This window comes from Gambusia affinis, linkage group LG13 (assembly GCF_019740435.1).
Source record: "Gambusia affinis linkage group LG13, SWU_Gaff_1.0, whole genome shotgun sequence".
Taxonomy (NCBI): domain Eukaryota; kingdom Metazoa; phylum Chordata; class Actinopteri; order Cyprinodontiformes; family Poeciliidae; genus Gambusia; species Gambusia affinis.
In genome coordinates, this window is record NC_057880.1 from 12996597 (window position 1) to 13283569 (window position 286973).

The following is a 286973-nucleotide window of genomic DNA, read 5'->3' on the forward strand; positions in this document are numbered from 1 at the left end:
GTGAACACAAATCATTACTGCTCACACAAAGAAAGTGTAAGCCTCTGGCATTAAAGCTCAGCAGAGGCTGAGTAGAAAAAAACCTGTAAAAATATCTAAAGAGTTGGAAATTGTATTTCACTCTGACAAATGTGGATGCTGCATCTAAAAGCTGAGCTACGGGCTGGAGTCATTCAGTATCTCAGAACCCAGCTGCGACTGTGTGTGTGTGCGCGTGTGTGTGAGTGGGTGCATGGGTTCTTGGGTTAGCTGCACATCTGTGAAGTCCCCTCTTCCCCACACACTAATGCTAAGCTACATCCCATATACACGTTTTGGATCAACACAGCCAATGTTCCCACGCAGGCGACATTTTTGCGAAGGTTACATTTCAGCAGAACCTACATCAAAAGTATCCGTAAGGAGAAGACCTTCAGTAGCTGGACGAGCTTCCTTCATTCAGTCCCGACACACTGAAACATCGGCCTCGCCACAAATCAAACAACAGAAGCAGATAGCTTCTATCTATCAGAAACCCCACATGAAGATTCAATTGCAAAACGTTTATGTTAGAAACAGGGTTCAAAAACACAGAGGATGTGGAAAAACCCATCCAATTTTATTGAATGGATTGCATACATAAGTCAGATTGTACAAAGTGTATTCTTAGTGTGTTTTACTGCGCAGAATTCTCAATAATAAGGAGTATGTCTCAATGGTACTTATTGCATTATTACATCAATAAAATCTTTTACACATTTTTAAATGTTCCTCACTTGAGATGAATCATATTGTTGCTGTTTTGACCAATATCTTGATCAATTAATATCAAGATAAATGTAACTGCTAAACAAATCCCAATTATAATCATAAATACGGAAAGCATAACTGCTGCATTCAAGAGCGGTCTGTGGTTTTTATTCGATCTCTCCACAATCAGTGATGACTATTGTCTTGAGCACTCCTCCATCATGTAGACCAAAGGACTGCATCTTCATGACTGCATCCATGCCGTCCGTCACCTGCCCAAAGACCACGTGTTTTCCATCCAGCCTGCCAGTTGAAACACAGCAGCTCAGCCCCATAAAGAGACACACTATGATGCCATGAGATTCTGTGAAGACGGGCGAGTACGTACCACTCGGTTTTTGCTGTACAGATGAAGAACTGCGAGCCGTTCGTGTGAGGCCCAGAGTTTGCCATGGAAAGCGTCCCTGCAGAGATGGAAACACCAGTCAGAGCGTTGGCGCACTCCAGAACACCTCGGTGTTCCCTTTTACTTTACCCCTGATCCAGGGACATTAAGGCCTCACTGAAGCAGATGATAAAAGTCTAGAAATGTGTGAGGGGGAAAAGAGGCCTTTTTTTTTTTTTCTTCCTCCATGACTTACGCAATCTCTGATCGCACAACAGACCGAGCCCTGAAAATATAAACTCCATGTGAAAGAAAAAAAAATGTTGATTTGAGAAAAGAAACTATTTTGATTTGTGCATGTTGGCTCATTGAAAAGTAGGTCATTCACATCAGGATTGCAAAATCTATATGACTAGAACTTTGTATGGCTTCATGAGCTTAAGAACTGCCATCTAGTGGAGAGGAACAGTAAGTTCATCACTGGGTTTTAGTGAGTTGGTTTTTTTTTTAATATATATATTATTGCAGTTCATCTTCTCTAAATAAATCACAACATTCTGTCTGGTTAAGTCTGTCAGGCTCCAGGCCCATTTCCAAACTGCCTTCTCTTTTCTGAACAAAATAGTTTTCATTTAGCAGAGTCACTGGAGAATAATAATTGCATTTATGGAAAGTGTCGGTCTAACTTTAAACAATATCACAGCAGTAAAATGACATTTATGAATTTTAAATCACTCCCTTTTAATTGTTGATTCTGCCAAGTCTGCTGTATTTCATTATTTTGTTGCCTTCTGGTTTCATCTTTAGAAGGGAATATTGTTCTCTTCACTGCTTTGCTGGTGATATTCACATCTATTTACATAGAAATTTGATAATAAGCTACTTTTATAAAGTGTTTATATATATATGTTTATATATATATATATATATATATATATATATATATATATATATATATATATATATAATATTAAATTATGGAAAATTGTGTTCATCTCACTGAAAATAAAAATAAAAATGAAATCTTTATGCATGGGAGGCCACACTATATTCTAGGGCCCTTTGGCTCCGTTTAGTCTTTCCCATGTGAAGAACCTAGCTGTAATTCTAGACAGTTCATTTAAACATCAACAAAACAAACAAACTTTCCCCAGTTAGTCTTCTGGTCACATTAAAGTTCTGTTTCGGTCCTAAAAATTGGGAGAAAATCTTTATCACAACGTTGCGGGCTGATCCAATTCTGCGTAAAGGAATCGCTCAGTCATCATCTGCAGCTGGTGCAGAATGTGGCGTCATCTCAACTTATCACAGGAACTTGGGAGCGAGGGCGTACAACTCCAGGGTTGGCTTCACTCCACTGGCTTCCTATTCTGTGTGGAATTGCCTAAGATTTAAATTTTAACTTGTAACGTTCCCAATGGTCTGACCGTGTCAGATACGCAAGATTTTTTACATCGCTAACTTTCATCTAGAACACTGAGGTCTGACAACAACACTTTAAGATTTTTTTAACAGTGTAGGTCACAGATGTCAAACTCCAGGCCTTTAGGGCTTCTGTCCTGCCACTTTTAGATGTGCCTCTGATGTCATTAGCAGGACTCTTGGGAACTGGACAGCACCGAGAAGCTAATTCAGGTGTGTTGGACCAGTGGAACATCTAAAAGTTGCAGGACCGTGTTCATCTAGGCCTGGAGTTTTACACCCCTTTTATAGTTGATCACACCTCTTCTGTTACTATTCCTATGTTGTGAAGCGGCTTGCCTTTTCTGGTCCCTGTCTTTCAACTCGAGCATAGATTGATGACATGACTTTATACTAGTGATATTGTTTTTATTTTTTATATCAGCTACATTTTATTGTCTTCTTTAATTGACTAGTTAATTTAACACTTTTATTTCTTCCGTTGTTAAGTTGATATTGACCATAAAACCAAAACCCAGGTATGAGAAACTTGAAGGTGTTTGTCAGAGGATTAAGACAATGTACATCCATCTGATGGGCAGAGAACCAGGAAAACATGGCTTGCCACGTCAGGTTTTTGTTTTGTTTTTTTATCCGCATAATAATCAGTTGGGAGAAAATCTTTATCACAACCATGCAGACTGATCTAATTTTGCTAAAAGGCCTCACTCAGTCATTGTGTCACGTACTAAAACTTGATAGCAAAATGTGCCGACTTATACCTGGACCAGTGTGTTTTAACTTGAAGTTCTCATCTTTGAATGTTTTTCCATATATAGACCTGCCTCCTGTGCCATTGTTGTTGGTGAGATCACCTCCCTGTGACAGAAAACGCAAAGAATGGTCACCGCTCTGCAACTTTTTTCTTTTTTTTTTTAAATACATCACTTTGCATTATTTTGTCTCTTAAAAAAACCTCACCTGACACATGAAGTGAGGGATGATCCTGTGAAACCTGCAGCCTCTGTATCCAAAGCCATGTTCTCCTGTGCACAGGGATCTAAAATTTTCTATTCACAATTAAATTTGCATTAGTTATAAGAAACAGATTTTTATTTTTTGCATGTTTCTTTAACATTATACCTGCAGTCTTTGGCACTACATCCGCGTTCAGCTGCCAGATAACACAGACAAATGAGTTAATATGAATTATGTGAGTGGAATCGACGTCTATGAGAGAAGCTAGTGTGTTAGCTGGAGATGCTACCTCAATGATTACTTTTCCAAGAGGTTCGCCGTCTGCCTCAATAGCCAGAAACACGACGGGGTTCTTGACGGGGCCTGAGGAGACCAGCCTGGCAGCAGCGAGACCCAGCGGGCCGAACCGCAGGCGGTTTTTGATTTGTAACATCCTCTGCATTCTGACTGAATTCAGAGGAACTACCAGCGTCTCTACGGCCGCAGGTGCTGGTGCTGTTTACATGCGACGTCACAAAAAGGAGGCAGACCTGCCTCAGAGTGAAACAGCGACACCACGAGGAAGGAAGCAAAATGACAAGACTAACTTTATTTTGTTAACTCTAATTGCTCCAAATGTTTGGTTATTTCTAGCTGACTTCAAAGCGGTTCAGTTATGTTAATGATTTCCGCTATTCGTGCTAAAAGAAAGAGTAGGGTTTTTACGTTGCAACACTTTATCTGGCCCTAGATGTTGGCAGGATTCTACAACTAAAATTAATTAATATTAATTAATGAAAGAACTTTAATAAAATCAAAATATTCATGTGTATTTTTAGGAAGGACTTTTTTTGTTTTAAGCAGTGAATATATGCTTTGCAAATTTTGTGTGCCATCCAAGCACATTGTTTTGTCTTGGTTTCTTCAATTAACATTAATCTGGATCAGTTGGTCCTGGAAGCTAAAACTAACCTGAAGGGAGCCAGCCAAGGGACCCAACACCCACTGCCCCCCTCCCATCCCACCTTTAAAGATCATGCTAACTCCATTTTGCGAACCATTCATCATGCTTGCATTGGACAGTTATTTAAGCCAATGATGATTTACACAGGAAATAGAAGCAGGAGGTGGCGCACCACCAGTGACCTTCCTGTGTCTGAGAATGGGACATGTGAAGCATTTCCGCTCAAAGGAACTGCTTCAAAGAAAGGTGAGGCTGTGTCCAAAAAGAGAAAGAAAAACAGTAGCCTTCACCTAAATTACAATATATTTTTGCCTTTCACACTAGTGACTTTAAATCAGGCACTTATTCAAATGCTACACTTAGGAAAGTGCTGCAATAGTCTCTTGTTGCTTCTAGTTTCTATGACCTAATTGTGGACTCAGTGTACCCCTCTTGGTTTTGTGTTGTTTTTTATTTAGGCCTTGTATTCTACAAAAATGGGCATATAAAACTAATAAGATGTTAATTTAATATATTTAATGCTTTTCACGTTCTGTCCTCAGTGCCTGATTCGTATTTGAAAACCACGAATGGCACATTACCTCCTACATCTGTTCCCCAAGTTAATAGTCATTAACTTTTTATGAAAAGAAACCAAAAAAAAACAAACTTGCTGACAATATAGGGGTCAAACAATTCCAGTTGGCCCTCCTTGAACTACCAGTTAGCTTCACCATGCACGACCAGCTAACATTGATTCATACAACATGAAGACACCAAAATATTTGGTAAATGTAAGTAAGATTTTACTGTTTATGATGTTTAAACAGAGCATTGCTTTAGTGAATCTGAAATATACCCTTAAATATGATCTCAATGCTTCTTCAAGCATGTCTCCAAACTTAAATTTTTCTAGCATATTTTTCTTCATTTCATTCATTGTTTTATTTCATTAAAAAATAAAAAACTTGACAAAAATGTTTTATTTGTCATTTATATTATAACGGTTGTTATATTTCTGTACTCTTTTTAATTTGTGATAGGTTTTTTTTCTCGCAACAAATAAATGTGATACAATTCAATTCCATTAATTATGTTACTCTAATAAGAAATTATCATAGTATTAGCCTTCGTAAACATTTTACAGTTTGTACAGATAGTATGTTAAAACAACAAAAGCCCATAAGCAGTTCAGTGTGTTTCATCTGAATACATATTTATTAGATAAATATTAGGATGTCACATAATCTAACTACATACAGATTTGCAAGACTAAAAATCACAATGTTCTTCTGACCAGTTTAGAATATGAAATGATTGTACACAGAATGTACAAAAACCAAATAAGACAATTGCCACTTGTGCCAATCGCTTCAGATTGTACCTTTACAGCACATTTGCCAAAGTTACAAATTTGACAAAATTTTGTTTCTACAAACTGTAAATTTTTGGATGCCACACTCGGGGAGCCACCCGAGACTCAGTTATACCTCAAAAGCTTTTTTTTTCTTTCTTTTTCTTTAATAATTTTGTAGCACCTTTAAAAAGTACACAGGTAAGAGTGAAAAACACAGAGGTTTAACATTACTCAAAGCAAAACCCTCTTTTTTTTCTTTTCCTGAATCCCGTGAGGAAGGTGGCATAAAGTATCTTACATTGAACAGGCGTGGTTAGAGAGGTCTGCACAGAGGCAATCAAACACAGACTGGATTTCCCAATGCAACGTCTGACAGGAGGATGCAAGCTTTACAAATTCTAAATACACTATGCACACTCCCACTGGAGAAAATGAATACATTTCTGTTAATGTGTCTCTATTTTGTCATTTACATTATGTACAAGTATCCCTTACATCCCCAAGCCCTGCCCCAAAAATCCCCCCTGTAAGGAGAATGCTCCTCAGAGTTCATTTTACAATATCAGCCATCCTCTCTTTGAGATCCCTCTGCTTCATTTTCAACATCCGCCATCAGAAAATACAAATCGGATCGCAAAATGACAAGACATGATTCTGTGGGAGCTTATATGTATCATCACACACTGTGCAGGGGGTGTAAAATCTCCCAACGCGGCAGTGCATCGTCTCAAAACACAATTTGATTCTGGAAGGTGATCTGAACTGAAATTGGGAAGCTTATTTTTTGCTAAACAAGTAGTTTTTTACTGCATTACAACTGCATAAACCGAATCGGACTGGTCGTAGACAAAAACAAAACAAAACAAAGAGGACATTGGACAAGAATAATTTAAAACAATAGAAAATATGATGAAAATACACAAATTCTGCAAAGTGTGGAGATAAAACGCTTGTTATCAGGTCTCGTTTTGCACATTGTTACTTTAAATAAAGGGGACGAGGTCGCGTGTTACGACAGTAAGGAAAATAAATTTTTTTTGGACAAATGTGGACCTTGAAGCTGCAATGACAATCCTTTAGAAAGAAACACAGAGCTCAGTTAAAGCCGATCTGATTTTACATACATATAGAATATAAAAATAAAAAAAAAATACCTCAGAATAGCCTGAAGGATAGTTTTAAATATTCTTTCTGCTGATGCATTGTAACAGGTTTGGGGTTAAAATACACAATACACTCAGTACAAAGGCCAGTGACAGTGCATAGGGATAGATTTCTTACAATATTAGGTTGTTATCAGGGATTGTGTATGTGTGTGTGTGAGCATGTGCAGGCCTGGACAGACACACAGTACCATGACGTAGCCACTAATAGTTTTAGGTACAGCACTGTACAGTCACAAGGGGATATAATACACACGACAAATCTGCTGGATCATCATGCACAATGTTTTTTTTTTTTTTTTGTTTTTACCTAAAAGTATGCCATTTAAAGGTTAAAACATGACAAAAGGAAATCATGTACACCTACACATGTCTGTTTTCCTTTGTTTCGCCGTGTTAAAAAGGTCGGATCGGATTAATTACAATGAGCGGTGACGATCAAACATTAACAAGGACAACGAGACCATAAGATCATGAGATTTAAAATGAAACCCCACGAAGGAAGACATGATGGCTTGAGCGTCTTTGGGCTGGACAAAGACAACGAGGGGTGTTGGCACACATGCACTTGTGATGAAAATGGTGCAAAACTTGACAAGGAAGGGCAATTCATCACGGGGGCGCGGGGTACAAGAACGCCACAATTGCTCTTCTGCTTTTGGGCCGCTGCTTTTTTTCTCCTGCTCTCTGCCTTTCACGTGAACTCATAAGCAAAGAAAAAAACTGGACGCGTTCAAGTGCATCTCAATGAATCAGAAAACCATCAAAAAGTGGATTTGTTTCAGTAATGCTAAAAGTGAAACCCACTGTATAAATTCAGTACACAAACTAATGTGATTCTCACATTTATTTCTGTTAATTTTAATAAGGATGACTTACAGTTGATGAAAAGCTACACAACACTGACTCAGAAAATTATAATATTGTATGATATAAATTAAAAATATGTTTATGTAATGTGTGGTATGCTCTCAATGCTTTGTTGGGTTTTTATGTTGCATGAATTACTGCATTTGTGAGAATGATAGTGCTGAGAAAACCCAGGTTGCATCTGCATTGATGACTCTTCTCTCTTATCTTCCTGTGAAGCACACCATTTGATGAGGTGAGTTTCCTGGCCAATCAGGTGTAGTGGTACTATGGTCACTACACCAGGAACTTGTTCTTTTGACAGTGTTGGCAGTTGCCAAATCCTGCCTAAAAAATATATCAGGATCTCTATAAGGTTTGTCAGCAAAGGAAGCTTGTCAGGGTAGTGTGAAGTGCTTTAAAAAATACTGTAAGGCAGCATACTTTTTCCTTCCACTCAACTTTCTACTTAAATGCATGGATTCTGAACTCGGTGAACAGCAAGACTCTTCAATTTACACTTACCTTCATTGTTGATGGTGTCAAATCAGCAGTTTTCCCTATTATTGTGTAGGCCATAATATAAAATGTCTATATTTGCAAAAACAAGTTTTTTTGTTTCATGTAACATTCTAATTTTATAAGATTCTAAATCCTGGGTTTTCATTCACCAATAGGACATAATTATCAAAATTAACACAAAACGTTTGAAATATTTACTCAGAGTTTAATGCTTCCATGTAATGTGAGATGTTTATGCATTTCTTTATGAGAGAAACGGTTTTGCTTTGGTCCGCACAAAAACAAGAACAGAAATCAAGAAAAAAGAACTTGTAGGATAATCCTAGCATAGCTTGCTACTTTTGTGGTATTTCAGAACTACATTTAAACCTAGTTAACATTACTTTTAACAAAAGGTCTGTTTATTTTTGTCCCTTTGATGCTAGTAAGTGCACTGGGTCAAACAAAGGTACATGTGATTTTGTTTTATATTCGAGTTTTATTCTAGAATTCGCTGCAAATGAAATTGCCCTATGTTGCCAATAATAGCTAGAAGCTAATAAATGATATAAATTGAATTGAGCTTCCCTATTTTGATTCAACTTGGGAAGTTTAATAAATGAACCTTTCAATGGTATCCTAATTTATTGACATGCACCTGTATAGAGACAAAACATGCAACGCTGCACAACATGCGCTCACTTCCTCCACAGACGCAGATATCCGTGAAGAATCACTCAGCTGTCACACACACATACAGGGAAGTCTGGGGTTGTGTGTGTAGAAGATTTGGAAGAACAAATTTTAGTTTGGGTTCAAAAAACACTTTTACAACACAATGGCTTTCCCTCTGACTCCTCTTGTGTCTAGACAAAAATTATATATATATATATATATATATATATATATAAAAGAAAAAAAAAGCTACAACACAAGGCTTCTGTCTCCTCCGTGTTGTCATATATGATTATAGCTGCACAGTTTTCAGTTGAAAAGTCACATATATATATATGCTCATATACACATATAATGTATGTGTATATAATATATAAATATTTTTATATCAATTTAGTGCCCACCAACATGGCTACGAATGGTGGAGCCAGAGGTGGTGGAACTGGTGTGTGGAATCTTTACACAAGCCGAGTAAAAATGGGGGAGTGCAGGGATCGAGTGTTGACGTCCCGCTTCCTTCACAGCCGTGCTCCTGTGCCGCACGCCCGTCGTCAACACGGAAACAGTTTGAGCAAGTCCGCGTGCGTGAAAACAGGTAGCTGCTCCAAGTGTTCACAGGAAGAGGGCGAGGAGGGGCTAGTTGTTCTCGAAAAGGGAGAGTAGGTCGTCGTTGCTGTTGGAGGGAAGGTCGGGGGGGTCCAGGTAGGAGAGTAACTCTTCCGGGTTGGCTAGCTCTGGAAGCAGCTGAGAGGGAAAAGAGGAAAAAATGAGTAAATCAGTGACGGCAAGTCGCCTTCGGTATCTAGTTTCAGTTCAGTTGTCTTCATAAGCGATTCGTGGTAATCAAAGCAGACAGCAAAGAGAGATGAGAGCAGCTGTAGCAGACATTGTTAGCTGTTAAACAGGTAGCTTACGGCACCCAGAGCAAGGCTCACTTACATCCAGGGAGGGTTCGGGCATGTCCTGAGCTCCCTGAGCCATCTGCGTGTCTGAGGAGGGGTTAAAGCTCAGGTCGCCGTGGGGATGGCTGTTCTGGCCAGGGTGCTGCTGCTGCGGCTGCGGCTGTGGCTGCGGCTGCGACTGGCGAGGTGGCTGTGATGATTGGGCGCTGTGATGCAGGGGCTGCCCTGATTGGCCGCTGTGATGTAAGGGCGGCCCTGATTGGCTGCCAGCATGCGGGGACGCATGCATGCTCGGCTGCATGGAGTTATGGGACTGATCTGAATGGGACATCTGCAGGTGCGAAATGCAAACAGAAAGCCAGAGAGTGAAAAGGAAGGACAGGGTACAAGATCGAAAGACACAGAGGAGGAGGAGGATAACGTGTTAAGCCAGGAGGAGGAGGGGAGACTAAATGAGCATGAATAATGTGGAACAGGCCTTTAAGATGGAAGCATGAGCATGTGAGCATGACTGAGCACACATGCTGGCTTACAGGGACAGGCTGCACCTTGTTCAGATAACAAGACTGTGGTTTCATTTTAGCACCACATCTGCAGGCTTTTTTCCCTCATAAAATGTGACACAAAGATAGATTTACAGGACACAACAGCCGGATTTATAACCCTGACATTTCTCTATTTCTTATTTTGTCACGTTATAATTACGAGTTTTACTTGAATTTTACAAGAATGACTGCCACAAAATAGTGCATATTTGTGAGGTGCAAAGAAAATGAGATGAAAATTGTTCTACAATTTTTTTACTCAGCAAAATCTGAAAAGTGTGGCCTGCATAAGTCTACACTCCGCTTTATTTAATTTCTCCAGGACAATAATCACAAAAAAAAAAAGAGGTAAGCTTGTCACAAATCATGTGGGAGATACAGCAAAGATTATACCAAAAACAAAACACAACCCTACTTCAAAATATCGTTTAGCAGAATGTTGGGGTGGTGCTGCTTTTCTTCAGCAGTAGCAGGGACGACTTTCAGCTGTTCTCGCAAGCTAATGTGGCTTAATAAAGTGACTCAACAAGTCATAATCATGTACATAAAATCCTATCAACTCATACGTTTCCAGTTGTAACCTGGCAAAATGTCAACCTGCTCTTTGAAGGCATTGCTTATTTCAGGACTCGAGTGCAACAATCTCTTTTTTCACAAGTTATAGCGATGTACTCACTGCATCGTTCATGCCATGGCTAAGCGGCTTGTCCTGGGGGAGAAGACCACCGGGTCCATCGGGGGGATGGGAGAGCTGTGGGCCGTGGATGAAATCATTCATGGGAGGACCACCACCACCTCCTCCTCCTCCTCCTCCTCCTCCAACGCCACCGGATGGGTTCCCGTTAGGAAAGTCAAAGCTACCTTGATTGTGGTAGCTGTTGCCTTCAGGAAAAAACCCCCCCAAAAAAACAAGAGAAAAAGCTTGTTTGTAGCAGAGAACACATGCTTGAGGGCTTTAAAAAAAAACTGAATGTGTAACAATTTTTACTTTATTACTGCAGAGAAACAAGTATCAGAGAAGAAACAAATTAAAGCGGCTGTTCCTTCTGGCTGTTCGTTTGTTTAAAACACAGGAGACACGTCTCTCATTTCAGCTGAAGACAAAATGAAAAAAACAAAACACAAAAAAAATAGAGCTCTGCTATATTTTTAATACTTTCACTTCATATTTTTCCAAACTCAAAGTGATAAGAGTTCCTGACCCAGTTTAGATTCATTTTTTAAGTAGACATAAAAAATTCATTATGAATTTACTGACATGGACGGATGTGGGAGGAACAGTGGAGGGAATGTGAAGATGGATTGTCAGACAGGTGACAGAGCAGATGATGGAGGGATCCATGACAGACATATACAACATGTGTAGACAATGGATGATGGAATAAAGTGTGGAAATGAAGACACTTGCTTTCTCTCCGCTCTGAATAAATTTTTGGGCCCCTGACTGCTTCTTGGTACCTGCTCCGGAGTAATCTCCGTTTCCGCTGGGATGCTGTCCAGGATGGTGAGGGTAGGAACTTGGACCTGGACCTGGGCCCTGCCCGGGTCCTGGTCCTGGTCCGTGTCCTGGACCGGGCCCCAACTGAGCGATCATGTCCATCACGTTGGGCATGGTCATCTGACTTGGACTCATAGTCTTAAAGCGCTTCGCCAGCGGTCCGTCTGGATCCTCCTTGATGTGCAGCTCAGACTTGATGGGAACTGGTCTCCAGCTACATGTGGGGTCTATAGTGACCTCTTCAAAGTCTGAACTGTTGGAAGAGACAGCAGACCGTGTTGGTTTGAAACACACACATTAAATGAAGACTAATTAACCTTTTTAGAAGAGAAACTTACTTTTGGATGGCATTAAGAATACCCCACATATACTGGTCAACTTCCAGACCTTCTAACAATGCTGTTTTACTAAAGGGAGAAAAAACAACAACTATTAGAGTAATTCTCAATAACTCCAAGTTTTACTTTCAGAAAAAAAACAGATTTTCACCTACTTGCACACAGGACACCTCCATGTCCCTCTCTCACAGTTTAGCTGCAAGTAGGACTCCAGATCAAAGCACTGAAGAGGGCAACAAGCAGCTGTTAGAAAAACCTTCCGTCATTGTTTTTATCTGGTTTCCAAGGTCAAAACAAACCTGCACGTGTTTGCAGTCGTGGCCCCGCGCGGGGAGCTGGATGCGTCGAAAGGTAATGGGACATTTTAGCGATACTTTGATGGCCGTCTGCTCCACGCCGTCCTCTCCGTTGAGAGTGGTGTTGCCCGCCGACGCCGCTACGCTGCTGAAGTTCCTCTTAACTGCAGACGAGACGTGTTTCAGAGGGAAATTTGGTTTGTGGACACTGGCAGGTGTTTGTTGACGGCTGTTTTAGAAAATGAACATAAAGCGATCCAAGCTGCAGTAATGAGTCATACTCTTGGTGATGCAGTGTTCTGCAGGAAGGAGCCTCTTCTTCAAGAGCCCCTGGAGGACGGAGCGCACAGATGGCCTGTGGACCAGCTGCAGCACAAACAGGTGGGACTGGAACGCAACAAGAGAGAGAGAGTTAGCCACCTGCTTCGTCTGTGTAGTACACTGACTTTTTCCTGAATGGAAGAGATGCATCTCATAGTGCTTGCTGTGAACACTCACACAACAGCAGGCGGTGACCGTGATCTGGATGGTGTTCCTCCCCGGCTGGCAGACGTGCTTCAGGTGCAGTGGCTTGTGGGACGTTTTGTTGTCGCCTCTCTCGATGGTGAGCGGCGTGGCGTTCACGCTGACCTGGACCGAGGCCGGCCAGTTGGTGTTCATTTGTCTGTCTTCATGATGGTAGCACTTAAACTGGAGTTCAAGATCTGACCTACAAGAGGAGCAATAATGTAGCAGTTAAGTATAGTATATGGATGACTTGATCATGTATTAAAAATCACTTAACTTTTATTTATTTTTGCATTTTGTGAGTTTACAACCATAAACCTCGCTGCAGTGACAGACTGACACAAACAGGATAAACTTTTTTTTTCCAGAATAAAAATCAGAAAAGGCATTACTATATAGAAATACCTTTCACTGAATATACTGACACATCTTTTGGGCTGTGTCTCGACAAACTAGACGCTGTAATTCTTTCCCACATTTCTTTGCAAAACAGCTCAAATTCAGTTTATATGGAAAGCATCAGATAACATATTTTCTTAATTGAATTCCAGTCTGAACTTTGACTGGGCCAGTCTAACACATGAATATAGTTTGATGGGAATCGTTGTAACTCCAGTTGCATGGTTAGGGTTATTTTCTGTAGGAAGATGAACTTCTGCTCCAAAGTCACAAAATTGTCCTATTCGTGTAGAAGAACAGCACAGCGCGAGGATGCCTCCATCATGTTTTAAAGTGCGGAATGCATGTTCTTAGGGAGGTGCAGTTGTTTTACACAACTAATATTAATCGATAACTGGTTGGATAGAATTTTGGTCATGTCAAAGGTTAAACATAAAAGTTCAACAGAGTTTTCATATCTTTTCTTTTCAGTAAAAACTGTTGAAAAACTATACAGCCTTTTTCATTTGCTTACCAGTTATGCACTACATTGTGTTAGCCTAGAGAAAAATAAATAAAGTCCACAGCAATACATGAAACTTTTAGGTAACAAAATGTGAAAAGGTTAGGAAGAAACACACATTGCATGTAGGCGAAGTGAACTAAGCTCATGACTAAACACAGCATCGCTTAAATGTACCTCCACATGAGAGTCTGGTGGACGGAGGGTCGCAGATGGAAGACGTGGTTACTGACAGCCAGGTTGTGCTCCAGGCGGAACGGTTCCAGCACCACCCCGTCCCTAACTGGGAACGTCAGCCGCAGCTCCTCGTTCGGGTTGCCTAAAATGGAGAAACACTCTTTAATCCTTCCACGCGAAGACTAGCAGCGAAAAAATAAAAAAATACTCATAATATGTGAACCCCTTTGTTTTAGGCCTGCTGCCTAACTCACCCGGAGGGGGTGGAAGTGCTGTCATATTTGGTTTCATGTCGGGTGGAAAGGGGGGCTTGACGTCCTGGTTTGGCGACAGATAAGGGGGAATACTGCTTCCTGGGGTCATGGGAGGAGTTGGGTTTCCAGGGACTGGAGAGTGTGGGTAGTTACCAGGCCTCGGGGGCTGTGAAAGACAGAAAAAGTTCAATAAGAAAAGTAAAACTTCACAAAGTAAAATAATTTGTTCAGGGGACAGCTGAGATTGAATGGTCTGAAAGGAGGAAGTTAAAACACACCCCACTGCCTTGGTTATAGGAGTATCCGCCTCCAGTGAAGCTAGTGTTCTGACCATTGAATGGTTCTTGCTGTGGGTGTAAATAAAAAACAATGATTGTTAAGTTCCCAGGCAGCTACAAAATAGTTTGACGCTAACTGTGGCAGGAAGTGTGGAGAGTAAAGCTGGTGTGGGAAAACTGACCTTGTAGTACTGGCTCATGGGCATACCAGGGGGGTACTGTCCTTGACCCTGCTGCACTGGCATCCGCTGGCTGGGGTAGTTAGGGGAAGGCAGCGGCCTGGAGGGATTTGATGAGGAGTATTGTCCTTGCTGAGGCTGGAACTGGCTGTTTGGCCCATACTGCTGACCCCCGTAACTTCCCTGGGTAATGAAAGTCAAAGACATTCAAGTTGGAAACGACAGGTGGCGTTATTCTGAAAGTGGTGCAGTTGCTTGAATGTTTCACTGACCTCCCCAGGATACGGCCTCTTCATCCCCTGCATGGGAATGCCTTGTCGTGGCCCACCAGGGTAACCTTGCTGAGGCATCCTTTGACTAGGACCTCCAAAAGGCCCCATGCCTGGTGTTCGAGCCTGGCTCATGCCGATTGGAGGGCCACTCATGTTGGGGTTGTTCATGCCTGAGCCCATGGCGGCTGGGTTCATACCTCCAGGTGGCCCTCGGGGGCCCGGCTGGTTCATGAACTGGCTGTTGTAGGCTGGTGCGGGGCCCATCTGGAACGACGGGCACATCTGCCCGGTGATAAAAGGTTTAAATGTTAAACGGACTTTATTTGGGTCACAAGCAGGCAAATGGATGGATGTTCTCAGGTAGGTTCTGTACCTGTCCGTACTGGTTCATCTCTTTATTCTGCGTTTCCTGCAGAGCAGCCACAGTGGCAGTCGCTGTGGCCGTGGCTGTGGCAGCAGCTGCAGCTACGGCTGCGGCAGCAGCTGCAGCAGCAGGGGGAGTGAAGTCACCAGGGGGGCGTGTGTGGGTTGTCATTCCCATACCGCCAGGAGGGGCGTTGGGGCCTCCAGAGTAACTAAAAACAAAATTTAAAAAAATCAATCGTTATGATAAAGTCTAATCAGACCTGTTTTCTGTTTCACACTTGACCTCACTTCTCACAGCTCTAATGCCTGTTATCCTCGCTCTGTTGTCCACTGATCCGTGGACAAGATCGGTTTCACAAATAAGCATTGACCATCTCGACAATCGTGAATCACTCAAAATTAAGGAAATCGGGGCTATCAATCTGCGCACCCCTAAAAATGCCCCCCCTGCCACTCACTAAAGCTCCTCAGAGAAACACTGTTTTAGCAAGTAGATATAAAAGGTGTGTTAAATTAAACATATAAATCTTTCTCTTCCAATCAAACCGTAACACAACTACATCCTGCTAATAGTTGCCTTGGCTTTTAACCCACTGCCAAATAAATATTGGCTTGATTAAGTGTCTCACCTTCCACTGTACCCCCCAGGACCACCGGGGTAGCCAGGCCTGCCGTACATGCCCTGCTGCATGTACGACTGGCCGGATCCTCCTTTGCTTGGGAACTGCTGCTGCTGAGCGCTGAACTGAGGCGAACTGAGCCCTGCTGCACTGGCCGACATACCCGATCCCAGGTGGTTTCCCCCGGGATTCATGTGGTTGTTGTTGTTCGCCATAGGATTACACAGCACCTACCAACAGAAGTGAACTGGTTTCACAAAAATCATGCTCATAAAACGTGAATTTATAGCTCAAGTCTGCACAATAAAACACAAAAAACCGAGAGGCTGTTTCAATATGGATGGATACCTGACTTTGTGACGTATTAGTCACACCCCACACTGTTGTAACCACCGACAGCGACCCTGGGGGCTGGTTGGTGTTCTGTTGCCAGGGGACAGAATCATACGGAAACGATCCATCACTGGAAAACAGATAAAAACATTATTATTGTGGTGCTTGAGGCAAGATAGCATACAAAAGAATGGAGAATAAAAAGTTTTTATTGACCTGATGAGTTTTCGTATTAGACACAGAATAGGAACTAAGTATGAGCAATTCTTACAGCTGGGGAACAAAATCCTTGGATATAAATAAGAAGAAGTGAGCAGGAATTTAAGTAATTTTGAATTAAACAAATAAGACAGAGTCTGGTACATCTAATAAATAAACTAAAGCCTCTTGGGTAGAGACAAGTGGTCTGTGCAGAGGGGAGTGAAATGCTGTTTTTGGAAAGCAGTTTGTTTTCTCTCCGAGGTTAGTTCTTGGAATGGACGACATGTTCAATATTTCCTCATAAAAGGCACAATATTCCCCCAAAGATCCTCAGCGGAGGCAAACAGCACTCACAGCTAATTCCAGGATTTTCTCTTAGAGGAAAAGAAAAGCAAGAGCACACAATGTTCTTCAAAAATATTACTTCACATCACTGCTGGTTTGCCTCTCCGCCCCAAATAAATCCCCTTTTGCTCCTTCCTCAGTGATTCTGGCTCTTGGCAGAACAACTGGATTTTTTTCCCTTTACTTCATAGTTGATAGAATGTCTTGGTGGCAACTTTTTTTTTTATATCCTTTTTTTGATTTTTTTTTTAACCATTCTTCTTTGTTCTTTTGGCAGAAACACATTCTCTCACATGTAACTGACCTGTGTGTGAGGCCAGGCTTCATGCTGTTCATGCTGGGCTGCATGGGAACTTTTCCCTGTGGTTCGTTCTGCCTGTTCTTCTGATGACGCAGCAGGAGGAGACGGCCCAGCTCCTCACACCACGACGACAGCAGAGCTGCATGAAAAGAACACACATGTAAACACATTAGTCAACTCTGCATGTTTATGTAACAAGACATCTACTCTTTAAGGTTAACTACAGGAATCAATTTTAGCTCCCAAATCTAACAATGCACAAAGCTCTATTTTTCCCCATTGTTTTAATTTAGTATAATTTGGTCATTTGCGAAGGGTCCAGAGTAGAGCTACTCCTGAAACAAACCTTTGTTCCAACAGGTTCTCAACTCAGAGACTACTAAATTCAGCAAATTTTTATGCTACTGCAGGTGATTCTTGATTTTGTATTTTTGTGTGTGTGTGTGTGTTAGAATATTGTTGCATGTATTGTGTATACGCATGGTTTTAAACTGGTCATATTCTTGGTAATTCTGACACCAAGACTGATAACAAAGTTTGGAAAAACAGCTTTATCTTTTCTCCACATTTTTGAAATTCTGAAAGTTTTAACATTTTAAAGTGGACATATTATGCTTTTAAATCCTTCCTTTTCAAAAGGATTTTTAAAAATCATTCACTTGTGGTCTGTATAAAGGAGAACTGTAATGTTTCTCCTGTACGTAGAGAAGCATTGCAATTCCTGGTTATTGTAGCGCTACAGACCCCTTGTTTGTCTCTGAGCTGCAAGTTTTAGAACAACTCGTTTTGCTGCGGCCCTTTAAATGTGAATGAGACATTTCAAGCTCCGCTTATTTCATGGCGCAGAGCGTTCCACTCCACCCCGTTTGTTCGATAGCAGCAATACAATTATCTATCAGCAGAGAAACTTTTTATTCCCAGGTTTGTTGAAGATGTCAACAACAGAAAACTTGACCATCCAACGTTACATGTTGGGATCAGATTCTGACCCAGAGCAGGAGAATGAAGACGACAACCCTGCAGAACCACGCATTCAAATGAATGCATCGCAGTTTTGTTATTACTGTATTTACAGCGTCTTCATCCATACCATCTACCTAAAATGTGGGAAACAAATTAGATAAAAACTATTAAAATGTAACACAAAAGCATAAGACATCTACACAGCACTCCTACATACTCAGAGTCCACAAAAAAGAGACACTTCATGTTTTGGAAGATCCCTGGAAAATGAAAGAAACAAGCAACTGTTCTCCTTGTTGTCAGGTAGGTTCTGTACCTGTCCTTACTGGTTCATCTCTTTATTCTGCCTTTCTTCCAGAGCAGCCACAGTGGCTTTTATTAGTAAGTAATTTTATTACATTTTAGGTCGTTTGGATTCTAATATTTCTATTAACTTATATAATTGCAGTGTTTTTTTCCCCCCTCCTTCTTTTATCTTTCATAATGATAATTTTTTTATGAAAGTGCTTCAGTTGACGTTTATGCTCTTAAATGGAAGGAATTCTCCCAGCAGCTGCTTCCTGGCTAAATAAAGGCTGTATTGTGTTTCTATTTTAAATGAAACTCACAGAAACCCAGTTGTGAGCTGGCCTACTTTGTCAATGCTGCACCAAAATGCATGCTTGCTTCCATAGCCTCCAGAGGGCAGCCTAACGCAGCACAATTGACTCGCATTATTTGCCGCTTTTATATTTTCTCTATCCCATCATATCTACCTGCAGTGTGAAATCAATCTGCAGTACAAAAGGGACCTCCTGGCTCGCTCTCTAGCGAGAGGCAGAAATGTGGCCCGAGAGACGAAGAGAGAGACAGAGCGACTGGGGTTACAGATTAGATCAATGTAGGAAGTAAGAAAAAGTGATATCTCCACTGTCCTTCACTTCCTGTGTTCAGCACTGCCACTCTACGCCAAGAAGCATCTTCTCAGATCTCCCAGGTGTAATCAGACTGCCTCAGAAAGAAAGCAAGACATTTCTTCTTTAGGCATTTGTGCTGATTTAACTTTTAAAAATATATATATTTTTAATTTATCTTTGTGGCCCATTAAAAATGTCATTTTTATCTCCTCAGACAAAATGCTGTGAAATAAACAAAATTTGTTCACTATTTAACTTTTCACATGTAATATATAGCATACTAACAAAATATTTATACTATTTTCTGAACAATAAATGGTTTGTTGGACAACTGACTGCTTACTAAATATAAAAATAGAAAGAATAAAGCGCAAAGAAGAGGAGCAGTAGTGTTTTCTTCTGTAGGGTGGAGAGAGCCAAGCCTCCTTGTTAAAGTGGAATTATTCCACCCTGCCATTAAACAGAGCTTATCTCCACACTAAATCACCACCTCCACACAGTGCGACTGTCTCTTTGACGAGCAACCCACCATTCAGAAACCAAACTCTGAGAATGAGTAGCCAAATCACTTCAAAATACAGACGGAGAGAACTGAAAAGTGTTAGCCAAATCAGAATAGAAGCAAATTGCAGAATCTGCCTGCAGTCTATCACAGGAATGTTGGGTCTGGACATTGTGAAATATCCTAACAAGTTTATTTATTTGACCTTTATCTAATCTCACGGTCCTTCGTTTGTGACAAACCCCCTTGAAAACACCATCAAAGTCTGGGACTACATTGTCACCTCTTTACAGTTTGTCGCTTTTATTTACTAAACAACTTTAAATACCAACAATATGAAGCAGTCTTTCTGAAATCTTCCTCATTAAAAAGTTTGCTAATGTCATTGGCAGAAAAGACAAAGCATCTGATGCCAAGAGCGGAGACAATTGGCCAACAAAAACGGGAATGAAAAAGCCAAGGTCTCTGTCTAATTATGCCTCTCTTTCATCTTTTCACTTATTCCGATTTCATTTACACTGAAGTCTTTACAGTTTAATTGCATACTTTATAATGAAGACGCTAACAGCAGGCTGATGAAGATGAGTCAAGGTTAACTGCTCACTGTTAAAGCCTTTTCCCCCACAACCACACTCATATAGAGCTTCACTGGAGAAATCAACACACTCCAGAATTTTTTTTAAAATTACATGAATAGAAAAATACCTATAAATTTTAGGTTATTCTTTTAACCCAAATGGTGGATTTTAGGCGTGGAGCAATTAAAAAGGGTGTGTGGGTTCGTTCTGTTAGAGATGAGACCGCCGTTTTAAAGAAACAATGACCTAATCTGATTTCACTATATTTTTTTAAAATGGTGGACGACATTTCAAAGCAAGTTTCATCGCTTTGTCTTTTTGAGATGCAAGTCACTCACTTGAAATGAAGCGTCTTCTACTGGTCCGCATTAGGTACAAGAGGATGCTGCGATAAATTCATATTAAATAAGTATGACGTGTATTTGTGCCTGTGTGCTCCCCCCTTGTGCCTGTTCTCTGTCTCACTTAGCAAAGCAGCATAGGCAGAGCTTCTGTGTGCATGTAAATCGGATCAATAGATTCAGTTTGTTCATAAGTGTCACGACTCTGGTAAAGAAAGAGATACTACGTAGTTCACATAAGAAATTTCAGCTGTAGAGTTTTAAACAACACATGTCCCCTTCTTTGTTTAGTGCTTATTTTTAAAGTACTTAAAGTAGTGTGCTTGGTTTGAGATAACAGTTGGACTTTTAGTCAACAAAACAACTTGAATTTAAGTTATATTTGAAACATACAATGAAAAATACTATGACTTTTGACAACTGTTAGTGTAAAAGAAAAATATAACAATTTTCATTGACAGTGTCGTAGGTCACAATTTTTGGTGGTTTCAATGTTAGCTGTTGCTAGAATTATATCAAATTTGCATTTAGTTTATCATATACTCGAAAGCTCGTAAAAAATAATAACTTTTTTGTGCTTTTAAATTAATTCTGCAACAGACAAGATCAGTAAGCCGTAACAATTATGAATAATACATTTCTTACATTCTGCATATGCTATTTTTCATAACTGCATAGTGTTTCTGTTGCATATTTGACCTTATTGTACAAGCTGCCTTTTTGTTATTATTGCTTATCTTTATGTGTATCTCTGTACTTCCATTTGGCTGTCACTGTGCTGATGATACACCTGAAGGATACAAAGGATAATTAAATTTTTCATCACACTAAAGTGGGATAAAGTCAAGGTTTTCTTCCGTTATCTTTAAGTCTTTACATGCAGTTTGACCATAAAACTCTAGTTTTCTTAAAACCTGACGTCTACAGCTGGTAACAGCCCCGCAGAGCGTGGCTGCAACTTGAAAATGTTTCAACAGTCCAGAGCTATGGACAAAAACACAACGCTGCTGCACTGTGAAACACAAAGCTTATTAGAAACATGCTACATTGGTCCCTGAGGGCTTATCCTCCTGAACTGAAGGGATGTTTGTTGCTGCTACGCATTGAAGTGCTCAACAACAACTCTAACATGAGTGTTTCAGTCTTTAGCAGCCTCTACAGGGAAGTTAGGTGGCAGTTACACAACTGTGGTGAATTGTAAAATATGTAAATTGAACCATGGCTCCACTGTGGACTAAACAGTGTATTTCCTTGAATACCTCGCCCATTCTAAGACAGAATATCAAGGTATCTTTGGTAAAAAAAAAATAAAACATTATAGGCAACTAAAATATGTGTTAAGATCAAAATGTTTATTATAAAGTCGAGCACATCTGTTCTTCCAAAAAAATGCAAGTTAACACCCTCTTTAATAGGAAAAAAATAAAAGAAAAGCCCTTGTCTTTAAACTTTGTTAGGAAACATTAAGGCACTAATCTTTTATAAAAATAGATGAATACTAAAAACATATCCCTACTTGTGAATATTTTGGGCTTTATTCTCTAGACTGTTAATCAAATATCAGGTAAACTCCGAACTTCGTAATAAAAATATTAGTAGAAAATATTTACGAGATCTTTTAAATTCTTATCTACTGTTCTGTGTGGAAAAATATTTCTGCAGTTCATCTAAAGCTCTGATTCACCGTACGCCAATGTGTTCTTATCAGCATATTTAACAGCAATAACAATGTACCAAATTTTCACAGTTCATTTTAGGACACTGAAAGACGCTTCTTTAACAGAGCGACTCTCTACCACGTGCTCTGTTCTTCTGTCCAGCAGTGACATCAGGACTTAAGCCGGAGCTCCCAGGAAGCTCCGTTTCTTAGAAGCTGAGGAGTTTTAATTGAGTAATGCCTGGTAATGACACATGGGACATATGGGTCCTCCACACTCAAGCTGTATTTAACGTCGTGCAGCTGACTGATAGATAGCGGGAGCTCTGGCACGTTCTCACCTCAACTCGACCGCTCCTCCTGGGAGCAGCCGGGAGAGACGCAGAAAGCGAGCCAGGCCCATTAGCTAATGACAGAGTGGTAGTACAAGGCCTTTTTACAAGGGAACCCGAATGCTAATTACTATGAACTGTGAGGGTGCTGAGCGCGCACAAGCATATGCGGATGTGTTGGGGATTTGCCTTTTCTGTGCGAATATTTTGTCAAAGAAATCACGACCCTCCGGATGCATTTAAAATGTGCCTACTCTAACATAAAGCTGCTCGATGGGTAATCTCACTTCCTTAATGAGCATCTATTGTGTTTTAAAAATAAAGATGTTGATCTGCTACATAATCAAACACAGACACACACACGCACACACGCACGCATGCATACACCAACACTACGCTGATGCAGAAGCAGCAACAGAAAAATGTTAATAACTTGCATATTTCCCAGATGTAAACTGCTGTATAAAACCTGATGAAATGCTAGAAAAAAACTGTTTTAGAAAATGAAATCCAATTTATGTCAATTTCTCTCAAACATTTATGATTAACTTCAGTGTGTTATATTCTCTTCCATGAAACCAAGCAGGAGTGTCGTCACTTATTCCACAATTAGAAGAGCTTAATCATGAAATATGGTTTAATCTTGAGATAATCAACAACAATAAAACATGGTGCAGCAATCACTGGTTTGCCACTTGATTTCTACAGCAGTGAGTTCATCAGCATGAACACATTTTATTACCAATCTTATAATAAAGGCTAAAAATAATGCAGACTACTGGTACTGAAGCATTACAAAGTTTCAAATGGTTAGGTTTTCAGTGTCATCGTTTTTCTCTTAGGGTTTTGGAGTAATGTAACAATTCCCTTCTCCCACTTGTTGCAGAGTACTTCTGGTCAGCTGGCATAAAAAATAAGGCAACTACTTTCTTTGCATATCAGATAAATTTGCCTGTTTAAAAATGTTTCCAGGTTGTTTCGAATTTCCCCGTAAACAACAAGGGGCAAACAGAAATACAAAAAGGCGACATGGCGTTGAAAGTAAAACAGAACAAACCGCCACTATTCTTTAGGGTAATGTGGAAACTGGAATTGCTGCCTGAGTTTCAGTTGCCGTCACACTTGAGGAAATGAATTTTGTAAAGCACTAAATTCTGTCAAAATGGAGCGCATGTGGTTTTGCGCTCCATTTTGAAATTATGAATTTGGGTTGCACAATTCTAACTTGGAACTTGCCATGTTTAACGGTGCAGGACCAGGCGTATTAGGTTTGCCGATCCATCAACTGTCTCACTTGAATATTATTAAATGAACCCTTTAGGAATTAAACTTGAATGCTTTACAGGAGCACCCGTGCTGTCATTTAATTATTAGCAGAACTAATCAAAAAGTAGGTCATGGCATCTGTATTACTTTCAGCTTCCAGCATCAAACATGCTGGTGTAAGTGAAGCGTTTGCATGGACTAGGCAGACATGAAGTAATGTTGTTAGTGTGATATTTCGAATTTGCTGCTGTGGGGAATATATAGAGCTTACATGATGTGTGAAAGGTGTGACTGTTATGTAGCTGCATTTATCCAAGCAACAAGTGGTGCAAGCTCTACCTGAAATGACAGCCTGACTAATTAGCCAGCTAGTATAGGGATGCTATCTGTATAAAGTGCAAAATGTCAAAAAGGTGTAATAATCTGCACATTTGAAAACTGCTATTGTACAGGGTGGGCCATAAGTTTCCATACATAGAAGAATGTAAAATGTATATTTCTTTTATATTTCAGATACCCAAGAAGATGCGTTTGACAAACGAGCAAAGAATTGAAATTATATTGATGGCTGGAACAGGAAGCAGTCCCATGGTTGCACAAAACTTTAACAGAAAACATAGAACGAGCATCACACACGACACTGTGGCAAAACTTACATTACAGTCTGCATCCTTCAAAATACAGCATTTACCAGAATGATATAATTAAAACTAAAATCAGCAGCTAAATACTTCAACTAAGTTAAATGAATCTAAGATAAAAGAAACGTCATAAGACATCAACAGTATAAGTTCAGTTACTCAGAATGTTTTAAAACTGAATGGGACCCACTGCCTTTAAAGCACTGGCAAATTTAAAGCACAACTCTGAAGGTTAAATGCAAAAAATTGAACATTGTGAATTGAAGTCTACATCAGCTTTGTCATAGATTCTATAAATGAAGAAATTACTAAATGAAATATTACATTTTTCGAGCGAGAAACAAAGCAGCACTAGACAAAGAAGCCTTCTGAGACAATGTGTGGGATGATAAAGCAGCGATTCATGATAAGATATTAAAAAGCAAAACTCCATAAAACACCGGCAGGTAGGCCTGTACTGTGTGGGCACACGATATTATGCAGAGGAAGGATATGGAGGGGGGCGGGTAAAATAAATCTTTTGAATTATAAATAAAAAAAAAAATAAAGTCATGCTCTTTGCTGAAGTGTAATGGAAGCCATTTATGTGGTCGATGATATCCCCCTTCCTGCCCCCTCTCTGTAAAAGCCAACTTCTTTTAAGAGAGAAGCATATCAAATGGGCTTTAGTCTCAACAGCTCGGAGGCGGAACAACCTAAACATGCCCTGCAGAGAGACAGCTCTGTCAGAAATCATACTTAGCCAAACCTAGTTCACAGTCAGAATATTTCAAATCTAAAGCTCCTGCTAGAGACAGGTTATTTTGGGAATTTGTTTTACCAACAGTTTTCTGTCGTGCTTTTAAGAATCTGAACTGAAAAGAAAAACAAAGTTGTTTTCAAATCTGACTAATTTGACAGTATCCCCTCCACAGCTTGTGGTGGTGCACCAGATCTGAGACCAGACAGTGGGCGGGGGAAGAGGAGCAGGAGATGATGAATGAAAAGACTGAGAACAAGTGGAGATGAAGGGAGTGGGCAGATTCCCGCCTCCCCGGTGAGGCGTGTGTGGTTTCACAAAAGCCAAATAAATGATGCTGCAGCCCAGAAGGGAGGGTAGCTCTACCTGAATCACTCTGACATCTCCTGCAGGTGCTGGTTTCTGTGGGGTTCAAATTACAGATTTTTAAATTGGGTCAATGGTAGAAGAAGAAGCATAGACACCAAACAATAATGCAGTGTGATCTGATCAGAAAGCGAATGCAGGGCTATTTTAGTCATATTTAGCCACTAAATAACAACATATTTGTTTATTTTCTTCTTATGGTATACTGGTTTACTCAGACCTATGCTGAGACTCAATGTGAAGATGTGTACATTTTTTTTTAGGAGATTTTGAAAAGTTCTTGCAATGAGTTATCTACCTTCAAGACGTTTGCTGTAAAAGAGAAAAGTACAAGAATCAAAGTTACTTTTTGTTTGTTTCTTTGATTATTTTTTCAATTTAAGGCATATCAGAATCCAAAAATACATCTAGATCAGAAAAAAGAAATGAAGAGAATATCAGCTTTTGGTCGAGGTCAGCCAGCTTTTAAGTGACCAAAGCTACCAGCGCTAAAAAACACAACTTACCAAAAAAAAAAAAAAGAAAAACACTACAACAATCTGAGCTGATTTCACTGATTCATCTGGAGAAATTGAAGAAAAAAATACCTCCCAAAACAAAAATCTGAAAAAGGCTGCGATAGAAAACTGGCAAAATCAAAACAAATCAAAAACAAAGAATGGTGATGCTGAGAAATGGAAGGAGCTTGCAGAACTGTAGCAGTTCCTACAAGTCAAGGATTTGTAACAAAGTTTTAAACATTAACTTTCTTAATTTCATTTATGTTCTATGATGTCAAAATCCTAAGTAATATGCATAGTGATGTACTTAGGTAAGTACCTCTACCTAGGTAAGTCACTACCAACAGAATACCTACCCCTAAACTTTTCAGGGATTTTGTACAATATGTGAATAGTATGGGCTCATTTTCTATTCAGCATCCCTCTGTCAACACTTTGTGAAATCACCTTTTTCTACAGTATATAAAGCTTTTTTTTCTTTGCAAAATGACTCAAGCCTAAAATAAAAGTGAACATCAATTTTCAAGTCATTCTTTAAATTATCAAGCAGGTTGACATCTAAGTTTGAGTGGGTCATTCTGTTGTAGCTGTTGGGGTGTTGTTTGTCCTGCTGGAAGGTAAGTCTTTTCCATCAGGTTTTCTTCAAGGATCGCCCTGACCTTAGCTGAGTCCATCTTCTTATAAAGTCTGACCAGCTTCCCTGCCACTGCTGAGGGAAAACTCACTCAATCAATGATACTGCCACCTCCATCTTTCAGTGAAGGAATTTAATGCTCATGACCATGTGGACTGTTTCTTCACACAGTTTTTTTATGTAAGTGGAAATGTTCAAATACTGTCTCATCTCAACTGAGCATCACTTTCCCCCATGTGGGCTGCAAAAAAACTGTAAACATAATCTCTCATTATGGCCTTCTCTAAATGCCAACTCGTCCACGTAGGCCAGGCTTGAAGAAAGCACAACTAACAATGGTTCTGTCAACAGATTTTCCCACCTAAGCTTTGGATCTTAAGCTGCTCCTTGGCTGCTTAGAGTTAGCTTCTCTCCCTCTAGGCTGCTCTTATGATTAATGCTCTCCTTGCCCGATATGTCAGTTTAGGTGGAGGCCCATGTGTTGTAGGTTTGCAGTTATTCCATACTGGTTCCATTTTTAGATAGCGGATAATAGTGCTTCATGAGATTTATAAAGCTTTTATGACTTACACCAGTTTTAAGCCTCTCCACAATTGTATCCCTGTCCCTGATCATTTTCTTTTACTGATTTTGTTTGCTCGTTGCAGTTCTCCAAGAAACCGCTGAGGTCTGCACAGAGCCGCTGGATTTATAAATAAATAAATAAATAAATTAGACGCAGGTGGATACTATTTACCAATGATGAGACATCTGAAGGCAGTTTGTTACGTTGGACTTTATTTAGGAGAATCCGAGTAAAAGGGTTTGACTATTTCCACAAGACACTGTATTTCTTAAGCCCATGCATTATGACTTTAACCTACAGGCATGACAGACATAATGGGATGTGAAATTGCAGTGTCAGAAGTTTGATGACCGTCCTGCTCAGCCTTTTACATCTGTACGTGACATGTCACAATCCCAGCCATCATCACAGCAGCCCCCACGCTCACATCGACGGGAAAACAGAAAATATCCAACTCAAAAATAGTTAAAAATCCAGCTAATGAGCAGCTGTGAGGACACAAGCATGCATGCTAAGATAGAATAAATAAATAAATAAGCAAATGTGGAAACCTAAGTGTGCATTAATGAGTAAACAAACAAATTCAGCGTCTGGGCCTTGTGAAGATGAGCTTATGCGGAAAGGCGCCTCTCGCTGGCTGCGAGGAACATCAGAGAACAGAGGGCTGTGAATGAACTGCTCTTATCAGCCACGTGCAGTTCCCCACCACTGGAGGGGAACTAGTAAATATCACATGCTTAATTATAACCAGACAGCTACTTGTCTCAGTTTTCACAATGACGCTTTCATCTCACTCTGCTGCTGCTTCAATGAAAGCGTGAGAGTGAGAAAAAAAAAAGAGAGAGAGAAGGGTTCTGAGATTTCTTTTAAATCTTTAAAAATATCAGTTGAAAATTAGGAAGTTTTCAACATTTCTTAAAAGAGATCTGCTGACTATATGAATCAATCCTGCTGCTCAGCCAGGAGCGGTCTGCGAGCTCCTCCCTCGCCGTTATCAATGCGAGCCATCAGCTTGCACTACTACACATTCCTTCCCCAACTGTCAGGCAAGCTCATGTAGCACAACTTAATATGGCCACTTGCTGTTAGTGGGAAGAAGGAGGCGGCTGCCAGGCACGACAATGATTCACAGAAGAAGAAAAAAAAAAAACAAGCTGCAAAAACAAACGTAGGTGCGCTCACACACTCCAACGCCAAATGTCACCAATGAGTCACTAAACAGTCTGATGGGAAGTGCTCAGCGAGCTGTCAGAGGAGGTCACTACAGTGCGTGGAGTCAGCGTTACGAACAGAGCGTTGAAGGGAAGGGAAAGAGGAAGGTTGAAGAGTTTATAATGTGTGGCTGTTGGCTTCAGGATGCAAATGGTTTCAGTGGTTTTTCACCCTGTGCAGACTAACAGAAAGTTAGCTGGCTCGGCTCGCTGGAAGCACCGAGGCCTTATCACGTTTGCTCCATGGGTCAGCTGAAGAGTGAGGTGTTGGACGCAGGAGACGTTTGACTAATTAAGTTGTCGGTTTTAAGGTTAAACACTGATTGAGAAGCTTGCGGAGAGCCATTTTAGTTTTTATAGCCCGAATGCCCTTTTACGCATTCAAGCTGTTTTCCTCCACGAGACATACAATTGACAATAAGGATGCCATCAGAACTGGAGAGCTCAAATGGAACCATGGCTCATTTTAAGGCTCTGTTATAAGTAATGAGCGGACAAGCTCTGGCTTCTAGCAGAGTTATGCTTTTCAGCAAAGAATCCACAGTGGGAAGTGGGTCATCTTCTCCGGACAGAAATAAAACAAAAGTGCAAAGATTGCACTCTTAACACCAACATGCATATGTGCTCATTAAGGTTTCATAAATTGGAAGTAGTTATTGAGGCAGGGCCTTGATAATTTACATCAATAAATCAGTCTGAGAATCAGCCTCATTATCTATCAAATATATATCTCAAGGATGAATTCTTTCATTCCAAATTAAGGAATACCATCATGCATTTAAAGAAGCAAGAAAAATTCAAATATACACTTCAGTTGAGAAAAAACTGTAAGATTCTTAATTATTTGATTGAGAAAAAAGAAAGATACAAGCAAATGTATATGCCAACACTCTACAATCTAATATTTCAAAAATAAGGTACATTTGTCTAAAAACAAACTTTAATGTTTAAAATATTTTCAACGCCAATTGAAGTCTAGCTCTAGAGTTTCATCTCAGGAACTAAAAAAATTACTTGGAGACAAATTTTGAGCTAAAACAAACAAGTGTAAGACGGGAAAAAAAAATCTGAGGTTTAAAAACTATCTTTGATCCATCAGTTTCAATGTCACATCGGCCATGATTGAACAGGAAAAGGAAATGCCAGTGTGAGTCAGACGGAACCATTCGCATTTCTGCCATCTTGGTCTCTCACAGGTCACTCAGAAACGATAAGTGGTACTTGGTTTCCTGGCTCATTTAAATGGATGTTGGGTTGGTTTCTCTCTTTGGGTTTGAAATTTGATGACATGAAGGAAAATATTGTACAACACAAAAATCTAAGGAAATGAGGTGAATTGTATGTTGCAAAAACTATAAAGGTATGAAAATAGAAACCTTTATTCCAGCAAAATCATAACCAACTGACCAGGGTTTAAAGGCATGGAAAAACACCCAGGTCTGGTTCTAGTTGTCTTTGTTTCTCATGACTGGGTTAGAACACTGTTCGGCTCAGCAGAAAGAGCTTTGGGAGGAATCATCACACGATTCTAATGAACCAATTGGAAATAGACTTGGGATAATGCAAAGAGATTCATTATGATAGATGTGAAAAAGACATTGTGACATAAATAAACACTCCTGACTTAAGCTGTGTTGAGATTCAAGGGATGCTGGACTAAAGAGACAAATTCATATTCAGATATTGACAAATTAAAACATGTTTTAAAGTTAACTTATTATTTGCAATTATCTAATCATGGCCCAATAACTGATTATTGTATGGATTAAAGAATGAATGTTTCGATTAGCTTTTCATAACAATTCATTTGAGAAACATTAATGTTTCTCAAATGAATTGAGAAACATTAATACCTATTTAATACATATTAAATAGGTATTAATAGTAATTATAATAATAATTATCCCAGCTGTCAATCAATAGATATTGATAGCTGGGTTACATTGCATGTGTTTCCTGTTTACTACGCTGAATGGATGGACATTTGAATCTAACTTCATATTAAATTGAATTCATTTAAAAAAAATAATAATAATAATGAATATAATTCAAAGACTCATTTATAAATCTGCCAAGCTTTCATCATGCCTAGTTACCAGTGCCAGAAATTAAGCAGCATTCTGAACCATGAGTGCATGCTTGCACAAAGACAAAAACCCACACAGAATAACCAGAGGGCAGAACAGCATGTAGGTCAACCTGTGGTCAGCTGATCTGGACTGATCCTGTCTCTGTGTGAGTGAGTGGCTGGTGCTTTGAACCAAAGTAACACCAAACACACGTCTCTCTCGAGAAGGATTTTCAAGTCTAAAACGAGCACTTCTGCTTTTTAACTGGTCAAGAGAAAACCAAACTAGTTCTGCTTCATTTACGACTCTTTTTCAACGCAAACAAAACTTAAAATGAAACCAGCCGTCCGTCCCCCCGCTCACCTTTGATCCTGCCTCGTCTGCGAGGACAACACGCAAAGAAAACAACACACTCTCACACTTACCGAAAGCTGAGCAATGCTCCACATCTCATCTAATTTCCTCCATAGTGCAGAGGAAAAGACTCGATTGTCACAGGCGCTGGCGATCCCGCAGAGGCCAGTGGCAACTCTCGAAGCTTTCGCTGCTTTCAAGCCTCCTGCCAGCACCTTCTCACTCTCCCCCCTCGCACATATCCTTTACTCTGTTCTCTCTCTTTCTTTCTTTCTTTATTTCTTACTCCCCCTCTCCTCCTACTCCTCCTCCTTCTTCTATCTTTCTTTTTTCCTCCACCCTTGCTCTCTGATCTGTCTCTTCCCCTTGTCCGGCGTCTGCACAATATACATCAATTATTCAGAAGCAGTCTCCCAGTTTCTTCAACTTATCCAATCAGAGTGAGGCTCAGCGATAATGGGCTCCTGCTGTACCTGCTACCGGCTCCAACACACTCTCGAGACATTGGGTTGGGGGGAGGAAGAGTGGGAAGGACGGAGGGAGGGAAAGAATAGAGGGGGGAAAAAAAAGAAACAGAGGGAGCAGTGGAGACGGTCGAGGAGAAGCAGAGGATGAGAGGAAGTGATAAAGACAGCAAGCCAACGCAGACAAACAGGAGAAGAGATTAAGGAGCCAAGATGTTCGAGTGCTTCTCACCTTTGTTGTAATGGATGTGTTCAGTCTAGCTCTCCATTTCCTTGTTTTTTTTTAAAGAGTGCACAGGGAAGCACACATGCATAACACAACCTCTGCAACTGCCATTTGTCAAAGAAGGGCAAAGAACATCAGAATGAAAAAAAAAACAAAAAAAACCTTGCAAGCTCAGTTTGCAAACTTGCATAAAAGGGCGGAGCTTAGTTTGTGATGCGGGCTGGCTGGGAGGCAAAGCGCAAGAGAGGAAGTGGAAGAGGAAGAAAAATCAATCTATTTAGAAGCAGACAAGTAGTAATTTATTTGTCTTATCAGAAAGAAAGGGGGGGGGGTCCCTGCCTGGAGGACAATATAATCTGATCATGTCTCCCTTTGTCTTCATCAGTGGTTCTAACAAGCACATCAGAAGTGAGCAGAATGTCTGAGAGAAAACGAGGAGAAGCGGGTCAATGAATTGGAGTTAAACGCGACAAGAAGAAACAACCGAGCTGTCACCTAAATGTAGAGAAGCAGGCCGAGACAGAGAGAGAGGAGAGGAGAAGGAGAGGGGGTTGGGGGAAATGAAGTGGACTTGTGACAACAGAGGGAAGTTTTTGTTTGTGCGGCTTTTTGTGCAGAGCACTCTGTCATCAATGGTTTTCACAAATACTCAACGCTGCACTGAAAAACACCCACATTCATAGAAATATAACTTTACAGGGTGTGTCAGAAGCCCCCAGGGCCCCACCCGTGGAGGTGGAGGGGCAGAGCTGGGGCGGGGGAGTTGAGTCCTGAGGTGTGGGTAACGGATCAGTCAAGCAAGAACAAAAAGAGGATTTAAATGATTTGCTCATCCGGTTTTGTGCGAGAACAAAGTCTTCTGTGTTTGGATTACGAAGTGCAGGCACAGCTTGGGATTCAACCGGAGAAACGAATTTGCCTGCAATTGTGCAAACCAAACCAATTAGGCAGAAAGTGACGGGAGGACCTGATCAGCTCTAACGCGTCCTCCTCCCACCACGCGGGCTTCACTTCTGTAAACTCCAGAGGAAAAGTTCTGAGGGTGGATTTGGGATTGCGAAGGGGTTTCATCATCTGCAGCGCAACCGCTAGAGAGTGTCAGAGGAGAGGCCTGCATGCTAAAAATAACTCCTGTTTCTTCTTAATAATTCAGCGCACTGCTCTTACTCAGCAGTAATTAAATATAAAAGTCTGTTGGGTTGATTGGGTCATGGATAAGGAACCTATATCCTTCCATAGTTTTAATCATTCAGGGAGAAGATGATCAAAATGGATATACTCCTTCCAGAAAGGTTTTCTCATCCTTTTGACTTTTCTTAATGTTATGTTTCAACCACAAACCTCAATATATTTTTACCCTGGAGGAGCTGCAGAGATCTACAGCTCAGGTGAGAGCAACTTTGGACAAAACATCTTTTAGTTGTGCATTCAACAAATGCATTCTTTGCAGCGGAAGAGCAAGAAGAAACCAATCTCTGAAAGTAGTTTGCCACAATCTAGATCTGCATCACTGTGGGGGAAACGCACCAAAACACCTGCAGCTGTAATGGTAGCAGAAGGTTGTCCTAGAGGGGTTGCAAGCAACATTTTATAGACCTTTACTTTTAAAAACTTACTAAAAAACTCACCAAACATCTTCTTTCAGCTTTAAAAACTATCCCCTAATGCATTTAATGTTTTTGTTTTAAAAACTAACCATGATGATTATGGCTATTTCTCATAAAAATTCATACTTTGGAATGATAGTAATCCCAGTTTTTGACTATTTTTATCCATTTTTTGTTTCACAAGAACATCTCAGTACTTTAGCAACATCCTATGTAACTTGTGTGCTAAAGAAGTTTTATTTTCAGAGCAGTATTTGGTTATGAATAGTGGTAATAAACCTTTAAATCTTTTTTTTTATCACTTTTATTAATGTTGAATTAAATAGTTTTAGTCATGTTGCCCATTCCTGGAAGCGTTGTGACAAAATATATATATAAAAAAAAAAATTTGAATACTTTCCCCCATGCTTTGGAATACTTTGGAATCTGTAAGTATTACATCTTTGTCACCTAAAAGCAGAAAAAGTGAGGACACTCTTCTAAAAGAGTTTAATGGAAGTGCCTGCGTTGACTTGTCTGCTTTAGTGTTGTGTGTCGGTCAGAGGACACGAGGTCAGCTGCAGCAACACCCGGGAACTTTTCTGTCACTGCTGACAGAATGGCTGTCCTCCTGACGTGACTGCAGCAGGTTTCACTCTGTAGGACTGAGCTCTGACAGCTTCTGTCTGCAAAGGTAACTCTAGTGAAGCATATGTGAGCGTGTGGGAGGGATGCAAGCAGTCAGAAGAAGAAAAAGAAAAGAAAAAAAGCTTTGTTATTAGTGTTGTTTCCCACCAAACTTTCATTCTTCATCAGCTAAAGCCAACACATGACTAATACTGAAACAAATGTTTTAGTGCTGTGTAACTTTCTCAGCCAAGAACACTTAAGACAGTCAACAGGGTCAGCAATTTAAAATAAATAAATATTTCTTCAACAACACAGAGAACCAACAAGCAGCTACTATATCTGATTGAATCATTAAAAAAGAAAAGAAAAAGAGAATAAATATCACTCCAAAGACAAATTATCTGCAACCTGGAGGATGTCTGTTCAAGCTCAAGATACAACTCATTTGAAAGTGTAATAGTTTTGACATTTAATCTGAATTTATCTTCATAAAGAGAATGGCTACGAGCTTTATGACAGACTGGCATATTCACTGAGGATGGAAACAGCAAAACCCTGGAGGGATTACGGCAATAATCTGATTTGCTGTCTGCTGAACTTCACAGTATCCCAACAGCTCAGTCTGTTGGGCTGGGTTGTATTTGTGGGGCAGCTGCACACCTAGTTTATGACAAACCTCTAATGAGCGGCGAGTCTGCTGGTAACAGACTACAGATTATCGAGTATGAAATGCTTCCAAGGATTTGTGAAGGACGTTTAAAGAGGCAGCTTTGTAGAGCACAGAATGACGACGCAAGCCCAAACCTCAGTAACCACCGATCAGAGACCGAAAGCATCCAGCCACAGGTACCAGAATATAAACAGCATTAGAGCTGAGTGTCTTTACTCCAAGAATTAACAGTGCCAATGTTACATTGCCTAACAGCAGATAAGTCTCTTCACTGGCTGATTTCAGATTAGAGCAGCACAATAATCCTCCAGGCTTCACTGCAGGGTCACAATCTCCAGACAGCTCATCAGCAGCAGCCTGCTGTTGCTGAAAATCTCTCCACTTGGTTGGACAGGTTGCACACGGAAGAAGCCTTCTTTTCATTTCTCTTGGTCTTTCACAGAACATGGCCTTTTGCAGTTCTCTGAAATCTATAAATGGCAAAAAGCTGACACACAAAACGGATGCCATTTGTACTGGATACTAACCTCTGCGAGTTTCTCTTGTGGCCCAAACTGACAGCAGACGTTTCAAGTCAATAATTATTCGTTTTTTATTATTCTGAAGCGGATTTTTCTTGTAAAGAAAATGCAAACACCTACCCAACCACCTGAAACGTTGGCCTATCGTTTCTTGTCTTGCATGTGTTTCGGTTTCACTTATCTTCAAAGTTTAGCCCAAATCAACAGAAAATGGCCCAAATCTAAGGGCTAATCCCGACTGAAGTAATGTAAACTGTACACTGCTGTAATATCCATATCAGTTTACATTTAAATTCGGTTTCAGTTGTAATTTTTTATGTTACTCGTACAGCTTCTCTTTCTTCTCCGATTGCATTTTGAAGTGTCGTATTGTTGCTGAATCAAAAACAATTTCTCTCACAGGATCAATAGAGAGCCTAGCTTTTATTAAACATGTCTGTCTTGAAAAAATTGCTTAGCGCATTTCAAGTTTGATTGATGTTTCGAAAGTAAATATTTCCTTGACGAATCATTTCCTCCAGGAGACTGAAGACAGCACCCCAGACTCATCGGCCCTGTTCTGGGCTCTCAGGTGTCAGATCGGCAGGCCTCTGTCGCCATGCCGACTGTCAGAAGATTGCGCTGATGCAGCGCAATTGGCCATACTTCCGATGAATGCACAAACTGATAGAGCGTCTTACAAGAGGAGGAATACTTCTTCAACTTGTTCACAACACAACCGCAAACGTTATTTTTTTTCTAGTTGAGTTTTACTGACACAAAGCAGCACACAACTGTGAAGGAGAAAGAAGAGTTTGTTTTTTTATAACTGAACCTGGTATTCAGTCCTATATTTGAATACTATGCAGAACTATTTTCTTGTAGTTATAGCTGAAAAGTTAAGATGTCTAACAACCTTTTCAGACAGAGACATCAAACTCTCCTCATTTTATTTGAAAAACAGAATGAGAATCAGGTGAGCTCACTTGTAAAGTCTTGCACTGAGGACTGTAGTCTGACTGAAAGGTCAGTTTGAGGTCGTTTGCAGCCTCCAGTGGGTATATTTCCAGGATTCAACAAGATTTAGGTCCATTCATCTTCCCATTAACTCTCATTTATTAATTACTCGGTCTGTATTTAAGGGTAACAGAGTAAAGCAGGCTGAATTTAAAAGCACACCACCCTTTCCAGATTTTTTTAGTAAAGAAAAATTTTAATTTAATTTTATTATTTATTTATTTATTTCAAACATGATAGAAGTATAAACTGACTGTGGTTGTAAATGTTATTTTTGCTTTTTTCTCCGCTGTTTGTTCCTTGAGAGCGTCTATAAAAATAATTAAACTCTAAATTATGAATAAAAGCACTTACTGTGTGCAGTTTAGTGGCATAAATCAAACTTTTAATTAAGTGGCACCCTGAAGAAGCCTATTTTAAATGAGAATGTTTTTCAAGAACAACATCTCTATTTGTGGCCATTTGAACGTTGTCACTGACATAGCTGCCTAAAAAAAACGTAATTTAAACTTTATCAATATAACAAAATATCGCCCTAAAATCTTAAGTACATTTTGCCCACCGCTAGGATGAATCCTTCTCCTTCCAAATCACAAGTATGAGCAAATTTTTATTTGTGTATCATGTAGGATGGAAAAAAAATGTGAACACTCATGTCTTATGAACAGAACAGTGAAGGTAAACCTAATCTACTTTGTTTACTTTCTCCTCCATCCCGTCTGGTTTCACAGACAAATGTCCACGTATGGACAATCCCCCTTTACTCACAGTCCACCTGCCATCCTCATGTGATGAATGCCTGGGTCAGATCTCCTGCTCTGATTCTGCATAATTACACTCAATCTCCCATTTGTCCAGCATACATATAAACAGCTTTTCCTGAAACTCCACATTGCCTCCTAATAGATCCCAGAATCATCAGTAGCCCTGAAGATGATTCCGACTGTCAGCCGGGCCCAGCCAGCCAGTCCGGGCCGAGCCTGGACAGCAATCACATTATCCCGACACAAGAACACAGACAGACAGAGAAATACAGCGATCAATATTGTGCGCTGACGTCTGTCAGAGCACTTAGGGTTCCTCCCAACAAGATGCTGTCTGCCACAACTGAAAGAAGATATTCAGCTTTAGTAAATGTACTTATCGTGGACAATGTGAGTGAAAAACGCAGAGGCTGATACTTTTCTGCCTTTTGAGCAGCAGGCTGCAACACAATGGGGCTTGCATGGAGAATAATGGGATAAGATTACAGAGCGCTACTCTCAGTCACCGCAGTTCCTGTTTTGCGCATGTGAGATAATTGGCTTGTCAAAAACCACAAAGAAATCAAAGCGTTTAATCAAAATATTTAACTCTCCTGCTTATCTAACCAGCTGAGCAAAGGTTTATCTGTGTTTTGTGTGGCTGCCGACGGCCTCGTGAAAGGTCCAGCACGTACGAGCGCCACATCTCTAGCTATCCGTCTCTGCATTTCCCTCCCCTCGCTTCTCCATTCTGCCTCGGCATGCTTCGCTCTGACAAATGCACAAGAACCAGCTGCTGCTGGAGAAGCATGGGAGCCTGGGAGGGGAGGTATGGATTGGAGGAAATTGGATTTGATAGATAAATGTCTGAGGATAGCATTACTGCTTCCCCTTCCCTGTTACATGTGTGTGCACGCATGCAGCTCACACTCCACACGCAAGCGCAACCACACAGGTAGGGCCACACAGCCTGCTAGTGTTGAGTGGACTGTTTTTCTGAGGATTCCACTCAGACAACTCATCTCAATAGCACATTAATGTTTAATAGGATCTAAAAATATCGTGACATTATCATACTTTGGGCTTTTTGTGTGCTGTCTGTAGTTGCTGTTGGTGAAAAGAAATCAAACACTTCCAGATCTCAGATTTATGGGGACTTTAACGTGCGTTTATTTGCTTTTGAGCACTTTATGGCTATAGTTCCACTGCATAATCTGGTAAATTAGCAACAAGTTAAAAGCAGCAATTTATTGAGATAATTTTGTTTTTCTAAGTCAGCAGTACTAAATGGCGTGATGGATGAACATGCATCAGCTTGCATTTTTTGTTTGGCTGGAGGGTCTTTACCTGCAGACTTAGGAGTGAATTTGTCCCGGTTGGCAGCACACACAGCAAGCAACCTGTAGCCCAGGTCCAAGTCGAACCCCTGCTGAGCAGCAACGCGGCTCACCACCTGCAGAAGGAGTCATAAATCAGGAAGTGTCTTTTTAGGCTGTGTTAAAACCCGGCAATCCATATTTTTTGACCTCACTGACTTGCGTGTGATTTCTTTACTGTACATAAACCTTCAGCCCTGATCAACACATTTTAGTTGGTTTTCAGTTTAACATCTTCTCCCTCACATTTTTAAGCTTCGACAAATATATTGGAAATATTGTAAACCCGTTCAGATGAATAGAAATGAAAAATTGATTTATCATTCTGAAATCTTTTCTACAAAACAAATTTGTGGTATACATTTGTTGTTAGCTCTGTATAATCCCCCATCACTTAATCAACTCCATTTTCTTGTTGTTGCTAAGCTAAAACATCCCCGGAGCATGATGCTGCCACCACCACGTTTCACTGTGGGCATGGTGTGTTCAAGGTAATGTGAGCTTTTAGTTTTCCATTACAAATAACTTACTGCATGTAAAAAAATGTAAGGGTTATGAATGTCTTTACAAGGCCCTGTGAATAATGAAAAACTTCAGATTACTTCCCTGAATGGGGAAGGGTTGAAATAACGTCAGGGAGATGTCAATTATTCTAGAGACAATAAATAAAAACCTCTACACTTTAACATGATATTACAGGAAATCCTGAGGGATGTGAAATAGGATTACAGAGACATATGCAGATGGGAACTACTTCAACACACACTGGCTTTCATCTTTTACAACCCCAATAGATATTTGTCACAAACAACAAAGCAAATATATCTACAAAAAGTGCTTAAAATCTGTGTCAGCAGCTAGATTTATTAGGCAGGAATTAATCATCACAAGTAACTTTATACTTCCAGTGAGTGTATTACATTTATCTGGACATGTTTAGGCGTCATCAGCACGTCAACATAATCCATCCGGCCAAAACTGTTATGCAACCTCTGCTGAAAAACGGTCAAAGTAGTTGCTGTCAATCGTTTGATTTCCCTCATAAGTGGGTTGGCCCCTCGGTTTATACGAGGCAGGCGGCCAGCTATGAGGGCCAGCCTAGATTCGACATGGATTTAACAGTGTTTCACCTCATAAGCCTTTTTTTCAGCCTAATCTCCCTCGGAGGATGTACATGGGGGCCCATAGTTCTGTCAATATGAAAACAGTGTAGGAATAAGTGCTGCAAGGTTAGTGGGTTGCTCAGATTTGTGTTTATCTGGAGAAAAAAATAAAATAAAATGAAACCGCTTTGTGGTTTAATCCTGCTTGTTGCTGGAAATGGACATCCTATTTTGCCTCAGGTCAGCTTCTGATTGACAATAACCTCTGACAGGTCCAGAGGAGATGGTTCTGTAAACTGCCAGTTCATTTCATTTCATACAGTTGGCCGGTACAAAGATCATTCCTCTTTGCGCAATTCTCAAGATAATTCAGAGTCCTGGGACCTGCAATTTCCAATCATTTCAGGCAAATATATGTTTTCTTCTTTCACGCTGTTAGAACAACCAGTTGGCATGTAGATAGTTTTAGATAGCATGTAGATAAAGACTTAGTGATCCCAGGATGTCACTATTTGCAGCAATTCTCTAACAGTTAGCCTCTGGGATATTTACTTAACCTTCTCAAAATAAGCTTGAGGTCTTGTCCAATCTTTTTCACTTCAGTTCCAGTTGTTTAAGAGTTTTTAATAAAGCCTGACGGCGTATTTAACCACGTTTAAGCATCCATCCATCTTTGCAGCTTCATGGGACAGCAGGTACCTATCTCTGGTGGTTAGAGGTCAAGAGGTTGGACACATCTTGGACAGATTGTCAGTACACCATAGGGATACACACACACATAGGACAATTAACCATGCACACACTCAGACCTAAGGGCAATTTAGAGAAACCAATTAACCAAACAGTCATGTTTTCAGTATGTAGGGGGAAAGCCGGAGAGCCTAGGGAGAAACCACACATGCATGAACAGTACATGCTAACTCCACGCAGAGAGACTCCAGGGCATCCAGGACTTTTTAGCTGCAAGGCAAAGGCTTAGGTATGTGATAATTTTCATGTAGTCATTTCTTCATCTATGAATTTGATTGCATGTGTGCTACTTTAAAGGTGCAGTCTGTTACTGTTGTGTAATATATATATATATATATATATATATATATATATATATATATATATATATATATATATATATTTGTTGAAACTGTCCCTATGCCGTGGCAGTTTCAATTTAATCAGTTTTTTTGATCTGCAAAAAAAAATATTAACACCTCTGCCTCCAGTGCTAACTAGAATCAACCAATCAGAGCTCGGGAAGAAGTCAGAAGAGATTGATTTTTTTGCTGATTATCTGTCTCATATTACACTGCCAAAACTTTTCCTAAAAGTTACATATTGCACATTTAATAGAATGCCCCTTCGTCCATTTTGAACAGTAGATAACTCCTCATCTATCTACTGTTACTGTTTTCTGTCATGTAATATCTATACCCAGAGAACACAAGAAGTTATGCATTATAAAATAACTGCAAGTAAATAAAATTTTAGGTTTGCTTTTGAACAGAAATAAATTGAGCAGCACATCTGCATCCACTGACTTTACACACCTACTTGATAAAGAATGCACATATACAGACAGACAGCTACAATTACATCTCAGAAAAAAAAAAAAAAAAGCTAGTAGTAATAGCAGCAGCTGTGTCACTTTCATTGCCTCTGGTGCCACCGTGGAAGAGCTGTACATGCAGAAGATCACAAACAAAACAAGCAGCCTCGCATGTGGCATCCGTTTGATTTGCAGTTACTCATAAGAATGCTCCGACTTGTTGTTAGCAGTAATTCTTCAGATAAGCAGCAGTTTGTTCTCAGAGTCTAATGAAACAATTTAGCTGATGGAAGGAGCCCCATGCTGAGAGGGATCCTGGCAGTGGGCTCCATTGTACAGCTCTTTATCACCCTTTAATAGGCTTTTATTTTGATTTAGACGTTAATGATCATTTATCTGTTTGCTCTCACAAGAATATTGGGTGGAAACAATAACCTTAGAGTTGGGCTTTTTTTGAAGTTAAATATTTATGCCTGCTGGAAGGGCTCAGGTCTAACTAAATGTGTGCATGTTGTTAGAGAGAAAATCCTTTATATTGTTCCACCAATTTAAAGAACAGGATGCCAGAGAAAGTGCTGCAGGAGCAGCACATTCTCTGGCATGTATGGCCCGTTGAGAACCACTCTTCCATCTGTTGCTGCACACTGACTAAGAGAAGGCTGCTAAACTTTTCCCTAAAAATAAAATGCTCCCATTTTTCCATGTAGCAAAAAGCAGACTATAGGTACAGCATGACAGATATAGTATTTGTGTGCATCTTCTCTTACTTTACCAATAACAATGTGTCTGAACAGTTCCAGTCTGGTTTATAGGCAGATTTATAGTCCAGTTTATAAATGCAGCCCTGGTCAAAATCTCAATTGACTGCATTTGTGCAGTTAGCCATCAATCAGAGTTTTGGTTTTGATAATTATGTTCTCCAGCAGAGATTATAATCAGTTCATACCACTTGCTTAGTTCCTTTTCCACTTCAACTGGTCACAAATGCAGCTGCCAAGGTTGTTACCAGACTTCCTTCTGCTGAGGATATTCTGCCTTTCAATAAATTTATTAACGTCCTGTTAAATACTGCATTGATTTTAATCCCCTACTTCTTACTTTCAAGTCCTCCCCATAATGTTGCACTTCCATATCTGTTGTATATTGAAACGCTCCAAATCTTCCTTCACAGATTTTGAGATCCACATCTTCTACTTCGTTTGATTTGCCACATTACTCGTGATGCTAACACTGACTTAACATTGAACAACCATTCCTAGGAAATCTCTCTCACAACCAATTTAAAATGTATTAAAAAACATTTTTCTGAGCTTTAATTTTGTTTAGTTCTCTGTTTTTTTTATGTTGTGTTTCCACTTTTAATAGCCATTTCCTGCATATTATGATTTGGTACTAGAATTGTTGTCCTTGAGCATGCTTTTATTTGTTTAAAACTATTGTTTTAATACTCGAGGTTATTCTAATGTGAGAATCTCATACCTGGTTATAATTAAAATGCCTTGCCGACAACCTTTTATAAATTGCTTTTAAAGCAATTTGCAGAAAAGCAAACACACAGTCCAAGCTCTGAAACATAAAAGATGTGGACACACTGCCTCGTCTTTTGTTTTTGCACTAAACTATGCACGTCTAATTATTGTTTTGCTCCTGTCTTCTAAAAAGTACCTGAAAAAAAAAAATTGACCAAAACCATAATTGTAGTTTGCATACCGTCAGACATCCCATGAGACTTTGCTCGAAAGGTCGCTGGAAGGCCCGGGGATCTCCACACCAGTCGAGCAGCTCCGTGGCAGCCGAGTGGAAGTTGGCCGGGTTCTGTAAGTGCTGTGCAAACACACATAGACCCATTAGAAGTGAAAAGAATAAGTGTTATTTCTTTCCTCACGTTTAGTACAAATTGAAAAAACACTGAAAACCTAATCGTCCTGCAGCCTCCAACCTGCCTTGATTTAACGTCTTGTGTTTCTGCACAACCCTGTGAGGACCTTGACTCTTTCCAATCTACGCCCACTTGGAGCTCTGCTGCATTGTGGGAAGAAGATCACACCCATATCAACAATGATGCCAGTGTTTCTTGTTAATCTCTCTTGGCAACACCCATCCCTCGCCTCCATGACCCGCACAGCAAACGAACCGTTCCCTCCAATCTTCTCTCTCCCTCTCTCACTCTTTGCCTTATTCATTGCCGGTTTTCAGAGTGTAACACACCAGAGGTCCACTGCCTGACTTGGCTGAGCACAAAGAAAACAACCTTGGTCCTGGCAGCTATGTGTGCAGGCTCAATGTGAGCCGTTGGTGTGTTGTCTAATCTCTTTCACTCTCTGTCTGCCTCTCTCGCTTGTTCACTGAGGCCTGAAACAGTTGAGTCTTTTCTTCTCACTGTTTGAGGGCTTCTGAGGCTACCAGGACACAATAAGCGGTTTTTAAAATTGAGCTCCCTTTCTTCACTCCTCAGAAGGTTAATAGCTCTGAAACGGCACAGAGCTGCGGCTTGCTCAGTTGCCGAGACTGAAGCCCACTTGAAAGCTTTTATTATTCCTATCTGGAGCTAAAGCATCTTGTTTTGTGTTTTCCTGCAGAGGAGGTAAAACTATTGTTCTTAGAGGGCAACGGAGGTGAATGTTCCTGAAAGGGCAGCTATTTGATGACAAAAAAGGACCTTCCTTGCAAGCATGATGGGGATACCTATAGAAAAACTCTCTTTAGTGATCTCATGGGCTTCAAGAGAGACCTTGGAAAAGTTGGGTTTGGACTCTCGAAGGTGTTTGACTGATAGCAAGACAAGAACAGCAAGTGAGAGAGAGTGAGAGATGCTCTTGTTCATTAAGAGTGAGAGGACAAGAGCCTCTTCTGGATGAGTGATATCATCTGGCATTACTGCTGCCTGATGGGAGGCGTATCAGCCTCCAGCATGAGGAAAATCAGACCTTGCACAGACCTTGTCTTGATCTGATGCAGCGGTCACCAATGACAACCTCAGCTCTGGTATGAGGGGGGAAGAAGATGATGTAAAGAACTATCTCTTCTGAGCTGGTGAGGGTGGGACATTTTACAGTTGTTCCTGTAGTTATTGCTGTTCAGGGGTTGGATAAGGATAAGAACGAGGACTGCAATGGCCACCGGTGGCGACTGCAGCACGAAAGGAGCCAAACAACTGACAGAGTGCCCTCTGTGAAATGATTTACCTTCTCTTCAGGCAGCTTTAAATTTGGCTGTTCAGTTTCTACCTGGCTACTTGCAATAAAGCACACCACTTAGCTATCTGCCAGATTTCCCCAAACCAAAGAAACACCCTCTGGCAGCTCAACGCTCAGTGACTAACCCTTTGAAGTTGGCTTTACTATGACTTATTTTACAGCATGAGCTGGCGTGTGTATAAACCCCACTAGAGTTCTGACTTTCATTAACTTAATCAAAGTAGCAACACAAAATGACATAGGTAACTTGATTTTAGGAAATTAATTTGAAATCGCTAACAGTTTCAATCAATCTACAAACCACTTGGAAATGTATTCTTAGAAACCACAAAACATGACTTGTTTTGACAGGACAACCATTAGTCATGAGCTCCACAAATCTGGCATTTATGGAAGAGTGGCAATAAAAGCTAGCGTTAACTGAAAGCTATGTGAGAAGTCACATTTGCAGTTTGCCACAACCAGTGTATGAGACAAAGACAAACACGTGGAAGAATATGTTCTGTTCACAAGACGGCAAAATTAAATCTACATGTGATGGAATGTTAATCTACAATGCCGTCATCTTAGACACGCCGCACCCATGAAAAACATTGTTTTGGCAGCGTCATGGTGTGGAAATTATTTTATTCAGCTCTGTTCAGAGTTGATGGGAGGATGAATGGACTGTAGAAAACCTTGTAGAGGCAGCAAAACACTAAACAACCAAAGTTCACTTTCCAGCCCCACAACAACCCAGAGCGACAATGAAATAGCTAAGGTCAAAGCATACTCAAGTGCTATAACGGCCCAGTCAAAGCCTAGACCTTAATCTAATTTGTTCCATGATTCAAAACTAGTCGAAATTCTTTTTCACCTCATAATTGATTACAAATATTGCTGTGTACAGTGGCAATCATTAACTGGAGCACATTAAAAAAACATTTATTGACTTTATTTATTAACATTTAGCATGTGACAACAACACATTAGCTGAAGCGCTTTCAGCTTCAAAGTACAATTGTTTGATGACGATAAATTACTGCACCATTTATTCAAAACTGTTGTTAACAGATACTCCCACGACAATTTGAGCTCAAGTTATCTTTGTCCTCACAATTTTACAACCATACACTATTGCTTAAAGGGTATGAATACTTTTGGACCAGCTCAGGCAATCAGTTAATGCTGTTCAGCAGAAACACAGAAGGAGAGAGGTGTCAACTCATAATCTCAAAATGAAAGCGCTATTATTTGCCTATCTTACTCTATTACTATCCTCTTCATTTATTTTTTATTTTATTATTATAAGGCAAGGCATCATTTAGATGTTGCAAGATATAAAGGCTCACACCCACGTATCATAAACAAATATGCCACCAAGTCAAGCAGCCCATGAGCTCTACAGACCATTAATCACACACAGAGGCGGACACACTGGGGTATGTTAGTGTCTGTGAGAAGTCTTCTGAAAGCTGACAGTCAGGAAAGCATTTAGGCAAAACGGTAGTGAGGGCTGGCATACGTCAGGAGCTGGCAGCATGATGTCAGAGAACACAGAACGAGGAGAGACAAACTCTGAGTCTGTTATGCAGCTTTGAAGTCTGCTCTAGTGTTCATAGGCAGATTGCCTCCCTCTGTGGTCCTCTGCAACATGATCTGTATGACTGAAACTAAGGGCCCAGACACACTGATGCCTAAATAAGGTGCTGAAAGGAGAAAGTAAGGCTGGGATTTCTTTTTTTCCTTTTTTTTTGTCTTTGCCCACTTTGAGTCCGTTTTCAAAGAGCAGTAAAAAAGGAAAAGCAGGAGTTTCACTTTATGCCCACCTGTTTGATGCACTGCAGCCTGTCGTTGGTCTGCTGGATATGCCGGTCCATTGATGGTAACGTGTTCATCTTGATGTCTCTACCGGAACTCCATTAAAAGTCTTTTTTGTTTTTTACTCTGCAAAAAGAAAAAAATACAGGAGACGTACATCTGTTAGAACTGTCAGGACCATTATGTGTGGAGTTTTAAGCCTGCGAGGTTCAAACAACTTTTCAGGCATTTGAACAGAAAACCTGTTTACAAACTGAATCACTGAAGATCAGATGGATGAATGGACCAACAGGACCGTTTTTCATAATCTCTTTTTTTTTTTACCATAATCTTTTACTAGACCTGTAAAATCTTGAAATCAAATTCCACGTTTCCATAGTTTTCCTGAATGCACAGGAGCCACGGGTTACCATGATATTCTTTTCGGATCAGTGAGAAGCAACAATCTCGCCCCCATATTCTACAACTCCAACCATCTCACAGTGGAGGATTGAGTCGGGATTAATAGGTATCGTGCTGGTTCACCGATGAGGCCTCCATCCCCTCACCATCCCTCTGTGTTTATCTCTGTCAGCGTTGGTCCTTCCCACATTCCTTCACACAAAAGACCAACTGAGGAACCACAGGTGGGGGGGTGCGGGGGCAGGGCTCCAGAAAGCTGCTCGGCACTGATAAAGGGTCCCCCAAGATTCCCCACCGAGTGAAACCAACATAACAGAGGCAAGACGCTCGGTCGGGGAGTTTTCATTTCAGTCTGGAGTGCTTATCTTTGATTGACTGCTGCATAAATGCACAGCATTTAACTTAGACACATACACTTAAGAGCATGTGAACTCAAAAAGCTTGAATTCTTTACTTTGATAAAAGTAAAAAAGGTGGAAAACTTCAAAGGAGCACTTTGAGAATGACACTGTATTGCTAATCCTCTCCGGTTTAAGCATTACCAGGGTGGAATTACCTGGAGTGCACTCAAACACACAGCCTGCATGAATAAAGACACATTCTGGAGGAAAGCATTTGTCAAAAGACCTTATTTATTCTTATCATCTTTTACTGAGTGGTGTTTATAAAAACAGTCAAAACCACCTTCCTCTGGGTCTAACTGCACAAATCATAACCATAACATCGGGTTGCCTTATCCTGCCGAGCTGCTGTGCCTCCCAGTCTCCAGCAGATGTCTCCCTCTCCTGCTGCTAACCACCACCTCCCTCTTTCATACTTTCCACCTGCAGCAAGTCGTCCAGAAAGGGCTCCTTTAAAGCCTTTGACAAGTGCTACAAATCCCATTCAGCAGCAGACGGCTCTGCCTGCCGCTAACAGAGCACGCTCCAGCCTGGCGCTGGCCATCTGACCTTGTGGCTATTGATTAATTGGTCCTCCTGCAGCTCCACACCCGGCCGTCCCAACACAGTGAAAAGCAAAGATGTCACGCCTCTTTTATGTTTCTCTGTCTGTGTTTATTTTACACAGTGGGCTCACCTCTGATGGAAAACATGTACCACCTTTGTTAGTCAATGAAAAGACAGGCCCTCAGATTCTGAAAAGAAAATGCGAGTGAGGTTGAAACAGCTGAGCAGGCGTCGTAACCGACATAAGAATCCACCTGGCAGGTCTTTTAGTGGATGTTGCTCGAGCTCGGCGCCCTTGTTCAAAACGATGTTGTGTGACCAATTAGGTTTCGCTGCAAACAGAGCTGAACTCCTTCTGTTTCCACCATTTTTCAGAAAATATATACTGGCCGCAAAAAGGCTCCATGTTCAGCGTTTGTACAGATTTGCCTCCCACTGTAGTTTGACAACAAAGACAAGAGTACAGTGTTCTGCTTATGCTCTTTCCACACTCAGTGTTTCAGATCCACATTTAAGTTTAGATATCCAAGACAATAAAAGTAAATACAAAATACAGTTTTTAAGCAATCTCGTTTATTTTTTAAAATAATAAAAATCAGTAATTGGCTGCAATCTCTGGGGGACCTTTTGGTCCAATCTTCTTTGGATAATTCTTTTAATTCAGAAAAACTGGAAAGTTTTTGAGTGAGAATGGACTGTTTAAGCTAATCTAATAGCATCAGTTAAGCATAGACTTTGACTAGACCACTTAAAAACCTTCACTTTGTTGCGGTTGGCTTTTGAAATTTAACTGATTTCTAAAAAAAAATAAAAATGCTGAATTATAGTTAATTCATAATATAACAATGGGTGGGGCTGATTTTTTCACATAAGACAAGGCTGATGTGAACAGCTTATCTCCCCTTAATAAATGAAATCACAATTTTTCTAATAGTACCTTTAAAAATATAAAAATTATAAAACAAGAATTTCCATCTAACAATTTTCATATAAAAATTGTTATATGAAATTATGTGTGACAAAAGGCCAACCGGAAGAAATCAGTTACAGATATTGAAATTATTATTACAAATTAGACATTTTACCACCACTGTATAGAGGTGCAAAACAAATAAAAAAAGCATTACACCTTCAGTCATGAAGCGCACATTTCAACCTCCTCTTTAAACAACCGAGGGAGGATGCAGCTGTGATCAGAGAAAGGTAACAAGCCACATGTGACACCAACATCCGAGGAAGAGTCTGTCTCCTCCTCTTGCCATCTCTCTTTGCTACCCTCCCTCCCTGCATGTCTTCGTTTTCTGAGCAAAACAAGCTGGGGAAGCGGTGTGAGGAATGCGTGCTCTGAAACAAAAGCACAGTAATACGAAAGGCGCTGGAGTATGGAAGCAGGGGGAGAGCAAGAAGGGCTGGGCTTGACAAGGAAAAGAGGCAGAGGAAAACACAAAGAGCGTGTTGGAATTATCTTGTCGTTTACACGTCCACACACACTTACTGTATGATCACTCGCAGCATGAGCGAGTTCTCATTTCAGACAAATGACTACCACATTAGTCAGGTGTAATGTGCTGCGTGAAAGTGATCAGTCACTGAGGTTTGCATGGAAGTATCCATGCTGGCGGTCCTGACAGATGTTAGTACTAGCAGAATTGGATATCGGTAGATATCAAGTTGATATCACATGTTGCCGTGGCAGCATTAATACAAAAAACCCCCAAAAAAACCTATGATTAGTTTGTAAAATTCAGTTTTTCTGTGGAGCTGAGTAACACAGCCTGCTCTCCCTCTATCACATAAAACACAGCAATTGTGAAGCAAACTTGCTTGCTAAACCTGCAATTGGTAGCTCGTATTTATTTTTGAAAAGATCTTGTTGAAGAAACTCAAATCTCTTGTGAAGTGTAGCACATTACATGTACCTGCATGCTAAAACAAGATAATTGAAACATGTTCTATATTTGACTGCATTGTTCGATTTCCAGTGCTACACTTATTTATTGAATATCTATTGAATTTCTGACTAATAATGAAACATAGATAGTTTTTATTTATTTGTTTTAATCACAGTAGAATCAAGTAATGCTGGTAGAAAAAACTAAGAGAATTTAATTTGACGTACTTTTAACGTAATAGAGGTGTTAAATTGTTTGGTTTTTTAAAAAATGTGCTAAGCTTTAAATAAATTAAATTAAAACTATCCATTAATGAGTAAAAATTTATTTTTTATGTTATGAGGAACTGTGGTGGGTTGGCATTAATAATGAAATATGTGTTTTGGATGTCCACTGCAGTTGTCCTCTCGGTGTTATTCTTGGCAGGACAATTACGTTTTCAAGTATCAACAACAAGCCGTTTTGCCAGTAGCAACACTCTGAGGACACTTTGCTGCCGTGTTTATCCATTTCTAAAATAGTTTGATTGATGGAAAACTGCCCTATTTCATTTTCTTCTTGACTGCTTTTCAAAGGTTGCTTCAAACATTCATATCCCTTGCTTGTTTGGTCTATGCATCATTTAACACCTTTATCAACATAAGGACACTTATACAAGTGTACAAATATTTTAAAAAGAAATTAATTATTTTTATTTCATGGGATAAGTCCAAGGTTAAAATGTTGTTATTGCAAAGCAATAAAAAAAAAACAAATCAGTCCTACTACCATCTAAACATCCTGGAGAAACTTGTGAGTTTCAAGATGAGCCTCAAGGGAATATTTTTCTTAAAGCTGTTGATGACATTTTTAAGGTTAAGGGTTGAATGGATTTCAAAAAGGCCTTGAGAAGGAAGTACATTCAATATGTAAAGAGATTTGCTGCTCTGGATGGCACTTTCTTTTAAAAAGAAAATGAGTAAAGGCATATTAGGGAAGGTGCTGCTGCTCTCTCTTTTCAAGCTCTGGTTATTGAGAGACTAAAGTGCAGAGGACACTGATGCAGAATATAAAAAAGCAATTGCTGTGAAGTTTGGCATGATATCAACTTCATTAAGGAGAGGAGGAAACTATTCCTCCTGCTCCCTTGACAGAGAAGAAAATCCTCCTCTCCTTTTCAGGACCACATCTCCCCCCCTCCACCCCTGAAGCCCCTGGCCTCTCTACCTCTCTGTGTGCTTTATGCTCTTCTCCTCTGTAGCCCTCAGACATCATTAGAGCCACCCAGCATGCCACTTCCCTAACACCACCTTCCATTTTCTGTTCGATCATTTTCCTCTCCTCATCCCTGATATCTCAACACTCCTGCCACTCTCGCACCCCCTCCTCTCTTCCTCCTTTTAGCTCTCCTCCTCCTCCTCCTCCTCCTTCTTCCCGTGGCCCCAAGTGGGAGCTGCCATAACAGGAGGTGGAATGGATTCATTTGCTCTAATGTGGTTTGGGCTGCAGCGTGGCACGGCACAGAGCGACACTTTATCCCAGCGCACAGGGCTTCTCTCCCTCACCGTCTGCAGTTCATGTGTTTTCAAACAGGCCAATCAACACCACTCAGCTGCACTGGCCTCTATCTCTCATTCCCTCCTACATACACCGCTCTAAGTATGTCTGCAAAAAGCCACCGGCTATCTCTCCCTCTCTTACACACACACACACACACTATTATCTCTAATGGCAAACTCTCATAGTCAGGCAGTCCCCTTTGCTGCCTTTATTTCCCCGCCGTCCAGTCTGGCCTGTCCGCAGCTGCTGGTTCTTCATTGCCTCCAGACCGCCCTCCACCATCACATCTCTGCCTGTTTGCCTTGTTCCTGCTTATTTTCTTGACTCTGTTAATCCTCTCCTCCACTTAATCTCTCTTGCTCTTCTTTTCCCTCTCAGCAAAGCCAACTATTAGTCATATTGCCCCCACTGGGCTTTATAAAACTCAGCCCTCTGCACACCCTCACAACCATTTGGCCCTATAAAAATGTGAAATGACTTGTCCCACGAGTGGAAAAAAATAAACTCCAAATAGTCCCGTTTGTTTATCTTCTGTTTTAATGTGACAACTACAGGAGCAGCGGGCAGCTATGTGACACCCAACCCTGCAATGCAAACAGCTGTGATGTGGAGATACATGAGTCGCTCTGTTTCTGCCTATAAATATGGACCTTCAGTTGTGAACTATTTCAGGTATGAGCCACGAGATCCTCCCCCTGAGAACTGATGATTACTTCACTGCTGAATGCGTGAGATCAGAAAGTGAAAGCAAAAAAGTTCAGCTGATTCTACATAACATTTTAAACACTGTGAAGACTTAAACCTCACCACACCAGCAATAAATACAATACAAGGACTAATGTCAACTGATACAAGGATGCTTTAAAGATAATATGTACTGTGTTCTTAAATTTGAAACAAAAAAACAAAAAGATAATGGTGGTGTTGACATTCTAACCTGCTATTAGCATGTTATTTTAGCAACTAGCAAGTTTAGCAAAGCTAGCATTGTGAAACTTTCCAAAAGGCTGCCAGCATTTCCAGATCATGCATGTGAAAAGCAACTTTACCGCATATTCAGTTTGTTCTTCCTTATAACCACAGCAGCATAACATATGACAGCTTCATTCTTAAACAGGCGCTTTTAATGTTTCTATAAACAGCTCAAGGGTAGTAAGGTGCTAATGAGACACTTAGAACTGTTTCATCATAGTCAATAGGGTTCCGGTTAACCCAATAAATGAACACTACAAAAGGTTTCATCAGAAAGAAGAATCAGCATATAAAGTATGAACTGTAGCCGTGGATTGGTTGTAGAATACGAACCATCTTCCGTTGGGGGTTTAATCCCAAGCACTCTGAAGTGCTGAAATATCCTTGGGCAGAGTACTAAACTCCAATTGCCTCAGATGTGTGAGAGTAAAAATTCTCTGCACATATAAAGTGCAAACATGTATTATAAGTGCTCTATGAGAGTGTGTAAATGGCAAACTCTTTGCAGTAGCTAGACAAAATAAAGAAAAAAAAAATAAAAGGTGTTACATAAACGTGGACTATTCAACTGGAGCTGCAGGTTTTTCTCCGCCTTGAGGAAATCCTTCACAGCTGCTGTCTCAGATCAGCGCAAGATAAAAATCATACCTACATCAAATGTAGTTCTGGGGTTTTGTTTGCAGTCTCCTTTAGCGGATCGTGTTTTTGTTTTTTACGTTCTTCTGTGGACTAACAGGGAGGGGTCCTCTGTTAACTGATGAGATCAAAAATCAGGTCATCTGTGAGCAGTAAAAAGCTTGCGCATCACATGATGAATGAATGAACTCCTTATTCCACACAACGTTCCAGTTGCCAAAGACTATAAATACCAGCTGCGGAAGATTGTATGTCCTGACTGCCACATGCAATTTTCCAGTGTCACGAAAGACAAGATTATATCACTCGTGATGCTCAAGCCGTAGTATGTGTGTAAGGAGAGAGCTCAGGGCAGGAATGTGCATATTTTAAGTCGCTGAACCAGGTCTGCCGAGGAAAACCCCAGAACACCGAACCGCCTCAGCGGACCGCACAAGGTTTATTAAGTGTAATCGCATCAATCTTCTGTGATTTTAGAGTAAACGTAAGAAGATTTGACAGTATATCAGAGGAGAGGAGCATGATTGACAGGGCAGTCTGACAGACTCGTGTAAAGCTAACCTTACGGGCCCTGCTCCAGCAGAGCTGTTAGCTCACACACCGCCCCCTGTGGCTGCTGAATGAGTAAACTGACAAATTCCATGTCCTTCGGTTTCAGCACTGACAAACTGCTGACCCACATGCAATTAAACAACATCCACCGAGGGGCGAATGCAACACACCGGACGTACGGCAGCAAATGAGCGGTCTTCTGTGAGAGGACAGAGTGATGAAGTGTGTGCAGCAAAGAGAAACAGAGAGACAGGGGCAGAGAGTGAGACTTACAAAGACCGAGTGTGATTCAATCTGCTCACCAAGCCATGAAATGGTATTGGTGTCATTAGGGAGAGCAAAAATATATCTGTGCCAGCCTGCCCTCCACTCTCCTTGCCTGTGACACTAAAAGCACAAACCTTAAATAGAAAAAAAAAAAACAAAAAAAACACAGCAACCTGTTCAACCTTTCTGCACTTGGTGGAACTAAACAGTCAGCACTGCAGCTGAGGTTTTATTGGATGAATCTTATCAGCTCTTAGTCATTTCCAATTAGAAGCAATGATGAAAACACTGGAAAAAACTGCAAAAAAACAACAACAAAAAACATGCCTTTTCCTGGAAGTCTGACAGGAAAGTAATTATTAGAGGGGCGAATGCTCAAGGACTGTTTTAAAAAATAACGCTTTTTCAGTCTTAAGTGTGATTACAAAAAAAGACATGACCTTAAGCTTTCAGCTATCACAAAACTGATCAACAAAAGTAATTTAATCACACTGATAAAGACAGTGAATGTCTTGTGACTTGACAACTCAGGAGTACAAAGCATCAAGAATACATGATTATAAAAGTCAAGTCAACACTTAGTTTGAGAATTAAATGTCAATAAAACAACTTCTAGTGCTTTCACCTGATAACAGCCAGATTTGGTGTTTTTGTTTCAATCTTAAAGAGGAGAAATAAAACACACCTGCACACCAGTTTGTTTAATTATTTTTTCTGAGCACAAACACAGGGCCACCATTTGGACGGCTTTATTGGTAGGTCAGTTGTTGATTGGATCACAGCTATCTTAGGAGGTGCACTGAATGCAGGGTTCATGGGTATTGTTCAGGCAGAAACCTTTCCAGATTGCAAAGGATGCCTGTGAATATTTAAACAATGAGAGCAAACAGTGTATAAGTCAACAAGTAGACAAGAATAGACAGGACGTTTGTTGTTTCTAGAGTTCATTTTACATTAAAAGCAAAGTACGGTAGTTATTTAGTCACTATATTTGAATCTAGACAAACATTTTATTCAAGTTTTATAAAATGTATATATTTAGAGTAGCTTTGTATCTGAGCTGTTTCTACAGGTATGCCACTGGGGAATATGATGATTACTTTGTCCTCCCACTGCTCTTTTCTCCTGTTACTCCCCATTTCTAAATTATGCACAAGTACTGTGTCAATTAACTCTCTCTGTTCTTCCTATAGAAGGTGTGCCAGATCTATTTTATTCCCCTCTATTTAGCTATGTTTCTTCCTGGAACTGACAGAGCTCTTGTTATTATTGACATTGTGCGTACTCTGTTTTTGTTTCCCATAGAAAGTATTCCTAACTTTGAGAACTGTTATCTCAGTATCTTTTTTCCCCATAGAAGGTAATCCTGCATCAGTGCCTCAGGGCTTACCTGTGAGTCAAACCCAGAAGAAGACATGGATGGCGCAATAGATGCCATTCCCCTTATAAACTGTATTTCAATGCTTTTTTTTATCTGAAAAATTAATTATGGCTTAGTCCGAGAGCTGGACAACAAATGATGTCAGTATGTATCGCAAAAATCCCCAAATTGGAATTCGTTTTTTTCACATTCTGAGCAAAGATAATGCCTATTTTATCCATTTCTATCTTTGAAAGTTGCTGAGGTTTGCATTGAGGATATACAGAATCAAAAGTTCCTTTGCTTTCAAACACGGACAACATCTATTTTACGATTTCAGTTTTTTTTCCATTGAAGCCTGAATTTATGTTCCAAATCCTATTCTATTCATTTGACATAAACAAAAGAACATGTCCATTTTTGTTCTGTTCTCCTGTAATGGCTAAAATTTTTTCGTTCAAGGCTCTTTTATTTATCCAAAGCAGTTGTACAATGTTTGATGATATATTATTCTTTCAGTTAAAAGGGAGTGATTCCTTCCTACTGACTCCACATGCTTGCTCACGGTGAAAGATTGCCACAAAGCCAAGAGCTCAATACAAGCTGAGCTTCCTTTCACCACCTGGCATAAAATGAGCAGCCACATTCAGTGAGAAAACAAGATAATTTAGACCAAATTAAATTAGATCTAAAGGACTATGGCTAATCTTGGAAAGATGTGACGTATTTGAACAGATCTCAGACTTAAATTTGTTCTTATTATGTAAATATGAACTGGATGTCTTGCAAACTGCCTAAAAAATTGGAATTGAAAAATAAATTTGATGTCTCTACAGAAAAAAGTAATAAAACAGATTAAGATATTCAAAGGTGCATTTAAAAGACACAGCCGAAAGCCTCCCGACCTTTTAAGCAGAGGACCTGAAGTGTTTAAAAAAAAAATAAAAAGGTTTATTCAAGGACGCCACAACAAAGCAGATATTTAATAGTTCGTGTACCTTGCTCTCTGTTACAAAAACAGGCTGCAAAACCCACAACACAAACAAAATCATGAAATCTACTGACAGGGTAGCTTTACACAAACAGCAAAATAACCTTTGAGAGACCTTCCTACGCAGGTACATGGGAGAATGCTGCACTCATTCATCTTGCTCTGTTGAGTTTTTGTTCACCGCTGCACGAGAGTAAGAGCCTCAGCAGCAAAGACGACAAAACATCTGCTCGCTGCAAAAAATAAAGAAAGGAAACGGGCCTAATGGCGTACACAGAGGCTCCAGATTCATTCACTGAAGGAACAATCCATGTTGGTATTATCTAGCACAGCGAATGGATAAAACAGTGCTGAAATGTGTTTCACTGCAGCTTTTACAAAACACTGCTGCGGTGTAAATGTTTATTTGTAATCTTAAATGTGTTTCACCAACTTGTCTTTAAGCAAGCATGTGTAACGTGATGTTTGACATGGAAGGCACTGAAACCGCGAGAGGCTTCAATGTGTGTCACCGAGCTCCAACGCGCATTTACTGTTAAATATTTCTCCTCTGGCTGAACTTGGAAGCGTCAAGGTGTACGGATGGAGGGGGGAAAAAAAAAGAACAGAAGAAATGACAGTCATGCGACATATTACATGCAGGAGGAGGTGGGGGTGAGTCAAGCAGAGAGAGATAGGGGAGGATAGGCTGCAGAGCAGGAGGGAGATGGCGAGAGGTCATTCTTGGGTAATTTGTTTTGGTCCTCTCAGAGCGCAGACACACGGGGAGCAGGTAAACCAATTACAGTGTGACATGAATCACTAAGACCTACAGGCAGCCACACAGCTGGCGAGCCAGCCAGAACACATGAGCAGGCTGCCTCTTACCCTAAGTGCTGGTCAATCACGAGAAGCACTGTTTGTCCCTCCTGTGACCACGACCAGACATCTGGAAGAAGCCGAGCAGCTCTGACGGCTCTTTAATTGTTTTCCTCTGACTTCTGCGGGAAACGTTGTTTACTCACACCAATGCTGAATCCACCGTTATCTTCCCGGCAACTTCGATGGTTTCAGCTCTGGAAAAATAGGTCTGATCGTTCTGATTTCTCAGTTCCATCCAATCTATAAGTCCAGAATAACAATGATAACAATGGCTCCTCTGACGACACGAGGCTGGATGTCAGATCCTAATGGATGCTAACGCCATGCCAAACACTCCAGGCTAAGTATTTACACGACAAAGACTTTAGCAATTTGTTTAATTTAGTTAATCGGCTGATGGCTGCCATAATGATGTTGTGTCAGGCCTCAGTCATATCAATGCCACCGGCGATACAACAGAAACGCAGGAAGGAACTTAAATAAACAAGCATTTAGTTCTCGCTCGCTGTGGAAACAACCATAATCCTCTGGCTGACGTTGAACTGACAGCACTGCTGCTAAAGTCCAGCCAGACTGAGAAAAAATGGAGAATAGAGGAGAGGAATTGGACTGGATTAGATGCTGCCTTAACATTTTGGTGTGTTTGCAGGGTGCTTTGTAGATTGAGAAGGGGTAAATATTTGATGAAGAGTGTTGGGCGGCATTTTGCCAAGAAGTACCTGAGAAAGACCTGAAGAGCAAAGAGGAGTCTGTCGCACCATCGTCTAGGAAAGAAACTTTCATCTCTAACCCTGAATATTCTAATTTCACTGAAAGCACCACTGAAGCTACATTTGATCACCGTGAAAAATATTTATTCAAAATTCCATTTCAACAACACAAAGAGAATCAAGTGCTACATTCTGTAATTTGGACTTCATATGAGTGAATGGATGACTTTTAAAAATGTTCTGACCTCTCTATATGCATAAAGTGAGTTATGATTTTCAATACCTTTTACATGTAATCATGGGTTTTTGTATGCAATTTTCACCAAAAAAAACAAAAATATGTTTATTTAAATCCTCGCTCTATTCAGCTAAAGCAGTCGCCAATCCAATGTCAGTTCAGTAAGAGCTTCTTCTGGTTGAAGAACTGCAGTGCTTTGCAGCCATAAACCCCTAAATGTGCATAGTTTGGCTGCAGAGAGGTGAAGTTGGGTGGAGAATCCCTGAGTTGTTAAGTCTACCATCATGAGGCCCCTTGATATTAATAAGGACCCCTGAACTCTTCTCTCTGAGCCACTAACTGGTCATTTGTACTGCCTGCCTCCACAGAAAAAAGACCTCTGGAATTCCTCCCTTCTTCTCTCCATCATGCCCTTTCCTTTCTGTGTCACCCCCCCTTACACTTCCTACATTTTCCCTCAATGTCTATTGTCTTTCCTTCATCTCTTTACACCAACTTACCCCTCCTCTTCTGACTCCTTGTTCCCTCCCTCCCTCAATCTCACCTTCTTTCTCTCTCTCTTCCTCCCACCTCCTTCTCCTCCTTCCCTTTTTTTTTCCCTCTTCATTCCTCTGGCCCTAAAACCAACCCCTTGGCCGCCCGCTTGAGCTCGCTCAGATGGCTGTTACCATGACAACCCTGTTCTTTCAGCTCTCACAAAATAATGAAGACAATGTGTTTTCCATTTAGATGAGTTTTCTAGTGCAGCAGGGAGATATGGAGTGTCCATCTTGCCTCCTCTTTCTCTGCGGAGGAAATGTAATAAAAAAAAAGGGGTTTCTAACCTCCGTCTCCCCCGACTCGCCTTCACTTTTGCTTCGTAGTCGTCTCTACAGAGCGCTGCGCACACAGGTGAGGGCGCAGGAAGCCTGCTGGGAGCTACAGTGAGCTCAGTCATTTTTGTACAAAAATCCAGCGTCAAGCAGCGAATGCGGCCAAATTGTTACCTCTAATTGAACAAAAGGTTTAGGTGTAGTTTCAAAAGAATAATAAAACTACAAGCCAACTCGTTTTCAGATATATCACAGCATCTTGCTCTGAGCTGTCACATTGTAGCTGTGACAATGATAAACGGTGAACATTTCACATCTTTTTTTTGTTTTTACAAGTTGTTTTTTTTTGTTTGTTTGTTTTTTTGATCACCCTGATGATATGTTCACAGAATAATAGTCCACCACTATAAGAAATGCCATGACAACCTAAGTTGATGGAGGGAGCTTTCCTTTCAATGTCTCACATGCTGGATTTATTAACTTGAGGAGCGAGTGAAGGGGGAACTGCAATACAACCACTTGTTAAGAGCTAAAAAGCAACATTTACGCTGCTCTTAGATGTAAATCATTTGAAACACGCAGGTATTTTCCACACTAGGGTTCAAGGTAAACAAGCTAATCATGCTGTCTTTCATCTAGCGCTTCAGAGCAATCTATAATGACAGCTGTGTCATAAAAGGAGCTAGGGATGAGACAATATAACACAGATTTTGTGTCTAATTAGTCAAAGTTAAATTAAAAAATAGTTATTTGCCAATAAGCAGCTTTTAGATAACTATATTACCTTAAAAGTATAGGTAGAAAATCTGCCAAATCAGTAACTGGTTTTCGGGAGCTCACCATCTGCCACATCGTGCATAGATATATAGCTTACTCCCTCAGAAACATATGAGAGAAACAGAGGTGGAAGCAGTATAATATTTGTATGTCTGTCTGTTTACAGTGGAAATAGTGAGTCTGGGACGTTTTTTTTTTTTTTCTTTGGGTCTCTTTTCCAGTGTTTATGGAGAGCGGTGAGGAACAACACTTCCTGAGAGGAAAGCCAGCTTTCCGAGTCCAAACCCCATTCCAAGCTGCTCAGACGGGGAACGCTCTGTCTCCAATTTGTGCTTTCCACCCAGTTGCAGCGTAAACACGTGGACGGAGAAACTGGCGCGCGGAGGCGCTTTCAGATAATCTGGGCGCACAAAACAAAGGCATACAAGCAGACTAATCACGGACAAATGAGCCAAAACTTCTCACGCAGTGTTTACCAGCTTTGGTAATAATTCCTCTTTGACAACGGTGCTGCAGGAACATAAAAAATACGAAGGTGAAGCTTCACTGAAATCCCTCTCCCCTGACCTCCACCCATCTATTCCGCAAGCCTTACCTTCACTGCGCCGTCAACACAGGTGAGATTAAAATGTACAAATTAAAAGAAAAGACTATTCCCTATTCCTTGTTTTTCTCTCTCCAAGCCATCCCTACTGACTTAATTAAGCTTAGATCAGAGAATTAACAAAGTCAATTTTATTTAAACAACACCTCCAGGACATGTCAAATCAAGCTATTGGCTGACTATGTTTAAACTCAACAGAATAATTAAAAAATATGTGTCGAACAGTACTAAGAAACAGTAGTAAAATACTACACCAGGGTCTTTATTAATGTTCTGTAAACAACTATTGGACTTTCTAACCACAAATTTGGAATAACCCAAAAGATTAAAATTTTTATCAGGAATCAAAATAACTGGTTTCAACAACAAGATTTAAAAACATATAAAGCTGATCATAAAGAAACAGGAGTAAATCATGAATACTTCCGACCAAAAGTTTGAACACAGCTTCAAATTTCTGTCCACAATGTCTTTCTTAAAAGATATATATATATATATATATATATATATATATATATATATATATATATATATATATATATATATATATATTTTTTTTTTTTTTTCATATGTTCATGACCCCCCCTATAACAACAGAAGCAACAAATTCATTGTATCACAATTTTTTTGGTGTTTTTGTTGCAGTTTTGTTCTACACAATTTTGAGTGTTGAAATTTGTTGTTTAGACTCAGGCAATACAAAGGATAATTCTGCTTAGTTACGCAAAGTTTCTCACTGAAATCAAATTGGTGGAAAACTCCCACGGGAAATGTACCAATAAAATGTTTATAAATCCCACATACTCAAAAAAAAAAGAAATGAAAATCCCTTATTATCCAGAAACCAAAGATCCAATATCCACAATGTTTGCTTAGGGTTATGGTTAGTCTTCCCAGAGAAGATTCTGGGAGGTGAAAAATTCTTGTGAAACATTTTCAGCTCACCTATTTTCTTTTCCTCAAATTGTTTACTTGCCTGCAATGGTGTGTGACTTTTTATGATGGATCTCTACAGGGTACACTGCCATCGATACTCATGAAAACGCTTGATCAAACACAAGGTGGGAGGTTGCACATAATGCAGTTCCATATGCATTCAGTAATGGCACCACTGTAATGAACAAGCTGCTTTTATTGGGAGGCCCTAAAATGCTCAATTAACACAGTTTCTCCTGTGAATATGGCATGAGGTCGGGGAACGCCCTCTGATCTTCTAGAGACAAAGTGGTAAAATGTTTACATGTGTACTCAGTCTCTGTCTTTCCACTGTAATATCACCCTCTTCGCTGCCACCTGCCCCAACGGTGTCCACATTCTGCCCAGACAAACACAAAAACTCGGCACTCCATCTCATCCTGTGAAAATCCCAGTTAGTGATGATTCAGGGTGAAGACAAACAGGGAGATGGAGTGAGAAAAGGATGGAGAGGTGAGGAGTGGGTTCATCATTACATGGGATTGCCGAGCTGGTCAGATATTAACAAGAAACATGCACTTTTCGTTAGCATTATAGTTAATTTTTTAGCCATACAGGAGACATAGCAGAAGAACAACTTGCATTGGAAGCAGGAATTAATCTTTAAATATTCATCTTATCAATTACAGAAAGTAAAAGAAACAGAGGGTAATATTTACTTTTATTTATTTTCTTCAATTTGTTTAATTTCACACTAAATTGCTTGCAACTCATAGACTATTCTTCTAATCATAAATCCATCATACATTTTGACTCAATTTGCTACTCTTTACTACTAGTTTATTACAAGATTAAAGACGTTTGAGTAGAAAGCAATTGTCTTGTTGAGTTTTATTAATGCCCCCCTTGATCACAAATCATAAAACAACAAATTACCTCACAATCTTGAGAACAGACTTATATTCTGTTTAAAATGATTGAATTATGTTAAATTAAAACCCCTCAAACTAAATAATTATATTCCGTAAACATAAATTCTAAAAAGCAACAACAACAAAAAAATAGACAATAGGAACAATGTAGTTTATAAAGCTGTACATTTATTTTACTGTTAATGGATAGAATTTCTATCTGACTCTTACTACAAAAACAATTCAGCATTTATATATCCGAAGTTGATATGTTACATTTTGTCTTGGTGTAAACCCTAACATGGTTTATTCTTTAAAGTCATTCAGTTAAGAGTCACAGAAATCCGAGGTCAATTGGTCAACTCTGGTTAGTAGCTCTCCATTTGTGTTGTGTTCGTACACTATTCATTATTTTCCTCTGCATCACTAGGTTATAATTAACAGCTATTAAAATAAGTGGCTCTGGGAAAGACACAATTAGGAGAACAAATCAGGAGAATTTGCACTGTAAGAGTTCAATTTCCATTTTTCACAAAGAATGTCCTTGAAATTAATTATTTTATACAAGATATCATATTACATACACTTATTTGGAGATATAGTAACTATTGCATTTAAGTCATCCATAGTGAAAATAAGATTTCAGCAATTATAGCTTAGCAATGTAAAAAATATATATATTTAAATAAATCTAACAAAAATACTTTAAATCGATAAAGAATTAAGTCAATAAGATCAGCTCCATTATTCATACTCTGCAGCAAGAACCTTAGCAAATAAAGCAAAAGCAACCAGGTCCTCTGATCTGTCAAAACATCCCATAATGTTCAGACTGAGTAATGTTTTACATGGCAGGAGTCTCAAGTGAGCATCAGAGGAAACAAACCACAAAAGTTAGGAGACTAAATGTGCTGACAGCAAGAAAACAGAGAAGTGCATCTGAATTAAGACATCTATACACCTTTTGCCCTGAAGGGCCCAGCCTGGCCTGCTTTTAAACCTGGACTGGAGGTTTTTGCATAAGCCCTCAGGGCCCAGTTCCAGCCCACTCTCTGGAACCCTGAAGGCTCCAGGAAGTTCATTTTTGATACGGCGCTTCCCGCCCACTTTCCTTCGGTATGGTTGTGTTTGCTCAATGCAAACACAACCAGGGCCAGAGAACAACATCTTCAGGCCAAATGCGGCTGGACACGTGCAACCCAAAGATGATTTCATTGCTCTTATTTTTGCCTTTTAAAAGGGAATACTACCTGAACTACCGCATCATAACAACTTTAAAAACACTGCAAGGTAAACTCAAAAGAAAGCAATCTGACCCAAAGAGAAACAAAAAGGTTAAGAATTCCAAAGAAGTAGTCGGAGGGATAAAGAAAAGGAAGACAGAAGGGAAAGATGGCAGCTGGAAGGAGTTTGATTAATGACATGTTCCCTCTCCAAACCCTACGGTACTTCCTTCAGAGACCCCACAGACCTCCCTCAGCTTCCCACTCTGAAGCCCTCCACGAAATCTCCAGTATGGGTCCATCCATCAATGATAGAGCCAGCCATATTAGCCTTCCTGACTCCCTTGTGTTGAAGCCCTAATTCTGCCACAAATGAAGACCCCCCCACACCCCCAATGCTGACCCCCTCCCCATCTCACCGTCTGTCTTCCCACCTCTGAGAGCAATGATCACTTCAAATGCTCTAAGAAGAGCTTTAAATAGATCCACATTTAACAGTTCAGAGCGGCATCTTTTTTTGACTTGTTATATAATAAGGAGAATAAATGGTTTCCTGCGACCATATAAGGTGTGTGCATGACCTATGTGCTCTGTACATACAGTCCATTCAGGTTTCTGTTTAGACTGTACCGTGTCAGGGTGGTTAAACAGAGCATGCTGTCATCAGGTTGTGGCTGCTCTCTTTGATGTGAGTACAAAAGCTCCACAGCGGATGTGAGCTTTCCCCACGCCTCCGCCACCGCACATCCCCGCCCCCCCCCTTCGGCCAGACAGCCAATCCTCTCCTCCGACTGAGCAACAACTCCACACAAAAAACACACGGACAGAGCTCAGCATAAGCATCTGGATCACACAAATGAATTCTATTTTCTGACAGCAGACAGACGGACCCGCTGGATGGCCGGCGCTAATCTGCCACCACCCCTTCTCCCTCCTCCCATCACCACCTATAATCCCTGCAGGGGACACAGAGAGCGAGAAAGACAGAGTTTGGGACAGTTTGAGGGGGGGGGGGAATAAAGCAGAGAGACAGAGGCAGGAACATGTGCATGCTGGTGAAAATAGGCTTGATCTTATCCCCGTGGAATGAAACGCTCTACGCCGATTGGCTAAACACTTGCAGGCAACTTTGCTAAAACTACTCAACACAATGGAAGACAAATGATGTTTCAATCACAGTTTTGGCTGCCCTGTTTGATTTGCTCACAGAACACAGTTTATATACCAGGAAAAAATAATAAACTTTATCGTCCAGTGCGCAGTGCAGCTGTGTGCCTCTCACTTAAGGCTAGTTAGCCAACCAAAGACGCGATGCCAAACAGATGAGAGCCATCTTTCTTCCAGTAAAACAAAACTGACTGGTAATTTAGCCGCGATATCATGTGGCTTTTTATGTGACCCCTACCACTGTGGTGAGCAAGTAAGGAGACATAAAAAAAGTGTGTTTTTGCACCACAGTCTGTGCTTTGTGTTCATTGCAGATAACAGGAGGCCATTGGAGTGGGGGCAGCGGGCATTGATTTTGTGTGCTGGCCAGGCTTTTCTCCGGTCCAGAGTCTGGTCGATACATACACCGAGGGCAGGGAGAGCTGGAGTGGTAATGCACCGCTCTGGACAATACATACTAGCACTGACAAACATCAACAGTCAGCGACAAGTGGACTTAAGGGCCACCAGGTAATCACGCCGACCTTATTACCTGCCAACACGTTCCCAAACAGATGCAGAACATGTACAAACAGAGGCAAATACCACCACTTTGCAAACATAAAAAGCTTGGTGGAAGCTAGATAAACAAAGGGGATTGAATGAGGATAACTTTTTTTTTTTTGCTGCAATAAGGTGGGGGGCATGTTGCAGCATTAAATCCTTTATCAAGTAGCCAGCAAATCAAATGCTGATTTCCATGAGGCACCATGCCGGAGGGCAGCACGGACCTCCCTCATTAACCAAGGCACCGCAGACCACATACACACAACAGCGAGGGCACAGCGACAGCAGCCGCTAAATGAATTTTCTGTTGAATAGTAAAAGGAGAAAATATGAACTGGAAGAAAAAAAAAAGGGGGGGGCACATTTGGAAAGCTATTCTCTGTGTGGCTGGATTTGATTTGAAGCCAAAGCAGGGCAGCTTTGATCAGAAATGAGCAGCCTCACCAGGACAAAGTGGCCATCAGAGGGGCACACTGACAAAATTGGCACTTCAATTCATGTTAATGTTTAATGACATGAAAAAAATACGCTGTTTGTTTTTTTTTTATCCCTGCCCATGTTGTGCCATTTGAATATCAGCACATCAAAATATGACAGAAATCAAGTCTTCACTGATCTAAAGAGTAGAGAGTTCGAACTCCCATCTGCTCAAACTTTTCATCAGGTCCTTCTTATGTGATGAAAGAAAAGAGAAAAACAAAGCTGTCAACCTGTCAGTGCAAAACAATATCTTGACAGAAACAGGAAAAGAAAGTTTTGACAAGAAGATAAGTGCAAAAATAATAAGCAAAGTAGTCCATTTGGGTAGATGCAGCTGAAAACAAATTGAGTATGTATGTAAAACTATTAAAATCAAAAGCTTGGTTGCATGAATGATAACACATCAACACTACTACCTGAATTTTGTACATGCATGTAAATGTACATTCTGTTTGCATATACATAGTTCAGCAAATATTCCCATTTACATGTTAGAGAGCACAGTTCTGAGTCATGTCCTCCAAACCAAAATGTTGGGTGTCCATCTAGGCCTCCATTTTATCCATATTCGTCAAAGAACATTACTGTGAAATGTCCTTGAATCTCAAACTTTATCCTCCTATTATCCTGCTGTCTATCTGTCCCAGAGTTTCAAGATCTTATAACATAAATAAGTCTCAACTGTAAAATTAGGCCCAAAACAAGGAAGATGTTCATGAAAATACAAAAACAGTGTCATTAGAAAGCACAGAAAGTGCTAAGAACCCCTTCACTGACATTTATACTTCACTCAAACTTAAAAAAGAGACAACAATGAAGTTTAGAATGTATTGTTCAAGATATTAATTCTCTTCCCTTCTAGTAAGCATTAGCCCTGCAGCCTAGCTAGTTCTAGAACCTATTTGCTATTATATCAAAACTAAGAATTACTCATAATGGTTTTGCATGTGGTGATATTTTTGGTAACCATTAGCCAGGTAATTAATAGTTACAGGGGTTACTGGGTGTCAATGAGGGTGCTGCATTAATGTTGGGTGTTACTAGCAATCATAATTACACTTTCTTAAGTACTGACTCATATGCTGCCATTAAGCCAAATCTGTGTGCTCATACTGCATGCCAGAGCACAGGGATAGATTGCCACATTCATCCCAGTAACTGCTTTGTGAACTGCAGTTTTTAAAGCACTGTGTTGCAGTTTTACTCTCACGGCTAGCTTTTCTTAAAAAGAAGCAATCCTATTTAAACCAAAAAGGTCTAGCAACAAAATAACTGTTCGACCTGAAAATTGGTTTTCATTGGTTGTCAGCTGTATTTTGCTGTATTTCTGTTTTGTTTTGTTTTGGATTTTTTTCCTCATGCTGCTCAGTTTTTCCATCGGTTTTGTTGGTATTAGTCTACTGTCACCCACAGATCAGGGTAATAATATACCACAGTTGGAAACTCTCACTTTTCTAGAGTGAAATTCAATCTTTTCTTTAATTTCTCACTTTTTCAATCCAATTAAGCAAAGTGCCTGCACTCAAAGCACAATACCTTTTTCTACTGGTTGTGACTGCATATAGAAAATATACTGGAATTTGCTTTTATGGTGCAACTGCAGAAATAAGGTTACACAACAGGAACTGGTTGGTGACACAACCAGATCCGAGACAACTCATCCCAGCTATGTGATTCTTCCTAACTCTTCTAAGTAGCAAGGTGATTCAAATCATCACGCTGTTGGTAGTCTAGAATCTGCAGCACTTTTCATATTCTGTGTTTTAGTTCTTAGAATCCAGATTGGTCCAAATCTTCAAACAAAACTGAACCTTAGAATAAGCATAGAAAAGGCCAATCAGTGAATCTCTGTTCTTTACACAGTGATCATAAAAACAAATATAATAGATGGTTCTTTGTTACTCATTCCATGAGTTAAAACAATTAACTCATGGAATAAATAACAGAGTTAAAACAATTGTATTTCTATAACCGCACTCATAAAATGCCATTATTCACTGTCAATTACACAGCATCCAAACAATACATTTTAATGAGCACATCGGAAGAAAAATGTCAAAAAATTAAGTAAAACAATACAGAGCTCACTGAGGCATCTCTTCAAACCAGCTTGCTCTTGTGAAATTAAACTGCTGTGACATTTTAAGCTATTAGCCGAGAGCAAGTCTGAGACAGGAGACAACAAACATCCACACACAGGAGTCCAGAAATATACGCATGTAAAAGATACATGCAAAGGAAATTAGGAGAGCAGGCTCAGGAACTTTGTCGGTTCCTATGTTGAACAGGTAAGAAGGAGAAAAGGTGGCGAATAAAGGGTGGGAAAACAGAAATATTCAAAGTTTATTATTTTAGGACTTCTGTGGATTAAGAATTTTACAATACAAGCCAAGAAAAAGTCGTACACACACGAACATTTCCCCACACCCAGACCTAACGTTCATTGAAATGTCTCACATGAAAATAAATAATTCAGATGAACCAATGCGTTTGTGCTTCTAAAGCAGTCCATTCTTCCGTGCCTGAGCAGAATAAACTTTAACCTCTGAGGCCAAAGGAGCAAGACGGGAGCGCCACGCTGAAATCTGATCTTCTGGGTTTCCTCTTAGATACAAAAACAGACACCTGAGCCCCACTAGGGAATGTGGACTCAGCTCCATACATATAACCCACAATCAACAACACCCAGGCCATCTAATAATGCAAAACATAATATAAATAAAAATAATAGTTCAACCTTTACTCAAGAGATCTTTGCAATATTTCACATAATCTGCACTCAGACAAGTCTTGTGAATCACTGTCCTTGTGCACAGAAGGAGATCTCACTTGAAGAATGTGTGAAGGTATCTATTGTATTTGTGTTTCATAGAAGAAAGCATGTTTCTGAGAGGAATTGGGGGGAAAAATGAGCAGAAAGCATGTTTTCCAAGAAGTAAAATCTGGTAATTAAGAATCAAAGCTGAAAACAAATGAAACTGGAACAATTGGTTGTGCTTTTAGTTCATCTCCAAAAGATTCTGTTACTTTCCATTTCAAATTTTTTCACTGAGCTAAAGGAATCAATATTTATTGTTATTACTGTCATCAATTCCCATTTAATACAAAAAGGATTTTAAAGGTATCCAAAAATATTTCTGTTTCATAAGTTTTTCTGGGATCTATTGACAGTAGGTGTGTGTACGGATTATAATTACATGTTAATATTACTCTGTACTTAGTAGGGTGTTGAAACTTGCGGTTGTACTTTATTTGAATAAACAGAGTTGAGCTACATTATAAACGGCCTGTCCTTGTGTGCGTTTGTATGCAGGCATGTCTTTTTAATTTTACCAGTTAATTAAGAGCAGCCACTTCAGCATGAGCTGAATGGGGGAGCAGCAGCTCTAGGCTCATTGTAGATCCACTAATCCTTCACTTATCTGCACAACGTCAATACTCCTGCTTGGCCCCCCACCATACTGTGCTTCATTCTCTCCTTATTCTCCCTGTGTCCTTCCTTCTACCTAACCCTTGCATCTCTCCCTTCAGCCTTGTTTCCCCTCCTAGTCTTCTTGAAATCCATCTTTTTATTTATCCTTTCCTCTGGACAAAACAGGCAGGTTGTGGGGAGTAATAAGACAGAGCAGCAGGGGTGGTTTAGCTCTACTAAGGTTATTAGGCCTCGCGCTCAAATACACAGTTGCTCACATGGTGACTGAGGTGAAGCCCCATGAGGTCGGGGGGCCATTTCTGCTGATATGACTGTGTGTGTTGAAAAAGCATTTTATGTGTTCATGCTCTGACGGGGGGAAATGATGAGACCACACACCTTTTACTGAGTCTCATAACTGAAGCTGCTCTGTGCTGCCAGAGAGTTCAATAGAATGATGATCAGACTGACCAAAATCTGTTTTCTTGAAAGCTGGTTAAGCATGCAATTGCAAGCCAGCATTTGCCTGTATCAGTTACCTTTATCAGAGTGTTGAGCTACAGCAAGGACGGAAAATTGTCAAAGCTTATCTGGCAATACATTTCTGCAGTTTTAAAGGTTTTTGTAAGGTTCAGGTTGCAACTTAGACACAAAGAAAGTGGAAAACACACTTGTCTTTGTGAGTTTTCCAAAAGGGCTGAGGCTGCAGTGGGGTTCAAGTCAACCCACTACTGTTGTGGCTCTGAGTCAAAACTGTGAACTTCTTTAAGGGTGAGCCATCTTCACAGCAGTGTTATATTGCATCATTGACAGACAATTCTGGTGCAATGAACACAAATAGTTTCTCGCCATTAACACACACTGGATGTGTGTCTGAGAAACAAATCCCTCACTCCAGCTAGCTTCTTTGAACACTCATATGTGTAGATACTGGATAAAGTCAACCTCAATTGATAATTCTGCTTATGGTGGATTTCGAATGGAACTGTTTTGTAAAAGAGGCAAAAACGTAGAGGTGCTACAATATTTCCTATGTGTTCCTGCATATTACAAGCTGTAATATGCTCCCTTGAGGTTATCATGTAGTTATAATCCCTTACCACGACATGCCCAAACTGTAACTTGGAAGACGATGTAATCTGAGCGAGACCTGCTTTATTACAGTCTGTTACTTCCAGACTCTGCAGTTGGTTAACTATAAATACATTGTGCATAAAGCTGTTGGATTTGTCAAACACGACAATGTGCACAGTCCACACAGAAACTGTTAGTGGAGTCACATGACTGATACATTGCCTTCTAGTTATTTAGTTGAAGTTCTATATTCACAGTAGTGAAGATAAAACATGCTCTGGCTGGAAGCTGGAAGTTGGCACTGCAGTGCAGTGAGTGTTTTTGAATTTTTTAAACCAAGCGTTGCCATTTCCACTCATGCCACAGAGTGAATATGAGATTGTGGGCCTGGTGGGGGTGTAGTGGGAGACTATCAGACATAAACAAAAACCCCACAGACAGTGACAGAAGATGGGAGGGGCTAACAAGCGAGGAGTGCTGTGGCCCGTTTCTTGTGTTTTCCAATAGCGCAGCTCTGACAACATGAGGCTGGGTCCTTCCTCACTGCTCAGCTGAGCAATCAGGTCACCTCGTCTTGACAGACACAAAAACACAGACATGAACACACGGCGACAGTAACACACATGCACAGACACACTGTGCATGCAGCCCGCAGCTGTTGCCAATGATGTCAGTCCTGATTTGGCCAAACTAGCCTTTTGTTTCGCAGCATGAACGCAGAGCAGAAGAAGAGGCTTCATTTGGCAGTGAAGCGGGAGTATTTTCTATCCCTAAGAATGTTTGGATTAGGACTGAGCTACTGGTTGCTGACTGGAAAGCCTCAACACAAAACAGACCTCTCCTTCACGATTTAAAATCGGAACCTTGAAGTTGACGGTACCTTTAAAAACTGGGTTATTGGTCAGTTTTAGCAACATAAGTGCAACACAAACACTTGAAATTAAGACGCATGTTAAGAAGCCCATCAAAGTCAACACAGGACAGCTGTTGGAATGAGTGTGAAATTAGTCAGGATGCACTTAGATTCAAGCATGAATATTAAAGGCAGATATAACTGTTGACATCCATCAATGGTTTCATTGCTCCCACTGGAAAGTACAACAATCATTTAACCATAATAAATGATGTGCAACGGACATGTTTGATGAGCAATGGAGGGGATATCATTACTGAGTTATGAGAGTCCAGCTTTGGTTAATGTGGTTTATTTTATTGTTCACTTTTAAATGTACGTTTCTGACATTACATTGTGTTCATTAACAGGTAAAAGGAATGCCACTAATTTTCTCCTATCATGTTCGTAGGCGGGTCGACACTAACCGGCAGGTAACTATTTTGTCCTCAAAGTCGATGTGTTAGAAGCAGAAAATATGGGCAAAAGTAAATTGCAAATTTGTGCACGCCAAGTTGTGATGGATCAGATGCTCATTGATGCACAAGATAAGAAGGCTTGCTGTGTGGTCTGCTCAGATGATTTACTGGACTCTAAATTGCTTAAGTTAATGGGGATTCTAATAGAAAGGTGTTCGAACAGAGCAACAGGGATCGTGCCCTGTTGCATATGCAGCAGCATCAAGTGGCCATGTTGACCCCTTTCCACCATTATAATGGAAAAAAGTGGGCTGGTCTGGTTTAAGGAGGAAAAAAAAGATCCAAATTCCTCGACAATGAAATCCAGCAAGCATCTGTGGGACAAATAAGTATAATCCACAGAGGCTCCGTTTCACAACTTACGCCACAGATACCACAGCCCAACTTCAGGGGTGTGGTGTCCATGCCTCAAAGGTTCAGTGCAGCTTTGGCAGCAAGATCCAGACCAATGCATTATTAGGTAGACGGTAATAATGTTATGCCTGATTGGAGTAGAAGTATTTAAGATTAAAATGATTCAGTGCATAAAAAAAAGTAAGTTCCCATAACATAATAATCCTATTTGGTGGAAAATTAAAGGGCGATTTCATCCGTCTACTGCATCTACTTAATTCAGTGGTCTATGTTGCCAGAGTCAACCCAGGACAGATCACTAGTTCATCGCATGGCACATTTCCCAATGAAACCAACGGATTACCTAGAAATCAGTTTCTTCTTATAGATGAATCTGTGTGTATGAAGCAATGTCGTACGAGGTAAAAATCAAGGGAACAAACATACAGCCCACATGTACTTCAGCAACTGAGCACAAAACTGTCAACAGATAAATATGAAAGGCAACAAGCTCTTAATAATTGCCAGCCTCCTCAGCAGGTTATGAAAGTACAAAACCCCTAAAAACATAAAGTTTGACACAGTGGCTGTGGTGAAACGCCCGCTACCCCGCTTATCGAACATGCACACACAGACACATGCACACAAAAACTCTCCGCCTCCAATCCTCTGATGTCTGTTGGCAGATCTGTCTCAGGAGCCTAATTGGTACTTTCTTATTTTTTTCCCCTCTTTCTCACCCTCTAACTCTGTCACTCTCTCATTCGGCTGTGTGCGTGCATGAGAACTCGGATGCGCTTGTGTCTGTTGCAGCAGATAAAAAGCACAGGAGTCCTGTGTGTTTTCGTGGCAGGAGGATAAGAGCGTGGGTGCCACTAAATGAAACAGAGGCTGAAGCAACTGCACACTCTGCGGCTATGTGATAGGGCAAGCCAACTCGGTTAACCAAATCTTGGAATGAGCCGCTGAAACCAGGCGTACGCCACTCAGACACACACACGCATGCACAGCTACAGACGAGACACACACTGACAAAAAGTTGTCCCAATGCCCAGGCAAGAATCCTGCTGCCAATAATGAGGAGGTTTGGAGATGTGCATTTGTTTGAGCCGATCCAAAAGACACACTTTAATAGCTAACTGGATGGCTTGCACACACTGCCTGTCGCACACCAGTTTTAGTCCACAGATTGTTGATTTTCTGTGTAGCTTCTTTTATAAGGAGGCACACACGGTTACATATCACACCTGCTGACACGAGATACAAACATAACGCAAGACATTCTGCTACTACTGCTATTATTCTGTCAGTGACATTTTTCTGAAAGCAATCCTCGTTCTCTTGACATTTCACGCTGCTTACAGTAAACTCTTGATCTGAGATGCGTTTCTTGGAAGCACGGCAGCCGGGGCTCGCTTGTTGGAGCGATGATTTGATTAGGGTTTTGCGCTGATTACAGTCTTGTTGGTTACAATACACAGTTCTGTCAGGGAGAGCAAGAGGGCAGGAGCGGGAGTGATTGAGAGTGGGAACGTCAGTTTGTCAAGCTGTCAGGAGCGATACTGTATCGCGCTTCTGAGGTGTTTGTGTGTAGGCGAGCTGCTCAAAATGAATCAGTTTAGATCAAAGAGTACCAGAGAGGGTATTAATACAAATCTTTTAGCAGCTATAAGCACTCGGCAGGGCCATACATCTGAGTGCGTGTACGAGTTCCTTTTAATTAAATGGCGGCAATAAGGAAAAGGAAAAGCATACCTGAACTGGGCTTTTCAAAAACCAAGTGCCTTTTTCCTCAGAGTTGCACTGGAGAACTGCAGAGTTGCAGCAGCTCATCTCTGGCGTCCAACTTTAGCTAAGAACAGATAATATGAAAAGCCTCAAAGACCTTTTGCCTTTGTAAGCTTTATAAAATGTTAACCAAATTAATCTAGCTTCCTTTTTTTACTCCAAGAACCTGCCGTGCAGTTACTGATTCCCTGTAAATTGGCAGAAACTCCTGAGATTATTTCAAAGAAATGAGGCACAGCATTTGATCTCTGAAAGCCAGGGACAAGCTGTAATCATTCCCTTCCGTGTATTGTACTTTCCATTAATTGGACGTATGCCACTGAACCTTGCTATGATTGTGTAATTGACAGCAGCAAAGACACAGGTGCCCGTCTGAATGCAGGCCGTATAGCCAACATCGAGTGTGCCTGGCAGAACATGTAATTATGACGCTGTGTGAGACCTAATCGCAGGTCAGGTCTGTGTTGCACCCTGTGAAACGGCATCTGAACACTAGAGAAGCTGTGATCTGACATGTGTTGACAGCTTTTGTGGAGCTTTAAACTATGGACACAGATTTTAGACGATTCTCGGTAAGGGCGATGCTAAGATGCTAATTATGGAAAATTAACAATATACTTGGGCTTTTTTCATGCCCACAGTCATAGTGACTGTGATAATAAAGAGATGCAGGACATTGTAATGAGCAAAAAGAAAAAATAAGAGCCACAACGATATGGGTTAATCTTAATCAATATTTACACAATTATGATACAGGATTGCAATTACACATTTTCCTGGGCGGTGTATAGCCTTAATTTAAATACCTTGTACTAACCTCCCTTCTGTAGATAATTTATATTAAAATTAAAACCAGCAGATTTGCACATCTGATATTTTAAATGGTCTTTAACATCTTCTATTTAAGATTAGAGTGACACGACGTATCAAAACCGCAGCTTCCATCTGTTTTATCAAGAGAAACTTTTCCTCTAGGATTCTCAAAAAGCTCCCAACATTTCCAAATGTCTAACCTTGAGCCCACTTACAGTCACAACTACAACACTGAGGAGTGTTGCTGCTGCTAGTGTTTAACTATGCTGATTTTGCTGATCTTTACTGATCAGGAATGTTGAGTTTCTGACTGGCCACTCTCCAGTTAGGGCAGATCAGACTGAAAAATGTCAGATTACAGCCATCTGTCAATTCCTCGGTTCACGACTAAAGAAGATTATTCGGTTTGTTTTTTTTGGGGGAGAGGTTGTACAGCTTTCTCGATGTCTATAGTCCAAACAAAAGAGCAAGTTTTACTAGCAAGCTGAAAGAGTTTTACCTTCAGAAACATGCAAAGAAACAGAAACACAAAGTAAATCAGAAAATTGTCTGAGAGGATTTTATAGATTGCAGATTGGGGGGAGGGGTGAGGTGGGGAAGCAGCAAGACAGATCAGAATTAATCCTCTTTACTCTTTGTTTGGTAATCTGATTTAGTCAGATTTTTCTGCTTCTATCTCTGGTTGCGGTTACTGATGCTGTCCCTGGACTGACCACAGCGATTTTCACCTTCAGTGCCCCCTCCACTACCACCTATGTCCCCTCCTCGTCCCCTTCTATGTCGATGTTTTAGCGGGACGTATAAACAAAATGGGGGTAAACATAAATCCCTCGCTGTTTTTGCCAAATCCTGCTATGTGTCTGCATGCAAACCATATTCCGTTGAAGAGAAGTACAACACGGCTGTCCCTGCTCCACATAAATGACCTACTTTGCACATTAACACACATTTACATGACAGCGAGATCCAAGGGAGCTTCATATTTTCTGTCTAGCTTTAAAGTGCAATATGACTCTTGTTCAATTCTTAGAAGCCGCGACACTTTTAGAAGCCTCCTGTCATGTTTGAGGAGATCACAGAGACAGCAAAGCTGACTTGAGTTCTGATAAGCCACAGTAGGGAAAACGTGCTCATAATGTGCAGAACGCTCGCGAGCTGAACTGTACTTTTGTCGTGCAAGTGCGTTAAAGGGAGATGAAGCTGAGACAGAGGCCCACCTAAGGTGCTCTCAGCTCAGGCAGAGCTATTTCCAGACCAGCAGCCCCTCCCGTCCCTGTGCCTCCAACCTCTGGTGGGGGAAACCACACCACTGCTCAGGCCCAAGTCACAGACACGACTCAAGAATGGATCCATTATTCACACAGACACACATACCATACTCAGGGGACTGGCACACACGGCTGGGATGTGGTAGTGCTGAACGAATGCTCACTTTTACTTAACTTCACTTAACTAAAATGTCCCCACAAGTCACATAATGAAATTTGAGTTTGGTTTTTTTATTTTATTTTATTTGTTTTTTTAAACAACACACTACTCAGCTTTTTGTGCCATTAAAATTGTCAGGCGTATCCTCTGTGATTTGGGAACACAGAGTAACTGAAACAGCCTGGAGCAGAATAGATTTGCTTCTCTGTGAATGAAACGTAGAGTGGAAATGCACCGATCAGGTCGACTTCTGAGTTTCCCCAATTCTGACCAATTCTTCTGTTTTCCAAAGAGTGATAACACCATAAAAGAGCAAAACATATCTTAACAAAATAAAAATAAAAAATGAAGAGAGTTATGTATGTGAATATATGTTCCCATATGAACAAAAATGTATTTTTGGTCAGTTGTACTTAATGAAAAAAGTGGAGTAAAAAAATCTGATTTTTCTGTTTTGACCAATCAAGGGCCAATTCCGATCTCTTGCTGGTTGATTTGTGCATCTCGATTGTAAACAGTGCACAGATATAGAAAAAAAAGACAACAGTCTAAGAGTGATAAAAGTGAGCACATTGTACAAAGTTTAGAGAACGCTTGACGGCACAACACAACTCCACAAAACTTGACATGGATGAATATGTAAGTGCTCTCCCTCTCTGTCTCATACACTGACACGCACGCATTCACAAAGAGCCCAGATTGCATTCGAGTTTTGCTCATGGACCATGATAAGAAAATGTGGTAAATGCATAATCTGATATGCATGACTGGAGGTTTCTTTCTGCCTTTCTTTCCCTCTTGGAAATCGCAGGTTGCATCCATAATTTACACCAGCCTCCGTCTGTTTCTCTCTCTTCCACGCGGCTCCCTCCCTGTTTTTCTTTCCTCTCCATCTCCCCTTCTCTCTCCTGGCAATCTGGCTTTTGCAGCTTTGCTCATTAGCATACTGCAAAATGTGCAGATGCCACCAAAAATTATTCACCTTCCAGCGCTCCGATGCCGTTTCACATGTACACAAACTACACCGTCGACATTTTGCACAACTATCCCCAACAAAGGCGACGAGATCAGATCTCCTTTTCGTTTAATGTGTCTGAGAAATAATATGGGATCGTTTGGTCTGCTGTCTGTTGTTTCCTTGCAGCCTCATTCAACCCAATTACATCATCCATCATGGTGGTCAAAGGTTTTCGACACTGCGATGATGACTGCCATGGGTTTAAATAGACACTTAGAATTTATGGAGTCCAAGGGATAGGCAAATGCATAATACTCATGCTGATCAAAGGCTAATTGAACACAATATTCATGCATGTTTTTGCATGAAATTGATCCTGCAGATTGTGGAGCACGAAGCTGCTGGTGAAATCGAGATAAAAAAGTTGTCCTTTCAAATAATATTGTTGATGAAGGCAGATCAATGGTAATACGTGCTAAGTTCACATTGGCTCAGCACTGCTCGGCTCATTGCAGCTTACAGTGCAAAAGTATTCATACCCTTTGAATCTTCTTGTGCATTTGGTAATGTTGAAACCACAAACCTCAAAGTGTTTTATTAGCATTTCATGCGACAGACCATTACAAATCAATGCATGCTTGTGAAGTGGAAAGAAAAAAAAAACATGTGGTTTTTGAATTCGCTTGCAAAGAAAAATCTGAAAGGTGTGAAGTAAATTTTTACTCGGCCCCTGTTAGTGAGTGCTTGCAAACACATTTTGCTGCAATCACATGGTCCATTTGTTCTTTGCAAAATAGAATAAATGCAGTCAATTTGGGTGATATCCTGTGAACAACACCAATGTTCAAGTCATGGCACAGATTCTTGGTTTACTTCTTGACTTTGACTGGGCCATTCTAATGTATGCATTCAAGCCATTTTACTGCAACCTTGATTCATTTGATTAAAGTTTATGTGCAGCTGGACAGTGAATGCAAGGTTTTCTAGTAAGAAAACTAGAAAACCTTGATCTCTTGCTGGTTTAGGTTTACTAGAAAACCTAAATGCAAGGTTTTCTAGTAAGAAAACCTTGCATTTAGTTTCATTCGACTTCCCAGAAACTCACAAAGTTCAATTTAGGTCTTGACTGACCAAAAAACGTCCATCCACAAGTTTGCTGTGTGTCCTATATTGTTTCGTGCAAACTGCAAAACTTTCCTTCAGCAATATTTTTACTTCTATATAAGGAAAATGTGTGCATTACACATATCAGCTCCTCTTTTGACAGATTCTCCAACCTGAGGTGTTGATCTCCACAGTTTCTCCAGAGCTGCCATAAACCTCTTGGTTGCTTCTCTGATTAAACCTCACCTTGACTGTCAGCTTAGGTAGATTACTTGGAAAGTCTTGGTTAGCTTGCAGTTTAAGACAAAGCTAAAATTTTTATAAGAATGTTGAATTTTGCATCGGTGACCCTCATTTTCCTCAATAGTCTCATTCTGTTGTACATCACATCACAATGTCTCCATCACTCACCTTGAGCTTTCTGGTGAGGATCAGGAGAATCTATATCAGTTTTTTGCAAAAAGGACAGTAAGAGTCTGCCTAGGTAACCAAATACATTATTAGAAAGCAGAGTTTCAATCTTTTCCATCTGAAATTCTATTGTATCAATGCGGTCTATAGAAGCTGTGATGTTGTACACTGACATTTCAATAAGGACTGCGATTTAATGTAATCGTCCAGCTCTGAGATGTTCAAAGCTTGTGGAGATTGTTTTACAACCCAACCCTGCTTTAAACCTCCCCGATCTGTCTGATTCATGATGTTTGTTCACAACTGTTCTCTAAGAAACCTCTGAGGTCACCACAGAGTTGTAATTATCCTGAGACTAATCAACACACAAGCGTGCTAGATGTACTAACAAGGCACTAGATTTTATTCAAGCACAAACACAATCACAATTAAGCACTTCTGTTTTTTTTTAGGTTGTCACATACAATGCCCATTAAACGGACAGACGTTTGTGGTTGTAATGTGACAAACAGTGAAGTAGCTTAAGGGGAATCAATGTTTGTGCAAGTCACTGCATAAGATTGGGGTCTGTCTATAGACATGAGCCACAAAAACCACATCAGCAGTAAGAACTCTTTGCTATTCTCAGAGCCTGAAACTGTCCAAGTGACAGGCGCAAGTTGTCTAACCATCCAAAGCGGAAACACAATGACATAAATATGCATATATCCATATTTACAGTAGTATAATATCATGAAAGTTGTCAATGGTTGCACAATGGCTGGTGGAGTAACAAATGCTTTACTTTTCAAATGATATGGATATTCAGATAAAACTCTTTATGTTCTTTTGCTCATCAGAAACAAAGTCTGTTTTCACACTCTGCTCTGCTTTACGGTACAACCTGAACAAAGTGAACAAGGTTTTCCCAAGAAAAAACCTACTATATGTTTAAAGAGGCAAGAAAAATCTAAATCAAAACTGCTGCTTCTTATCTTGCGTTTGAGATCAAGCGGTCATATCGACATCGCAGCTCACACCAAGGCACTCGGACAAAGATAGAGGGAATGAATCAGGAGTCTTACCGATTCGGATGAGAAGGCTCCTGTGTTTGCTGTTAGGCAAAATCGGCTTCTTAAACTTCATCAATCACAGAGCGAGTCTGAAACCAAAACAAAACACAATGCAACAAAGGTGAGTGAGTGTTACAATGCAAAATGTGTTTTTTAAGTAATAGGAATACATGGAATATCTGGTGTCATTTCTCAGGATGGAATAAAGCACCCAGCTGCTCATCTGACAAATTGGAGGCAGAGAACTGGGGCGCTAAAGAGAATATGTATCCACAATTCTGTCAGGTGTTAAACATAAAATACCTAAACGACAAACGCAAGACGATTCCTTGCAGAAGCAGCTGTCTTTGAACTCTCCAGGCTCTAATCAAGGAGCAACTATTCTTTTCTTTTGCTTCTGGCTATTTTGTAACAGAAATGTGTAAATTTGCTTGCGGGACCTATTAACACACCACTGCATACTTCACAGAGCTACATCCTTAGCTCACCTAAGCCTATATTTTAAACTTGATGACAGTTTTTCAGCATGAGAACAGATGACAAAAAATGAATTAAAACAAAACATTACCCAACATTTAATTACTATTAACGCCAGTTTGCAAGCTAAAAGCGTATCCACAATTTCCCCCATATCTGAATCAAATTAAATTAGTCATGTGAGTTTAATTAACGAAATACAATCTGATGCCGCAATTTCACACTTGATTATGGGGAACAGAGGACGGTGCTTGTAGAAAGAAAGGATGACAAACCGCTAGTTGGTATGATTCTGTTTAGTGGGGGGGCTTGGAAGTTGAAGACTGCCACAGTTTGATGAACAGATAAATCATTAAATGATTACTTAACCCTCAAGCCTGGGAGAAGTAATACTTGCCAGATTCTAAAAAAAATGCATACTTTTAACAAAACAAATGATTTTTTTTTTCCTTTGCATTATAATTTTCAGTCTTGTCATTATTATAAACAACAATATTTACTCTATAAGCAAATGGGCACTTTTGCACTTTTGTAAACATATTTATTACAGATCCACAAACATTTTTTTATTATTATTTATTTATTCGTGGTTTCATTTTAGCTACGTTGTAAACAAAACATGTATGTTGATTTACTTTATTACATTGTGGCACCTTTGGCACGCCACGTATATTACTAAAAGCGACATTAGCTGAATGACTCAGGATGCTCCTAATCAGGGTTTACACACTGGGAGGTTACCTTTATGTGTGAAGGAACAGGAACACTCCTCTCACATCATTATTCACTGCTGGTGTCAGTCACTGAACCTTAACTAATACAAGTAACACCCTTTATATTTTCTGGAACCAGCTAATTATTGCTACTAAAGGCAACAGAAGTGAAGCTCAGAGGATTATAATAGAAACAAAAACCAGGACAAATAAGAAACAAAACTAAAAATCCCACGTTTATGGCAAAAACAAGGTGAACATGATGGTCTGTTGGGCCTCTAAGGAAAATGACTTATTAAAAAGCTTCTGCTCATTTTAAAAATAATGAATACATGCTTGAGAAAAATATTCCAAACAGTATAATATTGTAGGCACTTATCTAAGGAAGGGTCATCCTTCTGCAGGGAATCAATAATGCTCACCAAGACTGAAATGCATTAACCACAGGACTGACTGTGTGTTCTTGTATTCATCTGAGCCAAGTAATTTCTACTGTCTTTGTTTGACTGAGAAGTTCTAAAGCACAATTTCCAATGCTGGTATTATTTTTCCATTCATACAAAGGCTCCATCATGGTGCTAAATGAGCTGCAGTGGGTGATATAAAAGAAAAGAGAAAACACACACACACACACACACACAGACTTATATGCACGGTAATTTACTGATCCTCTGTAATGAAACACGAAGCCAGCCAGGCATGTTTTCTCACTCTCACCGAGAAAAAATACGGCTGCTGAGATCTACAGCGCCTCAGAAAAAAATGCTGTCACACCGCCTAAAGAGAAAAGGCAGAATTATAAGAAAGAAAAAAAAACAAAAAAACAAATGGAGCCATTGATTCACTACTTGTTTATTTACAAGCCTCTCTGGAGAAGAGATAAATTCCCCTGTTGAGACTCTGTTTCCCCATCACACGACACGACGGGATGCATGAGAAGAGGGGCGAGCAGGCCGTGAGCGCAAATGTGAGCACGCAAACACAAACGTCTCGCATCTGGATTAATCTCCAATGGGCGTCATCGCAGATGCCATTAAATGTAGCAGAAGGCTAGAATCATTCAAGAGAGAGAGAGACAGAGAGAGAGAGATCGGGAGAGACCGCCATCTGAATAATTTATTCCGAGGCTCATCTTGTCTCGCACCGGGGGGATTTCTGCTTTCAATTTACACCGTTTTCCTCCCCATATTCGAATCAGGAAGCAGATTTGTTGTGATTGGCACGCGGAAGGTCACCATTCGCAATCTAGTGTTGTTGGTGCTGCCCTCTGTGGGGTTGGTAGGCCGCGTCTATTAGCACGCCAGGAAGAGGCACCGCATGTGGTTTTTTTTCCTTTTTTCTTTTTTTTTTGTCCGTCTTTGTTTACATGCTCAGTGACGCTGGAGAATAAGGCCCGTGGTGCATGGAGACATCAGTGTGTCTGAGCTTATTAGACGAGCTTTCCAAGGACACAGGAGGATCTAGAAATTACACTCGCTGAGGGGGGAAAAAAAACACTATAGCTAATCATAGCAGGAGGATGTTAGGAATGCAGACGCCAAAGCGAGGAGCGAGGGAGGGGGACAGAAAGGACAAGACAGAAAGGGAAGGACAGAAGGGAAGATGGAGGAGTTGGGAATGAGAGCATGAGAGGAGGAGATAAAAGTAGGAGAGCGCAAAATGAAGCCACGGCTCTTATGCCCTTTCTCCTGATGTGAGTCACAAAGGGACTGAGAAAAGGACACAGAACAGTTCACGGAGGCTCAGGTCAACTGTGACAGAATGAGCTGCCATTAACCAGACAAGCAGAGGGAGAACTCTAACTGAGTGACAAACTGTAGCTGAAATCTGCAGCCTTTGACGCGGCTCGAGGGATCTGCTTTGTTTTGCGCCAGTGTTATACAACTCCTCTGGGAAAGGATCAGTCTATTCCGCCGCGCACTCAATCCGGGAGACGCACACGTATTGGGACGGAGGGTATGGACTGTGAACGTCCCCTGAAATGTAATCGAAACTTTAAAAAATGGATTATTGAGTAGCTTGAGTCGGTGTGCTTAGCAAGCAAACTGCCCCTGGAGGAGTCAATTGGTGTGAGCTAGCTAGCGCCGGATGACAAGACTTGGCTGTTTCTGGCCTTGCAGGCATGAATGGCCCTGCAGCAGGCAGGCACAGCGCAGCGGTTCAACAAGGCCTCTTTAACCAGCAGAATGACAGGCAAGCAGACGGGCGGCCAGCCAGACACAGTCTTGCAGCTCTGGCTGCTGCGCCGGTGCCAAATCAGTTCCACCACATGATGCAAGTGAAAGAGACTGGGAGAGGACAGTCTAAGTATATAAGTGTCTCCACAGTTAGGTCACCAGACTGTATATATATATTTTTTTATCTTGTTTTCCATGTATCCCACCCTCCATACGGCACCAGTTTCTCACCATCATCTGCCAGCTCTCTTACGTACGCTCTTTCTGTTTCTGTGGAGAGTATACGAATGACTTGTGCCTTGTTAAACTTTAAATGTACAAGTCCACGGCCTCAGGCGCTGCATCAATGCCTCTGCGCGCTCTCCGCCTTGTGGAAATCTCCGTGAAAACTGAAGGGAAACTCGGCAACACTATGACACAGCATGCAGGAATGCACCAGCGGATGTGGTTCTCTCTCTCTCTCTCTCTGTCTCTCTCTCTTTTTCTCTCGCTCCTTAACTTCTCAGTCAGCCCTCCTCCCCCCTCTCACTGTGGGCAGGTCCATATGCACCCAGTAATTATCAAGGTTATTTTCTCCAGAGGACCAAATCCCTGTTTATGGGCATAAGCGTGTGTCACCAGGGCCTTGGCTGTCAACCCCACAGGACGCTGACTCTAGTGGACAAGCCCTGGAGAGAAATCCCTGCTTCTCACAGAATGGAGCTGCTTCTTTTCTTTCTTCTTTTTTCCTCATTTTGCACACAGCCACTAAAAGAAAACATTTGCAATTCTCGGTCGTTGTGCTATGACCTCAACTAAGACATCAAAACTGATGTTCCTTAAGAGCCTCAAACCTTGGATTTATCCTTGAAAACCCTCAACTAATGAAAAGATATTGGCTCAGAAAGGGGGATATAAATCCTTTGACAGCATATTAAAAAAAATTAACTGTAATGAACAGATTTTATATACTATGCCTTGCAAAAGCATTCATGGACTTCAAACTTTCCAGATTTCATCATGATGCAGCTGAACAAATGTAGGGCATTATGGGGGATTTTGTGAGGCAGACCACTACGGAGAGAAAAATACTAGATGGTTTTCAAAGATTTTTATAACAGAACTCATATTTATGTTCACTATTTGTATTTGACCCCAATTCCCTTTGAACATCTCAAATAGGAGTGGATCATCTTGCAAGGCAGTTTACGTAAACTCTTTAGTTCCTGCCGTCATGAGAGCAAAGAGCACATGTTTATGTTGGCTGAAATGAACTCTAAAAAGAACATTAATTGTTTTCTTGGTTTTTTTACTATTATTTTTACTATCAATTCATTTTTGAACCACTTCCCCCCACTAAGAGATTCCCTGGAGAATTGGGATCCAGGCTAGAGCACACATTTCCTTTTTGGCAATGGTTTATGAGGAAGCAAAGACTGGGAACAGCCAGTGGTTAACAAGGCCTGTAAAAATCACTAACCAACACAACAAGGTAGGTATTATACCTGTTAATTAGAGGCAAACAGCAGGCAACTTTGTTTTGTGAATGGGACACAGAGTAGGCTTGTTCTCTTGGTACACTTGGCTTGGGAGCAAACAAGAGCCTGGAGCAACCTGAATTGCGAGCTCAAGAGTATATTTGCATGCAACAAACTGTTAGCTGGGGTCAGTAGTGCACACGCACGCACACACACACGTACTGAGAAACCGGCTGCTCTCCTCACACAAAAGCTGCTTCCTCTTTGTTTCATCACGCAGGCTGGGCTTTGTTGGTGTGCGGAAATACCTCCAGAGGGAATGAAAATACTGGCAAGTCCCTGCAGCTCTTTCTGGAGCGAAACACGGGCAGCAGGGTCGGTCCTGCAGCTGCAAGATCACTCACAACGCGCATGCATGCCAAGTGCCTGTGTAGGCTCGGAGCTCCAGTTACGCACGGAGATAACCGTGTTAACCTAAAGAACATAAACACTGGGGTGTAGTTACAGGGCTATTGGGGAACTAGAAGAGCCAACACTGACAGAGCAGAAACTGAAGCTGGAGTAATGGTGTCAAGGAGGCTGCAAAATTACCATCAACGTCACTGCTAAGAAATTAGCCTAGGAAGAACTTGGCGACTTCACTTCTTAGATCTACTGACTTCTTGCCAGAATTTGGTAAAAGAGTTCAAGAGAAGGTCAGCAGAAGTTGAGATGTTTCAGGAATAGTAAATCACACTAAGCTGCATGTACTTGGGGACTCTGCTACTAATTCAACCAATACTGAGGCGCACACATTCACCCAACCTCAACAAAACTGGGACGCCAGAAAAAACATAAATTGAGTCCAAAAGAACCTTGGCTGTACCCAACTCCACCACGGCGCAGCCCAGTACCACACTTTTCTCTATTCATATTCCATTACCTCACTCCACGGACATCCGTACAAGCGAAAAACACGTGCTTGTAATCAGACGACAGCATTCTCCACTGATGACTAAAAATCAAAGACTTAACGATCTGCACTTAAGGCAAATATACTCCATATTTAGTAAGATTTCCAGACCTACAAAGTTGGTCGTCTGTGGAGGTAAAGATGATAAGTGATGAAAAGACACATTTTTGGAAGTATTTCAGCCCAACTCTTAACACAGATGGATTTTTAGTTTTGCAGTCTCACTTTGCTACCTACGCTCGTGTTCCATTGACCCAGGAAATTAAAAACGACTTGCTATTTTCGTCAAAAACTTCATGCCGATTGCACCTCCTACATAAATCTGAGCAGCTACAATATCTTTTTAGTACGATTACTACATGTTTGTTGGGAAAAATCCTACTTCTAAACACTGTGTGGAAGTCAAACGTTACAGCCTATTTCAGAATCTCCAAGACATAGTTGAAAGTTTGAACATATCAGTAAAAAGCTGAGAAAAATCATGGGAAAAAAGTTTCCAGACAGGAAATGCATACAGAGGCTGAGGCGCTTCGACAACAAAAGGCTTCTAGCGCTACATTTTGCACAATTTATGAAGTCTCTCTTTTTTTGGGTGTAAATGCTGCATTACCGTGGCTGTTTTAAGTCTGAACAAGACAAAGCACTTCGCAAAAGGCAAAGATCCAGCAAAGCACAAACGCCACATTCTTAGTAGTGGCTGCTAAGAAAGATGCAGCCAGAGCGAGTCTGGAGATCAGCACCATCCTTTAAAGGACACCTATATTACACATATTTATATCAATCTGTGGTAAATACTGATGTAGTGCTGTGTAACTGCAGATTTTGCTTGGCTGTACAATACCAATCAGCCTGTTAGGTGACACCAAGATGAAGATTAGTCATTATCAAGGCACTGCTTGAGGCCAGAGTTGCAGATAAGTATTCCTTGACTCAAATGTGCTCAACAGGTTGTTTTGTTCTTGCCCTACCCAACAAGGAGCGTCATTATACCAGCCCCCATGGTTATCAGGGGTGTGAGAGTCATGGGATGAAAGGATCTAATGTTTGAGGGTGATGAATTGTGGTTATCAGTTGCTACTTGTTAAACAACTAACAGCTGATTGAACTGTCAGATTGTTTCCAAATTAAGTTTCCTTTTACTTTTTTTTTTTTTTTTTTACAGTATTTTGTAGAGTTCTAATTAGTGAATATAAATAGTCTATAGACTCCTGTTATAATGTTCTTGGATGCAAAAAATATAAAAGACCAAGATAAATGTAGAGATTTTTTTTCAAGACAGGGTCTTACAAAGAGGCTAATACTACTACTAAAGAAGCTGTAGAATATTGTGTATAATTGAACATGTAAAAACAGTCCACGGAACTCTCCGTATATCTAGACAACGAAGTGGTTTGAAAAACAGAACATTTTTCCTTCAAAGAAAGCATGTGTCTCTTTGTGGGAGAACAAGTTATAGTCTTATGAAACCACATTAAAGTTTGGCTACTGTAAGATAGGTACGTTTGACACGAAAGCAACATGGCACATCAGCAAAAAACAATACAGCCAGAGTGAAATGTGGAGATGGCAACATCATGTTCTGGGGTTGATTTATTTCAGATGGAACTAGACTTTTGTCCGTCCTTCCAACCTCACAGTTCGGAATTAAATAAATATTAGAACTTAAATATTAGATTCTTGCAGGAAAAGCTGGCTAATTGAAGTTGTTATAAAACACAAATGTATGGGAAAAGTCCCCAAAGAAAGCAGAAGAAGAACGCATTTTAATATATGATGCAGATTATGGGCAATGGCCAGAGCCCACTTTCTGCTTTGCAGTCGTCTTTGGTTAAAAGCTTAACAAAAAAAAAAAAAATCAGGTTGTAAGCCACTTTCTTTCTTGTCAAGCTAATTTCCATTAAATCTTAACAAGTAAGCTGTGCAACATCCTGATTCCCCCAAAGTGCTAATTTTTCAGCAGAAACACTCCATCTTTTGACTAAACAGCTGAGTAAAACAGCACTGAGCAGATATCAGGGGGAAAGCAGATTCTAGATGTAGTGACAGAGGGGAAGAGCTTTCAAGACAGCTGCTTGAGTTTCTTTCTATGTCACTCTCGCTCAAACACGCACACACACACCCACACACACCCTGAACTCCCTCTTTCCTTTTTAGCCAGTGACAGCAGGCACCCAGTGATGACACGAGGAGTGTCTCTGGCAGCCTGTAAGGCAGCACTAAACAGACAGAAATATCTGTTCTGACAGACGGACAGACCGTCACCCAGTAAGACATGCATGCAGCTGTCACAGAGCGTACTGCACCTCTTCTCGCTGGATTTTTTATTTCTTATTTTAACTCTTCTCTCAACACCGAACACAGATTTAGTCATTCTTCTTCCTGTTGTATTGATTTTCCACTCCTACATTTACGAGACAGTGCCGAACATGGTTTATCTTATGGCTGGAGAGTGTTTGGACTGAGTTTCAGTGTCATGACCCCGACATTTGAACATACGAGCCATCCTACAGCTAATCAACATCTTTGCTGCTTTCATTTGTTTATTCATCTCTTACTTTCCTTTCAGGAGAGTCTGTTCTCAATTTCTCCGGCTGTTTAGCCTTTTCGTTCTCAGGCACAGCCGTTCCCAATTAGGAGGGTCAGAGAGCGGAATAACTCATTCACTGGTATCTGACTTTGGAAGATCCACAGCAATAAGAAACTCCTGCTATAAAACTGCCAGGTCTAAAACTTGTCCACAGACTCTGTTTGCATGTGCATCTGTGTGCATAAATCTGCACTGTGTCAACAGGTTGTCAGGAGACTCTGACATACATGTTTTACAACATGCGATTATGACAAACCTGCTTATGTTGTGATCGATGCAAAAGTGCAGTTTATAGACACTCATCTGAAAATATAAGTTATTGAGACAATAAAAAAAATCTCTCCTGATCAGTCAGGCGCACCCATGCACCAAAATCTGCACCCTATGAGAGAGAGCAGCTTTAATGGCTTTGTTTCAATGGTCCCTCCTGCATGCTGTAGAAGCTGGCGGCTGCAGTTTAAAAGGCACATCTGCAGGTATTGCATTTCAAGCAGAGAAACTCAAGCTGTGAGAAAGAACATATACACAAACATTGTCACAGACGGAGGAGTATTCAGACGGGTTGCCTCTTCGTCTCTTGTAAAAAAAAAAACTGCAGGTGTGAGCTTTTCTACATGGCACCAAGTCTGAAAACAACGGCACGACTGAGGAAGGTATGGTGACAATCTGTGTGTTGTTCGATAAAAATACTCACTTTAGTGAATTGATGGACAACATATGGTCAAGTGCACCATAGTGAGGACAGGACTGTAAAGAGAATGTGCTCATCAGTGAAGCCTCTCAGATAGGCACACCATACGGAGGCTGATTGCAAACCACCAGCCCATAGACCTACAACTGTTTTGTGCATGTGCAAAAATAAAAGGGAGTTTCTTACATCCTTTTGTCAAACCTAAATTAAATAAAAGGAAAAACAATTAACCTTTACCAATCAGTTGGAAGCTCATCTACCTACTTTGTGGTCAACTAACACTCTTTAGAGTATGCCTATAGTATCAGTAAGATGTTTAAAAATGAATTTTAAAATGTAGGAATTTCTAGAAGCAAAGCAGATTTTTCATAAATGTTCTGACACAGCTGTGGTTCACTCTGGCTTCCAGCGAGAGCGAGACTTTCAACAGATAACAGTAAGGCTAATCAGAGTACAAAGAAGTTGCTTGGTTTATTCCTTTTTCATCATTCAACTCTGTATGTTATCAAACAAGGTGGAAATATTCAAAGCCTTTTGGGAAGTATACAGTCAAAGCACAGACATTCCGACCTTGTAATGATGCTAGCTGCGCTAGCCATGTTAAATGCTTCCCTGAGATTTAAATTAAATAAAAAAAGCTAAAAATGCAAATTGGTAAATCCAATTTTTGTGTTTCAAAGTTTCGGTGACTTGGAAATATAAAAATATATGGGCCACTGAGTCAGAAAGTCACATCCAATTATTTGAAGAGAATTGGTTAAAATCAGTATTACAAAGACCTTAACAAAGGCAGATATTGAAAATCTTTGATAACAGTAATTGTTGTGTCAAGCTATGTGTACGCCAGTGTTTTCTTTTAGGTACAATTGTAGATTTTACTTAGAAATCATAAAAAATAGCATGACTTACCATGACTTACCAGGGTTCAACATTCTGCTGAACCCTGGTCCTATCTACAAGGTAAAAATTTGAATTTAAAGGTGTTTTTTATATTTTTCCCATATCTGGGATTTTGGGGTGTACTTAATTCTTACATTTATTGAATTATTTAATAAATCATAAGCACGTGGATAATGCAGTGTGTAGTTTTAGACACTTGAGCTCAGATTTGAATAATTTTAGAAACTGGTAAAGACCATATTTGACAATCAGAAGGAAATCTGATTTATACTGATGGGTGTTTTCTGGTCATGCATCTTTAACAACTAAGATTCCTGGTGATGTATCTAGATATGCATCAAATGAGCCATGAAACACATTTAACCTATATATTCCCAAAGCTTACAAGGCAGGACATTGGACTGGAGCAAAAGGATGCTTTCATGCAATTATATTTCCTTGGCAAACCTCCTCCCAACACAGACTCTTCAATAAGCAGCTCAGACAGAGAAATTTTCACAATTTTAATTAGTAAGCTCTCACAATAATGTCTCTGAGAGAATCAGGTCTATTTGTTACAGATGAGAGTAGAGTGGCATGGAGGATCATGGGTACTATCTCTCCCAAATCAGGGAAAGAAAGAGCAATCAGCAAAGCTTCAGATGGCATCCAACAGATTTAAGCTCCTTTCTTCAAGCACTGTTGCTGTGGTGCTCCCACACACATGTCACAGATGGACAAGAACATGTCTAATTGAGAAACATATGCATCACACTTACAGAGAATAATAATTCCCACATGTTTGTGGTTTTATTCAGTTCTCATCGTCCATTCACCATGAGTTGCAGGAGACCGATGGTGGCATTTTCCTGCACAATTTTTGAAATTATGCAGATGATGACACCGTGTTTCTTTTGTTTACATCTACTGGGTCGGAGCGTTCATGAACGTTATTTTTCAACCTCACACTACAATTACCACTCCTTCCTCTCCTCAACCTCCCGTCTTTCCCTCTCAGGGAGTCCTGCTTCGGCATTGGAGGAACGTCCTCGGCATTATGAGAAGCCATTAATGAGTGTTTGGCGTGGCATGTTGTGATGCGCGGCATATTACAGCCATTCATCAGAGTCAGGAGACACTTGACAGGCGGACAGCCAACAGGTTGTGTAATCATATAACACAGCCATGTCAGGCCTGCCACGGCTCCGTGTCCCATTCAGGCCTCTAATGTTGTTTTCCTCTGGGTAATTGACAATGCCAGACATAGAGACCCAGTGATGGATAACATAATGGACCCACTGGCACACAAAGATGGCGGCCGACTAGAATGATGTCATCTTCGAATATACAAGCACTTAGAAATATTCAGGATTTGTTATGACTCAGAATTTTTCCCCCTTTTTTAGGTGACATTTATTAGGATGACTTTGTACCTCGCATTGATCCTCATATTATTCGAGTTTAGCATATTTGCTTGTCAACAAAGGGCTTTGTAAGGAGCTAAAAAAAAACAAAAAAAAACCCAATTACTTCTGCCAGTTAATCAGTAGAATATTATGTTATATTTTTTGACATTTTTTGTCTTTATACCAACCACACTTACTGTAATATGCTCTTTTTCTAACCGTTGGGCTGTCCCGTTGCGGGTTTGCTTTTCTGGAACAGAGTTTGGCTTGTTGGTGGTGCATGTTACCCTCCATAGGGCTCCCTTTTGTCCCTGACCCTGTTTGCGGTTTTTCCGGACAGAAATTTTATGGAAAGTTATGGGAAAGGATTACTTTTGGTTAAGAAACCACAGGGTGTCATCGTTCCTTTTGCAGACAATGCAGTTCTGTTGGATTCAACGCTCACTGGAACCATTCATGAGAACAAATGAGAGTCAGCTCCTCTAAATCTGACGCTATGGATTCACAGATAGTAAAAAGTTGGTTGCTCCCTACAAGGTAAGGGTCTCCTCAAGTAAAACAGCTCAAGGCTCTCCATGGCTTGCTTAAAACTTAGAGTAGGATTGTGGAGAAGATGGATAGATGGATTTGGGCTCCTCTAGTCTGTCATAGTACAGGAAAAAACAAAGCCAAGAAGTGAAGCTCTTGATTTGGGTTTTCCACGAATGAGCTGGAGAGTGCTGTTACCCCTCTGATAGGATCTTGGATAATCAGGTGACAATGGATCAATGAGTCATTGGCAAACCATCCATCCAAAAGAACAGATGGATGGAAGGATGAACTTTCAAACAACAGAGATAGTTGTTTCTGCAAGTGAGAAAAGTGTTTGTTCAGCCAGCCAAAAAGCATGCCAATCATGGGCAAGAAGAATACTTTTTGAGATCATGTGGGTTGAATATAAAGTTGCTTAAGAAGAATGAAGCTAAACAAAAAGGAATGCCATTCTCATGGTCAAGTCAACAGCTTGAAACAATATGCTTTTACCAGATTTATATATATAAAAAAATATATCAGAGAAAACTATATTAAGATTCAAGATGAAAATGTCAGCGTTAGTCTGAGACAAAGCTTGGCCTTGGACAGAACTGAACCAGCATCTCTAACACAGTGTATTATTATTATTTGTCTCCTAATTACTGCAGTAGTCATTGCTTTGCAATAAATCATCCCTAACCTATAATGAATGCATCACATTAGAGTAAGTCACTTTTTGAATAAATCTTTGAGATAAATTGATTTGAGTTTATGCAATAATTATGCACACGGGTAAAAAAACAAAACAAAAGTTAAAGCGAGACTTTAGCAGCTTCAGAGTTCTGCAGAAACAACACAATGCAGAGAAACGTTTAGTTTTTAACTAGACAACTGCGTCAAAGAGGCAGGGGTGACCTCAAGGCAGGGTGAGACATTGTTAAAAAAGGAAAGTATCCTCACACAACCTGTTCTGCTCTGTCCCTAAGCTGGAAAGGAAAAGACAATGTTCTTTCTCATCCTCCCACTCCACACAGCTTTTTTACCTCTGGTTGTTTGTGAGAAATCCTTTGCAGCACACAATCCCCCCCAAAAAGGGCCGGTTTATAAAAGTGAAAAATGAGCTGCTAGATGAAAACCAGAATGAATCCAGCAGGGATAAAAATACACATCCTTGCCTTTTGAACATTCTCGCTGTTTCCCGAAGGTGGAGATAGGACACCTAAGGGAATCGTATGTTTGATCATGCTACCATTTTAAAACACTTGTCTTCATTTATGTCTGGATCTGGTTGGCTGTCAGAAAAATAATGACAGCACAATAATTGACAGGTGTTTATGTGAACAGGCCATGTGTCTTCATATTAGCTTAAACAAGTCCAGCTTTCTACTAATCAGAAACAATCTAAACTTCATTGATTACAAAAATTGTTCAGTTTCAAGAGCGGCTATATTTTAGTCTAGTTTGGCTAATAAAGTTAATGTTGTTATAAATATTAAGAGAATTCAGTCCAATGACAAGTGAAAAGGCTGAAAATTAGGATCCCGGTCAAATCATTTTTAAATGATTAGCACTCTCTTGTCTCTTTCACCAAACATTTCCCTCATAAACTCAAAAAGACGATCTGCCTCTGAGCTACCTCTGGCCTTTCATAAATCACAAGAGGTGGCAGCGATATCCTGCGCAGCTGTGGGCTTTCAGAAAAGATGCCGGCAGTGTAGGACAGGAGACGTGGTGCAGCGTGGGTGTTAGCACATTAAACCTTTGCCTCTCCATATTGTTCTTTTCACAACAATAAACACACTGCGCACAGCTTCAAAATTCTGTTATTGGGGCCTGCCATAGCATTACATAAGGAAGGGCAGTGACTGCCTTGCGAAACCAAACTACTGTTACACATGAGATTAGTTTGGCCATTTAAAACTAAGCTTACTGAAAATTTCAAAATAAAAGCCTCAATATTCCTCTCAGCGCACCTTAGGCGGTGGACTAATAATAGCCTTTAATATCTTTTTCTCTCAGGTGACAACACATTTTCACTATTGACTATACTTTAGCTAAGCTTAGCATTGTTGCTAATGTTTAGCATTGATGCTAATTTTTAGCATCAGAACGCAGGGTTCCAACCGACGGGCAAACTTTGGCAGGCCCCGTTTAAATTTCTTCAGAAATTTTCTAATCTTTCCTTCTTACACTTTATTGTCAGAGATTATTTCCGAGGGTTGTTTAAGTTGTTAGTTACGGCTGGATGGTCGCTGATCACCATATACAAGTCAGCCGATGCAGTGCTGCAACTGCCTCACTTGGCAACTCAGTCACACGGAGACAGCCAAAAGGCTTCTTATTTCCACTTTGGCATTTTTTGTGAACCTGACTTCAGTCTAAAACCAACTACCAAAGCCTATTTTTTGCTCAATAGCTGCAATTTTATGTTGGTCGCAGCTCAAGTAAGCCTTGCGGTCACATTTAAGAAGATGATTTGTTCTGATCTGTTTGTGTCCTTGGCTTTAAGAAATGTACTTAGGCCATCCAGACAATTTTAGACAGCTAATAAATTTTGGTTTCTCTAATGATTGTGTTTTTCATCCTGTCTGTCACTGAAAAATTAATAAGAGAGACTGCAATGTCCAGAGCGTCACAGATGAGTGACAGCACTAATGTAAACCAGCACTGCTAAAATGTACCGGTAGTGTGTTGTTCTACTGTAATCTATGGTAAAGTTCTGATGCTACTACTCAGATTGGAACTCTGTATCTGCAAATGCCTGATTTTAAATTACTCAAATCGCTATCTGAGACAAAAAAAAATTTTTTTAAATACTCAGAGTGAGACATTCCTAATAAATCATTTAATGTAACATTTTGCAGCTCCTTTATGTGCTTCACTGAAAATGATCTGGCTGTGAGTATTTGCCAGCCTGGTCATTCCTTATCTCAGATTTGTTTACATCATTGGTATTTGCTCATACACACACATACTCTGTTGGCGGGGGCAGACGTTCTCCAAACTGTGTCTCGGAATTAAGCTAGATTACCTGGCACCTTTATCTATTATCTTCATCATTCTTTCTTTTAAACACCTGAGAGTAATAACAAAAGAATAAGGACAAATAAAAAAGTACAGCTGCAGCTATTTGGCAAAGTTGGCCCAACAGTGGCCAACTTAAAATGAAAACCTTTTTAGTCTATGAAAATTAAGCAAAGTTATCATCTGAACCTACAGTAACATAAAACTTTATGTAGTCTAAGACTAAAATACTGTCACATGAATCTGACAGCCACAATAGTGCGGATTTATTTTCTTTCCCATATCTGGACAAGGTGGAAAGAAACTCTGAATCATTCCATCATGTTTCAGTTGATTTTTCCAAGTATTGACACTGGCCACAGGATTCTCAGTAGGGTCTGGCTGAATTTCTTTCCCTGCAGAGCCAAACAGGATTCTGCCCAGTTCCTCATAAACAGCAGCTGGAGTCTGCTACTCAGTTTCCAGTTTCTCCAAAGCCACCAGCACTGGACGGCCCAATCAAAACCAGCCCCGGTGCTCCCTCACTCTGCTTTCACAGAGTGCAGGACTGAAACAAGAAACGTCCACAATCAAAGATCCACAGAATAAAAGAAATATCCTTTTACCTGCGTGACCTCAGAGGCGCTTGTGCTGCAGCTGGCACCCCCTCCCTGTCCCGCCCTTCATGTATTCTCCCGCGCGGTCCGATGCTGACCTCTCCTTAAGAGGAGATCTGAGAGAAGAGGAAGACAGAGGAGAAGGTTGTTAAATTTCCCCTTAATGGAATGCCGGGGAGAACCTGGTTCAGACAGAGGACAAATGTATCACAGAGAAACACACCACGGTGTTGAAAAATGTATGAAGGAAGCCATGAGGGAGTTTGCTATACTGCCCCATTTACTCTACCTCCTAACCCTGCTGGAGAGTCAATGAACCAAAGAACAACTGCACCACCAATCACACGCCCTGTGCAGCCTATATACTGCAGCAAACCTGTTCCAACACCCCAATCCCCCCCAATGCACAGGAACAATGTCCTTCCCAAAGGTTATCAGCAGTCTGGTGCTTGGTCAGCCCCTCATCCTGAGTCCATTACACACACAGAGTGGTGAGATTCCTTGCCTTAATACACCCCTCTTAGTCTCTTCTCACTGCTTCACTGCCTCCTTTAACTCCTCATACAAATCCAGCATAGGCCAAGAACACACACACCCTGGTTTCTGGGATTAGCCAATCAGAGCATTTTCTGTGCGTTCGCATATATCTCAGCTTTGCTGTAAAAACGACAGCATTTGGCTTGATTATTACACATCTAATTCATTTATTTAACTTGAAGTCCCAGGAACAAATACACAATAAATAAAATACAAGTTATTCAAGAAGATGAGGAGAACAGAAAGGTAATGATTTGTACAGGTGTATTAAAAAAAAAATCAGAAAATATGTCAAACTGGAATCATTTGTTAGGTTAAAAGCACATTTTGAAAATAACCTTTAAGCAGGTAATAAACATACTTTCCATTAAGCCCAATAAATGTTTTTTTTTTTTTTTTGTCTGATCTAATATTCTAATCCTAAATGCCATGTTTTTATTAGTGTAAACAGACAATCTCCATAATTGACAGAAATAATGGCTTTAAAACATGAGTCTGTGTGTAATTAAACTACATAATTTGTTTCACTTAGTAAATTGACTTAATGAAAATGATGAACTGTAAATAATATTAAAATTTCCTAAACGGGTCTGTATTTGCACTGTGAGAAATACTGTCTCGTTTCTTGAAGTTGGCTTTTGCTCCATCCTGCCCGTCATTTCATACTTCATAAGAAATAAAATGCAGAAGTCCTCATAAGTCCCTCTCACTGCAGAATTTATTAATGTTGCAGTGACACCCACTTATAGTATCAATTGCAAGCAGTGCCTTTTGGCACCTCCAGGTGAAATGTTATTTATTTGAAAATCAATTTCTAAAGAAGTTTAGCTCCCTCTGTTTCATTTGTTTGTTAGATTTACCTTGCAACAGCAATTTTATAGCCAAATAATGCTTTTAAAATTCTAAAATGGGCCAAAGTCACACTCAACAGCTCAATATATGGCACTGACTGACAACACTTTGTTACATGAGGATTTTTTAAAAAAATATATATTTTGGGTATTGCAAAAAACAAGATGTTAATAAACTTTACCATACCACAACTATAAATGCTGCTGAAGTTATCATCCACTTCACAGCTTCTTATTGGTGATAAGCCCAAGGGCAATTCAGCTGCTTTTTAAGAAATCTAGAATATACGTAATCATTTCTGGCCCAAAACCTAAAATCTTCTGGTCATATCTATAAATTGTTAAATCACTATACACTCAACTGAGATTTATTGCAAAAACTATAATGCCACATTTGTTGGCTGCTATACTCCAAGTGTTATGAATTCAAGTCCAACAATTTCTAATTACGTAAAATAAACGATAAATCCAAATCACATGACTAGAACACAATCACATAGACGGGTTAGATTTTATGGACCAGTCTAATCTGATCCTAAATGTGTGTAATTTAGATTATAGAGCCATTATGGTAAGAGTTGTGGATGTAAGACAATCCAGCCAACTGCACCAATCTTTCCTCCTCAGGAACCAAACAAAGACATTAAAATCTGCAAACATTTCACAATCTACGCTGTGCATGTAGGTAATATTTGTGTTTAATATAGAAACTGTTAGATAAATTAGGTAGATCTGTATGATTGTGAGAAATTTATGAAGGAATACAATATTATAAATGAAGCGGATTAAAATTGAAAGATTTTAGAATTATGCAACTTAAGCTCCACATACATCACAAAGCTAAACCAAGTTAGAAATTGGTGTTTTGTCTTGTTATTGGGCTGACAAGACAAAATGTTCCTTTATGTTCTGAAGGTTATAGCAACTGACAGCAACAAGTCCCGCAGGAGGATGCAACATTTGTCTTTCTGTTTCACCTACAAGTAGGAAACAAACTTTCTTTTGCTCAGCCTGACTTCTTATCAGAGTTTCCAGCACTGAACTATAAAAAAAAAAGTTAATAATTTGTCTAACTGAAACTGTGGAAAAAATTAAGAGGGTAGAAATTAGCATTAAGCTAAAATTCTGTGAAATGCACAGATAAAATGATCAAAAGTGACATAATTTGCTTTGTTCTCTGAACTATATCTCTCTCTCATCTGCTGATATTCAGAAAAGAACAAGGATATTGCTTAGAAAGAAGGAGCGTGCAGAGAAAACCGAGCGGCCCCTCCGTACAACACAACACCTGCTCGCTCATTTAATCCACGAGAAGAAGGCAACACACTGAAGAACATAATGTGGGAAGAGGGGGTTGACTTTGGACGGAGGCCAAAAAACCAAGAGGACATGAGGGGTGGGGGAGAAAACCATAAATACGCAGGGAGGCGAGCAGGTGCTGCAGACAAATGTGATTTACAGCTTCTAAGTCTCATACACTGCTGACAGGTAAGCCTATTAGGTTGATATTACACAGCTATAACACACACACCGGCGGACCCTTTTAAAAGCATTTGTGTACTCGGTGTGCAAGGGTGACCTGTTAAAGAGAGATTATATCGAGTTGTTAAGGCAGCCGTACGTTAACTTTCTTATTGTTTTGTTTTGTTTTTCATTTTTATTTAAGATTATCTTAGTCAGCAGCAGTGAAACATAATCCCGTTTTATTACAGGTCAGATAGAATTGAAGGTTAAAAGAAGAGTATATTAATGTTTTTTTTCCTCATACTCAAAGTCTTTTAAAAAGCAAACAGAAAAGTGAATACTTCGACTGCGACCCTTTTTTTTTTTTTTCTTTTTTGCATATTGGAAACTGCCAGGGAGCAATCACCCTGGAATGCAAACATTTATGAGAAACTAAATGCGCTAGAACAGCGAGATTCGCAATCGAATTTCACTTGTAATGCTGCATGAGAGACAACCAGACTAGAGGAAAATTGCTACCACTTGAGCAGCTCGCTACAGATGGTGTTGAGAGCAACACGGCACAAAGCAATACGTTCCTTAATAACGTGATGAATGTCGCAGTGAAAGGCTCCGCAGTAGCTTCTGCATACTCAAACTCTCTTTTTTTTTTCCTTTACACCTCCTGTCAGAAGTGCAAACTCTTTCATCCTGGATATAAGAGTCTGCAGTAAGAAATCCTCAAAGAGACTAATCGTGTTAAATGAGGTTTGTGTCTGTAGCCGTGACTTCTGAGCCTGTGTGCAGCAACGTCGGCTGGGGGTTGTAACGGATACTACAATTTTTCGTCACCCCTTAAAATCTGAGCTAACTCTCTGCAAAAGCCAGGAGATCTCTATTTTACGACGCCGATTGGGTTTTTACACTTGACCAGGGTTAGGTAAGATTAACAAATTTTCTGCGCAAAGCCTTTAAAGTGATGCGTATGATAAAGCCAAAGTTTGTCTGAGAAAAGCCCTTAACGCTGTGACGTTTACTTTAGCTTTCTGCGGGGAATCCTCCTCTCTAGTGGCTACTCATTGACAAGCCTACTAATGTGTGCACATGTGTACATAAACACACCTTATCATCTGGGGCAGAGGAAGCAGGAGGGCTATAAAGGCCGACCTCATCCCCTTAAAAACAGGCTGCACTGTCCCTGGGTGTCTTAACACAACTCATCAACTGTTAAACCAGAGAGAGAAAGGCCGAGCAGTAAAAATCAATGCCCCCAGCACAGCAAACGCCCATCAATTATGCTTGGCGGAGGAGGAAAAAGCAAGAATTTGCAATAGACAAGAAGCAAACCGAAGGAAAAGGAGGAAGGCGAGGATGAAGTCCATGTTAAGTTAAAAGCAACGGGCGAGTGCGCTGCCCGGGATTGATTACCTTTATGCAAATAAAAGAACATGGCAACCGGAGAATGCAATTTTCAGCAGCAGCAGCAGCAGCAGAGGCTTCGAAATCGATCGAAGCCAAGAGAGAAGCCATTTTCCTCCAGCCAAGATAAAACACTTTGCTATGAGCTGTCAGATACTTATCAGGAGGAAATTAGCAAAGGAATGCCATTTTCCCCAAACAAGCTGGTCAAGTGTTTGTCGCAGTGTTTCACTTCTTTCACTCACACCCAAAATTCCTCCTTCTCTCCTGCGTGACGATGATTAGTGAAGAAAACGCTTGAGGATAGCATTCATTTTCCACAAGCTTTAAAGTGGTGCTTTACTGTGAAATGGTTAGAAACGAATGCCGTTTTTAATATTTTGTACAAAAGAATAATCCAAAAACAGAACACACTTGTTTTTAGCCACCTTCAGTCGAATAAACCTGAACACAACCCAGTGCAACCAACTGCCTTCAGGCTTTTCCCAAACTTTGAACTTCTCATGGAGAAATGTTTAGTCTGACATGCGAAAACAGAAAGAAGATAAGGAAAGACAGGTGTTAGCCATCTAATATGTCTTAGACTGAGTTGGGGTTTTAAAATAAATAAATAAATAAATAACTCAGCCTATAGACATGCAAGTCTGGTAGAGACATACACAACAACACAAAAAGTTGTGTTGGACTAGCTTATAAAATTCTTAAAAATCAAGACTGTGTTTGTAAAGCAAAAAAAAAAAGAATACTTTTCCAAGACTCTGTAATAAAGAGTACAGGCATCCATTCGGCATGAGCAGTAACAACTTGTTGTTTGAAACATAGAGGATGAGGTCTCTCTTTCGCCTTGGCTCCAGGGATTGACCCCGCAGCCTCCCAGCACCCGCACGTATGCACTGACGCAAGTCTGTGCTCAATCTGCGAGCCTGATCTCACCAAAACAATATTTGAGTTTTTGGCCTGCAGTCTTTGTTACTGGCTGAAAAGAGAGGAGGGGAAAGAAAGAAAAAAAAATAAAAGAAAAAGAAAGCACACAAAGAACAGAGCACAAAGTGATGTCAAAGCAGGCAGTGGCCCACACAAGACAGCCTTGTCGGGAGAGAGAGGGAGGAGGGCAGCACGGCGTCAACATCAACACCGCTTCTACAGTCATCGCTCAGCAGGTAATTATGATAACAACGTGTTCCCTAGGCAGCCTCTCTCTGATTTAGTTTCCAGGCACTTACCCTTCCTAAAATCTCCCCTCGATAACATCTGATATGATTACAAAGTCGAGATCCTTTTCAAGGAGCACCCACTTATGTGCCTCTAATTTTGTGTATGCTAACCTTCCCCCTCGTGACTACTCTGTGATGTTTCTGGTCTTGTTTTGTATGCTTAGTTAAGATGTTGCGCGGTTTGGATTGTCGCATCATCTTTGGAGAATGCCATGACATCAACAGGCCTCACCTACAAACCCCATCTGTTACTGAAAGCGCAGCCGCCTCCGATTGTAAACACAGTGTGCGCCACGTGGGGGGAAAACTCGTTATTTCATTGTGCCTCAACGTCCAGGTTCACCGGCGGGAGTCCGGCCCTGAAATGAGTCGGCCAGAATTGACCCTGTGATTACCTCCGCGGCACGGCTTTTTCCTCCGATTGTCATCCTTAAAACAGCCAAAGCTGCTCTGTAACAGAACTGGGCTGTTGACATACTGAAGACATTTAAGATAATCCCAGCGATGTCTCTGTGTTTTCCAAGATTACATCTTCAAAGGGGAAATGCACCCGCCAGCCTCTACTTGAAAGGGAGAGAAACGCAGTGGGTCCTTGTTCTGACGGAGGGGGTGGAATAGCTGAAGAATGCAATCATGGTTTTGGAGTGGAAGAAGGCCTGTCCTGGCTAGCTAAGCTGGCAGGAGGGTGAGAGGACAGGAAGGGGTGGAGGTGGAGAATAATCAGACCTGCAGAGAAAACACACCTGCTGGATGGGACAAAGCAGAAAAACTCTCACCTGTGTGACCAGCCACAGGCTGTAAATCACTAAACCCGCCTGCGACCAGGTTCTGCCTCTTCCATTGTTTGCAAGTTGAAACTTTGATGTTAAATACTAAACCAAGACTCTTTTGATCAGTCGGTTGCTTCCTATCCAGTCAGATTCAAATTTGTTAACTTGCAATATTTTAGAGAAAACTCTCTCTCCCTCTGTCTCTATCTATATATATGTCTGTACTGTATATATATATATGGATGGATGGATGGATGGATGGATGGATGGATGGATGGATGGATGGATGGATGGATGGATGGATGGATGGATGGATGGATGGATGGATGGATGGATGGATGGATGGATGGATGGATGGATAGATGGATAGATAGATAGATAGATAGATAGATAGATAGATAGATAGATAGATAGATAGATAGATAGATAGATAGATAGATAGATAGATAGATAGATAGATAGATAGATAGATAGATAGATATATCTATAGATATATAGATATATCTATATCTATATATATATATATATGCTTTATTTTTATTTTTTTTCTTTGATCTCAGGAAAGAAAAATCTGCTGAGAGGGAATAACTTTTACATTCTTAGCCAAACAGGATAGCTTAACAAGGTTCTTCTATTTACATTCCTAAAGTTAAAAAAAAGGATACTAGATTCTAGACAGAGGCATCTCTGCAACTAATCATCTAATCAGTTAGGAGAGAAGAGAAGATCATTTCCTAACTGGTGCATCTACAATATTTGTTGTTCTTCTGATTTCAATTGGAGTAATTCGATCGTGGTAGCCTTTTTATTTTTTAGTTTTTGTTTGAAATCTTTGTACAAAAATGCTTAAAATCTGTGCTATTTTTACTCAAGGCTTTTAGCATGTGATAGTGGTCTAAATCCAATTGGTATTTTATATCAACAGAAAGCCTGTATTTTAAGCTGCTGCAGATAGTTTTCTGACACAATAGACACTGAGACATCAACAATATAGAAGCTAAAAACATTGATAAAATGTACACTTAATTATTGCAAAATCTTTGGGTCTAGACCTTTAATGTGCCTGTGTTTATGAAAGTGTCAATATAGAGATAATAACTCATGTTAATCTAGTTGTAAGTGTGATTGTGATATTATGTTAAGGCGAGATTTGTCCTTTATTGTCAACTTGTTCTGTCATTGTCGGACTTGCGTGCTGTAACTCCAGTGATAGTGACTTCGTCACTCCTCTGTGGCCTCCAGGTCCCTGCATCCATACTTTATGCTTTAGATCGCTACAAACCATTTCCAAACACCCTGTGTTTATGCTCATGTATCTATCTGGAGAACAAGCGTAAAATGTTTTTGATCAGCTGTGTCATATCCAAATGACTTGTGAAGTATTAGATGAAAGCAAGAAAAGCACAAGAAAGAAATTGTGACTCATATCTGCACAAATGTCAGCTGTGACGTCCACCGTGGCAGTGAGGCCTGCTAATGACTCAGGGAAGCGTTGGCTAACGTGGCTCTGACGGACATCAACATCGCTTCGTCTGGGCGTGCTGACCGGCACAGCCACGGAGCTCCTGCTAATTATAGGCAGTGAGTGTTTTTCACACTGTCCATGAGTGGGAGCTGCGAGGAACACAGAACCCATAATAGTTCCTACTACCAAGGCAGAAATTGGGTGTTTGTGCCTTGTTTCAGCTCAAGATGACATCATTAGTGAGTCAAAAGACCAGAGCCCCCTCCGACGAGGGATCAGAAACCACAGGATGAGGTCTGTCCAGTATCACAGGGAACTCTGTACAACATGAGAGGGTTAAAAAAAAACAAGCAAACAAAGAGGCACAAGTCACTTAACCACTACAGGGTTATTTATGAGCTTCAGAGGAAAGGAAGACAGGGCAAAACAAATTTGTCATCTGCAGGAGGCAGTGAGTGAGTCCACCAGTCTGCTGAATCATAATTGAGTGTCAGAGAGAAGAACTTATTTTAGAATGAGCAGCGATGAACAGCAGTGCGATCAGCACTGGCCACGGTGTTTTTGCTCTGGGTGAGCTCTGCGACGGGCCCCTCCTTGTCCCTCCAGCCTCACTGGCCACGGTTGAAAAATTAATGCAGCAAACTGACAACACTTAGGGCCTCCCTCCCTCCTTCCTCATGTACCAAACAGGATCAATTACCAAAGCAGGGCTCCACTCAGCAGCGCTGAAGAAACAAGAGGCACTCTCCATCACAGCTGTGCAACTGTTTCTGTGTGCGTGTGTGTGTGCATATATGTGCGTGTGCTGGTGTGTTTGTGTGTGTGTGTGTGTGTGTGTGAGGTTCAGGCCAGCTTATGATGAGCAGAAAGAGGAGGAGGTGGTAATAGTCTGTTTGCTTCTCTCTAATGACAGCAGCAGAGTGGATTAGCGAGCCGCCTAACCCATCAGCATCACTCCGCCCAGTAAGTGACAGAGCATGTAAATAACCAGTTATGGCCACCAGCAGGAGAAAAAAAGAGAGAAGATGGAGAAAGTGAGACTAATATAAAGAGAGAAGGAGAGAGAGAGAGAGAGAGAGAGAGAGAGAGAGAGAGAGAGAGAGAAATGAATGGGCCGTGTGAAATAGTGCATGTGCCTTCATTTGTATGCAGGTGGAGATTTCAAGGAGTTCCATTTCTACAACATCAGCCAAGTTATTCAAATGCAGCACATCTGACTGAAGAGGATAACATAAAGAAAGGCATCAGCAGAAATGGCAGCAGGCAGTAATCCCCTGGCCTGGGCCACTTGTGTTTGCCACGCAGACAGGCAACACTGTCAGCCGCTGCGCCCATACAAGCCTTATCAGTGACAGCCACGGGGCTATTCTAATAACCCTGCTGAGGCTCTGAGCTGCTGGGACAGACAGGGCGACAAGTAGACAGACAGGAGGACACTACCTGGGAAAAGATGGGCCTGAGAACCAGGTGTTGGCCGGTCACTGTTTGCTTTTTCTCATGTCTTTTTGACATGCTGACAATTTCATCTAAAAGGTACTGCAAAGGTAACACAGAGATGCACCAGGAGAGACGTTGGTGAGCAGAGTCAGAATTATAAACCTGATTTCCTTACATTGCTGGACAGATGAGCTCTGTCAGACCTTTCTCAAACAGCTCTACAGCAGAAACGCTGTCTCTAGCCACATCTGAGCTTGACTACTGCCACACAAGTGATGTCCAACCTCCAATGTGGCTGAATTATAACAATCCTGCAAAGATAAGCCAGAATTTTGGATGTTCTAACGCACAGAATTGTGACAAACATCCAAAAGAATAAGAAATCAGGAAGGAGGCAAAAAAAAATTATTATTGTTTTGTACACCACTGCATATGGCATCAGAAAAGTTAGAAAATATATTTTAAACATAGTTCCTTTACCTTCTTAGATTACAGGCTTTAGAGAGGAATCAGATTTGATTCAAACTGGCATTGGCAACACAAAGCTTGACAAAAACCACACATTCGAAATCGTCAACAAATATTTGATCCAAGTATCTCGACGACCGACCCTACAAGTGTGCACTTTTTTCCATATCTGTGACATTGTTCTCCAAAACCCAAGGGTTGCTGCTCAACTCTCCCACAAGGAGAGTATCCATCTCCAGTTTCATCACCGATGTACAAAAAGGTCAATCAGACAGCTCCCAGGCTCTTCTTTGTGATTTATGCTTTTGTGTGTTCACATTCATCTCCATCTGTAAATCTAATCACTCTGCTTCACGGCTGCGATGCCCAGAGCTTTCAGGACAGAAGCCTACGGGATGCAGCTTATGTCAATACACCAAATGTTGACATAAGATGGGTAACAAGTGCTGCCTCACTTCTCTGACAAGACATGACCACACGAGGTCAGATAAGAAGAATTTCTGTTGTTTCTTTCCATTGACAATCGCCGCTTATTGCTATCTTTTCATGCCTGGATCTTGATAGTTGTGTCATATCTCCAGGGTTATTTTTTCTTAGCTCCTCTTAAGAGGCTGCAGTCTGTGAAAAGGACAAAAAAAAAGCAACCAGAGTGCTGCAGGGCTTCATTTGTAGTCAATAAATAACTCAAGTATTGACACCAGTAAGTGAGGGTGTCACTCAGATGATGCAAAAACAGAGCAGCGTTCCTATAGAAGTGCTTCAAGGCATTCTCTGTGTCTATGCAAGGCATAGTCATTACCTTGGCTTAAGAAAGCCTCCACAGCCACTCGAAGATGAGAGATGTAAAAACATCGACTCTTGCCTTGTCTCGAAGCATTTGCAGCAGAAGAGGCTGGACGCTTTGCTCGGTGGCTGCCACAAGCAGTACAAGGACTTATTCTGGACTCCTGTGTGGAGCTGCAACGCCGTTTTCTGGGAAGATTCCCCGTGCAAAGGCCTGATGGGAACCTTGGTGATGATACAGCGCACCCCGCGGGCCTGTCAGCTCGTCTTTAGCCTGCTTGAATCTGCAGTCGGCTCTGGAGAATTTCCAGTGCCGCACAGACTCGCGCTGAAACGCAGGCTGGCACGACTCTCCAGCATCACTTCAAGTACTTAGTACTTCAACATCATGAGCTCATGTCAGAAAGTTCAATGTAAACACAGACTGAAGTCGGTCTGGCTTACATATTAAATATTCTGACGTACGTAGAGAGTGGGAAGTTTCAGGTAGGAATGACCCAATCAGGATTGTTGGTTCTCCATAAGGATGTTTTTGAAAATTCAAAATCCCAGTTCAGGTACTTTGTTCAAATTAATGCCATATGTGCTTGAAAACACCTCCGCTTTAAAGTGCAGTAAAACAGCACGTACAATATATCATGGTCTAATTTAGCAATATTTTCTGCCCACTTACACCAGCCACAAATGGTTTTCAGCAACATGTGCGATCTATTTTTTTTTTTCTTGACAGCAACAGATATTTTGTTCTAACAGCAGTTTATACATAACACACCCTCTTTTTTCCTACAGATACTGTTTCAAATTTGAGTAGTTCTATGAACTTCTAGGCTAATGCTAGCAATGATGACAGAAAACAAATTTTGTGAGTTTTATGTTGGTGAGAATTTGAGGGACGATTATTTAATTTGGACTGATGTTTATTACTAAAGTCCTTTTCCAAACTATCTTAACAGACTAAACACATGTTTAATCAAAATTAAGTTCTTCTCTAATTCATGAAGTTTGTCTCTAAATAGGCAGTTACAAATAAAGGTACAGAAAATTACCTTTAATAACTTTTTTTTTTTTTCTCTGTGTTGTCCTGCAACAGACTGGCGACCTGTCCAGGATGAACCCCGCCTCTCGCCCGGAACGTTAGCTGGAGATAGACACCATCACCCTTCCCTTCCCAGGTGTAAGAAAATGAATGGATGGATGGATGGAGCTGTTTTCTCACTTTTTGGGTTGATCATTCCCTCTGCTCTTTTCCTGTTTCCAGCCAACAAAGTGATGAGGATTATTCCTGATGCCTGGAATCACATCCGGACATCCCTGATTTCAGGATTGTTGGATTAAAGGTCTGAAAACTTTTCCTTTACGTGACAAATAAAGCATCACTGACACTATCACTAAAACATAAATCAATCCATGTTAATATGCACAATAAGCAACCCTTAAATGAAGAGAGTTTTTTTTTTCTTTTAAATCAATGCAGCATCCTAAATTCCTTTGACAGATATTATCAACTCAAGATTTTTTAAGATGGTGACCGATTTTTTTTTTTTATGTGCCACCAAAATGCAAGAGGAGGACTTTTAATAATTGATGGTGCTGGAGCGGGAAGATAACCGCTCTCCTCCTGTTATCAATCATTAATGGAGTTTCCATCAAAAACACTTCAGCCCCTCAAGTATCAAATCTCTCTTGAAGGTGGAGGAGCCACATTCAAAACATCTCACTTAATCGAAGGGCATACAATGTGCTCTGCGTTTCCCCCTTCATTTTTGCTTGGGCAAATTAGGATAATAACGTCGCAAATTGCCAAATTGTTCACGGTGCGAGTGTAAAAGTGGGTATTTTAGCCGAGGTCCACGTGTGAGTGATGAGGGTTAATGGGAAAATACTAAATGTTTAAATGGCGGTGGGAGGGACAGCCGGCCAACCTGGCGCTTTGCTTTCTTTTGCTCTTTGATGCGTGTATGCAGAACTGTTTAAAGCCTCCTTTGTTTATCTTGCTCGCTCTTTAAACCAGCAGGGCCCGTCTGGTCAAAGTCACACAGGACATGATGTGCTTCGGCAACACTAATAAATTACACCGCTAACCTTTAAAACGACGTCGCTCTTACTTACACACAGCCCTGCATACGTTTGGAAAGATACACAGACACAGGCCTCGGTTCGTAGTGGAGTTTACGGCGTAATTTAAAGGATCAGCATGGGTTAAACTGAATAAAATGTATTTTCAGCATCCCGACGCCCTCGAATGTCACTTGCACATCATGCACACAAGGCGACATAAGCACTGCTGCAATGGCTACAGCTGTAATGATAGAGTATCTCTAATTACCCATCAAGATGGTTTTGACAGTGTTCTGTGTGCCAGCGATCAGTGTCGTGGCACGGCGCCAGCAGCGACTCGGTTCTGTGTGATTTGTAGCTGCAGCTGAGTAGCGGGTGGCACACCGCCGGAGCTGCAATGCCACACACTTTCATCCCTGTCCCCTCATCTCCTTTCTCCATCCTTCATCCCACCTTTTTATTTTTCTTTCCTCTCGCAACAACCCTCAGCGGTGCAGCACTCGGGCTGTCCTGCATCACCGCCCCGACCTTGCTTGTCATCAGTATTTACCAGGCTTCCCGAAGCTGCTGCACAGCCCAAAGAAAAGGGCCGCACTGAGAATTCTGAGGGTAAATATGAGCTTGAGGCTTTCAGGTTTTAAAGCAGAGGGGAGAGCGGATTTTAAAATTGTAAATGCTATTATTTAAACTGGGTAAGAGATATAATTGCACCAAAGTCATTTTCAGCCAACCAAGCTGCAGACATGCAAGCGGATCTGACACAACAGACCTTTGAGCAATATGCAAACCGCAGCATCCCTCAAAATGATAATGGAGTCATAACGTTAATCATGTCTGCCGTAACAGTTCATCTCATCAGCGTTTTATGGTTTCCTAATTAGCGCTGCCTGAGAACAGGTAATGGGGTCCACGATCATAGCACTACATCCTAAATAGTGTTCGCAAACATGTTGTTATTATCCTTCTGAAAGCAGTCAAAGAACAGAGAAGAATAGAAATAAACATTTTCAAGAAAACGTGAATATAAAGCTAAGAGAATCAGTTCAGTACTTCGGTCGGTACTGTAAAGAAACTAAAAATGTAATGATTGAAGATTAGTGACCAAAATCCAATCCCATTAAGAAAAAAGTAGCATTCTAAATAAGTATTCTTTATTTCAGCAGGGGAGGTGATGTGTTTCAAAGGTACTGTTAAGCAGGATTTTACTATTGTTTTCAAACAATGCAAAATTATTGCAGAATTGGCCTGTTAAGCTGTCTTTGGCATTCTACGTTATTGATTGTAAACTGCGAACTGTAATCGCTTGTCTTCATCTTCAAGAGAGCCTAGATCCTTACATTAACTCTCGAGATTTACAAAAAGCTGCCATCGTTTCTAAACCCTGCACGTTTCCTAACAGATGAAAGCAAAAACCTGAAAAGGGTTAAGCAAAGCAACTTTACAGTGCTTTGTTCAGCTTTCCTGATCCCTGCTGATCAGCAGAGACTTTAAACTATTCTAGGTTCTGCAAATTAGAACAGACTCAGACCATACTTTGTCCCAGAAGGTTTTAATAAATTTTACGATGAAACAACAGGATCTTCTTTTTAAATGCAAGTTTTGTATTTTTAGCAGGTCTATTTGCTCCCTGCAGACTGTTTTCATCCTTATTGATATAAACTGGTTACACTATTGTTTGTATGTCATTTTTGGAATTCCACACAACCCAACACACCTGTAGTGAATGTTCCAGGTTTGGGATCTGGCTGCAAATTGTTTCAACTTGGAGAAAGTTACTGCAATGAGAATAAATCGTTTTTTCCCCACAGAGACCGTCATGTGGCAGGGACACACAAACCTTATCAACAAGTAAGCACAAATAACTGACAGTGTAGATGGTGTGCATATGCATATTAATAGGGGGGGTATTATATATGCTCATCAAATAGTGAGTGTTGAATCAACCAGTCAATATTTTATGTAAAATCTGCAGTGTGATGAGTTTCCTGCAGACTTTGTAAGTTTTATGGGAGGCAAATTGATCTAATCAGCAAAGGAAAATGACACCACACACCACAGAGGCTGAAATACATGCTAGCCTCCTGTCTCCATAATGTCAACACACACACATTTATCTTCGGTTTGACCTGAAAAATCATTTACATTCAAATTGTGAACCAGTTTGTGGGCTTGGGCTTCTGCCAGCAGTGCGTCACAGGTCAATTATCTTTCAAAAGATAACAGCCAATGTCTCTTCCTCTTATTGTGACTGTAATTTCCTTTACATTGATTCGTACCAAGTGAACAAGATTTACTTTGAAGGGAAACAGGTGTAATAATAGGGACTAATCTACATGTCACACATGTTTGGCTTTTATTGTGCGGTTCTGCTGACTCAGGTTGGATGAGGTGAATCAAAGCAGCTTCAGATTCAGTGACTCTGGAGATTTGGCAGGCGGAGTGTTTCCAGAGGCTCTGAACTGATCAAATGGGTTGGCTGATTTATCAGAAAGAAACATAAAATCCAGTAGTTTGTAAATCTTTCAACCGCTTGCCAAATCTTCTGCCGTTTTCAGCAATTTAAAAGTGTTTGGCCTTTTTATGGGTGTCCCGCAAGCAGACCAGCAATGCCGCATATGGCATCAAAATCTCACTGAAAGAGTGAGCAGAACAAATTTGTCACAAATGTAATTTACATATATTACGATTGTGCAGGTTTGTGTCAAGTTAAAAATGAACAACTTCCATAACTTTTCTTCCCCTCCCAAACACAAAGCACATGCCAAAGTTATTATTATAACTATTATTAATGGCTTATCAACTAGCAGCAGTTTTCCCCTCAATGATAATCTGCTGGTCAAACAATGGAAGATCTAATTTTCCTCTGCTTATCAGAAGATGCAGGAAATCATCAAAATTCTTTGAAACGCATCAAAACTGAAAGCATCCACTTTTTTTGTTCTGCAAATGGAAAAACAAACAATGCGATTTTCACAGGGACTAGTTTACATCAAAAACAGGCTAGGAATATTTGATTTAAAAACTGCATTTATTTTTTAATAATTTAATCAACTTTTATCAAGTTAGAGCACATTTCTCAGTTTTTGCTGCATGTTTATTTTTCAGTACATTAATTTGTTTAAATAAAATAAAACATAGTCAAATTAACCAGAAGTAAAAAAATAAAAATAAAAAAAAATAAAATAAAAACAGGAAATCCATACTGGTCCGTAAAAGCCGGAGCCATGTATCCCCAATTATTATTTCAAAGAAACATCTTGCATAGTTTTCCCAATAAAGTTGAGTTTTTCACATTTTTTTATGGTTGTATTGCGTTTACATTTAAGAACTGGATGCTTAAGTTAAAGTTTAACAATTCTTTCTACTGTTGTTTGATACTGAAACTGCAATTCAGAACTTTTTTTTTTTTTTTTAAGTTTCCAGCAACAAACCGTGGAGCAGCAGGATGTGGAACCTACTGGCAAAACAAACCCAGGCATACTTGCCGCTGCCGTCCTGCACAGTCATGTGTGGAGGGAAATTCATGTGCAGGATATTCCTCTGCCATTTGCATGGGGAAAAATCCCTACTTCGTATTTGAAAACTTCATTGCGCTGTTCTTCCTGCTGTTAACTGTAAAACTAACACACCCAAAGGCTTGCTAAAACCTTGGCATACTACATGTACACATATAAAATCTTCCTGAGAAGGTTAAACAGTGTCAGAAACTTTTCAGTATACGTGTGAAATACTGGACCTGGCCATTGACTTCTTTGTGAGAAGTTCTTCCTCTTTTAGACACTCTGCCTTAATAATAAAAGTCATATACCCATCCATAATCTGAAAATGTTTATGCTTGCAGAGTCGCGTCAGAGGCGGGGTAATGCAGGAAATCATCAAAATTCTTTGAGAGGGTCACATGCATTGTAATCCCTCATTAAAGCACATAAAATAGTGTTGTTCAAGACGCAACAGACAAATAAGTAAAATTTTCTGATCTGGTAATTGTGAGTGACCCATTTCTGATGCCACCCTGGGTAACAGCCTATATGATGCCCATTAAAAGATGGCCCATTTCTAAAAAGACAAAACTGCTATGATGCTACTCTGAAAGCATTGCTTAGAAAAGATGTTAATATTTTCCTTCTAACGTTTTGTCAGTCTTGTCACTTGGCGTCAAATCACCTGTTTTGACAAAGTACCTAGAACTGAAACAACCAATAAATGTCAAAACAGAGAGCGCTGTCCCGTAAGCAGCCATCAACCTTTCAAGAAAGTATGCAAAGTATCAAGCTTGGCTGCTTCAGAAGGCTTCAATCTATTGTTTCATATTCCTTAAGAAAAAGCAAACAGTCATAATTAAAACCCTTTTGTTCGCTCTTCTCTCTGGTTGTCATTAATGACATTGCCCCAGGCACAGAGATCCAGTTTAACTGTCAAACTTGTTCCTCTCTGATCGTCGCAACGGTTGACGGACAGCCTGATCAAATTTTTTTCACTGCAGCTTGGCGTCCAACGTGGAGCTTTATGAGGAAGAAATGACAGTGTCAGCCCAGTTTTAGTCACAGTCCAAAGGGCAGACGCTCGGCATGAAGACAGCCAACATCTTAATACTGTGGTGAGTGTTTGCTACTGCAAGCAACATGAATTTTAATGAGAAACTTACGTATAAAAACGAAGGAAAAAATATATATTAAATAAAAACAAGGAGGCCTCTGTGCAACAGTTGCCTGAATGGCGGCTGCTACTCCTCATGACCCCGAAGCTTAGAGCAGATCAGATCAGAGACGCTGCGTGACAGATGTCCACCCTGGTGCTCTGTTCCAGGCACGAGCACAGCTGGCAAACAAACCAAAGAACGCGAGAAGAGGGTCAACGTAGAGGAGAACCTGGATTGCATTCAAAAAACAAAAGAGAGAGAAAAAGAGGGAAATGCAAGCAGAACCAAGGAAAGAGGAGCAGGGCGGTGTAGGAGCTGGAAAGCAGAATTCAGACATCACATCCTGCAGACTTTATCGCTGGAATGAGATCTGCTCTGTCATGTTTCCGTCAGTCAGCAACGAGTCGGGTCAGAAAGTGACACGACTGGTTTAGACATATCTCAAGCAGTTCCTGTCACTCTGACTGACTTGGAGGAGAAATGGAAGAGCTCACATGCACTAAATCACATCCAGACATGGTAATTGGAATCAAGGCAGAGTTATGGTTTCACAATCTAAAAAACTCTCCATCATACTGTTTTTATTTCATGTTAACAATACTAAAGTGTTAAAGTGTCTCTCCTCAAGGTTATTATAATGTGAGAATCGCATCGCAGCCCATGCCTAATCACTAGCAAATTAAAACAATAAAAGAAATTTAAAATACACAATAAACTGTCTGCAGAGTTCCATACTTTTCCCAACTTGGACTGTAATAATAACCTCTCCTTTCAGTCCATTTTAATGTATTAATACAAAGTCTAGTGGATGGATGGATACTATTTTCTCTTTCCATACTTTTCCCGGTTTTCCAGACTGCATATTAACTACGTAAGTTACAGAGCGAGAAAAAACTAAGTCATCATTCCAATCACAATACTTTGCTTCCATTCCAAGGAGCAAAAGCTCAGAAAAAAATCCTGGTGAGAACAGAAAAGAAGAGAGCTAATTATAGCATCACAGCGGGATGTCCAGAAACAAACTTGATTATCAACATCGTCAAGATGGCACAAAGGAAACCTGCTGCTGCCACCCCCACCACCCCTCCTACATATCCGCCACAATCCAATAGAGGGGCTTTTAGCCCTCGTAATGATTTCTAAAGTGACAAGTCAAACAGATTTACGGTGACAGCCTGACAGGAAGTGGCACGAGCACCATTACCGCTCACGTGATCGGACCTCCTCGCCCCTCGCCTGCATCCTCCCCTCTCGTCTCTCAAGCACCTCCAACCCACCCACGGTTCGATAGAAGAATGAGGCAGGTTCAAAAGAGACGGGCAACAAGCCTATTTGACCCCACCCCCCCGCCCACTCGCTCAACACAAGCCCCTTTCAAATGAGAGGGAAACCCTCTGCTCTGTGGAAGTTAGTTACTTAAAGCGACAGGCCACCAGATAACAATCTGGAGATGGAAAACTTGTGGCTCGGGTTAAATGGAGATATCTCTGTACAACTTAAAACACCATCACCCACAGTTTATCAGCTTTAATGAGCCGTGATCGGAAGGTTGGATTTTACAGCTTTAACCAGAGGCTGACAACTTTTCGGCTGCTGCAGTTGGCCTTTCAGTAGCCCTGAAACATGATTAAAATAGCAATTTATTTACCAAGCAGAGCAGTTACAGTGGAGAACAGGCAGTTATTTATTTCATCTTATTCCAAGGAGTTTTTTATCCGACTTAAACATACACTAATCAGTCGTTTGGAGTTTGAAACTGTCCTCCACTTTAAGTTTGTCAAATTTTAAAAATCTAATTTGTGTTCATATTCATTAAATGAATGAAGTAAGAACTCATAACAACTTTAGTTTCCGAATGTTTGAACCAAAAACCATAAACTTAGATGCACTTTTTTTACTTTAATAAAAAAATAAAATCAAATAGAGTTTAAACACATTTGCTTTGATAATCTCATAGTTTAATTTTTCTGTTCGACATAAAGTTAAAGCCTGTTGTGTGTTATAGTTCTTGTGTAAAAATAGGAACTGCCAGGTCTCGATGAAAATCGGAAAAAGCCTGATTGGTGCATCTCTAATCTAAATACGTCGTGACTGAAAGAATCAACATTTGACTTGTAGAACATTGATGTTTGAGTAGCATCGGCTCCTCCGGGTGTGTAGGTGCAAGTCACCCTCCCTTTTGTCTGGAAGCTTAAAAGCACCTTTGCAGCGTCGAGCTTTGAAAACAGAGCTGCCCCTTACAGCCATCAGAGATGGCGTCAGAATGAGGTGAGCGGGGGACTTCTCAAGCTGCAGAGCCCCCGAGGCTATGCAGATTCAGTTTCCACCATTCTGGCTCCAAAAACAAAGAAATTCTTGAGAAAATCAGGGCAGGACCTCACCCCAAGCAACCGCTGCTTCTCCTACACTCCTCTCACTCCCTGTCTCTCTCTCTCTCTCTCTCTCTCTCACGCACACAGTCAAAAGCACATATTTCACATAAACACACAGCACGACAAAGGGGATTCCATGCCAACATCAATGAGGCACCCCTCCTCAATGTTAAACAATCATGTTAATTTGATATTCAGGGTGACGTGGTTGCAGAGGCATGACACAGAGGTGTGTGTTTGTGAATGTGTGTGCATAGGTAACGTACTGTCAGGCAATAATTCATACTTTAGAGTCTAATATCGTTTCCTGTTATTGTTGCTAACCAGCACAGACTTGCTCAAAGAGACAGTTATTTCTTTATTGAGTAACACTCTTTAGGACTGAGGGTGAGGCTGGACGCAGAATGGCAAACTGACCTCCCCCCAATTGTCCCACAACGCCCTCAACGCGAGTGTGTGATGTCGTCACATGGGCCTTTAACATTGTCAACAAACGCCATTCAGCTTCCACTCGGCGGGAACCGACATGTAAAGGTCGCAGTATGTCTGTGGAAGCAATACATTAGAGGTGTGTCACAACAATGGCTGCTAGACATGATCTGGAATAATAAGCTGTAGTTTGGGTGAAAACTGAATGGGTTATGGGTAGGGTTAGGGTAGCATACGGATGGTGTGTCGCATCCTGCTGCCAAGAGACAATGGGGTTCAGGAGGCAAAATAAAATTGTAGCTTCCACAAATCACAAACAGTGTTGCAAAGTCCGCTTATTGCGATCAACATTGGGCTTGTTTTTCTTTAAAGTCGCTTGCAAATTTTGAGTTGCGGTTTGCGTTTCTTTTGGGCTTGTTTTTTAAAGTGAAGTTGCTCGTTAGGACTTGGCTTTCTAAACCCCTTGATTATCTCGCAGCTGCCCACAATAAAGTAAAACACGAGTGGAAGATGTTCTCCCTTCTTTCCAATGTTGTTCTTCATTTCAGCTATAAGTATTTTGGATGTCACGAAGCACCTCTCAACATCACAAGCTTGAGCAAAACTAGTCACTGAGAATAAGGTTGATGTACACACGTTAATCTAAATGTTAGCCTGATTAAATTACCACCGTGTCAACTTGAAGTTAATTTTAAATTGAATGCTGAATCTGAAGCCCGAGTTTTAGGATAATTCTAAATGAAATATTTGCGTTTAAACTTTCTGCCCCATTGGGCAATGAATGTGGGGAGCGATTAACAGTTAACTTCATAAAATATCAATATCATAAGCCATCTTATTGTTGTTGTGTGTAGTTGGGACCAGAGAGCCTCAGAAATATTTAGAATAGAGTGAGACAGATTATCCTTCTTCTGTCAGCACGACAAGGAAGAGAGTTTATGTGAATTAAAGATTTGATCAGATCTGGATGGACCTTGCCCTGCATTCCTTAATCGCCTCCCGCAATTCATCATTCCCACAAAGTGTAAGCAATAACGACAGCTACAATCAAGTGGATAGATTTTGTGAATAGTAACCAAGAATGTTGTAGATACAGGGAGCGTTGCTGGTTTGTCAATAATATTTGCCAGATAATTAAACAGCCTTGGGAGACAATGATAAACATTGTTTACAGAGGGCTGATCCCTGGCAAGCGCCAAGCTTTGTATCATTGCTGTCTCCGGAAAACACACGATTACCCCGCTCTCATTACTGATATGATAAACGACGGATTGCGACGTGCCTTTGGATTGCTGAGAGGACACAAAACGAGGGGAGGTTAGAAAAAAAAAACAAACAAAAAGAAAAAAACAGCAGAGAGTGGGGAAATCTGTGTTGTGCCGCAGATGAAGCAGGGTTCTTCGCACATCTCACACCAGAACTGGTAGAATTCAAACATGTATGATGAATTCCAGCTTTCACTGTTTATTAATTCACTTTTTATTTATACTTCATTACCCCATGGCTTCCCCTTTCCGTCTGTGTAAAGTCAATTCCGTTGCCCACCAACCCGTCTTTCTTTCTATTTTTTTTTATTATTATTATTTTCTTACGGTTGGTGTATCCACACAGAGGTTTAAATATGCCCCTTTATCTGAGCCGCCCAGGCGGGAAAATGAAAGGGATGGCGGTCCTTAGAACCCTGGGAAAGCGGCTGGCTCAGTTGCCAGTGTCGAAACAGAGGGGAGGGCACTGAGCGGGCAAACACACCACACACAGAAACACATTTTTCTGCCATCGAAAAGAGAAACTGGGAAGAAAAATAGTCTTAGTAAGGCAGTGAGGCTTATGATTATATGCCAATATGATTTAAGAGGCTCCCCATAACAACTATGACTGGACGGGGAAATTCAACAGCTAGTGTACATCCTTCTCCCTGCTTTCCAAGACTACAGGGCCTTAAATCCCCTTCAAATTTTGTCGCACTTTGACCCATTACAACCACAAACTTCAATTTATTTTGAGGATATCTGAAGTGGTAGACCACCAGAGTAGTAAATAGTTGTCAAGTGGATGGAGAGTGATCGTTTTTATTTTTTTTTTTTCAACAAATAAATCTATTTTTTTAATGAATCTGAAATGTGTGGTGTTTGTTTCTATTCATCCCTTTTAAGTGAATTTTTTGTAGAAGCTCTTTACGTTCCACTTAGTAAATATTTTCTGGTACGCCTATAGCTGATTCTATAGAGACTGAAATCTTTTGCAAAAAAAACTCAAACTGAGGCAGTTTCAGGTCTTACCACATATTCTCAATTGGAATGAGATCTAGACTTGGACTGAGCCTTAAAAAAAAAAACAATACAATTGAACCTCAATCATTCTATTGTATGTCTGGATGTATGTTTGTGATCTTTCTTTTACCACAATCTCAAGCTGTTTGTAGCCCAAAAAGATTTTCCTTCAAGCTGTTCATCTCTACGTCAAAACAGATCAGCTTTTGTGCTCCTGGTTTCATCTGACAAGAGCAACTTCATTCATATGTTTTCTGTGGCTCCTTCATTTGACTTTTGCTAAAAATTTTAATAGGACTTCTTAAGGGTTTCTTTTAACAGCACAAAAGAACCCAATAGTTTTCCCATATACTAATTATCTCTCCTGATCTTTGGATCTCTATAGGTCCTGCAGCATTGCCATGGGCCTCTTGGATGCTTGATGTCCAGAAATTGCTATATTGTTTCAATGACAAATTGGGTTAATTAAGAAGGCTACAGATTGCATTGAATTGCCCATTTACCCTAAGGTACCTTAGAGTAAACGGGCTAACTACAAACGAAACTACACACTTATCGAGAGCATTATTTGTAATAATCTTTGAAAACTATTGATACATATATACAACTAAGTTTGTAGTTGTTATAAACTAGTAGCTATTGCCTGTTCTGTCCTACATGCAGGCAAACAACAATTGCCATTAGTAAATCTTTGTTAATTTACTTTGTCAGAAAGCAAAGACGCATGTCTCCCTGGAGGGTGCACTGGAGACAATTTGACTGCCTTTACAAAATATCAGCCATCCCTGTGAATCGCCCGCGCATCCTCCATCAGAAAAATCTGCATCAGCGCGCACTCCTGCCGACTAGACAAGGAGACTGTTTATAGCACAAATTATAACCTCAGCATTGGGTGTTTTATTTTAGAAAAATGATTCATTACAGTCTTTGAGCTAGACAAAAATTGCAAAACGCTGTGGAAAGGGGGTAGCTGAAATTAATTCAAATCCTAGAAAAAAAAAATAAAAAAACTCCATAAAAATCTATTGCTAGTGCTGGTTTAAAGCACAGCAGGTTATTGACTCCTGAATCCTGCAGGTGCAGAGGTTTTTCTGCCAGACTGGTCGGTTTGCTGCGCAAGCGGGAGGCAGGAGCTCAGTCCTGTGGGGCTGTCTGACAAACGGAGTCATGTGGGATATTGTTTAAGGCCTGAGCGCCTCTTGGAAGAAGCTGCAGCGGCTTGCAGGAATGCATCTGTAACTAAAAAGAAAAGGCAAATACAGACGAAACAGTAAACCCACCAACCCAGCGTGAGCGGGGACTAATTAGTGACTGTACTTACAATTCAAAGAAAGGGGGATGAGGAGAAAGGAGAAGGAGGGGAAACACAAACAAAACACACGCTCACACATACACCCAGCAGACAGTTGGAGGATGAGGACAATGAGTTTGCTTAGCTTAAACGGGATTTACAAGCCAAACAGACACACGCCAACGCCACTCACTCAGACACATAGTATTGCTTTTGTGACACGGCTCTTTTCTCTCTCTGTCAAACCAGCACATACTAGCTCAGCCCTGCTCTGTGCAGATTTCATCAATAGTCCCCCCCAAAAATTGAGGGAAATTCCTTGTGATGGTGAGAAGACCTGAGTGCAGGCGGTTCTGGTGGGCGACCGGATAGATAGAGGGAACATTTTGTTCCTCCTGTGTGTTCTTTGACTCTCAGACTGTTCCCATTGAGGCCGAGTGTCAGTTATGATTCAAGGACCCTGGTCTCTCTCCAAAGAGGCGGAGAACAGGACGTGGCCATTGTGACATTCTCTGAATTTGTCATCAAAGAACAAACATACAGGAGACAGAGACAGGGTGGACCAGAAACTTTACTCTCCCCTTCCCTGTGCTCTGCTACAGCACTTTGCAAGACTCTGAATACTTCCTGAGCCTTTTAAAATATGCCCCATAACAACCACAAACTTCAGGGAACTTTATTAAAGTTTTATGTGATAGAACAATCTGTGGCTCCAGAGCCATATGTGGATCTTTAGCCCCTCACACATCAGCTCTTAACAAGTTTGGCTTAAAAGAAAAGCCTGGTTTTAGCAATTCTTTTGTCTGAATAGCCACATAAAAATTATGATTAAACGCAATACAAACCAATTTTTAAAAAAATATACAGAACTTAAGGAAAGAGCACTTTTTACTTTTATTTTAGATTTTATGTTTTTCTTTATTCAAAAAGCTACAAAACTAATTGCTGTTATTTAAAACCTCAAAACAAAACACAGTAAATGTATGATATCTATATATAAAAGTTTTCGAAAAGTCCAATCTGTTGTATGGCTCTGCATAAAATTCATTTTAGAGGCTGTAAAGGTAGTGGACCCTACTGTAGACCAACACAAAGCAGCTGACGATGGTAAAGTGAATGGAAATGAATGACAGAATGGCTCAGTCAAAGTCAGGATTTAAATCCAAGTGAGATTCTGCTGTAAGACTTGAAACAGGCATTCTTCATTCAATCCATCTCAGCTTGATTTATCATACAAACAGTTCAAATAATGGCTAAAACCTTCACCATCTATGTGTAGAAAGCTGTGACAGACTTGCCCCAAAAATATACACTGACGTTTATCATTGTCACGTGACAAAACGTGGAGAATTTAGAAGGGCATGAATACTTTTGCAAAGCACTGTATGTTATAATTTTTAGATGACAAATAAAAATCACTAAAAAGGTCTCATTTCCCTGATGTTGGCACCGCTCAAGGCTGAAGCAGCGTCTCCTGAGGAACATTTCAATTTAATGTTTTGTCTGCGTTAAACAGCAACGACTAATTTCAAGGCAACGGCAAGTTACCGTGATATAGTCGTGGTTAAAACACAATTCGGAGCCTGCAGCTGGTTTAATCTGCCTCTCACAATGGGCTTTAACAGCAGCAGCACCCCACTCAGCACTCCTGGGACTCCTCTACAGAAGGTGGCCAAACAATGCCGCCCATCTCTCCATGAGGTTAAATGCCTTTCCAAGGTACTCAGCATTATTCACAATGACTCTGCCGCCCTCCTCCCACTGCCTTGCGAGTTCAAACCAGTCTTGCCTGATCCATGAGCAGAAGACGGCGGTGAGGAGCCCGCCGCCGAGGCTGAGGTTTTCTTATCCCGACGTCTAATCTTGGTCCATTTTGGCTTCCTGTACCACGCTGATGTCATCACAGTCAGTCAGCGGGATGACTTATTATGACTTCTCTGCTGGCCGCTACGTTTCTCATGTATTAGTTGAACTGTGATTACCAGATTTTAACTGGACGAGAGAGCTTACCGGAGGCTTATTACGATTGGGAAAAATTCCAAGGGAACAGGCTCGTAAAATGCCTGAATTTTCAAATCAACACAATTGTTCCAATAAAAAAAATGTAAAAAATGGTATAATGCAAAGCAAAAGATCGACCTAAAACAAAAATAAAGCAAGATTTCAGACAAAAAGAGAGACAGACGCAACGTCTGGCTTCCCCGCTGGACACAAGTGGGTGAGGTCATAGTGAAGGCGAGACACAAGACTACCAAGAATCGGTCAAGAAAAAAAAAAAAAACTCTGTAAGCAGTTTCACAGCACTCCTTTAAAACGGCTCAAACAGTCAGATGAAACGTCGGGCCATCAAAACATTGATTAGCGATCGGCAGGTTTTTAGCACGTTCAGCAGGCCGCAGTCGCACAGAGAGCAGCGAGGACCGTGTGTGACTTCAGTGAACTGCTGAGCAACAAAAAGCTAATTACTGCAACATGTGCAATTAGTTGTTTTCCTTGAATTCAAATGACCACCTCACTGCTTTGCACAGAGCTCAAAAGCCGGGGCTCAGGATGCACTCACTGCCGTAGTGCCTCTGTGCACAGGGAGCAGACGTGCCTGATGAATTGTGCAGGCAATTTATGTGCTGCAACTTGTAGCAACCTGATGTATTTCTTGACACAAGCATCTAATATTTCTTACCTTCGATGTTTACCAATTTGGTGCTTAGTAGAAAATATTTTCTATTTGTCTACTTGTTTGGTGAGGAAACAAGTATATGATTGCAAGCAAACCTTTATCTTCCTCATACTCAGCTACAACTTGCAGTTCTGTTGTGTTTTTGTCTCACGTTTCTATTAGTTTTCCAGACTTAAAATTTTAGGGTTTTTGTAATTTAGTAACAATCTGGACTTTTGTGTAAACCTTACATTACCTTATTTGGTTTAATTATTTGCACTCTTTGCAGACGGAGATAGAATTTATACATATATATATATATATATATATATGCTCCACAGACTTCATTGTGGAAGTTTTTACTGCAGAAACACTGAACGATGGCTCCTTTCAGTGTCAGAAAGATGTTTATAAATGAATTCTTTATGAAGCACAAAAGATATACAAATTTTCTAGAAAGAAAACTCTATTTTAGGTCAGGGAATTACATTTCTGCAGACACCGAAGTTGCTCTGGGTTAGAGCAACTTAGCATGCCTGTTTCCTGGAAACAGGCATAGAAAATATTGGATTAGTAAATATTGGGAGTCTTTTGAATAAACTCTGCAGGAAAAACAAACAGGGGCTGCTGTTAGTAATGCTAATTATGCTAAATGCTAAAGACAGCTCAAAATGGCAACTCTGTAATCGTTTCTGTTTGGAAATCGTGTTTTACTACTGAGGGGTGTAACACAGACTGCTCTCTGACATACAATAATATAAGTAATTAATGATCATTCAAAGAATGGCTTCTTAAGACTTTTTTATGATTGCAACGGATGAATTGCCAATCTTAACAAATAAGGTAATTCAGAGCATTTTCTTCCTAAATATTAAGTTAGACACCATAGTTTATTTGGAAATAAACTAATTTTAAAATTATCCTGCAAAAAATAACATCCCTTACATTTTTAGGTATGAAAAAAAAAAGTTAATGAGCTATAATCTGTCTGGGGGAAAAAAAAACACAAGGTTAACATTTTTAACTCAAAAACACAATTGGTCGCTGGATGAATGACTGCTGAGCTAAAAAAAAAAAAAAAAAAACTTAGTTTTTTTCTGAAATTCAGAATACTATATTTTTGTTAATTCAATAGGAAAAAAAGACTGGAGACTCCTAAGTGTTTCTTTTCCACACATAATTACATTTTTCCATACTTATCCAGACTTGGAAAAAGATCAAATTGTATCCCAGACTTTCCAAGCCCTGCGTGTTAAAGGTGCGAGCATTTTCCCGCCGTATTTCCAGTGTGACCTCTTCGCAGTCTGGCACTCTGGAGAGCCAGAGAATCCGGCCTCACAGAGTCTGCTTGTATTTGCTCCCATCCTCTGAGCTTTTGAAAACATCCAAGTTTGATTTCAGAGTGAGTGTACAGGAGCCTTTAGCCTGTTTACTGAATCAGACGCTTCTCTGTCTTGTCTCACAGCCTGCCTGCCTGCCTGCCTGCCTGCCTGCCTGGCTGGCTGGTTGCAGAGAGGCCCCAAGAGGGACAACGGACGGAAAGAAAAGTTGCACATGCACACCAAGACACACACCCATTTCCAACACTTGCAGATGACTTTAATTCCTCCTTCTCCTTTGTTGCCAATTTATTTGGTAACCCACTTTGAATGGATGATTCTTCTTCTTTATTTTTTTTATTTTTTATTTTTTTTGGAATGAGTTACCACTCTTTTTGGTTTTGTCAGAAGGAGGGTTTTAAAAGAGAGAGAGAAAAAAAAAATCTGAACAGCAGCACTAATTAATGTGGTGCGCCTGACAAGTGTTGCTGCTAAAACAATTTCATTACATCACCAATTTAAATTACAGAGGAAGGAGACACTGGAGGGTGCGCTCGTTCTTACTGTGTTTATACACTTTCTTAGACAGACACAAAGAGGGAGTGGACGTAACGACATGAACACCTGCAATCCAGTGCAACACTTTTGCAATGAATACGCCAAATTCAAGTCTGCGATCAGAATTAGAGGCTTGTTGGTGAAATGCTCGGAGCTTTATAACTTGTTTTTTTTTTTTTTTGAATGAAGATAAAACGTCTTCATCACGTTTTATGAAATTGAAAACACTTTTAGACTGCTCAGTGTAAAAATATAGGCTGACTTGTTTTACTCTTTACCCCTCGTTATTAGCATTTTTAAAGGATGGGGTATACATTTTTTTTTGTTTTGGTATATCAGAGCACTAGCACAAAGGTGAGGTTCACACCTGTAGCTCCTACAAACTGAGGCGTCTGCAATTGAAAACAAAAAAGGCAGATGCTTCCAGATCCACTCACAAATGTAAATAGTTTTCAGTCTGAAGGCACAATAACCACCGTAATGTTTAGCTAGTGTTCTAATATAGTACATTTGGTATCACAGTTAATTATTATTATTTACTATAAAAGTAGCAGATAAAAATGTTTCACTTTGCAACATTCAACCATCAGAATGACTTTTAAAATGTGTTAATTTTTTTTTTAACAAAAACAGGAAACAGAAGGGAATGTGTTCTTTTTAAGAGAAGAAATTATCACAACAAAAACACGAAAATTTTAATTAATCAAGAAGATCGATATGATTTTCTTCATAGATCACTAATCACAAAGTGCTTTGCAACTGTTCGAACAAAGAAACGAGAACGCAAAACAACAATCATACCAAAACCAAAAACACAATTAAACTAATGATTAAAAGACAACTAAAATAAATGCCATGTAAACTACAAAACAGAATAAACACAGAGTCTTAAGAGAGGAAACAGTAGCAATAAATGTTAAAAATAAAAAAGTTTAAATGTAATGAAAGTCTTCATTTGTAAAATACTATAAAACATCAAACTGCCGTCTAGTTTTTAGACTTCATGAAGAAATCTAACAACTAGAACATCTGCACTCTCCACTGCCCTGATCTTTTGTGTGTAGACAGAAAAAAACAGGATAACAAACCAAACAGCAGAAATGCATATCTAAACTCACCTAAAACAATTACATAAGATTTGACACATGTTTCTCTACAGCTGTGAACGGCATTGTATGTAGCACAACAATGAGGTTAACTAAAGCCATGATAGCTTTACTTTCAGATTCAGTTAAGCGGCATATAAACTTATCCATCAGGTTTCCGAGCAGAGCCTGCAGAGTGCTGACTCCAGCTGTCACAAACACTTCGCTTGCGCTGTCCCAACTTGGTCTTTTCAAGACTCCAAGATATTTCTGTTTTTTTCACTGACACTTTTTATATTACAGTTTGAAAGAAGAATATTTGTCTTCTTTTGTTAAAAAGATCGTAACAGCACTGTACAAGCATTGTACTTTAAATGATGTCCTACATTTTACAGAGTATAACAGCTGTTGAAAACCTGCACTTGAAGAACTAAAACCCACAGGATCATCTGCATACATAATGTGAGTAATTTCCAATAAATCATCCAGTAAAGCACAACAAAAAATGGGTGGGCATGAGATTATAAGCATATAATTAATTAAGCCAGCTATATAATTAATTGAAACAGAACAAGTATGTACATATTATATTGCATATTTGTTGTAAGTACACTGGTTAACTAAAAAACTTGTATTTTAAATATCTGTAAGTGCACTTATTTATCAATAAGATAGCTTTGGAAATACATCTTTGCATCAGATAACAAGAATTACAATGGATGTACGTTGATGTCTGCTGCAGGATGCCGTTCTCGTTTCCTCTTGTTTTGGGGTTTTTGTTCAGTTTTTTACAAGAATTATCAAGTGCAAAGGGGTAGGCTCTTTGCACTTGAGCCTACCCCTTTTTAACGGTAGGAAACGGGATTCAGGCTAAGAATACAAGCTCTACATCACCCTGTCCTAAACTTCAGCTGTCCTGTAGCAGGCTGCAGGGTAATGAAAGAGCAGCAGTCTCCACCTCCTCCTCCCTCTTGCTATCCCTCCTCCCATCCTGAGCTCCCCCCCTCTCTCGCTCTCTCTCTCTCTCTCTGTGCTGCTCTGCCCTGGCTGGCCTCACATCCAGACGGCAGGAATTTAACGGGGAGGGTCTGCCAGACTTAAGACACAAGGCTGCAGGCTGAGACCAAATGAGGCACTGCTGGTTACCAACACAGATACTGATTTTGGGTTTTGTGCAAACAGGATGTGCAGACCAGTCTGTGGAGAAGGATCAAGGGTGGGTGTGCGCTGCAAGATTTCAGAGTGGGCACCAGCTTTATGGCCATCTGGACACTGTCTAACTGTAATATTAAGGGTACAGTAAATACTCTTTATTATTAATCAGCTTGAATAAATAATAATAAAAAAAACAATGATTTGAAAGATGTTGAAAGAAGGACTTTGATCCCAAATGTCCTAATTGACCTCCTAGATTCTGAAATTCATTCAGTAAATAGTGTCATGCATTCAAACCGAAGTGCCAAACATCACAGAAGCTGCATGACAGGTGTTGTATAACACAGCAGAGAAGGAGTAACACTTGGACATGCCAGCTAATTGCATTACAACAGGTAGCCGATAATAGCCTTGATGGGAGTCAACAAGCCCAGACACACGGCTGACTGTTAGCTAAGTGACATACATTCAACCGAGCCATCAGCTGATCGACCGAGAAGACACATTAACCCCCACACACACACAAAATAAACCTGCAGCCACTCGCTTCCGAACATATTTCCACAGCACTGTCCGAATGCAGTCACCTCCTTTTTAAAACAATCCCAATGAACGTTGCCGCTTCAGCGCAACTCGTTCGCACGGTGTTTACATACAATGGAGCAAGCAGTCTGGCTATTAAAGCGCTCCGTCGCGGCTCACGCAACCAGAATTTGCCCCCTTGACACCAGTTCACGAGCGGCTGTTAAAAGGTTTCCCGGAGGTCAGCCTATTGTTAGCAGGTAGTGGCTGGTCAGCGGGAGGCAGAAGCCCCACATTCAGCATTCAAACCTCGCTTTGCAACAATAATTTAGGAGAAAATAACCAGGCGCGAAACTTACTTTCTGCTCGAAGCTCAGTGGCAAAGCCGCGTATTGTTCCTCCACGCCGCGTGTTTACGGCGCTCCGCTCCTTCGCTCTCTTCACTTCACAAAGACGACGTGAGAGAGACCCGAAGACGGTGTGACTGACTGACTGACTGACTGACTGAATCAACTACCGTAGAGCACGGCAAGTTGAAGTGTCAGATTACACTGGCTATTCAGTTACCAGAGAGAGCCGTGCGCGGTGGTGGAAGGAAAAAGGCGGCCTAGATTTCCTGCGGAAGGACACCAGTGGTAAGACGTAATAGTAACATTATAACAATACCTCTGCTGGAAATATGCTGTAATTAACTTCTGTGACCTGTTTCTTCATACACATATTTTTCAGCCTTATTATTATTATTATTATTATTATTATTATTATTATTATTATTATTATTATTATTATTATTATTATTATTATTATTATTATTATAGCCATTACATTTGTTGTTATAATATTTATTTATATTTATTTCTTTATATCGCTATATCTTGGTTTTCACCTGAATATTCTTTACTTGTAATTGTTTATTTAGTCATTTTAAAGACCCGTGTTTATTTAAATTTTCAGGTTAATCTGATTAAATAAAAGCTAAGTATAATTTTCAGTTTTTTTCTATTTTGGACATCAATACAAAAATGTAGCAAAAAATTAGCAATGAAAATTTACAACAGATTTCAGTTGTCTGTTAAATGTTACGTTTAATTGCTTTTATTTTTGTTTTGTATTGTATTTTATTTGTTCAAAGTCTGGATCACTCCTATCAAAGTCAACAAGCCCAAAAACATTTCATGTTTTTTGGTTTTTTATGTCTTATTTAGCTACATTTGGTGCTACATTATTTTTGAAATATATGTTAGTTTATAGCTGATGGTAGAGGCATTTGTACACTCAATCTGTGCACACTCAAAATACTGTTAAAACAAAGTCTTGGTTGAGCATGATAGTATGTCAAGAAGCAGCAGTACATAAATAATTATAAATACGCCCACAACAAATGTTGACGGGCATCTGAAGTTATTTTGGCGTGTATGTCTTTGCATACTGGGCCCCGCTCCAGCAGCTCCATACGCCGGTTTCCGTGTTTTGCTGGCGGCCGTCCTCCTGTGGAAGCCTCGGAATAACAAAGACGTGTTTGAGAGCAGCGGCAGGCTGGGCTGAGCGCTGACGTCAAGGAACAATGTCTCTCCTCCCGACACGCACGCATCCTCGCACACACACGCGCGCGCACGCCTGCACGCAATCTCTTCACTTCCCCTGTGTTCCCAGTCAGGCAAGGCTGAACTGCCCCAGAGGGAGGGTCGCTCAGCTCGCAGCGCATCAGATAGAATCATTCACTCCTCATGCGGTGCGTACACGCAGGATTTCTGTAGTGTGCGTGCGCGTTGGGGTGGGAATAAACAATCAATGGACTCATAGATAACGCATACCACATAAACCATAAAAAGAAAGAAGAAAAACAAACGTGCAGTGTGGACCAGACGCGCACCATACTTCATTTGGCTGAAACTTTTGGATAGAAGATCACCAACAAAAGTGATAACAATTGCTGTGCTCAGTTTACGATTTCGTTTCACACTGTGTCACAAGTCCAAGGGTCAGATTCCTGTTAGCAGTTCTTGGCTCGGGCACCTCTCTTTGAAGGGAAGGAAGTGTCTGCCATCCTTTTAGCTTCCTGCCTGCAGGGTTCCTGACACTGATGCAGTGTAGAGCCTGAGCAAGCTATCAGCAGTGAAAGGAGGGAGGCGGTTGGGTGGCCGTGTGGGTTTGGTGTGTGTGTGTGTGGGGGGGGGTCGGTATCAATGTGTCTCAAGGACACCCCAGCCCTCTGGTCAAAGCAGCCATGATCACTGATGGGGACAAATGCAACCAGTGACATCAGCTGCTTGGGCAGTTTCTCATTTTTATTTCAGGGAAGCATATTTCTACAATGGAAATGAGGTTAGCAGTCAATGTCACATGCTGAATCTGGGAGCTCATGTTTTTTCTACCTTTAAATGGCCTCTGAAGATGACTTATGTCAATGTGTCCTCACTCTTTGCTCTTTGCAAGCCTCTCCTTCTACAAAGGAGCCATGATACTATGGTCATAAGAAAGAGATGAGGAAAGATTTTAACAGTATCTTGAAAAACGTCTTGAGAAAATTTGGGTAAAACCAAGAGCACCCATTTTTGTGATGGTTTTTGCAATTCACAATATGTGATTACTATTGAATAATTTGGTCTTTATAACAATTTAGTTCCCTAAACTAAACCGTTTGATTCCCTAAACCGTTATAAAGAACCTCTAGTAGTTGGTGTAGAATATGTGTTTCAGGTTTTGTCAATATAAGTACATTCATTTTTGATCTAGATTTAATTAAATGCTACTTAGACATCTTAAAAGCAATGAAACATTCTTTAAGTTTGATCTAATTGAGAAGCTGCGGAGAGCTATGGGAGTTGGGAGGTAATGTTATTAAAGCGGAATGTTAGTATTCTCCGATTCTAAAGTAGAATAATTTTGCTGACTTGGAATCAGCAAATGACATATCTATTGGTGACTTTTTCCACTTCGCTTTCAGTCTAATAATACTATCTCATGTTCTGGTTCATCCATCAAATTTTTGTTTTATACTAATTATAGGCAATAGGGCATGCTATGAGTGCTAAGGGCCTGCAGATGGTCAGGTCATCCTGCAGCTCAGGAAAAAAATGTTTCGTTGCCGAGCTTTTTGTTGTCATTGAACGGGGTGCACTTCAGCCTCTCCAAATAATTTAGTCCAATGGCTGCCAAGAAGATGGATGGATTGTAATACATATGGGTTCTGTCTGAATCACGTGTAATTTCACGTGTGCTGCATTTTAAATGTTAAGCGAGTGCATCAACGTAAACCAGAAGAAATAAACTTTGACAGGGTTAACCTGTAGTGTATTTTAGCAGATCAAATTACCACATGAAAACAACTTAGTCTTCAACACATTAATGATAATCAAGCCAGACTCGTTTTCTGACTTTGTTTAAATACTAAATGATCCTCATTTCTCTCTGTCATCTTTCTGCTCCTGACATTGCTTCTCTGTGCTGAAGCAGCGGGGGGAGCGATGGATGCTTCTTGTAGTTACATGATGGAAGGAGAAATTTAGTTGCGCCGAAGCTCTCTTGTTCTCATGGAGGTGTGACGGTGGTGTACCGTGCAATTCAGATGTTTGCACCAACAAACTTCTGCAGCGACTGAGAACCCTAAAAATCAAACAAGTCACACTGTCAGGAGTGACAGACACCAGTAAAGCAGTCTCTGGTTAGACTTGCAATACTATCTTGGTAACAAAACTCTTTCTAAAGTCTGTTACAGAAGACTGGGGTAACTCGTTAAATATGACTGTTACAGGGGCTTCAATCCAAAACACTCAACCGCGACATATCGTACCACTTTGTTTCTAAATCACTTTAAAAACAAGGCTGAACAAACTACTGAAAAATTATACAAGATTAAAAAAATGCAAGCTGCTAAAAGAGACAAGATTCCCAAGTTAATTTTACAAATGCATTCGTGTCAGAATGTTCTGAACAAAAAAAGACAAGCTCAAATTAACTGAAAACAGAAGGTGAAGAAGAAATGTGTCCAGGGTTTAGTTGTAAAAATGTGCACAAGCATTTAAAAAAGTTAAATTTCTTATAGAAACTTGCTAAATCTTTTAGATTTAATCAGAACAGCTCCAGCTTGCGGGTCTCATGTTTAAAATGAAGATTCAAATGTAAGAATGCTTTCAAGGTGAAGAAGATGTTGTAAATGGACTTAATTTATGTTGCACTTTTCTAATCCTGCCGACCACTCAAAGCGCTTTATGCTGGAGCCACGTTAAACAAGTCACACTCACTTATGCAGGACACCATCATACATCCAAACAAAGACCTGTAGGCAACTCAGGGTTAAGTGCCTCACCGAGTGGCACATCGAGATCTGGCAGCAGGAAGCCACAACTTCCGGATTGCAGGATGACTACTCTTCCCACTGTTGCCCCTGAGCAATGCAACTCAAGTTCCATGAGATAATGTTATTTGAAAGTCACACTATGTGAAAGAGGACAAATTCTCCTCTGTTAAGAGATTTAATTGGTGATTAATTGTCAATAGCATGGCAGCAGGAAGAAATTGTTTGCAGCGAATGTGGAGCACAGCTGAACAAAAAAAGTGGGAAATGTCAACAAATTTAGGTAGCAAAAAAAATCAAAATTTGAGAAAAAAAACAACAACAAAAAACACAAAGGAAATGTAATAATAGCTTAATGTCTTGTGATCTGAACTGAAAAAAGTTGATTTTGCCAACTGTGTTTATCACTCTGAAATGAAAGGTCAATTTTAACACGCAAATTTATGATTTTGCTTCTCTCCTACAAGGACTGAAGAGCAAAGGTCAACACAAGATATCCTGCAGGCGCTTCAGTGTTGCTCTCATGTCAATTCACAAATTTCAGCTTCATCTATCATGGATCACAAAATGGTAGTCAAGGAGAGTCAACTCAGAGCGGTTATCAATGTTCTTCTGCAAAAAATAAACTGGCAGTCATCTTTGCAAAAACTAAAGAAAATGTTTGGCTTTTGCTCACAAAAAAAAATAATTAAAAAAATAGAACAAAAAAGACGAGGAACAAGACTGAAGCCTTGATGTATTCCTCATGGAACGCAAGTAGAGGTTGATAGAAAACACACTGATGCTGACACAAAAGATTTACAGTGTGGGACTGAAACTAGCAATTATTCCAGAGCAGAGATAAGGAGCTTGTGATCCACAACATCAAAGGGAGTTGTTGGGTACAACAGCACAAATCCAAAGTCGTCTGTTGCATATTTCTTTTTCATCATGATTGTTTCTTCACCAATGCAAATAGATTACAGTTCTCAAAAGTCAAGTCTTAAAATTGTTTTTCTCTACCCAAACTAAAGTCAGCGGACATTTATGCAAAAATCATGTGATATCCAGGAGGATTTCCATGAGGTGAAAACACATCGAAAGACAAAAACCAAAAACACAATGTCAAGAGATTCAACAATTACACACTACAGCAAACTTTTGTTGAAGATTTGTGGGGGGGCGGTTGTTATTTGTTCTATCTCTTTGGAGCATTGTTGTTTGTTTTGTAGGCCTAGTGTATTTTTAAAATCAACAGAGTGAGGAAAGAGGGTGCACATCTTGAGCATCTGATTTTATAAAAGTGAAACATGAACACTTACAAAATTTCAGCAAAAATCTGCTTTATTGGAGGAGGTGAAACAAGGGTTAATTTTCTCGATATGTTGAGGAGCTGTGGGGTCAGTAAATGGATCCTCTCCTGCGGAGAAAAAACAGAGGAGCACTATTTTAAAACAAGACAAGTGAAGTTTGGTTGAGTACACCATCGATCTCTTCTGGCTGTGAGAAGAACGAGGAGCTGAGCGACAGAAACAGGGGAGGAGAGAAAGCAGATAATATGACTGCCGGCCTCTGGATGCTTGGACAGCTTTTATAGACGCTGCCGCTGTCGTAGTGTCGGTGCTCAGTCCTTTACTCCATTTCTCTTCTGTGTTTCTGTGAATGTTGACCGGGTGGTCGCAAGACAGCACGGGGCCCCATGCTGACTGGCCTGACTGGCTGCGGGGAGCAGAGGGGAAATCAATGAGCGCTCACAATAGAGTGCCAGCATCCAGACAGCTAACAGCTCCCCGAGGCCACGCGAGAGAGGTGGTGGAGAAGAAGAATGGAATGATAGAAGAAGGAAGGGGGGGGGGGCAGAGAAAATAGTAGAGGAAGGTTGAATAAGGTGGGTGTTTGTTTTTATTTGCTTTTGCTTTATTACAAGTCTGCCATAAGTTGTTTCCTTGGCCATCAGTGGTTATAAAGAAAAAGCCCATTTGAAACACAGAAGCATAGAGTTCCTTCATGGGTGTGCATGTCCACTAAGGCATGTGTATCTTAAGGGTTCACACACAGTTCAGGAAGCAAACGCTCAGCTGCATCCGAAGCTTGACACTCGACTTATGAGATGTGAAGTCGAGAGTGGTGGTCCAACGCCCGGAGGGCAATGAACGCAACGTTATTTTTAGTCTGCTTGTTCTTTTCTTTATTGTTGCACAGTTTACTTTCTGCATGCATGTGTGTGGTGCGATCCCATTTTTTGTTACATTATTATGCAATGCAGTATATGACCTTGGGAAGAACATGTGCCAGAGGGACAGAGAGAGAGAGAGAGAGAGTTGAGTAAATGTGTGACCACTTCAACCTCTGTGTCATCCTTGGCTGCACAACTAGCTGCCTCAGTAGTCACAGAGTGACTCTCGTGAAGACTCAGAGTATATTTCCCCCAATTTGCCTGCTTGTATGAATTACATTAACACCAAATAGCAATGCAAGAGTTGAGTGACAGAATGGAGGGCTTTTTCTTTTGCTTGAAACGACAATTAATGCCAAAAGCCTACTCCAAAACGGCTCTCGCCTCCGATCTTTATGTTGCATCAAAGAGCCTGTAACTAGAGTTAAAATGGAAAACAGGCTGCCAGAGAATCCACCTAAGCTAGCGCCTATTTCTCAGGATGACATTAATATAATAGGGCTGGTGCCCAAAACAACTTTGTATTGATTCGCATAACCTTTTAAGCCAGTCGATTGCAGCACTCTAACTCAGAACGCTGCAGCGTTTCAATGTTTTCAAGCAAGGATTTGTTGCATTGCTCTCTGGTAGACATTTTCCTGTTACGTCTTCATGCAAGCTGTGCCTTTCATGTGAAAATTAAAAGAAGTAGGTCAACAATAACCTCAGTGATGATAAGCTTGTCTTGTCCTGTTGCAATGTGCATTTACAGCTGCTTTGCTGAGTCATGATTCCTCAGTTGGATTATTGCTCATCCGCATACACACGGTCCTCAAAGACAGACGCTTTGGATTCATCCAGCAACTACTGAACATGAAGTTGGCTCAAAAGCTGAATGAGGAGCTGAATACATTGCTAACAGTAAACAGGCCTCACTGTCATTTCTTCTTGAATGTGGCCTCTTCTTCTGCTTGGCATTTCTCAGATATTATAAATTCATGCAGGGAATAAAAATCATAACTCAAATTGTTCATATTTTTGAACTTCTTTTTTTTTTCTTTTTTTTTTTTACATTTTCATGTACAGAAACATCATTGTATTTTAGTGTTATTTTATTTCACAGAGCAACACAAAGTCATATAACTACAGCTATGCGTTACAGAGGAAGAGAAGAACAATTTTTACAAATAAAAATCTGAAAGGTGTGCCACGCATTTGCATCCATCCCCCTTTTTCCTGACACCTCAAAAATTCTGGTATCAGTAATACAGAATTTAGTCCGTGTATAAAACCGCTTTGAACCGCTCAGAGGTTTGCTGTAGGACATTAGCAAACAGTCATCTCCTGAAGACCAAGAAACACACAAAACAGGCAAGGGATAAAGTTGTGGAGAAGTTTAAAGCAAGCTTAGGTTTTAAAAAAAATATTTCATGCTTGCAGATCTGTTTGACCCATTATCACGAAACAGAATTTGAACTGCAAACTTACCAAGACATGTCCATCCACCTAAATTGACACATCAGACATTAATCAGAAAACCAGTCAGAAAGTCCCTAAAATTTGACAAAAAATAAATCTTCCTCACAAAGCTGACTTTTATGAAACTCATGAAGGAAAAAGACTTTGTTTGAAAAAAAAAAAAAAAAAAAAAAAGCAATGACAAATCACACCAAACGTTCACCTTAAGTATTGCAAGGAAGAAGGTGCTCTGGTCAGAGGAGAGCAAAATGAAACTACTCAAACTTCCAGCCAGAGCAGTTTCGGTCAAACTGTTCCCATGTCTTAGAATGGCCCAGTAAAAGTCCAGACTTTTGTGCGAATGAGAATATGTGGCAGTCTTACGAAACTGATGTTTGCAGATGCTCCTCATCAAATTTGACAATGCCTGAGCTGTTTTTGCAAAGAAGTATGATAAAAACATCAGCGTCTGGGTGTGTAAAAGCTAGTACAGATAGAAGATTATAATTGCTGCACAAGAAAAGTATTACCTCAATCCGACTAAATAGCTATGCTCTGTTGATCTCACAATTGTGCACTATTTTGTGCTAATCCAATGTTTGTATATTGAAAAGGTCAATGGGTGCCAAAACTTTAGGAAAGCACTTTATATCTGTTTAATGCTTATTTTAGTACATATATCTGTTATTCAGGGACCCAAATGATCACTTAATCATATTCTGCATGTACAATTTAGAGCACGCAGTGTATGATTTTAATAGGCTTCTTTCATATGGATATTATGACTTTGAAGTGGACTGGAGAAGAAGAAAGCATTTGTGACGTTTAAATGCTGCGTGCGAACACTCACAATATCTGCTTAGCATCTTAACAACAGGCACACAGCCCGTAGCCTTCTTAAGAGCTTTAGCATCCCAAATCTCTGTGATTATATACATTAACAATGACTAATCATGTTATACAACCTGCCATTTCTCCAGCTCTCCAATGGGGCTGTGCGACTCAGCTCGCAGACTCTTGTGTGTCTCTGGAGGGGGTGAAAAAGAAAGTGCTGTGTGCCAGAAAGTTCAGGACGGTGCCTCGGAGCAGCAGGAGGAGGGATTGAGTCTCCTCCAGAAAAAATAAATAACGCCCTTGTCTGCAAAGTGACCGGTACTCGCTCCCAGACTTTCAAGGCAGCTCGAGTTACTGTGGCCCCCGGAGAGGAGCAGACAGGTTGTGTCTGAGAGGAATACCTTCCCACACATGACATCATTCCTGGGATGGCTGCAGCATTAAAAAACAAAAAACAAAAAAAAAAACAACGTTCTCAGCTCAACCAAAAGAGAAGCACAAGACCTGATGTTTTCCAGCAAACACGTCTGAGCACATGACTTGATCTGGTGAGAGAACTGTGGGAGCTGTCAAAGGTTTTGGTTTGATTGCTGATTTTTCAGGAAGCTTGTTAGTCTATGGAAAGCTTCACTCTACAATTGTTAGCATTCAGGAGTCTGAGAGTGTCACCTCTCACACAGTGAAGTTCTTGATTTAATATCTGGACTCGCTCACACACACGCACACACACACACACACCCACACTCACGCACACACACACACACACACACACACACACACAAAGAAATAATGTGATCTCACAAGCCAGCCTTAGACATGAGTCTATTGTGTGGGTTGAAATTAGCTCCGACTGCCCTGCTACCAGTGAGGGTGGTCTCCCCTGGGCTCTGTGGATGACATTAAAGGGATTTGTCCATGAAGATCCGATTCTATTACTGCTGATAATGCGCTGGCTGAAAACCACCGAGAGATCAGAGGGAAAAGTGTGTGGCTCACAAATTGGAATCATGTATATCTTAATAATCTAAAGCAATCTGTTTCATCGGAATCACTGGATTCTTCCTCTGCAGAGCCACTGGAGGTTGCAGAGCTTTAAATGCTGGACCACAGTGACGTGTCTAGCTGATGGACGCATAGAAAAGTCAAAATATGTAAACCAAAACAAGAAGGATACCACAGAAGACAGCACCACCTGCTGGTTGAGTCTGGGAAATGAAGATGGGCGGGAAGGTTGACTCGAGCCCACAGATGTCACTGAGATGAGCACATCTATGACTGTTGCCTGCGAGGGTTTGATTGAGCTGCTGCACACATCAAGGCTGCTCGTGCTTTGGATGCCAAAATGGCAGGTTGTACAATGTCAGTTAAATCCCCGCATTTAATGAAGTCTGGGTAATTGGGGAATGGGCCCAGTGCCTTGCGAAATGCCTCTTGAACCCTTTCACACTTTTCTTTTTTTTCCTACTTTTTTTTCTGCAACCACAATTTGGGAATTTATGCAGTGGATAATTTTACAGTGAAAGGACAACAATCGGTGGTACAAAAGGTTCTCATTGTTGTTCTCATCAATCTTCCATGAAGAACTGTGGAGTGCCCAATTAATGGGTGTCATGGCAACAGATTCCCCCACCTGAGCTGTGGGTCTCTGCAGGTCCTTCAGAGTTACCCTACCTCACGCTACAAGAGTTTGAAAACATATCCATGTCACACATTTTCATCTGACCCAACCACCAATTTTCCTCTAAGTTCATAACTACGCACAACTTTGTGAAGTTCTTTCACATCAAATTTCAATAACACTCCCTGAACTGGTGGTTGTAAATGATACATACGTTAAGCTGTACCAGTGTAAAAAAAAAAAAACAACAACAAAAAAAAACATCAGGTTGCTCCTGTTATTCCTTCCGAAGATGTTATCTATCCTTCTGAGGTCATTCCTGCTCTCCACAGTCTGTTGTTGACGTCCCTCTGCGGCATGACGCAGCACATAACACTGCGCAAACATCTCAGCTGAGAATGGACTCCGGACCTGGATCACCAGTGCGCTGTAAACCGCCACCTCACCCACATGTTGCCACATTCGGCACCTGCTGTACAAAAAAACAAAAACAAATAAAATAGAAATAAAAGCAAAGTGACTCATGGTTTTGTGGCGACAGAGCTGCTCAGGTTAATCTGTGCGCGGCATCGGCAACGACAGTTTTCCGTAACACCACAGCAGCTGACCCCAAGCTCACCTCGCCACGGCTCTGTCTTCCTCTGGCTGTTTGGACTACGTTGCCAGGCAGTGGTCTCCATAAACACAGCACCTGGCAGCTCCGGCAGGAAACCACATGAGCTCTGTGGAAAATTAGATGCCATTACTGCAAACACACCCGTTTTTGCTCGGATAACTGGATATCTTTGCAGGAGACGAACCGTGTCAATCTGTTCTCTTTTGTTTTTGTATGTTTCACAACAAGAACTCAGATTTTTTTTTTGTTTGGTTTTTTTTCCTCCTAATCTCTGAATGTTTCCTCATGAACTCCCAGCATCGGCTCTCATTCCTCTTCATTACTACAAGAAGCCTTTCTTGAACCAATTAACTCCCTCTCTAATTTACATTACAATTATAGCCAAGAAAGTGTCATTTACTGGACCTCCATGCTGCTTATACCCCATCTCATCAATTTCCTGTTATTGTTGGCAGTTGAGCTGAAGCCCCAGTATTGATCCCTCACCCTGGGAGAAGATAAGGTGGGGGAATCGAGATGAATTCCATATCTATTATCTAATGGAATTCCTCCTCCCAGAAAGGGCTATGGATTTTCTGCCACTGAAGCTGTGAAAATGTGTGTCTGTGCAGGGCCTCTTCTGTGTGTGTCAGTATATGAGTGTCCTCTCACAGAGTGGATAGTGACTTTTTTTTTTTTTTTTTTGTGGGGAAAAATTTATGCCATGAACAGAATATGTTGGAAAGCAGCAGCCAGGCTCCACGGAGTGCTGTAGGATTCAGGGAAATGCTCACTCTGTGAATGTGTATTGACCTGCTGCTCGTTAAATGGCTCTCTCAGGACACTGTGGATATATAAGGCCATGTTCTTTCAGCATTGCATCAAACTATGACTCATAAGATAATTGCACAGGTTTGTATAATAATCATAAATAACAATAACAATAATAACAAGTATAACAATAATAAAAAAAGATGATAACTTACTTAACCTGGGGCTCTTTGCTTAACTTTAATACTTTCTTAAGGAAAAGGTTTAATTGGCGTTAAATTAAGTAAGCACGTTTTGCAGTGCTTAAACAAACAAACACGCACAGACACACAAAAGCACAATTTAATTATGTAGAGATCTCACATCACTGATCAAATGTTTCTAGTTAAGCCACAAAAAATGTTTCTGGTCAGCTGAAATTTTAAGAAGCAGTCGTATTAGACCTGGCAGCAGCAGTTGGAACAGGATGATTGTGTCCATCTGTTGCACTTAATAAGCTTCCAACAAGACACAAAACAGAGAAAGACTAGGCCTTGCACACCAACCGAACCAGAACACAAACAAAATAAACATTTTAGGAAATGAGACAGCTGTTCACCATTATATGCCTTTTGCAGTTTTGGTTGTTTTCATAGCCAAACATGGCACCTGCATTAATATAGCTAATCCCTAAAGGAATCATGTCCCTGGCTGATTCAGATGAAAAGTTGTTGTTTCTCGTAGGAAACATAGAAACACAACCAAATGTTCGAGAAGCAATGAGTCAATATACTTTTAACTGGTATCAATTTCAAGTGATATTGTTTTCATTCTCCTTTGCTGTTATGTTATTACATCTTTTGTGCCTGTTATGCTGCACATTACGTGTTTGGATCTTTGGTATTTCTGTGATATTTTCTCAGACATTGCCCGATTTAGCTTGCGAATGTGAAACAGGAATCACAGGAATAAACAGACCACATCACCAAACAAAGCAGAAGAGGGGGTGGTGGGAAAAAAGCTTAGAGGAGCAGAAAGTCTCTGTGGAGATAAACGGGTTAATTATTTCATCCACTGTTAGTACAAAAATATTGATTTTTGCCACTTTTATAAATGGACTTCAGCCATTTAGCAGGAGGTCAGAGATCAAATGATGCATTTAAGGGGTACACCTCATGAATTAAAGGAATAGAACTGTACATGGATGTGAGGGCTACAAAGGCAATATGCGTCAAAAAAGAATACAAACCTTTAACTTCTTCACATTTTTGCCAATTAATACCCACAAACTTTGGTGTTTTTTATTAGAATGTCCTGTTAGCCACCAGAACATGACCGCAAAGTTGCGAAGCCAAAGGAAAATACTGCTTCTTTTTCATTTTGCAAAGGAAAATCTGAACAGCAAGATGTGCATTTGCATTTAGCCCCCTTCAATCAAGTACCTCTAAATGAATCTCAGTCCAACCAACTTGCCTTCAGAAATAACCTCATTAGTTAATTTAATCCACTTTGGAGGAGCTGCAGAGATCGATGGCTGGGGTAACAATGAATAATCCAGCTGTGAGGCTTCTGAATTAATCCACATCCTGGTGTTTCTGGGAGTCTTCCTTCAAAGAACATACATTTTTTTTATGGCTCACAAGAGACAGAGCCCCAGCACTTTTCCTGCAGGATTATTTATTATTTTGCCAGTGCGAACAGTTACCTCACCCCGGATTCTGTTGAACAGACAAGCACACAAATGCACATCCTTCTGTGGCACAAGTTCAGAAACAGAGACTGAAGTCAGTGCTGTAATGGAGAAGGTGATAGCCTTAGTGGGCAAATGAATGTCAGCCGCAATTAGAGGCCCACGTAATAGCATCTAACAGAGAGGCCTCGACGCAGACAGGTCAAGAGTTTACCATGTATCTCCAGAATTACACCCACCCTGGAGCGGACTGTATCCAACCAAGGACGTCTCGAGGGCGGGGAAACAAGAGGACGAGTAGGAAGGCGGAGAGTCCAGCAGGCTGGAGAAATCCCAGAAGAATATATATTAAACAACTTGTTGTCCTTCAGCCTCAGCTGCAGCAGGCTTGAAGTTAGATGTGAGCCCTGATTCTATGTACTGATCTGAACTGGGTCAAAATGGTACAGCAGTGAGAACAGAAACACTCAAACAAGACTGTTACATTTTGACACAAGATACAGAGCCATCAACAAAATAGTGTGATCCAGTGAATGATAATTGGGAAGTAATACAAATATATATGATACCTCCTATTATTAAAGGGTTAAGATGAAATGTATTAAATTCAATAAGTCATTTATATATTATGCTTTTACTTAGAAACTGTTGCTGAAGACGATGCACCGATATTTTCGAAACGCAAGCCGCTACTTTGCACATTTTGATGTGGCAGATGTGCAGCTATTTACCTAAAAGGTTTTGAAAGGCTGGACTACTGGGTGATGAAGAGGACAGCACGAGCTCAAGAGCAAAATTAATTGACATTAAGAGCGACAACAAAAGAGAGACTGAGGAATTGTGTGGGAGGCTGTTCAATTCTGACGCTTTTGGTGGTTGTAGTGTGCAGGAGGAAGACGTGTTGACTTTTCTTGATAGGCCACCGTACTTCATGTGTTGGAAAAAATATTTACACAGTTCTGCGCATTTCTGTTCCTGATAAAAGTCGAATTAAAAGTTTTTTTAAAAATCCTTTCTGTGTAAATGTCACAATGTTGTCACCAGCAACTTAGGAACAAGTAGAGCCTCTAATTGTAAGTTGTTGGGGTTTTTTTTCAAAGTTGGTGGGTGCAGCTTATATTCAGGAATGATCAATAGTCTTAAGAATTGCATTACATAATTGTCTTCTTGATCTTCAGACCCCAGATAAACATCCTCTAACCGAACTCACCAGGAACTTTCTAGAATGTGTAAATGGCCCATATCAACAAGAAAAGGCCCTAGATTTGACAACACTACCTTTAATACATCTGTCCCTTTGTGCACAGCGTCAGAATACACAGTGTGATCTGGGTCCACATATGATTTATGTCCTTTGTTTAACATTTGAAGCTGAATTTAAAAGGCAGCAGCACCAAAAAGACTTTGAAAGTGTTTCCTCAGAGAACAACCTAACCATATGCTGCAGAGGCGTTTTATTATCTGATTTGACTGAATTTCTGTTCATAATCTTCCTTCTGTCCTTTGTGGATCTGTGCCCGTTTGGATTTATCACCAACTGTTTTACAAAATAATAACTTAACTTAAAAAGAAATTTTCAATAGTTACATTTGGACTGAAAAAGGAGGGAAAAAAATGCTGAGCTATATTTTCCATTTCTCTACTTGAAATATCAATTTTATATCGCTGAAATAAATTAATTTAAAATGTGTTCAAATCTACAACTGAGGGATGTTTGTAGAGAATTCTAGATTGGGAATGCATTTCTCCTGTATGCATTGATGTACTATATGTTTATATAGGTTGTTTAATTTTCTTAAATATAAGATTCCTTGCAAAGTTTTGTCTCCTGCTGGTGAGAATTAGCTAAATACACCTTTGGTCATGTAGTTGGATGGGTTTGTGGCTCTTCAACCAACATGAAAAGTAAAGAGCAAACATTGTTTTCAATGTTGTAAGGTTGATTATTAAAGTATTAATCAACTTTGAATACTAAAAGAGATTTCAAGTCTTGTCTAATTGTTTTTATTGCAATGGATTACATATTATCTATAAATTACTCAAAGATGGGGAAGCTATCAGAATCGCTTATATACTAGAATTTCAGATTGGACACCATCTTTTCACAAAGACAAAAAATTACTTTTTACTAGGGAAATGGTTTTTTTTTTACCTGTATTTTGACACAAAACTTAGTTTGAGCAAATTGTGAATTGGAAATTGCGAAGGGAATAGTTTTATATAACTTTGGTCTTGTGATGTAGCAATAAAACAGGGCTGGTCTCAATTGATGAGACAAACCAAAACACATATGAAAGATACGTTACACAAATATTCACACCCTTTGCAAATTTTCCCATTTTGCCTCATTACAGCCACAAACTTTCTTGGCATTTGTGATCATATCCATAGGAGACAGAGCTCAACAAAGTGGAGTTGGAATGTGAAGAGGAAGAAAAACATGACATGGCTTTCAAAAAGTTAAATGTGAGGGAGATTAAGCGTTAGTCAAATGAGAACAAATCAAATTTATTTACAAAGTCTTTTCAAGTCACAGCTGATTGGAACTTGGTTGGTGGTAAAATGCTTAAAATAGTGCTTAAATCTGTAAAAGAATATAAACATATAGTCAGAGCTACAAAGGAATAGTCAACTCTGCGATTGGTTATTATAGATATTTATTGGGCATACCAATTAGAGCAAAAAGGCAACAGAAGATTATGCTTTTTGTGTTTATGTGAACAAAATGTTGAAAATAATGCATCACTTCCTCTCTACTTTCAAATTACACACTATCTTGTGTTGGCCCTGCAGATCAAATTCTAACAAAATGCATTGAAGATTAGAGCTCTAATGTGTCAAGTTTAAAAATATAGATATATCATGAAAGAGACTAGCTCAAAAGTCAAACAAAACCAGCACACACACCTTTTTAATTACAAAGAAAATAAATTTTAAAAAGCTTCCTGGAAAAATGAAGGTATATTTAATGTTATCCAGCCATGTTGAATTAGCACTTTCCAAACCCTTTAATGCATCCTGTGATATTACCCCATGTCCATGGTAACTATGTTTTTTTTTTTGCAGCTCCATGGAGCTCAGGTGCTCGATGTTCCTCCACATGTTCCTCTCATACGCCCCAGCTAACGGCTCCTCTGACAATGCTGTGCAGCTTGTAAGGAGTAAATAAAATGAACACCAGAAACACTCAGAAAACTGTTACATCAACCCTTCCTGGCAAAGCCTTTCCTTCACATCTGCTTTTGCTATCAACTCAAAGGAGCCCCTTCTCCACTGCCTGGCTTTGGATTTGAGTGAAAAGTCTCATCATCTGTTGTTCTTTTTCACATCCTCGGGGGGGAAATATAAAACGAGAGCTGGTGTGATGAAGGGAGGGTACGACAGCAGTAAAACATGCATTACAAACAGTGGGAGTAGAAATGGCTTTTTTTTTTATATTATTATTATTATCACAAGTGGGATCATGGAGGATTTTACTTCAATGTGGAGACAATGTGATGAGTGACTCTGAGAAGATTGATGCTGTCGCAGATAAAAGGGTCAGTGTCGCAGAATACGGAGTGTTACATTATAATGCTCCTCTTGTCTGTTTGCCAATACGACCTTGCCTGTTGAAGATTTCAAAGTGCTATGATTGCTTGTACAACCTTCAGGAGGTTGTTGCATGCATGTCCCCAATTAGATGTGAGCATTTCTGGACGCCACATGGACTGTGCAAATTAAGGCCAGCGCCTGTTACCTCTTTCCCCTCTTTTGTCATTTTATTTCTCTATGACATGCTTCTTTTTCTATAGTAATTGCTAGAGTCATCCTTACTGCTTTTTTGAAACAAGTTGGGGAACAACACAACTGTGAGGATCCTTGCTGACTTGAAAACCACAACACTTTCAGAGGCACACACTAAGATCCATTGGTTTTCAAGAAAAATGATAGCGATACAGAAAAGTGAAACCTAACAAAATGACAGTTGTAGAAAAAAAATTTCTAACAGATGAACAGCCTGGGAAATTTTCATACATACATAGGTTTTTGCTTCCAACATTCAAAAACAAAACAAAACAACAACAACAATAAAAAAACATACCCGAGATTAAATGGTGATTGCAAACTGACTTTTACATGTGTTTTGTCCTGCGTGTCCTTGTGTTGTCCTGTGATAGTTGGGCCACCTGCTGAAGGAGCACCTTGTTGGAGATATAGCATAAGAAGCATAAAGGATTTAAATAGAAGGGTAAAATAAGTACAGCAGATGAATGAATGGGTTGTTTTGTTCGTTGCTGTTATGTTTTTTTTTTTTTATGTCAGAGTTACCTCAGTGTTTAAGTCAGTTCATTTTTGTTAAATAAAATGTAAATGAGAACAAAGGGGAAGTGATCGCTTTGTTGATGAGCTCATCTGAGTCCCATTCATTTACTGCTCAGCACTAATAATCTTAATGAGCAGCAGTGAATTGTCAAGATGGAGACACTTACATTCTCTGCAAGAACAGACAGAAATAGTAATAATAATAAAAAAAACAACAACTCATTTTTAAAATTTCATATGCAAATCATAAAAATATACATCAGAGAAAATGAATTATAATTAAGCTTATGCAAACACACCCCGACGTGACACATGGGGAAGTTTGTCTGCGACAGCAAAAGTGTGAATGCGGATAATTATTTCACCAGTTTCCGTTGCAAGGTAACTCCACTCCTGTTAGCGCTGTGGAAGTCCTACCCATCACACAGCCATCAATTTGCTTGTGAATAACCTCTCACTGGATAAACTGAATGGAAAATTGTGTTATAATCCTTTCCATGAGTGATGAGCTACTTTTTTTATCATTCCAAATTCATTCCTAAAGTATTTTCTCGCTGACACTGTCAAAAGACACATGGATGTCCCAAAACTTCCATTTATGGTTTGGAAATGACTAGATTACGTTAGATTCCTTCCCATTGAGAATAACGCCCAATCAAGTCAAAAGCCCCTGTAGCTCATTGTCACATACATGATATTTTCAGATATAAAAAAAATAAATGGTTTCAATGAATAAAATCAAGCAAAGGCCAGAAAAGAACTGCATAATCTTCTCCAAACACATCTACCTGTGTTGGTGGTGGGTCCAGTTACACCGTTGTGTTACTTACCAGGCAAAGGCGGGGCCAACACAAAGACTTGTTGGCGCGCTTGGCAGACAGTCAGCTCTAATGGTCGCTCTGTGAAACTGCAGTGATCCAGCAGAGTTCCTCTGTCTTTGCAGCCCTCCATCTGTCATTGGAAAGCTGCAGCGCTCCCCCAGGTGGGAGCGCTGTGTCAGCCTGGCAGGGTCATTACAGCCAGGCCCGAGTGTGCCGCTGGTGCAGACTGCTCCTCTACTGTCCCTGTCCAGCTCCAACCCCCCACCAGGTAGCAAGATCTCACACAGGCCTAATGTATTCACTCTAATTAAAGCGTGCCAGGCGCCACAAGAGCCCAGCTGTTACAGGAATAGAAAGGCCAACTGTTTGTATCAAAGGATGGCAATGTCATGGACTCGCGCCCAATGCCACCTGCATCACCTGGACTCACAAGATGATTTTAAATATGGACACACATTTACTTTGAAAAGGATCCACCGCTGGGATTCTACCTTAATTAGATTTTTGAAACAACACAAGACCAAAGGAGAAATCAACATAGGAGGGGAAAAAAATGGAGTGTGAATTATATTTTTTGTCTTATATTTCAAATTGATTTACTACTGTAAACTTGAATATACATCGACAGATGGATGGTTTATAAAAAGTCCAACTTTGTGCTGAATTTGTATAACTTGGAATCAGATCACTGAATGTTCGGTTGTTTCTCCAACATTAGCACAACTGTAGCAAGATGGTAATCTTGAGCGTGTCTGTGCTGTGTTGGGAAAGGGTGTGAGGAACACATACACAAGCATTATTGAGCCTGATAAGACACTCCTCCTAGCTCTGATTGATTATTTTTGACTGGGAGTTGTGTACTTTTGCAGAAATTCTTTTATAAAAGTTCCCTACTGCAGCTTTAACTGGGTTTTCCTGTTGGACCTGCTACTTAAAAAATATATATATATATATAATAAAAAAAAAAAAAAATCTATATATATATATATATTTTTTTTTTAACATGTCCTATCTGGCAGTGAGGAACTCGTGTATTTATATATTAATCTTTATATAACAAGAAGGTTTTATAACATCCTCATTTCTATCCCCAGTGTTATTGTCTTTCAGCTGGCAGTCAGATCATGTTGGATATGCAGCATGACTGCTACTCTTGACTTGTCTTTGAACACTATTCCAATGATTGTCTTACCACGTATCGCGGCTGACCCGCAAGCCCTTGCCTGACAATTTGCATAAATCGCAGTCTAGATCTGACAGTTACTAGGCAGCACAGGCAGGGAGATGTGCAGCTCCCGTGCAAAAAAACCAGGCCACCAACCCGCAGGATGGGAGGCTTTCCTGCCAGAGTGACAAATGTGCTGAGAGCCTCCACTAAGATTCTCTTTTGGTTTGAGCGGTGTGCACAAGTGTTTGAGTTTATATGCGGGACGTGTGCTTACGAGCGCTACATAAAAAAATAAGCTGATTTTAGTCCACATTCAGATATGAAATATAAACATGTTGCAGGGGAACAGAACCGACACTCAAGTCGATCAGGTGACCCAGAGAAACTATTCTACAAAAAAATATTGAAGGAAAAAAAAAGACCAAGCACATGTGGATCATCAACACAGCAATCCAAAGCACACCATCAGATTCTCAGTCAATGTTCCCTTAGTACAAGGAATCATTGCCTAAGAAGAGCTTTTTGTATTTACCTAGATTGTCTTTGATATTAAAATTGGCTTTATGTTTAAGAGTGTTTAAGAGTGACAAAAAAACAAAACAAGGAAAAAAAATCTGTAATATATTTTCAGTGCAGTTCACACATGTTTCTGCTTCAGCCGCAAAGCTTAATACAAGCCAAGTTTTTTTTTTTTTTTTTTGACGTGTTCAAAGCAGGCCTGCAGCTGGCATTCCAGCTCTATCAAAAGAAAAGGTATAAGATTAAGATGTGCTTAGCAACAGCTGCAGGTTAAATTTAGATCATTTGCAGTCATATAAAAAAAAATTTGCATCTGCATTATAAATAGGATGGTTTGTTAGATTAAAAGTACCTTTTGAAAATAACTTTTATTCAGGTATTAAACATTCTTTTATTTTTTCTTTGCATTTCAGTTTTAAAGAGGTTTTTCTATTATTGGGCTAATAATATTCTAGTCTTAAATATCATGTTTTCATTAGATATAAGTGGAATAATCGTCATTAATAGAAACAAATGGTTGAAAAAAAAACATCAGTTTGTGTGGAAATGGATAATATGTAAGGTGTTTCACTCATTTGATTGACTTGCTGTTGTAAATAAACAATTCGGTAATCTAATATATCAAAAAGAACATTTGTCCTTTTTTTAAAATCATCATAAAAATAATCTGGTTTATACCAGTTTACAAAATGATGTAGTCAGAAAAAAAATCTTAAACTTGGCCACACTTTAATAACAAAACCAAAACTAAGCTACAACTTGAACATAATAATAATAATAATAATAATAATAATAATAATAATAATAATAATAATAATAATAATAATAATAATAATAATAATAATAATAATAATAATAATAATAATAATAATAATATCATTAGACCTACATTTACAGACCAAAATTGAATTTTACCTGTCTGTTACAATCCCATGGAGAAATGTTCGTCTTGACTGATCTGTTAAAACATTGGTCCAGTTTTAGAATATGTTAATGTCCAGCTTTTTAATGAACTCTTACTGTTTCGGAACAACTAGACAAAATGGTAAAACACAAAAAAAACAATCCCAGGTTAAATCAGGGTCTGTCCGCTCTCACCCTCTATTTTGAGCACAACCTCACCAAATTGTTATTTCGGACTCATGTTTTATTGTGACATATAAGAATTCTCTTGAATGAAACAAACATATTCAAAACAGTGAAGCTCAGCAAGTTTCATTAGGCTGGCTTGTGTTGATGAATGCCATCAGGGATACTTGATACAAAAATGTCAGGCGCAGGGAAGGGCCACGTTTGCAAGTTTAATGAGTTTCTGAGTGCTTGAGTGGCCGCATCCAGAGACACCACAGGGCTTAAGATGGGTCTCTCGTCTCTCCAATTAGATATGAGTGGAGGCTTACTGTACTGCGAGGCCAATCTAAAGTGACAGTCAGAAAACAACATGGTGGGGACTGAGGGGGATAAACGACGGAAGTCAGCCAGAGCGTGACAGACCAGTCATTTCACAGTGTGCAGCCCTGACTCTCACTCTCACTCAGGGTTATAGGGTTCCTACGGGGTTCCAACAAACTTTCACGCATAAAATTCAATACTGTTCCAGACTCAGTGTTCCAGGGTGCTCTGGTCTTTAAGCTTATCGTAAAAAGCAATGAAGTTCAGTGCGAAATTATAGCAGATGTTTCTACCGCGGGCAATGAGGAACCTGGGGGAAAAAAATGGAAGGAAGGAAGGAAAGAAGGATAAATGAAGGAAGGAAGGAAAAATGACAAACACAAGATAGGAAATAATTAAAAGCAAAGGAGGTGGGGCACAAGAAGGAAATAAAAGCACAAAGGAAGATTGGGAAAATAGAAAGAAAGGCATAAGGAATGAGAAAGGGACTCAGGGAGGCCAAAAAAAAAAAGGACACAACATTAAGATAGAGTGATAGGGAATAAATGCCAATATTTTGCTATACTGACTCTGTCTTTCTCCAGAGTTTCCGGACTGCAAAGAACACAGAATAAATGCATAAAAGCTGGTCATTTGCACCAGTCTAATCGTAAAATCATCATGCTAACAAATCAATCATGAGATAAGTCACTGTCAAGAACTCATAAAACATAAAAATGCTATTCTGCTTCCACCTATAATAGTATCACAGATACTCCACATCTACTCTGCTTGTGACACCAGTCGTCTGGTTAGCATAATGTTGGCTAGCATAATGTTTTGCCCGTGTAAACTGAAAACTGACGATAGAGTTTTAGATCGTCGCCTGCCACTCTGATCCAGTGGTTTAGCTCTGTATAACACCATCCCAGACATGAATGAGACACAGCTACACACAGCTGTTTGTCCTGAAGCTCTGCGTTTAATCCTGCTAGTCCAAGAATAAAACGCACAATCCTTATGTTTAGCTGCAACCGGATTTTATCTGGGTGCAACAACAAAATCCCAGCGAGACTGTTCATCTCCTTCTGCTTGTGCTGTATACCAATCAGGACTCAGGTGGAAACATTTAGCGGTGGTCTGATGAAGCCCCCAACACTTCAAAAGCACTTTTGATGTTTCCCCTCTGCTTCTTTCAGGCCAGTCATGCATCAGTACTTCTGTGAAAAACAGACTCTGAGACAATATTAGAAACGATGCCTGCAGGCGGGTCTTTGAAGCTGAACGGTGGAGCCAGTCAGGCCAGTCGGCCCCGTTGATGGCATGCTAGTCTCCCCCACTAGTTCGTATGATGCTGGATGGTTTTCAGTCGGGCTAAAGGGAATACAAAGCAGCCTCTTCCTCCAATCCTTGTCAGCAGAAATGTTAAATCTTAATATCACAGCCCGGGCTGAGGCAGAGGCCGATGAAAGTCTTGCAGTCGTTTGCTCAGCCGAGCATGTAACATTTGGTATCAAGCAAGTCAAGCAGCTCACAATGCACTCATTTCGAGTTAATATAACCAATGTCAAAGACTATCTGAGTGCCTTAAGACCTCTGTAGTACTGAGGAAATATTCATGATGGCACAAGTTCACATTCCACGTGCTCCAGCTTCGTTCTCTTTTTTTTTTTTTTTCCCTGAGGGCACAAAACACATGTAAAAGTGGCTACAACTCAAAGCAGCCAGGTGCAACATGCTGTTTGTTCAGTGACTGTTCTGATACCACACTTAAACCTCACTGTTACAATACCACTATCCTAGCACAGCTCCCTGTCCTTTACTTTCATCTCTAGCATGATTTCTTGCCTTTTTGGTTGCACCTTGCTGAAAATAAACTTCATCAGACATTTGTATCATAGCTATTCTTCTGCAGAAATGAAGAGTCTTCCAAAAGCATCAATTTGTCACTTTAAAAGCACATGCTTTGGTTTATTTTGTCCAGATTGTATGTGATAGAGCAACACAAAAACAGCACTTAACGGCTAAGCGGAAGGAAAGTGATACTTGGCTTTCTTCTTTGGTTGTATTTTTTTTTTTTTTTACAACAAATAATATAAAAAGTGTGTCAAGCATTTGTATCAATGCCCCTTGAATCAGTACTTCTCAATCACCTTTTGCTGCAACTACAGTTGCTTTTGGGGTATGTCTCTACCAGCTTTGCGGATCTAGAGATTGGAACTTTTGCTTGTTTGTGTTTGTGTGAATAACTCAAGTTCAGTCAGATGGGGTGGAAGCTCTCCACTTAGACTGCACCATTCTCAAATATATGTTGAACTAAACTATTCCAGCGGAGTCCGTCTCATATAATTATGTCTCAGTCTCAAGTCTTTTTCAGCCTCTTATTCACTCCATTTTAGCTCCACCCATTTCCCCATCCAGTTTGATAGGGTTCTCTGCCACTGATGAAGAAAGCGTTCCCACAGCAAGATGCTGCCATCACCATGTTTCACTCTGAGGCTTGGAGTGATGACCCCTGTTGGGGATGAGAGCACATCTGATACATTTTTTGTCCAAATTTGTTTGTTTAAAAGAGTCTGGAAACAATGTATCCTCTTTCTTTCATGTCACAAATCCGGAAAACTTTGGGCTGATCTGTCAGGTTTGTGGTCATAGTCTAAAAAATGTGAGGTTGTGAATCATTCTGCTTGACTCTAGATACAAAAACATTGGTGACTGAAACTATATTTTCTTTGGATAGAACACAGAAATCATGGGGTTTTCTGCCTATCCTGTAGATTTTGCAAAACCAGATGATGGTCTGAGTCCATCTTTAAAGTATTAAGAAAACAACATTTTCTTTTGTCAGCTTTGCTGGACATCTCCCATCTTGGAATCCATATTTCATAAACACATCTTACCAATCCTACCATTCTGTCCCTCCTTGCTCATTTTATATCCCGGTGCAGCTGCCTGCACAACAGGGAAGAGCTTATATTCTAGGTTCTCCTTAATTATTAATGTGCTTCTCAACACGCGGTCTGATCCAGCCACACAACTCGAAGTACTGACACAGGGAGAAACTGGTCTCTAAAGGATCCATCCTTCCTTCCTCTCATAATATCAGACACTGATCCAGTTTCTCCAGGTTTTTTACAGAAGTACGCGCTTGTTATCCACTAGAGAAGCAGCACAGAGTGAATTGGCTATGACAAGGTTGTTAAAGAGCTAATCTGTAAAATTAACAGTTACCAAGACGATAAACACTACTAGTTTTCACTTTTTTTGTATGCAAATTCTGGATATTAACAGAAAATCCTTTAGGTGAAGGTGAACATTTTCTTATTTTATCCTGTAAGATTCATTTGGATTCCAAAGGTTAATGAACTAGTAAGTTGCATAGGTAATACCAAATGCTAAATTTAGATTGAAGTGGTGGAACTAGAAGAACAGAGAGTCTATTTTAAATCCTAGAAGAACAGATAGCTACGGCCCATAGAGATTCTGATTTTGAATTTGTTTCACAAACTTTCCTTACATTTGTGTTGCGAGGTATTGAGCTTTCTGCAATTTCTATCAACAGCCAGGAAATACATAAAAAATCCTGATTTTTGCCAGCAGTGTTTGGACTAAATTATGGTGGTGGGTAGTTTGTAATTATATTTACCCACTTACACTTATTTGAGTACCGTAACTTTTAGAAAGAAATATGCTTTAAGTTGTAGTTTTACATATGAATTAAATGGCGATATGGTGATAAACAAATATAACAATGGCTTAAAAATTTTTTTTAGGAGCTTTGTTATTCTGGGTCAAAATTCATTCTTCATCACCTCCTTATTGTAATAAAAACTCAAAATATCTGAAAAGCTTTGCATTGAAGCAATTGGTAAAGATTCGCTTTGCAATTATTCAGTTAAAAACATTTGGACTTCTTATATTCTCAGAGGTGGCAAATCAAAGTCAGGGTTTGCAAAATACTTCATAACTCATGCAATCGTAAGCATTAACATAGAGGAAAGTTGAATAGTTAACAGAGATGTGGTGACACACGTGCTCATTTCAGGGTTTTCACCTGCGGACCACCAATAAGCAGAATGTCATCAATGCTTGATTGGGTCTTTCTGATACTGACTAGAATCAGAGTCTCCACAAATGCGCAACTGATGCCCAGTAGCTCTCTTTAGTACAGCTAGAGGTTGAGTTCAGACAGTGGGAGACACACTGTCCTGCTCTGTGGGTTGGGGGTCTCCAACAAAGCCTCTGACAGAGGTAAGGTCAGAGCCTATTGATTTTAACACTGCTCAATAAGGGAGCAGGCAGCTCGGAGCAGAAGATAACACTCTGGAGTGAGAGTGAAGAAACATGGCCTCGGCTCGGTTACACAGTCTGCAACATCCATTTCATGTAGGTGGGTTATAATGAAAAAGCAATACGGGGTATCTCTATATGATTGGCTTTCCACCTGGATGCTTTCATCCATTTTATCACTCAGATCAGCAATCAGCTTAGAGGAAAAGGCAGCAGGAATGTGGAGGTTTGTCCCTGCGGCAGCTTGGTGCAAAGCGCAGTGAGGCCTTTGAGTGCTCTGCAGTATGTATGGAAGACAAAAAGTGGGGAAGGGAGTCTTTAATGTGCAAGGGAGAATTATGTATCCTTTTAATCATAGCCTCTCCCACCATGCAGCCGTTTATGATGAAAGTGACAGAGAGCCAACACAAAGCTAATTCCACAACTGTCACATTTAATCACCCCTTACCTTGTAAATGAGCAGTAGTAATGACAATCACCTCATGGCCCTGTTCGCACACATTTATAGGGAGGGTGGTTGATAGAACCCAATCTGAGGTAATGTGTTAGAAGGGAGAACATATGTTCTAGAGATGGGCTTTAACAGGCTCAGTCCCATTTGGATCACAGGTTCTAAAATCAGGTCATCTTCAAAAAGAAATGGCATGATGGCGTACAGGTACAGCACCTTGCAAAAGCATTCAGCTCCCTTTTCACATGTCTTAGAATTTTATATAACAAACCAATAATATGTGGCACATTCGAAGGGGAAGTGCAATCATAAAGGGCTTAGAGGTTGTTCACAAATGAAAATCTGAAAAGTGAAGCGTACGTTTGTATTCAGCAACTTTGAATCAATATTCTATAGAACCACCTTCAGATTGGATGGAGAGCAACTTTAAAGATATATTTTTAAATATACGCCCTGATTGTCAATTGGATTTATGTTTGGACTTGGTTTGGGCCATGATAGTGTATGGATATGCTTTAATCTACATTCTATCCATCGGTCCATCCATCCATCTATCTATTCTACTTCTTCTGCTTAATCAGTCGGTTGGGGAACCAGCAGCCAATCTTTCCTCTCCTCAGTCACTTGGGGGAGATCCTCTGTGGAAATCCTAAGGCGTTCCCAGGTCAGTGGAGAAGCATAGACCCTCCAGTGTGTCCTGGATCTTTCTTTGTATCTCCTCCTTGTGCAACCTGGAACACCTCACCAGGAAGGCGTCCTAACCAGATTCCTGAACTAGTTCCTCTGGATGTGCAGAAGTAGCAGTTCTACTAGACCCTCCTGAATGACAGAGCTTCTCACACTGTAAGGATGAGTCCATGACACTCTGTAGAGGAAACTCAATTTGGTCGATGTATCTGCAATCCTGTTCTTTTGGTCACTGTCCAGAGTTGTGACTGTAGATGAAGTTAGGGAACGGAACGGATTCACTGGAATATCAAGAACTTCATTTTTCAGCTCATCTCTTTGTACATATAGAAGCACAAAGCAGAAACTACAGAAACAGTGATGCTGTCACTGCAAATGCTGCACCAGACCATCTATTGATCTCCTTCTCCATTTTCCCTCATTTGTAAACAAGTTACTTAAACTCCTCCACTTGTCCTGGCACTCAATCCTTTTCCAGCTCAAGACCACAGTCTCACAATTAAAAGTGCAGGAAACTTTAATCTAAATTGTTGCCCTGTTAATCTGTTTATATCTTTAGTGTCGTTGTCCTACTGGAAGGTGCACCGCAGAGTCTCGAGTGCTACAGCTGTCAAAGGTCAAAGGTCTCTTTTTGTGATCCAATCTTGTAAAAATGTTACAGAAAAATGTGCTGTCTCCTATTAGCAAAAGCCAGTCTGTGCAAACTATTGACAGTTTGTGTGTGGGGCAGTTAAAATTTGCTTTTGTTAAACAACAGTTTCTTTTTCATTCACTGCTCAAATTAAACATGGGATTTTTCTAAATGTTTCAGTTTAGTCTAATCACATAAAAATTGGCCCTTATTTTAGGCTTTTTACACGTCTCTGTAAGTGGCACAAATAACTTGTTTATCAGGTAAGACATATATTTGAAACAGAATATTCACGTTCCACCAGTATTTTTCTCTTTCTGAGGTTTGGTATGTGCCATTAATTTAACAGTTTGATTTCAGGAGACTGGATGTGTGACATGATCATTCATAAAGCTCTAACAAGGTGGTCTACACACTAACTATTTGGGAAATGATTAAAAATCATGAGGAAAATATTTTATCTCACACTCAAACAAGGAGTATTAATTATTCAAGCATCGAACTGTAATACTCTTGATTGGTAATTTAACTTTTCTTTCTTTTAGTTATGCTGAGCATCACTAACAACACCATGAATTATATATGTGTCCAGCAAAAGAACATATTATGGGATCTAAATTGCAATCTGATCAAATCTTCCTTTTTATTCATCCCAGTCCTGTTTAATGACTCACAAGGAGATTGCTCTCAGTGTTGCCATTAATCGAAGCTACTCGGCTTGCTTGATGAGGGGAATGTTATGAAGAGGAATACCAATGAGTGGAGGAATGTGCAAATGTGCCAAGTGCTTTATGCAGCTTAAACACAACCTTTTTACACCCTTAGAACAAAGTCTAATACAATCTGACGGTTTTCCGCAATGGATTATATCAAACCTTTCTGTTTCTAAAACAATACCATTTAGATTCTACCCCATTAATGCTGGCAATTTAAAAGCAATGTGATGCATTTCATATAGTATACATTTGTTGATTAAAAAAGGAAAGAAATGGCTTCTCTTTGAAGGACCCTTGGGCTTGTCAATGCCCTCCTAGTGTTCCTGAAAAAAATTATGAGTTGCATCGATTTCATTTCACATTGTATGCTTCGTCCCAGTCATAACTAAAAACTCAACGAGTACAGTAAGCATTGATGACATTTTGGTCAGAGGAATGTAAATGCCACTTTGCATGCAAGTTTGGAAGATGTGACACCCGGACTGATCCATTATTGGATGGCAGAGTTTACTGGTTGATTTGACGTACCTGCTAAGCATGTTTACTTCATGGTCTAATACAATTATGTCATGCAACTCCCTAAGCAGGAATTTGTTCAAACCTTTAAAAGAAAAGGGGCAGGGTATGGAAGAACTACAACCTACCAAGATATGGTGATCTACCTAAACCTACAGGTTGGGGAAGGAGAGAGTTACGCAACCACAGAGGAACCAAGAGGCAACTTGGTCAGAGTTGATGGGAAGTTGGGTGAGGTTCCAGGAGGGCCTCTAAAAGCCCAACCAGCCAGAGGTACAATGGAATATTTGTGCAATAAACAACCAAACAGCTCATCACAAAATAAACTGCTAATTTAAGTTGCTTCACCAAATCAGGCACAAAAATACACCATTAATGACTGCTGCAGTTTAAATATTTTTCAAACCTTCATGTCAAGCATCTTCAGTACTTTGAGTCGTTTTGCTGTCGTGCCCTGCAGCAAATGCGCTTCAGAGCGGACAGCAGTTTCTGGCAGTGGTGCTGAAGAACATCAACTCACTCCTCATGCTACAACCACAGTTTTCAAATCCCATCAGGGATTTTAAATAGAACTTAAGTCAGGCAACTAAGATGGTCATTCTAGTATCTTCCAAGGTGTCCTCTGAAACCAAGACTTGTTGCTTGAAAATCCAAGCACACCTTCCTCTCAAACACACAGTTTCCTCCCTGGGGTTCCTGATGGTTGAATGACTCTATCTCTCCCACTGAAGGTTCCCAGAGACAAAGGAAGTAGAACAACACCATAGCATCACTAAGCCACCACCATGCTTCACTATAGGCATGGAATCCTTAAAAACATACTTCCTTCTTGTGGCCTTTGGTCAGTAAGTGTAACGCTCTTCAGTATTAAGTATGTGTGTGATTGTAGAAGTTTAAACTTTAAAGTTTTACGCAGATCCTTTTCAATCAGTTGAGCATTTTTGACCACACCTGATCTGCACACGAATAATTCTGAATTTTGCCAATAAACCCAATCTGCAGTGGGGCTTGCATGATTTTAAGCGAAACTGCAACCTATATTTTTAAGCATATATGAAGTGCCCTTCCTCCACAGCCCAAGGACGCACACATGCCCACACAAGTCCTCGATAACAGCGCTCACATGTGTGTGTGCACACACACACACACCTCTCCCCGCCCAGAGAGCACAACCATCACACAGAGCATTCCATCATACTGTCACTCTCATCTGCTGCCCTTTCCCATTACAGCTCTCCCCTGATTTTGCCTCTCTCCTTTAGCTCTCCTTCTGTCTAAACCTTTTCATATTTCTTTTCTCCTCTCCACCGCAACATCCACTGCCGTCCCTAACTTCTTGTTTCTGTTTTTCTGCATATCATACACCTGAACAGCCAGTTTTAGCAGTAGCAGAGGGGACGACGCATTTTGTGCCCGTGCTGGGTCCTTTGAGCCTCAGACGGGATGTTAGCGGGCCGCAGCGATGCTTCCGAATACCACACACTTGATTGAGACTGAGAAGTGGGCCACAACTGTCAGATATTATGCTTCTCTCATACGTGAGCCTGTAAAAATGCAGTCATGGACAAAAACACCAACACAGCAATTTGGCTTGTATACAGTATAATCATGGGAGCTGGGTTTTGTTTGGGCAGATGTGATTTGCTGCAGTCTCCGCATGAAAAAATAAAAATAAATTCCTTCCTTCCACTGCTTCCAGAGCGGGATAAATGACAAAACCATGTCAGGCTGGTGATGCAAAGAGGATAATTAGGATTCACGAAACACAGTTTGTCCTCAAAAGCAAATCACTTCCCTGGTGCTCAGGGGCTACAGAGGCACAGATCATTTTATATATCAGCACCTAGCAACTGGCAGATGGAGTGAACTTGGAGCAGGCTGCCAAAGCTGATAGGACACTGCAGGACTGCAAAATGAGCTGTGATGATTCCCCTGCTGAGGCCAACAAGGGAGACATACCTCATTAAGATGCAGCACATCCTCGAATGCCTAGCCACGCTCTGCAGCAGCAAGTTGCCCCTCTGCAAAGAAAAAAAGTAAATAAATAAAATAAAAAATGTATATATATATAGGTATATCTAAAAATAAAATTGGAGATGAGGTACAAAAACAAAAAAATACATCGATAATTGTTTATTTGAAATTCTGTCCACTGTGGTCAACCACCACACAACCCGGAGGGAGACGGGTCATTAAAACGGCACCTGTAGTGAGAGTATGAACATATGATCTTCATAAGCATTCAGCATACACCAGCATGAACACACACCTTTGTTGTACATGCAGAAGACAGAAGAACGTCCTCATTACACATCCCTTCCTGACCTGTAGGAGAGCACAGGCGTGTGCTGTTTTGAATTTAGGTGTCTCTTCTGTGGTTCGCTCATTTCTGAGGCGGCATTTACCAAATAAGTATCCTGCGTCACAGTTGGTTTGGAGCTAAAAACTGCTCATCTCATTCATCAACGGCTTCTCTCATCGCCCCTTGTCAAACTTTTTCTTTTTAGACGCGCTAAAATCGTTTTTTATTGAGTTAGGTGTATAAAATTTCCAGTTTATGACATCCTCCGTTCCTGGAATAATGTGAAATTAAACCAATTTTACTTCTCCAATACTGAGACAAAGGAAGGCAGGCAGAAGAGGAGCAACCAAATTAAGAAGAAGAAAAAAAAAATAAAGAGGGATGCCGGGAAACAGGGGCTGTTACAAGGAGCAGAGACAAAGACAGAGAGGCAGGGACTCTTGGGACGGACCGATGGGGCTGTGGAGAGACAAGCTTAATTTCCCTCCACCATCTGTTACCAGTCCCCGGGTTGAAAGCTCCACTTATGTCAAACCTCCACAGCCTCACAGCCAGCAAAGCGCCACTGAGCTGCGTGAGGCGCTGCAGCCTTTTTAGTTGTTTGTCCCTGGGAGTGGCTTCATATCCACACCATTGGAACCAGTCGACCCTCCAGTTCTCATGCTTCGTGCTACTGTAATAGTGAAGGGTATGCTCTAAGTCAGAGTGGCTTTGGATTCTGCGTGTCTTGCTTTGGTTAATTTTTGCTCTGTTTTTAACTCATTTCACATAGTTTGGCCTGTATTCACACCCCTTGAAGTTTTGTACAACTTACAACATCTGAGGAAACCTTGATTTTAAATTTGTTTTTACAAATTAAAATATGAAAAGTGTGGAATGCATTTCTATTCAGCCCCCTTTAAATCTGATGTCCCTAAATAACATAAATCTGACTTAAGAAATCAGCTAATTAGCATAGCAACCCAAGAGCTCCATGGTAACTGGAAACACAACTCAAGTGGGAAAATGTTTCAGCAAAAATATCTGGTGAGTATGAAAAAGAGATCCATTATGGAAAGGAAGTCAAAAGAGGTCACACTTGTCGTTTTCCACAAACCTTGTTTACAGAAAGCTTGTGGAAGGAACTCTTTGTCATGTGACACCAAAACAGAACTTTTTGACCTACATTTAAAACACGTATGTGGCTGAAAATCCACAAAGCTTATCATCCTGAATACAACACCAAATGGTAAAATGGTGAAACGTAGTGGTGGCTACATTATGGTTCTAGGATGGGTTTTTTTTCCTCCCAGCAAGGAAGTTGGTCTTTAATAGGAATTAATGGGAATATGGATGGAACTTAATACAGGAGAATTCTGGATGGAAGTCAACATGGAAGTTGCAGAGATTGATACTGACGGTTCCCAGCAGGACGACCCTAAAATAGAACCCAATCCAATTTTGACATACTGACTAAATGGGAAGAAGTTCAATGGGTCTGAATAATGTTGGTGTAGTTTATAGGACAATCACAGTAACTATTCTGATTAACCTTCAGTGTTTAATCTTTGCCTATTGCCTCTAATGGAATAATATCCACAGGGGATGCTGGGAGTCTATATATAGACCTCCAAACTGGGAAAGACACTCCGCACCCCTCACCCTCAACTCAAAATGTGTCAATAGACGTGCCTTTAAGCAACTGTTTCTCTTTTTGTCCTGGTGATGTAAGCAAAGAGGAGAGATGTCTGGCCTGCATTGAAACATTCAAAGCCACTAAAAGATGTTAAAATATGTTACAATACAAGGTTAAAGATAATGTTAAAATATCCAAAATAGAGGATTGTACACTTCAAAAAAATATTATTTCTTGATGAGTATGAAGATTTGTTTCAAATCCAAAAACTTAAGCTCTCCAAACAGCGCACTCGCTCTGAAATCTAAGAATGGGCGTCACACAGAGACAGGTGTGGAGTAGGGGCTACCCCTAGGACAAACAATTTCCTGGCATTTTAATCACTCTATTTACAGTCTCAGGTTATTTCGATGCAAATTATTTGAAAGGTCACTTTGCGCAAAGGGATATGTACTGTGCTTCCCATGTTGTTAATTCATAAACTAAAAAAAAATAAAGTCTAGACTCTCTCTGACCTGGCTGTAGCTTAATATTCAGCACAAGCTTCAGAACATTTAAGTGAATTACTTGATTTGTTTGGCCATATACTGAATTTTTCTTGTTCAAAGTCTTGAGTTAATTAAAAGCTTTCAGTGTAGGGAGCCCTCGCGTGGTTGTTTCTGATATTACAACCACCAAAATAAGCCTGTGAAGTCCTTGTCTATTCGAGCGCTGAAAGTTTTAGATCAGAAACCATTGGAGTAGTGTCATTATAAAAATGTAGAAAAAGTAATATCAAATAGTTTTGTACGGCTGTCTTTTGAAAAACATATTTTTAAACATGTTTACAGTCTTCTGAAGTAATTTAGTAAAATGATTTGAAAAGTAGTTAATGGAGACTTTATCTCGGCAAACTAATTTTGGGCTGTCTGCCATCTTGAATTATTCCAGATTTGCAACAGTGTACCATCTAAAATAAAACATTGTTTTAACTTCTAGGTCAAACAGTGGCTTAAAACTGAGACACATTAAATTTCAGTACACTGGTCAGTACCTTTCTTTGTATGTACTGCAATTTTCTTTTTAGTTTGCAACCTTTTTTTTTTTTTATATGTCACAGTAATAAAAACAGAATATTTTCTGTCAATTCGACAGTTTTTAGTTTAAAGAGCTTTCAATCAGATTCCAGAAAAAAAACGCAATGACTTGAAAAATGTTCCGGTTGTGCCACTCCACTGTGGCTGCAGATAAGAAATTGTGCAGCAGCAATATTCAGGTTTCAAGTTGTGGAATCAGTCATAATAAAAGCTTCTTTGCTACTTTCTTTTCCCAGCACTCTGTGAACTTTTGCATCCTGAGAGCGCATCCCTCCCAGTTACAAGGCTCTGCTGCAGTCAGAGTTTGTCCTACAGCCTGGATATTTTATGAACATCCGAAATGGGAAATTGTCATGGTCGGGAACGGTTTTAAAGTCAGAGAAATTTTATGAATTTAGTTTCTTAAAGTGATATATTCAAGTTTTTACAACAATGCTATTCCTGAATTTCAAGAAATGTCGTATAGTGATACCACCGAACAACCAGTTTTGAACATGAAACAGGTGTAATATTTTTTGTTGTTATTTTACATAAAAAAAAAAACAAAAAAAAAAACATGATGTGCACTGAACTTTATCACATAACTTGTGAAGAGGCAACATAAATGAAGAGTCACAGGGTGTTTTTTTTCCCAAAACTTTATTTGATGACAATATACAAGACCATCTTGAGCACGAAGACACCCGCTGGCCGTCTGGGCTCACTGCAGGGAGAAAGCAGCAGAATTAGCGTCACAGCAAACTGAACTGCTAAGAATGAGAGCATGGTTTCTACTTTCATTATTTTGAGTTTAGAGCAACAAACAGCAAAATTATATTATTAAACAATATCGTTCTTCACAGGTTTTAGACCTTAAATTTCAAAGTAAATGCTTCTCACACAAGCAATCTTTAGATTCAGATGCCCCAGCCCCACAAACACACACCACAAAACTTTCTACCAACATGCAGCTCTTAATCTTAGGTTCAGTCAACTTCATGGTCTAATAAAAGCACTTGTGTTTAATTTTAAGTGAAAACAGAGGAAAGCCTAGTAGATCGTCCCGTTACAAAAGAGAAAGTCTAAAACAGAAGAAGAATCACTGAAGGAAAGCTACTGGGAAAAGTAGTGACATGCATGGCAGCTCATGGCTATCAGTTTAGGATGTGCAACACAATGGCACACCATGCTTTTCTGCTTTGATACCTGCAAAACTGAAAACTTCATTTCTGCAAAAGAAATCCATGGGAAGCAAAGTGAAGAACAAAAAGTGGAACACAAATAAAATTGACATGTTAAAAAGTTCAAACATGGAACAGAAAAGATTTCTGAATGGACCTGCATCACATCCAAGAGCTAAGCCAATACACACAATGTGTTAGAATATGTTTCTTACTGCTACTTAAGCAGCTACAGCAGCACACTACAATGGACAATACTCTAAAGCCAAGCAAGCTTTGTAAAGCCAGAGTTTAGAGTTAAAACACTTGGATCGTAGACTGGTGCTACAAGGGTGAGGGGTAGGAATGTACACTTCAAAAACTACACCAGGGGCCGCAACTGGTTAGTGCATCTGTAAAAAACAAATCAACTAGTGAGAATCTCCTTATACCACCATCACTTTTCCAAAAAATAAACATCTAACACATTAGTTTTACTGATTAGTACTAGGAGGAGGGGGGAGACAGCTCAGTAATAATCCAAGGCTTAGATCATTTAACATTGGATGCAGAAAATACATCCAAATAGGAAAAGTGTTATGGCTTCTCTGTTAGGCCAGAATACAGAGGCAGGAGTTAGCTGCCGTCTAGGACTCCAGGATGATCAACACGATGCAGTTAATCCTCTTATGGACTACATTTACCTTCTACAGTTTCCGAAGACAATGTGACAAAGTTGGAAAGATGAGGAACAAAATAAAATGGGTAAAAGCAGGAGAAAAACACAAGAATAATGATGTTGGAAAAAGAATAAGGTGTGCAAGGAAATGCCGTAGAAGATTACAAGTTGTGTTTGAAAAAATGTTCTTCTGACAAACTTTCACCGGCATAATCATTTTCATTTCATAAATGTGCTTCACTGTCACTGTACCTTTTTGCCAGCAGCTCCAACACTGGCCTTCTTGATGCCTCGTACTTTCTTCATTCTGTTCTTGCGTTCCTTGCGCTGTTTCCTTGAGGTCTTCTTTTTCTCATACAGACCATGCTAAGGGGAAAAAAAACAAAACAAAACATTATTACTATTGCAGCTCTTTATTATCAGCATGCAGACAGGCAGCTGTCAAAGTGCAGACAAGCAAATCATGAGAGGTCAATAAGAATCCAGTTGAACACAGCAGGCCCTTGGACAAATTACACCCAAAGATTTGCCATTTTATTTATCACCAACTAGCGATCTCTCAATTAATCTAAAATGTTAACAAACTGTAAGAAAGTAAAAGAGAGGTGTTGGCTTTCTTAGAATATCTGTGGGAAATTATTGTGCAGAATTATTACGCAACTAAATGAAAAATACATTCTTGCCTCTCCTTTTGATGTTTTGACTTGTTTAAGTGAGAATGATACAAATCATACGTTACTTGTACTTCTAGATACTCCAAGCAGGTTGCAGTATATCCATCTGACTTTTGGCCATTTTTTGACATTTCATAGTTGTTTAAATCTCTTTTTTTCACCCATTTTGACAAAAAAAGAAGATGCTTAACAACCCTGATGTATGGCGTTTATCTCTTTAGGCCACACTCTCCCTCATTACACATCACCTGCTTTGCTTAAGTCCATTTAACATTCTAGTTTAATCAACTTGGGAGTTTGGGAGTCATGCCTAAAAATGATGACAAAGTCAAACTATTCACTAGCTTAATAATTGTTTACAGGTACTATATGAATTATGGAGAAAAGTGTTAAAAATCTCAAATCTCAGTCTGAATTTTGTTGTATATGAAAAGTTTTTGTCACATTTGATTCCCATTTATTATCTATTATTTATCTCTTACAGATCAAACCGGAGTTAAATTTGGTCTAATACCCAAGATGGACCAGACGTCCAAAAACCAGAAGGGCTTTTGGGACAAGATGCAAACGGCTTCAGTGCAGTACTGACTGCAATATACAATCCAAAGAGAGGCACACAGGACTATGAAGCAGCAGTGCATCACCAAAACACCAAAATCCAAGATGAAGGTCTGCAAAATGTGCTCACAACAGAAGAATACTCCACATAGCTTGATTAGTTACTAAAATACAACTGTAAGAATAAATGCATCAGAATTGATACATTTATCAGTACACACACTAATGGTGTCTTTAAAAAAAAAACTCCTTCCAGCATAGACAGCATGAAGGAGACCCACCAGAAAGTAACGTTATTGCTACCTGCAAACAATTTTCTATGAAACTGCATGCATGCACAGAATTGCATTATTATTCTGCTGAATAATAAACAGGAGAGCATCAATACCCTGTATATTGGTGAACACCACAACGTAAGTTTTATTTTTCAGTTTCCTCAATGGTACAGAAAACAAAAGGTCCACACTCACCCTGGCAAGTCTGTGTTTGGGCTCATTCTTCTTGGCATAGTCTAAAGAGTCGTAGACCATAGCAAAGCCTGTTGTCTTGCCACCGCCAAACTGAGTCCTGAAGCCAAAGACAAATACAACATCGGGGGTGGTCTTGTACATCTTGGCAAGCTTCTCCCTGATTTCAGTCTTTGGGACTGTGGCCTTGCCAGGATGGAGGACATCAACAACCTATGAAGACATTAAAGCACTTGGTAAACATCTTTGCTTGACAAGACAAACTACAAAGATGGTGGCAGAACATGAGAAAACTTACCATCTGCTTCCTCTGAAGCAGTCGGTTCGTCATAAACTTGCGGGTCCTGACTGTTACTGTGTCGTTCTGTAAATGAGGAAAAAGATTAGCTACACAAGCTGTAGGTGTTAGGTGACAGGTTTACTGTTGAGGCACAGCTCACATATTTTGATGCAAGTAATAACTCAAGTACCTCTACTGGTACGATGTTATATGCATGTGAAAACCTACCTCACCTGTCAGGTAAACAGACTGCAATTTCAAACAAGCCAACTGAAACTGTTCATATATCTACGGGACATATATTGCTAAGCATGCAACTCCTCCAGGCATTTAGTTGAAAAGTCACAAAAAGACATTTACGTCTGATTATCTCCGTTTCTAAGCTAAGAATAAAAGGTGAAGATCTAAAGATGTTTTAACCTAAATTTGCTTGATTTCTATGTTTCTAGTACCCGGTTGTGGCAGCTGTGAGCATTTTACTGTCTTCTCACACATGGGCCGCGTTATTAGCATATTTAGGAAGTGCATGCTAACGTTAGCGACATTAGACCAACAGATTTGTATTTTACCAGTTAAAAACGGCACAAATTACGAAAATGTTAGTTGACTATCTATTTCTAATCATAAATGCGAACAAAGAAATGTAAATGATTGAAACTCAATTAAAGCAGGGAAGACGGGCGTGTGTATTTCTCAGACAGGTATCCGTTTGGCTAAATTGTGAAATGAACTGTATAACTTTGTCAAAATGTCTTATTGTTGATTAATATTGCCAGGACCAAAGAAAGGAAAAACAACGTGTCAGTTAATATGTGGTACGAGTGTGTTGGTGCATGGATGGCCTCGATATTGAACGGATTTTAGATGTATTTTTTCCCCGACACTCACCATTTTGACGCCGGCCTCGCTCAGGGACGTAAAAGAGGAAGAAGGACCAGCGGCAGCCCGGATTATTGCCTGCACAAAATGACGAGGGAGTGTAGTGGTAGTGCCTGATGTAAAACATATTTACTGTACATACCTAGCCTAAATATTCGTTAAGCATTTTCGTACTACGTTGAATTCTCCGTCATTCCTCCATGACCTTACTTAGTGGGCAAACAAGTTAAATGGGAAGATAAATTGTATATATATTTTTTATAACACCCGTTATTCTAAAACTTCAAGTAAGCTTAAAACAAAGATCTGAACTTAAATCATTGCGTTATTTTAAAAGTTTTTTAAAATACTAATTTATTAGGTTATCTTGGGTAAGATAGATTATTCTCAATGTAGTTGTTTGAATCCACTTCAGCTTGATTCAAATAGTGAGTATAAACCTTTAGCTTCATTTAAATTATTCATTTAATAAAGCCTCGTGGCAGTTATTAGAGCCATATATTTTAATATATATATTAAATATGCAAATATATTTAACTGAGGTGCAAATCAAAAATTCAATTCACAATATTATGAATAATAAATGAATGTCAAAAACATCAGTAGGAAGAAATGAGACAGGAGGCTGGTCATACCAATGTAGTAACTAAGGCCATCCACACTGAAATGCGATATACTTCTTTATTGTGGGATGAAAGCTAAAATTTATTCTGCATCACAGCGCTGTCTATTACAGTTTCACAAACAGAGCCAAACTAAAGAAATTATATTGTAAAATTAGCAGCAGATAGCATCACTCTGGGTAGTCTTCAGTTTCACGATTGAGAGGTGCACAACAGCATTTATGGTCATCATAATAATAATCATGGTCAGTGTTGCAAAATCTGCCACCTTTGCATTAAGTTGAATAAAATAAAAAAAAGACAAGGATACAAGATCTGTTACAGAATTTTATTGATCTTGCAGCAACAGTGTCCACTGGCATTGGAGTTTCATTTGAAACAAAAGTTATTTTAAATCTGAACAGAAGGTTACAGTAAGATTGTGTCCAATCTCTTTCGAAGCATATTGTTTAACCCTCATCAAATCAAATGGATTGGAAATAAATCTGCCACCTGGATTACGATACCTTAATATAAAGACTTGTCGGCCAAAAGGTGGGATGCAAACATAATTTTAAGCAACCTGTGGATGAAATTTTCACCAGACTTTGCCAAATGTCATTACAAAGCTAAAAGAAATTAAAAATAATATTTGACAAACATCAGTCAGTGGCTCCTGTCAAACAGAGAAAGAAAATTGAATGAAAAACATGATTACTTGTTTGCCAAGTAGCAGAGAGAACTTTTGAATAAAACAAATAAACTAAACACTGGATTAAAATGAGCGAGTGGCACTTTTACCATGTTGTCATGTAAAACATCAGCCTCACATGCGCAATCACGCTTCCAAGCCTTATACCAATCCAAGTAAGAAAATTGTCAAGAAAATAAAATACGTTTTGCTCACTGACCAAGCAAAATATAACTTGTTTTAACGCTACTGTGAAAAAATAAACATCTGTCAGAAAATACAAATAGATGGCAAGGAAACTAGTCACTGCATTTCATGTTAAATAAGGCATGGGCAGGCAGGATGCATGGAAATAAGAATATTAATGTCAGATCAGTTTATGGAGAGCATCTATCAAGCCCAATGCGCACACGGTTATCCGTCTCATTGACATGAAATCTAAAAGGCTTGGACAGAGTGAATGCCCCGGCAAAGCCTTAATACTAAAATTGTATTCAAATATAATAATAAATGTTTAAAAAACATTTACATGTATTCAAGTTTTAAAATGGATTTTGTTGTATCCCATGTATGTAGGGATATTGACCACTCTGACGTCTGGATATTTAAAAACACCGGTCATGTTCATCCATATACCGCCTCCTCCTTAAGATTATTAGCTATTATAACAAATCTGAGAAAAGGGTGGTGTTTACATTTGCCGACTTAAGTTACTTTATAATATATTACTTAGCTGAAATTAAATTCAAGAAATATTTTAAGCTACTTATGTCTATGCTTCATTTGATATTCAATTACCTGATTATTTATATCTGTTTAATTTTGCCCTAAATTCGTTTTTAAGCATTTTTTCCTGGAGGCTTACAAATGAAATATTGCAGCAAAATCTTGGAAAATGTGGGACTAAAATCTTGGAATGGTCTTAGGTCCTTTCCTAATAGAAAAATAAGAATAATACAGCATTTCCTCAGGTACCGTTACTGGAATCAAAACGGTCCAAGTGGTTATGGATCCTGGAGTTACTGGAGTAGTTGAAAAAAAAAAAGGAAAAAAAAAAAGAAAAAGAAAACCACGAGTCTTTAAAACCAAAGACGGAAGAATATCAAACCTTTTCAAAATGATTCCAATTTTTTTTTTTTTTTTTTTTTTAAAGTACTACTTCTTGCTCAAATTAGTTTATATTTCCAGTTTGGTCTCACAGAAAGCTGGAAAATGAGAACTACCATGAAACTGATTCATTTTTGGGTGCAAAATATTCGGGTCCCTTTTAATGAAAATGTTTGAAATTGGTACTGCGATCCATTGTCACACAGATAACCCTAGTTTTCGGACGTTGCCGCTCTGTATGTGCATGTAAGGTATACCGAATCGCCCTGGGGTTTACAAACATCACATCCAGCAGTGAGACAAAGAGCTAACAAAGATGGCTGCCATGAGGGCTCACAACATTGGTTTCTACAAGCCAAGCCACTGACACACACAGTGCCAGGTTATTTCCTTATGCTGGTGTGGCTCCAGGCGGTTAGATGTCCATTTCAAACTGGGCGTCGTCACCTTAAAGATAAAGGAAAACCAGAGCAATTTGTTAAAAAAAAAAAACAAAACAAAACAAAACAAAAAACTAACTACAGAAACACTTTTAATAATTCACCCAATTAATAAACAAAAAACAGTGATCATTTAGAGATTTTGAACTGAAATATTTCTACTTCTCGACATCAGCAAATACTTTAGCTGGTCCAAGACTCGGTTTTAAAGATGATTGTTTTGGTATTTCCACAGCTAAATAGCCAACATGTGACCCCTGCTGGATGCCACACGAAGCTTTTCTGGAACGCTTCATTCATCAACTCAGCTTTCTGTTGATTTACATGGATCCTTTGACTCTCTGTGATGCTGAAAAATAAAACCCCTCTTCATCTTCTGCTTTCTAGTAGAGGCCCTGGTGCTCTGGGTCAAACTGACCGGTTTGAGAACTGGTAACTTTTGTGGTCCAAAAAGGTCCACTTTGTTCTTTCTGACAATAACATGTTCTCCCACAAGGTTTTGGGAGACTAACTCTAAATTACATTTACAGGATCTACAGAAACTTCTCGCTTCTGTTAATATAGAAGGAGGAAGTCTTAACTCTCAAATAAATAAATTAATAAAATAAATAAATACATGGCACGAGCAAACTTTTTCCAGAGAGAACATAGATAAAAACCCAGACCTCTGGAACAATGTTTTTTGGACAGATGAGTTGAAATTGTATCTGTCTGGCCACCATAACAGAAGACATGTTTGGCAGGAACAAAATAAAACTTTTAATAGATTGTATAGTTCTAACTTATAAATCTCTTCATAAATTATCCAGGAAGTATTTTTGGTTTTATAAAGTTGCCCATCTTAATACTTTTGTTCTCTGTGTGGTAATTACATATACAATTTACCGGTTCATCCGTAGCTTTGACAGAACAATGCCTTACCATTCTTGCATGACAAAAACAGCTTTGCTGCTCAGCTGGTTTCTATGTGGACATGATCTATTACATGAGGTTTGGCCTGAATGGTTGCAACTGTCTTTTGGATCCTTGTTCCCACCTCATACTGGGTGTTGCCGTTTGTTTTCTGAAGTAGTTTTGATTCTTGCCAGTTCTTTTTCCTACTGTCATGTGTCCAAAGGCGTGAACGTCACTTAAAAAGCTGCAAGTTCTGACCGTGGTCTGTCCATGTAAATACTGCTCTAATGCACATCGTGGTTTTGTGGCACTCTGGCTCTCCTTTTACTACCTAGATCCCATCACTTTCATGAATAAATAACACGCATTGAAAACAAGCACAATCTTTTTATGCAACTCTGACCTGTAGTGGGTTTGCCATCATGGTTGTTGATGTGGTTGTTGGCTTCGTTCTTCTTGTTCTCTCTCAGGATATGTTGGCTGGTCACTCCAGGGATGACAGGCAGATGTGCAGGAGGAGTCTGAGCGATGGGAGAATTCCGCCTGTCCAGCAGAAACTTGCGGTCGTAAATGATCCGGGTTCCTTCAATGAGACGCAAGAAGATTATTTTACTGATCTTGAGGGATACTATGAGTGGGTACAGCTGATACTTGTTTACACAGATTTATGTGCCTTCAAACGCATTGAATTATGCCATCTGTAGTGTTCAGCAGTAGATGCAGAAACTTGATGATCAAACGTAAAAATACTCACAGGAACAATATGCCTCAAGCAGATGTTAGCATGCTTATTTTTGCAAGGTTCTGTTGAAACTAAAAGGTACATTGGGTCTAAGTTTGAAGACATGAACATCCTCTAACTTCAAGGATGATAAAAAATGATCTCCTGTTTCATTGTCAAATTGTTGGTTATATTTTTTATGCCTTTACCATTTTTATTTTTAGTAGTTTATTGTTTTTATAAGTCTTTTATCTTTCTTAACAAGTAAACAAAAATGCAGAGTAGTATTTCTCTGTTAGGAATATATTGCTGGTGCAAGGACAAAAATAAAAAATAAAAGCTGTAATACTTTACCTTCATAAACTAATATGCATTAATGTAAAGTTCTTATATAGAGTTCAGAAATTACAAAGTATATTTACATTTTAACTAGTCGTCAATATGCTTGGAGATTATTAGTGTGTTATTTTGAAACAACAACACATAAAGTAAGTTGCTTCCTTGTATAAAATAATATGTGCTACCTGCATAATAGTTGTGAGCATACAAGTCACAACTTGCCCTCCACTAACCACTTTCTAAATGAAGTGGCAAGAAATGGTGGCTTTTCTAGTCCTCACAAGAGAAGACTTTTCAGAAGCACCCTTGAAAATGAAGAGGTAAGAGATGAAATCACAAATACTAACGTAGATATTTTAATAGTTTTCTCATTTTGATGGCGGTAACCTCTGTATCATGTGGTAAGAAGTGTTCCAGTGCATTGTGCTTGGTATAAGTGTTTAACTGTATAAGCATCGACAAAAAACTAGTTATTTTTAGATATTAATAGACACACACTCCAGATATTGTGAAGTACAACCATTGCACTATGGCTGTGTTTAGTTTTTAAAAAAGTAAAAAAGGGAAAAAACACTGAATTGGTTAGTTTGATGTAGGCTGTAGGGATAATGGTACACAACAAGAACCACTTCTCTTATGTATGTAGTGAGTATTTTTAAAACGTGCATATATAAAGATTTTTTTTCCCCCATCTTTGTACCCCTCAGAAGTAGGTGAAGTCATATCAGAAACCAGTTATGCAGCAATACAGTATGTGGCAATATCTTCACTAAGTTCATAGCCCAAATTTTGCAATCAGCCTTGTAATAAGTCATCCATCTGGCTCTGCTCCATCAATGTTCCAGTAATTTAACAGAATCACTTGTCAGATTCTACAGTTAGGTTAGGGCTGGTCATTTATCATATCGTTTATCATTTATCGTGACAAACTTCCTATCATGATAAGAATTGATTTGTTATTGTTATGAGAAATTCCAAGTAATTAAAACAAAAAACAAACAAAAAAAACCCAAAGTTGTCTGTATTGTTGGAATTTTTATTTTCTTCACTTTGTTCAATGAAATCATAAACAAATATCAACAATTAGAAAATATGATTGCTGCAGTTACTGTGTGTAGTTTAGTAATTCAAATCACACATCTTTATGTGACTGGTGTCCTAAAGTAGCGCACTGAATGTTTTTCAAGAGAAATATAAGTGTTTGTGAGGCTGTATGACACCCAGTCACAGTCATACAGTTACATCAAAAAGAAGCAATAATTATCGTTTTTATCGCCACATTTATCGCTATCACAATAGTACAACAGAATATCGTGATGAAACGTTCAGTCTATTGTCCCAACACTACTAGTTTAGACCTGTGCAAGTCTAATGTCAGGTAACGCAACCATGATGTTGAAAAGCCAATCAGGAAGCAGCTAAAGGCAAGAGGGGTGGGTCTAATCTTTGTTTTTGTTTTGATCAGGATGACAACGCAGGCTAGGCCATGCAGGTAGAAAATATTACCTGTTAAGTAAGACAAAAACAGACACATTTGATTAAACTACAGGGTAAAGCAGGTCTTCTCACCTCCAGGAGTGGTGGAAAATAAAGTGCCTCCAGGGGTGGTACAGTAGTCATGAGGTAGCTGCGTTGTGTCGTTGATCAACACCGTCCTGGTCGGGATGGCCCTGCTCTCGCTAAGCTGACGACTGGTCGACATTTTTCGGCGCCTGTTAGGTGGCAAATCCAGCAGCTACAGAAAACTGTGGTGCTTATTTCCCGACGGACGGTGGAAACCCGGGCCGTTCCCCACTTTTTTACAGCTTCCCGAAAGCTTTCTCGGCTCTCCGTTCGTCCTACCAGCCGTCAGCACCGTCCCCTCCCTCAGCAAGGCAGGAAGCACGACGAGCTGAGGGAGGATGTGACGTTACGAGTGCTACGTCACCATCTGTTTATGAAAATCTGAAATGATTTTCTGGTTGTGATTAAAGAAACATTTGTGTTCATGACATTTGTCAACAACAAAAAGATCACTCACAATATGAGAAACACTTATAACTTACCAAATAAAGCATTAAACAAAAGATTTTTTTTTTTGTTTCACTACTGCAGTTCAAAAAGTAAAATAGGATTTTTCAGATCTGTAAATTACAAAAGGGTTTTATGCGGATTTTGGCTTCTAAAAAGAGATGGGTCGTGACTAACTACATTTGCTTAGATGCATTTACGCAATCATCTTTTTTGGAGAAAAGACTGCTACAATACTGTTTTACTTTTACTTGAGTAATATAATGAAGTATCATTCCTCCTATTTGAGTAAAATTTCTGGGTACTCTACTCTGCAAGTAGCTTCACTGAATTAAGAACAAACACGTTTCTCTGAAACTGCATGAGACACAAACCTATAGTTTATCTTGTGTGGTCACAAGCCTTTTGTTATTCTAATGTTTCTTTCTATCTGTCGAGGCATTTGTACAGTTTAACTTATTTATTCTTGTTTGAATACAAGTTTTGCGTACTATGTTCACCTCTTATACATATTGATAAACTCTATTAGAATATTAAGGATAGAATTATATCAGTTCTGGACCAGAATTTCTCCAAGACATTGCAAGAAGGAAAGAATACCCAAAATGTTTGGCCTAAGTCAAACAACTTGAAAGCAAATGCACCAAAAATCAGAGTAATAATTTAATTTTGTAATCTGTACAGTTGAATTTATTGCAGTTTCTCAGCTTGGCAGAAACGTACCAGTTGTACATGTACCATAGTATAAGAACCCTAGATCTAGTGACTGATATTCATTTTCTGACAGAGATGACATATTCCCAGGAAACCTTTTGAATGTGACTAGCCTATGAGCAAAAATATGACTCAGTTTTTTATTAAATCTGAAGGTGTTCATTATACTAACATGACACACGTCCCCAGTTAAATCTTACAAGTCCCTGCTTCCATTTTTAGAAATATATTTTGGAAACTAAACATAATCAAACATACAATTTAGATAAAGAAAGAAAATCAGAAAATATGTTAAAAGGCCACAATTTTTCAAATGGTAGTTATAAAAAAAAAAGAAACTATATTTTTTGGTTGTACTTCTGTAAAATGTTACCCCATAATCTATTATTCTGGATTTTTTAATTTATTAACAGTATTTCTGATTAGTTCAAATTTCATAGGAACTTAGATAGAAAACTCAAGTCTGTTAAGAAATAAAATGTTTCAACAAGATTTATAATAACCTAAACTTGAAATAGACTGAAATTGCTTTTTTTAGACAAGTACAAGTAAAAACACATAGTCTGTCAAAACAAACGAACAAAAAAATAAAAAAATAAAACCATATATGCTGCTTGCAATATTAAACATGTCCTTGTAGAAAATTTGATGTTGGAACAACAACTGAATGGTTTTGTTTGGTGTATTTAGAAAGTCTTTCTAGAAATCTGAAACTTTCTCCATACCATGTCAACTGTGATAAATTTTAGAATAATTTATTTAAGAATGTACAATATTTTGAGACTTCACTGTGTCTTGCACTTGTTAAACCGTGGGTTTCAAGATTTCTTGAACCCACTTTTCTTCATGCTAACTCAAGAGGTCTTGAAAGGTTTTCCAACCTAACTTAAACTTCTTCTATTTTCGACTCTTTCTGTGCTTTACATTGCAGTTTAGCTTACAATAGATAATGGTAACAGACCTCTTGTACACATCCCACTATTTGAGAACCAGACTTCCGATTCAGAATCCTTTTCTAACTTAAATTTTGCAAGCAGATTTATTCAGTAGAAAAGGAGAATAATGGTCTATGAGCAACGTTCGGATTTTGTGGGAAATCTAAATGTGTTTATTACAGCAGTATGACACATCTTCTCATATGACATATAAAAACTTCTGATTCTATTTTGATATTTTCTATTTTTGAATAACTGACTACGGTAGTATCCAAACTCAGTAAGTTCAATGATCATTCATAATATTCCTAACAGAGCAATTTTCAGTTTTGAGACCAGTGCCACACTTTGGATGCAGAACAGAAGTTTGCTAGGAACATCAATTTAAACCTATATGTATGCTATATTGTGAAGCGGGTGATATTGTATGTTTTTTATTTTAATTTTAAAATTGATTTAAAAGTCAGACAGTTCAAAACTTACCCTAATGTGTTTCTTGTCACACTGACCTTTATTGTTTCTTCCTTAGTTTTCAGACGTATTAGCAGTTTCCAAATTCTTTGTAAACCATTCTGACTTTAATAGCTGCGTTTATATATGTAGAAGTGTAATATATTTGTGCATTATGTTAGAATGGGCCTTAGAGGCTGAATTAAGTAGGAGACTTGAGGTCTGTTTACAGAGAGAAAACTGTCTGCACCATTTAACATTTAAATTTAAATGTTAAATTTAAATTTAATATCTAAAATTTAACATTTAAATGTTTTAAATATTACATTTCATGTTTATATATTTACATTTATATCTATAAATATAAATGTAACTCAGTAAGTTCAATGATCATTCATAATATTCCTAACAGACCTATTTTCAGTTTTGAGACCAAAACTGAAAATTGGTTTTGGTCTCAAAACCAATTTGAGACCAAAACCTTTTATTTAACATTTATATCTATAAATGTAAATATAAAAATATAAAGTGCATAGTTTTATTGCTCCCCCCTTCCATCTGCATTGCTCCCTTTCGGAACCTTTAAAAGGTGCTCAGGCCCCCGCTGAACCTTTTAGCTTGAACACCCTGCAGAGGAAGAGACTGAGGTAAGCCACATCTGCACAAAGCCTTCAAAACATTCCAGTGCATTCCAAGCAGTCACAATACTTACATTATCCATTTGTTTGTTTTATTTTAACAGGACACCACCAGTTCCAGCTGAGATGACGCTGCACAAAAACCACACAATCAATAAAATACTTCAGTCTGTTTGTACCTATTTCTTTTATCATTCAACACACATTTTAAGTGTTTTCTAGCCAAGTAATCGGTTAGGTCTGTGAAGTAGTGTTTCTTGTGTATTACAAACCAATATTTGCTGTAAATTCTGTAATATTTGTGAGAGGAATACGCTTATATGCTATATACATAATGGGACGTGGTTGTACAGATGGGATGAGATTAAATGCATGTATGGTTCTCCCAAAATGATCTTCAAACAAATGTGCCTATTTATTTATTTATTTATTCTTGTTCTTACTATAAATATTATTATAATGTTTATTTTGCGTTTATTTTGTCAAAACTATTTCAACACGTTCGAAGCAAAACTTTCATTATCGCCATCATCAAAGATTTCCGACAGCTCCTGAAGGCAGCATAAACGATAACTGCGGACGCATGCGCAATGGCTCAAGTTGCTACCAACCGGGGACTACCGTGTTCTTCCGCCGCCATCCTCCATCCGTAAGCAGACAACTTCAGAAACCCACAATTCAAACATGAGCTTCACAGTCGAGGAGAGGGGAAACGCGAACTCTCTCAGCTACCGCTTGTTCTTTAGTAAGTAAACAATGAGTAAAAATAGCAGACTTTTATCTTTGCTTGTCACTTTGAGGACTCTGTTGACACCGCAGGCCAGCCGCAATCTCCCACGTGTCAGTAATTCATTTATTCTCGTAGGATTTAGTTTAGGGGAAGCTACAGAAATGTAGGGATTCTATTTTTTATTTCTTGCAGGGCGACTTTTGAGTCATTCCATTTTCCCTTTTCAGATCTATTTTTTGTTTTTTTTTTGTTTTTACAAAGTCAATACAATTTAGCGATGCTTCTTTACGTCATGTATATATTTCTCAGACGTTGTTCTGTATAAGAACACCGCAAATTGAACTTTATTTCTGGAAACCTCCCAAGGTGTTTTAACACGTCACATAGAAACCTAAAGGGGTGGGGCATTTTTCTCTGTATATAATAAGGGCATTGATAAATGTAATCTTTGAGACAAGCAGCTCTTTGTATTTTCTGGTAGACGAATGGTTAAACGCCAATTTTGTGCCCAAACTTAAATAATTTCTGGTATAAGATAGGTTTTTAAAAACCTAATAAATAGTAAGCAGTTGGTACTTTTTAAGTAACCCACACAATACTCTGAGGTGTTGAAGTGAAAGTAAAAGTTAGGGACATTATGTGTAATTTCTTTGTGTGCAACACCTGCCTGCTGACTTAAAATGTTTCAGATTTGTTTGTTTACTTACCTGCTGTGTTAATTAGTGTTCAATCTGACTACTAAACAGAAAATGCGGAAGGAAAGTACATCTCCCCATTCCATGACATACCAATATATGCTGACGAAAGCCAGGTAAGGGAGCAATTTCAGCCTTTGGACAAATAAATGTGTATATTTACACTTTTATGCACAATGTAAGGCCAGACAGTGGTTCGGTTATAGCAATATTGCTGCAGTAAACGCATTTCTGTGGCTCATCTGTACCAGCACACAACTGCTTTGGATAAACCTTTGCAAAATATCAAGGTCATAGTCTGTTTAGAAAGCTGCACCCTTTACTCTTTGCTTTCCCTGGGCTATGTCAATATCTCTTATGGCTGCAGTTGAACAATTGTAATATTACAAAACAGTTAATTTAGCTTAATATTTTTAATGCATAAGGTGTAATTGAAAGTGAATGTTTTCTTTCCTCTCTTAGAATATCTTCCACATGGTTGTTGAAGTACCCAGATGGACAAATGCAAAGATGGAGGTAAGAGACTGTCTTATTATTATGCCTTAGTTTATCAAACTATAACAGGCCTAGATTCTTCTGTATCACAGAAATAGATCAAACACCAATGTTTGCATAAAGAAAATGTTTATTGTTATAAAAAAAACCTAAAGTTATTATCATGGGGGTTAAAGTGCACAAGAAACATCTTCTGTAAGAGTTTAGTGAGCTCTTATCAACACCTTATCAGGTTTGTATTAAGATGTTAAAGTTCTTGCACCACTCTAAACACCAATTTGCGGAAAGTAAATGCATTTATTGACGTGTTGCACAGATATGAGCTGTTTATATCTAGCAATTTTCTTCTGCTTTGTTCGCGTACAAAAATGTTCTGATGTTTCAAGGCAATTTATCTAGACAGGACCAAGTCGCAAGGAATGTTATCTCTAGGCTCCTAACTAGACAACCTGGTCCACCTCCTAAATCACTGTCCTGCCTGATTCATGCCCAATTACATAAAGTCTGATTTGGTTATCTAGTAATGATGATGCGTTATCTACCTTGCAGTAATCCCTTATATTAAGGAGTTACGTGGAGATAGTAGAGAGGACGCGTCTTTTACAAAAAGAAACTTGTAGTAGACCAAGGCTCAGCGCTCTGACGTCTGTTGCAATGTGATAAGAATTGAGATTGCAGTAAGGCAATCTCACCGCAACTGAGAAAAATCACTGCAATATTACTCTTGAACTTCAGCATCTCAGGCACTAAGAACGTACATCTTCTGTGGACTTTAAGGAGGATCAGGAGTTCATCCAGCTGGCCAAATAAATTGATCGGTCCACAAAATGGATCGATCAAAGTCCATTTTTGATCAATCATTTACAATACAATACGGTATACATCTAAATATTGAATCTAAGAAGTCCTTTGCTTTTCAAATTGCACACACCGATAGTGTGATAACGGTGGTGAATCGGATTATTGTTTAGCTCTAGAGGACAGGAATAAGGGCTGGATCATGACTATTTTATGTGATAAAGAAAACAAAATGAAAGTTAGTGGCAGCAGTGGCTCCATACTCATCAGATTCATCTGATAACGGAAGCTGAACCTGAAATTCTGGTTGTAATTATTACTAACTGTTGCAACATCATGCCTACCTATTTTTATTTTTAGCAACATAAATGACATATTTTTTAACAGACAATTACATCTCTAATTTTAAAATGTCTGATTTTTTTTGTTTTCCAGATTGCTACAAAAGACATCCTAAATCCAATAAAGCAGGACGTGAAGAAGGGGAAGTTGCGCTACGTGGCTAATGTTTTTCCTCACAAAGGCTACATATGGAACTACGGAGCAATCCCTCAGGTCTGTGTGCTCTGTTAGTATTTTGTTGTGTGCATTAGATATTATCTCCATGTAAACATTAAGTGGTCATAAGTTTCGTTATGGTGTTTCAGACATGGGAGGATCCTGCCCATAAGGATGGAGACACTGGCTGCTGCGGCGACAACGATCCCATTGATGTCTGTGAAATTGGAAGCAGGGTACATCTTTCACTTTAATGTCTGTTTTTTTTGTTGTGTGTACATATCCCTGGGGCATTTTATAAATGATTGACAACCCGAAAACTTCCTCATGAAGGTGTGCACCCGAGGAGAGGTCATCAAGGTGAAGGTGCTCGGTATCTTGGCCATGATTGATGAGGGAGAAACTGATTGGAAAGTGATTGCGATCAATGTAGAGGACCCCGAAGCCAAGGACTTCAACAGTAAGTTTTCTCCTCTTTTTTTTTTTTTTTTAATGTAACTGTTCTCCTGAATCAGCTAAATCTTGATTGCTACACCGTCCCTGTCAATGTTCAGACATCAGCGATGTCCAGCGCCTGAAACCTGGTTATCTGGAGGCCACGGTGGACTGGTTCAGGAGGTACAAAGTGCCAGATGGGAAACCAGAGAACCGCTTTGCTTTCCACGAGGAGTTCAAGGACAAGGTTGCTCATGCCAACACACCTCATTGATCTTTATTTCAGCTGTTCATAAGGTATTTTGACTAAATAGAAGTTGTTAATCAGGGTTTATCATTTTCCTTCTAGGTATCTTCATGTTCTACTGGGATTAAAAAAAAAAGGTTTTTAGCAACATTCAGGAGTTCCTACATAGCCTGAAAAAGTTTGAATCTTAAATATTTTTCTGTTTTAGATAAGGATGGGAAAAGAAATTAAGAACACAGAAGCATATTTGTATTTCCAGACTGTATCACCTAACTCACTGCCTATAAGTAGCATGTATTGATCCATCAATCGTACCAATCAAACATTTAGTAGTGAAGGTTTCACATTTAACTTCTAACCACTGTAATATTTTAATATGAAGTTAGCTTGAGGTTTGTCTGGATGCTTAGCTCCCACATTGATGATTTCTCTTTTCTGTTTTAGGACTTTGCCATTGAAGTGATCAAGAGCACTCACAACTTCTGGAAAGCCCTCATTGGCCAGCAGACTAAAGCTGGTGAACTAAACTGGTAAACACTGCAGTTCAGTTGCTGTATTGATTTCAGTTTTAAGCAGCTGAATGTGATAGATTCACATTCATTAAAAATGTAAACTCTGTGTAGGCTTGTGACGATAACAAATTTTGCTGAGCGATTAATTGTCTCAAAAATTATTGCGATAAACAATAATGTTGTTTGAAGACCTTTTTACACTGATTTAATGGAAATGACGTAATAATGCATGCGATTTCCTGTCAAAGATAGATACACTTTATTTTCAAAAGAACGCTTAACACTGGAGCTGATAAACAAAATAAACAAAACAACCAAAAACAAAAATAAAATGGGTTCCCAGTCTCCATTAACAAAAATGTACTTGAATAAAAATTAAAAAACATAAAGCCCAAGTACAGCATTGCATTCAACCAAAAGAGTGCAGATTATGAAGTCTATATACTATATTGCCCTTCAGTAATCATGAGATTTAAATAGAGACGATGGGCACATCCGACTACCTGATGCAGTAGTTCACACTACACGATTTTTTGCCCCGATTTTCCCCTTACGACAATCTTAGAACGTTGGTCGTTCTAAGATTGTCGCTTGTGATTTTGTAACCGATCATCCTGTAGTGTGTGGTGTGTTAAAACCCGGTAACTTTTCAGCTCTTCTTTGTTAACGTGACATAAATAGGTTCTAATGATTTTCATTCAGTCAGGACGCTATGCTGACACTAGAACCACATTAATTGCAGGTAGATTATAGTAAAGCATTGATTAATGCCTTCAGATTAGTTAACTGGACTTGTAGCCATTATTTGGTGCCTATTGTTGGACACCACACGGCACGATCGAACCCGATTGAACTGTTATACCTAAGATTTCTGTCGGCTAGTGTGTGGTCTCTCAGGTTTTGAAAATGGGCCGACAATCGGCCGACAGTTCTAAGATCATGTAGTGTGAGCTGGACATTATACTAAGGAAATGAGGAAGGGAGGGTCAGTGGAGAGCCTTTTTTCATTCAGTGTCATCAACAGAAAGAGAAAAAGGCCGGAAGAGACGATAATGCCGATAATTAAAATGAGGTCGATAGTATTAATTTATTGTACGATTAATTGATTTATTGTTTATTGCGACAGGCCTAACTCTGTGTTCTAACATTGTCTCACGAACAGCAAAAACACGTGTGTCTCATCTGGTGACAGTCCGTACTGTTGCTCAGCAGACGAGGCCAAAGCTGCTGTTGGTGACGTAAGATTTCTCTCTCCTCCTTCCAAATTGCAACACAGCAGAAGTTTCAACACAGGGACTCATAATTTATCATTTCTCTACGATTTCAGACATGTCCCTGTGGAAAAGGAGACCCTATCCCACCATCAGGTAGAGATTTGTAACTACTCCTGTCTCTAATTGAAAGATTGTTTTAAATTCCTGTTGAATATTATTGATATGTTGTTTTGTTTTTTGTTTTTTTGTTTTTTTTACATTTGCAGTCGATAAATGGTTCTACTATGAGAGGAAGTGATCCTGGAGCTGACTGGTTTCACGAACAAAAATGATAATCTGACAGTTTTACTAAAAGATGAATTTAAATTTGTCTCCAGTGGGAATGCTGGGAAGTTGGGTGTAGGACCTTTGTCTATCTGTAGATGGAGTGCTAGTGGTTAGATACTGACTCAAAAGATTTCATCATGTCATGAAAACCAACTTTTTTCTTAATTTAAACAAAGATCTCTGTGGAGATGTGCTGTCTGATGATGTACTGACAATGTGCCTCATAGAACTGTGTAATGCTGTATGATGCTGACATGCTTTAATAAAGCCTATCTGCTTAATGTACTGAGTGTGTGTTAATAAATGAATAATAACACTAAAGTGGAAAAAGATTTGCTTTTATAAATTTCTGAAATACTCATTTGCAGTCCTACCACTAAATGTCCATTGTCCCTCACGTATTTTACTTGTGTAGATTATTATTTGGAGGAGAGTTTTTTTTGTGTGTGTAACACTGTATTGACAGACATAAAAAGTTAATACCAAACATTTCCCTCTGGCTTGAACATAATTATAATTTTTCATAATCAAATAACAGCTGACTGTTGTGCAATGATTATGAACTCCGTACTAAATATTCCCTATTTCTAAATATAAATATCTTAAAGGTTGTTAAAATGAAGTTTCATAAATGCTCCTAAGCTGTTTTCAAAAATTGATTGTAATAGAGAAAATGACATACTTTCTATTAACCCCATGTGGCTCTTTTTAGATATGTCTTATTGTCCTTATTGGATATTCTTATCTTAAGTGTCATATTTTCACTGGCTGTAAGCAGAAAGTCACAACAGAAAAAAAGGCTCGAAATTATCATCAGTCTTGTGCAATTAATAGTTTCTCTGGTTACGTAGTGAGATAAATAAAATTTTCACTTATATACAAATTTGAGATTTACCTGTATTTCTAACATATTTTTAACTAGGCAAATAACGCTTTTGGTTTGATAGTTTAAAAATACGGAGTGTCTGAAATATGTTTTTTTTTTTTTTAAAGTGTACGAGATGTATTTGAATGCATCATGACGTCATCATCGGTGACCATATATTGCTGTATAGAAGCGCACTTTCTGGACCAAATCTAACGGACGCCGGGGTTTCACAACTTCGCTAGACCAAGGTAAGGCTCAATAATAATGGGAGAAATTTAGCTTCCACATTTTCTGTTGAGATTTTTCTTTTTGATTATTTCTCCGGACAGAAAATATAGATTTATTTCGGCCTTTTAGCATCACTGCCCACTCGTGTTTTCCAGTTAGATTGTTTATTTACTGACAGCTACAAACCGACAGACACAGTAGTTATTGAGAAATTAACAAAACTCGTAAGCTCTGGCGTTTTTAATAATAATAAAAAAAAAGCTATGGCACTTCTTTTTAAAGGGAGCCACTATTTTAGGCTTTAAGCAGGAATTCTATTTCACTGTTAATCTTTGGAGGATGTACATAAATATCGTGTTTAAAGTGTAGGTTTTGTTGTTCACTGGTGTCCCAGCTTCAATAATCAACAGCTGGGTGATTTCTGGAAGCCTCCACACACCGAAAGTCTCTATTCAACAAGAACATTGAGCTACCAGAGTGACAGGTGCTGGTGTGTCCATGAAGCAGAGGCAGGGGACACTGTCCAGATCAAATGTCTTTCTCCAAACTTATAAAAATAGTCATAGGAAGATCAGTGCCGCGGAGAGAGAGAAAGAAAGACCGCTCCTTGAACAAGCACTTGGCTGCTTTTCTTTCACGTTTTAAAACTTTGAAAGTGATTACTCAGAGCTTATGCATACCAGTGGGTTAATCCAGGGCCAGAAATAACAATTCCCAGCGAGTCTCAGTGCTGGGCTCCATAATACAACAAGGTCTCTTAAATTGCAAAATATTAAATTCTGGTCTTGAATTCCAAACCAAATTGAAATCCACAGAAATGACTCTGTTACTTTTGTGAAAGTATAATGGTGTGTCTTATCTTGTATTCCATGACAGTTATCTTTATTTTAGATTGTGAACAGAGATGTCTTTTATATTTGACTGGATCTACAAGAGCTTCAGCAGTGTCCTGCAGTTATTAGGTATAGTATTATACAGAAATACTGTCTCTGTTTCTTTTCGACTACTTGATCCTGATCTATTTAAGCGTGTTTACATGCATGCATCCAAGAAGTACTGTGTTTTGTGCTTCTTTTTTTTTTAATCTTGACTATTCCTAGATAAAGTGACACATTCTGGAGACTAAAGCTTAAAGTGGGCCTAAGAGCATAAAGTTTCTACTCTAATATTCTCACAATGTGTCTGTATCTCAGTTGTTTTTTTCCCCCTCTGATTTGCACTTTTATGGCCAACTAAATGATATTTGGCATTATATTTATACATTTGTTTGGTTCGCATGGTTATAGAAACCCTTTACACTGAAAATAAGTTCTAAATATTGCAATTACAATATCGACTATTTTGCCTCACTGTACTTTTACTTTCACGTCATCATAATGTTCTTATTTTTATACATTCAGTTTTCTGATCGACATCACTAATAACTATTTAAATAAATAACTTATCGCTAATAATGACTAATCACTAAATTGCTAATAACAATTCATAAGGTGTGAAGAACGGTGAAAGTGCACCAAAGTTGATGTGGTTCACCTGAGGTATTATCTAAGCAATCCTTTGCCACTGCAGTATTGGACAAAGTGACTGCAATAAGGAAAATGATCAGATACATTATGGATATCTAGCTCTCATTTGCTTTTAGTTTGAGTTTAAAACCACAGAATGCGTGCACAGTGCAACAACAGCTGTGTCACTGAAAAGCATCCACTCCTAATCAATAGAAGACATGCTTAGTGGCAACCGCAGCCCAAGAAAGAGTGTGTGTCTCTGAACGCCTGAATCCATTCCTTCCTGCTTTCCTGAATCATCAACCAAATTTTAATGAAATAAAGATTTAATTTGTTAACAATAATCCAAGTTTTTTTTTTTTCTATCATCATTTCACCCTGACAAAACAAAACAGCTCGACGAGTCAAAAATCCGATATTAAGGGATTCATGGCAATGTTGAGTTTGTGTATGTAAGCATTTTATTGTTTTTTTTCAGTTAGAAAAAGTGTGTTTTTAAGTTTTTACTTCAGCATTTTTTGACAATTTTCTTCAAATACATTATGTAGAAATGTTATTATGCTAAAAAAAAAAAAAGAATGTTATAACAGCTCCTCCTGATCCTCTGGTAACTCACCAGTCTTCATATCGTTTGGAGCAGGAGCTGCACATTTAAAAAAAAAATCTGTTTCACACGTTCTTTCTCTTGTTAGGGTTGTACAAGAAGAGCGGGAAGCTGATTTTCCTCGGACTGGACAATGCTGGAAAAACAACCCTTCTGCAGATGCTCAGAGATGACAGGCTGGGACAGCACATGCCAACACTATACCCAAGTATATACAGCGAAACTAACGTTATGCAGTCCGCCCTGTGTTTTATGGTTTCATCCCTCTTGAAAACGTTGCGCCTCCTCTCCTCTCTCCTCTCAGCATCTGAGGAGCTGACCATAGCCGGAATGACGTTCACCACATTCGACCTCGGCGGTCACACGCAAGGTGAGAGTGCAGAATATGGTGCTGAAGCGAAGATTTCGTTTCAAAGAAAGATGAACTGATGCATTCGCAAGATGCCACATTTAATCCTGAAATGCCCTCACAGCTCGAAGGATCTGGAAGAATTACTTCCCAGCAATAAACGGGATCGTCTTCATGGTGGATTGTGCTGATCATGAACGTCTAGCAGAGGCTAAAACAGAGCTGGATGTGAGTTCTTCACCAAAGACGTGACCCGCTTAATCCACACAGCTGGCTATTTCTGTGACTGTGAGTGCTTATGTGTTCATCTGACGCTTGTTGGGAATAGGCGCTGTTAACAGATGAAACCATCGCTAACATCCCGGTTCTCATCCTGGGGAATAAGATCGACCGTCCAGAAGCCATCAGCGAGGATGCACTCAGAGGAGTGTTTGGTCTGCATGGACAAACAACTGGAAAGGTGAAGGACACGGGATACTTCTTATTACTTGTCCATGCATGATGAAGCTGGACTGCATGAGCCAAGAATTCAACGCCTATATGTTCTCTCTCTATTTTCAGGGTAAAGTCTCACTGAAGGAGATGAATTTGAGGCCGATGGAGGTGTTCATGTGTAGCGTCCTGAAGAGACAAGGTTACGGAGACGGTTTTCGCTGGCTCTCTCAGTATATTGATTGATTACACTGCCTTTGAAAAACAATAACTGGACTTCTGCTGATGCCTGTACACACAAAAGCATATTTTGCAGAAAACTACTTGCAGTATATACGTCTTATTAAATATGCCATCTCTGGTAGTTTGACCTCAAGTGAGAGAAACATGTAAGCATTTGTTTTGTTATATTATATTGTACAAATAGAAATCCATGTGTCATACAGCACATTGCAATTGCTGAACTTCTCTCTTCGGACTGAATGTGGAGACAAACATTCATGCTGCGCTGCTACATTTTTTTTTTTAAAACGTGTGCCAGAAAACGTGTGCCAGAAACATGTCGATGCTGTGACCCAGTGTCAGAGCTGGGCTTATATTTGGCTGCTGGTGTTGACTTACTGCAAAGGGCAGTTTAAGTTGATACATCGTAGAAGAACCTCCCACTTGGGTTAAATTGTACAGTTAATCCGTTGTAACTATGAAAATCGATCAGCTATTTCATGTTAGCTGATCGATCTACTGACTGTTTTACAAAGAGTTTATGATGGCAGAATACTAAATTAATGCCATCTTGAATTCACTGACTGACTTTTTAGTCATAAAAATAAAGCTTTATGTAGATAAGCTTTATTCAGTATACAACCGCGGCATAAATGCTTCAGCATTGCTAAGTAATGTAAGAAACTCATAGCAGGAAAGATGCCAGACTGCAATATATGTTATGATGAGTTACACCTGCAAAAAAAACCTTGAGTACTTTGTGACTAGTTGCTGGTAACAACATGCAGTAATTTTATGAGAGTACTTGCACTTGAATACTTAAAATTATGCACATTTATTTGAGAGAGTAACACTGCAAAAGATGCATATATTTTTCTTTGTCTAAAGTATCTTATTTATATTTGGAATAAATTGTTTGACATCGTAGTGTAAGTGTCGCACTGAGACATGAAGTGAAGTCTGTTGCACAAATGTGATTCTAGTGTGGAATGTAGCACAATAAATACTTTTGACAATTATTTTCAGTTATTGAACAACTGTCATTTTTTTTCTTTTTCTTTAAACAACATATTTATTTTTGCCCAGTTGAGAAATATTTCAAAGCATTTTATTCCTCATAATTATTTCAATTTAATGGTATCAATTTTAGTGTTTTTTCTCGTCACTCGTGTTTACATTCTAGGTACTGGGCAGTCACAGTTTAGAAAGAACAAGGACATAAAAACCCTACTAAGAAAAAAATTAAAACATACAAGGTAAAGAAGAAAGTATAATAACTTCACAGACAGTAAACATATCTTATCATGTGCATATCTCTTTACGTAATATTATATTTTGTCACATCATTGTGTTATTATAAATACAACTAAAACAACAATGTAGAAATTAGATAAAGACTGTTTAACTTTTATTAAAACAATCTGTAATTCTATAGCATTGTAAAAGTGACTGTTAGAGAACTTAATTGAGTTTTAATGATATTTGACTATGTCGAAGCAATGTTTACTTAGACAAGGTCGATTTGTTTTTTTTTGTTTTGTTTTTTTTTGCTATGAATAAAACATTGATTCTAATATACTAGTACTCATATTGGAGTCACCTAAACATGCATAGTCTGGTCTAGAGCACCAGTTCACCTGAATGCACCATGATGCCAAAGCACAGCCGTAAAAAGTTGTGTGAAAGCGCAACTCTCAAACTAGGGGAGGCAATTATATTTCAAGAAGTTTAAATGAATGTTTTTGTCAAAACCTTAGCGTGTGAAAACAGTTTTAGATTTTTCACTGATATAAAAAATGTCATAGTGTATGGAAACACAATGAAGTAAATACGTAGGATCAAATTATTATCAGTGCACTGGCAATTTTGAGGATGCAGCGCCTTTAAACTACCGGTCTTCTCCTCCTTGTTTCCTATTGGCTGGATAATTTCAGATTTTCACCAATCGTGTTGAACATTGAGAAATAAACAGGAAGTTAGGTAATTATTGGAGCTATTTGCGACAAAACAGTGCATTAAATTTTGATTGACTGTCATATTTTACCCTGTAATTTAAGCTTATCTTGTTATCTCATCATTGGACTGTAGGAGTTTTAAGTGCATTGCTTTTGGGTGATTTTTCGTGCTATTTACTATAGTAAAGTTGATCCACGCTGCAGAAATATGGAGCTGAAAGATGTGGAAAAGTGCTGCTGTGTGATTAAAGTTTCTGGGTCAGCAGGGAAGAAACCCGTCAGCTGCAGTGGAGTAATCGTCCACCCTCGGTCTGGTACTGTTTTATGCACCGGCCTCCCGTTTAGCCGGTTTGTTACCGACAGAGAGCTCCTCTCCTCAGACGCCGTGGTCCTGTTTCCCCGCAGCTTCTGCGACCAACTAAAAATCCGCGTATGCTTGTCAGGTTCCAGAAGGAGCAAGCCGTCCCGTCAGCGGGAGGTTTCAGGCGAGCTGCTGATGCTGCTGAACTGCGTGGAGTTCAAACGTACCTTCATGGGAGTTTTCCAGGAGACAGACCAGTGGCGTTTCCATGGTGATGATGAGGATGCTGAGCTAATCAGAGATGCACTGTCCCTCAGCTGGTTTGCAGTCCTCAGGGTGGGTGTGGTGGTGAACAACAACACAGACACGGAAAGTACCCCGTGGCAGAGCAGCTCCTCTCTGCAGAAAGGCTGCCCGGTTGTTGCATGCGGCTCTCCTTTTGGCTCCCTCTGCTTAGACCTGTTCATCGGCACCCTCAGCCGAGGGATTGTCAGCAACCTGGCTGGAGAAGACAATGCTGTCATCCTCACAGACGCTCGCTGCCTACCCGGCACAGAGGGTGGAGGCTTGTTTGTGGTGGAGGCCACTGACAGTGTCCGTCTCATCGGTGTGATTGTTTCTCCATTTGGCTGGAAGTCAAATGAGTGGATAGGCCTCACTTTAGTCTGCTCTGTTGACATGATCTTCAGGAGCGTCATTCGTTGCACAGGGGTCCGAGATCCGCTTCACGGGGTTTGGGAACAAAAAAAAGAGGCAGATCTCTGCATGTCCAGAACAGCTCAGGGTTCAGAAGCTGTCAGACACCCCACTGTGTGCTTTGTGGACAGTGGACAGGCCTGGGGCTCAGGAGTTGCTGTCAGTGCAGGGCTGGTGGTAACTTGCCGGCATGTAGTCGGTGGGAAGTCTTCGGTCACCCTGAAGTTTTATCAAGATGGCAGGTGATTCATTGTTTACTCTTCATTATCTGGTAATTGTCGCAAAACAGTTCAACAAGTGTAAATACTTCCGCGTGACACTGCATGATGCAGAAACACCAGAAGCAGGATGGTAGTTCAAATGAGACAATAGAAGACGAGTGCGGAACAATACAATACATGCAGAAAGTATTGGGAAAACAGAAAGAATACAACAAAATGAGAGGGAGAAACAAAATATGTTGATTTACAAGTAAACTACTATCACAAAGTCAAAATGGGAAATCGGTAAAATAATTTAAAAACACTTTAAATGATTATTTGTCTTCAATAAATTGATTTCCAGTCTGGTAAAGCCAAAGAGCATTTTCTGGTCGTTATGGTCATTTTTCTGAGCAGACAGAAAAAATTAGAATATAGTCTAACGAGCCGTAGTGATCTATTGAAATAAAGCAGATAATTTGTGAGCTTGATATTTATTTAAAAACTTTTTTTATATTTCTTTTTCAGAGTCCGAGATGCTGTGGGCGATGTTTTGTTCTCCACTAAACCATCGTCACCATATGATTTGGCTTTAATTGAGCTTAGAGTCCCTGTCCCAGAAGCTGTGATCCCCAGAATGTCAAAAGGTTTTCACCCAGGTATGATTTTAGCTGTAAAATTAAAAGAAAGGAACGCTAACTTACCTTAACAAGAGTGCTGTGAGATTTAACACTCAGCTGAGTTTTATATATCTATTATGGTTTCAGGTGAGGCTGTGGTGGTAGTGGGATACGGCGGGCTGGGCCGAGTCTGCGGCCCATCCCTGACATCTGGTGTCCTCTCCAAGGCCATCAGCTTGAATGGCCAGCCTGTCATGCTTCAGACCACATGCGCAGTACAAGCGGGAGCCAGCGGGGGCGCTGTGGTGCAAAAACAGTCGGGAGAGCTGCTTGGTAAGAAGCCCTGCACCTTCAAAGAATAATGATCTTCTCGAACAGTGGGGGGCGTGCGACCACCACGAGAAAACCTGCCTGTGATGCACGTGCAGACAAAGAACCCAGCTGTGCCGCTCTCATCAGATCGCTGCTCTGCCGTGGCTGCAGACTTAAGGACGGCTTGTCTTATCTGCTCTGTCGCAGGGATCGTATCGAGCAATGCGCGAGACCTGGCCGCGAGCGTAACCTATCCGCACCTCAACTTCATCATCCCAGTGCCTGTTTTCCAGAGACCGCTGGAGGAGTTTCAAAAGACAAGAAATGTCGACGTGTTCAGTGTGCTGAACGCCACAGAGAGGGATGTGAGACGGGTGTGGAGGCTGCAAGGTGCACAAAGCAAACTCTGACCTGCGATTCATAAACTTTGAGAGGTGATGGGTTCCCCTTAAAATCTTTTAAACGGAAATTAATATACATAAAAAGGCATTATTTCCACTAAATCCTCACAGAATCATTAGAATATTAGAAAGATGATGCTAATATATTGTAATACCCATGTATTCTTTTATTCAATTTGACTACAATAAACTTTCCTGTATTTTTACTGAGTTTATGGTTGCACGCACTTTAAATGATCCCTGTTATAACAACTGTATTACACAGATTTGCACATCTTTATCAAGAATGCCACATTTACTGGCATCCCTGATAAAGATGTGTTAAAGCCCTAAATGAAATGTTTCTTTTATTGCAGCAGCCTAGTCTCATAAGAGAACATCTAGAAATTAACCTTTAATCTGAATATATTTAATCATCAAAGGGAAAAAAAAAATCCTGACAACTTTAATTACGCATACCTTTGAACCATGGGCCGTAAACAGGTGCAATATGTTAGAAGAAGCTGCATTTGATCCCCTCTTATTCTACAGTTACAGCATCAAGGGTACTATTTCTGGAAGCATTTGTGAGGATTTAAATCTGCTTCTGGTGCATGAGATTTATTTTTCATTTTTTTTATTTTTTTACAAGCAGGAGGAAGATCCGGCATAACAAGCTGGCAGGTTGCAGAAAATGATTGGTCCCTCTGGGTAGCTCGAGACGGCTGCTGTGTGTATATATCAGGTATTCAGACATCTGTTGGCAGGAACATTCACTCACATCGGAGGTTTTGCCCGATGGGACGTTACCGGTGCTGATTTCCATTATCACAGAAATACGAAACTGTGAGGTGACATTTCCAAAGATTGGTTACTGTCAGTTTTCACAATGCAATGGCAGACGTTCCTGGTGTGAACTCTTGAAGACAAGGAGCGTTGCATACCAAAGGGGTTTCTGTTTCACTGTTCCCAGAGTAAATCGCTAACAGAGGAGAGTCTTAAGCAGTGTCCCGAGGAAACACATTTTTCTGTAGGTGTTGTGCTTTAAGAGCTGCTCACATGCAGACCGAGGTCTATATCCAATTTCTACTGGTTTCCCTACAAGCCACGTTTCACACAACGAGGGAAGGCATAAGGAACGTAAGCCGGCAACCACATTGTGTCAACACAATCCGCTTCACAGCGAACAGGTCACACAAAGAGGAGATTTAGAGATTTGCGCTGGTGATTTTTTAAAATTGAGCTTCAAGAGCGGGGCACTACTACGTGACATATTGTGGGAGATGTTCTCGATTTTCATGTCACTAGAATAATCTTGTCTGAGCAACATTCCTGAAAAAGATTTGCTCCTCTGAAATAGTGAGCCAGAATAATACCATTCGTAACAGTAGCAGAATTCAGTATGTTTACAACAGTTTAAAGCAAACAAAGGGGTCAAAAATCTAATTGTACTTTCAATTGTGAAATGTAACCTGAGTAACAGCCTCACATTGTTTAGGCTTCTTGCTATGACTACCAGATGTCTTATGTGTTGTGCTATTCCAAACTAGGCATGAAGCTGCCTGAGAGCAACTGCTTTAAATGAGCTGTTTCTATGAAGATTACAATGAACTGTTTGTTTTGATATTATACTTCAAGAGGGTACCGTAATTTTATTGTTAAAAGTGCTTCTTATCTCCTCCTCTGAACTAAACTTATTCTGCCACTGTCTAGTTTGTGCCTTTAGCCTATTTAAATCTTGTTCAGCCCATTTTCTTTTGCTTGATGACTGTTTATACTGATGTGATGAGATTATATGTAAGGTTCCCTCACGTTTGGAGCAGTTTGTGCACACAGCTTAAAATAAGATGTCGAGAATGATCAGTGTGAACTGAATGGTTGTTATGGAAACCTAGTGACCTTAAGATGCCAGTCTTTGCTGCAGTTTATTATTTTTTTTATCAGCGAGCTTTATAGATTTATTTCGCCCGCCATCACCATCCTTTTCCTGGGTGGGGGGGCAGATAAAAGTGGGAGCCTTATCTGCCAATTTATTCCCATACATTTTAATTGTATGGGAATAAACATAAATATGAAAACAGGCAGATCATAGCCTGCTAAATATAGTTTTAAAACTGAATTACTTTTTTAAGAGGGACGAGTGAAGCTCATTTAGTTTCCACCCCATGGCTACGGTTTCCACAAGCAGAAATGTTTAGAGGAAAAGTGTCGTAACTGTAAGAGCTGATATGAAGTGTAGAGCAACAATTGTAACTTGCTCTAACATTTTTGCAGCAAGAACCTTTTAAAACATTTGTGCTTTGTACCTTGAACTACCCTAATCCTAATTCCTGCTTGTTTGCAGTCACTTTTTTTCTCACTTTCCAAAGGTCCTTCTCGGTTTTTCTTTGGACTTTGGCTCTTTTTCACCCATTTTCAGTTGACCTGACCACAATCAGAGATGTATGTATTTTATTCAGCTATCTAATGCTGCCCAAGTTTAGAACAAGTCCTCAACTCAAACGTACGAACCAGATTTGTGCCCCAATATAAAATGCCTTAAAGACTGTTATTTCTCTTCTCACGGTAAATTGTGTAATAAAAATATCAAATATCAACTATTACTTTGAACAAACTATTAGCGGAACTGCTCCTGAATTAAATCTGGCATTCAATAAATGAAAAGAAGAAAGAAACACATCACTGCAGACAACTTACCAATAATTCATTATATGGACAATTTTTCCATTGCCGGTCACTTTATGCACTAAAATGGAGAGTAGCAGCAAAAATGAAAAACTTCTCAGACTCAGAAGCACGGTGACCAGATCAGCCACATAGATAAGATTTATTTTATTTGATGTTTTTTTTTGTTTGTTTTTTTTAATTAAACACAATAACCAATGCACATTATATTACGATGAACACTTGTCAGCTAAGCCGTAAAGCTGCCAGTCTTTCAAGGCATTGACCAGCAGGTGACATTCTGTCTTCTGATGAACACGTTATGTACAAGCTAAGGAGTGATGTGTGAGAAACGTCCTAATAAGTCATGAATGAGACAGAGCACTACTGTCACATATGAGCCAAAGCGTATGAGGTGAAAACAATAAGGCCAGAGGGCGCTTTTCAATACTCCACCAGGTTTCATTTCCTTTAAGGGCAGATTTCAAACTAAAACCATAACCGGTTTCCATCTGCACTCATAAAAGATAAAGAAAACCACTCTAGACTATTGAAATGCACCCAAACTGGATATATATATATATATATATTTAATGCAAGCACCTGCAGCTTCTTAAAATCTCCATTACACATCAGCTAAAAACAGCTCGTAGATAGTTCAAAGGACATACAACAAAGGAGAACAAAGATTCACAATTTAAAGGACAAGATTTTTCCCTTTTTTTTTTTTTTTACTCCCAAGCCCAATATTTCTGAACATCATCTCCCATTTCCTGTTTCCCAAGATAAGAGCACCCAGAAACGATAAATACTCCCATCAGCGTCTGACCCCCTTCCAAATCACGACATTCCCTCATGTTTTTCTAACCCATTATAAATCTGAGTGGAGTGCCTTTAACATGTCCATCATCAGCAGTGTGTATGTGTGTGTGTGTGTGTGTTTGGGACCGTTAAATGCTCCCACATAGAGGAGGCTGGGCTAAAAGCTGACCCTTTTACCAGATATACCCCCCGTCATCCACCTCTCCCACCTCTCCCTCCTCCTCCTCAGCCTCCTCTGCAGTCTCCTCAGCTTCTTTCTCCTCCTCGTCTTCCCATCCGACTGCGCTGCCAAAATCCCCTGAATATGTCATTTCAGAATCTGCGAAGAGAAGCATGGAGAGTAAGTGAATTACAGCCACTGTGAGTGTGTTTGTGTGTGTGTGTGCGAGAGTGTCCTTTCTGTTTCAGAATATTGACGGCAGTGACAGCTAAGGGGGACATGCGTTTGACTTTGTCTGGGTTTTAATGGCTACTTCTAAACTGTGCCAGGGGAACCATTCTTATCAGACGCAGGTTCCGTCCAACCAGCCCCACTTCCCCGCCACCAATTTATCTTGAAAGACTTTTCTCACAGCGACAAGCGGCGCTTTAGAATGCCAATGACTCTGGACGCTAAAAAGTGGCACCGGTTTCTGAATTAAGCTGTGTTCCAGCGGGGCTCAGTCCTTCAGAACAAAAGAAGGTTTTGTGCTGAAATGCTTGCAAGGTTGCAGGGAAGAAGCGGGCGGATATGCTGCGGATATTTCTAACGGTGTTCCTGTCGTTCAGATCCCGGCATCATTTCACAAACTCCCCGACGGCTGTTGAAACCTTGTCGAGGCTTACCGCAATCCGGCTTGCCACGAATCCTAGACCCCGCGACTTCTCCTCCGTTTTGGTCGACGCACCAGCACTCGCCCCTGTCGCACTGCTGCTTCCTGTAGTAGCCGTCCTCGTTGCAGCTGGGGATGAATCGGCCTGCACACGCACAAGCTTAAATCAGTGAGAGTCAAGTGTGGGCCTTCCCTTCCACGCCCCATTGAAAAAGAAATCCAGAATAGTGACTTTTTTGTCCCAGACTGCCCACAGTCTAGGTGGCCATTAATTTGCAGCAAGAAGTAATAAGCCCTCACACCATACAAAAACGTGTTTCCAGCAAGATGCAAAACAAATATCCATAGACTGCATAGACTAGATAGCAATTTTCTTGCTGAAAGGAAGCTTCCTAGTGGGAGTGGTTTATTTTCGCAGCTTTCAAACTGACCCGGTCCTTGCCAGAACCAAAAGATCGGGACGAGGGATGCAAGAAATGAGGTCAAAAAGAGCCTGAAAAGTTTTATTATTGGACTGTGAGATTCACGCACATGCAAAGAAACTTAAACTTCTCATATGCAAAGACGGGTTAAAAATGAAATATCCCACAGACTAGATATTTATTACGTAGTTAAAATAAAAATAAATAAAAGCCAAACAGAGGCCTAATCCAATCTTTCAGGGGAACATCTGAGTGTCTTGCTGGCAGGCAGCTCTCTGCTCACCACTCTGTGTCCTTGGAGAGGCCTGACTCAGAGCCCAGTCAGCCAACCAACCAAATTCTGCAGTACATACACACTCTCACACACTGATATACAAATCTGGATGCTTACATATTCATCTGCTTACACACTATACAGAGGATAGACAGAGGGTTGTGTCTTGTGTTAGCACTACATCACTCACAGAGTGGATCCAGTTATTTATCTAACAGAACCACCAGATGAAGACATCCACTGCTAAACGTGTTGGCATGGAGCTGCAGAATATTAATACATACCAAACTTTTTCTTTCCACCGTCCAGAACTTGAATCCTCTCCAGTTCTGCTAGGCAGGGCGGCTCTTAAACAAGATAGAAGGAGATTGTTTTTACAAGAGGAGGTGGAACCATTTTACCTGACAAAGTGACGCAAGGCTGAATTGTAAGACTAATATTACTGGAGCAACAGATAGCACACAGGCAGCAGACACTGCCAGCAGAAAGTCACAGTAGAGAGCCTCAGAAATACTCACTCTCCCTCCAGAAGCAGAGGCACCATTCAGCCGTGGAAACCTTTCCATCCCTGTAGGAGTCGCAGGAGTTGAAAAATGGCCGGATGCAGACCTCGTATTTGTCCAGGTTGATGGCAGCCAGCTCGGCCTGATCCAGGTAAAGGTCGTTATTGGTGTCGAGCTTGGAGAACATCCAACCTATGGAGTCCTTACAGCTGGCGACCAGGCTCCTGTCCAGCACTGCTGACACAAACTCATTTACTCTTATTGTGCAAACAGCTGCACAAATAATACATACAATGTAGTACATCAAATCTGGTCAATGGTCTGAGGAGGTACACCATCATTCACACTTATTGGTGAAATTTACATTTACTCTGTAGGAAAATAATACTAAATTTAGCACAATTTATCTTTTTGACAAAATCACTGATGCCACTCTGACAACTTCTCATGAAGTTCATGTGACTTAAAGATCTTGCATTATATGTTTTTTAGGCTCATGGTGTCATTTTATAGCATAACCAAGTAACTATGTTAGCTCCAGTTGTTGCAAAATGCTACATACATATATATCAAATATGGCTTAAATGAAATTTAACATCACAGTTTAATGTCTTGAAACAGTGCCAAGAGTCTCTTTAAAAACTCGACACAACACTGCTCCTCTATAAACCCTTTAGCAATGTTTTTAACCGTCTTTTGACAGTTCTGTCAGATTTGACTGACAGAATTTTCTTATGTTCTTTTAGAAATTAAATAAAATAAAACAGTCGATTTAGAGTTGCTGAAAAATGTTTTCATAATGCTGTGGTGATTAATTGAGAAAAGGCTCTAACCTGACGTAGTGCTGGCTGCTGGGGTTCTGGCCCCTTGCTTGCTGTTATTGTTCTGCTTGGCGTTGGTCTGCAGGAGCTGGAACCAGTCCTTCAGACGCTCGCCGAGATCAGACAGATCCTGCCCGGTGCAGCTCTCTGTGAAAGCCAGATGGAGGGATACGCATGACGTATTTTCTGCACGTAGAGGGCATGTCATACTACAAAAAAAACGAGGAGGCTGATATAAAACTAGCGCAGCTATCACGCTTGTGGACTACAGTTATTAATTATTTTGCCACAAATTTGGATCTCACCGTGTTTCCCCTCCCTGGACACAGGCGCTGCAGTTGGGCAAGGACACAGACCTGAACACTTCAGGGTGAGAGCTTTCCCAGTAAGACACGCCTGCTGCTCTAGCTTGCACTGCAACACACACACACACACACAGGATCATTACATGTAGACACACAAGCCAGCAGCGTCGACAAGGGGACACAAAGGTGAACCAAAATGAGTTATTGCTGCAACACAGATCAAATATTCATGAGGCGACTGACTGTAAACCCCCGATTCAAATCTGAGACTTGCCCCCAAATGTGTCGACATCCAACCTCTGCTCACTCGCAGAGGTCAGGAATAGGGATCCATGAGACAAAGCATTAATCAATAAATACACAGGACCCTGTCACCGCGAGTTGCCAATTGGTCCCTCTGAGGTAGCATATCATGGCTCTTTGTCCTGGGTTTTCCCAGGAGAAGCTCCTCACACGGCTCAGATCAGAGTGTTCTTCTGTTTTTATCCCAAACTACACGGCACGCTGTCAGAATACATAACAGATTTATCGCTTTTAATAGCCGTGTGTGTGTGTCTTCACGCAACATATGCTTCCCAAACACATTAAGTAAGCACCACAGCAAAGGTGATGTTTAACCAATGCATTCATTTCCATATTTTGTACTGCCTCAGTAAGAGGAACGCAGCCAAGATTATTATTATTTTTTTCCCCTTTTGATTTTATGGACGTTCAGTGATTATTTCTGTTTAATCCTGAGTAAATAAAATATTGTTTTATAGCCATCTGGAAAGGACAGAGGTAAATAATGAGTAATACGCCAATGAACACATTATCATCTCAAGAATATATAGTAAACAGGAGTGTAGGAGTGGATAATATGATTCAGTGAAACTGAGCTAACTAGTCATATTCAGTAATAGAACATTTTGCTCACTTATTAGATCAAAAGTAAAAGAAAGACCTTCTAGCATGTACTAAACATACTTTTCCTTAAGCCTTCATTTCGACATTAAACATGTTTCTTCTACTCAATATAACTCATTTAATATTCTAATATTAAATATTTTATTTTCATAAGCTGTATGCAGAAAATCATCATAATTATGCAAAATAAAGGCCTTAAAACACCAGTCTGTAATCTACATAGTGTGTTTCAGCTGGTGAATTGAGTTACTGATATAAATTAAGTTTTCAATGATATTCTAATGTACTGAATGGGCCTCTCCTTGCAATAGTGAGGACTTTATTATTTCAGATTTCAACTAGAGAGCAAAGTGAACAAAGTACTAAATGTAAATAAAGCTCAATGACCAAATGACCAAGACCTTCTCAGTGCAAGACAACAACTCACAAAAACAAAAAAATTCCCCCATCAACAATGTGAAATCTGTTAAAAAATACAGTAAACAGTACTCAAATGTTACACTTTGACTTCTGTCTTGAGTCATTACTGTTTCATATTGTAACAGTATTTTAAGCTGTCTTCCTTCACTTTAGGTAAAATGTTGTCAATGTGCTACTAGTTTAGTCTAGGGAGTTTCTACAGTACGAGTTTGTACAGAGCCTCTAAACATGGGAAAACGTACCTTTGAGGCGTAGTTGTGTCCGTCTGATCCACACACTGGCCCGGTGGAGGAGATGGGACATGGCTGGCAGTTCCCATCAGGAGAGCGCAGCGCGGGCTGCTTCAGTCTGTGGGTTAGGGGACATGCAAATACTTCACCCTTACTTCATCAAGCTAAGACTGCCACTGCCATATTAACTCAGAGTAGAGACTCAGCAGCTCCAGGCTGGGCATGAGATCAAGATGCAAACAGTCCCCTCCATGTTGTCTGAATGTATTAGCTTCTCATTACACAGCAGGAGCTCTCTTATTGTTCCCACTCTGGCCAGCAGCAAAACACATCCCACTCTAGCAGCAGTGTAGACTATCAGTGTTGACCTCGTGTCAGTGTGCTGGAGGACGTTTTCTCAATCTTCCTGTGTTTGGGGAATTAGTCAGTCAGTCTTTCTACACACGCTCACCTGTGCTCCAGCTTCTTGCGGTTGACGCACACGGCTCTCTGGTAGCCCTGGGCGATGCACACCTTGTGTCGGCTACACTTAACCTTCTGACAGGGGTCCTTGGTGGTGTCTACATCTGGGAAACAGACAGGAAATTAGACGTGAACGGTGATGCTTCCACAGCTTCATTTTTCTGCTAACAAATAGATTCCTCTGCATATAGTTTTACATTTGGCCTCCAGCCTCAGCTCCCACGTGGCTCGCCTTGACTTACTCAGAAAGACCCGAGAGTTGGTCTGAATTATTACATAAGTGCAGAGCTGTTGCTTTTTTGATGTCATAAAATTACATTAAGATCTGTATTGAACTGAAGAAAAATAAAGGAGGACGTTCTTACAAATAAAAGCTTGAAACACTTTGTAACAACATTTTGCTACTAGCAAAACAAAGTTTTGGTTTTGTTGCTGTCACAGAATTCCACCATGGCTGTGACATTGCTTTCTATTTTCCTCAAGGCACACTGTCCTGCACGTTTCAGGAGTTTCCTTGCTTCAACCCAGCTGATTCCAATTGATGGCTGATTAACAGGCACTTGCTGAACTGCAATCGCCTGAATCAGGAACGTTAAAGCAGGGAAACATCTAAAATATGCAGGGCAGTGTGCCATGAGGCCCAGGGCTGGGGAACACTGCTCTAGACTACAGCATGCCAAGGTGAGTAAATCTTCATCAGTGAAGACAGATTGTTTGCATAGCATAGTATGAGGCTCCTGCTGCAACATTTATGCAGTGCTTGTGTAAATATTGCAGCAATAGTAATGGGAGGCAATAGTATTCACCTATAGCAGCATACAGTATGTTTGCACGTCATTAAAGTGCAAGATGTGTAACACTTTGATAGTTCCAATGTTCAAAACAGAGCACTTTGTCTTGGGATTAGAAGCTGTGCATCTGCTGCCTACAGTGCAACAAAAGAGCAGAGCCTGTATAAATACCGTAAGGAAATGTTTGTTTTTCATGGCCTGTTACTGAAGGAATATGCCCTCTGCTGTGATCTGAGGACATGGTGGTGCTTTTTTTTTTTTTTTAATGCTTGGTCAGTTTGTAACAAACAAATTTGAACCCTACTGTATCATCTGTTCCAATCTCTCTGCCACCATGGGTAGGAACAAAGTCGTACCAAAAGACATCTGTGACATCATATCAGATCTGCATAAGCCTGGAATGGGCCTCAAGGCGGTCAACAAGAATCTGGTTGAGTTATTTCAACGTGGAAGAATTATAAAGTCAACATTCACTTCCTTTGTCTAGGGCTTCATAAAAGATATTGTTATTGTTACACATTTTGTACCAGGTTGTCTTAAATTTGACATTGAACATCTAACTGATTCCAGAAGAAATTAGGAGAAGGTTCTGCAGTAATATGAGAACAAAATCAGACTATTTGGGCTCAACACAGACCTGCTCTGAATGCCCAAATGCAGAGTCCTCACCTACTCAGAATTATTGGGAAACATCTGGATAGGGTCATGTATCAAGAAATCTTGGACAAGAACATTCTTCTCTCAGCCATAAACAACTGAGGATGACAATGGCTACTCTTATTTTAGCGCTACATCAATTAGTCACGTTTTTTGTATTAAAGTGGTGGAACTGTTACAATCTTTTTGATTTATTTATGGACATTACATACTAAACTTTAGCTGACTCTGACAGAGAAAAGCTTCTTGCTACTTAAACTAAATCTAAATCGCTTGCTCGGTGTGTCTTCATCTATCACTCACTCCTGAAGCAGCTAACGCTGGACAGTGTATCAGCCTTCCTCTATATGGTCATCTGTCACGGCTATCTACTCCGAACAGGCCTCCCAGAGCCTGACCTGGAAGTGGCCTTGCCGTCCTTTTTAACACCGGGCGGTCTTCCATTCATCTACATGTCTGCCTTTGTTCGCTGCCAGAGCAGCAAACAGAAAAGGGGGCGGAGGAGGCAACTCATCTGTGCGCCTGTAAATCATACTCGAATTCATTTTCTTCTCTCACTGAGTGCCGTTTTTATAGCTATATTATCATTAAGCAGACAGGCTTATCGTCTCCTCTCTTTTTTTCCCCCCCTTCCACTGAATATATTAATGCGGCAAATTCCCATGGATTATTGTAGCCGTCGGACAGATATTTGATTTTTAGAAGCAAATCCAAAACAATACGACGAGCTGTCGGGACTGAGATTGTTACATAAGTGACAGGCTGACTGCTCCGCTGCAGGAACTGTGAATGTCCAAATGCAGACTCCTCACCTACTGAGAATATCGACATTAAAGCCTTATATTTGTTTAACTTTCTGTAGGTCTCCCGCAGCGCCACCAGCTTCCTCTGCTCTCCACCCTTTTTGTCCATTTTGTCTTTCTGATGCAGGTCTGTTGTTCAATACCCACCAGGACACAAGCAAAAATACAGCACCGGGAGTCAAACATTGTATACAAAATGTATTTTAAGCAAACCTTTTACTGGAACAATAACGAAACAAAAATAATCCTGCCTTCTGGGATGAAAGCATTTCTGATGAAATTTTGTCCCCTGTGAGCAGCTAGAATTCTGGCACAGCGTTGTGTTGTGAGTGCAGAAGCATAAGGTGGCTGCCTGAGCCTCATGTTAACTTAACAAGCTTCCACGGATTAAAGCAGTGCCTGCAATGATGACGTTTCCATAGCAACAAGCTCTCCGTGGTCTGAGTATCATTTCTTGGTAGACTGTGATTTGCAGCCCAATCTGCTGCTTCTGAGAATCCTCTCTAGATGTGTTTGAAACCCCCGATGTCCGACCGTTCCACAAATCGGCATCTCTTTCACCTTTTAGCATTCCTTCGTGCAGCTTCCAACGTCCGCATCACGCCCTCTCCTTCTGAGTCTGCATGGTCTGTGCTTACTACTTCCTCCATCCATCCGTCCTTTCTGCGTCTAATTCCTGAAAGCCACTTTCTTTCTGAAAGACTCTTCTTTGGTATTAAACTAATGCCTGCAGAGGAAAACCTCTCCTAATTAGGCCTGCCAGTGCTTCTCTCTAATCCAATCCAGATTTGCATGAGGTTTATCCCATCAGATTGAGGATAGTTGGAATGGGGCTCAGGCCACATCCTCATCATCAACTCTTTTATCCTCTATTTACAAAGCCGGCCAGTGATGTCAGAGCTATGCAGTCTTCAATTGATGGTATGCAAAACTGTCCGTTGCACTTTAAATGTCACCACATTTTTCATTTTACAACCTCTAGATTCTGGGTATTTTATTGAGATTGTCAGTTTTGATTCGTGATTCAAACAGTTGAATTTTCATACGATCAGTTGCTGCGGAAACTTTCTAATCATATATTTATTTAAGTCAAGTGTGCAGCAGCAGGAAAATACTGAAAACATAGTGGACAGTAGCCCCTGAAGACCAGGACTGAGATCTAAACCGTTCCACTTTAGCTCTAGAATGAATGTTTATGGTTGATTTTATGCACGAAGGAGAACCTAAAGTCTTGGTCTTGTGCAGCCTTGTCGTTTCCTCTCATATGTCACATTTTGCTTGTAGGCTTAAATGTAAAACTAATCTGAATAGAGCATCTTTTGCCACATGGTTGGCATGTCTCCTACATCGTTTGAGGGATTTAAAAGGATTTTATATGACTTTCTTGCAACAATAGCTTTTGCTTTTATATAAAAACCTGATTTGTAAAGCTCACTAATGTTCTCTAGTCTAGCAAATCTTTGAGGTCTTTACAAGACAGCCATATTTAAACTGAGATTAAATTACATCCAGACTCTAGTTACTTATTAGGTGAATTCTGATGGTAATTGGTTAAAGGTTTAGTCAGGGGGTTCATTATAAATGCTCATCACTCTTTTCAGATTTCGAAAAGATGGTGAAGGATTAATGAAATACTGAAACAATTAAATGAAATCAGTGTCAATAAGATGGATGATGAAAACCTAAAAAAAAAAAAAAAGGTGCACTGGGTTTAATTTGAAGCCGTCCCATTTACAACCTCACGAGTAGCAAAAGAAAAGGCTGCATGTGAAGTGATTCCAGACATCTTTTGAGATGTTTGACAGCTCAGAGGTTATTCTTCACTTGTGTTCAAAAATAGTAGAATTTTTTTCCAGCAAAAAAAAACAATTGAACTGCTGGTGCTTCATCTGATGCAGAAATGCAGGGCCTTGTTAGCAACCTCATAGCATCAGTGTCTGTGCATTTGAAGAACCATGTCACCAATAATCTATCAAAAGCCTCAAGAGGTGTTAAACTCCAAACCTTAGAGTGTGCACTCAGCGAGTTTTACTATCTTCTTACTGTCTGCCATTGATCTGAAGCCAATGATTTGCCACAAAGTGTCTATTCACCATTCATCGGGCCTTCCGATATCGGTGTCTAAGGATCCAATGTAAACTGAAAAGTCCTAAAGGATGAGGCACTTCCGTGAGCTGTATTGCAAACCTTGGACTGCTAGTGTGGGTGTATGTGCACACTTGTTTGCTCTTAGAAGTCTAAATTACAAGCGCCCCGGCTGCAGTGTTTGCTGTCTTAGGAGCGGGGTGATTCAATCAGAAGCTAGATTGATGAATCAACTGCAGAAATCAGCTCCAAATTACCCTGACATCTCCCTCGCTCAGTACACTGCTGACTTAAGAGCAGTCAGCTGCTGCCGTGTCTGAATGCAAATTCGAACATCAGCCTGTTGTCTGCGTTGGCTTTCTAACTCTGAGCGTAAGGAGTGTTGACAGTTCTGAAGCTCTGCCTTCCTGTGCATGGACGCCTGGCTGAGAAATGACGCCCGGAGGCACAGTGCTCCGGAGTGAAGACATCACACTGATTTAGGGATGTCTCAAAGGGACAAATCTCTTTTCACTTCTGCGCTTCATTAGGCCACTCATAAAGGAAGGCAGATCAATGGTGGGAGGTAGAAGAGTCCCATCAAAAGTGAGGAAGGGAAGTAGATTAAAGGCTTGAAACTGCAGAAAATCAAAGTCGAAATCCTCCTTTCTGTAGCGCGACCTTAATCCTTACAACGTTACTTGATGAATCCTGATCAGTGACAGTTCGGTTGGCTGTGAAACCAAACAGCTGGTAATTAAAGTGATCTTCGATGCTTAATGACATCAAAACAAGCCAAATTTTACAATATTTGACCTAGTAACAGGTGAAAATAAAGAAGTTCCAACAATTATTATTATTTTTTTTTAACGTAATTTTTAATGAGATCTCATAATATTAAAAACATGCTATATTTCTTATGTAAATAAAGTTTGCCTCGTGTCGTGGCTGTTTGCATGTGAATTAATGCATCTGTTTACGATGCTAATGTTAAAGCAAGAAAGGAGTTAAACTGCTGCCCTGTTGTGTTAATTTAAATATGCTCAGTGAGAGCAATTTGGGTAAATGGGGAAAAAAAAATGTGACTAAGAAATTATTCGCAAGCATTGGAAAGAAAAACTGTTGTCTTATATTTAGCAGGCCTAATACAGATGTCCTTCCTTGAACAATTAATCAAAGTACATTAACTTCCACCCTCTCATCTTATGCCGCCACTTCTCTGTCAAGCTTTTTATGACGAAGTATAATTAGTCTTTCATTAGAGTTCTTGGAAATTGTGCTAATGTGCTCTGCTCTTCAACTGACTCCACTTAAGCTGCAAATCGCCCAACAAAAGACAACAATAGCTGACAACTCAACTCTGTGTCAGGACTTTGCTTTGAGGGAACTCAATTAGGGCCGCAGTAGCTGCAGGAGTCGGGAAGGTGACTGCAGACAGCAGAGAAAAAAAATAATAAAGAGGAAACAGAAAGAGGTTCTGCTAGGTTGAAGTTAAGGCAATTCTGTCATCACTGGAGGGCAAATCACTCGTACAAATAAAGCAGAACACCAAGATCGTTCAGAGGAGTTGTTTTTACAAAAATTGCCTCTCACTACACAGTTAATGTTGAGCTTTCAAATGGAGGAAAATCTGGCTTTGGCTTGTGTGTGCCTTTCAATATCTTTAATGCGTCTCTTTGACTTATCAAAGCTTTATATTAAATTATACGGATAAACAACGGCTTAAAAATACCCTTACAGCTAATGCATAATATTACCATCCATTAAATGAATTTCACAGGTTAGGAGAAACAAAAATAAACAATATAGATGTTTTGAAAGAAATGAAAAAATGTCTTGGCCAACTCCGCTTAGTGATTGTTTGCTCCCCTCTGGGAATAACCAATCTCCAGTACAAGTAATTCCCCTCCAAAACAGTTGGTGGCAGCAGTGATATTTGCTGCCACCAACCATATTTATCCACTTGAAGAAAATAATGAATTATTTGGAAAATGCAGATGTGGCTCTGGCACTAATCAGTGGCTGCTCCTCTCCTGAGTGAGCAACGGTCTCAACCTGGACATCCCTAAATAATTATGTCAAAAAAAAAAAAAAAAAGAACTATATGGCTGGTTGTTTCAGGTGAGTAATTTTGCTACCATACTACCAATAACAAAAGCTCCTTATTTGCTTCCAAAAACTGAAATAACCACACATTCAGACAACACAGGGAGTGTGAGACTTACTGTCGTTAGAGCCTTGATTTTCATCCCAGGTTCGCACATAATCATCCTGCAGAAACATTGATAAAAGAAAGTGGTGTTTTTAGCAGCTGCAAGAAAAAAACAACAAAGTGTCGCAGGTAGTTTGAAAGATACAACATCCGAGTATCACACAGCAAAAGAAATGTGACTTCTTTTATCACCCCGCACCAACTATTATGTGAAGGCTGGCGTGATAAGTGACTATCAGTCGGATAAAACAGGTACATTCTGCTCTGCATGTTTTATGTAAATAAGTTTAACAAATCTGCCGATAAGTGGGACATATGCGTTTATTGGGAACGTGTCTTTTAATTGGACTCCTTCTCCCCCCCCCCCGCATTTTAATTAGAACATTGTTCGTTCTAATTAAATTACAGAAGACAGGTGAAGGGGAAAAAAGAAATGACACACAAACTTATAGTAAAAGACAATGAATGGAGAGAAGAATTGTAGAAAAGCAGTAAATAAAAGGAAAGACAACTGACCTCAACCTCCTGGCGAAACGAGAGCAAAAAGAGAGAAAAGAGTCAGTTTCAGTAAAGAGAAAAAAATGAATTTCAAGTTCAGGTATAAAGCTGCATTCAGTGATATTAAGAGTTTGATGATGGAAACAGACAGTGTTTCTTCTGCATAATTTAAATCTGTCAAAAAGGCAAGAAAACTGCAAAAAAAGAAAAAAAAAGTAAACCACAAGGACATTCCTTAGCATAAAACTCGTACTATAATCAGTCAGATATGAATAAAAACATGGGTTAGCAAGTATTTCAGTTTGGAAGAAGCCTAGAAAAATCATTCACACCAAATTCTCAAAACGCCCACATTTGCAAACGTGTTAAAGCGCACATGATTAGATCTGCTTTAGATCAAAGAACCCCCTCAGGCTAGGCTGCATATGTAAAGCTATTAGTGCATATTGCCGCATCTGATATAATACAAACATGAGTCATTTCAAAATGTTTCCTGTTTAGCCACACAAGCAATCCTTAAGCGAAGACTTACTCACCACTATAAACATTTACTGCACCAGAAGCAAAAAGCCAGCGGCTCCTCAGGAGGCGATAAATTCCCAACAACATGTGAAATAAACAGCCTTCATTGAAGCAGGGATCGCTGCCACAACTTTTTATATTTGCACACAAACATGGACTTAGGCATTACTCGCCTTAAGGTGCATTATGGACGTATTCACACCTTTTGTACGTAGATCAATACAAGATACTGCAGAGCAAATGCAAATCTGGAAACTTTGCTCGTATTCAGGTCCCCAAAGTTAGCACTTAGTAAAACAAATTTTCATTGCATTGCAATTACAGTGACACATGTAGAAACATTTTTTTTTATCATTATTTGAGAAAACAGCTGAAGATCAATCAGATTGGATGAAGATGATCTGTGAGAAACTAATTTCAAGTTTTGCCACTAATTTTGATTTGGATTTAGGTCTAGATGTTAACTGGGCCACTCCAACACACACACACACATATATATAATATTCAGATCTAGAATTGTTCTTGCCGTATGCTTTGTGCCGTTGCCTTTCTAGAAGGTAATCTTCCTCTTATCTCAAGTGTTCTGCAGCCTCTATCAGATTTTCTTTTTCTACAATTGCCATGTTGTTAGCTTTCTATCCACTTTGAGAGCAGTTTCCCTTTCCAACGATATCACCACCACCATGTTTCACTATGGAGACAGTGTTTTCAGGATCATGTCCCGGTTCAGTCACAAGTACGGTTTCAAAATATGCAGGACCACGTTCTACCATGTTTGCCGAGTCCCCTTCATGGGTGGTGGGAAAGTGCAAAAGTGACTTCTTTCCTCTTGCTGCTCTTTCACAAAGCCCAGATTTGTGTACAACTAATAGTTTTCCTGTCAACAGATTCTCCCACTTGAGCTGTGAATCTCAGCTTTCCCACTGTTTCCATGTGTCTCTTGGCTTTGATTAACATACTTCTTGCCTGGTCTGCCAGTAAACTTGTGCTTGTAACATCCTCCCATGTTAAGGTAATGCACTGAGTGGTATTCTGCAAGATATTCAAAGGTTGAGATACTGTTTTTATAATCTAATTCTACATTAATTTTTACCAAATCTTCATCCACGATCTGTCTACTCTGTTCCTTTTGTCTTCATGATGCTGCAGGTCCATTAATGTTCTCTGACAAGCAAAGACGAGATGTGTATTTACTGGTATCAGAAAGGGGGTATTCTTCTTACAGACTGGGTGACTTCTGAAGGCAGTTGATTGGGAATGAAGCAGGTTAGATATAAATGTGTTCACGTTCTTCCTTGTAAACATTTATAAAAATCCATGTCCCGTGTTCCTTTCACTCCACAGCATCGATCAATCATGTAGAATCCCAGGATACATAAATGTTTGTGGTACGTGAAAGGCATCCAGGGGTATAAAGTGTATCCTCCACCTGCTGCAGTCCTTTTTTATCACCAAAACATACACCTGCAGTGAGCTGTCTTTGTCGGCTGAACTACATGAGTGATTGTCAGCTATGTTGTTCAACCTTGTCGGCTTTGACGGAGGCCAACATTACAGCCGGGTGAGACCTCAAACAGTTTACGACCTGGCCGTTAATCTGATGCCTCCCCTGCCTCCTTTATCGATGCCGCGGCTCCTGCATTATTTAGCAACCTTTCTGTATTTGTGCTCCTGCCAGCACAGATAAGGAAACCATCCTGCAGCACCGACAAGACTGAAAATCAATGATTTTATAAAAGAGAGGCAGCACAAAATGTATTTGGGGAAGAAATAAATTCTCCCAGCTGAACACTGAGAGTGAGCTCGACGCATGGAGAGAGGTGGCACAATGGAGAGGTTGCACCGCGTGTATCTTCACAGACCAAAATGCAGGTGTGAAAGACAGCTAGGTTTAACACTGAAGTGATTAAAGGAGAGATAAAAACACTGAGCTATGTCCGGGAGCTGTAGGATCAAGCTATAAGATCGCAAGAAACCGAGGAGCTTAGCATCTCTAACAAAGTGCCAAAATACTGACTGACGGAGAACGTGATGAAAAACATACAAACTCAGAATAAAGCAAGGTTTTGACAGACGGAAACTGTGTCTGTTCAGTAGCAGGACAAAAGAACAAACAGTCAGGTGGCTGAAATGTGAGTATACGACTTTGTGGGTCTGTTTGACAAACCGCTTGTGTTGCTGACAGGCATTTCTCAGCAAATGTCAGCTGTCAGCTGCAGCCTGTGTTCACCGAAGGGGTTTGTGCATAGCGCGCCGCTGCGTCATCAGCACCAAAGGTAATAACCCTCTTCTGTAGCAATCTGCTGTTACCAGATAAAGGTTTCCCACTCAACCTTTTCTAGCAATTACTGTAATATTGTCCTTTAGTGGATTCATTAGCCACAATCAAAAATCTCATCGAGGAAACAATGGTTGAAGAATCCCAGGGGGCGATGCGATTTATGCATTGTTTTATTTTATGTGTGCCCGTGAGATGACAACACAAGCATAAGTGTTTGTAATCACTAAGTGTTTCCAACCTTACTAGGATTAAAAACAAATACTGTCCTTGTCCAAAAGATTTCATACCTTGGTCTCTACACTCTAAAAATACTGAGCAATTTATACAATATTTAGGATTATAATCATTTTGAAAGCTTTATGTAACCCTGAGTGGTTCCATCCTTCCTTCTGTCAGTCAGTGTTAGCTGTAACATCACTTTGCTTCTGTCCCACACTCTGTGTTCTCATGCAGCGTTTCATAATGCAGCTGGATTCCCAGCGAAGTGCTTTCGTTGCTTCTTTCTGACAACACACAACTGACCGAATGTGGGGAAAAAGAGACTGCAATGAAGCCCGATGGGCTAGCTTATTAAGCAACATTCCTTGCCTCCAAAACCGTGCCATCGTTTGACTGAATCGCCAAAGACAGAAGCTGGTCTTAACTCGGTCTCTGAAGGAACCGAGTTTGCATGTTCAGCTCACAGTTGTGTGACTCACTGTGAAAGGCGGTCAGAAGGACATGTAGCAAGAAAAGCAAATGATGCTGTGTGTTTCTCTCTGTAGCATAAGCTACATATATTCCTAAATTTGGCGGACCAAGTTGTTCAGCTGATAACAAACAGCAGAAGTCGTCTTGTATCTGTGAATTAGAAGGATAAGTTTGAATGTTCATGCAAACTTGTATTATCTTGTTCAACACAATATTTAGGATCTTGTTAAACAGTTGTCAGTCAAGCATGCAGTATTTCTTTGAAAACGTAATGTCATGAACCCTCTGGAACAATATACCAGAAACTCCACGTTAATTGTGCTGCAAAACCATACAGGCAACAACGTAAAACTAAGTATGTGAACATCACAGAGGTAAAGAAGAGGAAGACTAAAATGACTAATATTCTGTAAACAATGAAGGCATAAAGTTCCCATAACCAGACCAGTGAAAGTAAACCTGGAGGTAAACCTGTTTGAATGATGTGTGTGCCCAACTGATTTTTTTTTTTTTTTTTTTTTGGAGGGGATTTTATTGTGATCCATAGGGGCCCCAGAAGAAAATCTTTGGGAACCAGTGTTCTACACCACTTACCATGGCGCACATTTGGTGGAAATGTTGATCTTATAAAATCTCAAAATTTCCTTTTACCATCAGACAAAAGTCTGGGCAGTTCCACAGACCTTCATTGTTCATCACCTTCCAACATTTAAAATCCTCTGACCCGCATGTCTTCTGGTTTTAGTGCTAAGTTTTATGATTTTATCTTCTTTTTATTGATCAAGACACCTTTTGTGTACAAATTAATATTCTTCAGGTGGTACTGACAAACCTTCAAAACGTCAACTTAACATACGGGACTTTTTAAACCACACGACTAAGCACTTCATTTATTTTACTTAAATCAACATTCATGAAACAAAAATCAGCCAAGTTAGTATTTCAGGTAGCTGGATTAAATGACTCGCAAACAAAATATACAATTCATTATTTAAAGAAAAACAAAAAAGCCACTCTGAGGTTGTCGGCACTATAACATATAATACTGCATTCAACATCACTTCAAATCCTCCCACCTAGTGTTTTTTTCGTAAGCACTCACTAGCTGTTCACAGCTTCTCTGGGTTGGTGTCATACAGAGCATGGCAGAGATGAAACAAAGCTCCCTCCCTCACCAATATTCTCATTCCATACATTCTCTTATCTTCAGTGAGCACTGAGCTGCAGGGCATGAGACACAAACCTCCTTATTCCTGCACGCACGCAAGAGGACTCTAAGCGGATGCTTCGCGATCACAGAGCATAAGCATGAAATGATGAGGGGATGGAGGAGCGGGTTATACAAGACAGCTTTGAGTGATGGGTAAATAAAAGGTGAAGCAGAGGTGAGAGCATTCTGGGAACCGATGAATACTTAAAAGGAGAGCGAAGGCAACAAAACATCTACTGTTTTTATGTGAACTCAAGTTCTCGACAAGAGCAATTAAATTTTAAATCTTGCATGCTTATGTAATTTTTCTCTCCTATAATATTTTTTAAAAATGTCTAAAATGGAACAATCTTGAATAACGTGACCACTTCTGAATCATTTTTTTTAATCATTTGAAACCTTTTTGTCCACCAGTGAAACACTTAATGGGAAACCTAACAATTAAAAAAGTTTCTCAAATGTATTGTAAAATTTGTACTTTATTTTATAGCCTAGGCAACACTCTGCTGTATGTTTGACTGGAAATATTGAACGATTGGGATTTTGTTTCGTCCCGACAGAGTTACAGTTTCTGAGTGAGTTGGTAATAACACTCCCAGACAGAGGGTGACGCCAAATATGACTGAAAAAACAACGACAGGTCATACAACAGGCAATTTCATAAAGAACTATTTTTGAGGATAAATGTGCTTTTTTCCCAGGCTTAGGTTGAACTTTTCAGGAATAAACACTCACAGGTGCGTCTGGTGTAAAACAATGGAGGAAGATGCAGAAAAGCACTACATGCTTACGCCAAAGTATGATGGAGGATCTGTGACGCTGCGGGCCTGTTTTTCTCCATGTGGTCTGGAAAACTTGTTCATGTAATGCAAAACAAAAAATATTTCAAATTTATTAGACTAAATACTTCCAGTCCCTGAGAGCCACTGTCCTGCAATTTACAAACATTTTTGTTCAAACACATGTGAATAAAATGAACAGCTCATAACCAGGCTTCTGCAGAATGTAATAATATGATATTCATGAGTGGTGGAGCATGAAAAAGTCACAGGATAGTGGCTGTCAGGACTTGAGTAAGACTACCTTGATGTAGGGAGATTGTGCAAAGATCCCTCTGTCTGCATGCTCCAATCTTAAAATGTTATGTGTCCTGCTTGCAAAATAGGATTTTATAATGTTTCATCACCAAGGTTACCAGCAAGTGTGGCAAGAAAATATGAATCATTTTAATCTAAATGCCTAAAAAAGCTACTAACATACTTTAAGCTGAAGATCGAATAGGCATAGGTCAGTTACTGATATAAAGGTATACAGATGGTCTAGGGTTTCTATATCCTCCCTCTCCATCACAGTCTCGGTCAGATGGATTTAAGGAGGTACCTAAATGTTTGCCTGGTCATGGAAAACACGAGCAGTTATTGTGTAGACATCAGACCTCAGGCAACATGGTGGTGTGGCTGTCAGTACCTATATGCTTCTCTGATTTCAGTCTGGTCTCCTAAGGCTTCACCGGGCTTTATATGTTCCCTCTGTGTCTTCAAGTGCCCAAATCTTTTCTCACAGAATCAAAAGAAACATGCAGTTGGCCAAGAGCGAGTCTGTACATGCACGGTTGTCTCCATGCTGGCCCCGTTATGGATTTTGAGATACTTTCTTTGCAGACCACACCAACACTCAGAAACAGCCACAAAAATTCCACTTGTCCCACAAAATGTCTGTGCACTCAGGCAGGCCCTGTACTCACTGTCTATAAATAACAGTGGCCCTTGTGCCCCTCAGGGCCCCTGTGGGGAATCAGAAAACAGTCTGCAACTCGCAAGAGAATCAGGTACAAACAGCAAGACCCGTCACACTCCACTGGAGACACCAGGCTCGATGGAAAACAAGACATGTACGGCAATGGAAAAATCAATGGAGTTGCCTGGGTGAGCGGTACGAGAAGGATGAGAATCGGGCCCCGTGATTTGAGGGAGAAGCGGCTAAAAGAAGGTATCTGAATAAGAGGCACAAATAGAACCACGTTAAGAGGGCTAAATTTGGCTCCTTCAGAGGAACAGCAGACTGGGAATGACATTCATTGAGCTACTGGTGGAATTTTGGCAGATAACGCAAATAATCCACAAACACCAACATGTTTTAATAAAATCCCAACACTGGATGTCCTTGGTTCCCGTTTGTGCCTATTTAAGGTTGGCCCTTTCTTGTCTTGTTTTAGCTCAGAAAAACATGTTCTTTTTGCTCTAAATTTAGCTTAGACAAAGATGCTGAAAGTCTGGCTTTATTAGAGTATTTGATCAACCCGGGCTATCTTTCTGTCCAAAATTTAGACATCATTAAACATCTATAGGTAGGTGTAACTGATACATTTCAATCTGGACTTAATCCTGCAGCTCTCATTTCTTTGTTCTCTATTTCTGACTGTGGTGATCTACCCAGATTTCTTTGAAAAACTTCCATGCACCCCTTATGTTCCTGGAAATCTCCATCTAATGCTGGTTACTAAGACACCGGCAACTCAAGTGCTAATCACCTCAATCCCCACTGTGAAACAATGTGATGGCAGCATCGTTCTGTGGGGATGTTATTCTGCATACAGAGTAACTTGACAACAGCTGAAGACAGAAAGCCTACTTACAGATGCCTTGCATTTGATGACCTGACCCAGCCAAGATAAGAAGGGAGTAACTTCAGAAGCAAAATGTAGATGTCCTTGAGCTGCCCAGCCAGAAGCCGGACTTAAATCCACTTTGGCAAGTGGCCGTCTTCCCGTGCTGCCGTTCCAATCTGACTGAGCTTAGAAGGATCTTTAGGAAAAAAACAGGTGTAAAGAACGCCCCAAAACAGATGTGCCAAACTGGGAATAACATAACAAAGAAGACTTTAGACAATGCTTCAACAAAAATATTATACCATATTATACCATGAGTGCAAATGCTTATAAAATACTGTGTTCACAAGCTGGGCAAAATGAAATTTGCACGGCTGTTTTTTCCCTCACATGGAAGAACAGTGTGTATATCTTAGGGAAAAATCCTCAAATGTGTTCTAGAATGAGCCTGAAATGTAAGTAAATCTGAAAAGGTTAAGGACTCGTAACCTTAAGGAAGATGAACACTTTCTGGTGTTGCTGTATATAAAATATATATGCAGCGTTGCTCTGTGCGTGCGTCTAACTTGTTTTTCTCCTGAGTTTTATTACTGTTAACACATTCCTAGCAAGGATTCTCCCCGAGGCCCAAACAACTGGGTTGCTCTTGTTATTTGATCAAAACCTTTTGCATCAACAACTGAAGCTCCAGAATCTGAACTCACACTGGTTGTTACTCAGGCTGCTTTGGGCCAAACATCAGTAATGGTAGAGACAACCGCTGTGGCTAAAGATCTTATGGGACCTACTGCCATGTCTGGTTTAATATTCTTAATTTAAATCTGCATAACACCTCCAATTCCACAAAAATTACACTAGAGTTTTAATACTGATAAACAAAGGGCATAAACACCCTGAAACCAACAGTTGTTTACAAATGAACCCTTTCTATTGATCAGAGCTAATAATGCAAAACAAAACTCCTACATAGTAATATATGTAAATCAGTGTAGTTTAGACTTTAGAAAACACTTCCTCTTTAAGAGACTTAGATGTATTTTACTTTATTGTGTGTAGTTTTTATATTTTCTAGTGGTTTTTTTTATTGAAAACACTACAAATTTAGTAAATTATTACTATTATAAATACTTAATCTGAATAAAATATTTTGTTGTTCAGTCTAGTTTTTTTGTGCTCCACCTTTATTCATGTGAATATTCAATAAACAGCATAGGTTATGTTTTGAATGAACAAGATGGAGATTAAGGTGGATTCTACTTGATTATTGCTACTTGCTACTTGTTCAATATTCACTTCAATATGCAAGAATTTTAAACAAAATTTCAATCAGAAATCACATTAATGCTGCAACGCACATTTAGTTGTCAATTCAGTTGAATCCATATTTTGTACACCTGATAACTGTAACTATCACGGTGTACTAAATGTGATTTAGACAACACAGCAATATGCAGCTCTGGAAAAAATTAAGAGACCACTGCAAAATGATCACTTCTCTGATTCCACTCTCTATAGGTATATGTTGGAGTAAAATGAACATTGTTCTTTTATTTTATGAACTACTGACAACATGTCTCTGAAATTCCAAGAAAAAATGTTGTATTTATTTGCAGAAAATGAGAAATGGTCAAAATCACAAGAACGATGCCGTGCTTTCAGACCTAAAATAATGCAAAGAAAACACGTTCATGTTCTTTTAGAAACAACAATACTAATGTTTTAACTCAGGAAGAGTTCAGAAATCAATATTTGGTGGAATAAGAAGAAGGTTTTTAAGGTGGTTCAGTGCAGTGGGCTCTTCAATTTTATATGTTGGGCAGAAACTTCAGTTTTTGTCTGACCTGCACAGAGAACCCTCTGCCATGTGTTGTCTGTGCCCCCTCCATAACCTCTGCATGAGCAGAATACAAATAAATGCTATGTTTTACATTTACACAAAACATGCATTATTTTCCTTTCACTTCACAACTATGTACGTTTTGTGTTGTGTACTTTTGCAGGGCACTGCAGTTATCCTTATGTTTGCATACAAAAAGAAATGACACACCAATCTGATAAATGTATGATGTTCAGAACATCAATTTGGATCTACTAGCTAATTTAAAATCACTGACCTCTTTACAACGCCTGTGCCTTCGGCTGCGGTTTAGCTCCTAATGAAAGACTGTCTCTTTGGTCTTCATTGCGATCACAGCCCTGCTACACCCCTCCTACACAGCAAAGACACCCCACAGAGCCACCGCTAGTCATTTCAAGCCCTGAACAGTGCTGAACGGACCACACAGGCCCGAACAGTTGGACACGATTATGATGCAGTCCATCTGCCTTTGCTGCAGATATTCTGGAAGTTCGAGGTCGAAATAAGAACCTGGAATATGATAAGGAGTGACTCATGGCCAGGGCGAAAGCATGGCTAGGAAGACTAATGGGTTTCAGATAAGCTGTTATCATCACCCATGTTATTAATGCATCTGAGGGAGTCTGGTTGAACATTAGGGAACACTGGGTGGCTCAGCCAGACTGAACTCCATTGCTGATAATTTACTGCTACTACAGTTTGTCTTTAATGGAGTATTTGGCTCTGCTGCTACAGATGCCATTATCCACAATTATGCTTTGTACACTGCAGTGTAATGATAAAACACTGTGGTGAACATATATACAGAGGTTTATGAAGGCCTAATGCCAGTAAATGCAAATGATAGGCAAGAAGACTAAAAAAACACTGCAGAGGTAAAAACAGAAAGAAAAAAAAGTTATTGAAATGTAAACCAAATAAATATCACATTTTATTCATAACTGCTCAAAGAGTCAGCTACTACCACCTCTTTGCACAGTGAGCCCACTGACACTGTTGAGGGGTCTGATGTTTTCGTTTTTAGGCACAAAGGATTTACTGCTCAATAACAACAAACCTGAATGGAGAACAGGTGCAGGAAGGCTCGGTGCTGGATGCTTCCTGACCGCCTGACTGCTGGGGCGTGCCTTTTCAGGATAAGGATTTAACAAACACACCCAGATGGCTCCAAACCCTTTTGGATGTCTCTGTGCTGCCGTGTGTGATGTGTGAAAGTAAAGATGACCTGCACAATCAAGCATGTCGCGTATAATCAGCGTTCTTTTGATTGCACTCGATTTGTAGTTTAATCTTAAAACCGCAGAATTATTACGGTAAAAACAACGGCCCATCTTCAGTGTACTTAATTTTACCGTAATGTTGTCTTTAATGGTCTTTGAATGATAATCTATGAGGTCATCCAAAATGCTTCTGTAAGAAACAACCGACACTAAAAAATGGATCACATCACACCAGCCCTTAAATATTTGCTGGCTTTCTGATTCATAGATGTTAAAAACCAGGTCATCGGCTTTAGGGTACTGAGCCGTCATGTGCTTAAAAATATTTCTGAGTTGCTTCTCGGGTACGAACCATGACGAGCCCTCAGTTCTGTTCCAGTATTCCCAGGACCAGAACTTAACAAGGTGAGGCAGCATTCGGTTTTGATGACCCTCAATTCTGGAAGAATCTCCCTTTGCATTTGTTCCTTCATTTTCTGTAAACTTTTTCCTTAGAAGTTTACAGAAAAATAAACAAAATTTGGTTTGATTTATTAGTTGCAAATATTACATGTTTTTAATTTAAAAGAACTATTTTTATATTTTATAAGTATCGAGAAATTGGATGATGACAGGAATTGGCCTATTTCACACTTGACACGTTCTATTGCTTAAAAGTCCACGTTTGTCCAATCAGTGAATGCACAATACCTTCATGCTAACAGGTTGTTGTAGCGACAACGGTGTGGAAGTCAGTACTGAGAGAAGATTCAAAGATAAATTTAAGTACTGACATATTTAAAAATGAAGCGAGAGGAAACACAAAACTTGTTACAAACTTATAGAAAGGAGACTGTGCTGTATGCAGAGGATATGTGCTGCTCAACCAGGCAACCAGAAAAGAGAATCAGATTTCAGCAGATAACAGGAAGGCTGTATGTATTACATTTTTCTAATGAAAATATATCTCATATTGATTTTTGCTCCTGGACAGCATTTGTTCTCTTTCCCACATACCTTTACAAGGCTTGTATGCTAATGGAAAATCAATGGAGTTGCCTAGGTGATATATGTGCATATGTATATGTATTTAAGTATCCAACACAGTAAAGGATCGTTATCAAAGGAAAAGAAGAATTTTAAAGTTTGTCATCTTCCAGCTTACTGTGGGACTTGCGCTAACCTTGAGGAAACTCACTTCTAATTTAGAAAGACTAAAAGAAATCTCGCAGTCTAAATGCACTGCGCTGAAAAACTCAGCTGAGTGTCAAAAGAAAAAAACTGAATTTGTGGCCATCATCAGTAAATAAATAAAACAACATTTGGTTCCAGGCGTGCAATGCTGGAAAAACAGAATAAATGACCATACATCACTGCTACTGTTATTTTAATTCAAACTGACACTAATGATGTTATTGTGTATAAAATAAAGTCGTAGATTTGCATTCATTTCCCACAGCCGTCTTTCCTGTTGCCCGGTTTATCTTTTCTTTTTTTCCTTAGGATTTAGTGCATTAGTGGAATGAAATGTTGAGTGCACCTGTCAGATTAAAGGATTGAAGGTATCCCCCTTTATTATTTGTTGACTGTTACTGTTAAATTTAATCGCCTTGTCTTCCTGTGAAATAAATTGCATCGGAGCGTGGGAGCCGTTTTTTACTTGAAGCGAAAGAGCCTCTTATCCCGATTCTGCTTTTACATCCCGCGGAAGAATAAATATGAAATATTTACAGTGCGCCCTGCACACAGTCTGCAGCCGGTGCTGTGTGTTTGTGTTTATCTGAGTGCATACATGTGAAAGGATGGAGTTGCAGAGCTTTCCTTGTTGTGTGGCGTTTGATTATTGCTTCCTTGACTTGGATCTGTAATATTCCAGCTCTAATATCTCAGAGGAATATGTGCATCAGCATCAATTTATTTCATTATATTTGTGTCATTGGCAATAATTTGCACATCAACACACATTCTTTTTTTTTTTTTTTTTTAGCTCAAAGGCCAAGATGAAGCACAGCCAATTAAAGGTTCATTACATTTACTGCAAGGCACTGCTCATTAAGAATAATGATACAAGCAGTGTTATTTCAGCTGTGGAAATTCACAGCTTTAATGATTTCGAGAAACTTAACCGAAATGATGTTTTTTTTTTTCTTTCTTTCGCTCGTTCCCTCCCTGAAGCGAGGCTGGTTAAGGGGATAGAGTCATCAAACTCCCAGGGATCTATCCTCCATCTCAGTGCAGGGGAAGCTGTTGCTACAGCAGCCAGCTGAAATCAAAGTGGTTTCCATCCGCGATTCCCGCAGGAGGTTTAGCGCCTCGCTTCTCTGATGTTTTTCCCTGTTATCTTTATGATCACCAGAGACGCCGCCACTCTTTACTGCACAGGCGTCAAAATCCTGCTTATAATATGCCTGCACAGGTATTAGCGGTGATCACATATCCGTAAACATCTGAATGCGCCCGTTGAAAGTGTGCCGGTCATGAAAGTGATAGCTGTCAGGGTTGCTTGTGTTGTTGAGAAACTCAAGACACAGGGGGAAGCAGAGAAAGTGACATCTTCGTGGTGAAAGGAAAGTTTTGAAAGGGTTAAATTTGGTTTTAGAGGCTCAGTTAAACCTTATAAGCAGTTAATGTCATACCTGCAGAAGATAACTGGTCTGATTTCTTTGCTTAGTATAAATCCAGATTAGCTGGACCAGGGATCTAAAGCTAACCCCTTACACAGTCTGTTGTCTTAAAACAGCCTCAATCTCGGTTTATACAAATCTATTTTAAGACTCTTTAAACCATTGCCATGTTTGCACTGGGCCATTAATGCACAGACACTGATACTTACACAGCTAATGGAGGGAGGAGGCTGTGCACCACCAGTATGGGTGCTCTGTGAAACATGTCTGAAGAAAAGAAGTGTTTCCTTTCAGAATTACTGCCTGATTTAAATATAAATGGTGCGAAAGGTAAACATTTCTGTGGTCTAAGTAATTATTTTATTTATTTTTACACTTTTTTAGAGGCTCAGTTAAACGCTTCTTTTTTGTAAATTTTGTAAAGCACTATTTTGTGGAAAAGTAAAATTCACTGATATTTTCGACTACAAATACACTTGATGTTTAATGTTTGGTTAAAGATTTTAACCAGCATGGAATATTGAAATTTAGATATAATTAGTGCCTATTTTGTTGTATTCACACTTTTCTAGTTCTGAGTCGGTCCCAATATGTTGAAATTGGAAATTTTTATAAAATCATTAAAGGTTTCTTTTGTCTCAAATTCTGAAACAAATTCAATACAGAATCAGGAAGAAACTGTGAAAAACCCTTCTAACATTTATAAGAAGCTTGGATGTCGATAACCAGCTAGTTATGATATTCTCATAGTATTTACTAACTGTTCTTATCTTGTAACAATGTTTTCTTTTTCTAACAAATAACTGAATGAAGCATTAAGCTTCAATGCTTCAATCTCATAGAAGCTCATAATAACAGCTTACCTTCCTCATTTCAGAAAGTGACAAACTGACGAATGATGTCAGAGACGCTCCTCTTTAAGTATAATGAAAAATATTGCGCCGTTCAAGTGCGACAAGATCCTGTTGCAAATTAGGTAGTTCATCTGACTGGAAACATCTTACATATTATTTTGTCCTTACATGTTTCATGCAGGAAGATTATTGGTGCAGCACCGTCTCAAACCTTCATTTCCTATAAATAATTCTTGGGGGGTTATTTTGTGTCCATTTTTGTGGTGGGGACTCCAGCTTAGGGCTGCACAGTGGCGCAGTTGGTAGAGCTGTTGCCTTGCAGCAAAAAGGTTCTGTGTTCGATTCCTGGCCTGGGGTCTTTCTGCATGGAGTGTGCATGTTCTCCCTGTGCATGCATGGGTCCCCTTCTTCCCACAGTCCAAAAACATGACTGTTAGGTCTCTAAATTCTCCCTAGGTGTGAGTGTGTGTGTGAATGGTTGTTTGTCCTGTCTGTTTCTGTGTTGTCCTGAGACAGACTGGCGACCTGTCCAGGGTGAACCCCGCCTCTCGCCCGGAACGTTAACTGGAGATAGGCACCAGCAACCCTCCTAACCCCTATAAGGGAGAAGGGTGTACAGAAAACGGATGAATGGATGGACTCCAGCTTAAAGGTTTATAATAAAAAGCATTATGATATTTTTGATTTTGGACTTGTTTTTAAAAGCCACTTTGGTCGTGGCTCTTCTCAAATTACTCATTAGCTTTAGTCTCCTAGACCAACTGACCGAAATTCAAAATAAACAATAAATAAAATACAGAGTTATCCACCACAAGATATTAACTCATAATAACTTTTTTTCAAAATCAATTTCTATGAAATGTGAACATGTTCCAGTTGTGACTGCCTTTCAATTGATTCATAGCTGTTTTTCTCTTTGAACCACCAACCAAGATGTGCTGAATTCAGAAGGTTATTGCAGGTGAGGCGAACATTTCAGATCAAAACTGTTTAAATATAGATCGGCACCCAATGAGTCACAATCCCACAGTAATTCCAATTTAATCTTCCCATGTGCACAATTTCATTACTTCCTCGCAGTCCCAGAGGACACGTGTTAATCTTCAGCTAATTACAGTAAATCTAAACCTCTCTCTTTGTTTCAGGTCTTGGTTTTCAGGAGGTTTTTGCTAAACTGACACTACAGTCTTGCTAGCATAAAAAAAATATGCCTAAACATATCCTCACACGCTCTGCTACTGCTATTTCTAATCCAATAATAACACATTTCACGTGCAGCATGCAGTCTCTCAGGATCAATTGAAACCAAATTAACATCGGTCATATGCAACCTAATCCAGCTGCAATATACTGTCCAGATCCTGTTGGGGATCATTAGTAATCATTTCACAGAGCTGGAGGCAGAGGTGCATCCATACGTCCACAGACACAGTAATTCATCACCAGGCGTAGCCTGCAGGCTTTAATCAATTCCAGTAACCCAGATCAGTCCGTTCAATAGCTGCATGTGTGCACGTCAACCAATCAATCAGGTGCACTATGTCTTAATTGTTAAATCATCTTGTTTGTGAAATCCCTGGAGCCACATCTGAGGGGGAACCTTTAACTGCGAGGGGCAGTATGATGGTTTGGGCCCATACTGCCAAGCAGAAACAACAACTTAATTGCATATTATTAGAAACAAACAAAGAAAAACGTTGCAGGAAGTGAGAGGAAGAGTGAGGCAGAATGGTGTGTTTATAATATCTCACAAGTTTTCTGACAACATTCAACTTTGACTACCCAATTTGACTACCCAGATAACCCTGGGATAAGTTATAAAAAATAAAAAAAAAAGCTATAACTACTCCTCTCTCAAAACATTTCCCTTCCAAACAAGCAAGACAAATTAGAAATCAAAATGCCAGTAGCTGAATCAAACTCTTCAATAGCCATTTATTCGTGTTCCAGAAGTGCGGCTGGCTGCAAAACTGCAGAAAGAACCAAGTTTGTGTGAAAGACGGGAGTAAACATGGCAGCGCATCCACACCGCATTCATTCGACACTTACGTCTCTGAAGCGATTCCAGTGCTTGATCTTGCGGCTGTACTGTGAAATGGTGGACAGCCACTGCTCGTCTTCCATGAAATTCCCGGATTTCTCCGCTTCTCGGACGCTCTTCACGTCCGCCTGCAAGGTGGACCCCGCGAACATCAGCAGCGGGGCGAGAAGGCACAACATATCTGACATTTCCACCATGTTTAACCGGAGAGGTGGGAGGAGGGGGGGAAAAAACCACGCACACAGGACACCTCCTCGCACGAAGCAACACCGTCTGTCGGCTCTCCTCTTCTGGAAGGCGGCGGATGCTGAGGCTGGATGGAAAGCGCCACCTGATTAGCCTGTAAGATGCTCCTGCAGATGGGAGGGAGGCAGACGGAGTGAGGAAGGGAGCTGTTTGATGGTGGGTAAATAAAGTGAGTCCGCCCTCAAGCTGCTGTGAGACACCTTTTGTCATTTCTCGACGTGAAAACTTTTGATTTATGCACACTTTCTTTAAGAGCTACAAGCTGAACTTATATACACGTTTTTATTTAGCTTTTTTTTTAACAGAAAGAAAAACCTGAGACGTGTTGTATTTGCTAATAGCTCTCTTTTTAGATATTGTGGAACTACTACTCTCTGCAATAACAACTGCAAGTTTACAGCAAATCCAAATAATTTTTTATTTAAAAATCCCACTCTTCTTTCCAAACTTGCTGAAGCTTATTTAGATAGGATGGAGGGTGCCTGCGGTAAACACAGTGCTATTCTTACCACATATTCTTAATTAGATTTTGGTCTAAACTTTGACTGGGCCATTCCTACAAATTAATATGATTTAATCTAAACCCTTCCATTGTTGTGATAACTCTACATTCGCTCTCTTCTTTAGGTCTGTGATGTATTCTTTGGGTTTTATTAGTCTTGGGATGTTATCAAACTAAGATAGTCTGGGGAACTTAGGTATAATTAGGCCAGGACTGTCAGAAGACTTCCCATCTTCACTTGGTTGGGTTTATTTTCACATTAAATCAAACTGGATGTCATCAGGTATAATTAGGCCAGGAATGTCAGAAGACTTCCCATATTCACTTGGTTGGGTTTATTTTCACATTGAATCAAACTGGATGTCATCCAGTTGCTCGTACGGGGTGCTATCACTAGTAAGTGGTTAGTAAGAGCAGCAAGAGAGGTACATTACTCGATGTAGATGGGTTGCACAAGCAGTTTCAGAGATGACAGCAAAGACGGAGAAACTATAAGACATCCAAGATTTAAACATTTTTAGATCACGTATCATGTCCTCATCTCTTCCTCTGTTTGCTTTGCATTGCCTTTCAAAGCAAACAGCTCAGGTGTTTGTTATCAGTTGAACCAAGACTTAGGTTTTCAGGCGGATGAGAGCTCGCGTGTTTGGTCTGCATCACCAGAGTTTAGATGAGGTTTCACACCCGCCCACTTCAAGTTGACCATCAACACCAGCAGATTGTTTTTCGAACGGTGGTTTACGCCTTTGGTCAGATGCATCCTTTGGACAGTGGTTTCTTGCACCATGGGTCTTGCTGCACCGTGTTAGCTCGCTCTATGTTCATCCATGAGAAGCCCCATCAAACGACAGCTTGTTACTGAAACGCCGGATTAACTGATGCCATTTGAGCCCCAGTGGAGTGTCTTGAGCCTGTCCTAATGAGGGCAAGCTCCCAACAAGGGGTCATCTAATCTTTTGGCTCAACCTGATCAAGTTCGAGGAACGATAAGGAGACAAGATGTTTGAGCTAAGCATGTATATGTTTACTCAGCACAAGTAACTATGACAAGATTACCTTCTAGACACATTTGAGCTTGTCTTTGTGAAGGCACTTTAACAGATGTAAAAGTCTTTCACGTGTGTGCTCATTAGTCATGCTAAATGGTCAGGTGGGAAATGAAATATCCATGTTGGATAAGAAACCACAATGCAGTGATTTGGAGCTTTCCTTTCTAGAAACGAATTCAACGTGTGGTCTTCCTCTGACCTATTTAAGACTACCTCTGCAGCAGCTGCAACCTGCTTTGCTCCCAGAGATTTTTATTTAAAAATAATCAGTCAAAGAAAAACTTTTGGGGGTTAAATGAAGTCCTAGTTTGGTCATGTTCTCGCAACAGAAAAGGAACAACAGAGCACAGAAACAATTCTCATGGCATTATAAACACTGTAATTTTAAAGGATCAGACCCTTGAGTGGTTTTTATGTAATGTCGAACAATAATCTCTATAAGTGTTGCAGTGCAGATTTTGTTTGACTGTAACTGGCTGCAGCTTGGTTAACAGAACTGAGTGTGATGTCTTTACCACTGACAGTTCAGGTGTTTTATCGCCGTCTCTCAAAATGTGCCACACTTCATCACCCATGTTCTCCTCAAGTCATATGCCTCGTTTCCACTGAGTGGTACGGCGCGAGTCAGTGCAGTTCGGTAAGCTATTTTGCCGACCTGTGCCATACCACAGGTCGGCAAAATTGCCATATTGCCGTGGAAACAAGGCATTAGCGTGTTATCTCTGGTTTTCCACTTTCTGCGTTACAATAGCTCTTGAGTGAAATTATTCCAAGGTTTATCTATTTATATTAATTGTCACATATTTTAAATGATTGGAGTTTTTTTTTTATCTTGTGAACCTGCAATGATTTTTAATCCTCATGCTTGACTGTTACTGCAGTGGTAGTTTTTGTTTGAATGTTTTTTTCTAAGCCCTATATCTGTAAGAGCTGTTGAGACATTTCTGGGGTATTTTTTGAAAATTGTCTTCTTCTTCTTGAGGATTGGTCATTTAAGAGGCTAGAAGAGTTTTATATTTGGTATTGTGCTCACCTCGGAATGGTGTTCATTCTGGGAGTGGTTTTGAATTCCAGAAGGGTGAGAGACTGACCATCCTAACCTCATTATCAGTCAGTTCACCAAACCTTCACCAAGCTAAATGTTTCCCATGAGGTCCAGTCTGATTGTCTGAGTCTAGTGAGACTATTTTGGGAAAATCCTCTATTTGGTTTCCATCAACACTGCATGCCTTTCTATTCCTGCAATGCAAGAGAATATACTTTTTTTCTGTGCAAACCCCTGACAGACTGTGTTTTCTATCATTTCACTCTCTTAGCCACAGCTGGAAAATAAACCATACTGTTTTCTCAGAGGAACAGGCCGATACTTTGGGTTCTGTGGCGTTCTGACAGAGAAAGAGAAACACGATGTAAGCTTATTTTTTTCTGCCTGTTTCCTGGGAGGCTCATATCCAAGCAATATGTTATTGATGCTTCCAATCAAACTTGAGGTGACAGACGTGAAGGAGCAAACTTGGATCCTCACCCACTTTACCCTGAAAAGTTGGCATAGAAATCATACAAATGCGAGGGAAATATTCCTCCTAAAGTTTTTGAAAACCCAACAAAGTCAGATTTACCATTAAAGTCTAGTTTGTCAAAGAACTAGACTTGGGTAAGTGTTTTTCCAGAAACTTAACCCATTTAAATTCCTATCAGTATAAGTAGATGTTCTAAATTGATACGACATAGATTAACATTGATTTCACAATTGTATGAATTTATGCTGTGTTGGTTTTTGCTACATTTGCACAAAGCTGCTAAAGAGAGTGGGAGAAAAGGCAGCCAACTAAGTCCTGAACCATTGCACCAATATTGAATAATGTAAATATTTCTAAACTGGGAGATAGTAGTTCACTTAAGGACAGACAGATATGTGAATACCTTGTAATTATTATAGGATTCCTTTTCTAAGTAGTGATGTTTAGTTACCCAGTAGAGGGTATATCAGGACTCTTACTCCAGACAATGTGCCAACAGGATTTTGGCTTGTATTATTAATAAAACTTGTTCAGAGAAATGACAGTACAAATACTACGAATCCATCTCCTACAGGATTTTGATGTTACACTGGTAGAAAATGTGACCAAACCTTTAATTTAAAAATGTTCCTGTTGATGTTTGTTGTTGCTGTAGTGAAAAGACAATGGCTCATCATAACACTGTGTTAAGCACTGAGTCTCGGCTTAAAAAAGTAATTTACACAGCATTATACAGCCACTATTATATGTGACCATGGGGATAGTAAGGTCAGAGCGTCAGTTTTTCTAAACATATAAAGTTGCATTTAGGCTAAAAACATCTATTTAGGTCTTATCAGACCAGAACATCTTATTATTCACTGTCCTCTACATGAGTTGGCAAACTGCAAACAGGACTCCTAATGTCTTTTTTAAACTCTTTCAACTCTTTTATGAAGTCTGTATTGCTAAAACTTTTACTTTTACTGATTGTTCCTCTTGATCTGTGAATATTTGTAGCTACCATGAGCTACCAAATGTTTTACTGGCCTGTTGTGGTCACCCCTGTGAAAAAACCTCTCTGGGTTAGGTTCAACAGTGGCTATAGTATTGTCACTTTCCCAACTAGCAATAGCTGCTGAAGCTTGTAACTCCTTCAGCGAAGTCATCGGTGTCCCAGTGGCCTCGCTCACTGGACTCCTTCTTGCACGGTCACCAAGTTTGTGAGGACGGCCTAATCTAAGGGGATTTACGCCTGTGCCATATTGCTTTCATTTCTTCATGATGATTTAACTGAACTCCATGTTCAGTGGCTTGGAGATCTTTTGCCACAACCACAGTCACTGGACTCAGGTGAGCTTCATTCCACTCCTTGGGATTGTCCGTTGAATTAGGTAAGACATTTTAAATGGGATAAATATTTATGAAATCATTTGTTTTATGTACAATGTTTTTATTTAAGGGTCATTGTTTTGCAGAACTTTTGCACTTTAACATAAAAGGGCTTTTTTTTGGTAATTTTGTTTGACTTATTTGTGAAAGCAATGACAAAGGCAAAACATAACGTGGTAACATTGTGGTATAACTTTCACAATACAATTGTTATAGTATTGTAAAAACCTTTAAGTTTGAGTTTATATTTTTAAAAGTCTATCATAGTGAAATAGGAAAACGAGAATATTAATCTAGAAATGGGCTAATATCTGGAGTAAAGCCCGTTTGAAAATGGCATGTAAAAATGTTAGGGCTCTGATAAAGAAGAGCATACCTCAGCAAAAATTGCCACACATCAGAGTTTGGCCTCCCCTGAGAGAGCTGCTCTCTTTCTGCTTCCTCCAGCAATAAATCTAAACCTACATGTAATTCTGTTCGAGCTGCAGCTCCGGGTAATGCAGACTCGGAAAACTACCGAGAGTCTTGAATCCAGCCTTGAAGGATCCGATGACAAACAAGAGAATCATATGACAGAGAAATGACACGCTTACAAGGTGAGGTATTTGACAAGGAGACGAAAAGCTTCACTGTCATCTTTGTCGAAATAATCCCCTCATTATTACAGAACCATGTTGCTGCACTCACAACCATCAAAAAACACATGAAAACCACTGAAATCTGAATTAATGTTGGCGTTTTGTTTTTTTTACAAAGATTGAACAAGAAGCAGACACATAGTGGGAAAATTATTTTTTTTGTTACATTCAGGTTTGAGTAAATAACTGCTTAGTAGAAATCGTCTTTATACATAACCATTTAGCCGGAGATCTAGCGCACATAAATTACATCGGCTCAGGCTGCCCAGACCAACAGCTCTCCAAGGCTAATATGAATTTTAAAACAGTCTCTCCCTTTTCACGTTTACATTTTTTTTTCTCATAACAGAATGAAGGTAATCAAAGATTAAAAGTGTAAAAATGATAACAAGGTCTGACCTGAATTAAACATACAAGTTTGATGATAAACCTGGGTTATATCCTGATCTTGATCTCAGCTACTCAAAACAAAACACATGCAGTCACAGGGTGCTTTAAACGTCATCAGCACTTCATCGCCACCTTGTGGTAAATTTGCCACTTCAACCATCCCATCTAAGATAATAAAGAAAGCTGGTTTTAAGACACAAGTGTTTTTCTTCCACTGTGTTTAATTTATATTAATTCACAAGAGTGTTGCTTCTGAGAATGAGAGATTATAGAATGATAAATCTAATATAAATCTCTAAAATTCAACATAAATATAAGAAACAAGTAATTTCTACTCATATGGGTTCTGGTGTTATCTTTCTTTTAAATGTTTGATTTGTGTGGTGTTTGCTCCATGTAGGTTTTTAGTAATCTTTTTTTAAGATGTGCATGTGGAATAAATTCTATCTGCATTTTTCTCATGCTAGGAAAAGCACATTACTGCTTCTGTCACTGGCTTACAAACTTAAAAAGACAATTTTCCATTATATACAGAAGAAACATCTTGAAGCTCACCATAACTGTCTTCAATCAAGAAGGGACCCTAAATATAAATCACAAATCAACCCAGTGGTCACCTCCACTAATGTTATTTGTCAAAAAAATCACACCAACATCGTGGAAGGAGATGAAAAGTGGGGAAGTTTGAGAACTGATTAGAGAAAATAAGTGTCAACTCTCTAAGATTAAGCACATTGGTGGGGTTTGATACCTTTCAGTTTTTATCTGTTTGTTTTCATAGCAGCTAGAGATAAAACAATACTTAGCTGAAGTCCATGGATCCATTCTGTCTTGGGACAGATATGATACTAATATCTCCAGAGTGGAATTGTAGGCAAACATTGTGTGTTTCAATGATCTTTGCATGTTTTCACTAAAGATTCACTTGCCAGCTGGAAGCACAGACAAACTGGAAAATCTACCTGATATACTTAAATCAGGAAGCCAGTTTTCCCTTTCAAAAGCTAATACAGGGGCTGTGAATACCTTGCTGAACAATTTAGACAAGTAAAGCCAGCGGATTGACTTCAACCCCCCTCACTGTCTCTTTCCTTGCATAAAGAGCTGACAGGTGAAAAGACCTTTCAGTCCAGATTTGAATAGTTTTGTAGAAAGCCCCATAGGGCAGGGGTGTCCATACTTCTTTTCATGCGGTTCAAAATTTTCAAGGAAAAGGTATTCATGGGCTGAAAATATATGTATTTAAAAAATATGTTAATCACATAAAGCTAATGTGATCCCCCCCAAGTTTTACAATAAAGGATGAATGCAATTTTTAATAGCCTGATTTGTTTTTATCAGGAAACATGTGTGTACATGTCTACAGAGATTTGCTTGTTTGCCTTATTAGAGGAAAGGTCTATAGTTTGCAAATTCTTTGGACTCGCTTCAGCAAAGCGAGTCCAAAGCTCCTGTTCTCAGCAAATAGACAAGTATTTTGGTCAGACTTTCTTTGTGCTTATAATGCAATCAATTAACAATGAGTTAACTATGTTACCAAGTTGGCATAAAAATCCTGCATACATTAAACATAATTTGAAAGAAATTTGACTTTCAAATTTTGCTCCTCTGTCTCTTTAAGAGGCTCCTGCTCTTTTCTGACTCTCCTTCAATACAACAATACTGCTTTTCATTATGCTGTTTACAACCGATTTTAGGGGCATTAGAATGAAAATTAGTCTGTCTGATGAACTCAGCAGATGCACAGCTCCACTGGGTGTTTGCTAATTACGGCTGCTGCTAATCTAAAGGAGTTCAGGCATCCTGAATGGTTACCACAGGAGCTTCCTCAAATATGCATCTAAGAACCAAGACAACAGTCCCTGTATGTTTTTGATAAGGGAAAAACATTATAATGTGACATGAAGCTCCAAAAAAATACATTTTACATAATACCCCCCTCTTTAAATTTTTAAACAACATTTACATTTGTATATAATATTTTGCCATAATTAAAATAAAATAAAATAAAAAATCTGTAACACTTTATTTGACAGGGTGGTCATAAGACTGACATGACACTGTCATAAACATCAACATAACGCCTGATGGAGTTTTTATGATTGACTGTTGTCATGAGTGTGATTTGGTAAATAATGACACATGCAAAGTTCCTTTAATGTTTCATTAAAAGTGCCAACTTTGTATTATTTTGTAAATAATGATACTTTAAGTTGGCATTTTTAATGGACGTTCAATGAAACATTTAGAGCAACTTTGCATTAAAAGCGTCATTATTTACCGAATCACATTTATAAAGACTCCTTCATATTGATTACAGGCGTCATGTCATGTTTATGACAGTGTCATGTCAGTCTTATCCACACGCCGTCAAATAAAGTGTTACCAAAACATCTTAACTGCATCAACCCCGTGTACTGGAAGACCAGATTTGCATCATTTTGGAATTGTAGTCAGAGATCAAACAAATCAGTCCAGGGGCCACAAATGGCCCCCGGGCCACACTTTGGATCCTGTTTTAAGACTTTAGGACTCCAGTGAACCACATTGAGAGCTATTATGGATTAAACATTGAAACAATGGTGAGCATCTCAGGAGCTGGGGGCCAACCTAAATTTCTGGCTGGTTAGAAAAAAGGAGGACCGTGTGTTTGTAAACTACCATAAAAAAGAATGTTGTATTTTCTAAGTTTATCTTTCTTTGAGACAGACAGCTGTTTGCCATTCTGAAACAACGTAAGAACAAGACAGGAATAAATCAGTGAGCAGAAACATTTTTACAGCACTGAGCATATTCTTCTGCAATGCATTAAGTGCGCAAATATATACACAATTCCCATGAAAGCAGAAGGGAAACCCTTGTAAAGTAAACAGGTGGAGGAGAGAACTATCCAAACAGAAGTGACTGAGTCTTATTTTCTTGGGGGTTGGGGTTGGGGTTGAATGGAAGTACGTGCTAAATGACAGCAACCAGAGGAGTTACTCATAAAGTTTGGTTGTTTGGATTAGAAAGGCTCTCTTAGATTAAATGTTTTCCCATATTTTCATTTGTTTTGTTTTAACCAACATAAAATAGTGCATCCGAATGAGATAGCCATGAAGACTGCAGCACCTACTTGTTTTCTAGAAAGATTTGCACTTTCTGGAATATTCTGGAATAATCTATCCCTGCAGTCGCTTTAGACTTTATTGTAGATTCACCATGTAAATGGCTACTAAATGTTAAAATTCTCCTTCTTGTTCATTAGTCAAACAGTGACACCTTGTGGTTAATTTGTGCTTTTATTTTGAATAACGCTAGACTTCTTCTTCGTGTGTTTTGTGGTTCTGCACTTCCTGTTCTTGCTAAGCGTGATGAGTCAGCGTTAGATCCTGAAGAAAGCTAAAGAAAATCGTTAAAATAGCGCCCTTGGAAAGCAGAATGAGGTATGAATATGTGCAATTGTGATTTATAATAATAAATGTTTATTTAAAAACAGTAGAACGTCATTAGTTTATTTGTTTAAAAACGAAACTGTGTGTTGACGAGCTAAGGACAACGTATTCGTATGTGTGAACATTAATATGCTAATTTTATACAAAAGTTAAGCATGTACAACAATTCTGTATTCTTTTATTTCATGCTACAGTTTTCACGGTGTCTAAAGATTAAACTGCACCCGTTTGGAACTCCCTGCGTCTGGCTGTTTATTCCAAGTGGCCGCTACAGTGAAAACTCACCGCAAGAGACCAGATCTTTCGGCAGTGAAGCTGACACCATCCTTTCTGGAAGCCAGCTGTCTCCAGTCGGACCAATGATCTCACACAGGCAAGATAAACCATAAAGTTAAAGTGGACCATCACATGAACAAGCTCACAACATAACTGAATTGGCGTAGTGTGTCTTCAGTGAACCCAAAGCAGTTGAAGAAAGCAAAAAATGTCACTTCCAACAGAGAAAACAGATAATGCTGTAGACATGCCACTCAGGTCTAGCTCCAGAGAAAGAAAACTAACAGAAAAAGGCCAAGAGATGCACATCCAAGAGAACAAAAAACGTGAGAAAACATTCCACAAGGTCTATGATTCTTGGAAGTGGGTGGCAAGAGAAAGTAGGAAAAAACTAAAGGCCCTCTGTACATTAGAAGAACTCAATGATTTACAGGAAACCATTCAAGCAAAATATGATGCTGTAAGACTACAGTACGAACCCATTCTACATAACAGTAACACCACAGCAGAGATTGTCAAAAAGATGGAAGCCTGTGTTACGCTCACAAAAGAAATTTGTGACCTCATAAACAATCGTACAGAGACTATTGATAAAGATTATAATAGTCATCTTGAGAAAGAAAGAGTAAGAGAAACATTAAACAAAGATGAATATGGATCTATCTTTGGTCACACTCAAACTGAAACTGTAAGCTCATCTAAATCATCAGAGAGTTCAAGCAGCCATTCCAACTCATCTAGTACTAATGACAACAAAGCAGATGCACAAGCAGAGCTTGCTGCTAAAGTGGAACAATCAAAGGCCACAAAAGAAATTCAAGCACAACAAGCACAGCTCCAAAAATTAGAAAACGAATGGAAACTTAAAGAGTCAAAGATGCTGTCAGAAATGAAGCAAAAAGAAGTGGAAATGCAACAACAACTGGATCAAGAAAGAGCAAAACTGCAGCGGTTAAAAGAAGAAAAGGAACTAGCTGTAGCAGCAGCTCGTGTGAGAGCATACGATGAATTTGAACGCTGTGTAAGCAATGTTGAAGAAGTTGAAGATCTTAATTACAGAACTAACCCTGTCTTCTCTAGAGATAAACCCTGCTTAAATCCAGATGCTGCATTTTTCCAGCCTTACCAATCAGCTCCAGAGGTGACAACAAATCCAGAGACATCCAATCTAGCTGAAGCAATTGCCAGCTCATTAAGCATGAGTCGCTTACCAGTCCCTGAACCCACAGTATTCAGTGGAGATCCTTTAAGGTTTACTGATTGGAAAATGTCATTTATGACTCTTATTGACAGAAAGCCCCTCCCAGCTAGTGAGAAGATGTTTTATCTCAGAAACTATCTTGCTGGAGAAGCACGCAAAGCTGTTGAAGGTTTCTTCTACCGTGACTCAGAAAGTGCATACATTGGTGCTTGGAAAGTCTTACAGGACAGATATGGCAACGCTTTCATTATACAGAAAGCTTTTCGTGACAAGCTTGCAAGATGGCCAAAGATCAATGCAAATGACTCACTTGCACTACGTGAGTTTTCTGACTTCCTCCAAGGCTGTAAAGAAGCAATTCCACATGTCAAGGGATTAGCTATCCTCAATGACTGTGAAGAAAACCATAAGTTGCTCAAAAAATTACCTGAATGGATTGTTCGCAAGTGGAGTCGAATAGTAGTGGATGAACTTGATGAATCAGGTGATTATCCAGATTTTAAATGCTTCACAGAGTTTTTGAGCAAAGAGGCAAAAATAGCGTGTAATCCCATCGCCTCACCCCTGTTGGGCAATTTCAAGTTTGCAGATGACAGAACCCCAAAGAGAGCCAAAACTTTCAACACAAATGCACAACAAAAAGGTTTCAGTCATGGGGCACAAGATACAAATAGCTGTAAACCAAAATCACTGTGCTATGTTTGTAAAAGTGAGGACCATGGCATCACCAGGTGTCCCGCTTTTGCTTCAAAGAGTGTTGAAGATAAAAGGACATTCATACATGAAAATCGGCTCTGCTTTGGTTGCCTGAGAAGAGGTCATGTGACCAAGGATTGTAAGAGACGACACACATGCAATATATGCAGACGTCGTCATCCAACCTGCTTACATGAAGAGAGGAAGGAAAAACCTGTGGAGACAACAACAAATAGCTCCACTTCCACAGAACCACCTTCAAGCCAAGAAACACACAGAGTTGTGTCCCATACATCAACACAGCATACTTCTGCCACCACCAGTATTGTACCAGTACTTGTGTCTTCACTACAAGAGCCACATAGAGAAATACTAACATATGCAATGCTGGACACACAAAGTGACTCAACATTTGTGTTAGAAGATGTCATTGACAGACTGAATGTGGATTCTCATCCAACAAAGCTGAAGCTCAGTACTATGACTGCTGTCGACACAATCATTTCCAGCAAGAGTGTTCATGGTCTACAAGTTCGAGGACTTAACTCTGAGAGTCGCATCCAACTACATCAAGCTTACAGCAGAGATTTTATCCCAGTGGACAAGTCGTACATCCCAACGAAAGAAACTGCATTAATGTGGCCTCATCTCAGAAACTTGGCAGATAAGTTACCACCCGTTCAAGACTGTGATGTAGGGCTTCTCATTGGATACGACTGTCCAGCTGCTTTAGCTCCACTTGAAGTTATAACAGGTGACCAAAACCAACCCTTTGCACAAAGATCAGAACTAGGATGGAGTATAATAGGCTCATCAAATCCCCACCTAGACAGACAAGGAAGTCAAAGCTTTGTGCATCGACTCTCAGTAAAGGAGCTACCAATCCCATCGCCGACTGACATTTTAAAGACCTTAGAATCGGATTTCATGGAGAGAAGCTACGAAGATAAATATGTGTCCCAAGATGATGTTAATTTTATACAGTTTCTCAGTAACAACATCACACAGAAGGATGACGGGCATTATGAAATGCCTCTCCCATTCAAAGGCAGCAATCCGCCTAATCTACCGAACAACAAAAGACTAGCCCAAGTTCGCCTGCAGTGTCTTAAGAAAAAATTAAAGGCCAACAAACACTACTATGAACAATACAAAACATTCATGGAAGAAACCATAAATAAGGGTGATGCAGAGCCTGCCCCTACAATATCTGAGGGAGAAACAGAGTGGTACCTTCCACATCATGGCATCTACCATCCCAGAAAACCAGATAAGCTGAGAGTTGTTTTTGACTGTTCAGCCAAATTCCATGGTGTTTCTCTTAACGACACATTGCTCACTGGGCCTGATTTAATCAATCCTTTGTTAGGAGTGCTATGTCGCTTCAGGAAAGAGACCATAGCAATAATTTGTGACATAGAAAGAATGTTTTACCAATTTTCTGTCACTCCTGAATCCAGAAATTATCTTAAATTCCTCTGGTGGAAAGGTGGAGATTTGGAGAAAGAACCACAGGAGTACAGAATGGCAGTTCATCTCTTTGGAGCTGCATCATCTCCAGGATGTGCTAATTTTGGGTTAAAACATCTGGCACAGCAACACAAGACTAACTATCCTCAAGCAGCCACATTTATTGAGAAAAACTTTTATGTGGATGATGGCTTAGTTAGTGTGCCATCAGTTGAGGAAGCCAAGAAACTGATCATTGAGTCACAAGAGTTGTGTAAAAAAGGAGGCTTACGGCTTCATAAATTCAACTCAAAGGAAGCTGCTCTCGCCTGCTTGGATCCTTCGGAAGTAGCAGCAGCCATCGAGCCCCGTGGTTTGGATCCAGCCTCATCAGAGCGTGCACTCGGCATTCAGTGGTTGATAAAGAACGACACCTTCGTTTTTAACATCAGCTTAAAAGATCAACCTTCAACCCGCCGTAGCTGCTTGTCCATCGTTGCTTCACTTTATGACCCTCTTGGATTCATTGCTCCATTCAGCCTTAGTGGAAAACTTATCCTTCAAGAGCTTTGTCACAGAGGCATAGGATGGGACGATCCTCTCCCAGAAGATATAAAGCCACGGTGGGAGAAATGGATAAACGATCTACTGAAATTGAAAGAGATCTCGATTCCAAGATGTTATCACCCCCCTGACTTCCACAACATTGTCAGAGTAGAGCTGCACCATTTTTCTGATGCCAGTTGTGTAGGATATGGTGCATGTTCTTACCTGAGGTACATAAATGACAAAGATGAAGTCCATTGCAGTCTTGTGATAGCAAAGGCAAGGGTTGCTCCCTCAAAGGTCACAAGTATCCCAAGATTAGAACTAGCAGCAGCAGTGGTTTCTACAAAGGTCAGTGTTATGCTAAAATGTGAACTTGACCTGAAGATTGATCAAGAATTTTTCTGGACTGACTCACGAGTTGTACTAGGGTACATCAATAATGATGCTCGAGGTTCCACATATTTGTTGCCAACCGCGTTCAACTGATTAGAAATAACAGTGATCCTAATCAGTGGCATTATGTTGAAACCTCAGAAAACCCTGCGGATTATGCATCCAGAGGTCTTTGTGCTTCAGATATTCATTCGACAAACTGGCTGCAAGGACCGAGGTTTCTTTGGGAGCATGAGTTACACCTAACACCCAGCAATTCAACAGAATTACTTGTCGGTGATCCTGAAGTAAAGACAATTCAGGTGCTTGTAACTGAAGTCAAAGACAGTAATGACATCCTCAAACGCCTGAATCGGTTTTCCTCTTGGACAACACTTCTAAAGGTGGTTGCAAGAATCAAGAGACTGGGTTCAAAGCAACGACATAGTGAACATGTGACTGTTGAAGAGCGTGAAAAGGCTGCTGAAACAGTGATTAAGATTGTACAACAACAAGCCTTCCCAAATGAGATAAAGATGCTTGAAGGTGAAAAGAACATTCCAAACACCAGCGATCTTTTCAGTTTTGATCCTATCTGGTCTGAAGGGCTTCTCCGTGTGGGTGGGAGATTAAAGCAGTCATCTCTCTGTCTTAAAGTCAAGCACCCAGTGATACTACCCAGCAACAGTCATATTACTAAGCTGATTGTGTCCCACTACCATGCTAAGACATGCCATCAGGGTCGAGGCCAGACACAAATGGAGCTTAGAACCAATGGATTCTGGGTCATTGGTGGGAGTAAGTTGGTGGCCAAGCTGATACGCGATTGTGTGTTTTGCAGAAAACTTAGGAGGCCAACAGAAAAGCAGAGAATGGCTGACCTTCCTAAAGAACGCGTCGAATCCTCTGCACCTTTCACATATAGTGGCATGGATTGTTTTGGCCCTTTCATTGTGAAGAAAGCCCGCAAAGAGTGCAAAAGATATGGCCTAATTTTCACATGTCTCTACTCTAGAGCTGTCCATATCGAAATGCTTGAAGATCTGTCGACTGACTCATTCATAAATGCACTGAGATGCTTTATAAGCATTAGAGGAGCTGTACGACAACTGCACTGTGATCAAGGCTCTAATTTTGTTGGTGCCAAGAATGAGTTCACACAAGCACTGAAACAATGTGACACCAAGTTACTAGAAGTTTTCTTGACTGATAAACAGTGTGAATTTGTTTTCAATTCCCCCTCTGCCAGTCATGCAGGTGGTATCTGGGAAAGACAGATCAGAACCATCAGAAACGTGTTGAATGCTACCTTTGCACAGTGCTCAGGCCGACTTGATGACGCCTCCCTCAGGACATTGCTATATGAGGCCATGGCTATTGTCAACAGCCGCCCATTAACAGTGGATGGAATCAATGATCCTCAAGCATTGGAGCCCATAACACCGAACCATCTCATTATGATGAAATCTAAGATTGCTCTTCCTCCCCCTGGAGTGTTTGTCAAAGAGGACCTATATGCCACAAAGAGGTGGAGGAGAGTCCAGTATCTCATTGAACAATTCTGGAGTCGCTGGAAAAGAGAATATTTATTGAACATTTCCATGAGACAGAAATGGCACTCAGCTCAGCGCAACCTGAAAAAAGAGGACATTGTCATTATCAAAGATGATAACCTTCCAAGGAATCAGTGGCAACTAGGTCGAGTGGTTGAAACTGTTCAAGGCAGTGATGGCTTGGTCCGTCGAGTCAAAGTTCAAGTTGGAGAGCGAAAGTCAAATTCCTCTTCTAAACCCTCAGTTATTGAGAGGCCAATCCAGAAATTGGTTCTTCTTTTGGAAAATTAATGAGAACAGAAGAACAACTTTTGTACAGTTCATTTACTTCCTGATAGTTTATGCAAACATATTCATTTAGTAGAGTCAGGAAATCCTGTTCAATTGATTTACCCTTTATATGTTACTTTGTTCTTTCATTGTGACAGGATTTGGTGGGAGTGTAAATGGCTACTAAATGTTAAAATTCTCCTTCTTGTTCATTAGTCAAACAGTGACACCTTGTGGTTAATTTGTGCTTTTATTTTGAATAACGCTAGACTTCTTCTTCGTGTGTTTTGTGGTTCTGCACTTCCTGTTCTTGCTAAGCGTGATGAGTCAGCGTTAGATCCTGAAGAAAGCTAAAGAAAATCGTTAAAATAGCGCCCTTGGAAAGCAGAATGAGGTATGAATATGTGCAATTGTGATTTATAATAATAAATGTTTATTTAAAAACAGTAGAACGTCATTAGTTTATTTGTTTAAAAACGAAACTGTGTGTTGACGAGCTAAGGACAACGTATTCGTATGTGTGAACATTAATATGCTAATTTTATACAAAAGTTAAGCATGTACAACAATTCTGTATTCTTTTATTTCATGCTACAGTTTTCACGGTGTCTAAAGATTAAACTGCACCCGTTTGGAACTCCCTGCGTCTGGCTGTTTATTCCAAGTGGCCGCTACACACCATAAGGCTCCTTCTTTACTTCAAAGCCGTTTGTAAACGTGCAACGGAGCTGGTTAACATTTGCCAGCAGAAAGGCGGAGCGCCCCTCCTTTTGTCCAGTAACAAAAAGACAGGCTCTACGTGCAATACGTGCCTCGCACAATTCACAACAATTGATTCATCAGCTGCGTTTTTCTAGTTCTTCTCTGTGCTGACAGGATTTCAATGTTGCAAGATTTACACCAGGCAGCGTATGTAAATTCGCTTTCTAGGACGGATTAATGTCCAACTACAAAATGATTAAGAGTTAAATTTATGAGAGTGAGATTTGTGGGGCTCGTCGCTTGCCTCTCAGCCGTGGGGGAGGGTATCTCACCCCATCAAAGGGATAACAACGGTAACCAGGCAGGATACTGCGCTGAGGACGTGAGCTAAAACCTCATTGGCTAAGAAATCAGATGGACGGGGCTAGTGTGCGTAGGTATTTAAAGCTTTGTCCCATTGTTAGAGTGTGTTTTCCAGCTGATCCGACTCAGGAGCAGGAGAAGGACCAAACTGTGACAGCCACCATCGCTCTTCTTTCTTTTTTGTTTGTGCTCTTGTGTGCAATCAAAGCGCCGCACTTTTTGTCTTGTTCTTTTCGGATTAAGGCATTTGTTTTATAAATGTCTTTTTCTTGCAACCAATCTCTCGATGGTAGTTTTCCTCCATCCCCAGCGGAGGGCAGGAGCTCCCAGAGGCTGTCCTGGAGCAACCTGCTGCAGAAGCTGGCTGAGCTGAAGGGGCTCAATCAGAGGTACTGCAGGAGTGAAACCGGTGAGTGTGTTTAGTTTTCTTTATTATTTTCTGGGAAATCACAAAAGCAACAAAATGAAACCCTTTTGCATCTTTAAAATTTTTGAGCTCAGACTCAAACTATTCTGCATCTAAATGCAAAGCAAATTGCTCCTTGGGGTCAATAAAAATAAAGTTGATCTAATCTATTTTTATCTTTGTTCCAGGATCTGTGGCAGACCTATCCCTGTCGGAGTCCGACAGTAGCTTCTTCTGTTACCCCCTTGAAGAGACCTTGGCTGCAGAGGTGGTGGGCACAATCACACAAAGCCTTAACAATGCGTCACCCATCCTGTGCTGCTCCAAACTCATCCTACCTGACCGTCTAATGTGCAACATCAGCCGAGAGCTGCTCCATCTGGCTGTCAACGAGCCCTGCGGACTGAGGGGGGCCATGATCGACCTGTGTGTGGAAAGGGGGGCTCAGGGGTTGTTGTGCACTGTGGATCAAATAGCAGTAGATGCCAGCCTGGTCCCGACCTTCCATGTGACCCTGGTTCTGAGGCCGGAGTCCGGAGGACTGTGGCCCAGGGTGCAGAAGCTCTTCAAAGGTGGAAAGCCTCCGTCGGCAATGTCTCCGAGGCGCCACAAAACTCTGAGGCTGAGCAGGAGTTTCAGGGCCATCAAGAGGAAACTGTACAGCTCAGAACTGCTGATTGAAGAATGCTGCTAACCAAAGCATTCAAGTGCCTTTCTAGACGAACTGAAATGCTTTTAATCAACCTTTACTGCAGATTCACTTAAAAAAAAAACCCCAACAACTTTAATTGCACTGACATCAAGGTCCTAAAACAATTGTAATATGTGGTAAATCAAAGGACCGAACTATCTCATGGCAGCTACTCACCTGATTGCAGGTGTCTGAACACGAGTCCTTTTTCTTTTATATGAATGTGGATTTCCACTTTTTAAAGGGAATGTGTCTTCTAGCATTACATATTACCTGCCTGAAACTGTTTTGTACCTTAAAAAGATTATGAGAATAAATTATTTTCTATTACTCTGAGGCTTATTTCATTTCTTTGTTCACACCATTTTAATTCAGGATTAAAATGGCGTTTGCATTGGAAATGCCCATTATGTTATAGGGCATTTCCAATGCTTAGTCTCATTTGTTCTTTCCTTCTTGAAACCCCTGAACAATCAGAAGCCTTCAAAAAGCACTTAGTGTACATATTTTTGAAAGGGTTTCTATGTATTTTACAAGTCCAGTGTCATTTTATGGGACATTCAAGTAACTTTTACCTTTAGCTCTTTATTTTTTTTTATATATATATCAAATGTGACTAAAAAAACAACTTGACTTTGTAATTTAACATCTTGCCTCTTTAAGAAGCTCCTGCTCTTTCAGAGACTCCAAAGTTCCTCCATTAAGTCTTTAACATAGTTCTTAGAAACGTACCGAGAAGTAGCTTGCATGATGAGCTCAGCAGATGCACAGTTTCATCAGGCGTTTACTAATTACTGACGCTGCTGGTCTTAAGTAATAGAGAGGGAGAGTCGAGGGGAAATGGTGATCTGTGAGACCGCAGCTCCAACGAAGAGCTGTGTGTGGTAGGCGGAGCTCAGTGAGAGCAAGCGTTTAGGTAACCCATAATGGTTGCCATGGGAGATTAAAGGATTTCTCCAAACATGCATGAAAGAGTCAAGCCAACACTCCAGTTATGTAATTGATGAGGGAATAACATTATAACAAAGTAAAAAAAAATAATCTATTTTACATAATACCCACAAAAAAGTCTCATACATAGATTTAGTAAAAGAGAGTTTAAAAACAAACAAGACACCAGTCAATCATTGGACAACTTTTATTCAAATAAATGTATAGAATTTTAGGTTGTTAATTTAATAAATATGCTTTCCTTTTATTTGTGCAACAATTGTTACTAGTTATGATCCAACAGGCTACAAGCAAATTCACAAAACAGTTTTGTAAATGACTACCATCCCCTGCACTGTTAAGTAAAATGAGTATTTACATCGGTAAGAACTATAAAAATGACAAAAACTTTTTATTCCTCACGAGTGGCTCAGACTGTCTTATCTGTGAAGAAAGGCCTTCAGGTTTCTCCAGGAAAAATAAAAAGATCAGGATAGAGGAAGCTAATCTCAGCACCCTTCTTTATCATTCAAACAGATAACAGCACGCTCAATTTCCGCCATGATGCCCATCGGACTCTCACCACTGTTTGAGAGAGGAGAGGAAGAAAATGTCAGCAGGCAGCTCGAAGCTTCTCGCAGCTCTACAGGAAGTGGATGGAGTGGCATGGAGGCCCCTAAAAGAGGGGTCTCTGCACACTGAGTGTAAGGCTTGTTTAGATTCTCTTGGTTCGCTGCAGAAATATGCTCCAATTAGAGTGGGCTCAGACTCATTTCTTCCCAGTAGATTCAAGTACCGATGAACTATAAAAACAGAGACACCAGCAAGAGTTAGAGAATTACCTTAAAATACCGATCAGGAATTTTGGGACAACAGCAATGACAATCACAGGCAAAACAGCTACAAAAAAAACATAAATAAAATGCACCACACTTTTTCCTTCCACTCAGCTTTCTATGAACTTAGAGACAATATTAAAGGGACAATTCCCTACAATGACCTTTCAAGGCTTGCACACCATGTGGCAGTCTTTACCATAATTATGCAGGCCTATAAAAATAGCTTTTTTATTTGTATTAACAAAAATAAAAATAAAAATCTCTTGCTGTAAGACAATTATCAAAATGAACAGAAAGAAATACCTGTTATACATCAACATATGTGTTTAAAGAATCTCAGTAAATTTTACTGTAAGATAAATTAATTTTCAATGATATTCTATTTATTTAGAGGCAGCTTTAACAAGCAAACATCTGGAGTTTTATCCTTCAAATAGTAAGACGCTACTTTTAAAGTTTTATAGGTTTGTAAAACGTATTACTTAAGTCAGAGATCTGTTTTTCAGAACAAAAAACAAAACCCAACAATCAACCGTTTTGCAAAGATGTGACCCTTGTTCAAGATCCATGTGAGTGACGTATCCGGTGACGTTTTTCCTCCAAAAAACAGAGCTGACCCTTCAGTATCAGGAGTCAGTTCCTGCTTGCAGCAGCATTAACACATTAATAGGAAAAAAAAGCTGACTGAGGTGTTTCAGTTAATTATGGTGATCGGATAAAATAAGGAAAGGCAAATCAAAGAAGAAAAAGCTTCTGAGTAACAAGAAAGTGGGTTAAAATTAAAAGCTATGTGAGTGAACATACCCATGTGTGTGCAAGTCTCTCCTAGCCATCCAGTATGACCTGAATCTCAGATAGTCTGGAACAGCTAGGGGTCCCCATTCTCTGGGCCCTTTGGTACAACTCTGAGTCCCCAAAGTAACGAGCACGATACAGCAAGCCTTCCTCTGAAAGACAGAAACAGCATGTCAAAGGTACAACGCTCTGTCAGCAGTCTAACAAACCAATGTAAACTTAGTATTTAAATATACCGGTAGTCATATTCCATCCATACCAGTTTGGTAAACAGGCTAACCTGGGGAATGTAAAGGACTTACTCTGCTGCTTCTCCTTCCAGCAGTTGTTTCTTAGGTTAGAGATATAGTCTTCTTCTACACTTCTTTCAACAGTCTTCAGGTTATTGCCTGTAAATTCTTCATTGAAACGGTCCCCCACAAAGAAAGGCACCTTTAGGTGTGACGTATGTCTTTTGTGAATATGTCCGGCTGATCTGACAAAAGGAAAACAGGGAAGGTCAGACAGATGTTGAAACACTTTTGGTGTAGCCACAACCCTGCTCCCCACCACACTTACGGACGATAGCTAAGGCTGTACGGAGGCTGCGTGACCATCAACTGGCTGAGAGCAGAAACAACGATGAGAATTAAGATGGGCATGAGCTGGACCAGCAGAGCGAAGCCGCCCTGTTCAAAGAGGAAAAGAGAGGCAGTTTAATGACAAAGGATACAATTATTTAAACCAGATAGTCTGTTACTATGGCATCGCAAATCTAGCTTACATCTCTCTGCTGTTCTCTTCTTTCTTGTCTATTCTGGTGTGCAAAATGCATTCTTCCATTCCTGTAAACATGGACGTTACCTGAGAAGAAAACAAACAAACAAACAAATAAATAAATAAATACATTTGAACTTAATCACGCGACATACTGGCCACCTGTCCATGGTGTACCCTGCCTCTCGCCCCGAATGTTTGCTGGAGATAGGCACCAGCACCCCTCCCAACCCCACTAGGGACAAGGGTGTTAGAAAATGGATGAAAGGATGGATAAACATAATTATCTGACTGACTAACAAATATTCTTTTGAAGAAACCTACAGGTGGGCGAAGCCTTTTATCACGTAGTCTGGTAGGAAGACAGACAGGAGGAGAACGGCATAATTTGATTTATCACTTATTGTGACAGGCTGATTCATGCAGAAAATTGTACCAAATCTCTGAGCTGTAATTATGTTACAAAATATATTAAAAAAAAGTATTGCTTCAAAAAATATTAAAAATAAACAAACAGCAAGTCACATGGTTCTAACTCTCCTCATTCATCCAGAGAATGTTTGATAGTAAAACCTAACAAAGCTCAATAAAAAGATAATGAACACCGACATCATTACACTTTGTACTGAAGAAGCCTCTTACTTTATCCACTCACTAGAAGTCAAGTGACATGTTATATCATACCAGTGACCATATGTGACTTTCTCGGACGTTAATGCTCTACTATGCAAATCGGGAAACAAATAGGAAATTTAGCAGCACTTTAACAAGTTTGCTGCTATTTAACTAAGATCCTGAACTCCACTGACTACAATAGTGGAGTCAGTGGATGCACTGATTTAAACTGACGTGATGATAGGTTTAGACACAGACTTTTTTTCTTTTTTTTTTAAGAATGACACGTATAGTCTCACTCAGTGATGTCAGTAACGCGTTAATTTGTAATGTGTTACTGACGTCGGACCACTTTTTTCAGTAACGAGTAATCTAACGCGTTGCTATTTCAAATCGAGTAGTCAGACTACAGTTACTTATCAAAATCACTGTGCGTTACTATCTTCTTTTGTTATTTACCGTAATCGTATTTCCTCTACTCGTCTTGTCGAGTGACCGACGTCTCTATGCGACAGAAATGTAAACAATGGAGGAAGATTTTGTTGGTGGAAAACTGAACTATTTTCAGTTTCTGTCGCCAAGTCCTTAATTCAGGAGGAGCAATCTGGCGTCTTGCCTTTTTGGGCTCGTTTTTGAACGTGAAGTTGCTCATTTAGGCTTGGAAATAAGCAGAGACTCATAATAAATCCCAGAATTTGTCCGTCATTAAGGTAGTTTTAGTCCGTCTCTCCCTGTCCATTATTTCCCGGATGATTCGTCCCGCTGTGTTTTTGTTAATGTCAAGTTAATGTATTACCTCTGAATGATGTCGAGCTTCGCGTTGCGCTCCAGAAAACGGCAAACAACGAGACCAATATGAACAGCGCAATAAACGTGAAAACAGCCACGAATAAACTTGTCCGTAGTTGCCAATAATTATAATGGAAACTTAACGGCATTATAATTATTAATATTACGATAAGTGTCACAAATCTGTGCAGCCATCTGAGTTGTGGAGCTGCAGGAGGAGATCTGGGCGCTGAGCTTTGAGACCAAACACAGGGCCGTAACGCAGAACCTGGAGGCTGGGGGGATTTGGGGGGGGGGCTGTAAAATCCTTCTTAGAGTTTTCCAGACAACAGTGGACCACACAAATTACTCACGTTTTTATTTTTTTGTACAATCTCCTCTTCAGTTCAACCTTATCAGTGGAGACACATTGTTGATGTTACCATTATAAAATAGCTTACAATTAAGTTTTGGTAAAGCTCAATGCGATTTTGAGCGTTGTTAGCAGCTGCTGAAAGTAACTAAAAAGTTACTTTTAATGTAACTTAGTTACTTTCCAAATCAAGTAGTCAGTAATATAACTAAGTTACTTTTTCAAGGAGTAATCAGTAGTCCAATTAAAGTTACTTTTTCAAAGTAACTATGCCAACACTGGTCTCACTTGATTTGATTTCACTTTGAAATATTTTGTGGAAGAGCATCCAAATACAAAAACAACTTTTTAACTTAAAAACACCTGCTGCTTATTGCGGGGTAGTTTGACTGTGCAGCACAGCCATAACACCTGCACTTGGAGCTGTCATCATATGTCATTAGTGAGTGTAAGCAAGTTCTTATTATATACTGAGAGACATCTAATACCAAACGGATACAATTTTTACGAGGAAGAAACATGTTCAAAACCGTTTTTGGAACTGTTTAGTTGTAATACCCCACCGCCCAAGAACACAATGAATTTAGAAGCAGCCCTGTACATCCCTTGCATGTTTTTAATATAATTTTGCCTCCACTCACTTGTTGGGAAGCCTCCACCAAAGAACATGTTAAAAAGGTCCTCAGGAGAAATGTCTGCTTCAAAATCGTGATGATGTCTGTGTCTGCTTGGTTGTGTTTGCTCCTCCCCATGCCAGGCGTGATTTTTATCTGGGTGAAATTTCAGGGCGAGCTTCCTGTAGGCCTTCTTAAGGTCCTCCTCAGAAGCTGACTTTTCCACTCCCAGAATTTGATAGTAATCTTTACAGCTCTTAATCCTGAGTTAAACACAAAAGTCTCTGTTACGACATGAACAGAATTTACTTTGAAACAAACTAAAGAAAAGAAAGAAAAAGTGCAGGGGTCAGGGACAAAGCACCTCAATTGACCAACTAAGGAGATGGAACCACAAGGAGTGTTGCAACTACTCAGGGATCACACTTCAGCTTCCATTGGAAAATCCCTACTGGGATGTTGCAAAGACGAATTTAGCTGACAGTAAAACCTATGATTCAGGAGGAGCAATCTGGCTGTCTTGACCTGGTCACTGAATAGATAATCTTTGACTTTGCACAGAGTAGAGCTGATTAAGAAAATAAACAAAAACAGTGATTATCATGTTCACAGTTAATTTATAGGTTTTTGTTTGGTGTGAATAGGAGCCAAGTCTCAGCTCAGTGTTAATTTCCATCATCTGATCATCTTATTTAGAAACATTTGAGAAGTTAAGACATTCCACTGCCTAGAGCCAAGGTAACAGATCAGGTTATAACATAGTGTTAAGTTACCGAAATAGATAGGACACGCTCAATATAATTTAGAGTCATCAAACATCTCCTTCTGTTGAATATCTTAACTGAATGAAATTTCGAAAAATGATTAGAGGTCTCTAACTCAGCTATGTCATCCATGTCAAAAAATCAAGTGCTCCGTTTGTGCAGGTTTGTGTCATTAAAATTTTTGTTTGTGCAGCTTTGGTTTCTGAGATATTAAAAATGATTTTTTTAGGTCATCCAGAGTTCACCATCCCCCCATCTTGCTCCAAAACAAACCAAACTGGGCTACTTTGTCAGTTCTCTGTTTGTGCTGTTACGATTTTCCTTTGTGCAGCTTTCGTTTTTGAGATATTAAAAGTTATCATTTTGGCCGATGCTCCAAAACAAATCAAAGTGGACTACTTCATTAGTGCCCCGTGCAGGTTTGTGCTGTTCAAACTACCGCAGCAAAGCTGTTTTCAAGTTGGATATTCGCGCTCTGCGCAGTGAGCAGCGCCCGCCTCAAGATTGATCTGATTTATGAACGCTAATTTCAGCCAGCCGTTCTCTACCGCTCCCTCCTCAAGCACTCGGAGGTTCACTTAGGAACTATCAACAAATTTCCGAACCAAAGACTCGTAGGAAGCAAATGTAAATAGATATCTTGCCTTGTGACCAACTGGCACAAAATTCATGCTGTTACACGAGACCCACTGTTTTCTAGTGAATTTTTAAGTCATACTCAATATTTGGAATAATTTTAATATTAAAAAGTATATATTATTTAAAAATTTTTTTCTTAACAAACCTGCACCAACGGAACGCTGACCACTCAGACTATTTGCTGGATTTTTTTGATGTGGGTGGGGAGTCAGCTTCCCTCAGCTCTCAAAGCTCAGTCCTCCAGTTCTGCAACTGTTAAACACATCCTGAGTCCAAAACAAAAATGTGTCCCAGTACCAACAAACCTTAATTTCATTTCCCTTTGGGATTAAAAGAGTATTTTAGAATTAAAACCACAATTAGGGTCCACTCTGTCCTGTAAATGTCTAAGATTTACTTCTTTTATTTTCTCCCCTCCAGAGGGGGCTTTTGTGGGCTCTAGTGTCCCTTATTTGAAAGTAGGCTGACAGGAAAGGGGGAAGGCGAGGGGGTTAGATATGCGGCAAATGTCGACGGTTCTGGGAATCGAACCCGCGACGGCCGCGTCGAGGACTCAAGGCCTCCAAACGTGGGTCATGCTATCCCCTACGCCACCACAACACACCCACTTCTTCTTTTTTTTTTAAACCACTAAATATACAGACAGATCTTTCTTAAGAAGGATCACAACCATTCACATGTTTCAGAGTAAACTGAAGAACTAAATCATCCCATATTTAAAACTTTTAAAACACAGTAGGTTTAATTTGGGAAACTGTGGCTGAGTGGTGGAGTCTTACAATTGGAAGGTTGGGGATTTGATTCCAGATTCCTCTCATCATATGTCCATGTGCCCCTGGATAGGGAACTTAACCCCAAGACTCCTACTCATTTGCCTATTTGTGTAAAAATGTGTGTGTTTATGTGTGTGTGGGAAAGGGTGAATATGCCTGCAGTGTAAAGCGCATAGAGAGGTCGGTATGAATGGAAAAGGCGCTATATAAATTCTGTCTATTTTTTATTCTACATACATGATTGTGCAATCATTAGTGGGCACTCCTGGTCCTCGAGGGCCAGTGTCCAGCAACTCTTAGATGTCTCCCTGGTCCAACACACCTGAATCCAACAGCTGAATCATCTCCTAAGTGCAGTCAAGTTCTCCAGAGTCCTGCTAATGATCTCATTATTTGACTCAGGTGTGTTGAAGTAGAGATACATCTAAACGTTGCAGGAGACCGGCCTTCAAGGCCTGGAGTTGCCCACCCCTGAATGCTTGTTCGGATGAAAAGGTTTGACCGGAATCACAACTCTTTGGATAAAAATATCGCTACTATACCAGAAAATGGAATTCAGCACTGTAAATCACAAACACGAGAATAAACACTATAAATTTGTCAACATACGTGTTGACATGTGACCAGACCGCTTGTGGTTAAGATAATAACACGCATCAGAAAGAATAATAAATGTGCTCTCACTTTCTGACCGCCTCCAGCTGCTCTGCTGTGTAAGATTTATCGGACTCCGAGGGGCCCTGAGACGCATTAGCTCCGTCTCTCTCGCCGCGGTGTCTCAGGCCGGGTCCACCTCCGTTTACAGCACTGCCGTTCTCGTCTGGAGGCTTCCCATTCTGCGCTAATGACTCCAACAGGTCTGTAAGAGGGCGCACATTACCATGTTGCTGCCGTTTTAAGTTGCTGCCTTTTGAGTTAATCCGCTGCTTTAGAACGCTAACATTTGGCATCGTTACCGTTACAGAGTACTTCAGCACCAGCAGTGAGTAAGTTAAGCTCGATTTAAGGTTACAAACAAGTAAAAATATTAAATAAACAATTGGTGGTAGCTTAAAAAACTACAAGTACCAGTTACGGCCTGTATCTATTAATGACGGCTATGTTAGCATTAGCTTGTTCGGTCTCCCAGCTTTGGCCCTCCACATTAGATAGCATCGCTGGCAAACAGGAGTTTATTCGACTTACTTTTGGCCTTATCTGTCGGAAATAGGCGCTGAGCCTTCTCTAGAAACTTTCTGGCTTTGTCTGGCTGATTATTACCGATCGCATTTAATGCTATTTTAATGCAACGTTCCGCTTCGTCCTTGTTTGAGTCCATCGCGACACAGCGGAAATGTTTACTTGCCCCGGGACGCAAAGAAATGACGTCGACTCACCTTCGGTCTGCCAAAATAGACGTAACAAAACGTTGTTTATTCCATATTCAAGTGTTTTTTTTAGTTAGATAATAAAAATCAGTGAATTAACGCATGAATTAATTTATTGCATTAATAAATAAATATATTTTTAACGAAATTCTAGCTGACACAATATCAAGTGTGATAAAGATATCAAAATAAGTGTTCACAAGTGCTTTAGACTGAGTCATGTTCACCTTGGAGTTAAGGGTAATCAAATTAGCTGCACCACAATTAACTATCAAAACAACTGTTGAAATGTCAATGGAGTTTGTAATGAAAAGTTTTTAAAAAGGATAAAAGGTTTCATCACTGATGCCCGTGTCACGATTTTTTCCCATCTTTTGATATGGTGAATGTGGATATTTTCTATTTCTTGCATTGGTTTACAAGAAACAGATAAATGAAGTTTATGTCAAAACTTGTTTGAAAAAATCTTATATAGGCATGTGCGAATTTTAAAGGAAAAAATACAATTGAAATTCAATTATACATGGGGGTATTTATATTTATTTCTAAAAAATTGTTGATCATAAATTAGAGTTTCTTTAATTTAACAACGTAAGACTATCTTACCAGAAGTAACACGCGCGCTGTTTTCCCTTTTTGCCCATCGTTCACACTCCAGTCCGGTAGGTGGCGTGAAAAGCGCCAAAAGGTGACTTTCAAACAAGAAGTTGCTGTGGATCTGAAGCATGTTTTTCAAGCTTCTAAGAGTCTGATGCAGTTCTTATTGTGAATGTTGTATTTTCAATGTTTCATAGTCTCGCATATTTCTCGGAAACATGTTTTTAACAGCGAAATGCTGCAGGTCAGTCATGGCTGTCAGACCAAATATATTTTATCCGAGGAGATCCTCCGTGCTGTTTTCAACTAGCGTTAGTCCGGCTGACGAAGGGAGAGCCGGGTCGGGGTCACAGAAACGAAGGCGAAGACGGCAGAAGAAAGCGGCCTGGACCGACGACCTGTCCTGGGAGGAGAGGCTGGCCGATGCGGTCACTCCTCTCTGGAGGCTGAGCTATGAGGAACAGCTGGAGCTCAAGCAGAACAATCATCGGAGGATCCTGTCTGAACTCTCAGGATCTCTTTCACCTGATCTCAGGTCAGGTTTACCAGCACCTGCCTCAGATAAAATCAACTTCCCTGTCCTGCCTGTTCTGCCCTCCCCAGTCAGGGATGGCTACCGCAACAAATCCACGTTTTCAGTCAACAGAGGAGTGGATGGGAATCCTAAAACAGTTGGATTTTACCTAGGGACGGCAAGTCGGGGAAACATTGTCTGTGTGAACGGAGATCACCTGCTCAACATGCCGGAGAAGCACACACTAGTAGCCAGATGTTACCAGGACTTCATCCGCCAATCCTCTCTGGAGCCCTGCCTGCTGTTCCACACCGGGGGTCACTGGAGAGAGGTCACAGTGAGGACCAATGCGCAGGGACACACCATGGCTATAGTGTATTTCCACCCACAGATGATGACCGCAGAGGAAGTGGCTGTTCATAAGGCTGAGCTGGTGGAGTATTTCTCGAGGGGCCCTGGGTCAGCCTGTCAGCTAGACTCCCTGTTCTTCCAGGAAAGCACCATGACTCGCTGCACGCATGAGGAATCCCCCTACCAGCTGCTGCACGGTCAGCCATATTTGTATGAGGAGGTGAGATATTCTGGATTTACCCAGAATCTGGAAGTTTACTGCTCAAACTCTGCAGTTCCTTTCAGAAGTATTCATAACCCTTGAACTTTCCACATGTTTGCATGTTTGCAACACCCAACTAAAACATGTTTCAATGGGAGTTTATATAAGTTTCACATAATGGTGAAGTGATAGGAAAACAACTCCTGGTCAAACTGTTACAGAGAAGGAAATACTTGAGAAAATCACTAAATAGGTTTTCCTGAGCAGTCTGGATATGGTCATAATGCAGTATACTCACATTTTCTTATCCCTTAAAACTTAAATATGTACAGTAATTTTTTTAACTTTGTCATTTTGCAAAGTTGTACAAAATGCTCAAGGCACAAAATTAAATATGTTTTTTTAATAAATTAAATACAAGATGATTGTGGTTCAACCATAAATGGACATAATATCATCTTATCATGACATCAGCATCCTTACTAGATAATTTGTCATGTGTCTATACTGCATAACCAGTTACACACTGGTGGACTTTAAACTGGGCAATAAATCCATTATAAAATTTTATTGAGGGAACTTTTCAAAATTCAACAATGAGTGCTGCTAACAATGGCTACTTAAGACTCTACGTTTAGATTGCAGGTCAGTTTTCAACTCAAAGGTTCTCTTATACTTATTAAACACTGAAGAGAAAGTATTTCCGATCTGATGTGGATCTGGTCTTGTGTGATTTTTGCAGGTCCTGGACTTCAAGTTCCGCATATCCGCCGATGCTTTCTTCCAGGTGAACCAGGCAGCTGCTCAGGTGCTGTATAACACGGTCAGAGACCTGTGTGTCCCAGGAGCAGCACAATCAAAAACAGGAAGTACTCTGCTCGACGTATGCTGTGGCACAGGCGCCATCGGCATTATCTCTTCTCCCAGAGTGGACAGGGTTATCGGTGTTGAGATCATAGAGCAGGCGGTGAGAGATGCCGCACACAACGCCGCTCTCAATAACGTAGAAAACTGTGAGTTTCACCCTGGTAAAGCAGAGGTGGTACTTCCTGCTCTCATGTCTCAGTTGAACTCTGCACCCGGAGCCCTCACCGCCGTGGTGAATCCGTCTCGAGCGGGCCTCCATCCCAAAGTAGTCAGAGCGCTGAGAAACCAAGCGGCTATCCGCAGACTGGTCTATGTGTCCTGTAAGCCGGACGGAGAGGCGATGAGGAACTTCAAGGAGCTTTGCTGTGCTCCTAATAAAGAAAAGAAGCTCACAGGAGACGCTTTTTCTCCCACTCTGGCTGTCCCTGTGGACATGTTCCCACATACTCTTCATTGTGAACTGGTGCTTCTGTTTGAGAGGTAGCGGGTGCCATTTTTTTGTACTTCCTCTCTTAACTAGCCTGACTGGAGCTGATTAATGGTAGATTACGGCAGATTAATTTATTGTTACATTATTTTAATATGTATGTTTTCAGAACTCTGTGGTGATATAAAGATGCTTTAAATTTTGTTTTTAAATGAAGACATTATCCTGTTTGCTCATTGATTTGGTTTTATTGCATATGTAAGCAAAGACAAGTACAGTGGATTTTCTTCTTTTTATTTCCAGCCCGAGCTTCAAAACTGGCAGATATCGGATAAAAATGAACATATTGTTTAGGTTTTTCATCTCACATTTGTGATATAACTTTAAATATTAATATTCATATTGTCTCAGCTAATATTCAGGCTAAAAACATGTGAGTTTTTATCCTTGATTTAAAGGAATTTGGTGTTTCAGTTGTTTAGCAGTTTTCTGGAAGTTTGTTCCAGAATTGTGGTTAGTAGAAACTGAATGCTGCTTCTCCATACTTGTTTATGCTCATGCAACCGACAGTAATGCTGTTAATAAATCTTAAAGCTGATATAGCTCTTAAGGTCTTGTTTTTCTTTAGCCTCACTAATGCAGCATTGGCAGCAAATTTGTAATAAAGGGAATAAAATGGCATTAAACCCTGATTCAGTCTGCTTCAGACAGGCAGTACCCACATTTATACAATAGAGGGTGCCATTACCTGTTGTCCAGATTCTTTCAGTCACAAGACTGGCATAAATCATCCGATTCATGATAATGAGCTCATCCCACTTACTCCAGTTCACTTAAGGTCAGAAAACAAGTAGTAGGGCAAAACGTGTTCTCCAGAGGATACCTTCGTTTATCTGAGGTCATGTTTCTGAACTAAAGTTGCCTTGTTTTGCTGGATGAACTTTTTCAGTATCTGTATATGGAAAAAGGTCACGGAAAGGGACTTTCGGATGTTTGTATAAGCACTGGTAGAGTAAAGGTTCAGAATAAGTCAAGTCCTAGAGAACCTTTGTAAGGTTTAGCATTTAACAATGTATTTCTTTGCAATTTTTAAAGTTGCATCATGGAAGGTAATGTGTATTTTTTTAAAAATATTTTTTGGTTGTATGGTTTACACAAACTATTTTAAGTTCAACTGGAAGGTAAACCGAATGGAACCAAAATAACACGTTTTCCACATTCTCCATGTATCCCAGCAAAACTTTTCTGAACTTTATATTGGGGGTTGGGGGGCGAGCCAAATTGATCTGTGAATAGGGATAAATTGCACAGGTATAATGTCGTGCAACAGAACTCACTGCTAGATGACATCATGGTGTGAAATGGAAGACCTTTGTATGCAACCTCTTGCAATGATTAATCCTGACAACATCAGATTGAGATGCTCGAGAAGATTGGGTAAGAGCTCCAGGTTATATAAAGATTTAGATGGAGGTAAAAAAAACAAGTTAAACATTGGCGAAGCAAACAGCCAATAGAATGCTCATATTTCTTCAGCGGGATGTTGCTTTTAAACCACCTCAGGGCAGGAGAAGAGTTGCATCTCTTACTGTTGCCTACATCTGACCTGGTGGAAGAAGAACAAACGGTAAGAAGTTTCTCCAATCGCAGTCATGCTAACAGCAATTTCCATTGTTTTAGTAATTACTCTGAAATGTGTATCTTCTCAAAGAACTTGAGTCACTCTGAATGTTTGTTTTCTCTGTTGCTCATTATTGTCCAGCCTTTCTGGAAAGAAAAAAAGGTAAAACATTGGGGCAGAAGACGTTTGTCAGAATCTGTTATTGCTGTGGCATATTCTCACCCTGAAAATGTTGGGGAAATCTTAAATATTAATTTAAGATTAATATTTAATCTTAAATTAATATTTAATTTCTTAATCTTAAATTAATATTTAATTTAAGATTAAGTATTAATCTCAAATTAAATATTTAATTTAAGAGTTATCATCAGTATGTTTCTCAACATTAAGTGTTTTTTTGTGTGAAGATCTCTTTAACTAATATTAAATCAGATGTTATTGGTTAACACTTACTAGTGGGAGAGTTTTCTAGATGCTAACGGATTTTAGTTTATTTTAGGCTTTTATGCTTTTTTTTAAACGTCAATTTTTTTTCAGGTTTTTCAATATTTACTCCCTGTACCGTCACGTCATAACAGATAACTTCATACATGGACTAATTTGTGTTTATTCCATTTATAGACTGCTTTAGTTTTCACATTTATCTAATGTGAATTCCAATGGAAATGTTAAAAGAATATTTACTGGGGAAAAACATGGACATGTACAGTGCTTGTTTTTCGTTTTGTGTTGATCTTAAGGAAAACATCCTGTTTAAAAAAGATAGATGCCTGTTGATCTCCTTAAGGCAAGAACAAAACGACAAAGTTTTAAATGGTCAAGCCATAAATTTCTATTTCCCCCTTGAATAAATGTGACCCACTTCTTATTAGCCACTCTTCTGTATGGGAAAACAAGAGAACATAACATTCAAGTAACAGGTGGGAGGATGGTCTACATCATTTTTACACATTTTTGTTTGATGTGCCAATAAATATAAATAATATATTTCCTGAGTTGACAGATAACTAGAGCCAAAAATTACAAAAAAACATAAGAAAAGAGTCAAGAAATCTTCATGAATCATAATTTTAAAAAAAACATAGCAACACTGGCAAAAATGACATAAAAATCTACTTGTAAGCGATGGACAAGTCATTTATAATAATCAGGCGGAAAAAACATTGACTGCAAAAAGAACGTTCCTGTTGACGGCTGGTAGTCCAGCTGCAGCTGCCCGCTGTGGGCGCTGCAGGAGTACATGAGCACAGCTGCCAGCCGCCGTACTTTCCTCTCTGTCTGTCCGCATCACGCTGCGCAGCGCATCAGACGGAATAACACCGTCCCCTTGTTCTGTTCGCGCTGTGCTTCCCCGCTGCAGAAACATGACCGAAACCAGGACTCGTCGCGCCGACAAGCAGCAGAACGGAGATGCCATGGCGGAAACGTCGACCGTGGACGATGTTTTCGATGACACCTACAGAGAAAAAGAGGGGAAGAAGCCGCCCAGGATCCTGGTGTGGAGAAACATCATCCTGATGGGCTTGCTGCATATCGGAGCGCTTTATGGACTGGTTCTATTCCCTTCCGCATCGTGGTTAACTCTTGGATGGAGTGAGTATTTGTTGATTTCTGTCTGAATAGCATGCGCTGATGCTGTGTGAGCACTGCGAACCACAGAGCATACTGCCTGAGGGGATCAAGCCTGTGGGAATAATGGAGAATGAGTCACTCTGGCCTAATTTTAACGAGAGGGCCTGTGTGAAGGTTTTCAACCCACTGATGGTTTATATATCAGTGGGTATATAAACCCACTGATATATAGTGGGTTTATATACCCACTATATATCAGAGCAGGTGATAGAAATTGGCATCCGATGCAGGACATTAAGTGAAAAAGGAATAAAGGTTGCAAATGATTAGAACCATACTCTCTCCTGTCTTAAATTAATTTTAATAAATAATATCTATACGGAAGACTGTGGTTGGATGACTAGAGATAGATCTTTAATATTTTGACTGAATTTTGGCTTGGTGCATAGACTAAACTGAATCATTGTAAATTTTTGGAAGCCTATCCAAAAACATTCAGGATACATTTTGGGCCGCTTGTAGGTGGACTCTCCTTCGCTTGAGCCTGTACCCTTTTTGCATTACTCAGTTGTGAGTCACAGTTTTCCTGAGGATAACTTTCATTTGTAGCATGCCTCTGAATCAGCAATAGATCTTCAGAACAATACATACTGACATCTGTGTGTCTGACAGATGAATTTAGCATGCTATCAATTAAATGTAGGTCTGGACTTTGACTGGGGCGTTCCAGAACGTATGATAAATGTTACTTGATCTAAACCAGTTTATTGTCGATCTGACTGTGTGTGGGGTCGAGGTCCTGCTGGAAGGTGCGCTACTATCCCAGCCTAAAGTGTTTTTCTGCAGCCTGTAACTTTTTTCCCCCTGGTTTTTAAACATATTATATTCAACTCTGGAAAGTTTCCCTATCCCTTGTGAAGAAGCATCGACATAGCACTGCTAGTGGGGATTGTATGTTTCCTTCCTTTGTAGCATACACCCATGACCATGAAGCAGCACTGACCACACACTCACACATCCATGACTGACCAACCAATGGTATTTGAACCATTGATTTGGATGAATTTTGTTCAGTTTTCAGCACACTGGCCTGCAAAACAATTTTCCAATATGCTTGAGACTGTGATACATTTCAGATAAATCTGTATATTTGTGGCTTTGGGGTGAAGATGCCAAATCTGCATCTAATTTTCTTCCTCACTTGAGCCCGCGTTGTAATATTTTCTGTTTTTTTCACAGCTAAAAAAATATTTCAGACAAAAGTTTCTCAAGGTTGGCATAAGACAATTCATACAGGGTACACAGAATGATTGAAAAATCTTCACTGCACAAACCTTAAAGATTCCCTTCACATTTTCTATAGCAGTCCAATCCCCATGCTTCTGGAATGTCTCGAATTAGAAATATTTTAATTTCTGTCGTCCAAACAGTTTGCTGATTAATGTGTGACCTATATATGTGGACTGTTGTGGCGTGACTCAAGTCCCCCTACAATCTCTACTCTGTTTCTACTCTGGCTCTGCATATTTATTTATTTTTCTGGCTTTTTCAGGCTTAGCTGCATATTATTTCACAGGAAAAGACAACGCACAATCACTTCCACTCAAGACATCCCATTGTGAGGCTCATGGCACTGCCGCAGAATGCTTGTTGTCAGTCAGCCCCCAGATCTCAGATCCTGGCTAGTCCTGTCTAGGCCTCACAGAGACATGCATTCACCAGTTTTCCAACAGCCAAAGTGTGAGGGCTGACCTGCACACTCCCAATGTTTCTCTAAAGAAGCAGAGGGTTATGAAAAAGAACATGGTAGCCTAGTGAGTCAGGTCTCATGGGTGTAAAATTCATCTCAGTGTAGTGCAGACAGTTTCCCTGTAAGATACCTCTCTCTTTCTTCCAGCTGCCGTGTGCTACATGATAAGTGCTCTTGGTGTGACTGCTGGTGCCCACAGATTGTGGAGCCACAGGTCCTATAAGGCTTCTTTTCCCCTGCGAGTCTTCCTCGCTCTTGGCAACTCCATGGCATTTCAGGTAAAACACGCAAACATGTAAACACAGAACATTCAACTGTAGTTGCAAGTCTTTGCAAAATCCTTTTTTTTGTTGTTTTATTTTTACCTCTTTAACCTTTTCACATTTGCCAAGTTACAACTTCAGTGTATTTGATTGGAACAATGTGTGATAGAGCAAAACAGCAAAACACACAAGAAGATAATTGTGAAGAGTCAAATTTCTCTTGATCTAGAGCAGGGGTGTCAAACTCCAGTCCTCAAGGGCCGCTGTCCTGCAACTTAGATGTGCTTCTGCTGCGCCACACCTGAATAGAATAATTAGGTCATTAGCAAGGCTCTGGAGAGCTTATCTACACAAGGAGGAGGTGATTAAGCCATTACATGCCAGTGTTTTGTACCTGTGGCACATCTAAAAACTGCAGGACACCGGCCCTTGAGGACTGGAGTTTGACATCTGTGATCTAGAGACTGACTATTTTTTTCAAAAAAAGCTCAAGGTATATCAAAGAAGATATGGATAAGTCTTTCTCAGATTCTCAAGTGGTTGTAAGTTTGAACTTTGAATCAACCATTCCAGGAGCCGGCTGTGCTTTTGCACTAAAACATCTCATTGACTATTTTTAGTTTTTCCTCCCTGCTGGAAGTTGAACCTCGACCTTTTGCTGCTCCTAACAGGTTTTGTTCCACAATTGGTCTGTTTTTAGCTACATTAATATTCCCATCAACTCTGCTGTATTTCATTGCCTGCACCACTGTTTTTCATGGTGAGGGAGCTTTTTTTTCCAACAAAGTCACATTTTTATCCCATATACCAATTTGCATGTAGGCCAAACAGGTTTGTTCTTTTCTGTCCAAAACATCCATATCTTTGCTGTGTCTCATACATGGCTTGTATGCAAACCTTTCACAGGGCTACTTGTAACTTTTGTTCAACACTGTATTCATCTCGCCACTCCATTAAGGCCTACTTTATGGAGTGCACAACTAAGACCGTCCTGTCAACAGTTTTTCAATTTCTTCAGCTTTTCCAGAGTTAAAATGATTAATGCACTGCTTGCACTGCCTACCTATTAAGGTGGACAGCCATATCTTGGTGGGTTTGTATGTTTGTTACATGTTTGACAGTTTGAACAGTTTTCTGCTCCAGACTCCTTTTCTTCATCAGTGATCTCTCTGTGCTCCTTGGTTTTTTAAAAAGTGATTTTCATAGTCGCTTTATTTTTCTCAATGTAAAGAATGACATATATGAGTGGGCCAGGGACCACCGTGTCCACCACAAGTACTCAGAGACAGACGCAGACCCTCACAACGCCAAGCGGGGCTTCTTCTTCTCCCATGTCGGTTGGCTGCTGGTTCGCAAACATCCCGATGTCATCGAAAAGGGACAGAAACTGGAGCTGGGAGACCTGAGGGCAGACAGAGTGGTGATGTTCCAGAGAAGGTGAGGAAAAATTCAACTGTTGTGTTGCGACATGCAGCCCCCTGCCAGCAGGAGCCAATACTTGGCAATGCTTTTAATTCACTACAACCATTAGCGATGAAGATGTATTGTACATTTATGCAATGCAGCATGGGTTACGAATGATGCTGTAATTCATGTGACAACTCTTTGTCTGGCTAAAGTGACCAATGTGATAATAGTGTGACTATGACAACATTGTTTCCACTGACTGGACATTTGTCCTCATCCTTGGTCAGTTGGAAGCAATCCCAGAATTTCAGTAGTTTTTCAGGGATAGCATAGTAGAATAAATGCTGCTCCAGCCACTGTCTTGGGTGGCTCTTATACTGTGGACTAGTCTTGCAGTAGATACTTTTGTGGGCATTTAACCTTTTTCTGCTCTTATGATACTTATTAGCTTCACATTGTTCCAGATTTGCAATTTTCCCTCTGCTTATGTTGACACTTTGTGACTTTTGACATGATCTCTTTGCTCTCCTTTAGGCACTACAAGCTGTCTGTCGTGCTGCTCTGCTTCCTTGTCCCCACGTTGGTGCCCTGGTACTTCTGGGGCGAATCCTTGGCTGTGGCTTATTTTGTTCCTGGACTTCTGAGATACACTCTGGTTCTCAACGCAAGCTGGCTGGTGAACAGCGCTGCACACATGTGGGGCAACAGACCATATGACAAGACCATAAATCCAAGGGAAAATCTAATTGTGGCCATTAGTGCCATAGGTGAGCATTCATTAATTATTTTTAGCTTTTCAGTAATGATGTTGTGTCATGATGCGGCTGAAGGTTAGCACTCTTAGGCTGTCTTTCAAAGTCACCCAGGCTGGGGCTCTGCCAAAAGCGTTTGCATATTGTCATTTGTAAAAGCAGAAGTCTGCTACGTTTTTCTTTTTAGCTGTAGCTGAACCAACTATTGAGCTCAAATGTGCAGGAATCTTCCTAGATAATTTATTAATAGAAAGACTTAAACCCCTTTTCAATTGAAAAGTTCTTTGTATCACGATTTTTTGACTCTTGAGATATTTACATTTGAAGGAAAGACGCTGTCAATGGGGAATTTTCAATAGTGAATCTACATTTGAAAAAGAAAAGCATGAAGATGTTTCAGTAGTCCAATCAGAGACTAAACCTCAATCCGAGTGAAATGCTGTGATGTGACCTTTTCAGTGTTGTGCAGAAACAAAAGTTAGGCCTCAATGAACTGAACCAACAGACAAAATTCCTCCACAACAATGTGAAAGACCAATAAAGTCAGCAGTTTTTGCTGCTAAGAGTGGTTCTGCAAGCTAGTTAGTGGATTTTGACACAGCTCTTCCATTTTGTCCTCATCTGTCCTTATCAATATCACCAGTGGATTGGGCTATGCATTTCTGTACATTTGACGTTTGTAAAACTTGGTAAAGACCAGATTATTTTTTTATTTTGTCCTAATATGTAAAGACCTTGGATTTGAATGGGGTATATTTTTATTTTAGTTTTTCTTAAAAATAAGTGCTAGAAGATCCTGCATCACGACAAACTAAAGTGAGCATAATCTGATGATAAAGGATAAAGGACGGCAGAAGCACTAATTGGAGTATTTATATGCCGATGTGTAACTGTGAGATTATTAACCACAAAAGTATTTTCACCAAGTCATCAAAGTGACCATCTGACTTCACATTTATCTCTCATCACTCTTGAGGAATCTTGGCTCGGAGGGTCACAAATTACCTCTGAGATACCGTAGTCTAAATCTGATGTAATATGTAAAATTAGATTTGGGAGGCTTGTGACCGTCGTTATAAAACAATTCACTGCTTTTGGCTTTCCGGATTCTAGCTTAACTCTCTGAATCGCTTCAAATCATATGTCACATGGTGCGTTTTACCCTTTTTATTATTTTATTTTCTTACAAATAAATTACATTGAGAAATGCATTTTCATTCTTGTTCACCCCATTTTAACCTAAATTGTTTGCTAACAGACAATGATTCATGCAACAAATTAGCTGAACATATCAAATAGACTCGAGAGACAATAGACCATTATAAACAGGAAAATCTATCCTCTGATGTTTTTAAAATCCTTCAGTTGGATTAAGCTGCCCAGCTTCAGGTCATTTTTTTAAAGTTTCTTGCTGGTGGAAGAGGCTTTGTACAAAAAGGCCTTTTACCAAGTTCTTCACTGACTGAAAGATCTGTGGGGAATGTACATCCTTTAGTACAGGAAACTGGATAGAGTGGCAATAAACCAATTAGCAGAATAACGGCCCATTCTGAAACCTCTGGCATCAAATTTAATGGTCTACAGCATTAAAATATTGAGCTATTATATGATATCACTTGTGTTTTCTCCCAGGCGAGGGTTTCCACAACTACCATCACACATTTCCCTTTGACTACGCTACGAGCGAGTTCGGCTGCAAGATCAACATCACCACCGCCTTCATCAACCTCATGTGCTTCTTGGGTCTGGCCAAAGACCGCAAGAGGGTTTCCAGAGACATGATCGGCGCTCGCATTCAGCGAACAGGTGATAGCAGCTACAGAAGTGGCTGAGGACGTGCTACAAACTCCCAGAGTGAGCCGACACAACGGACCAAGACAGAACGTAGCAACAAGTGCACCAGCAATTTCACTGGTGCGATGGCAATTACCATGCTTCTCTGTGAGACTAATATCGGCTTCAAAGAGTTGTTTCTATTAAAAGTTGTGAACCTCTTTTAAGTTTTGCAGTGTCTTCACCAAATGTTTTTTGCAACTAGTAGAGATTTGATTACATGTGCAAAACAGCTTTTTAATTATAATTTAAAGTGTCATTAAGAGAATGGATGTATTATTTTGTTTTTGGACCAGATGAAAAACGACAAAAATATATAAATATAAAATGTGTGTAAGTTATGTCTAGAGGCAGTAATTAATTACTGAATGTTTTTCTGCCCATTATATTTCTACATTTACTTGCTGGTTATTAATTGTCTTTGGCACTTTGGAAGCTTTATTAAAACCTTTATGGTTTCTCTGCAAACAAGAGTGAAGTCACTTTGCTTTAAGTCAGTGGTGCTTTGGTGCGCCTGAGAAGATGTGGATTTTTAGCCTCTCCCCCCCCAAATTTGCTTTTGGTGATTTAGTCTGACTAACCAATAGGCTGGCATGTTAAAACTTAAAGTCAGCTCAGTCATGCCTCCATTTGGTTGTTGCTTACTGTGGCCATAGAGGAAGACCACTCCAAAGTACCATGTGGGGATACTTTGACATCCGTAGTGTCAGTTTTTCTTCTCATTGAGGAATAAGTTATCTGACATGACTCATTTTTGCTCTCAGTTTGATAAAAAGCCACATCAGACTACATATTTAACTCTGCCGTGAGAAGTGGACCTTTCTCTTACATTAGCATCTTTCAGCTATTAATGTTCTCCATCTCAGTAAAATATTCCATTGAGACATGGATGAGATGATTTATTCTTTTTTCTCATATTTTAGAGTATGGAAATGTTTGGCCCAAATGCCTTATGATGGTTGTGCACCTTCTTAAAGGTCATAGTGAATTATACAAATAAAGCAAGACTAATTATTAGACGTTTGGTTTCTTTAAGCTTTTATTCCACAATTATAGCCCCTGTCAGCCTTGTTTGTTTAAAGTGATAGACAATGAGTAATTAAAATAATCTCTTTAAACTTTTCTTTCACCAAACAAGAATTTGCCTGAGAAACAAAGAAAACTTTTTATGACATTTTTGAAAGTACCATTGTAATATTTGTCAAATTTTCTCTATAACAAAGCAACACTTGTATTGTGTTGGGAAATGGCACTTTTATTTCAAATGAATGTTTTGTATCTACTGTATGTAAGATAAATAAACCAAACTTTTATGCAACAAAATTGTACTTGTTTTACTCCAAAGTGTGCATGTAAAGGACCTGGATTCCTGCATGATGGAGATGACAGCAGAAGCTCAAACGTGAGACGAAAGGGCGGCACAAGTGAGGAAGTGTGTGTGAGCACCGGGACGCCACCCTCACACACACACATATAAGCATGGGCATACAAAAAAAAAGCATCCTATCACCTGACCCACATGAGCGTCATGCACATGGCCACAAAAGTAGCAAAAGTTTTCCTTTCACCTACATTGATGCACACAGTTATGTCTAGACAAGAAAAGCTGTTGGTTCAATATAAACAGGGGAAAAAAAACATAGAAAAAGTTGAATAATTATAATGAAGATTAAAAAAACCCAAAACTAATTCAAGTGTTCAATTGTCCATAAATTAAGGTAACCATTTCTCAGTGTGGGAGGTGAAGGAGTTTGAATCTACTTGTCACCTTGCATCAGCTCTGTTTGTGTACTCTCCGGCACCAAATCCTCTCTAGTTCTTGGTATTTAAGCCTGATTTGCTCAGAGGTGGGCAGAGGTGGAAGATAATTCCCTGGCTGGGGTCAGCAAAGAGGCTTTGGGGTTTGCTATCAAGACTGTCCAAACATCTGAAGAATTTTTAATCTTGCTCCATTTGTTTTGGGACTTTATGGCAAGTGGGCAGTACTGCACAGTGCATCCTTCCTATGGTGTGAGAAAGCAACCCAGTCTGTCTGCTTTTCGCAACAGTTTGGTCTGCCCCTTTGTGTTTGTGTCACTGTAAACAGCAGCCATCAGCCTGAGTCTCGTCCAAATCCACTGTAAGTGGAGTCGCCACTGCTGACCTCTGTCACCCAGACAGTGACATCAACCCCTCCGCTCATTGGCTGCTGAATGTCATCCCACTCTTTTCATGCCATGCAATACCACTGGCTATTCCCTCAGGCAGACAGTTTCAGAGGGATACTGGTGAACTTGTGTAAGAAAGCTTGCCAGCTAATACCAGTCGATGTCTATCTTGGAGAGGACTCTAACTCACAGCAGAATTTAAACTGCAGTTTTACAAAACAGCTGTAAAATAGAGTCCTGATACTACTATTACTACCACTAATAATAATATACAGTACAGACCAAAAGTTTGGACACACCTTCTAATTGAATTCTATTAGAAGGTGTGTCCAAACTTTTGGTCTGTACTCTATATCACTGCTTCCTTAAAGAAGGCCCTGAGTTTAAATTCTGGTGTAAGACTTTTCTACATGGAGTTTTAATCTTCTCCCTGTTTGTGCATGGGCTCTCTCTGGCTTCCTCCCACAATCCAAAAACATGACTGTTGGGTCATGTTTTTGGCTATTGGTCTGTATAAATTGTCCTTTGATGCGAGTGTGTGCATTGTTGTCTGTCCTGTGTGTCTCTATGTTGCCATGCGATTGACTGGCAACCTGTCCGGCATGTACCCTGCCTGTTTCCCAGTAACCTCTGGAAATAGGCACCGGCTCCCCTTATGACCCTGCAAGCCCAAGCATGTTTAGATAATGGATGGAAGTGTACACTATTATTATTGTTCCATTCATCCACCAGGTGTACCCTGCAGGGGTTTGAGCGGGGCTGGTGCCTATCTCCAGTGGTCATCAAGCAAACATTAGGGTACGCCGTGGACAGGTCAACAGTCCATCACAGGGCAAATAAGAACAATTATAATCGAAGTCATGTTGTTAATAATTCTAATTATTTATTCAATAGAGGGGGAAAAAACATATATTTTTTACATTTTTGCCAAAAACACTGGTGCCAAAGTTAGTGCCATCCCTAAGAATTCACATAGAATAAGTGTGTCTTCTTAAATTATGCAGAATAGTCTGTAAACTTTTACTGGTAACATCTTCTCTTTTCCCAGAGTGTAAATGTGATGTGACACAGAGGCGTTTTGTTTTATCAATCAATCAATCAAACTTTATTTGTATAGCACATTTCAGCAGCAAGGCATTTCAAAGTGCTTTACATCAAATCAAACACAAAATACAATGTTCAAGGTCAGTGAATTCAAAATTTTTAAACATCTGGAACTGTAGGAGAGAAGACCAGGATTCACGTTTAATAAGAATCAAATATTCTTACTTGTTTATTGTTTGTTTTCTTTTTTTGTGTCACTTATGTTAAAGTACTAATATGAGACTACACTCTGTAAGTAAGATGCAGAACTGAAAAATAATAAAAAATAAAGCTTTATCCAAGAAAATAGATTTTTGATATGGAAATTGCTTGTATTGATTTAATATTAAGGTGAAACTAATGTTGATTTTCAAGAGATAATTTGTTGGCTATTCTTCCAGTTCACTATCTATAATGGTTCATCACCCCTTCAGATATTTGTGTGCGTAAAAATTGAAAGAACGTGTGCAAAAATAATAACAACAACAATAAGGAAAACACATGGAACCATCCGGGAATGAACTGGTCTATTGGTGACTGCAAATAACATTCTAACATTAAAAATGGTTCATTGAACATCTTGTTTCTTCGTTCTGCTGCATCGCCATGTTTTCCATAAACTTTGTTCCTTAGTACACTCACCTTCCCTTTGAAGTAGCTACTGCCTTAGCATCTAAAACACAGGTGTCAAACTCCAGTCCTCAAGGGCCGGTGTCCTGCAGTTTTTAGATGTGCCACAGGTACAAAACACTGGCATGTAATGGCTTAATTACCTCCTCCTTGGGTGTAGATAAGCTCTCCAGAGCCTTTTTAATGACCTAATTATTCTATTCAGGTGTGGCGCAGCAGAAGCACATCTAAAAGTTGCAGGACAGCGGCCCTTGAGGACTGGAGTTTGACACCTCTAAAACATGTCTTCTGTAACTGTCAGGCAGCTGAGAGGATCCTTGACCTTTGACTATTTTAATACACATTCCTAATACATGTCTTTTTGCCATTTGAGAAATTTGACAGGTAACTTTTAGAAATTATTTATAAGGGTTTTTTCTTTTCAACAAAGACCGCAGGGGTCTTTCTTATTTTCTCTCATCTTGCTGATCGTCTCTCTTTAAACTTTAATCCACAAACATCACCTAGAAATCCCCCATCACCACCTTCCAAATAACCTTTTTCTCTCCCTCTTTCTCTGTCTCTCTCTGTCTAATCCTAATTTGCACACAAGAAGTTTGCAAAAGGCCAGCCTGAGCCGAAAGGAAAGAGACCTTAGGGTCAGACGAGGTTATTGGGGAATAACCCTTCATCCAGTCAGGAAAGGATCGTCTGGATTAGCGCTGGAAGTGGTTCCATATCTGATCATAGGTCGGACTTCGCTCAGTTCTACTTCACTTTTTACGAGAGCGCTCAAAAGAGGCGCTTTAATACTACATTTGAATAAACTTTATTTAAAAAAAAAATAAGACTAAAACACTCTCAATACAGGTTTAATTACAAAAGAGTAAAAATTTTGTATTACTATGTATTTGTCTTTATAAACCGCTTGCTTGTCTCATGGCAGGACGCAAGAAACCACCCACTCAGGTGCTGTCTGACGCGTAAATATGCGGAAATACTGTTCTGTAGTTTATTGAATATAGCTCCTGAGTTTCAATTACCTTTGTGAAACCTCAAATTACTTCCTAATTACAAATTTATAGGCCTCATCATTTCCTTTTCGCTGTAATCTACTAATCCTAGCAATCAGCTCTGCGATAGATATCTTAAGTAAACTTTTTTTTTTTTTTTTCATGAGCAGAATTTCGCAAGGATCAGTGTTACCCTTTTCCTATAGGATTAAACTGATCTTCCTCTGCTGCTGAATGGAGGCAGGGGAGCCATCGTTGTCCTTGAATCCTGATAGCTCCTGGTGGAGTTCCGTGCGCTCAGTCTCCCGCATCCCTTGTTCTGTCCGCAGCTGCGCCTCACCTGTCAGGATGTTCGTCCACTGGGAGGTTTTCTTCTACGTTTTTATTCTTTTGACTCACATGAGGTCGTACTGCTGCTGGTAAGTTTATTTTACTGTGTAATATTATTATGTTTTTCCCCTCATCCAAGTATTAATTTCCATTTAGTGTACTGGAGACATATATGGGTTTTGGATGCCAAAATGACGAAAATTAGATAAAATCATCGATTCTATTTGCAGGTAAATACAAAAACTAAACAAATAGTTTTGGGGTTTGCCAGATTGTAGAATACTGCTTCCGTGGTTGCATGAAAATAGAAAGCTATAGAAGTCTATAAATACTATATTGTCTATCTGCATTGAAACTTCTCTGAAGCGTTATGAACTAAAATATAATAATGCAATATTGGTTGATGTAAGCAAATAAATAGTAAGACGCATATTTTGATTGATTGCTAATAAATCAGTCCAAGTTGAATAATTTTAGGTCCTGTACTTTTTGCACTTGTCTCAATATAATTTTTCCTTAATTCCAAGAAGGCATGGCTCCTTTTCATTAGATTTCACAAATAGAGTAAAAGTTTCAAACTGATTTTGTGACCTCAAAATATCTGAAAGAATCTCTGTTTGGTGTTGAGTAATCAGTCTAAAGTCTGACTAGTAAAAGTACTGAAGACTTTGAAGCAGAAATAAAATGCAGTCCAGGCTACTTAAAATATAGATTTTTTAAATTATTCATTTAATTTCATACAGAATCATAAGCTACTCACATACCAGCTGCAGTGATAATAAACAACAAGACAATTAAATGGAGGCACAAATGAAAAGTGATTTTCGCCTTTTCCGTTTCAATTTTTTTTAACCTCTTGGCAACTCAAGCTTGTGCTGCCCTGAGCGGAAAGCCATATCAGCTTCCTGGAACTTCAAATGTTGGTGAAGTTTTCATCTTTACAGTTTTTGATCCTCTTATTCACTGTAGGATTTGATGACGTTGTTACAGAAACAGTATGGATTTTGGAAAGTTATAAACATATACTTCTATTGTTAGAGTTTCTTTCTATGTAGCTTATTTTGATTATTTAATTATATATAAATTATATGTGAACATATTTAAGGATATATTCTTCATTATTGTAGTGTTGTGCAATTGTTGTACAGTGGTGCTGTGTAAATAATGCATCAAAGTATTTAGTATGTAAAACCAACAAAATCTATAAATTTATACTCCCTTTGGCCATAGTTAAGCTGATCTATGTGACCTCTTCAATGCAGGCTTATGAGTATTAGAAATCCATTTATTTGCAGGTATAAAATATAATTGAGATTTCAAGCCATTATGAATACTTAATAAAAATACCAATTAAATAGAAACGTCGCCATTCTCTAGGCAATTCCTAGAATCATCTGAGGTCATAGTTCAGTGTTGTTCACCAAGATTTGGATGCCCACATGGTGTCACAGTTTCACGTGTCCTGAAACACACTAATGAGAGATGCTAGTGGAGGATTTTGTGGTGGACACTGGGCTTTCCCGACTGAAATAAGCTGTCTCCTTTTCCAGGTCAGTGAATAATTTCCTGATGACCGGACCCAAGGTAAGCCTGGCTTCTTTTGATCTTCCCCTCCTCTTTTTTTTCTCTGGAGAAAGAGGGAGTTAAACCTCACTCCTTGTGTATTGACAGTCTCTGGGTACCTGTCTGTTTGCAACAAAAACTCTAAATCAGTGATATACTTGGCCTTTTGTGATTTTTTTCCCTCCCCTCTTGGTACACTTGACCTTATTCAGAAGCGCTGTGTATGTCCGAGAGTTGAGTGTGTTAAGAAGCGAGGGCAGGCAGCACTGTTGTGGGTGGTCATCATTAGCGAGCCGGATCCCTGTGAAAGAGGTGGTACTCCATCTCCCTGAAGGCCACTTGAGACATATTAGTTATATTATCATTCATGCAGTCTGAACAGGCTCTGGAGCAGCAGGCGAAAGCCAAGGACAGAGTGCAGGACTCTGACAAAACTCATCAGATCATAGTAGAAAGATTTTTGTGTTTTCTCTCTCTTTCTCTCTCTTTTAGTTTTATTCCTTATTCTATAAAAAAATGTCCTGAAGGCAAGGGTGTTGCTTATAGTTCTGTCTTCACAACATGTGACTTAGCTTAAATATATTTTCCAAGATCTGATTTGAACTGCTAATTATTTTCTCTAAGGCAAAAGAATGAAAATGTAATCTGAAACCTATCTGAACTCATTAAAATTGCAAATCTAATTGTACTACATGATGTATGATCCAAAAGCAGAAAGCTTAGAAAAACATAAAGCCATAAAGTAATTCCTCATTAAGGAGAGAACTTTTGTTCTTCACGAGCATTAAGTTTATCAGGTTCCTTAAAATTGCTCCATTGGGGGATTTTTCTGCATCATTTACTTGTGCTGTTATTATTTGGGTGCAATATGTCATGTCTGTGCTGCAGGCATACCTAATCTACTCGAGCAGCGTGGCAGCAGGGGCTCAGAGTGGCATTGAGGAATGCAAACACCAGTTCGCATGGGACCGCTGGAACTGTCCTGAGAGAGCTCTGCAGCTGTCCACACACAGCAGCCTGCGCAGCGGTGAGTGCCCTTGACACTTTGGAAACTTTTAAGACCAGCTCCAGTGTCTCTTTTCTGTTTTTAAATAAAAGAGATTGGCTTTGCCAAAATATATGTTTTAGCCTATGAGATTGAGTTATTGAGAATTTGAAAAACACATAGTCATGTGCATTCACTAATCTGAATTCTGTTACTAAATTCCTTCACAGACACGTGTTGTAGTCCTGAATAGATTGTGGAAAGCTTACCAATAGTAGAAATGCCCCAAATGTGGTGGATTTGCAATAGACATTGACAATACAAGGCTTCAATTTAGTTAGTTCTTTTTCTGGAAAACCTTATAGAGCAAATAATATTTTAAAGACATAAAACCCATAAATATGGAAAGCCTGAAACGTCAATCTGAATCGGCTTTTTCATGTATTTTGTAGATTGTGTACAGCAGAAAAAGCTTCTAAAATCAGGAAGTAAGTTCTATACATGAATGATTAGCCTACGTGTCATTTAGATCCAACGTCCAATGGATTGTTGTACATATGACTGTTTTCCTGAAATATGTTGAATGTGCGAGAGACGATATAAAAGGATGGAGTGAGCACTGAAGCACAAAGATCTTGTATACAGGAAATGTAGGGAAGCTAAGGTAGCTAGCTTGAGCAGTGAGTAAACTAGACCACTGACAACTATTGTTAAAAGCATAAGGTTTATCAGGAAAGAAAATCATTTGCTTTACAGCTGTTTTTATGTTGTATGTAACCTATGTCATTACAAAATATCAGTTGATGTGTACAGATCACATTAAAACAATAGCTGCTGTTGTTCAGCTTAGCTGCGTAGCGACTACATCAATTTTATTTTTGCACATCTGAGATAGGTTAACTAGAGTGCTTGACTGCAGTCTGATTTTATGTCAGTATTTCAACATTTCTTCTGACCATCACATGTGTAGCGTTATACTGAAGTCTTTTTTTGGGACCAAACAACTTGTAGTAAAACTAACTGTAAACAGATCTACTGAGCTTGAGTGACTTGTGTTTCTCAATTTTAATCGACATGAAATAACTGTATATTTTTCATCAATAGGAAATTATAAACAGGAGATAAGACAAAGCTTAAGGATATCCTTTTTACTTCAGTTCACCTCTCTTTCACATTTTGTGACTTAGAAATGACACATAACAGCTACAACAACTAAAATCTCACATTATTTCAATCCCTTTTTACTTAGTCACTACAGGAAAGGCTGAAAATTTGGAGTAATCATATAATAACATAAACTATATGATTTCTGACAATTGAAATATGTGGCACAAATGCCGTTGATGACACTGTTGGAGGCAATTTTCTAAGAGCTTTTTCTGCTGACAGCAAATCGAGAGACTGCATTCGTCCATGCCATCAGCTCTGCTGGGGTTATGTACACCCTGACCAGAAACTGCAGTCTCGGAGACTTTGACAACTGCGGCTGTGATGACAGCAGGAATGGACAAAGAGGTCAGAGACTGATAAACTTATACATTAGCTTGAAGAAGATTTGTGTAACTTAAACTAACAATGATTGATATTGTTAATTTCCTTTCACCTCAGGAGGTCATGGCTGGCTCTGGGGTGGATGCAGCGATAATGTCGGCTTCGGTGAGGCCATCTCCAAACAGTTTGTGGACTCGTTGGAGACCGGACAGGATGCTCGGGCGGCCATGAATCTTCACAATAACGAAGCTGGGCGGAAGGTAGACCTCCGTATTCACTCCATCAGTTTAAAAATCAAGGATGTGCCCACAGCTGGGATGCTGAGTGAGCCTTAATCCGAACCAGGTTGTAAACTGCGTGGTAACCTGGTTGAAATTTTGCGGATCTCTTATGGCACTCCAACAGCACGCACAGTGTAAAGCATCCTTTGAATCATTTTTTTCATCCCTTCTCAGCATTACACTGAGTGTGCCACCCAAGCATCCCTTTCAGATCTCTATAAGTGAGGTGCCACTCGTCCCCAATAATAACAGTGTGTTCGCTGTACCAGAAGGGCCCATTTACCAGTGCTGAATGCTCTTTATGACAATACCTCAGCTCAAGAATCTCAGGATGGCTGGTGGAAGCTTAATTGGAGATCCTGTGGAGCCAGACATTGCAAAGCATTCTGTATTATTCCACTTCCTTAAAATAAGTGTTTTAGTTTTTATTCTTGCAATAAGGATCCCACATTTATGTTGGTCTTTGTGTGGCCCCGAGGGAGCCTGAGGGGACCACAGGCGTGCAGCTGAAGTGCTCTTTGTTTATGGTGCCTTTGCTCCCCCCTGTCGGGCCCTGGGATCCTTATGGCACCTGGAGCATCATTGTAACAGAAAAAAATGGGGACAGAAAGAGAGAAAAAAACCTCCTTTTTCTTATTCCTCAACTCAATGGGTCTCTCCGTTGGGTCCCCACTCACAGGAAAACATGTTGACAAGGAACATGCTAAATAAATAGTCCTATTTATTCTAGGAGGGACAATGGGACTCGATGTGAAACTTTGATTCAGCCTCACCTCGGTGTAGAGTTCATCGCCTCTTCATGAAAAGAAAGCAGCCTTCCTTTTTAGCAGACATCTGTTTTGTGTCGGGTAAAGTCAGGAGACACAGAGGATGACAAAGACACTTAGTTCATAAAGCTTTCACTCATGTCGGAATCTTTAACAATACAGTTAGTTAATTTGACAAGACATCAATCAACAGACTCGAGCAATTCCAGACTCACTTGTCTGCTTACCTTCATCTGCATGTACTAGACGTCACACTGAGGTTGGAATCTGTACAGTACCTTCCAAACGTACTGCGCGTTGTCAAACGACAAAATCCGATTGATTTAATTAGAATTCCATGTGACATCAATACAGAATTGAAAAACAAAAATCTGAAAAATGCGTTATTAATTTGTAGTCACCCCCTCTGAGTCAATAGTTTGTAGAAACAAGTTCCTCCTCAATTATGGCTTCAAGTCTTTTAGAGAATATATGTACACTGAAACTTTTGCCCATTCTACTTTCGAAAAAATCTTAATATCAAGCACATTGGACTGACAGCATCTGTGAACATCTGTTAACAAGTCTTGGATTTTGAACTGGACTATAACTGGACTGCTGTAGCAGATGAATATGCTTTGATTCAAACCACTTTATCCCCTTGTGGCTTTCTTTCCACAATGTATATCTTTCTTTATCCAAAGCACAACTAATAGTTGTCCCGTCAAAGGTTTCCCCCACCTGACCTTCAGATCTTACCCACTTACCCACTCTGTCAGTTTAGTTGGAAGCTCAGGTCTTGGTGGGTTTACAGTTCTGCCATAATGTTTTCATTTGTAGAAACATTATGGCAGTGGATTGAGCCCTGGAATGACAGTGACATATCCCAAGCTTTGTGTATTGTTCCATAACATAACACCTCTTTAAACATCTCCACAACCTACCTGCCGTGTTCCTTGGTCTTCATGATGCTGTGTGTTCGCTGAGGTTCAAAACCTCTGTGTCCTTAACTGTACAGCTATATTTACTCTGAGATTAAATTACACACAAGTGGACTGTAGTCAATAATTACATGACTTCTCCAGGTGTTTAGTTTCACTAAAATTTTATTTAAAAGTATCTGATTAGATTGAGGTTTCTGAACATCTCAGAAACCTCAATAAAAATAAGTTTTCAACAAAATTATTTCATATTTATGGGAAAGTGTCTTGTGTGAAACCTCGTGAACCTGAGGTGCATAGTCCTGAAGTTAGTGTTTTCTTGATGCTGTTTGCAGGCTGTGAAGGGGACCATGCAGAAGACGTGCAAGTGCCACGGTGTTTCAGGAAGCTGCACCACTCAGACCTGCTGGCTGCAGCTGCCAGAGTTCAGGGAAGTCGGGAACTATTTAAAGGAGAAGTACCACAGGGCCCTGAAGGTGGATCTCCTCCGGGGAGCAGGAAACAGCGCGGCCAGCCGCGGCGCCATTGCAGAGACCTTCAACTCCATCTCCCGCAAGGAGCTGGTCCACCTCGAAGACTCGCCCGACTACTGCCTGGAGAACCGTACCCTGGGCCTGCCCGGGACGGAGGGCCGCGAATGCCTGAAGAAAGGCAAGAACTTGAACAAGTGGGAGAAGCGGAGTTGCAAGAGGCTGTGCGGAGAGTGCGGGCTGGCTGTAGAAGAGCGCAAAGCCGAGATGGTGTCGAGCTGCAACTGCAAGTTCCATTGGTGCTGCGCGGTGAAATGCGAGCAGTGCAGAAAGACGGTGACCAAGTACTTTTGTGTGAAGAAAGGAGGTCAGAGGGGAAGGAATGAGAGCGCCGCCATCCGCCGAAAGAACCCCAGGCTTAGGAAAAAGCACTGAGCATCCCCATCATTCGTCCACATGCATTCATGTTTTCCTGTTTCTGCAGCCCAATCAAACATCTGGATTCTGCAGATAACGTGTTTTGGACAAAACCCTCACATTCCATCTTCACATTAAAGATTTCTCACAAATGAACGCAGAGTCTCATGACAACCCAGGCAACTTCGTAGATTTTTTTTTTCTTTTAGCATAAATGTATTTAAGATATATTTTTATATATATATTTTTTTTACCACATTTTGAAAAGTGACATGGCATTGAAACGGTTCTCAGACATAAAAATTCTTCCCATTATTTATTCTTGTACTTATACAAAAAACATTTGATAGATAATCTGGTGCAAAACTTGTTCTTGAACTTCTCGCAGTAATCTGTTTTGTTCTGAAATTAGTTTTGTGACAATGCTCGCAACGGTTTTAGTTTGTATTTCTGTTTCCACCATCATCTGGCTCACCCCGTCTTTCCGCTCTTGATGTATAACTGTACATAAAATGAAGCACTTTGTACTGTATATTGTTAATTTATTGCACAGCATTTTTTTTTCTAGTTTTGCTTAAGTGTCCTTTTTTCATTCTCTCTCCATTAAAATGTAATGAAAGAATAATAAATCCTTTAATCGTGCATATAATTCAGGCTGAAGAAAGTGCTCATCCTTCTTTAACATACTCTTTGACTCACTTTTTCACTCTGCTTCCACTGTGGTGGACCAAAGAGAAAAGAAAGCCGTCGAGCGAACTCTCCTTCATTCACGCCTTTCTCAATTACACCCCAACAAATACCTCCCGTTCTCTCCTTCATCATGGTAATCCTCGCTGAGCGCTTGGAAGTTTCTTCACTGTTTAATACTAGTTTAATTAACTTTGTCCAGACAGAGCAGGGTCGTGGGGGAGGAGGGCATGAAGCTAGTTGCCCCTAAAAATCATTCTGCCTCTAATTTTGTATGCTAATCTCCTTTTTCACGCTGCGCCTCCTCAGGAGTGGGGGAAAGAAATGTTGGGAAAACTTTGGGTCTGCCTGTGCAAAGGCTTCCTGTGGCTGTTTTCTTTCTGGGCCCACCTATTTGGATCCTTTCACTCCTCTAGGGCCTTCCTTTGCTCAATTTAACAATGAATGCAGAGCTAATCAGCTCTCTCGGAAATGCACCACTGTCGAAGAAGGTAATCCCTTCTTCTGTCCTCTCAATGGGCCGTCGCCTCCTAAAGAACTTTGGGAAAAGGCTTTGCACAGATTCACACTGTTCCCTCAAAAGAAGTTAGTTCAAGTATTGTGCCCAAACAAGTGAGTTTTATAAACACATGCTTGCCAGGACACTCACCCCACCTGCGAGTAAGAAGTGCCAGTCCAGGCAGACCTGCACATGGCAGCCAAAGCTGAGACCCTTCAGATAAGAAGGGGGCATGAAAGGGGAGATTAGAGGTCCCATTGAGAGGAGGGCGTTCATTTCTGTACCTTCCTCCTTTTACACAACCAAGTGTCAAGGAAACACCTTGTTGACATCTTATTTACCAAATAATGATCATAATTGGAACTCGTCTTTCCCCTGATGACCCCTGTGGGCCGGCTGGATTGCTCTGCCAGGGAAACAACAACAGAACCATGTAGAACGTAGAAAAATGGTTGTGTAAGGGAGGACAGCAAAGGAGCCAAAACGTCTTTCGGTGCCACGAAAAGCAATGTACAACTAATGTTAGGTCAGACATTTTAGATCAAACATGTCAAAGTATTTGTAAGCTTTGCACATCCTCTGTGTTGTAAAAATATAGCGATGATGAAAAATATTTGATCCCTACAAGATTTATTTTGTTCTTGGTTTTTGTCATTAGCATGATTATCTCATTCAGCATACTAACTTTAATGGATGACAAAGAGTAGATACAAAAATGATGATTTAATTTAATAGAGGGCAAGATAATCTTGCATTTACCATCAACCATTTATAATAACTGATAAAAAAGTCTTTTACATCCCTGGGAAAAGGGTGATTACTGTTTTGTTATTATTTTAGATAGCTTCATCTCATAATATATTAAATTATAATTTGAGAACTGCAATTTTGTATTTTGCCAATAACTGAAAGAAAATGTGAGTGCACTCCATTTTTACCCAGTGAGTTGATATGTAAATTGTATCCTACTAATTTGTGTTATAAAAATCTGCTGGTTCATTTGTGTCATAGTCTATAACACGCAACACTTTTATAGATTCATGTAAAGAGAACAAACTGTGGTAGTTAGTGGAAGATTGTTGTTGACAAAAGGTCAAGTTATCAGTAGACAAGATATCAGCTCATACTTAATCAACTTTGAAATACCTTCAGAAAACCTGAGGTTTTCCAACAAGGCTTTTTTCCAACAAGGCCTGCTTCATGGGAAGTGAAATCTAAAAAAATAATGTCTTCAGGCTTTTGCACATTGTTTTTAGCTTCTGGAAAATGAGTATTAATATCACCTGTTAGTGCTGAAAACATTTGTTGACTTTATCGGAGATGAAAAAGGGGCCATAATCCCACTGCTACAGGTAATATACACTAGCAACGAATCTTTCTTTTCTAGTTTCTTTAAAGCTTTCTTCACAATTTTGTGTGGTGAACAAGTTGGATGAACATGTAAAACGGCACATAACGCCAATCAGGACTCAAACGCACAATCTACCCCCACGCAGAGAGTGACACGACCTCTGACCGTGGGGCCAAAACTTCCGTCTACCAGGCCGACTCTGCCATGTCCAATCTGTGATGACACGTTGGTGCAAGGTGATGGGAGGAGAAGTGACAAAACCAGAGGAACGCCGGGAATTCAGGCAGATGAGTGTGCCAACAGATTTGGGTTGCAATTTTAGCCTAACACGCAAAGAAATAACAGATGTTAGGTTATTGTCCTACATAGTTCAGAATATCTTAGTGACACTATAAAATATCAAATGTTTGGTTTCATTTCTATGAATATTCCTTTAAAGTGTAAGGTCATACTAAAAAAGCCAAAACGTTGTATCTGACTTTTTTTAGCCAGATACAACTGGCTAAAAAAGTTTAGCCAGTCAAGCACACAAAATAACGGGTGATATTTTGTGTGCTTGAAGCTGGGAAAAAGACTCATAATCCCTCTCAGAATCCTTGACTAATGGGATTTTTGACTTGGAGGTTTTAGACCCACAACACCTAAAGGGGGCGAAGGTCAGAGTGAATTTGAGAGAAAGCAGATGAGTACAGATGAAAAGACACCTGAGCAAGCAACAAGCTACAAAATTCTGAAAAAGTTGGGTGCCACTTCTATTTTTCCATTTATGTAACTTTGTGAAATTCCATCATTAATAATGAAAAGTGTTTGCTTTTCATCAGTTACATAATGCTTCTATGGAGCATTCAGTGGCTCTCAAAGAGATGCTGTTTCAGCAGAAGGAAAAGGGACGGCGAAGGTCCATAGGTGTATTGGAATCTGCAGAAATGAGATCTAAGCTTCTTGAGGCTCACTGGGGAGTCCTACCTCCTAGTTACTGGTATCTCCAAAGAATGGGGGCGAGAGGTGAGGGTGAAAGGGATCAGCTCTGCTCAGGTCACCTCACTGATCTGCACAGGAAACACCAGGCATGGGAACCCAACAGGGAGCCTCACCCGGTGCCTGCAATTTAAATCTGCCCTTAAGTCCTTATTTAAGAGAAAACACACATGATCTGACAGGAAACGCTGCTGAATCACCAAACTGAAATGGGGCATGCTTATTCCATCCCCTAAAGATTAAAACTGCAAATTGGCAATGATCAAAGTGACTGATAAGAAGCATCACATCTACATCAAAGCCAGGGTGATATTTAAAGCAAGTCTTTGTCAGTTAGTGCACAGGAGCAAGGTACAGAGCATACACCTCTGTTACCACATGAACAGTGATTCAACAGTAATGCCAGGGCTGTGATGGCCACGAGTAAATATTAGTTCAGGATTTCAAAAGTATTTGCTTAGTTTTTGTTATCCAAACATTTTCATCCAGAAATAGACAAGATGGGTTGCAACCTACCATTGATTAAAACAAGATAACGTGCTGTCTCATGTGATGTAACTCCATAATTTTATTACCTTATGTCCTGCTGGATCAACTAAAATGAGTGTTGGGAGGCTTGTGCTCCTGCAAAATTGTCAAGGCCAAATGTTGGTTTTATCCCTAGAGTATAACATTTTTATTTCATAAAGCCAACTATTTTTGATTCTCTTTTGAATCACTTTGAGCTTCATTTTTCTGGATAACAAAGTATCTTCTCTAAAGCTCATAAGATGTCACTGCTATTTGCATGTTGTGAGATTTGACTGAGATCTCCTGCTTTTGTTACAATTCTCTCGGTTTGTGCTCCCTGTCCCCTTTACACTTCTGTTTGTGCTATGGACTTAGTGAGATTTTAGGCAAAGCAAGTTAAATTGTGCTTTACGTGATGGAAATGTGAAATACAAACGAGCGAGAAGCATTACATTGCAGTGATGGAAAGCAGTGAAGAGTTGGAATACTGACTTCAATTGATGTTCTAGTCAGTAATTGAAGGTAACCCTAAGCAAATTGGTTATCACCAACGCAACTTGGCACAAAATTTTGATTGTACTTTTGTTCCCAAAGAAAAGAAGTGAAATGTGTAACAATATTTTTTATTCCACCCACTTTATTTTTAAATCCCTAGGAGCTACAAAGATTTACAACCCAGATGAGGAAATCTATTAACACAACCATTGCAGAGCAAAACCACAAATCAGACCTTTAACAAAGAAATTTATTGTTGAAGGAAAGCCTTTAGAAGCCATATTTGTAGATTTTCACAAGTTATTCAGAGGACACACTGGGAGTCATATGAAGCTTCAGATCAGGGGAAACAGACACTTTATATCAGCCTGGCATGAACACACAATCCCTGCAATAGAATTTATGATTTTCTTCATAGGAAAGCTGACCAGAGATTAAGGAAAGATGAAAATGTTAAATGCTTTTGTTGTAAAAGTACTTTGTAATGAAACAGTAATCTCCAGACTCTCCCAAAATTAAAACCATAATTTTAGGATGTCATATTTTTTTCAAAACTAATATGTATAGTTTGTTTTTACCTTTAAAGAGATTTTTTTTTTCTGCTTACATGCATGCTCAGGACACCGTTTTACTGTCAAAGTTTTTCAGATTTAAAACAGTCTTTTAAAGCTAATTTTAAAAGTATAAATACACAAGCTCCATTTGAGACATGGCAAAACATGCAAACCCCCAATCCCCCAAAAAACAAATTTAATATTTTTCCAGGCTGATATCACAATGGAAGTATATATCATACCCCTATATTTTTAAAGACTTCAAAGATTTATGAAGTAGAGCTATGCCACTTATATTAAATACAAATATTTACTTATATATTATATAAGAAATTTTTAGTTAACCAGCACGTTGCAATATTCAATTGTGATCTTGCGGTAACTAAGGAAAAACAAAGAAATTGCTCCCTCTTGTGGCAATAACATGCTTTTGCAATATGATCTATGAATAAATAGATCATATTGCAATAATATAAATCACTGTGATGATCTATATATTATCAAAATGATATATAGATCATTGTGGTCTATAAATCACAATGGTCTATATATCATTGTGATATATAGATTAGAAAGCTTTTAGGAATTAAAAAAAAACTTTCTTTTCTAGGTAGTTGAAAGCCAGAAAGTACAGAGCGATGCAAGGACCATTTTAAATATATACACTGTTTGAGTGTTATCTTTCTTTGACATTCATTCAAATAAATTAACTTTCCATTGTATAATTCATTCGGATGAACTTGAAAATGTTTTGCACCAGTTTACCCCTGGACGCTAGGTGTCGCTGTACAATATTCTGTGCTGGAATAAATCGAAACGGCTTCCTGCGTATTTTGCAGCCCGTGTAGTTTTGTTTGCTCCCTGCCTGTCACCACAGCATGTAAACATTCATACACGGAACAGATCCGTGGTGAAACGCTACTGGGCGACAGGAGCCCTCTTATTTTATTTTATTCATCAATAAACCTGAGCAGGGAGGGAGGCTGCCCAGGTCGTTCTGCTGTGTATTTATATGAATATTAAAAAAAAGAAAGGAGAAGCTGGTGGACGCTTTCATTGTGAGGTGGACCGAGGTACAGCAGCTAAAGCGGGGCTCGCCGAACCACCATGGCAGCGGCGACAAGCGACGACGGAGCGGCTTTCTCCGACGTCCACAGCCGGGAATGGGATGAGTCCCAGCTCCGAAAATACTCGTTTCCAACCAAGCCCATTCCCCGGCTGTCTTGCACGGATCCCAGAGCAGAGATGCTTATAAACAACGAGGTAACACAGTTGCAGGGTTAGGTTACTAGAACTTTATTTTCATTTAAACAAATCTTCTTTTCATTATAATTTTAAGAGTCATCGAACATTTAATGTTGAAAAATGCAAACGTGAACTTGAAAAATAAGCCCGGCTCAAAATAAAAAAAATATAAACACGAACACTGAGATTAATGATAGTGAAAGTAAGTTATTAAAGAGCATAAGAAGTATTTTATTTCCTTTTCTGATATATTCACAATGTTTCTATTTTGTCTCGGATTATCTTTTATTTTTCTGATATGGTTAATTACATATAATAAAAGAAAGCCAAGAGAGGAAAAATGCCACAACTTTCCAGACTTAATTCCTCATACAGTTTTCTAAAAACAAATAGAAAAAGTTTTTTTTTTTTTTTTTAAATCTACATTTAGATGACCTTTTATGTGTTATTTGACTCTTTACATCTTGGGTTTATTATTTTACAGGTCTATACTTTTATTGCCTTGTTCAGAAACTGAAAAAAGACACTTTATTCCTTTTTTGTCTCAACCTCTTAGGTCAACAGTTTCAACTGGATTTGGGGCATTTTAACATTGGACCTGCTTTTTAATGCTAAACAATACCTATAAGTAATTATTTTAATTTAATTATTTTCTATTTATTCATTCATATAAGTCTAGCATGAGATAAATATGAAAAAAACCCAGCAATTTTTAATAGATATGAACTACATATTTGTTGTTGCTCCTGTGCTATGTCCTTGTGTAACTGGCTTACAAAAAATAAATCAGTAGTTGGGGTCACAAGTCTTGTATGCTTTTATATTTATGGGTCAAAAGCTGTGGATAAGATTCAGTCAGAAGTATTGTTTTAGAATTTGGAGAACAAACTCCTCCTGTGCAGGGGAGTTTATGTAAATGGTTTGCGTTGTGGTGTGTATTTTGTATGAAAACCTATTTTATTTCTCTAATTTTGGTTGCTAATTTTTAGATTGGAGAAGTAAGAAATTGCTTACAGTGAATAAGTCTAATTTTAAAGCAAGATTATGTAGTACTTATTCTTTTATTTCATTTAGATAAAACCGAACCCCATTGAGTATCTAGGTCAGCTAAATCCAGAGAATTGATCAGCGGCATGAGTGCACCTGCTGACTCCAGTGTGGAGACACATTGATGTTTAATCCTGAAGAGTTTACCTAGAACAACTAAAACCAGATCTGAGAAGTTTTTACTACGTTCCTTAGATCAAATATACCAAAAGAGTCATGCAAATGCTTGCTCTTACTGATGAAAGTTTTAAATATGGAATATTTCTATGTGGTGTAGTAAAATTTTTTCATAGTAACATGTTAGAATAGACACAAGCTAAACATTCCAAATATATTCTTTTTTTATTGCATGCCATTTTATATTATATTTTTGTCCTGTTTTTTAAAATAATCCTGCTGTTTTAAAACGTTAACATCTGAATGAGTTGAGTTTTTTTGTACTTGAGGGAAGCAGATTACGCCGTTTTTTTTTTAGCCAGCTGACTAGCAGTGCACATCAACAGATCGAGGCCCTGTTGATGTGCACTGCTCTGAAACTCTTGATTTCTCCAACTCATTAAAAGCACGTCAAACCTGTAAGAACGAAATAGGACATTTGAACACAACAGACACCCTTCATATTACCGTTTGTTTTAAAGAAATACTTTACCTGGTCGGTGTGTCTGTTCAGGACAGACGGCCTTTGTTTACATTTCCCTTTGGGTCTTTCATTATTCATGAATATGCTGTTGTTTGAGTTTCAAATTAAATTTTGCCTATTTCACCTGTCTCCAAAAGGTTCCAGTGACTTATCTCTCATTTATTTAAACTGGTGGTTTTCTTGTCTTTCTGTGGTTTTTATGATTCAAAGCTAGGAGAATTATGGCACTCTGCTTTGATGCAACATGATATAGCATTATGACTTCATAGTGCATTCTCTGCAAAGGACATTGTTCTCTTAGGATTTTAAAGAGAATATATTACTTGATTAAAAATGAAGTGGCCCAGGTTTGCCTCCCAAATATTCACAAACACCCTGCTCTTCCATGAGCTGTTTGCATTGTCCCAAGGTTTGTGTTGCTTAAGACTTCATCTTTTGTGTAATCCAAATACAGACAGAGACGCATGTTGTAACCTAGAGAATCACAGTAGATCTGACATCTTCTCAAAAGGGAGCAGATTTCCTTTCCCTACCCTGCTTTATATGACTCTGTTACACAAACCTACTACAATGTTCATCTCCTGAGAACTATTTTACAAGAATAGCTTTAATCACTGTGTAAAAGTGAACTCCTTTCTAAATGACCTTCAAAAACTGGCTCAAGTGATGCAAATGCAACTTGAACTAGTGCTGAATGTGAGCTTTTCCTGTGTACTTCTGTTGCTGACAGATGTGTTAAACATTCACCTTTAAATCCTTCCTGTTGGAGATAGTTTCCAGATGTTCATACCCAAAACCTGATGGAGTTTAAAAGGCAACATGACTTTAAATATTAGTTGTAGATTAAATAACAGATGTTAGTTTAGATACCTAACCTAGAAGTTAGGTAGTTTTGCCTCATGTATTCATTCATTCAGCTATTTACTTTCGTTAATAATTGAAAGCAGGTCCAAATTGATTCTCATCTTGGTAGCGGAAAGAAGGCTTCTTTGAACACCTGTCTGTTCTACATACATTTTGTATAAATGCATCACATTAATGCTACGAGGCTTCTCCCTGCGTCATTTAACCCATCTAATTGGAACAAGACTGATAAGTCGCGAAACATAATCTTTTACCACTGCAGCTAATAATAAGCGGGAAAGCCAAACTCAACGCAGACCGGTACGTTTAAACAGTCCTCCAACAACATCATCTCCTCGCAGCCGCAGAGTTCAGCGTCCTCCGATGAAAGTGAAACCGAGAGCCAGCGCAGGCAGCCGAGCAGCGGGAGCGCGCACAGCAGGCTACGTTCGGTTTGTCACGTAGGCCTCCGAGCTCCGGGTGTGCACGTGGGTCATGCGCGTGACCCACGTGCACGTAAATCGGGAGATATTTTAAATCAATTTACACTTCCTTTGCATGATTTAAAACATGTACGTGACTGAGTGTGTGAGACGGTTTTGCAGCTTTGACAATGACTATTCTCATTTTCTGCTTAGGATGTAAACATCAATTGCATCAGTTCTTATCAGATTATTGGGAAATTGACAATGAAAAAATAAGCAGCAACACATGAAATGCTTTTGAATATTGCATTTTTATAATTCATCGCGTAATTGACATCTCAAAAACAATGTTCACTGTATTTTACATGTAATATGGCCTTTACAGTAGAGTTTCCTTGCTGCTGCTTTTAATTAAAACTGTGTGCCAGGCAGGTACATTAAAGTTGCAAGCAAAATCATTTATCCTGGGAGAGCATCATACAAGCTTACAGGTACTACAGTGGAGTATGTACAGCATTTTAATAGCTAAAGTTCTGGGACAGTTCTTGCCCCTCAGTTTATTTTGAAATTTGTAAAAAGTTTTTGAGACCAAAAATAAGAAGGAAATAATGCTCAATTGCCCCCAAAAGATAAACTTTTAACTGATCTGAACTTTTAAGTAATCTGCCTTATTTGGTGTTAAAATAAGTGTGTCTTGTAAAATAAATGTTACTTGAAAGTTCAAGTTCGTTACTATAAATTTTTTTTTTTTTTTGCATGAATACCAGGCACAAAGAACATTCAGCTTTGAATCACTTTAAATATGATATGAGCAAAAATGGCAGCTGATTGGAAGAGTTTTGATCTTACAAGTCAATATTTTTTACCCCATATTTTTGTCTTATTCCATGCATTTTTGACATTATCACCGAGTAATAATGAAAATAAAATGCACTAGTTATCACATGCCACCCCCAACAAAATACAATCACGTTTTTAAAACCGTCATTATCTGATACGTTGTCGTGATACGGCATGTTGTCCTTCAATACATTTACTGTAAGCAGGTTTATTTACTGTTAACAGAGTGTGCTTCAGATTTTTTCTCATATTCAGATGATTAAAAAGTATAACATGAAATTTCCGTTAGAAGAGTTGCTATTTCTGTCATGGCTACACTACTCAGTGTATTTGCTCCAGGTGTCACTACAATGTATCACCAGTGTATAAATGCATGTCACCTTGAAGACGTCAAGTTTTATTGGGCATCTTCTGGACTTAACCACCTTTTAAATAACTTCTATGAAGTAAAGTTTGGCTATATCTCCCTCTGAGCTCATGTGATATTTCACTGAACTATTTTCTGCTATTTATGTTTTGTTATTGTTTATATTTTTCATTTGTTTATTATTTAATGGGAACACAGCCTTCCTTCCAAAATCCATACCTTTTAAGATGAGTTTTGTAAGGATGAGAAATTAACTAAATATGCCTTAAGTCAAAAGTAACTAATTATGAAATGTGACCAAGAAAACAACTTTAAATGATCCAAAATAAGATCTTCTTAGCATTGAGGTGTACAGCAACCACCAGTCTTTGTTGTAATATTTCAATAATGTATTCCTGATCTTCCAGGAACCAGTGGTTTTAACGGACACCAACCTCATATATCCAGCACTGAAGTGGGACATCCCATACCTCCTGGAGAACATTGGAAATGGAGACTTCTCTGTTTACAGTTCAGAAAACCACAAATTCCTCTACTATGACGAGAAGAAAATGTGCAACTTTACGGACTTTGTTCCCAAATCTCGTCGAATGGAGATGAAATTCTCTGAGTTTGTGGATACCATGCAAAAAAGAGAAGAAGAGGGAGGAGAGGATAGGTAAGTTGTCAGACGTGATATGAGAAATGCTCAATTTTGCATTTCTGCTGTTTTAACCTCCAAAAGTATTGAGGAAAAGATATGTCTGTGACAGAACAAGTGACCAAGCAGTTATATGATGAAGACTTATTTCTGTAACCTGACTGATCTGGCAGCTCATACCCAGATCAGATACCAAAGAGACATCCGTTTTTAACTCGGTGACCCTTAAAGTAGCTGTTATTTAGTATAATTTCCACTTATATTAATGCAATTTCCTCCCCCCCAAGTGTTTGCAAACTGCAGGCAGTGATTTTTTTTTTTTTACACTCTCGTTTGCACAATTTTTAACACCAGCAGGACCAGGGCTCGTTTTTTCAGCCCTCTGCATGTGAAACTGCATGACTCATACTTAAAGCATGTCTCTTTCCTTGTGTGTTTCAAGAGTCTATTTGCAGCAAACACTGAATGACACAGTAGGAAAGAAGATTGTTGTTGATTTTCTTGGTTTCAACTGGAACTGGATCAACAGACAGCAAGCCACGCTGAACTGGGGACCGCTGACGTCCAACTTGCTGCTGGTTGGCATGGAGGGTGAGCCTCTCATTTCCTCCCTATAATCCATGATGCATGATAGCCTAAATGGCAGAATACTGGTATTGCAGAATACTGGCATACGTTCCCTGAATAGACATGGTGTATTCAGGGTGTGTACTCATCGCCCTGAGTACACCATGTCTGTGAGAGAGATACATAGGCACCCTTCTGTCAAAATATAATCTGGGATTGATTGATGAGTGATTAATGACCCTAATTAATTGCTTTTAATTTCCGGTCACATGAATCCCAAACCCCCAATCCGGTCACATGATGGACAGGGAGAGGGGTGACCTTAGAACTCAATGCAATACATTGTTTTAGGTGAACTCCTTCTGATCTCTATGAGTTTGAATTGGCCGCAATAGAAGCAGAGACAAAGGGTTCGGCGTTAGAAAATCAAGAATAATATACAACATAGTATATATTTGACACGTGTGGCTCTCTATATTTCCGATCATTTCAGTTGGGTCTCTGTCAGGGGTTGATTGGTATGATGTAAACGCCAGCACAGGATTCATTCTTGTAACTTTTGGGGGGAGGCCCCATGACAGTGCTGCTCACCAAGACATTTGTCTGTATGTGTATGTGTATGTGTATGTGTATGTGTGTGTGTTCGTGTTCGTGTGCGCATCCCTGCGTAAGAGTAAACCCACACCTCTACAGAAAACCTAGAGTTTAACTGTTTTACTGCATTATTTATGGTAGCACAATTAGTCAGTGCTGATTATGACTTTATGATTTCCTTCATCGGTTAAATTTTAAACTTTTATAGATTTTTTTTCTATAACACTTGCTAGTGTGATACATTTTAGTAAATGTTCCTCATTTGTACATGTAATTCTTAAGAATATGCGGCTGGTAGTAAACAGGCCTACGTGAGGTTACTCAAATTTAACTTTTATCTTTCCACAGTTAAAGTGGAAGAGAACCTCTAACATCACGTCCTTTCTAGAATTTGTCTTCACATCATTGTAAATGCTATTTTCATTCAGCTTTTTTCCTGCTCCTGAATCAACACTGATCTTCCCACTGCCCCATGCTTTCTCCAAAATAGTAAAGGTTGGTTTAAATACATTTGAAACTCAGATTTTTTTATGTAACACTTGCTAGTGTGATACATGTCAGTAAAAGTGGTCCTGTATTAAACCATTATGCACATTGAATTTGAAAAACAATAGAATATGAGCTCTTTACTCAAATCTTCATTGTGGTAAGATCATGTAAGTTTTCTTAAATCCATGGAAACTCAATATTTTGAGTTACTATGTATTTCGGAAAACTCTGTCCAGCTGAGGTTAGCTCAGCTGGACAAGGTGTGGTGTTAATAACGCTGAGGTAAGTGGTTCAATCCCCTTACTGGTCAATGGAATTCTAAAGTCTTTCAGACAAACAATACTTCAAAATAAAAAAGGTGGAAAATAAAATCAATACTTCAAAATAAAATCCCTGTCCACTGATCTGTCTAGACACACAAACACGAACGGCTTGGTGAGCAAAACCGGAGTTAATTACAACATTCTATTTAAATATACTGTATATTATTCTTGATTATTTAACACTTATTGTATTTTTCATACTGTTTTTTTATTTTCATACTTGTATTACTCATAAAACTCAGAGCCTGTCTCTGTTTCTGTTGGTTGAGTTGAAATTACCGGAAATATAGTGTCACACGTGGTAAGCATGCTGAGGTCATGAGACATCCTGGAGGGTGCGGGGGCATCATGTGACCGGATTGGGGATTCGGGGGGGATTCATGTGACCGGAAATTAAAAGCAATTAATTAGGGTCATTAATCACTCATCAATCACTCCCCGATTAAATTTTGACAGAAGGGTGCCTATATATCTCTCTTCTGTGAAACATGGTGGTCTTAGCATCATGTGCAGGGAAGTTGCCTAAATCTGATGGAAAAATGGATGAAGTTAAATGTAGGGCAGTCCTGAACAAAACAAGTTAGACGTTCACCTTCCAGCATGACAGTGATCCAAAACATAAAGCCAGATCTAGATCATTTGTCTCAGAAGAACTCAGTTTTGACGTAAATACAATCGGTGGCAAGACTTGGGGGAAATAAATGTAAATAACTTAATACATTTCCTTCAGCTTCTGCTCCATCACACAAGATGCCAAATATATCTATAATATATCTATTATACTGTTTTCAAGCCTCGTAGGTTTTCTTTTTTCACATTACTGTATATGTTTATCATTTTCTCAGGCAATGTGACTCCGGCACATTATGACGAGCAGCAGAACTTCTTTGCACAGATAAAAGGCCATAAGAGATGCATCCTCTTCCCCCCAGACCAGTTTGAGTGTCTCTATCCTTACCCTGTCCATCACCCGTGTGACAGACAGAGCCAAGTAAGTTAAGCTGCTTACGTCATTTAAGGTTTGGCAAATTTTGCTAATAGGCTTGTTCGTCTTTTTTCACCAACTTTTCTTCTATTTTAGGTTGATTTTGATAACCCTAACTATGAGAAGTTTCCAAATTTTAAAAACGTTGTTGGCTATGAAGCTGTTGTGGGACCTGGAGATGTTCTCTACATCCCGATGTATTGGTAAGATGTTCTTCCCCTTGATTTAAAAAAATAAAATAAAATTATGCAATATTATCAGAATAGCAGGTTTTTTCCCTCCCACCATTTTTTAAAACCTTTTGATCTTTATACTTTTAACCATCAAAGAGTTACACATCAGTTCATCTATTACTTTATCAACAGAATATGCAGCACTAGATGAAAATAGCTTTCGCTTTGATTGCCTCCTGTAATTAGAGTCTGCTGCTTCGGTTGATGTTACCTGAAACTGTATTACACAAGGTGCAAACCATATATCAACTCTGTGGAGAAACACAGCTGAGCTCACTAAGCACACACTAACCTCAAAACCAGATGTATTGCATTCCCACATGAATGAGTTTTTAGGTGCATAAAAAACATTTCTGAGAATGTCGGGGTGGAACACCCTTTGCGCTATTGACCTCCAAATATGTGAAAATATTATTAACACTACTTTCAGGTTGCTGTTTTAGCAGGATTGTGCAAACAGCAGGCAGTCCGAACACTAAGACATTGCGCAAAGTGTTAAAGCTCACCTGTCCTCTTGATGTGTTTCCAGATTTTAGTCAATCATATTTTTCTTGGTTTTGAAGGTGGCATCACATCGAGTCATTGTTGAACGGTGGAGTGACTATCACGGTTAACTTCTGGTACAAAGTAAATATACTTGAATCATCACATTACTGTCGCAAAATGCATAACTTTCCCACCTCACTTCTTTTGAACCTGCTTCTCTTTTATTCAGGGAGCTCCAACACCGAAGAAGATAGAGTACCCTCTGCGAGCTCATCAAAAAGTTGCCATCATGAGGAATATTGAGAAAATGCTTGGAGAAGCACTTGGAGATCCCCATGAGGTAAATGCTTAGTTTTAAGCCAGCCTTGCTGTCATCAAAAGAAGCTACAGCTATCATCTGAGCACCGTCTGCACATGAATGCCACATTGTCCGTTTCTAGAATATTTAAATAGGACCTATATTTAGGTCACTAGTTACATTGGAATCCCTCAGGCATGCTGACCCTCCCAACAACCCAGTTACTGTGAATATTCATGGCTAACTTGATTTTTTGTACTGTGGAAATGCTGTTTAGAACAGAGAGTTACATCAGATGTAACTCTATGATCGTCCTGCTGTGAAATCCTCTGTTTTCTCCCCTGCAGGTCGGGCCGTTACTAAAAACAATGATCAAAGGGCGATATGACCAGGGCCTCAGTTAGAGCTCCAATGTTGCAACTGCTGAATGGACTGCTCCACAAACTGTTTGCATGTTAAGTGTGTGTGTTTTTTTTTTTTTTTTTTTTTTTTTTCTTCTTCTTTTTGTGTGCATTCTGTCATTGGAGCTAGGCGCCAGTGCATGGCCGTAATCAGCCATAATGAAAAAAAATTCTGCTTCTGTCTCAGAATGCCGTTTTCTCAACAACTGCTCCGAGTAAAGGAAGAAAAATGAATTAAATTAGGACTTCATCCAACTTGAAGATGCTTTTTTTGCAGTTGGTGAGAAGAAATGAAGACATATTTCTTTGAATCAGTGTTTCCTTAAGTCTTACAATTTCTGCTTTTGGCCTTAAGTTTTAATATTTGTGTCTGCGAGGAAACAGTGTTTTGAGTGCTTGTTTAGATGAGGGGTAAAATAGAACCACAGAGAACATATAAAAAGATACTTTATCTACAAGTAATAAACTTAATCAATATTAAATTCTTATCACAAAACAACATTAGAAATGAGTGTTCTACGACAATTTATCTACATTAGGTAATTTCGTACTAATGTGCAGTCATTTATTAGCAAGACTGGCCACGATTTCAAAATATCAAAATCCATTGCTATATGATGATGATAAATGTATGGCTGTGAAACAAAGGATGCAGCTGAAGGTATATGAATAATTTTTATAAATGCTTTTGGTTGTCTTTAATTTGTATCTTAAGTGCTTTAATGGATTTGCAGCCAAAAAATCCGGTAAGAGGATTGCTGAAAATAAGTGTTGCAACTTTAGTTGCTAGAACTAGTTTCTCTTAAATTGTAATTACACCAAGTTAAAAGGTACAAATAATAATTATATTCTACCAGTTGACTGAACTAGTGAGACCAAGTGCTGGCATGAAGCTTTGTAAAAGCAAATGTTGCGAAGCTTAAAGCACCATCTAGTGGTCAGATTTGAAATAACTTGTTAGACTGTCCGGATTTTTTAGAATAGGAAACTAGAAATATAATCAGTAAGCAATATTTAGGCTCCATTATTGTTATCTCTAAGTTATCAATGATCTGACATGCACTTGTTTTGACCTTTTTTTCCCCCCAAAGCCTTTGTAAAGGCAAATGCTAATCAGCCTTTAATTTACGGTAAATGTCCCCTTTAAAGGTCTCTAGGACAGGTGGATACAAGACTTTCTTTGCTTCAAATATTTCTGAGGAGTTTTTCGGTGCTTCAGATCCGAGTGAAGCAAGAAGCAGAATATTGAGTGGTGTGCCAAACAAATTGAGCTCCATGTTCAAAAAGTTGGTTGACACAGATTTTCTTCTTGTTAACTGATGGTGAATAGAGTACTAATTGCACTCTATTCAAATGGTTTTAATTCATGTGTAAAAATTTATCTGGGTGGGGTTTCTTATGTGAATTGTTTACTGAATGCATTTGCCTGATACATGGCAAAAAAAGAAAGGTGATTTTAAACTTTTCTATATTATGGTGAATGTGTTTGCTTTCACTTTGGCATTAAAAGGTTTAAATGTGAAATTGTTACAGTTTCCTTTTATGTCAAGTTTGTTTGGTGATTCAGTTTTCAATATAAAAAACTTTTCTTT

At 39.7% G+C, this 286973-nt stretch overlaps 15 protein-coding genes across 31 annotated transcripts in view; 9 read left to right on the forward strand and 6 right to left on the reverse strand.

Moving 5' to 3' along the window:
• Positions 1 to 577: 577 nt before the first annotated feature.
• On the reverse strand, positions 578 to 4055 carry ppifa (peptidylprolyl isomerase Fa). Its single transcript, XM_044137397.1, has 6 exons — positions 3783 to 4055; positions 3659 to 3689; positions 3497 to 3585; positions 3298 to 3394; positions 1118 to 1193; positions 578 to 1032 (listed from the first exon to the last, which is right to left on the reverse strand). The coding sequence occupies exons 1-6, from the start codon at positions 3933 to 3935 to the stop codon at positions 897 to 899; spliced, it is 582 nt and encodes a 193-aa protein (XP_043993332.1). The 5' UTR covers positions 3936 to 4055; the 3' UTR covers positions 578 to 896.
• A 1555-nt stretch (positions 4056 to 5610) lies between these two features.
• zmiz1a (zinc finger, MIZ-type containing 1a) lies at positions 5611 to 125042 on the reverse strand. Of its 7 annotated transcripts, XM_044137391.1 has the most exons (25): positions 124861 to 125040; positions 93770 to 93876; positions 78301 to 78377; positions 45751 to 45868; positions 42456 to 42569; positions 38071 to 38176; positions 25555 to 25590; positions 17277 to 17412; positions 16442 to 16556; positions 16103 to 16323; positions 15481 to 15682; positions 15108 to 15389; positions 14839 to 15018; positions 14657 to 14725; positions 14379 to 14544; positions 14125 to 14266; positions 13038 to 13248; positions 12821 to 12926; positions 12543 to 12703; positions 12399 to 12466; positions 12244 to 12312; positions 11866 to 12158; positions 11084 to 11289; positions 9900 to 10193; positions 5611 to 9704 (listed from the first exon to the last, which is right to left on the reverse strand). In XM_044137391.1, the coding sequence occupies exons 4-25, from the start codon at positions 45817 to 45819 to the stop codon at positions 9597 to 9599; spliced, it is 3354 nt and encodes a 1117-aa protein (XP_043993326.1). In that variant the 5' UTR covers positions 45820 to 45868; positions 78301 to 78377; positions 93770 to 93876; positions 124861 to 125040; the 3' UTR covers positions 5611 to 9596. The 7 variants fall into 7 exon arrangements, 5 of the variants coding, with proteins under 5 accessions (XP_043993326.1, XP_043993329.1, XP_043993327.1 ...); XR_006372658.1 differs by lacking the exon at positions 9900 to 10193 and having other exon boundaries at positions 11084 to 11282; positions 124861 to 125042; XM_044137394.1 differs by lacking the exon at positions 9900 to 10193 and having other exon boundaries at positions 124861 to 125042.
• A 33923-nt stretch (positions 125043 to 158965) lies between these two features.
• On the reverse strand, positions 158966 to 163122 carry rps24 (ribosomal protein S24). 4 transcript variants are annotated; one of them, XM_044137399.1, is made up of 7 exons: positions 163031 to 163122; positions 162161 to 162226; positions 161866 to 162075; positions 160416 to 160529; positions 160189 to 160191; positions 159531 to 159553; positions 158966 to 159048 (listed from the first exon to the last, which is right to left on the reverse strand). In XM_044137399.1, exons 1-6 carry the CDS (start codon positions 163031 to 163033, stop codon positions 159548 to 159550), a joined length of 402 nt encoding a protein of 133 aa, XP_043993334.1. In that variant the 5' UTR covers positions 163034 to 163122; the 3' UTR covers positions 158966 to 159048; positions 159531 to 159547. The 4 variants fall into 4 exon arrangements, with proteins under 4 accessions (XP_043993334.1, XP_043993335.1, XP_043993336.1 ...); XM_044137400.1 differs by lacking the exon at positions 160189 to 160191; XM_044137401.1 differs by lacking the exons at positions 159531 to 159553; positions 160189 to 160191.
• An 836-nt stretch (positions 163123 to 163958) lies between these two features.
• Positions 163959 to 169702, reverse strand: eif4ebp2 (eukaryotic translation initiation factor 4E binding protein 2). The gene is made up of 3 exons (XM_044137402.1): positions 169385 to 169702; positions 167159 to 167338; positions 163959 to 165868 (listed from the first exon to the last, which is right to left on the reverse strand). The coding sequence occupies exons 1-3, from the start codon at positions 169515 to 169517 to the stop codon at positions 165837 to 165839; spliced, it is 345 nt and encodes a 114-aa protein (XP_043993337.1). The 5' UTR covers positions 169518 to 169702; the 3' UTR covers positions 163959 to 165836.
• Positions 169703 to 173153: 3451 nt separating this feature from the next.
• On the forward strand, positions 173154 to 178798 carry ppa1b (inorganic pyrophosphatase 1b). The gene is made up of 11 exons (XM_044137403.1): positions 173154 to 173307; positions 174039 to 174103; positions 174450 to 174503; positions 175716 to 175835; positions 175928 to 176014; positions 176112 to 176238; positions 176333 to 176460; positions 176905 to 176990; positions 178135 to 178210; positions 178300 to 178339; positions 178453 to 178798. The coding sequence occupies exons 1-11, from the start codon at positions 173247 to 173249 to the stop codon at positions 178482 to 178484; spliced, it is 876 nt and encodes a 291-aa protein (XP_043993338.1). The 5' UTR covers positions 173154 to 173246; the 3' UTR covers positions 178485 to 178798.
• A 535-nt stretch (positions 178799 to 179333) lies between these two features.
• sar1ab (secretion associated, Ras related GTPase 1Ab) lies at positions 179334 to 183304 on the forward strand. Of its 2 annotated transcripts, none has more exons than XM_044137406.1 (7): positions 179334 to 179629; positions 180486 to 180571; positions 181810 to 181929; positions 182026 to 182091; positions 182195 to 182298; positions 182399 to 182530; positions 182632 to 183304. In XM_044137406.1, exons 2-7 carry the CDS (start codon positions 180514 to 180516, stop codon positions 182746 to 182748), a joined length of 597 nt encoding a protein of 198 aa, XP_043993341.1. In that variant the 5' UTR covers positions 179334 to 179629; positions 180486 to 180513; the 3' UTR covers positions 182749 to 183304. The 2 variants fall into 2 exon arrangements, with proteins under 2 accessions (XP_043993341.1, XP_043993339.1); XM_044137404.1 differs by having other exon boundaries at positions 179338 to 179629; positions 180501 to 180571.
• Positions 183305 to 184712: 1408 nt separating this feature from the next.
• Positions 184713 to 190606, forward strand: tysnd1 (trypsin like peroxisomal matrix peptidase 1). 2 transcript variants are annotated; one of them, XM_044137408.1, is made up of 5 exons: positions 184713 to 185918; positions 186405 to 186535; positions 186644 to 186829; positions 187016 to 187242; positions 187841 to 190606. In XM_044137408.1, the coding sequence occupies exons 1-4, from the start codon at positions 184888 to 184890 to the stop codon at positions 187216 to 187218; spliced, it is 1551 nt and encodes a 516-aa protein (XP_043993343.1). In that variant the 5' UTR covers positions 184713 to 184887; the 3' UTR covers positions 187219 to 187242; positions 187841 to 190606. The 2 variants fall into 2 exon arrangements, with proteins under 2 accessions (XP_043993343.1, XP_043993342.1); XM_044137407.1 differs by having other exon boundaries at positions 187844 to 190606.
• Positions 189991 to 219144, reverse strand: spock2 (SPARC (osteonectin), cwcv and kazal like domains proteoglycan 2). Of its 3 annotated transcripts, XM_044137409.1 has the most exons (11): positions 218750 to 219143; positions 202873 to 202881; positions 202370 to 202415; positions 195819 to 195933; positions 195380 to 195485; positions 193812 to 193920; positions 193519 to 193653; positions 192701 to 192919; positions 192467 to 192529; positions 191500 to 191631; positions 189991 to 190993 (listed from the first exon to the last, which is right to left on the reverse strand). In XM_044137409.1, exons 1-11 carry the CDS (start codon positions 218936 to 218938, stop codon positions 190848 to 190850), a joined length of 1269 nt encoding a protein of 422 aa, XP_043993344.1. In that variant the 5' UTR covers positions 218939 to 219143; the 3' UTR covers positions 189991 to 190847. The 3 variants fall into 3 exon arrangements, with proteins under 3 accessions (XP_043993344.1, XP_043993345.1, XP_043993346.1); XM_044137410.1 differs by lacking the exon at positions 202873 to 202881 and having other exon boundaries at positions 218750 to 219144; XM_044137411.1 differs by lacking the exons at positions 202370 to 202415; positions 202873 to 202881; positions 218750 to 219143 and adding an exon at positions 196027 to 196302.
• An 8524-nt stretch (positions 219145 to 227668) lies between these two features.
• On the forward strand, positions 227669 to 232690 carry LOC122842748. Its single transcript, XM_044136888.1, has 3 exons — positions 227669 to 227882; positions 228086 to 232136; positions 232639 to 232690. Exons 2-3 carry the CDS (start codon positions 228376 to 228378, stop codon positions 232688 to 232690), a joined length of 3813 nt encoding a protein of 1270 aa, XP_043992823.1. The 5' UTR covers positions 227669 to 227882; positions 228086 to 228375.
• Positions 232535 to 236752, forward strand: LOC122843014 (DNA damage-inducible transcript 4 protein-like). Of its 3 annotated transcripts, XM_044137413.1 has the most exons (3): positions 233026 to 234651; positions 235616 to 235731; positions 235917 to 236752. In XM_044137413.1, the coding sequence occupies exons 1-3, from the start codon at positions 234647 to 234649 to the stop codon at positions 236420 to 236422; spliced, it is 627 nt and encodes a 208-aa protein (XP_043993348.1). In that variant the 5' UTR covers positions 233026 to 234646; the 3' UTR covers positions 236423 to 236752. The 3 variants fall into 3 exon arrangements, 2 of the variants coding, with proteins under 2 accessions (XP_043993348.1, XP_043993347.1); XR_006372659.1 differs by lacking the exons at positions 235616 to 235731; positions 235917 to 236752 and adding an exon at positions 234855 to 235563 and having other exon boundaries at positions 232535 to 234651; XM_044137412.1 differs by having other exon boundaries at positions 233027 to 235731.
• A 789-nt stretch (positions 236753 to 237541) lies between these two features.
• dnajb12a (DnaJ heat shock protein family (Hsp40) member B12a) lies at positions 237542 to 246676 on the reverse strand. Of its 2 annotated transcripts, none has more exons than XM_044137418.1 (8): positions 246259 to 246676; positions 244970 to 245144; positions 242137 to 242372; positions 239747 to 239826; positions 239542 to 239651; positions 239286 to 239458; positions 238993 to 239135; positions 237542 to 238152 (listed from the first exon to the last, which is right to left on the reverse strand). In XM_044137418.1, exons 1-7 carry the CDS (start codon positions 246377 to 246379, stop codon positions 239014 to 239016), a joined length of 1017 nt encoding a protein of 338 aa, XP_043993353.1. In that variant the 5' UTR covers positions 246380 to 246676; the 3' UTR covers positions 237542 to 238152; positions 238993 to 239013. The 2 variants fall into 2 exon arrangements, with proteins under 2 accessions (XP_043993353.1, XP_043993352.1); XM_044137417.1 differs by lacking the exon at positions 246259 to 246676 and adding an exon at positions 245471 to 245670.
• Positions 246330 to 248959, forward strand: trmt2b (tRNA methyltransferase 2 homolog B). The gene is made up of 2 exons (XM_044137415.1): positions 246330 to 247334; positions 248059 to 248959. The coding sequence occupies exons 1-2, from the start codon at positions 246468 to 246470 to the stop codon at positions 248665 to 248667; spliced, it is 1476 nt and encodes a 491-aa protein (XP_043993350.1). The 5' UTR covers positions 246330 to 246467; the 3' UTR covers positions 248668 to 248959.
• A 1131-nt stretch (positions 248960 to 250090) lies between these two features.
• scdb (stearoyl-CoA desaturase b) lies at positions 250091 to 259126 on the forward strand. The gene is made up of 6 exons (XM_044137419.1): positions 250091 to 250237; positions 251592 to 251824; positions 253701 to 253831; positions 255048 to 255253; positions 255758 to 255990; positions 257608 to 259126. The coding sequence occupies exons 2-6, from the start codon at positions 251596 to 251598 to the stop codon at positions 257805 to 257807; spliced, it is 999 nt and encodes a 332-aa protein (XP_043993354.1). The 5' UTR covers positions 250091 to 250237; positions 251592 to 251595; the 3' UTR covers positions 257808 to 259126.
• A 3798-nt stretch (positions 259127 to 262924) lies between these two features.
• wnt8b (wingless-type MMTV integration site family, member 8b) lies at positions 262925 to 270527 on the forward strand. The gene is made up of 6 exons (XM_044137416.1): positions 262925 to 263079; positions 264541 to 264574; positions 265442 to 265580; positions 266928 to 267053; positions 267147 to 267289; positions 269333 to 270527. Exons 1-6 carry the CDS (start codon positions 263009 to 263011, stop codon positions 269900 to 269902), a joined length of 1083 nt encoding a protein of 360 aa, XP_043993351.1. The 5' UTR covers positions 262925 to 263008; the 3' UTR covers positions 269903 to 270527.
• A 5266-nt stretch (positions 270528 to 275793) lies between these two features.
• hif1an (hypoxia inducible factor 1 subunit alpha inhibitor) overlaps positions 275794 to 286973 on the forward strand; it is a 13997-nt gene continuing 2817 nt past the window's right edge. The window contains exons 1-8 of the mRNA XM_044137420.1: positions 275794 to 276221; positions 280773 to 281023; positions 281448 to 281596; positions 283824 to 283969; positions 284060 to 284166; positions 284760 to 284823; positions 284912 to 285022; positions 285328 to 286973. The exon at positions 285328 to 286973 is cut by the window's right edge and continues 2817 nt beyond it. Of these exons, the coding sequence (XP_043993355.1) occupies positions 276066 to 276221; positions 280773 to 281023; positions 281448 to 281596; positions 283824 to 283969; positions 284060 to 284166; positions 284760 to 284823; positions 284912 to 285022; positions 285328 to 285384 (1041 nt within the window). The 5' untranslated portion in view covers positions 275794 to 276065 and the 3' untranslated portion in view covers positions 285385 to 286973. The remainder of the gene's footprint in view (positions 276222 to 280772; positions 281024 to 281447; positions 281597 to 283823; positions 283970 to 284059; positions 284167 to 284759; positions 284824 to 284911; positions 285023 to 285327) is intronic.

Excerpts from the sequence above, each read along its gene's own strand:
- wnt8b (XM_044137416.1), top strand. The coding sequence starts at position 263,009 with ATGTTCGTCCACTGGGAGGTTTTCTTCTACGTTTTTATTCTTTTGACT. Across the intron at positions 264,575-265,441 it reads TCCTGATGACCGGACCCAAG|GCATACCTAATCTACTCGAG; the intron begins GTAAGCCTGGCT and ends TCTGTGCTGCAG. Across the intron at positions 265,581-266,927 it reads ACACAGCAGCCTGCGCAGCG|CAAATCGAGAGACTGCATTC; the intron begins GTGAGTGCCCTT and ends TTCTGCTGACAG.
- scdb (XM_044137419.1), top strand. The coding sequence starts at position 251,596 with ATGACCGAAACCAGGACTCGTCGCGCCGACAAGCAGCAGAACGGAGAT. Across the intron at positions 255,254-255,757 it reads GTGGTGATGTTCCAGAGAAG|GCACTACAAGCTGTCTGTCG; the intron begins GTGAGGAAAAAT and ends GCTCTCCTTTAG. Across the intron at positions 255,991-257,607 it reads TGTGGCCATTAGTGCCATAG|GCGAGGGTTTCCACAACTAC; the intron begins GTGAGCATTCAT and ends GTTTTCTCCCAG.
- LOC122842748 (XM_044136888.1), top strand. The coding sequence starts at position 228,376 with ATGTCACTTCCAACAGAGAAAACAGATAATGCTGTAGACATGCCACTC. Across the intron at positions 232,137-232,638 it reads CCAGAAGATATAAAGCCACG|ATATTCATTCGACAAACTGG; the intron begins GTGGGAGAAATG and ends TTTGTGCTTCAG.
- sar1ab (XM_044137406.1), top strand. The coding sequence starts at position 180,514 with ATGTCTTTTATATTTGACTGGATCTACAAGAGCTTCAGCAGTGTCCTG. Across the intron at positions 181,930-182,025 it reads CATGCCAACACTATACCCAA|CATCTGAGGAGCTGACCATA; the intron begins GTATATACAGCG and ends CTCTCCTCTCAG. Across the intron at positions 182,092-182,194 it reads CCTCGGCGGTCACACGCAAG|CTCGAAGGATCTGGAAGAAT; the intron begins GTGAGAGTGCAG and ends ATGCCCTCACAG.
- zmiz1a (XM_044137391.1), bottom strand. The coding sequence starts at position 45,819 with ATGAACACGTTACCATCAATGGACCGGCATATCCAGCAGACCAACGAC. Across the intron at positions 12,467-12,542 it reads ACGACTGCAAACACGTGCAG|TGCTTTGATCTGGAGTCCTA; the intron begins GTTTGTTTTGAC and ends TGCCCTCTTCAG. Across the intron at positions 12,159-12,243 it reads ATTCTTAATGCCATCCAAAA|TTCAGACTTTGAAGAGGTCA; the intron begins GTAAGTTTCTCT and ends CTCTTCCAACAG.
- LOC122843014 (XM_044137412.1), top strand. The coding sequence starts at position 235,581 with ATGTCTTTTTCTTGCAACCAATCTCTCGATGGTAGTTTTCCTCCATCC. Across the intron at positions 235,732-235,916 it reads GTACTGCAGGAGTGAAACCG|GATCTGTGGCAGACCTATCC; the intron begins GTGAGTGTGTTT and ends TCTTTGTTCCAG.
- rps24 (XM_044137398.1), bottom strand. Across the intron at positions 160,530-161,865 it reads CCAAACACAGACTTGCCAGG|CATGGTCTGTATGAGAAAAA; the intron begins GTGAGTGTGGAC and ends TTTTCCCCTTAG. Across the intron at positions 160,192-160,415 it reads TTGGAGCTGCTGGCAAAAAG|AAGGTAAATGTAGTCCATAA; the intron begins GTACAGTGACAG and ends CGGAAACTGTAG.
- ppa1b (XM_044137403.1), top strand. The coding sequence starts at position 173,247 with ATGAGCTTCACAGTCGAGGAGAGGGGAAACGCGAACTCTCTCAGCTAC. Across the intron at positions 176,991-178,134 it reads AAAGCTGGTGAACTAAACTG|CAAAAACACGTGTGTCTCAT; the intron begins GTAAACACTGCA and ends TCTCACGAACAG. Across the intron at positions 178,340-178,452 it reads AGACCCTATCCCACCATCAG|TCGATAAATGGTTCTACTAT; the intron begins GTAGAGATTTGT and ends TTACATTTGCAG.
- spock2 (XM_044137409.1), bottom strand. The coding sequence starts at position 218,938 with ATGGTGGAAATGTCAGATATGTTGTGCCTTCTCGCCCCGCTGCTGATG. Across the intron at positions 195,486-195,818 it reads CGCAAGAAGCTGGAGCACAG|ACTGAAGCAGCCCGCGCTGC; the intron begins GTGAGCGTGTGT and ends CCTAACCCACAG. Across the intron at positions 190,994-191,499 it reads TCGTGGCAAGCCGGATTGCG|ATTCTGAAATGACATATTCA; the intron begins GTAAGCCTCGAC and ends TTCTCTTCGCAG.
- tysnd1 (XM_044137408.1), top strand. The coding sequence starts at position 184,888 with ATGGAGCTGAAAGATGTGGAAAAGTGCTGCTGTGTGATTAAAGTTTCT. Across the intron at positions 185,919-186,404 it reads AAGTTTTATCAAGATGGCAG|AGTCCGAGATGCTGTGGGCG; the intron begins GTGATTCATTGT and ends TTTCTTTTTCAG. Across the intron at positions 186,536-186,643 it reads GTCAAAAGGTTTTCACCCAG|GTGAGGCTGTGGTGGTAGTG; the intron begins GTATGATTTTAG and ends TTATGGTTTCAG.
- trmt2b (XM_044137415.1), top strand. The coding sequence starts at position 246,468 with ATGTTTTTAACAGCGAAATGCTGCAGGTCAGTCATGGCTGTCAGACCA. Across the intron at positions 247,335-248,058 it reads AGCCATATTTGTATGAGGAG|GTCCTGGACTTCAAGTTCCG; the intron begins GTGAGATATTCT and ends TGATTTTTGCAG.
- ppifa (XM_044137397.1), bottom strand. The coding sequence starts at position 3,935 with ATGCAGAGGATGTTACAAATCAAAAACCGCCTGCGGTTCGGCCCGCTG. Across the intron at positions 3,586-3,658 it reads TGTAGTGCCAAAGACTGCAG|AAAATTTTAGATCCCTGTGC; the intron begins GTATAATGTTAA and ends AATTGTGAATAG. Across the intron at positions 1,194-3,297 it reads GTTAAAACACACTGGTCCAG|GGACGCTTTCCATGGCAAAC; the intron begins GTATAAGTCGGC and ends CCATCTCTGCAG.
- eif4ebp2 (XM_044137402.1), bottom strand. The coding sequence starts at position 169,517 with ATGTCGACCAGTCGTCAGCTTAGCGAGAGCAGGGCCATCCCGACCAGG. Across the intron at positions 167,339-169,384 it reads ATTTTCCACCACTCCTGGAG|GAACCCGGATCATTTACGAC; the intron begins GTGAGAAGACCT and ends GTCTCATTGAAG. Across the intron at positions 165,869-167,158 it reads TGATGGCAAACCCACTACAG|GTGACGACGCCCAGTTTGAA; the intron begins GTCAGAGTTGCA and ends TTTATCTTTAAG.
- dnajb12a (XM_044137417.1), bottom strand. The coding sequence starts at position 245,603 with ATGGACTCAAACAAGGACGAAGCGGAACGTTGCATTAAAATAGCATTA. Across the intron at positions 242,373-244,969 it reads CAGCTGGAGGCGGTCAGAAA|GATTAAGAGCTGTAAAGATT; the intron begins GTGAGAGCACAT and ends TGTTTAACTCAG. Across the intron at positions 239,827-242,136 it reads TGGTGGAGGCTTCCCAACAA|GTAACGTCCATGTTTACAGG; the intron begins GTGAGTGGAGGC and ends TTTTCTTCTCAG.